The sequence below is a fragment of the Ornithorhynchus anatinus genome, chromosome 9, assembly GCF_004115215.2.
Source record: "Ornithorhynchus anatinus isolate Pmale09 chromosome 9, mOrnAna1.pri.v4, whole genome shotgun sequence".
Classification (NCBI taxonomy): domain Eukaryota; kingdom Metazoa; phylum Chordata; class Mammalia; order Monotremata; family Ornithorhynchidae; genus Ornithorhynchus; species Ornithorhynchus anatinus.
Window position 1 is genome coordinate 51,920,833 of NC_041736.1, and position 288,358 is coordinate 52,209,190.

Below are 288,358 nucleotides of genomic sequence, written 5' to 3' on the forward strand. Positions count from 1 at the left end.
AAACCTAATTCCAATTTCCACCATGTGTAAGAATGTCAAGACTTTTTTTTTCTTCATATAAAGAAATATCTGGAATCTGTGGACAGAGAGTTCTCTGGGACAAGTGACCAGACAATTCAGGAACTTGTTTAAGAGGTTTATTTGCAGTGGTCAGAATGAGTCTAAAGGTGACAGAGCAGTATGCTTCTCCCATTTTGTAGCTCTTGGGCCTACTGATCTATGATAACAGCTTAAGTAAACACCCTGTATCAGGTCACTACCAACAATATCTTCTAAATTAAAGAATAGAGCAAATTCTTTCATTAATTAATGCTTCAGTGGCTACCTAAATATTTATATACCCCCCAAACACAGTAGTCAAAATTTACAGTAGCACAGCAGCCTGAAGCTACCAAAATATTGATTGAGCTATAAAACCCCAAGGTTATTAACCCAAATATCTTCCTGCTTTGTATAAAACTAATTGCTAGACCAGGAAATGCAATTTCTGAAACAATTACTAGGAATGGTTGCTTTAATGACTTTGTCTTATTGTTTGCATAAATAAATAGCAACAGCCTTACATAGGAAACTGCTCTGTTTTCCTATATATGCCTCAGAGTTAATCAAATGCATTTTTCACCATGGGTAACGGTGATCCTTCACCTGAAGTTAGACCTGTGTGCATCCCAAATTCCAAATTTGTGTTCCACCAGCAGCACATATCCGCAGGCTAACGTCAGTACCCGATGACACATTAGCAGCGGAAATGTCGTGTGAGGGAAAACAAACACATAAATGTGAGCAATCGAAAGCCTGGCTATAGGCATTTACTAGAATTTCAAACCCCCAGCTCCTGAAAAGACACACGGCTCACTCTTGGAGCTGGGAAGGCATCAAGGTGAAACCGAGAACTCGCAGGGAATCTTCTGCAAGCACACCAAGATCAGTCTAGCAATCGATATTCTTTCTTGAGCACTTGCTGGGTGCAGAGCACAGTATTGAACACTTGGGAGAGTACAAATGAGATGGTAGACCCGATGTCTACCTACAAGGAGTTTAAACTAAGAACCTTAGAAATAATGTATCTGAGTCAACTTGTGCCTTCCGCTCGTATGGTGCGGCCCAAAGAGGTGAGGCAGGGTGGTCAGGTGGTTAGGATGTCGGATGGTTAGGATGTAGGACTCCCAGGTTTTAATCCCAGGTCTGCCGGTGATCTGCTGTGTGACCTTGGACAGGTTATTTCACTTCTAGGTTATTTCACTTCTATGGGCTTTGGGCAGGGAACATGTCTACCAACTCCATGGTACTGTACTCTTCAAAATGCTTAGTCCAGTGCTCGTACATTCAGTAAGCACTCCGTCCTCTCATCTGTAAAATGAAGATAAGAGCCCAGCTTTCTATCTCCCTGATACGGTGAGATGAAAACAGTCCTTTCCTGGTAGGAAAAGACTCTGAAGGAGCTTTGGGAGCCATTACCTCTGCCAACAGGAGGCTCATTATCTGGTCCACCGGAGAACTTCACTTAGTCTCTGATGACTGTTTGTGGAATGTTTGAATATTACAGTGTATTAGATTGTAAGCTCCTTGACAGTAGGGATTGTGTCTCTCAACTGTACTGTACTCTCCAAAACACTTACTACTATGCCCTCTATCCAGTAAGTGTTCAAGATCAATTAATGAGATCTGCTCTATTCTTTAACTGAAAAGATAATGTTGGCAGGGTATAAATGCCCACAAAGGGAGATTTTACATCCTCCCTTGGCCAGTAAACCAGGATTTAGCTGCCTTGACTGATGGGAAGATTCTTTCCTCCAGCTAACCTAAATCATGATGATAATGCTGCTGATGATAATAACAATAATAACAATAACTAACTGTGGTATTTGTTAAGCACTTCCTATATGCTAAGTGCTGGGGTAGATAAAATACAATTAGATCCGATACAGTCCTTCGTGGGGCTCACAGTCTAAGCAGGAGAGAGAGCAGGTATTGAATCCCCATTTTACAGAGGAGGAAACTGAGGCACCGAGGATTTAAGAGACTGTCCGAAGGTCACGGAGCGGGCAAGTGACAGGGCCAGGATTAAAACTCAGGACCTCTGACTCTCGGACCCGTGATCTTTCCAGTAGGCGGTACAGCTAACACTTCCATTTAAGCTCATTTTCCTCTTCGGTTCTCATTGGAGATGGAGCTCAGTCTTTCATCTATCCTGTTCTTGTCTTTCCCGGACTTGATTCTGTTTGTTTCTGACACTTCTCCCATCTTCCGAGGTCATTGGCATTCAGGTGCTGACCTCCAAAGTACCAGCTAATCTTCCCCTTCTGGCTGGAGGTCATCTATAAACCTAATGAGCTTGCTCTCCACTTCACCATTTAGGTCGGTCATGTTAAATGTTGGAAAGCATCGCTTTGTTACACTGACACTATCTAGTTGGGTTTTACATCCTTGTGATAGTTGGGTGGCTTCCTTTATTTATGAGTATATCATTCAAGACAGAATCAAAGGCCTTGCTAAAAACTGATTCAATCTACCACTTCCCCTTTATCTGCCAGCCTTGTCATGCCATAATAGAGATCAGATTAGTCAGACGGGACATAGTCTTTACAGAGCTGTACTGGTCATTGTTTAGTGTTCTCTCTGTTCTCTTCCAGGTGTTTGCAAATGAGTCTGTGATGAATCTGACTAAAAGAATATCTACCCCTCTATATGTCTATTCTTTAACCTAATATGAAGGGATGTACCCATACTCATTAAACCAGGCTCGACACACACACAATGATTTTTAGAGCTGTCCCTTGTATTTGATGATGTCACTAGCATCGTGTTTGAATGTAACTGAAAAAAATGAAACAAAAAGGATGAGCCTGATAACCCTTTCAAAATGCTGTCACCCTTCGTGATGATTGTCCTTTGCTGTTTTTGTTGCATCTGCTCCTTCGAAAACCTAACTCTCTTTTGATTTTGCATCTTAGTACTGTGACTTTGAAACACCGTGGCCTAGCAGAAAGAGCCTGGGTCTGGGAGTCAAAGGACCTGGATTCTAATCCCACTCTTCCACTTACCTGCTGTGTGACCTCGGGCAAGCCACTTAACAAAACTGTGCCTCAGTTTTCTCATCAGCAAAATGGGGATTTAATGCCTGTTCTCCCTCCCACTTGACTGTGACCCCCATGTGGGACCTGATTATCTTATATCTGCCCCAGTGCTTTATACAGTGCTTGGCATATAGTAAGTGCTTAACAAACACCACAATTACTATTATTATTTCCTGAAGCTTCTTCTCCAAAAGAACCAGTCATTTCTAGGGGTTGTTTTCCAGGTTCATCTAGACTGTAAGTTCCTTGTGGTCGAGGAGTATGTCTACCAACTCTGCTATACTGTACTCTTCCAAGCGCTTAGTATAGTGTTTCACACACAGTAAGCACTCACTAAATACCACTGATTGATCGATTGATTCATCTGGCTGCTATTGCCAAATGCACCATCATCTGAGTTTGTGCTTTAATGGATCTTTGAATTTGTTTCTGCTGACTGCCCTTCCTTTGGCTACTTCCCTTCAGCTCACCATTCAGCAACTGTTTGGATGCTCTGCTGATATCATACTCTCCCAAGAGCTTAATCCACGGTTCTACACCTGGTAAGCTCTCAATAAATAGCACTGATTGATTGCCTATGGCTCTGACCCAGTGACGCTATCTTGCACTGAACATTGCCCTGAAGCTGGCAGATTGACTGTCATCCAACGCCTCCCCATTAAGGATCCAATCCTCCCCCTGGACAATATGTTTGGGTCTCTGGTGAGTGCTGTTGGAACTGCTCAAGAAACTAATGTACCACCAGTGGGAGTTTCAGTGGTGTGGGGCTAGATTTTGGGCCTCTTGGGTAACGCCTGTGTTAAATTCCTATGCTGAGCAGCATATCAGATGGTAAGTAGTGGTGATGGGTTGTGCTGATTCATCCGCTCCCCTTCGCCTGTTCCACGGGTACCAAGCGTGGCGCACGTGGCGCAGTGGAAAGAGCACGGGCTTTGGAGTCAGGGCTCATGAGTTCGAATCCCAGCTCTGCCACTTGTCGGCTGTGTGACTGTGGGCAAGTCACTTAACTTCTCTGTGCCTCAGTTCCCTCATCTGTAAAATGGGGATTAAGACTGTGAGCCCCACGTGGGACAACCTGATTCCCCTATGTCTACCCCAGCGCTTAGAACAGTGCTCGGCACATAGTAAGCGCTTAACAAATACCAACATTATTATTATTAAGAACATGCCTTGTGAGACATCCGAGTCACACACAGGCTGTCCCAGTAGCATCTCTGAAGTCACTTCTTGACTCTTCAGCCAGAGTGAGAGAAAAATGCCACCTCACTCAAGAGTCTGACTTGCAGATAGAAAAAAATTGGGGCAGTAAATCACATCATCACCCCCTTCTCCCTTCTGCCCCCTCACCACCACTCACCCGGGGATTCCATTTATGATGGAGGCAGGAGGAAATAATAGTAATAATTATAATGGAATTTGTTAAGCACTTATTATGTGCCAGGCACTGTACTAAGCAATGGGGTAGATACAAGATAATCAGGTTGGACACAGTCCCTGTCCCATGTGGGACTCACAGTCTCAATCCTCATTTTACAGATGAGGCATAGCGAAGTAAAGTGATTTCCCCAGGGTCGCAGAGCAGACCAGTGGTGGAGGTGGGATTAGAACCCATGACCTTCTGGCTCCTAGGCCCCTGCTCTATTCACTATGCTATGCTGCTTTGACCCTCAACTCTGTAAGAATTCCCCTGGTGAAACAGGAAGGACAAGGAGTCAGGGAGGGAAAGGCATGCATAGGATTAGACTCTCCCCACGCACAGGGCCCCAGGCATGGATACTAGAACCTAAAGAGGGAAAATGATGGCCAAGCCCAGGGTGACTGGACAGTGCTTGAAAAATTCTTATTAATACATATGGGGAAAGGCACAGGGTCAAAAAGACACAGTAATGTTTTCCCTTCCCCCATCTTTATGCAGTGATCCCCTTGGCAGCTGCTCCCCTCTGCCCCAGATGCCGGAAGGCTGGAGGAAGGTCAAGGGGAGGGGAAGCAGAGAGAAGAGAGATGCACCGTGTGACCTCTGAAAGCTCCTTCACAAACAGCACCCTCCACCTGAGCTTGGATTTACCCAGTCCGCTCTCATCGAAATGTAGATTTTTGCCTTTTATTTCCACCACCACCATAGTGTGCAATTCCCTTGCTCTGCATCTCCATTTTCCTCTTTTGAGGAAGATTCTTAGAGCATGCCAAGAGACCAGAATGAATCAAGTAAATATGTGGTTAGACAGTTTTTTTTTTAAAAAAAAAACCCTGTGTTTTTATCCAAGAGAGAAGAAAGGCTGCAGTCTCCTAGGTAAACACACAATTAGACAGCATATTAAAATGTATATTATGTACCCGATTGGTCCAAGGGGTAATTAGGTAGTTAGGAATATTTTTAAAACATGTATTATGCATCTTTCAACCCTGTTTCCATCTTAGCAAAGAAAAACATGTCTAAGACATGTGTTCTGCATAATAAAAATCCTTCGTAAATTCTTTGCATCAGCCACAGCCCATTTTTAACTCATTTTTTTTCTTTCCTTTCTCTCCCTCATCTACAGATTCCTGAAGGTGAGTGAAAAGGGGGAGGAACTTACCTCGCAGCATTGCCCTGCAGGTTTCTCAGAGTGGCTAACGTGTGGGTTGCGGAGAAGAAAACCAGCCCAGATCTCAGACCGCCTAGATCCCATGGGTGCTCTCTCTGGTTGTGGAGACTGAGCTCAGGGAGGGATGAGATTTTAGCCTCCAGGAGGGAGCGTTCAGGCAAAAGCTGAAACCTGTCGGGAACAGGTCGCTGATGACCCTCCATCAGAAGGAAGCGGCACCCGCATGCCAAGAGGATTGGCAACTGCTGTGGGCGGTGATCGGTCAGTCAGCGGTATGTGCTGAGCACGCCCTGAGCCCAGAGCACTTCACCGGGCCTCGGGAGAGATCAAAATCGACATTACCCGTGAAGACCTCACAATCTACTTGAGTAGGTTGGAGAAGCACACAAACAAAGCAAATAAATAGGCAGATGGAATGTGTGGATAGGGGGCAGCTAACCTAGTCCTGGCTCTGCCACTTGCCTATTGTGTGACCTTGGACGATCACTTAATTTCCCTGTGCTTGTTTCCTCATCTGTAAAATGCCTGTTCTCTCTCCTTCTGAGCTCCATGTGGGACAGGGACTGGAAGCTGATTATCTCGTATCTATCACAGACCTTGGTACAGGGCTTGACACATAGAATGGACTTAATAAGGATCATCAATATTATTGTGGGAGAGAGCCCAGAAACATCTCAGAAACATAAGAATCCGAGCAGATACATGGTATTTTCCCTGGTAAGCATAGAAGAGCTGATCTAATCGGTTTAGTAAAGAAGCAGCTTGGCCTAAGGAAAAGAGCACAGGGCTGGGATTCAGAAACCCTGGATCCTAATCCAGACTCTGTAACTTGCCTCCTGTGTGACTTTGGGCAAGTCACTGAACTTCTCTGTGTCTCAGTTTCTTCCTCATCTGTAAAAAGAGGTTTAATACCTGTTTTGCCTCCTACTTAGACTAATAGGCCCATGAGGGACAGGGACCAAGTCCAACCAAATGATCATATCTACCCCAGTGCCTAGTGGAGTGCTCGGCACATGGTATGCTCTAAAGACAAGCCATCATTATTACTGGAAAGAGCACAGGCCTGAGAGTCAGACGACATGGGTTCTAATTCCGGCTCTGCCATGTGTCTGCTTTGTGACCTCAGGCAAGTCACTCTTCACTTCTCTGTGCCTCACTTACCTCATCTGTAAAGTGAGGATTAAGGCTGTGAACCCCATGTGGGACAGGGACTATGTCCAACCTGATTAACTTGTCTCTACCCCAGTGCTTAGAACAGTGCTTGGCACAGAATAATAATAATAATTATGGTGTTTGTTAAGCACTTACTATGTGCCAGTGTGCAAGGCTGACAACTTGAAGTTTTTGCTTTCAGTGTTTTGGAATGTGCTTGGCATGAAGCAGCAGAGATAGGGCACAGGCCTAGGAGTCAGAGGACCTGGGTTCTCATCCTGTCTCCGCCACTTGCCTAAAGTGTGACCTTTGGCTATTCACTTAACTTCTTTGTGCCTCATCTGCCTCACCGGTAAAGTAGAGATTGGCACAGAAACTGTACAACCTGATTTACCTGTATCCACCCCAGTGCTTAGTACAGTACCTGGAACATATTAAGAGCTTAATAAATACCACTATCAACAAACAGATGATTGTTCTCCCTCCCCTTTAGACTGTAAGCATCATGTGGGACAGGGACTGTGTTCAGTCAGTCAATCAATGGTATTTATTGAGTGCTTTTTGTGTATTAAACACTTGGGAGAGTACTCTACAGCAAATTGCATTGTATCTACCCCAGTGCTTGGTACAATGCTTAGCACAAAGTATTTAGGGAATATTGTTATCATTACACCTCACATATGGCCAAGAACGTGGGAATGTCCCTGATCAATAGAGCATCTCATCCTCAGTTCTCAATCCTGAATCATCTCCAAATGCACACTTTAAAATTGGGAGGGAGTGAATAGAGGAAGTATATTCAGGCATAGAATCCTGATTTTTAGAATGAGACTGGGAGCTTTTTTCATTTTTTGTCTTCAACTCACTTCTGTTTCACAGCAGCAAACAAGCCTAGAAGACCACTAAAATGGTCCTCATTTCCTTCAGAAGAAATGATTTGACCTAAATATAGTTTCTTCAACTGTGAATATTTCAAGTCTTCCCCAACAAAAGTGCCAAAACAGCCCAACATCCTCTGGGATACCTGCCAGGAACCCCTCAGTTTTCCCCAAATACCCGCACAACCAGCTCTAAGAAGCAAACCTGAGAAAACCTAGAAAATAGCTGACAACTAGGCTGCCCCTAGAAGGAAGAACCAGAAAGAAAAGGAAAGAACAAAGAAATCAAAGAGGGAGACCAGCATAAGAACCATCAGTGCTGAAGAGAAGGTCAGGTGAAATAGCAGAAGCCCCAGTGAGAAGAGAGAAATGATTGCAGAAAAAAAAAAAAAGAAAAGGAACCACATAAAAAAAGGGGAGAAATTCAGGAATAAGAAAGGTCAGATGTAAAAATAAGAAAAAAAAAGGCAAAGGGAAATTGTGTTTTCAGTGAGGCAACTGTATGGCAATTTCAAATGAAACCTTAGAAATTTGAATGATCTTCCATTGGGGGCTTTATTATCACTATTATTATGATATTTCTTAAGTGCTTGCTATGTACCAAGCACTGTTCTAAGCACTGGAGGAGATATATGACAATCTGGACAGACAGTCTCTTGCCCACATGGGATTCACAGTCTAAGGAAGAGGGAGTACAGGTATTGAATCCCCATTTTACACATGAGGAGGCTGAGGCATAGAGAAGTGAAGTGACTTGGCCAAGGTCATCCAGAAGACAGGTGACAGCATTGAGGTTAGAACCCAGGTCCTTCTGACTCCCAGGCCTGTGCTCGTTCACTAGGCCATGATAGTTTAGATATTAACAGACCTAATAAGCAACTGTCCAAAATGGAATCAAACTCCACGGGACATGGCCCACTAAAGCAGAGGTCATTCCCTGCCCAGAATGGGGAAGCAGAGTGGCCTTGTGGATAGAGCACGGGCCTGGGAGTCAAAGGGAGCTGGGTTCAAATGCCGGCCCCATTACTTTTCTGCTGCGTGAACGTGGGTAAGTCGCTTCACTTCTCCGTGCCTCAGTCACTTCATCTGTAAAATGGGGGCTAAGACTATGAGCCCCACGTAGGGCGTGGACTCTGTCCATCTTAATCAGCCTGTATCTAGGCCAGTGTTTAGAATGGTGCCTGCCGTATAGTAAGCACTTCAGAAATGCCAGAGAATATCAGGGGGCACAGGTACAAGGCCCAGGCCCAGAGGTGGTACATCTCCCACGCTGCTCTTTCTGAGGAGGCGGAAGAGGATGGCACGTTCTGTAGGTTAAAATCAACAGGGGAGACGGCCACCTATCCACTCTTCCATAAGCGACGTGCAGCCACAAGAGCTGCAAACGCTTCATACTTCGGTTCTGCCTTTTCCCTAAAGGAGGAGCACATATTAAGAACATATTGAGGAGCACATATTGAGGAGCAGCATGGCTCAGTAGAAAGAGCCAGGGCTTGGGAGCCAGAGGTCATGGGTTCGTATCCCGCATCTGCCACTTGTCAGCTGTGTGACTGTGGGCAAGTCACTTTATTTTTCTGGGCCTCAGTTCCCTCATCTGTAAAATGGGGATGAAGACTGTGAACCTCACATGGGACAACCTGATTACCCTGAATCTCTCCACAGAACAGTGCTCTGCACACGGTAATCGCTTAACAAATACCAACATCATTATTATTATTATTCCCTAAAGACACGAGCTGCGAATTGGGTAAAACACACGGCACGGGGCAGCTCTGGGCATTCCTCTCGACTGATTGAGCAGTCAGTGGGCCTCCAACCCACCTTCCCCAGGGCCTCCTTCCTCCCCGGCCCCCCTTTGCCCCTTTGGCCTGGTTGCAGACGGGGAGGGGACCAGAAGGCCTGGATCTGGCGGCGGCAGCAGAGACACAGCTTGTGCACCGCAATTTGGAGAGGGAGAGGAAGGAGGGAGCCTTCTGCCTAGGTGCTGCTGCTGTTGCTACTGACGCTGCTCCTTCTCCAGCTCGGGCTATTCCTGCTGCTGCCGCTGTTTCTGCAGCTGCTGCAGGGACTCTCAGGGAGGGACTTTCTGACGCACCCTATTGCTATTAGAACACTTCACCTTCTATTTATAGACAGTCCACAGACCGCAAACTCTAATTTATATTCATTCCCTCCCTTCTATCCCTCTTTCTTTCCTCTCTCCCTCCTCATCTCTCCTTCTTTCTCTCTCGCTCTCTCCTCTCTTCCTCTTTCCTTCTCTTTCTCTCTCCCTACTTCCTTCCCTCATATTTTCCGTCTTTCCATCCTACCCTCTTTCCAGCCCATCTTACGTTGTTGTCCCCTCTACTTCCCTCTGCTCCCTTTTTCTTCATTACCCTTTCCCTCCCTAAAGCCAGCCTCTTTTATTAATCAATCAACCAATAGGTCTCTCTGTCTTTCTGTCTCTGTTTCTGCCTCCCTGTTTTTATCTCTGTCTCTGTCTCTCCCAAGGAAAGGGGATAAAAATCCTACCCTGGAATGGAAAATTATTGTAGAAGAACACAGTCAAATTCTCCAAACCTTTTTATAATCTCAAATGCTACTTACATGTCTAAATATTCAGCTCTGCCTAGAATTCCTCACTCGTTTGAAACAGTTTACCTACGTCCTTTATAACTAATATTGTATCTTCAAAACGCGTGAGATAAAAGGATGGTTCCATATTCATGAAATGAGGCAAGGAACTATATATCAGTATCAGGATATCCAGCTCTGCTCAATCAATCAATAAATCATATTTAATTAAGCACTTACTATGTGCAGAATAACAAACTAAGCGCTTAGGAGAATACAATATAATGGAGTTGGTAAACTCGTTCCCTGCCCAAAATGAGCTTACAGTTTAGAGCTCAATCATTCAGTCAATTAATCAGTGATATTTAGACCAGTCCTTAGGCACAGAGCTTCTTGTGGAACAGGAAGGGTGTCTGACCTGATTATCTTCTATCTACTCAAGCGCTTAGTACAGTGCTTGGCACACAGTAAGCACTTAAATATCACAATTATTATTTATTGAGCATCTACTATCATTCTTTCCCAAACACTTAGTTCTGTACTAAGCACCTGGGAAAGTACAATCAGATTAGTAGACACTCTCCCTACCCTTAAGGAGTTTGCAATCTAGGGGAGAAGGCAGATATTAAAATAAATGACAAGAAATATAAAGATTTGTAAATAAGTGCTGTGGGGGCGAGTACCCAAGTGGTTAGAGGGTATGGACTCAAATGCATAAATTAAACAGTAGGGAGGGAAAATACGATGGGGAGATGTGAACTCGTTGTGGGCTGGAATGTGTCTGTTGTTATATTGTACTCTCCCAAGTGCTTAGTACAGTGCTTAGTTCATAGTAAATGGTCAATAAATACGATTGAAGGAATGAGTGATTAATCGGGGAAGGCTTCCTTGAGGAGATGTCATTTTAGAAAGGCTTTGCCAATGGGGACACTAGTGGTCTGTCGGATGTGAAGTGATAAGGAGTTCCAGGCAGGAGGGAGGAGGTGAGCAAACAGGTCCACAACAAGAGAGATGAGAGTGAGGCACAGTAAGTGTGTAGTGGAGGATAAATTAGCAACCGTGATCCCAGTCTTTTCTGAAAGGCAAAGAAAATATGTTGCAAGATTTCAAACAGTAGCAGCTTTGCTACTTGGGTTTTTAAAGAAATAATGTCATCAGCAATATATACTCTTACCAAATAAATGAACCTATTTCAGTGAGCCTGGGATAATGTCATCAAGAATACGTACTGTTACCAAATAAGGGATCGTCTCTATCTGTTGCCGAACTGTACTTTCCAAGTGCTTAGTACAGTGCTCGGCACACACTAAGCGCTCAGTAAATTCGATTGAAATGAATGAATCTATGTTGTGGAGCCTGAGAACTTTAAAGGTAATGGTAATTAAAAACACAATTTTTTTTCTTTGATGGATTCCGCTGCTCACTGTTTTGAACTATGGTTATAAAGAGGAAATGAGAATATCTGTTTTGTTTTCTATTTAGTTTCACTTTTACCTTTTAGGTTCGCAGTAACATTATCCCCTAAGTTTTGAGGTAAGAAATTGCACTTTATATAGTCTGTACAACACCTAATCAACTGCAATTCCTAATAAACATTAAAGAATAATGAACTGTTTCCATTGAAATTATTGGAAAATTTTAAAAATACATCTGGTAATATTTAAGTCATTTGATGGGTCTCCTGTGAAATACAAGAGTAGAATTGATCTATGAGGAAAATCTTTTTTTTCCCCCTCCCTATTACTCTTTGTATTTGAAAAAGATTCACTATAAACCTCAAAGCTAAATTATTGACTGTCAGTGTTTTTCAAATCTGACTTTACAAGTGTTTAATAATAATCATTAAAATGGCTTGCGCCAGTGCTGATATTGAATTTTTCCATACTTCACTTGAGGTGTTCTGTCACTTAGAGTCCATTTTCTATTATTGTGTTGTATAATGAATGATAGCAGCAACTAGAGTTAAAGGTCTGTTGGGTTTCTATTATAAAATCTTGATTTGGAGAGATTTATAACGCATCCACTTTATTTTGCCCCTCAGTATAATTTACTACAAAGGGCAACCAACAACATTCAGGTATTCCCCGACTTACTAGTCAAATAATAGAAATAGTCCTTGGTGTTCTTAGCATGCCTCTCAGCTGAAAGTACAAATGTAGTTGGTCATGGGTTTTCATGTTAGGAATCCATGGGGAAACAAGGTATTTTTCCCCTATTTTTCAGTGGAGTAATATTTCCACCAGGGGAGAAACTGAGGCCAAGGAAGGTAAAGACTAAAAAAGCATTACCGAAGTTACCAGAATGAGTCAGTGCCTCTAGGTCATCTCTTCCCTGACTGTGGAGGCTACTGCCAGCCAAGAAGCACAATACAAATGTCAGAGATTGGAAAGAGTGTGTCAGTGCAAAGTGGAAGTACAGTATGCTCTCTGCTTCTGTAAGACCAGACATTTTGATGGAATAAAACTACTGGAGGCCTTGTCTACTCATTATGGCATCAAAGCAGTCGGGTCAAATGGGAAATCATTTGGGAATTGGCAGGGAATGTGACTACCAACTCTGTTGTATTCTACTCTCCCAAGTGCTTAAAACAGTGCTCTGCACATAGTAAGTGACCCGTAAATACCAATGATGATGATACATGCCTATTATAAATACATATGTGTGTGAGTGTGTGTGTGAGTGTGTATTTCCTGAAAGTGTGGGTGTTTATGTGTTTGAGGAAAAATACGCACATAAATACCTTCTGCTCTATAGCTCCTTAATGTTTCCCAGTTTATCATCTTAGAACCAACACCAGAAACTGGCCACTTCTCCCACCTCTCTCAAGATTTAATTATATAAGTAGAACGAGAAGCAGGGGCTTTTACAGGGAGAGTCCCCGTGTCTGGAATTCCCTTTCTTGGTTTGGCAGAGCCTTAGTTTGTAGACCTGCAGGGCATGGGAAAAACCATATCTTTTAGGATTGGCTCAGACTGGGAGGGTGTCCTATTTATTCTGGTGATTAGTGGGATTGGCTTAAACTCTATACAGTAGTGTATTTATTTTGGCTGGGTGTTTTTTAAGTTCTTGTACAAATGCCCAGAGACAATAAAAATGTGATGATGCAGTTTTATAAGTCAAAAGACACAAATAAAAGGATATAAACTCAAAGGGGGTGTAATGTCGATGTTCATGTCACAGTAAAAAGCAACTCATGTAACAATTACAGGGTGCTGAGTTACAGCGGTGAGGGGGGAGCCTCACAGTGGGAAAGATGGTCCAAAAATTGAGTTTCTGGAACAAAGGGGGATCTCCATTCTCTTCCCTCTTTCTTTGCCTAACATATATCTCAAGATCTGCCACAGGAGCGAGGAAGCAGAAGCAGAAACTCCGGCAGCAACAGCAAAAGCAACTTTTCCTTCTTCCAGGTGGACTTGTCTTCCCTTGCCCCTTTCTTGCTCTTCTCTCTCTTCTCTTTTATCCCTTATCTCTCCCTTCCCCCACATCTTGGATGCCCACACTCCTCAGCCCCTTGGAATCTCCCTTCCTCACTGGAACTTCCTATGCCAAGGCGTCTGCTTTCCATGAGGCCAAGATTAAATGCAAACCCAGCTTTGAGGTAAACAGGGGAAATCCAGCCGCAAATGTGCCCATCTCATAGGCTTATCAGAGCTGTGTGGACCCTGAAGCTCTTTACCTCACAGTGATTACTACACTTTTCCTAACCTGGGACCAGTCATCTCACAAAATATGCTGTTGGACCACAGAAGAACAGGCCAGGAATGTGAATAAGGCAACGTAACTTGTCTCTGCTTCTAAATACGTGCTGGATTTGCAAACGAAGGTGCAAGAACAACTGACAGTCAGAAATTCAGTATGGAAACTGTGGTGTTGGCATTTTACAAAGAAAGACATTGAGGGTATCCAGAGTATTACTGAGTAAACTAGAAACAATTTACAATAGTACCATCCTGGGTAGCTACTATCTGTATTTTGGGATATGACAAACCTACTTTATAATGTATTATTCTACCCAAAGCACCATTAATGGATCCCATTTGTAGCACAGTGACAATACTAGGAATACACAGTTCCTCCCATCCAAAATGATGTCTTCAGTGCAGTGGGGAGTATCTATCAACAGAAGCAGTGTGGTCTAGTGGAAAGAGCACAGGCTGGGAATCAGAGGACCTGGCTTCTAATCCTGGCTTTGCCACTTGCCTGCTATGTGACTTTGGGCAAGTCATTTGATTTTCTGTCCCTCAGTTTCCTTATCTGTAAAAATATGAGGATAAAGTATTTCTTCTCCTTCTCTCTTAGAGTGTGAGTCTCATGTGGGATAGGGACAGGGACTGACTAGATTATTTTGTATCTATCCCAGACTTTGGAACATAGTAAGTGCTTAAATATTATTATGATTATTTTAATGATGCTTGTTAAGTGCGCGCTATATGCCAGACATTATACTAAGCACTGGGATAAATAGAAGATAATTAGGTTGGACACAGTGGCTATCTCACATGGAGCTCACAGTCTAAATCAGAAGGAGGAGGATTTAATCCCCATTTTACAAATGAGACAACTGAGGTATAGAGAAGTTAAGTGACTTGACCAAGGTCACACAGAAGACAAGGAGCTGAGCTGGAATTAGAACGCAGGTCCTCTGACTCACTTTTCAGTAGAACAATTTATTAATATTAAACTAAAAGACTAGGGGATTGGGCAAATATTTGGCCAAAGGGTGAGGTGGGATCGAGGAGAAGGAGCAAGAGCATATGTTCTTGGATCTATGACCTGTTCATTTGTACCTCAGTTCAAAATCTGCCCCAGAAATCTCAATCCTGGAAGCCAATGGAGAAAATAATGAACAGACAAAGAATTCTAAAGAAAGAGTTTGACCTGAACTTGAGAAGTAGCGTGGCTAAGTGGAAAGAGCGTGGGTTTGGGAGTCAGAGATGTGGGTTCTAATCCTGACTCTGCCATTTTTCTGCTGTGTGACCTTAGGCAAAGCCACTTAACTTCTCTGTGCCTCAGTTCCCTCATTTGTAAAATGGATTTAATAATGATAATAATAATAATAATAATAATAATAATAATAATGTTGGTATTTGTTAAGCACTTAGTATGTGCCAAGCACTGTTCTAAACACTGGGGTAGATACAAGGTAATCAGATTGTCCCACGTGGGGCTCACAGTCTTCAGCCCCATTTTACAGATGAGGTAACTGAGGCACAGAGAAGTGAACTGACTTGCCCAAGGTCACACAGCTGATAAGCGGCAGTCGGGATTAGAACCCATGACCTCTGACTCCCAAACCCATGCTCTTTCCACTAAGCCACACTGCTTCTCTAAATTAAGACTAGGAATCCCACGTGGGACGACCTGATTACCTCGTATCTACCCCAGTGCTTAGAACAGTACTTGGCACATAGTAAGCACATAACAAATACCATAACTATTATTATTATTACTGCCCGAAGAGTGCATCCTTGGTGTTTCAGTCTCCATTTAGCTGTGTATCACAGCCACTTCCAATATAAATATACAGTAGCTAATTAATATGCAACTGGTTCATGAAAACTCTAAATAAATCTTCTGTGGTCATCACACTTTCCTGGTGGTTATAGCTTCACATACAATGGCGTTTTAAAATGTTTACATTCTTTACTTTGAATATAGAAATTAATGCCCAGAGTACAGTTTTGTTGCTAACCCACAAACGTCTGTTCTTGGTTTTGTTTTTCTAAAATCCAGAATGACTCCTGAAGTTACTGGGTAATTGAAGTTAGCTCTAAAATTTCCTAGTTAAAGCTGAAGGGTGTCTCACTCAATCAGCCAATCTTTCAATTGCATTTATTGAGTATTTACTGTGTGCAGAGCACCATACTAAACACTTAGGAGAATACAATTCACAGAACGGGTAGATAGGCTCCCAGCCCACAAGAAGCTTACAGTCTAGAGGAGGAGACTCTTGTTTTTCTGTAGAAAAGTGGGGGAGGAAGAGGTAAGATTTTCACTAGCCCTTGCTTCATAAATTTGTTGAACTATGAAGGTAAATTCAAAATCTATTAAGGTACATTTTTTATACAAAATAACACCACTTTCCTCAGTTGCATTTAGATTAACTGCTAATTAGAGGAAAGATTAACAGAAAAATAACGAGTAAAGAGCATCTTTCAATTTAGATTTGTTAATTTAAAAATATAAAAACAAGTTTTAAAAAATCTATAAAGTTAACTATCTACATTATCATTCATGTGAAATCACATCCCCTCCAGGAGGCCTTCCCTGATTAACCTCTCATCTTCCTTACCCTATATCCCTCCCAACTGCCACCCTAGGGTACTCATTCACTTTCTTCTTCTCCTCCCCTTCCCACCCCATTACACTTATGTAAATCAATCAATCAATCAATCATATTTATTCAGCACTTACTGTGTGCAAGGCACAGCACTAAGCATTGGGGAGAGTACAATATGACAAAGTTGGTAGAAACATTCCCTGCCCACAGTGAGTTTACAGTCTAGAGGGGGAGACACACATTAGTATAAAAAATAAATTATGGTTATGTTCATAAGTGCTGTGGTACTGAGCAGAGAGGGATGAATAAAGGGAGCAAAGTAGGGTGACACAGAAGGGAGTGGGAGGAGAGGAAATGAGGGCTTAGTCAGGGAAGGTCTCTTAGTGGAGATGTGCCTTTAATAAGGCTTTGTAGGTGGGAAGAGTAATCGTCTGTTGGATATGATGAGAGAGGGCGTTCCAGGACAGAGGCAGGACATGGGCGAGAGATTGGTTGTGAAATAGAAGAGGTTGAGGTACAGTGAGTAGGTTGGCATTAGAGGAGCAAAACGTGCAGGCTGGGTTGTAGTAGGAGAGCAGCGAGGTGAGGTAAAAGGGGGCTAGGTGATCGAGTACTTTAAAGCTAAAGGTAAGGATGGGCAGCCACTAGAAGTTCTTGAGGAGCTTGAGGAGTGAGAAAACACGAACCAAATTTTTCTGTAGAAACCTGATCTGGGCAGCAGAGTAAAGTATGGACTGGAATGGGAAGAAGCAGGAGGCAGGCTGACACAGTAAACAAGGCAGGATGGCATAAGTGCTTGGATTCAGTTTGAATGGGAAGGAAAGGACAGCCTGAACCGACGGGATTTAGTGAGAGATTGAATACATGGTTTGAATGAGAGACACGACTCAAGGATAACGCCAAGATTATGGGCTTGTGATACAGGAGGGAGGGTGGTGCTGTCTACAGTGATGGGAAAGTTAGGGGGAGGACAGGGTTTGGGTGGGAAGATAAGGAATTCTGGATAAGAATCTTCCAGGTTCTGCACAGTTGAGAGCTGAAGTCAGGCCTGGGTTCTAATTTCTGCTCTGCCTCTGACTTTAAATAGGGATTTTATTCTCATTTATGGTTACTGATCCATAAATTGAGAATGCTTAACAGAGATCTATCTCATAGAGGAGTTTTGAAGAATGATGAATTAATGGCTGTAGTGATTTGAGATATTCACATGAACTATGAAGGTAAATTCAAAATCTATTATGGTATATTTTTTATACAAAATAACACCACTTTCCTCAGGTGCATTTAGATTAGTTGTAAATTAGAGGAAAGATTAACTGAAAAAATAATGAGTAAAGAGCATCTTTCAATTTAGATGTTGTTTTCTCATTGGACTTTGTTAAGCGTTCAAGATTACCAATGAGAAAATGGATGTTTTGTTTTTCTTCTAAATAGGTTCTAATCTGTTTTAACACCTCAGGGTAACCCAATTGCACTTAGCAGTCAGTAAATACTGTTGAATGCTTGGCTGTCTAAAATCAGTTAAAAAGAACCCTAACCAGCCTAGAGAAAAGGGCCCAGCTGGGAGTCAGGAGACACAGATTCTAGCCCCAGCTCTGCTACTGGCCCTGCTGTGTGACCTTCATCAAGTCACTTGACCTCTCTGGGCTTCAGTTTCTCCATTTGAAAAATGAACATAAAATAGATTGGGAGCCCCTTACTGTGGGACTGTGTCAGCTTTAATAACCTTATGTTGATCCCAGCACTTAGGACATAGTAAGCACTTTAAAAAATTCAATTATAATATTACTACTAATAATAATGGTATTTGTTAAAGTGCTATGAGTGCTGTACTAAGTGTGGGGGTAAATGTAATAGAAGCAGATTGGCACAGTCCCTCTCCCACACGGGGCTCACAGTCTAAAGGGGCGGGAGAGCAGGTATCAACCCATTTTACAGATGAGGAAACTGAGCTACAGAGAAGTTCAGTGACTTGCTGAAGGTCACACGGCTGGCAAGTGGCAGAGCCAAGATTAGAACCCAAGTCTCCTGGCTTTCCAATCTATGCTCTCATCTCTAGACCACACTGATTCTCTGTGATGATGATCAGCGTGGCTCAGTGGAAAGAGCACAGGCTGGGGAGTCAGAGATCATGGGTTCAAATCCAGGCTCTGCCACTTGTCAGCTGTGTGACTTTGGGCAAGTCACTTAACTTCTCTGTGCCTCAGTTACCTCATCTGTAAAATGTGGATTAAAAGTGTGAGCCCCACATGGGACAACCTGATTACTCCGTATCTACCCCAGCCCTTAGAACAGTGCTTGGCACATAGTAAGCACTTAACAAATGCTATCATTATTATGATGATGACAATGATGGTGATGATGATTTGAGCCTGTGGGTGTTCAACATTCTCCCCATATTTCTGGGTTAGTCTCCACTGTGGAATTCCAAATCAATCAATCAGTGGTATTTATTGAGCATTTACCCGGGCAGAGCATTGTACTTGGGAGAGTACTCTATAAAAGAGTTGGTAGATATTTTTTCTGCCCTCAAGGAGCTTCAGTCTAGAGGGGGAGACAGACATTAAAATAAATTATGGATATGAACGTATGTGCTGTGGGACTGAAGGTGGGGTGTTTATTAAGTGCTTAAAGACTACTTCACAATTTCCCCTGACCCTACCCTATTTTAATGTCTGTCTCCCCTGTGAGTCTGCAAGCGTCTTGTGGGCATGGATTACAACTACCAAATCTACCATGGATTACTTGTACCAACAAATACCAATGATTGACTACAGATCTAAATCACAGATGACACAGAAGGGAGAGTGGAGGGAGGGGGGCGGGAATGAGGGCTCAGTTGAGGAAGGCCTCTTGGAGAAGATATGATTTTAGTTAGACTTTGAAGTTGGGGAGAGTTGGTGCTCTGTTGGATATAAAGGGGGTGAGTAGCTCCAGGCCAGAGGGAGGATGTGGGCCAGGGGTTGGAACATGATGAAAAGTTTTCTTATTCATACGATTTCTAGTACCGTTCTTCTTCTTAAGTAGAGGTCAGAACTGACGATAGAAATAGAGGTTGGAGAGAGGCGCAAGGTCAAGAATGGGGAAATCGTGAGAATAGTATAAACCCTCTCAAGGTAATTATTGTAAAATACTGGTTATGTGGGGGTGGCTGTGATGTGATTGGAAAAATCCTTAAGGTCCACTCATCTCCTTTCACTGAGGATCTTGTTCACTGGAAGGGATCTGTCCGTTCCGAAGGTCTGTGACGGGTTCGAAGCTTCCCATACGTTAGCTATGCAAGCAAAATTAAATTACAGCTCTAAATATCGTAGATCCTACAGACCCCTTCTGGTTGTTCTGTGCATAAGAAACAGCGAAATGGAGCTCTCTTTCCAAAGGGGATTTCAGGGGTATTAAAAAATCCCCTAACCGTTAGCGGAGAGTTAGCCGGGGTGCCTTTTCTGTGGTTTTTGAAGGGAAACCCCTGCAGCCAGTAATGCATTTCGGCCAGCACTGAACCTTGGTGCTGGAGGTTTTGCTGGGAGACTGGCTCTCTTCCCCTTCAAACTCCATATGGGCAGGGAACGCGCCTGCTGATTCCGTGGTGGTGGACTCTCCCGAGCGCTTAGTACAGTGCTCTGCATAGAGTAAGCGCTCAGTAAATACCACTGATTGATTTGGGGTTCGTTTCTGGGTGACTTGGCGGCCTTTCTCCTCACATGGAAGGTCACCCCCCACCCCGTGCACTGAAGGAGTTAAGTCCTGTGAGATATGACTGGATGGCCGCCAAGGAATCGAGCCGCGCCATGGCTCCTGCAGTCAGGGGTGGATCTGCTGGGTAGGGGTCACTGCTGCTAGGGTGAGAGAGACGGAAAGAAGGGTGCTGCGGGTCGCCGGCTTCGCGGCCGAGGTTGGGGGGGAGGTAGAGAAATGCATTTATTGGAAAAAAGGCGGGTCAGGGCACCAAGGCCTTCACCTGCCCCTCATAGGAACGGGTTGGGAGGATGATGGCCAAGGCCGACCCACAATCCCCCGGGGCCCCCAGAACATGGCTCCCTGGGGGCCACCAGGCCACGGTTGCACCCTCGCCCGGCTGGGGGATCTGGAGAAGCAGCTTTTATTTTCCTCCATTGGAATGCGGTCGCCCGCCCCCCATTAGGGCCCCCGAGGTGGTTGTGTGGTGGGGGGGGGGGGGCTGTGTGTGGGACTCCTTGACAACTGGAGGCGGAGGCAGCTCTGGGAACTGAGTAAGTTGTCTGCCCCTGCCGCCTCCTCCTCCTCTTCCTCCCCCTGCTCAGAGTCAGCAGCACAGTCAGTCCCTATCTCTGTCACGCAGCCAGCAGGCTCGGCTAGCCCCGTTCCCTCCCCTCCAGCCCCAACCCTCACACAGTTATTTGCGTGACTGAACCAGGCCGGGGGGGGGGGGGGGGGGGGGGGGGAGGGAGAGAGAAACTCCTCTCCCTGGCGCGGCCCCTATTCGTCGACGGCGGACGCTCATCATCCGCAGGCCGCTCTCCGATTGGCCCATTCGGCCCTTGGGGGCGGAGCGGAGAGCGGCCCCGCCGGCTCGCGGCGCCCCTCTCAACGTCCGCCCACTTCTCCCCCCGCGCCGCCGTTCGCAGCAGTGTCCTCAGAAGACTCATTGGGCGAGGGGAGACGCCAGCCGCGCAGGGAACCCCGTGCCTATTGGCCGCGGTGTCCGTCCGTCTTCCAGGCGCGCTTTCCCATTGGGCGGCTCCGCTCCCAGCCCCGCCCTCCCTCCCCCTCCTCGCTGCCCCCCCCCAAAGCGGCCAACCTCCGCTTTCTTCCCCCCCCCGCCCCCCCCGCCCTCAGCTCCCCCGTCCCCGTCCAGCTGGGCGGGGATCGCCGGGCGCCTCGGTAAAGTCTGTGAGTCACTGCACAACCCATCAATCCAATTAAATGTCTTGTGCTAGTGGAGCGGGCGGTGCTGCCGCCGTCGCCCGCTGCCTCAGCCGCCTCAGCCGCTCCTTGCCTCCCTCAGATCCATGGCTGTCCGTCTGCGCCGGTCCCAGTGTCACATCCTCCGCCTCATGAGCAGCCGCGGCCACTTCCCCCTCAGCCAACCTCCTCCTCTGCTTGGGGACTGCAAAGGGATGGGATAGAGCAAAAGCCTCCCCTCCAGTCCTGTCCGATTAAAGTCCTCCTTTTTCATGATTTATTTATCCCCCTCATCATCATCCTCATTTTCATTTCCACCCTTCTGGGGGGGGGGGCGGTTTCTTTGGGCTTTCTCTTCCCACCCTCCCTCCTTTTTGCTTTTTTTCCTCCTAGCCTCCCCTCTTACTTTATTTTCCCCTCTCCCCCAAACTCGCCATCCTCCCCCCAGCCCCGTCCTCCCCCCTCCCCATCCCTTCAGATTTGGAGCTGGAACTGGGTCCGTCGAGTTCTTCTGAAAAGGGTGAGTAGCAGAGCGTGGCCTCTGGTTTTGGAAATGTAAGTGGTTCCCTCTTAGGGCGGGTCGGAGCTGCCCTGCCAGGCGTGGATCGAAGGTGCAACTCTTGCTCCTTCCTTTGCTCTCCCATCCCTCGTCAATTTCCCCAGCCATCAACCTGGCGAAATTCCCGGGTTTGCCCCACTCCGACCCCGCAGAGCCAAATTCGATAAATTCCATAGTATTGATCGAGCGCTTACTATGTGCAGAGCACTGTACTGAGCGCTTGGAATGGGCAAATCGGCAACAGAGAGAGACAGTCCCTGCCCCATTGTTAATGGTATTAATATTAATAAAACACACAGGTTGGCTTTCGCAGCTCTGCTTTCCTGAGCATCAGCTAATGAGCCTTGTGTCGTCCGATCCTTCGTTTCCTTTGCGAATGGCCAGGGACGAGTTCTCTCCCAATCCGAGGTGCAACTTTTATTCACAAACAGTTAAGCCGAAACATCAGACCTTTTCCTCGTGAAAAAATCGGTTTCGCAGAGCAACGGAAAACAACCGATCCCTGCCTGAAAGGCACACGGTCGCAGGATTGAATTTTGCGTTTTCTTGCCTTGGGCGGTTTTTTTGTTCTTTTGTTTTAATCGATCCAGTTTTAAAGCCAAAATCTTTCCGACTTGAACCTGTTGGAAATCAAGAAAGGTAGATGGAAACCTGTTCTGACACTTCATCTTTACCTCATCCTGGCGTCCTTAGGTATTGCAACACATTCTGAATTTTTCAGCTTTCCCAGGCGTGAGGCACGGTGGAGGAAGTTATGGATGGACAGTTAGCCTGGGTTTTTAGCCTCAGCTCTGCTCTTTTCCATTCGCTCAAGCTGGATCTGCATGGTTTTGTTTAAAGTTATGTCAAAGGAATTTAACTGACTTTCTCTTGTTAGTGGTCTAAAGTTGGTGTGCTCCATCTGTGTTAGGCCATTATGCGTATTTAGTCACATATACCTAAAGGAAGTGCGAGATGAAAGTACAAGTTGCAAAAGTATCTTTCTGCTAATGCTTTCTCAGGCTTTTTTTTTTTAGCTTACATGAAGTTAGGGACTAGTGGTCTACGAAATTGAAATTGGGGAAAAAACAAAGGTAGATTTGAAGTGTTAAAGTTCAGAACACTTCATCCGATCTGGGTCGTCCTCGCTTTGATAGTTAAAATGATTTAGTTTAATTAAGTTGATTCCAGTGCTAGGAATATAGTCTTTATTCTTTCGTTCGGGCAGTTGAATCAGAAAGCGTATTGAAAAAACCTGTCAATCCGCAACCGCTTTTCTTTCAAAATGACTTCTGATCAACAGTTGTATTAACCAAATTGATAAATGCACCTTGGAACATGCCTGAAATCCATTCATTCATTCAGTAGTATGTATTGAGCGCTTACCATGTGCAGAGCACTGGACTAAGCACTTGGAATGTACAATTCGGCAACAGATAGAGACAATCCCTGACTAATGACGGGCTCACAGTCTAAGCAGAGGAAATCAAATGAAGCAGTTGATATTTGGAAATAGGAAAGGTTTAAAATGGCAAAGATGTTAAATTGCTATTGTACATAAACCAGAAAACTTTTTAAAGTGCTCCTGTTTGAACACATCAGCCCATTTAAAAGTAACATACCTAATTATACAGTTTTCTTTCATATCCCAAAAGCATCAAAACATTTTTCCATTTCTATCTGCCTAAATACATTCTTGAACATATTGTCTGCTATGCCGCTTGACTGCTTTTTAACAAGAATTTGGAAGGACCTTGGTGAAATTTCTCAAAAATTAATTTATTTTTGAACACTAGGGAAATACTACTAAGATTTTTTCAGTTGATGATTACACTGCCGGTGAAATAAGGAAATCAAATATCTTTTCCATTGGACATTGTGGGAGATGTGCTGAAAGATTCTCTACATTTGTACTGAATCCCTTTGAATTTCTGGAAAGTTTGGTAATGAAATGTGGTGTTAAAGAGCTATTTTTATTGTGACAGTCTCTTTTTGAGTTGATGCCTAAGTTAGATCTGATATTGTGGGAGGTTAGCATTATCTGGAGTGTTCATAATCTTGCCTTTCTAGTGACAACTTTTCTACATAAAGAATGCTTATGGAGAAAATGAAGTTATACTTTGGGTTAGTTTATGAGAGATGTATTTTTAACTTTCTGGAAATGGGTAAAATGCTCAGGAACAGGTAAAAGGTAAAATAGTCTTTGCTACCATTACGTCAGTTTCCTTGTATGATTTCTTCTTTGACTAGTAAATTTCCTACTACCAATATAAATATAAAATGTGTTATATTTTTTAATTGCACAAATTAGATTTTGTGTGTCTATATTGTGTATTGTAGTGATACTGTCAGTTGATTTCATTAATCATGGTAAATATATCCAAAAAATCAGTAAATGCTTTGAGATAAGTGGAGGTAGCTAATAATTTTTCAAAGGATTGAAGGTGAAAGCCAACACTGTACTCTTTCAATTCGTAAGGAAAAAATAATAATTATAATAATTATGGTATTTGTTAAGCGCTTACTATGTGCTAGGCACTGTACTAAGCATTGAGGTGGATATAGGCAAATGGGGTTGGACACAGTCCCTTGTCCCAGTGGGGCTCTCGGTCTCAATCCCCATTTTACAGATGAGGTAACTGAGGCCCAGAGAAGTGCAGTGATTTGCTCAAGGTCACCCAGCAGACAAGAGGCAGGGCCGGATTTAGAACCCATGACCTTCTGACTCCCCGGCCCATGCTCGATCCACTACGCCATGCTGCTGTTCAACAGTCTTATAATGTGCGTACTGAGACAAATGTTATTGTTCTTTGTAAAAAAAAAAAAAAGACAGTTAATGGATGCTGCCTATTGCTTAACATTTTTTGTCCTAATACAGCATGATTTCATCAATCAATATATTTATCTAGACTCTACTGTGTGCACAGAGAAATTCACCCATAAAAATAGGTATGCTTCATAACTATTAAAATAGGAAGGCTTAGAAAGAGTGGGGACAAGAATCACAAAGTCAGTCCTGCCCCACTGTCATTGGGAAGGTTGTGAGCCTGTAGAATGTTCATGTAGCATTAAGAATGAAGTCTGAGGCCCAAAAAAATAGTTAATAGTTGAGAGTTGTAGAAACTTTTCAGGTTGGATTAAAGGTAGGGGAGGATTCAGCCTGAATCAGTGAAAAATCTGAATTGTAGAAGTATTTTTTAAAACTTAGTTGATTCAGATAGGTTGCTGCATTTGTGTGTCCACACGTGCTTCTTCTTGTCTTTACTAGGCTGCCTTTTTAAATATGCCTTTAGATTCAGTTCTGCCAAGACAGATTTTCATTAATCAATCATATTTATTGAGAGTTTAATGTTTGCAGAGCACTGTTCTACATGTTTGGGAGAGTACAACATATTGTACTATTATACTAGCATATTGTATAGCACCATATATTGTACAAGTGCAAACATTGCACGTTTTGACTAAAATACTACTGGGAAGTAGGGACCCTTCTTCCACCATTGCGTGTTAGTCTGGATACAATGCAGTGCTGTGTTGTAAGAAAATCTTTCAACCAATTTTATCTGAGGGCCTCCAGTGTGCAGAGCACTGTCTCAAGCATTTGGGAGAGTACAACAGAATTAGTATACGTGAATCTTGCCCACAAGGAGCTTATTGTATAGCAGATGAGACCTTCAAACAGATGCTAAAAAAATTCGCAGGCAGGAGGAAGTAGAAGAGTGTATTTGATAGGTACATGTTATGTAAGTACTTAAGTGCTTAGGTGGTGCAGAAGTGATGAAGTGGCAGTTGGGGAGATAAAACTTTCAACCCCCTGATCTCCAGTGTGCCAACCGCCTTCCCCTTAACCCCCGATGACCTTGCCCACTACCTTTTGGCAACATTGAAACCATCGGGCGAGACTTTGCTTCAGTTTCTCCATCACCACTCCACTACCTCCTCATCTTTAAGCCACTTTGCCACCCTCTGTACATGCACCAGTGACCCTAATTCCCTCTCATCTCCTAAAAGCTCTTGCCTCTGTTATTCTCTACTCCCTCACTGCTGTCTTCAACCTCTCATTCTCTGATAGCTCCTTCCCTTCTGTCTTCAAACATGCTTACGATTCCCCATGCTTAAAAGGTTTTCTCAAACTCATCGCCCCATCTTCCTACTTTCTCATTCCTATCCAGGCTCCTGGAATGAGAAGTTTACACCTGCTGCTTTAATTTCCATTCCACCAAGTCTCTCTTTGACCCTTAACAATCAGGCTTTCAACACCTTTGCTTCTGAGGTCACCAGTGACCTCTTTACAGCCAGATCTAATGGGCTCTACTCTGAGTCCTCCTTGACCGTAAGGCTGGTTTTGACCCTGTGGACTACTTCCTCCTCCTTGAAACACTATCAGGCCTCTGTTTTCTTGATGTGGTACTAACATCGTTCTCCTATCTTTCTGACCGCTCCTTCTCAATTTCATTCACCAGCTCCTCTTCTGCCTCATTCCTTAAATGTGCAAGCCTTGCAAAGCTCTGTTCTGTACCCTTTACTCTGCTCAAATAGCTTCAACTACCACCTGTAGGTGAGTGATTCAAATCTACCCCAGCCCTGATTTCACATCTAACCTGAACCCTGTCAGCATCTCAATTTTAACACATGTGAAACCAAATTCCTCACTTCTCTCTAATCTGGCCCTCCACCTAACTCTCCTATCTCAGTCAAAAACACGACCACCCTCCCTGTCCTCGAAGCATGCAACTTTGCTTTCTTAGTGGTATTTGTTAAGCACTTACTATGTGCCAGGTACTGTACTGAACACTGAGGTAGAAACAAGTAATTCAGGTTGGAAACAGTCCATGTCCCCCATGGGGCTCACAGTCTTAATCCCCATTTTACAGACAAGGTAACTGAGGCCCATAGAAGCTAAGTGGCTTACCCAAGTCACACAGCAGACAAGTGGCAGAGCTGAGATTAGAACCCAGCTCTTCTGACTCCCAGGCCGCCTCTGCTGTTTTCCCTAGCCATGCTGCTTCCCAGCATCATATCATCCTTAATTCCTCACTTTCCTTCAACCCTCACATTCAGTTAACTGCCAAATCTTGCCATTTCTTCCTTCCCAATACCCCCAGGCTCTCTCCTTACTCAGTACCCTAACACTCTGATACAAACTGGAGAGGAAAGGTCAATGTAGAGAAAGATTTAAGACTGAAATGCGGGGGTTGAAAGAGAGGAAAGCATCTAGTCTGTAAACTCCTTGTGGGTGGGGACGTGTCTGCCTACTCTGTTGCACTGCACTCTCCCAAGTGCTTAGTACAGTGCTGTACTTATAGCCAGCACTCAATAAATACCAATGATGATGATCAAGGATAATGTCAAAAGTTACCATCTGAGAGACCAAGAGGATGTGGTGTTGGTTAGGAAAGTTAGGTGGAGGAGAGGATTTGGGAGGCGAGATGAGATCAGTTTTGGGCATACTGAGCTTGTGAGACATGACTGTGTAGATATCCTGAAGGCAAGAGGAAATGAGAGGTCAGGGCTAGAGAGGTATATTTGGAAGTCATTGGCATAGAGATGGTAAAACAGTGGAAGCAGATGAGAGCGTGCACATTGAGAAGAGAGGAAAACCAGAACAAAGCCAGGGGATTCCAATTAGGGAGGCTGAAGAGGAACCAGTGAAAGACACTGAGAAGGATCGGCCAGAAAAGTAAGAGGACCAGGTTAACCAAGGTCAAATAGTGTTTAAGGAAGAGGGGAACCATCCACAGTCCCTAAGATGCGACCCAAGAGGTCGAAGAGGATAAGGACAGTGTAGAGTTGTTAGATTTGATGAGGAGATAATTGATGACCTTGGTAGAGCTGACTCGAGGAGTGAAGGAGGCTGAAACTGGATTGTTGAGGGTTGAGAAAGGAGTTGGGGGAGAGGAAGGGGATGCAGTGGGCGTATGTAGTCCCTGGCTGTGGTGTCATACTGGCATGAGTATTAAAATGCAAGTTTCAGTGAATGCAAGGTTCTTCAGGAATGCAACCCCCACGTTCTGGCAGAACTGACTGAATTCTCCTTCTATTCAAGAGGCTTGTACTCAACTGGGGATTTGTTAACCACAGTGTAGACCAAAAGCTTCCTTTCCAACATCAAAACCTGCCTTCCTTTTGCAGTAGGAGAGAGGATAAATTGTGAAAGCGGTGGTAAGTACCCTAAGTTATCATAAATTCCAGATTAGTGTGGTCAGAATTAATGAGGTTTTACTAAAGCAGCAACTGCCTAATTGCTTGATTTACTCAGAAGTGTCTAGCAGCCCAGCTCATATGATATAGGCCACCCTTACACAGCACAGAGAAGTATAAAGATTTGGCAATTATCCAGTAAATTGGATCTCAGTGTAAACAATCAGACTAAATCATTCAGAACCCTCCCCAAAAAATCCATTTTGGGAATGAATTCTCTAAGTTAACTGAATACATTGATCAAATTAATTAGATGATTGTCAATTTTCCCTTTGTCCTAGTTTGACATAACCAAGTACACAGCAATTGCCAGAAGTCTGTGGAGCGGAGAGCAGGACAAGAGAATGGAGGGACACTTCTACTTTCCAAGCACCTTTAATCTATCGATGCGCTTTCAGTGCTGACTGTGTGCAGAGCACTGTACTAAGTACTTGGGAAAGGAAACTAGAATGCGTACACACAATCCCAGCTGTCAAGGAGTTTACAGTCTAATGGGGGATTGTGGAGGGCAGATGTTAAAATAAATTACTGTAGAGGAAGTAACAGAGTATAAGATATGTACATAAATTCTGAGGGGGTGATGGTGGGGTATCAAAGTACTTGAGTATGAACTTAAGTACTTAGGTAATAATAATAATAATGTTGGTATTTGTTAAGCGCTTACTATGTGCAGAGCACTGTTCTAAGCGCTGGGGTAGATACAGGGTAATCAGGTTGTCCCATGTGAGGCTCACAGTTAATCCCCATTTTACAGATGAGGTAACTGAGGCACAGAGAAGTGAAGTGACTTGCCCACAGTCACACAGCTGACAAGTGGCAGAGCCAGAAGTCAAACTCATGACCTCTGACTCAGAAGCCCAGGCTCTTTCCACTGAGCCACGCTGCTTCCACTGAGCCACGCTGCTCAGGTGCTCAAGTGATATGGGAGGAAGAGAAGAGTAAGAAGATGAAAGCGTAGTCAAGGAGGACCATCCTAGGGAAGATGAGTCCTAGCGGGTAAAACACTGGCTTTCTCCATCACTTGCCTGCTGTGTGACCTTGGTCAAGTCACTTAACTTTTCTCTTCCTCAGTTTCCTCGATTGCAGAATGGGGATTCAGTGCCTGTGCTCCCTGCTACTTAGACTGTGAGCCACATATGAGCCGGAGAACATATGCAGCCTGATTAACTTGTATCTTCCCCGGCACTGAGAACAGACTTTGGCCCATAGTAAGCGCTTAACAAATACCATTTAAAAAGATACGATTTGAGAAGGGTTTTAAAGATGAGAGTGGTAGCCTGTCAGCAATGAAGGGGGCGAGAGTTCCAGGCAAGAGGGAGGACCGTGTGCTACTAACATTGCATGGGAAGAGGACTGCATTTCTAGGACTGCATATTCTATTTCTGGAAACTGATAGTGATGACAGCGATGGAAAGTCACAGATTTGTGGCCCGAAACCAAGGCCCTGCATTTCTGCTGCTAGAGCATAAGCTCTGCGAGGACTGGGGCCACATCTCTGGCTTCTGTCGTATGTTACCCAGGCGCTTTCTATGATATTCTTCACTAGGCACTCAATTGAAGGTATCGATGGTGTTGCAGGTACTGTGAGTTTTCCACCAAGACCCCACCCTTGCTGTAGCTCTGCGTAGATAAATGGGCTCTGCATTATCACCAAGAGTTTCCCCTTGGAAATAGCAACTGTGAACCTGTGCAAGAAAATTAATGGAGGCATACAGCTTGTTTCAAGGGGCTGGGCCCATTTAGGTACATTTGTTGACTGATAATGGAATTTAGAGAAATTGTAAAATTTTGAATTTGTTTTGGCACCTGGAATATTTGTAAATTGGTATTTCAAAAGAAGCAGTGTGGCCTAGCAGAAAGAACACATGCCTGGGAGTCTGAGGACTAGGCTCTAATCCCAGCTCTGCTGCTTGTCCGCTATGTGACCTTGGACAAGTCATATAGCTCCTCTGTACCTCAGTTTCCTCACCTGTAAAATAGAGATTAAATAGCTGGTCTCCCTCCTGACTAGTCTTTGAGCCCCAACTGGAAAAGGGACTATGTCCAACCTGATTGTTTCGTGTCTAGCCCAGTGTTTAGTGCTTGGGACAATAAACACTTTGCAAGTACTATTATGATGATGATCATCATTATTATGGACATTTGGGATGTGTCGATTTAACCAACTTTTTGGTAAACTGTCAAAAGCCCAGTATTGACCTTGTAGACAATCAATCAGTGGTATTAATTGAGCACTTCCTGTGTGCAGAGTACTCTACTGAGCACTTAAGGGAACCCATTACAACAGGTTGGTTGACACAAAGTTATGAACATTGCCAATATGGGTAGACCAATGAAGACTATGTAATTAAATGGAATTTCTAGTATGATTAATTCAAAGTTTAGTCTTCTGATTTACACTTAATATGACTCATAAATCATTGTAAATAAATGAATAAATGCTGACTATTTTGTATGTATTACTATTAAATGAAAAAATTCTAACCATTTCTCTGGTTGTACTGCATTTTAATCATATTTATTGAGCGCGTACTATATGCAGAGCACTGTACTAAGCACTTGACAATGTACAGTATAACAGAGTTGGCAGATATGTTCCCTGCCCACAGGAATTTACAGACTACAGGGTAAAACACTTACAGAAAGGTATTCCCTTCAGGTAAGTGCATATGGTCTTTTTTAAAATAATCAAAATTGCTTCACATGAAAAGCTGTCCTATCTAATATCCATAATTCATACTTGATTTTTTTATGGTATTAAGTGCTTACTAGGTTATAAGGCACTGTTCTAAACGCTGGGTTGGAGACAAACTAATCAGCTTGGACACAGTCCACATCCCACATGGGGCTCATAGTATTAATCCTCATTTTGCAGATGAGATAACCGAGGCACTGAGAAGTGAAGTGACTTACCCAGGTCATGCAACAGACAAGTGGCAGAGCCAGGATTAGAACCCAGGTCCTTCTGACTCCCAGGCCTGTGCTCTATCCACTAAGCCATGCTGCTCCTTAATTCTTTGGCTTTTGGGTGAATATGTGTGTTTGGGTGGCTGTAGGTTTGTGTGCATCAGCAAAGCCTTGGTTGAAGGTCATTTATTTTTTAGATGACACATCCTCAACTCACATTGTGTCCCAGAACTCATATCTGCTTCTTCCTTTGTCTCTCCTTTTGTGAATCACTGAGGTGTATGTACTGAGGTGCTACATATGAGGGGGGGTGAGAGGGGGGCGGAGGGGAGGGGGCCTGGTGTGCCCAAGTGAAAAATCGTGATTCCAAATGAGACATAGGGGAGGGGAGGAGTGGATCGTTTAGGAATGATATCTGCGGGATTAGTAATACATGCTCCTTTTTATTTTCATATTTCAAAAATCTGCATCTCCTGCTGATAGGAAAGTGGATTCATTGACAGCTTTTAGGGACAAAACAACTTATACAGTATATATTTGTGGGTTGATGAGGTAACCAAGTTTTGGAGTTCCAACCTCAGATCTGCTATTGTTAACCTCGAACCCTCTTTGAAACCCTAATCCATATCATCATATAATGGTAAGGGAATAGGGAGGAAACAGAATAATAAGGCCCATCCTAAATGGAAAAGTTAAATGATAAACTATGTAGTAATTTTTTTTTAAAAGCACTTTAAAAAGGCAGAATAAATACTTAGCCTTTAGGATTTTAGGATGTATTATTGTAAGTTTCATTACTGTATCAAATTAGTTGTGACATCTTAAAAACTTGCCTCAGAAAGTGAAGTTGCTGACTTTGGAAAAAGTACGAGAACCCTTATTCGTGTATTCACCAGAATGCTCTGAATTTTAAGCAACATGTCTCGAACCATTTAAGCCATGTTCTGGTGAGCCAAGAACCTGATTGCTTAATAATATGAAGTTTAACAGGGCTTTAAACCTGTATTTAATAAAACCAAAAGTTTGCAGGGAGCAGCTTTTTAAAGACCATTTCATGGTTAAAAAAAATCCCCCTTCATTACATCCATAAAGTGGGTATTGTATGAAATTTAAAAAAAAAATCAAACGTTTACGGAACTGTCTCATTTTGCGAGTAGAAAATGCTCCAGATAACCAGTTGCGTGATGGAAGCAAATTTCTTATGACTCCAAATGGGAAAATTAATAATATTCGTTTTGAAATTTCGAAACAGTTGCTTAGTTATAGGCCCCCTTCTCCAAAATGTTTATCTTTGTGTCACCAGTGAACTATGCGAGTTACCAATGAAACTTGGTAACTCAGTCTTCCCAGGGCTCCACATAACTTTTTATAACACAACTGAGGAAGTAACTGATTCCTTGCCTATTACAAGAAGCTGTTTATCTAATAGGAATGAGACAAAGAGAGAGTGAGTGAGCTGCATGGGTAACAGGACTATCCCATCACTGATGGGACCACACACCAGGATCTTGGGCTCATGACAAATCCTCTTTATTACAACACCCCACTGGCCCCTCATACCTCTCCCACTCCCTTCTGCATTGCCCTTGCACTTGGATTTTCATCCTGTATTCACCCCTCCATCAGCCCCACAGCACTTATGTACATATACACAATTTTTTATTTATATTAATGTCTGTCTCCCTCTCTAGACTGTAAACTCATTGTGGCCAAGGAATGCGCCTGCCAGCTCAGTTACATTGTACTCTCCCAGTGCTCAGCACACAGTAAGTATTTAATAAATTTGATTGATGCCAGGATGGGCCATCCCAGTATAAGCTGATAGTTGCCCACCTTTGCAAGCAAAAGCTTGTGCATTTTCTAGGTAAACAAATCCCAACTCTCAAATACTTCTCAAACTCCTCCTGTTAGTTTTGGACCCATCCAAGAGTCCCTCATGGTGAACAAATTCTTCCTTTCTTTAGCTGATAGTGTGCGGAAACACCTGGGAACACTTTCTCAAAGGAAATTCCTTTTCTGATGATGTAAACAGTACTGATTCCTCTGCCTTGGATCCTTGTTTTGATGCTAGACTGTAAGCTCATTGTAGGCAGGGAATATGTCTGTTTATTGTTGTACAGTGCTCTGCACACAGTAAGCGCTCAGTAAATAAAATTGAATGAATGCTGATATGAGAAAACTTTCTTCTTGGACAGTTTCAGAGGTGATAATAATTGTGGTATTTGTTAAGCACTTACTGGGTGCAAGGCACTGTACTAAGCACTGGGGTGGTTACAAGTTGGACACAGTCCCTATCCATCCCTGGCTCCCAGTCTTAATCCCCATTTTAGTGATGAGCTGAGGCATGGAGAAGTTAAGTGACTTGCCCAAGATCACACAGCAGACAAGTGGCAGAACGGGGACTAGAACCCAGGGTGTCCAGCCTGTGCCGATCCAGGCACGGTGCAGGTATCTTGCTGCTGTTTGGCAGCTGGCATGCCAGGTGCCCAGTAGCCCCCTGACCATTGGTAACAGTGAGCTTAGTCCCTTGGTATTCTGCATGCATTTTAGAAATGAACTGTGGCTCTCTGGTGCCTAATGGGAGGTCAGGAGGCCTTTAAAAGGACAGTGAAATCAATGGTGGTACATTATGCAAATGAACTGCCTAGAATTTAGCCTCTGTTATTGGGAAAAAAAAAGGATCCCAGGTATATTCCTATTGGAACAGAATTCACAGGAATCCCAAATCCTTTTGTTGTATTAGACTTTTATTAGAAAGAACCTGTGATCCCAAAGCATCAAGCCTTCTAGGACTAATAGATTCGGCTTTCCCTTATCTGCAGTTGAAAGGGTTACCAGCACATACGTGCTTCTTGAGGTCACTAATTCGAAGAAACCATGTTTGTTCACATTGCCTCCTCTGCACAGTCATTTTTCCTGCTCCAGTATCCCTATTTAATTGTGAATCTCTGTAAGGGAAATTTGTGCCCATTGAGGGAGAGCTGTATAGCTATATAGCTAGATGTAGCTGTATATATCAATATTCTGTAGTCTAGAAAAATGAGAAATTCTAAACAGCATGTGTTGCATTCCATAACTTAATTCCCTGAGGTGTGAAGTTCCTATATGAAAAAAATATTTAACTATTCATTCAATAGTATTCATTCAATAGTATTTATTGAGCGCTTACTATGTGCAGAGCACTGTACTAAGCGCTTGGAATGAACAAGTCGGCAACAGATAGAGACAGTCCCTGCTGTTTGACGGGTTTACAGTCTAATCTAAACTACCAATTTATAATGTCATTTAACTATCAAAATAGGTTGAAATACATTAATTCTTAAATATAAATTTCCTAATTAGTCAGAGTTCTTGCTGACATATACTCACTTTATATACAGTGTTTTCTACATTATGTCATTACTTTTCTGTATTTTCCTTTTACTCGTACATCTAATCTGCTGTTTGTAATCCAGTATAGACTTGGGAGTCAGAGGACATGGCTTCTGATCCAGGCTCTGCCACTTGCCTGCTCTTTGACCTTGCATAAGTCATTTAACTTCTCTGGATATCAGTTTCTTCATCTTTAAGGTGGGGATTCAGCACCAGCAGTGACTTCATATGTTGATTTCTGTCCCTTCTTATTTGCATGAAATTTGTTTTTATCAAAAACTGAAAGATGAACTGTAAAATCATTATATCTTTCAAATAACTTTAAAATTGGGGTGCTGGCAAGAAGAAATATTCCAGATTTCCAGTCACTCAGTTAATTTAAAGTAGTATGTTTCAATAAATCAGTGATATTTAGTGCGTACTTAGTGTGTGCACAACTGTACTAAAGGATTGGGAGCTTACAATACAGAAAGAGTTGGTAGGTGTGATTCATTCCTGCTAGGAGTTTACAGACCAGAGAAGCTTTCAGTCTCTCTCTTGTTGATTTTATTTTCTCCTTGATGTCTTTTCAAATTGTGTGGGGACTCAAGAAACCTCCACACTGCCCTATACGGCCTCCCCCCACCCCGGGATGTAATTTGGTCATTTTCAGGGCCACAAAATACTAATTTAGACTCACTGGTTTTGGAGTGATGTCTACCTAAGCAGTCAGCCTAAACGTTTTTCACTTTTCAGGGGCAGTAGCAATTATTCAGTTCCAGAGAATTGAGACTGAAAGCTGACTTTCTCCTGGTCATGTCATTCCAATAGCCACTCTGAGGACTTATGTGAATATGCACTTATGTATTTTTGCTTATACTGGTTTAGTTTGTATTTCCACCCACCCCCGCCCCCCACCCCACCAATTGAATACATAAAGTCTGGGGCTGCCCATCTCCCGCCACCACAAAACTGTAAGCTCATTGGTGGCAGGGATTATGTCTTTACTTTTCTTTGTACTCTCCCAGCTGTCTAGTACAGTGCTTGATAAATACTATCAAATGAATTAATTCCTCCTCTCCCACATTGATTTTTCTTCTCAAGTCAAACCTTCCAAGCTACCACTTCAGCCCTTATGAACTCATAAACCACCTATAGCACTTTTGTACATGTAGTCTTGCCTACTTAACTATTTGGGTCTGTACCCTTTAAGCACCCTCGATTCACCCCACCCCTGCCCGCCAAAACTTAAGTATATATCCATAATTTTTTTTAATGTTTGTGTTCCCCCTCTCCCAGACTATAAGCTCCTGGTGGACAAGGAATGTATCAACCACCTCTGTTGTGGTGCACTCTCCCCAGCGCTTAGTACAAGCCTCTCTGTACAGTAAGCGTTCAGTAAATATCATTGATTTATTTAAGCTCATTCATATATTCATCTGTCCATTCTCTTCTCTCCTATCTGTAATTGCTATTGATATCATTGTTATAAATAATATGAAGCAATTATTGTGTTAAGTGCTTACTATACACCAAGCACCAAGCTTACTTTATAGTAAACACTAAAATAGATAGAAAATAATCAGGTCAGACACAGTTCTTGTTCCACACAGGAAAATTGTCTGGGGTCTGTCTCCCTCACTGGATTGCAAACTGAGGGCAGGGATCATATCTTAGGACTCTGTTGTACTCTCCAAAGCACTTAGTGCAGGATTCTACACAGAGTAGGCGGTCAGTAAATATCTTGATAGGATAATGTGTATTTTCCTTTCCTTTGCTGTTTATGCCTTTCTGCTTCTTTCTCTTTCAGTCTCCTTTTTGACCTCATTTTGCCTATGTCATACATTGAACTCTGAAAAATTTATTGACCTTCAAACCACTGCACTTTATTTCAGTCTAGGGAAAACCATTATATCACACTGTGAATTTTTCTTATCTTTCAAGATTCTGAGTTAATTGTGAGCAAAGTGTTTTTGTAAAGTACCTCCTAGTTATACACAGACATAAAAAAAATGGTGAGGACAGTAAGGCTGTCAGATATCACTATAGAACCTAAGCAAATAAAACAACCAATTTGGATATATGGCATTTTATTTGGTCAGATTAAACGAAGCCATGAGAAGCATTCACAATATATTAAGCACTTGATACTTTGGGAGGATCCATGCTAACCCCACAACAGTTTATTTGCTAGAGTGTTCCTACATAATTTGAAACAAATTCTTTCTCATCTACCTACAATTCTTTCTCAGAGTGACAGTCTGAAGCCCTATCTCACCCACTCTGAAGAAACTGTTTCTCATTATTATGTTTTCCATATGGATGAGCCAGGAAGGCCATGCACTTTAGAAAGCACATGAAGTAAAGCCGACCTACTTTCCTCCCCCCCAGCCACCCCACCTTCCCCACCCCTCCCTTAAGCAGTCCTAAAACACCTGTAAGCCTCAGTTAAAAGAGAAAGAACTCCATTGTGGCTTTGTGAAAGTCTAATTCTTTCTGACCTAATATAGAATCTAGAATAGGTTCCCCAATATCTTTGTGTGTGTACAGTGCAAAAGAGACTTTCTTAGGCCACAGACCACAGAGGGATGAAATATCACTGTCTGCAGTGTTGCGTTTGAACACCAAAGGGTAGTTAGAGTGTGTTTCTCTCTCTTTCTTTCTCTCTTCTGGCAGGTTCTGCCAGCCTAAGGAGCAAGACATTGAAAGAGGACTGTAGATTCTGGTGCCTCATCCAATTTGGCAGAACCTAGACTCAAGAGCTAGACCCTGCCTTGTTCCATTTTTGATAGTTTTCTTTCTCTTTTTTTTTTAACCTACCACTAATGATAGATCCATCAGCCTGAGTAATTCCTATTTGAAGGTATTAAGCACCATGCATATTGAAGAATATCATGTCCTGAGATTTTTGAATGGTTCCATCCATAATTCAGAACTACTGTTGGAATGATTTGTTTCAACTGGAGGCCTGTTTTTTAAAAATGGAACTAGTTAAGCATGTGTTACTCTTTCTCATATATCACAAAGTGAAGTTCTCTGAAAGGGGAGTTATTGCAGGGAACTGTAATGAGAGGAGCACTGATTATGGCTATGAAATAAATTGAAATTTCATTAGAGAGAAAATGGTGATTTTTTCTTGTAACTTTCAAGACTAGATCTGAAATTCTGTAATTTTAAATTTTACTGTGAGCGCAACAGTTTACTTAAGTTACAAGAAAGGGGTGAAGTTATGGCAGTAGAGAGTCTGACTGGCTCTTGCTGACCTTGGCTAAATTGTTATTTTGAAGTGCCTTGCAGAGCAAGTTGACAGTCTTAATGGTTCTTGAAGGAAAAGATTGACAAGATTCCCTTTTCCTCATAAAACAGAAGTTATGTGGGTGGCGTAACTGAAAGGCTATTATCCCCTATCTTTAATTCCATAATTTTTGCTCTCCCAGTCTTCCTTCCATTGAAAGACAGAAAAAAAGTCTCTTTCAAGAGAAAAGAATTTAAACCAAAATTGACTGTCCTACATGGAATCAGACCTGGCTTTCCTTTGATGTTAAAAGCAATATATTAAGCATGTCAAACTATAGCTATCCAAGAATAGGAGGGGGACTAGGCAGGAAAGAGAGAGAAAGATTCATAGATGAGAGAGTCAGAGGGACAGAAGAAAAAGACAGACAGACACACACATATATACTTACAAACATGCTATTTCCCTCTCTGTCATAGCAGCAGAGAGCTGGAGGCTGCATGCCCCTCCCCCAGGCCTACCAAGCAACCTGGCTCTGTGCAGCTTTCACCTCTTCTCTCTCCCAAGTGTCCAGTCCAAGGGGATAGCCCAAAGAGTGGCCCTTAGGGGCCTGGACACTCCAGGGAATGCTGATGACCACAGCAGCCCCTTCAGCCCGGAGCAAGAACCTAACTTCCCAATATAGAGAGAAAACCTAAACTCCCTCCTGTTGCTCCCTGCTGCGGCCAGCTGTCCTGCGGGTAGCAGAGTTTGGGGGAGGGGAGCAGAGGGTCTGTCGGCGACTTGCGGGTTGCGAGTTTACTATGCCTGCAAACTACAGAAAATGGCATAGAAATCTGTACAGTTAACCTAAAGTTATGATCACTAGGTCTATTCGTTTGGGTTAATTTTCCAGTCTTTCACCAGGCCATCGAGTAACAGAGCAGTGTGGGACGGGTTTAATTTTTGCTTTTAAATCTCCGTTTCAGTTTGCCTCCTGACAGTGCTTTTACAAGTCATTCACGTCTGTTGTTTGACACTTCATTCAATCGCATTTATTGAGTGCTCACTGAGTGCAGAGCACTGTACTAAGCGCTAGGAATGTCCAATTCCAAGACATACAATTTCAAGATACACCTGAGATATTGGGAAAAAAGAGCTTAGGTGACAGTTCTGAGAGAGCAGTGGAGAGCTGTAAGGCTCCCATGCCAGGTCTTTTTCTGCCTCATTACTAAGGATTCTTACCACAGTGACGGCGTGGCAGCTCAGCGTGTAAGGTCGGTCCAGCCAGTCTATTCTCTGCCAGCATGAGGGTCCCAAGGTTGATTAGAGCAGTTTGTTTTGCCTCTCAGGGCTAGGCCATCAGTGCTGAAGGCAGAGGTTATCAACTGAAAACAAACTAACAAACGAAAAACTACCTAGGGCACCTCATGTGGTGGGCAGGTGCCATAAGACTCCTGAAAAATAGCTGGCTTACAGAACCGGCAAAAGCCACACAGCTGGCAGTGTAGCATTGGCACTGTGCTGCGATTTCTTGTCTCTCTTTGGGTCTGTACACAAAAATCTGGTGTGCATTTATCAGAGTTCGTGGCTTGTTGCGCCCTATGCCCTAGCAGGAACATGTCTGGCAGGAAAGAGAGAAGGAAGATAGTGCTGCAGTCAACCAGTGGAATTTTTTGTGTACCTACTGGCTGGAGAGCGCTCTCCTAAGTCCTTGGGAGAAGACACTAGAATAGACAGACACCATCCCTACCCTCAGGGAGCATACCCAACGCACCATCCCTATCATAAATTTTTTGCCTAGATTATTGGCCCTCAAGTCTCCTTTGAAACTTGCCCATCATTCTTGGTGAGAAGCTCCATCGTGTTATAAAAACATTTAATATTTAAAATGATTGTTTTTCAAATTTAGAGGATGATGTGAACAACTCAAAACAAATGCTTCTCTCCTAGGGAAAGTAAAATATTCAAATGAAAATCGATGGCTGTTGGGTTAGGACTCAATGAGGGGAGAATTGTAGATAAGGGATCTTGTAGTGGTAAAGTGCTGCTCACAGGAAATTTAGCAGGGTGTAACATATTAAGCAGAAGTACATAATTTTATTCATTGTTTACCAAATGCCCAAGAGGAACCGGACTGCCCATGACTGATACTCTGTTCATGTAAAGGCTACATCCTAAAAAAGGCAAGACCAAAAAAAAATGTATTTCATTTCTTTAAGGGCACAAGTAATGGCATGAAAATTAGATCCCACTCTGACTTTTGGCTCCTGTTATGTAGCTGATTATCTTCACTGGTAGACAGGCCCGAGGGCATAGTCTCTGTATTTGGGGAGCGAAGAGTGAAGGGGACTGATTTTTGACATAACCTTAATGCAGCTCTTTTACTCTCTTATAATGATGGTATTTATTTAGCACCTACTTCACACAATACTCCATACAAGTACTGAGGGTGTATAAAAGGACTCAAAGAACAGTCTAATGGAATATAAAAACAAAATCATGAACATCAATTATATATGGTTTTTATTATTATTAATAATAATAATAATGTTGGTATTTGTTAAGCGCTTGCTATGTGCAGAGTGCTGCTCTAAGCACGGGTAGACACAGGGGAATCAGGTCGTCCCACGTGGGACTCGCAGCCTTAATCCCCATTTTACAGATGAGGTAACTGAGGCACAGAGAAATTAAGTGACTTGCCCACAGTCACACAGCTGACAAATGGCAGATCTGGGATTCGAACCCATGACCTCTGACACCAAAGCCCATGCTCTTTCCACTGAGCCTTGCTGCTTCTGTTACTGATCTTGAAGTTGGGAAGGAGTGTGGCCAAGTGGAAACCGTGTGGGCCTGGGAATCAGAGGACCTGGGCTCTAATGCCAGCTTTGCCACTTGCCTCCTGTGTGGCCTTGGTCAAATCACATAACTTTTCTGTGCGTCACTTGCCCTCATATGCAGAATGGGGATTCAATACTTGTTCTCCCTCCTGCATAGACTTTGAGCTCCATGTGGGACAAGGGAATGACTGTGTTCTGACCTGATTAATTTGTATCTACCCCAGGGCTTAAAACAGTGCTTGACACATAGTAAAAGCTTAAAGAATCAAGATAGAATTGTGTCTTGACAACCTATGCATAAGAGAGTGTCAAGGAAGAGAGAATGTTCAGCAGGGCCAAAGGCAACAAGATCAGAAAAAGGATAAAAATGAAGAGACCATTGGGTGTTTGAAAGAGATATAGTGAGAGTTGCCTCACTGGAGGGAAGGGATTTTAATGGGTCAGATTTTAATGGGTCAAGGAGAGAGATGACAGAGAAAGCGAGATTGCCAATGGGGACAGCATGCTGGAGGAGTTCAAGAAAGGGGAAATGGTGTAGAGTTGCCAAATATCCAGTATATATGGGATTATCCTTTATTGCCTTGTCATATTTCCTGGAAAGATCTGTCAGGAAGGCCTGCATTACTACTGAGCTTGTATTTGAATGACATGAGTCCCACTTCTCCGTAAGATTGGCAAACCAGTGAAGCTGGACTGCAGCCAATGTACCTTATTCTCAAACTGAAATCTAACAACCCTAAAAAGGGTGAGAGATTTTAAGTAATAAATGTGAAAATTAGTGTTTCTGTATTCAAACTCTTCTATCTGTAAACTACTAAGATTGAGTAGTTTCCCAATCATTTGCCCAAGATCTATAGAGAACACAAACTTGAATGCTTCAGAATATTGACCCATAGCCTTTCCAAGAGGAGACACTGGTATGGATATCAGCAAAATCATTCAGTGGAACAAAAAAATTGAGCTGTACTTTTATCAGGGAAATGTACTTTCTGGGTGAAGGATTTCTCCCCCATTCTTTGACTCCTCGTACTGAATCTTAGGCTATGGCTACATTATTCAGTTGGCTGGGGGAGTCAGTAGGCCGAGATCTGATTTTTTTTGTTTGTTTTCACCAGTTTGTTGCTCATTCCTGGAGAGCAATAGTGGAAGAAGTCTCTATAATACGTGAGCATATTTCACCTTTCCTGTCAAACTTTTTACTGAGTAACTTTGGGTGTCTTCAATGTAGCAAGTCAAGGGTTGTTTAACAACGGAGGTCAGAATCTGCAGCTTTCCCTGTCCGTGTTTCCTCCCAGTTTGTTGGACGATGCCTTGGATCAGGACTTCTATCTTTTCATAATTCTAGGGTCGATCAATCCATTTTCTGAGTATTCATTCATTTGGCTTCCCATTCATCTCCCATTTCTGTGCTCTCAATTTAAATTAATTTCTTCCCTAGACGATAAGTGGCTGGGGGGAAAGAGAATATACTCACATCAGTTGTTTTTGCTACTTGTTAGTTCTGAAAATGGAACTGAGGGGAGGAGGAGATTAGAATCCTGACAACAATGACATTTTTGAGGGATTTTCTGCATCTTGCTTTTTCTTCTTAGGGTTCTTTCCAGATAACAGATACTTAAAAGTTGATTCAAAGTTGTGCATCAAATATGTGGTTTTGGCTAAGTAAACAAAGCATCTCACTTGTAGGCTTTCAATTGACCCAGAAATGGGTGAGGCAATACCCTCACTATTTCTCAGTCAGTAAAATATTCTTGAAGCTTTCCCTCTCTGAAAGGCAACATCTCACCTAGTGGAGAGAGAATGTAACAGGGAATCAGGAGACTTGGCTCTTCCACTTGCCTGCTTGGTGTCCTTGTGCAAGATACCTAACCTCTCTGTGCCCATTAACGGTTCACTTAGACTATGAGTCCAGATTGGGGCAGGGATTGTGTCCATTCTGGTCCTCTTGTATCTACCCCAGCACTTAGCACGGAGCTTGGCACGTAGTTAGAATTGAATAAATCAAACTTATTATTAATTTCCCTTACTACTATATCCACTGGCATAGCGGTGCATGTAACTTCTTGTTTGTGCATCAGTCTGCAGGGGAGCGATGGTGATTAGAAGTAATCACTAAAACTACCTGCTACATTTTCCAAATCTGGCTGAAATGAAACCCTGTGTGTGTTCCATCTTATTTTAACTTTCATAATGTGGAGGAATGGGGATAGTGCATTGGTTTTCTTGATTTATTTAGGAAAATGCGGTCAAAATGGCTCCAATATGTCCTTTTTTTAAAGCACCTTTTCCTTTAAGTTTCTCAAAGAACCTGGCAGGCTTGGACCCAAATTCCACAGTCCATGTCACCCATTTCTTCACTTTTCCTATGAAATGACATCACATGATATGGCCCATTATCTTATCATTGATTTCAGTACTCTGGTAATAATTGTAATACTCTCGTAATAATTGTAATATTTATTAAGTGCTTACTATATGCCAAGTGCTTCATTAAGCACTGGGGTAGTTACAAACTGGGGTAGAGAAGCAGTGTGGCTTAGTGGAAAGAGCACAGGCTTGGGAGTCAGAGGTTGTGGGTCCTAATTCTGGCTCCACCAGTCAGCTGTGTGACTTTGGGCAAGTCACTTAACTTCTCTGTGCCTCAGTTACCTCATCTGTAAAATAGGAATTAAGACTGTGAGCCCCATGTGGGACAACCTGATTTCCTTGTATCTACCCCAGTGCTTAGAAAAGTGCTTGACACATAGTAAATGCATAACAAATACCATCATTACTATTATTACACAAAATAATGAGGTGCCTCATGGGGCTCACACTCTAAGTAGAAGAGAGACTAGGTATTGAGTCCCCATTTTGCGGATGAGGGAACTGAGGCACTGAGAAGTTAAGTAACTTGCCCAAGATAACACAGCAGGTAGATGGCGGAGGCAGGATTAGAATCCAGGTCTTCTGACTCCTAGGTCTATGCTGCCAGTTGGGAAACTGCAAATGATAGTCACTTACACCTGTGAAAAATAAAGTACAGTACAGGGAGAGCAGGGTTGCCAGCTGCTGAAGATCGCTTTTACAGACATGAATAAAAGTGACTGACTTTCCAACTCTTTTAGTGACAGATCCAAAGGTTCAAAGAGCTAGAGTTCGGGGGTAAGAGGGGTTGAGGGGAGCAGGGACCGCCGTTCCCATGGGAGCCGCCGGCCAGATTCAGGACAAACTCCTCATCCAGGCAGCCGCCACTTTACAAAGAGCAGCAGGGATGAGGCCCCAGGATTCCTCTTGCCCCTCCCTCAGTGTGGTGGGCATCAGGATTTACAGATGTGGAAATGTTTTTGTGGGCTCTATAGACATGACCAAGTTTAGCACGTTTTTAATGGACTGTCTGTGAATTTATAAATGTTTGGCATCCCTGGTTAAGTAACTCACCTATAGGCACAGTAAATCAGTTGCTCACTTAGGAACTAAATCCATGGCCACTTGCTCGGAGCTGTTGTTTATATTACTCAAGCCAAAGGTCCTCCACTTTTTCACATGATTCTAGGTGAAGAAAAAATCTCACATTTCCCTGTACCTAGTTGCTCAACTCCTCCAGGAGGCCTTCCCAGACTGAGCCCTCACTTTCTCTCTGCCCTTTTCCTCCCCACAGCACTTATGTATATTTGTATATATTATTTATTACTCTATTTTATTAATGAGTAAAGTTCTTTGAGAACTTTGAGAAACTTAAACCAGGTTCTTTGAGAAACTTAAAGGAAAAGGTGCTTTAAAAAAAGGACATATTGGAGCCATTTTGACCGCATTTTCCTAAATAAATCAAGAAAACCAATGCACTATCCCCATTCCTCCACATTATGAAAGTTAAAATAAGATGGAACACACACAGGGTTTCATTTCAGCCAGATTTGGAAAATGTAGCAGGTAGTTTTAGTGATTACTTCTAATCACCATCGCTCCCCTGCAGACTGATGCACAAACAAGAAGTTACATGCACCGCTATGCCAGTGGATATAGTAGTAAGGGAAATTAATAATAAGTTTGATTTATTCAATTCTAACTACGTGCCAAGCTCCGTGCTAAGTGCTGGGGTAGATACAAGAGGACCAGAATGGACACAATCCCTGCCCCAATCTGGACTCATAGTCTAAGTGAACCGTTAATGGGCACAGAGAGGTTAGGTATCTTGCACAAGGACACCAAGCAGGCAAGTGGAAGAGCCAAGTCTCCTGATTCCCTGTTACATTCTCTCTCCACTAGGTGAGATGTTGCCTTTCAGAGAGGGAAAGCTTCAAGAATATTTTACTGACTGAGAAATAGTGAGGGTATTGCCTCACCCATTTCTGGGTCAATTGAAAGCCTACAAGTGAGATGCTTTGTTTACTTAGCCAAAACCACATATTTGATGCACAACTTTGAATCAACTTTTAAGTATCTGTTATCTGGAAAGAACCCTAAGAAGAAAAAGCAAGATGCAGAAAATCCCTCAAAAATGTCATTGTTGTCAGGATTCTAATCTCCTCCTCCCCTCAGTTCCATTTTCAGAACTAACAAGTAGCAAAAACAACTGATGTGAGTATATTCTCTTTCCCCCCAGCCACTTATCGTCTAGGGAAGAAATTAATTTAAATTGAGAGCACAGAAATGGGAGATGAATGGGAAGCCAAATGAATGAATACTCAGAAAATGGATTTTCTATTTTCTGTTTTATTAATCATATATCTATGATTCTATTTATCTATTTTGATGGTATTGATGCCTAGCTACTTATTTTGTTTTGCTGTCTCCCCTTTTTAGACTCTGAGCCCGCTGTTAGGCAGGGATTGTCTCTATCTGCTGCCGAATTGTACATTCCGAGGGCTTAGTACAGTGCTGTGCACACAGTAAGCGCTCAATAAATACAATTGAATGAATGAAGGAATATTCAAGTTTTCATCAGATTGACAGTTTGGACTAAAACTCCAGTGTCAATTACAAACATGATCATTGTCCATATTACTCCTATCTTAAAGGCTCATTGTGTGTCTACCAACTCAGTTGCATTGCACTCTCCCAAATGCTCAGTACAGAGTTCTGCACACAGTAAGCACTTGATAAATACAATTGATTAAATACCATCTCTGTAAGGATGGCTAGTATAAGAATGAATGTGCTGATTATATTCCCTATTCTCTTTTTTCTTCCAAATTTGTTTTAACCGTTGCTCTCTTTCAGGAAATATCACGAATGAGCAAATGTTAATAAGCCAAATGCTTTGCTTTTGTTTTTCCTTTACCAGTAATAAATTTTAACAGAATGTCTCCCAATAGTGATTTCAGTTTGAGTGTGCTAATATTGCTATGAGTATTTCCTGATCTTGTAAGAGGAAGCAACTCCAGCCACTTTGAAAATCAAGTAGTTTCCATAAAATTTGGGTTCTTCATGTAGAGCTGGCACGGCCTACATTTTATAGATTGAAACGCACATTTGCTTTTTACTAATGCTTCACGATTTGTGAATTTACGTATCAATCATATTTATTGAGCATGTACAGGGTGCCGAGCACTGAACTAAGCACTTGGGGAGAATACAGTATAACAGAGTTGCAAGTTACTTTCCCTGCTCTCCATATTAATTAACGCTTGCTACTCACTGTTTTTAAGAAGATGATTATAAAATAGGGTTGATTAAAGACCAAGGTTCTATTCCATGAGGGGGACCTAGTTTTTGCTCTGTGCCTAGTAAGGAAAGTGAAATTGGATTTTTGGTGAGTTTTGTTTTGCTTGTTGGTGCCCTCCTGAAGATTGAGTGCTTTTCGATCTATTTGTGTGTGTGTGTCTGCTACTAGACTCCAAGACCGTTTTTCCATTCTCGTACACACCGTCCACACTCTCACTGACGGGAGTTTTTTCTTGCTCGTATTCAGCCAAAAGAGGCTGGACTCTGCTGTCTTCAGCTCAGTGGAAATTGGCAGCATCCCATCTCCTGTAAACAACAGTCTGACGTCAGCCCATGCACTAGTGATAGCAATGCAACTTCAGAGATTTTCAACTGACTGAGCTGTTGAAAGCCTATCATTGGTTTTGATAATCTTTGGCTTCACTTTAGAGGACCCAGTGCAAAAAAGTAGATTGGTCAGTGACAGAAATAATAGAGCAATTCTTGATAGCTTCAGATGTAGTAGTGAAGGGATTTAAGTGTAAAAGGATATTTGAATCCTGAATTGTACTTCTGAATCAACCTTTCCGCCATTTCATTGTTGAAATCCTTTTCTTTTTAAATTCTAGAGTCCTTTGAAAAGGGATTGGAACCCAGTCAAAACTTAACAGAGTCGAGCGGACAGTATTTGACTTTCTAATTTGCTTATTTGTATTGGGCATTTCTGACATGGTTATACTGATTGTTCAAGTTTTACTTAGCCCAGCTAAAGCCAATTGAGCCTGAAATTATTATGCTTCTAGCTGTTTTTGGTGTCCTTTTTGTAACCACAGAGAGTAGTACTTTTAAAAGAATATTTCTTTCTCATACATGTATGAGTTTTAATGACAATGTCCATTTCCCAAAAAGTTTAGCTGTGAGCAACTTTATGTACTTCATATTTTGCTAAGGGGGCTAATAAATCACTAATGCATTCAGTCATGATAAATGTTGGATTTCCTGTAAGGAATCTCCTAAAGTACCCTTCAATGAGAGGAGTTCTTTTTCGAAATAGTCGTGGTAAATACCAACCATGGTAAAAAAACCTGTAAACGCTGTCTTGACTGAAAAGATAGTTGAAGTTCCTATTCTGCTTCAGAAATTAAGCTGTTGTAACTTAAATTTATTAACAGCTGGCTCTCCTCATAACCAGACCATTCCAAAGACTGTCTTCTATTGTTCATTTTACCACTAAGAGCATTTATAAACCTAAGATATTCCGTTGCCAAAGTCAACAGTTAAAACTGAATGGTTGTAATTCGGTTGTGTTGGTAACAGTGGGAGGGTCAAAACAAACATGAAAAATCATTGTGCTGTTCTTCAGAAATCTGAATGTTATGACAAAAAGAAAGTTGAGCAACAGATTTTCATGTTTAAAATGCAGCCCATCCAGTGGCTTTGAATGTGTGTATATAGTATACATACATACACACATATATGTATATACATGTAAGTATATGCACACACACATACACACACACTCTCACCCATATATGAGTGTGTGTGTGTATATATATCCTCCTTTTAAAACAAACACATGTCCATTTCAGAATGTACAATTTTTTCAAATCATAATTTCATATATTTGGAAGTCAGCAGTTGCAGGTGCAAGATCCTAACGAAGTTCTCCACCCAAGTTTTCACTGAAACATTGCGGCAAGAATACACTCTTTGGTTGGTGCCGAAAACCTATTTTTGGACCTGATGATTCTAACGCTCAAGAGAGGTGATACGTTCCTCCTATTAGAAAGAAATAGAAACTTTCAGGGACTTTCAAATGAGACGGTGGGGTTTGAGAAAAGTCAGTCTAAAGGACGGATAGATAGGGACCATACACAGTCACATACACTCTGCACCTCAACAAAGGAAACAAGTTGCTGCCTCCCGAACATCCCCCTCCTTCTCAGCCTTCCCCCTTCACCCCCCACCCTCGCTCTGTGAATGACAGAGAATAAGCGGCAGGAACAGCTGCTGGCCAAAGCCTTTCACTTCCTTTCTGCGGTAGGACTCTCAAAGACAGGGTCCTGCTGAGGGAGCCAGGCGCAGCATCTGCAGCGTGCCAAGCCGAGGGGTGTGGCTTGAGCAGCCAAAGATTTCAGCAGAAAGCAGCAGAAACTGTGCCTGTGAGAACGGCACGCACCAGCACAATGGTGGGCTTTTCATTTGGTCGGTCTGGGGTCGACCGCAGCGCCTTCCACCCACTCCGCATCTTCCGAAATGAAGTTTTCGGCAGAAAGTGATTCCCGAAGCGGTCCTGTGTTTTTCAGGTCCCGTGGAAGGGGAAGCCGGGAGCTCCTCGGAGTTGTTTTCATAACTGTAAACAAACGATAATCACCCAGAGGACAAATGTGTTCATGTGTTTCCCTGCCTTGCTGTATAGCTGAATTTGTCAGAGGCCAAGCACATGGCTAGGACAGGGCCTAGAAGTGAACTCTTTAGGCAGGCACATTACTCATCTAGCAATACCAAGGTGGTTGCTGTATTGAAAACAGTAGCCAAAAGAGACATTTTTGACCTGCGTAGAAGCATTAGGGCGCTGGAATATTATTTGGTTCTGACAGCACAAAATTCACTGAAAATATTCCACTGCTGGATTGGTTTTCACCTCTGCCATTTCCAAACAGGAGCGGTATTCCTCCGTGATGATACTTATGACCTTCTTTCTCCTTGTCCCCCGCTCCTCCCAATTTGACCGGAACGTGCATATGAGGCAATTTTTTGAACATGTGTTATACCAGAGGAAGGAAGTAGTATAAGTGTTATGTGAGTTGAGCTGCTCTGGTCTCATTAAAAGTTTAATTTATTTACCTACTAGTACTATCATTATATTTTTTTGGGGGTGGGGGTTGGGGAGAGAGGTGGTAGGCTGAGGAGAATCTGTTCCTTGTAGACATGTGTAAAACCTACTCATGGCAGGGAGGGCTATGGGTAGTGGAACGTGTCAGAATAGCCTTGATAGATTTATGTTTGGGGGAAGGAAAGAGGTCACTTCTTGATTGAATTTTTTTACCCTATGATCAATGGACAGTATAACTTTGTTTCTCTCACCTTTAATAACTTTGCCACTAGTATTAGTTCAGTGTGGCAGATGAAAAAATTAAAAATGTCACAGATGAGTGTGCAGATACCCCCCATCTGATCTCGGTCCACAGGAAACATTTATGAAGAAGCCCTTTCTGATGTGACTTCCTGTTTATAAGACAAATGTCAAACATGGTCACTTTGGAGCCTATCGGAATAACTCCAAGCGTTCTCTCAGCCGCTGAGGTGTAAAGATTAGAAAAAAGTCAAGATGCAATTGTATCTCTATGTTTCACCTTAGACATTTGTCTACTGGAGTTGTAATATTTTCACCAAGGAAAAACAAATCACACTCTCCCAATCCCTTAGCACTACATGGCCCTGATAATCATTTTGGAATCCTTTAGGGTAGATTTTCAAAAGAACCGCATGGGGAGCGCCAGCCACATGGTTCCAACTGTCTTCATTGGGAGCCAGACAACAGGAAACCCCACAAGCCTTTTAGAATTTCCCCCCAATAATTTGGGCAGCCTCCAAATCAAGCTGAATTGATTGGGAAGGCAGAAGTGATCAGTGATACCCACAGGTTCCACTATATTAAAGTGATCATGTTGTCAGCAAACACAAATGGAATACCGTCATATCCTGCTTTTCACCAGAATGAAGCTTTACCTTCTCAGGAGCTCCCACTGAATCTGGACAAACTGCATTGTGTTCTTTTGTGCTTGGCAGGTTTACGTGCATGAAATGTTCCCTCTCCCAGATCACGTAAGCAGAATGGGAGCAGTGTTGTGAGTGTCAGAGAAAAAAAAATAGCCTCCAGTAAAGCAGGTACAGGCAAAGGCGAGGTGAATTTTCCCAGAGCAAGAGAAGATTTTGCTTTTCTCTTCTATTTTAAAGTTCCTTTAAATCAGTTTCCAGGTGCGTGTACACACTTGGCCCTATTCGTGACTGGTTCTATATAGCTCGAGTTTTCCCCTCCAGCGACCCTGTTTTGGGGCTGGCTCTGGAAAGAGGTGTTGTGCACAGCAACTCTGCGGAACTAGCCACAAATTGGGTCAACTTCACAAGAAAACAGATCCTTGAGAGAGTAATCTGTGTAGTGCAGTGCATTCTGTCCTTGAGAATCTCAATCTCCCTTTGACATTCAGGCCAAAGCTAGAGGATGTAGGTTGAAAGCATGCATGAATTCTTGGGAAGTGATTTGGAGGCCTCTTCCCCTCCCACTATTATGCCATACATTTTCCTACATGTTTTTGCATAGATGTGAACACTGAAGTTAGGTTCACATGCTAACATTCCATTGCAACTACATTTTTCACTCATTTGTAACTTTCCAGTGATTGGGCCAAATTCCCTTCTTTAATAGCCCTAGGGGAGAAAATTCCACAGAGTTATGTAGGATGGGAACCTGGCCCATTACCCATCTGGCCTGGAATATTCTGTTCATCACCTCATCCCATAATTTAGGGTTTTGCCTGCCGTACTTTAAGAATGCCAGGTTGGTAAATGAGTGTTCCTGTGAGAATCTGAGTTTTGACGTATTTATTTCTGTTCACTTTACCTTGGTAACTTTATGTTACATTAACCTGTGCTTGGTTAGTGGGGATTTGAATTGAGATTGCCTTCTTAAAAGATGGTAGTTCTGGAAAGAGGAGCAATGCTAGAAGAAATCGCTCATTAATCTACTAGGCAAGCAAAACATAGACTGATTTGTGCAAAGGCACCATGGCTTAGTGAAAAGAGCACATGTTTGGGAGTTGGCAGATCTGAGTTTTAAACCAGATTTTCTACTGTGTGACTTTCGACAAGTTACTAAACTTCTCCGGGCCTCCGTTTTCTCATCTGTAAAATGGGGAATAAAATACTTCTTCCTTAAACTGTGATCCCTTTGTGGGACAGGGATACTGTCTCATCTTGTTTATCTTGTTTCTACCCCAGTGTTTGATGCATAGTAAGCACTGATTAAGAACAATTATTTTTATTTTTATTACTACTATATTTTTATATGAGTGATTTTACAGAGGAATTTTGGAATGCGGATATAAACTTTTTCTAAAATTCTTTCAGATTCCATGCTCTGCACAGAGTAAGTGCTCAATAAATAGATTGATTTTCTTTAGAGCAAGGCAAAATCAATCAATATCCCAGAATTATTTTATGAAAGCTTTCTTGGGTTGCACAGAGCTTCCAATTTACTATTCTTAATTAGTGTAGAATAAAAAGATTCCTGATTTTTATCACGCAGCAGCTAAAAACCTGAAAACTAATTTTTGTTTTCCCAATCAACTTCCAGAAACTGGTTAAAAAAAAAAAGTTCTTGCTGAAGTCCTTTCACCCTTATCCATGAAGTTATGTTCTGGTGTGACAGAGGGAAGCAAAGCAACAATGGCAAAGAATGGACACTTGAATAGAAGCAGCGTGGTTTAGTGGAGAGAGCACGGGCTTGGGAGTCAGAGGTCATGGGTTCTAATCCCGGCTCCGCCACTTGTCGGCTTTGTGACTTTAGCCAACTCACTTAACTTCTTTGTGCCTCAGTTACCTCAACTCTAAAATGGGGATTAAGAATGTGAGCCCCACGTGCGACTGCCTGATAACCTTGTACCTACCCCAGCTCTTGGAACAGTGCTTGGCACATAGTAAGCGCTTAACAAATACTATTATTATAATTATTATTAGTAGGGTTAGAATTTCCTATTTTCAAGGTTCCCAAAATGGGACGAGAAAATCGCGATTCTAGGCCGCTATGATTGTAAGGAGCCATGTGAAACACATTAAAGGTACTGAGAACACATTAGCAAAGTCTCAGGATAGGACACTGTTCTGAGTTTTGAATTTATATCCCACTTGGAACACATTTTGTACCACTGTTTGCTACACTAACGTTTGGCCGTGGGAAGCTCAGTGTAAGGTGAGGCCTTTCTACAGATATGAATGCCCTCCCTCCTGCTTGTAACTCCTTCCCAATATGTCAATCAATGCTATTTATTGAGTGCATACTCTGTGCAGAGGATTGTACTGATTGCTTGGGAAAGTACAATACAACAGAGTTGATAGAAGCAATCCCTGTTCCCGAGGAACGTACAGTCTACAAGGGGAGACAGACATTAAAATAAATTATAGATAGGGCAGATAGTAGAGTATAAGGATGTTTACATAGGTGCTCTGGGGCTGAGGTGAGTATTGAAGGGCTTAAGGAAGGGCTTAAATAGGCCACACAGAGGGAAGGCCCAATAGAGGAGGTTCAGGGAGGGTCTTTTGGAGACGATATGTTTTTAGGAGTGCTTTGAAGGTGGGAAGACTGGTGCTTTGAAGGTGGGAAGACTGGTGGATCTTTGGATACAAAAGGGGAGGGAGTTCCAGACCAGAGGGACGATATGGGGAAAGGCTCAGTGGCGGTTTAGATGAAATTGAGGTACAGAGAGTACAGAAGTACAGAAGTCGGTGTTAGAAGAATGAAGTGTGCGGGCTTGATTGTAGTAGGAGATCTGTGAGGTAAGGTAGGATGGGGAGAGCTGATGGAGTTCCTTAAAGCAGATGGTAAGGGGATTCTGTTTGATGCAGAGGTGGTGGAGGTTCTTGAGGAGTGGGAAGGTTTGAACTGAACAGTTTTTCAAAAAAATGATCAAGGCGGCAGAGTGAAGTACGGACTGGAGGGGGGAGAGACGGGAGGTAGGGAGGTCAGCGAGGAGACTGATGCAGTAATTGAGGTAGGAAATCAGTGCTTTGATCAGCTGGGAGTAATTTGGATGGAGAGGAAAGTGTAGATTCAAGAGATATTATTAAGGTAGAACTGACAAGATTTTGTGACAGATTGAGTGGGTCAAATGAGAGGGATAAGTCGTGGATAATGCCAGTTATATTTGGGCTCGTGTATTGTCGGTAGGGGATGTTTCTGCCAGCTCTGTTACACTGTACTCTCCCAAGGGCTTATACAGTGCTCTGCATACAATAAGTGTTCAATAAATATAATGGATTGATGTTGTCTACAGTGAGAGGAAAGTCATGGCGAAGAGATGCTTTGGGTGAGAAGATGAGGAGTTCTCTTTGGACACATTAAGCTTGAGGTGTTGGCAAGACATCCAAGTAGAGATGTCCTCAAGGCAGAAGGAAATGTGAGACTGAAAAGGAGGAGAGGTCAGAGCTGGAGAGGTGGTTTTGGGAATCACCTGCTAGGGATGGTAGATATAGCTGAGGAACTGAATGAGTTCTCCAAGGGAGTGGGTGACAGTGGAAAATAGGAGACTCAAAATGGAGCCTTGAAGTACTGGGGACCCCATGTGGGACAGAGACTATGTCGGACCTGGTTGTCTTATATCTATTCCAGTAATTAGTGCAGTCCTTGGTACATAGTAAATGCTGCACACCACACTGTTATTGTTATTATTATTAGGTTCCTTATGCCCTCACACCACAAGCAGGAATTGAGGATAGTGACTTTGCTCATTTGAGATTTTGGAGTGAGAGAATCATGAGAGAAACAAGTGCATACACAGCAGCAAAATGATGACTGCAATTACAGTAAGGGACTCTTCTGGTTCTCTGTGGTGGAAACTGAGTGCAATGAGGTGTGTATCCTATGCTACTAATCTTAGCCTTTAACATGTACTTATGAACCATCTGGGTGGAATGCATTTTTTCTTCACATATAAGCAGTAGTGATGGTAATAGAGGCTAGGGAAAACGTATATTATTCTCAGATGCATATGATCTCTTTGAACTTAATCAGGTTTAGGAGAAAATATGAGTAACTTACTAATATTCTAGACGTTATATCGGATCTGTGGAACAGTTAGTGACAGATGTTTGGCTTTTGGATAGCAGATTTATTTTTGTTGTTTATGGGTCATAATAGATCATATTATTTCTATTTATCTTTTTTAAACTAGTGAAGAAATTTGATATTCTCTCTCTATCTTTGAGGTGTTCCTTCTCTCTTGTCCCTCCCATTTTCCAGTTCCCATCTCCCTATTCCCCACCTTACCTCTTTTGTTTCCTATTTGTCTTAAGTGCTTAGTACAGTGGTCTGCACACAGTAAGCACTTAAATACCAATCAATCGTATTTATTGAACACTTGCTGTGTATAGACCAATGTACAGAGTATTTGGGAAAGAGCATGGCCCACTGGAAAGACCACAGGCCAGGAAGTCAGCAGGACCTAGGTTTTAATCTTGGCTCCACCGCTTGTCTGCTTTGTGATCTCCGGTGAACGACTTCCCTTCTCTGTGCCTCAGTTACCTCCTCTGTAAAATAGGGATTAAGATTGTGAGCCCCATCATCGTTGTCGATTTTTTAAGTGCTTTGTACAGCACACAGTAAGTGCTCGATAAATATTGAATGAATGAACGCGGGACAGGGACTGTATCCAACCCGATTAGCTTGTATCTACCCCAGCGTTTAGCACAGTGCCTGGCACAGAGTAAGTGCTTAACAAATGCCATAATTAATATTATCTATTATTAACAACAAGCTTACCATTGATCGATTCCCCATTTCCTCTCTTCTTTCTCTGTTCTCCAGTACTCCCCTCTCCTTTTTCTCAGACTTCCACCCTGTTCCTTCCTCTACATTCTCCTCTTTCTCCATGTTTCCCTCTCTTTTCTTATTCCCTAGCTCTCCTCCCTTCCCTTGGGAGTCAGGGTGCCGGCACTTACCCGCTGAGTGACCTTAGGGAAGTCACTTTGCTTCTCAGTGTCCCAGTTTCCTCCTCTATAAAATACAGGGATTCAGTAACCGTTCTCTCTCCGCCTTCGGCTATGAGCCCCAAGTGGGACGGGGACTGTGCCTTACCTGATTTTCTAGCATCTGTCTATCCCAGCACCTAGTACAGTATTTGATCCATAGTAAGCTCTTAACAAATACCGCCGTTATTATTATCCTGTTTTCCCCTTTTGCTCTTTTCCTTGGCTCCACACTCGAGAAACAGAATACTGTGGAACTGGCTAGGGCTGGGTGTGACAGAAGACAGGACTCTCATACTATCTCTTAGAAAGTTAAAAACAACAGGTTTCTTTTTTTTAAAGTGGTGTAGAGGCTAAAACCTTTCCTATTAGAGTCTGTGCATGCTTAAAGTATGTCTAACATCTGTGCCCCCCCCCCCCCCCCAGCATCTGGTCATGCTTAAGAGCTCTCAGAGACGATAGTAGAAGACTTAGCAGGGCCATGCCTTCCCAGCTTCCCATCTGCAAGACAGTATCCTGGGGCAGGAGTTTGCTGACAGGAAGAATGTCCTGTGACACCCCCACCATCCTTTCTCACCAAGTGCCTACCCTCTCTGTGGCTTGTTTTACCAGGCTGACGCTCACCTAAGGCAATAGATATAGGAGCTCCAGAACAGGGCCATCGCTCAAGGTGATGACTTCCAAAGGGCCCCACACGCCAAGATCATGGTTCCCGACAGATCTTCTATATCAAAATGCCCCACTGGCCCCATATGCGAGGGTAGGCCAGCCCAGCATAATCTAGTAGATGCACACCTTTGCAGCAAAGCCTTGTGCCTTTTTTTTAAAAAATCCACACTACCAAATGCTTCCCAACTCCACCCCTCAGTTCCCAGTTCATCAAAGAGTCCAGCCTGACGATCAAGTTTGTCCTCTCTTTTGATGATGGTATGCGGGAACCTTGTGGGAAGGGGAGAGTCCTCTTCTGATTATGTAAACAGTACTGATCTCTTCTCCTTTTGATGATTTGTATGCGGGAACCTTTCAGTTGAGATCCTTGCTTTGATGCTGGTATGCATGAATCCTTGAGAGGTAGTTTCTCCTTGAGCATTTCCAGAGATGACCCAATTGTCTGCCCCCGGACCGATGATACAGGGTGGGGCAGGTATCTTCCTGGCTGCATTTGCAGTGTGCCCTCTGGACCACTGGAATCAGTAGCCACCAGCTTGGGGAAGAAGTGGGGAGGGGGTGAAACCACAGGATGTATCAAGGGGACAAAATCCCTTTCTTGTAGGCAGGGATGGTGTATACTGACTTTATTGTACTCTCCCAAGCACTTAGTAGAACTTAGTGCTGTTCATGCAGTAAGTGCTCCATACCATTGATTGATTGATAAAGCAATTGACTATGTCCCTTGGGCTTTTTGGGTACAGCGGGCAGCCATAGCTGGTCTGCCCTGAATCTTGGAGTTGGAAAGAGTCTAAAGTTAGTAGTAATAATTGTATTTATTAAGCATGTACTGTGTGCAGACCACTGTACTAAGAGCTGGAAAAACTAAATGGATGAGAATTAGAGAATTGCCTGCCCATTGGACCTAATTGTCTGTTTTGTGACCTTGGGCAAGTCACTTGATTTAAGTATCTGTTTTCCATCCTGCTGAGCCTCATATGGGATAGGGACTGGGTTTACCCTGATTACCTTGTGTCTTCCCCAGTGCTTAGAACAGTATATGACACATAGAAAGTGCTTAACAAATGCCATTTAAAAAATTAGACGTTTCCTGTTCCTCAAACTCAGAACTAGTAGGGAGGTTTGACAAAAATGAAAGGTGAAACAGCAAAAAAAACCAAAACCCTTCTCCTTTTCTCCATCTAGACCCCTCGCCGTCCTCTCTACTTCTCATTTTTCCTCCATCTTCCTATGTTTTCTTCTCCTGCTCCTGCACTTAAAATGAAAATTTGACATCACTGGCAAGCCGTAAGAGTAAGCAGATGCTAATGACTTTTGCCTCAAGTAACAGATGACCCCCAATAAGCGAAGGTGACCATCACCCTGTTTTCCCCAACATCCACTGGTGTCACGGTCAGAAATTTCCCTTCCACACTTGCGTAAATATTCTTGTACCCCATTAATTCCCCTGTCCCTAATCTGTGTGATTGTCTGAGTCTCCCAGGAGACTGTAATCTCTTTGTAGGCAGGGATCATGTCCACAGTGCTGTGCACATAAAAGTGCTCGTTAAACACCATTGATTGATTGAGATCTGTCCAGGGATCTGACTGTCAGTTGACCCCCCCCCATCCACATCAAAGTTTGCCTTCCCAGCCTCACCTGCAACTTTGCAAGCATTTGCCTTTCATTCACCCCAGGACAACTAGAGACTCTCTACTGTATGGTAGCCACCTTTGTTCATTCTGAAGAGCCCTGCCCGGCTCTTACCCTGCATGGGGCAGAGTGGTGTTTCCCAGAGTTGAGACTGGAGGCTAGCTCCCCTCTTATCCTTTACTTCTCCCTTAATCCCTTCCACTCACCACATCTGTCTTGTCCAGCACCCCTTACAGTAAGCAGTAAGAGAATTGATTTTGAGAGTTGTTAAAACCAGAATTTGGCCGGTTATTAGTTGATGCAATTTTTATTTGAGTAGAAATTAGACTTAAATTATAAAGGTAATTTTGGATTTTATTTAGGATTCATTTTTATTGGCTACTAAGCACTTTATCTGCATGGCAAGTGTTTCTTTGAAAATATTTGCAAATGTTATAAATGGCTAAGTGAATGCTTAACTTCACAGCTACCTGTGGGGCACTCATAAGGGGATGAATGGATGAAGTCAGTAGAGCAGTGGGAGTTGTTTGGAAGAGAGATTAGAGTAAATACAAGAGGCCTCTTAACTCTCTTAACTTGAATCTCTCATTGGGCTCTGCAGAGTGCTGCAGTTCCACTCCTGTTTGAGCCACATTGATCCAGCAAGCTCATCACCCCGACTGTGGTGCAGCATGGTTTGTCTGAATGACCGGAGAGTGGAAGTGAGATGAAGTCTCCACGCACAGACATAAAGGAGCCTTAGGAAAGGGGGAGAGATCACCATCCCTCTCTTCCTACTCACTTTATCTCAATTTCTCTATCTTGCCACTGATCCCCCTCACCCCCCAAGGTCCTGCCTCTGTCCTAGAACTCCCTCATCCATCATATCTAATAGACCACCACTCTCCCCTCCTTTCAAAGCCTTTTTAAAATCACATCTCCTCCAAGAGGCCTTCCCCGACTAAGCCCTTATTTCCTGCACTCCTCTCTTTGATGTTGCCCTTGCATCTGGATTAGTACCCTTTAGTTTCCCCATCCTCAGCCCCACAGAATTTACATGCGAATTTTGAATTTATTTTAAAGTCTCTCTCCACCTCTAGACTTGTAAACTCCTTGTGGGCACTCCATTATAGCGAATTCTCCCAAACATTTAGTACAGTGCAACGCTCGCAGTAAGTGCACAATGAATAGACCAGGAAGGGAGGTAGAGAAGAAAGAGTGGAAAGAAGAGGATGGAGAGGAGCCCATCTGGATGGAGGAGTCAATCGTATTTATTAAGCACTTACTGTGTGCAAAGTGCTGTACTGAGCGCTTGGGAGAGTAGAATGTAACAGACACATTCCCCGCCCACACAAGCTTTCAGTTTAGAGGGAGGTGTAAGAAAGAGCAAGCAGTAAGGTGTGAGAAGCAGTAAGCCACAGAAGTGGGTTCATTACACAATCTGAACCTGTTGGATTTAACCCAATTTTACAAAATTGACTTATTGTATAGAAATTTGACCATAATCAGGTAAACTGGGAAAATCCATGCTGTAATAATTAGTAATGAAATTTATAAAAATCTTTTCCAGGGGTGTCTACGTATGTGTGTGTGTGTGTGTGTGAGAGAGAGAATGATGCAAGTTTAGTTCCTCTCCATCTAGACTGTTACCAGAATAATTAATAACATTTATTGAGCACTTACTATATGCAGAGCACTGTACTAAGTGCCTGGGAGAGTACAATACAACAGAGTTGGTTGGCACATCCGCTGCCCACAAGGATCTCATGGTCTAGAGGGGAGACGGACATTAAAATAAATTACGAATATGTACATAATGTTGGTATTTGTTAAGCGCTTACTATGTGCCGAGCACTGTTCTAAGCGCTGGGGTAGACATAGGGGAATCAGGTTGTCCCATGTGGGGCTCACAGTCTTAATCCCCATTTTACAGATGAGGAAACTGAGGCACAGAGAAGTTAAGTGACTTGCCCACAGTCACACAGCCGACAAGTGGCAGAGCTGGGATTCGAACTCATGAGCCCTGACATAAGTGCTTTGGGGCTTAGAGTGGGGTGAATATCAAGTGCTTGAAGGGTACAGATCCATTCATTCATTCAATAGTATTTATTGAGCGCTTACTGTGTGCAGAGCACTGTACTAAGATCCAAGTACATAGGCAGTGTAGGAGGGAGAGAGAGTAGTGGAAATGAGAGCTTAATCTAAGAAGGTTCTTGGAGGAGATGTGATGAAATTAATAAGGGTTTGTAAGTTGGCGAGAGCGATGTTCTGTTTTTTGGGAAGGGGGATGGAGTTCCAGGCCAGTGGGAGGAAATGGGCAAGGGGCTCGGTGGAGAGATAGATGAGATTGAAGCACAGTGTGTTGACGTTAGGGAAGCGAAGTGTATGGTTTGGGTCGTAGATGGAAATCAGGAAGGTAAAGTAGGAAGGAGCAAGTTGGTTGACTGCTTTAAAGCCAATGAATGATCCATTAATCAATTGTATTTATTGAGTGTGTACGCCGGCTTTTGTCACCTATCAAACTGTCCCTTCTGCCTCATCCTTGAAATCTGGTCACCTCAACACAGTCAGCTTTGAAGATGTTACCCTCATGCCATCTTAAGGGGCCATATTTCTTGCCACTGCGTAAGTGAGATTTCATAGTGGATTAAACCAAGCAGTCATAATTGCAGCATATTACATTTTCATTCTGCCCTATGTATATTTATTTCTAATAATGTTATACTAACTTCTCAAGCATCCCTTCATCTCTACCTTCCCCAAAGGGGGCAGAGATCCAGGTCTATGTTAGGCTGTTTTGGGTTTTGGGTTTTTTTTTCATTTTCAAATACAACAAAATGTTGCAATTACAGGATTTCTGAGCCTCCTCCAGCAAATTCGCTATCCTGGGTTCAACCTACTGCAGAGATTGGATGGATTTTCCCAGCTGTATTGTTTTTAGTATGTTTTTTCCCATTGATTTTTAGCTTCTTAGCCAATAGGCGGCATGATTTTGGTCCTTTCACAACTAATATAAAGCATATTTAGTTGGTGGGCCTTTGGGGCCTTTGCTTGGTTTTTCGTGCTCTTTATTGGTGGTATTCTCCAGATTGACTGGCTCTTGTAAAACAAAATTTTGAGGGGGAGTTTCCCAACTCCCTGTTTCTGGTCCTCTCCTTTTTATTTGAACGTCGATAATGGAAAAAAATAAAGAAAACTGGGAGTGAGCTAACCCGCTGCCTTACTGTATGTGCTATTTGATTCTCTATACCTCAGTTTTCCACATGCCTTGCCAAGGCAGTTTCCTGACCATGACCTTGTAGTTCAGCATTTCCCCTCCTCCCTCCCACCCATTTCCTGCCTTCACTTTTGATCATCATCATTCTCTCCTCTCTCTCTCTCTCATTCCACAGTAGCAGTGGTCAGCTCTAAAGTGCCCCACCCATGCCCCCCCCCCCCCCATGCATGTCTAAGGACCGTAATGTTAGTTAAATGTGTACACCTGATAGCTGATATTTAAAGTTCCACTGCCACACTGAAAAGGGTCTTTTCCTAACAGTATTCCATTTGATATGCAAACACTGGAATGCTCAGGCTATTTAAAGTATATGCTCACATAGTGAATATACCTACAGGAGTCAAAATTTGGACTTAACTTCCTTTTGGCACGCTTTGAATCTGCCCATCACAGTATGCAATTTAAAATAAATAAAATACATTTGTTAGGGACGGGAGGAGCTCTACACCATGGTTGCTTTAAAATGGAGAAAATCCAAGCTCGAGGCCCCAGTGGTAAGAGGGGTGGGGGCAAGCCGGGAGCCCGTGTGTGTGTGAGGGTTTCACTGTCCTCTGCTAGGTGATTTTGACAGGCTTAGCTATAGAGGTACTTTTTAGTAGCAATGAGTTACCAGAGGATCCGATATATTTTTACTCCAATGCATCAAGCTTTTCTAGAGTAGCAGCATTACCTCTATTAGCTACAATTCTCCAGTACTGACTTGTAAGAAAAGTAAGGGTATAAAGATGAAGCAGTGGTGGGAGGAAAATAGAAGATGCACTAAGGGGTTTGGGCTGACTGAAGACTCAAGCTAATTCAGAACTCCCTTGCCTTCCTTCACTGAGTGGGGGAGGAGGAGCTGTTCAAAGAAAGAGGGGTAGTAATTAAACCCTTACTATGGGCAAGGCACTGTACTAAGCATGGGAAATAATAATGATAATTATGGTATTTAAGTGCTATGTGCTAGACACCATAATAAGGGCTGGAAAATGTGTTTGTATGTGGTGCTTTTATTACCGAAGTACCTTACATTATTTTGTTATTTACTCCTTGAAACACCCCTGCCACATAGGGTTCAAGCATTATTATTCCCAATTTAGAGCTGGGAAAACTGAGGTATGGGGAGGTTAAGTGACTTGCCCAAGGCCACACAGGCAAAGGGTGTCAAAGCTGGACTCTAACCCAGGTCCGTCATTCGTGTCTGCAGCTGTTCCATCACGCCTCATTGCCGGTGGGAATTAGGTATGATGCCCGCTCTTTGGGGGCTCAGGGGCGTGCATGTAGCATGCCCATTAATGACCCTCATGGTTGCCGGACAGAGAGAGGTAGGTGACGTCACATATTGCACCAGGTATGTGGTTTATCATAATGACATTTTATGCACCATTTTGCAGAGGTCCATCCCAGTTACCCCATCCTAGAGCATTTCTCCATTGCCTTTCAACCTACCCTTCCAGGTGCCTGTATAGATGGGTGCTGCTTCTGGACCCCAAAACTCAGAAGCAGATGCTGAGTCAGAGGAAGACTAGGAATTTAAAATAAAAATAGTGATCAAGGCATCTGGCCCCGTAACTATACTTATTAAGGGTCTCACCAACTTAAAGCTGGGCCAATGGCCAGGGTGTGTCCAATTGTGGGAATTGACTTTCCTCCAGCTTGGTTAGGAAGGCCTATGTGGATTGGGGAATTCACAATTTGTAGCTCCCCAGCAATGCACTCCTGAACTAATTCTCCTACCATAGTCTTCCCTTGGAAGTTCTTTGCCTAACTCCTTTTAAAAAAACTGGAATTCCTTTTCCCAGCCCCCATGCAGGGTCAGAGATACACTTCCTGTAAGTCTCATATGACCCTGGAGATTCCGCTTCATCCAGGAAGCCTTCCCCGATTCCTTCACACCCCAAATGTGAATTAACAATCACCCTTAGCACTTAGGAGCAGTCTAAGTGGGAGGAAGAACAGGTATTGAATCCCCATTTTACAAATGAGGAAACTGAAGCACTGATAAATTATAATAATAATGTTGGTATTTGTCACAAAATTATGTGATTTGTCCAGTTAGAACCCAGGTCCTCTGACTCCCAGGCTTTTCCTCTTTATGCAAGGCCACACTACTTCTCCATGAAGTCAGTAGCTCAGAAAGCAGCTCTTCTAGCTCAAGAAGATCACTCACTGAGCTGCAGCATGAATTTGGAGCAGAGTAGCACAAGCCACCAAAGTCTGCTTATCTCCTTCCAGAAAAAGGCAACATTGTAATTGCAGAGAGACAAAATGGCGGGGCATCTTGGGGTTGTGTTTTGAGGTGGCATCGATACACGGAGATGCTGAGTCACTACAGTGAAATCTTAGGATTCAAACACTCATTGCAGCACAGTGCCAGAACGTCAGACTGGTTTTGTTTGGTGTCTTACTGTGATTCCATTCGCCGAGAATGTCTCTGGCATTCTGTAGTTATTCTCGATACCCCAACTTCACCCAAAATTTCCACATAGTACCCTGCACTCTTTCCAGCCCGATTTGCTTGTACCTACCCAAACGCTTAGTACAGTGCCTGGCACATAGTAAGTGCTTAACAAATACCATTATTATTATTATTATTATTATTATTATTATTCACCAGCCTTGTTTTGCTTGTAACATTTGGATATTTAGGAAATAGCTGAAGTACTAAGAATCATGTTAGGGATTTTTTAAATATACCTGCAAAAATATTCCCTATCCTGAAAAATTTCCTCGGGCTCTTGTGTCAAGGCTGAAAAGAGAAAGCTGTAGTGGTCATATTTTCACTTTCAAAATTCTTAGTTGTCCAAGCCTAGTTTTCTTTTCTGAGGCCTTGCCTAATTTGTGGGTGGGAGGGGCGGGCTGGATCTATGAACTAGCACTTATTTACAAGGCTGAATTTACTTTTGGCATGCTAACTAACTTGTGGAAAATATGGTACACCGGCCACTGTCCAGACCGTCGTCTTCTAGCGTTGTTCTGTGCCCATCTTTCCACTCTTCAAAAATCCAAAAGACCTAATTATTTCCCTCCCGTCAAGTAGAAACTCCTTACCATTAGTTTCAAGCCCTCTTCACACCTCCACTCTACCCTGTATTATTTGCTATGCTCAATCAAAAAATGGTATTAATTGTATGCAGAGCATGGTACTAGGGGTGTGTGTGTATAAAGAGACTATAATAGATGAACAATCCCTGCCTGCAAGGAGTTTACAATCTAGCAAGGGAGGCAGACACTAAAGTACATCTCAAGTGGGAGGAAATAGAGTGTATAAGATATGTATATAAGTGCTGTTGTGGGGTTGTAAGTGCTATGGTGGACTTAAGTGATTGGGAGACCAAAGTGTTGACATTTGAGGTGGGAGATATAAAGAAGGAAATGAGAAATTAATCATGGAAGCGCCTACTTTATGTCATTTAAGCTCTGGATGCTGGTAGTAGCCTCAGATACACTGTGACCCCTGGGGAGGTCACTAACTGTATTTCCGAACCATTCAGAATCAGAACAGAGCGTCTACAGGCATAGGTGGCTGCAGATCCGTAGTTTAAACCACCATAGTTAACCACCCCACCCCTTCTTCAAAACCTTGTTGAAGGCACATCTCCTCCAAGAAACCTTCCCTGACTAAGCCTGCCTTTCCCCTTCTCCAACTCCCTTTTGCAATGCCTTGACTTGCTCCCTTTATTCATCCCCGCCACAGCCCTATAGCACTTATGTCTGTAATTTTACTTATATTACTGTCTGTCTACCCCTCTGGATTGTAAGCTCATTGTGAGCAGAGAATGTGTTTGTTGTATTGTTTTATTGTACTCTCCCAAGTGCTTAGTACAGAGCTCTGCAAACAGTAAGCACTCAATAAATATCTTTACCTGACTGACTGACTTTTCCTAACACTGTTGGCTGACCTGTGGCCAATTAAACCAAGGAAAGTGGCTCAGCCACCAAAATACCACAAGTGTCCACTCCTGTAGAAAAAACCCACTGCTTTTGCAACAGTGAATTCAGAGGAAGATATACCCTGGCTTAAAGTGTTAGCATGGATTTTAATTTTAAAGGGTTTCTAATGTCAACCTTGCCAAACATTTGTGCCTTCCAAATAAAAAGTTAAGCAAATGATCGGTTTTGTGTTTTTGCAGAACAAGGGAGACGTATATACTTAATGGTATTAAGTGCTAGCACTGGAATACATGTAGGATAATCAGATCAAGTACTGCCCCACGTGGGTTCACAATCTAAGTAGGGAGACTGGGTTCTTTATCCCCACTGTACAGATGAGGAAACAAAGCTCCAGAAAGGCTTCACCCAAGGTCACAAAGCAGGCCAGCAGCAGAACGGGGATCAGCACTTAGGGCTCCTGACTCCGATGCCTCTGCTCTTTCACACTTCCATTATTTAGGAGTTGAAAAATTAGTCCTGTTAGGAATGAAGCATTGTTTTTTTAACAAAATTCAGCCCTAGAAGTCAAATGGTATAATGCTGGTGACACACAAAAAGATGAGGTCAATTTTTGTTGAATGTGGAGTCCAAAAGGACATGAAAATATTCTAAGTGTTGTGAATGGAGAAAGTGAACAGTGTTTATTCCTAGGCTTTTCTAGAGATATGTTCTAGAAGATCAGGCAATCCAGAGACAGAAGTGGCAAAGATGAGGCACAGATGGTGGAATTTTAAGAAAGATATCTTATGAATTTAATTGCCTTTTTTATCATTTCTTTCTATTCTTTGATGTCTATTGTTTATTTGGTAATTATGTCCACCTCCCTCCCCTATTAAGTTGAAACCTCTTCAAGTGCAGGAGTGATGCCTTTTTCTTATGTTGTGTGACTTCCTAAGTGTCTAGTACAATGCTGTATACCAGGATGTGCTCAACAAATATTGTTGATGATGATGATGATGGGTTGTTTTTGATGATGGTAATGATGGTGATGGTGGTGGAAAGTGGAATCACTGTGAAGTAGTAGGGACTGAGGAGGTACAAGGGGAGAAGTTTGAACTAAAGAAGAAAGGGGAAAAGTGGAACATCTAAGTTTGAAGCAGTGGGAAGAAAGTTCTGTCACCTAATCTTTAGTAATAGAAAGGATTTTTTATCATTTTGATTTCCCCAGTTGGCTGTTTCTCGTTTTAATAACAACTGGTATTGCAAATGCCCAATTCCCATTCACTTGATGAAAAATCCTTGGCATGATGTGATGTCATGTCAGAGTAAATCCGATAGCCAACTCTTAAGTTAAAAGCTTACTCTAAAGTCAAAATGTCCTGTAGTTTTGGCTGGAAAAAATAACAATAATTTATCACTGTCATTAATGTTAAAGGCATTGATTAACATTTGGAGCTCTCTAGAAAAGAAGGAATATAAATTTAGCAAATAATAATAAATAATACTTGACTGGTTCAAAGTTTCATTTCATTATTTAAACTTAATTATTCAGCACAGTGTTATTTTTAGTTATAAGTAAGCCCTAAACTTTCCCCAACTTCAGACAGTTCCAAGCCAATCTAAGTTTGGAGTCACAGCTGAAAGGTTTCGAGGTTGTCGACGGTAGCATGAAGGTGGTATGCGCGATGCTTGTAGGAAGAGAATGCAGTGGGCAACTCCTAGCCTTGTGGTTGATTGTCTTTTAATTACTTCTGCTACCACAAATCTGAATTTTGAAAAGAAATGGAGAGAAAAACCTAGAAATCTAGGGTACATACTTTGCAACTGTTAAAGCAAATGGGTAAAAGCTTAATTTTCAAAGGAACTACTTAGAATTTATTTGGAAAAGGAATTACCGTTTTAAAAAAGTCCACATCAAATACATTGGTGAATGCAGTTGGCTGGCACATACAATAACGTTCTTCATTGCCTGGATCCATACTATTACCTCTTCTTGGTGACAGGCCAATCCTTCCCTGTGCTACATGGCATACCTTTCTTTTTTTTCCACATTGACTAGATGTCCACAGGTCTCATGATAAATGGCAGATGTGTGTATTTGAATTTGCAGTAAATCAAGCGATTGTTCTGGAAGTGGCAGACAGAAGAAATATTTTCATTATCCATTTCATTGTATTTTGAAGATTTGTGTAGCTGTACTCACCCTTTTCTGTTCTTCTTGAGGTCGGTCTACCATAGGGAAACCAAGAGAAAGCTGAACAGCTTGAGTAGCCTTAGTTCACCTTAATTTTCTCTCCTCCTCTGTCATAAGTTTTCTTTCTCCTCTTAAAAAAAAAAGAGAGGAGAGAGAGCAGCATTTCAGTTTTCTAAGCTGGGAAAAGTCCTTTCCTTTTGATAACTCTTCTTAGGGCACTGTCTTCTTAACCTCCTCACACCCTTAATTTGACCTGGCTAGATCTCCAACTGAAATAAATAAATGAATGAAATGGTGTTCAGGCCACACTTTGGGTTAATTTTTCCATTACTCAGTGGTCATAACTTAAGTATTTGGGGAAACTGCATTAACTCTTTCAGGCAGCTGAGGTATCATTTACTACAGAAACAGCCCGTCATTAATTCATTTTGTGTCTCAGTCAACCAATCACTTACTACCTGAGCGTGAAGGAAAACTCTCTATCCCCGGAGTAGAGCGACTGTATGATCAGTATGTTTATCTTTAGGATTACCATTCTGCTTTCTTTCCCTCTTGATCTAGCTAGCAGGATTTAATTTACTTAGTTCTAAGAACACTGACCTTAAGAGAAGCTTTATGGAAAAAGAAAAGGCTTTTTTTTTAACTGTACATGTGGAAAACCCAAACTTGAATTAACTCACAGCATTTAGAAGCCTAAAATAGATGTGCTTCCCCAATAGGAACTTGAAAATGATCAATATTAATTCTGAGTATTATTAATTTACCTGAAGGTCCAGGTTTAGGGTTAGGGTGACCATTCATCTTTAAGCTGGCCAATCTCCCGCTTAGTACTGAAACATCACTGGATATCCCTTATTATTATATTAAATATTTATTTAATATTTCTTTTATTGGGGAATCAGTGTGGACTAGTGAAAGAGCACAAACCTGGAACTCAGAACACCTGGGTTCTAAAGCCACTCTACCACTTGCCTGCTGTGTGATCTTCGTCAAGTCACTTGTGTGTGTCTCAGTTTACTCATCTGAATAATGGAGATTAAGGACTTTTCCTCTAGACTGTAAACTCCTCGTGGTCTGGGAACATGTCTACCAACTCTGCGACATTGTACTCTCCCAAGTGCTTAGTACCATTACTTGCATGCAGGAAGTGCTCAGTAAACTCCCACTCTCCCTTCACATTGGATCCTTTAAGCTTCTTTTGGGCAGGGATTGTGTCTGCCAACTGTACTGAATTCTAGTCTCCCACGCATTTAGTACAGGGCCCTGCACACCATAACACTCAGCAAATACCACTGATGGCAGCCTATGGCTCAGAAACACAATCCCCATTTACAGGGACCCGAGAGAGAGAGAGCAGGATGAAGCAGGGCACAGAGCTGAGCTCCAGGTTCTGCAGGTTGCTGCCAAAGATTCTGTGTGTTGTCATTGTGCTACGTTGTGTAACCCTCATAACTCACCTAACACATACCTGTTACGTCTGCATCAGCACAGATTCATACAGTCTTTGTGAGCACCATCAGTGGGCTCTCACTGACGGTCCGTGCTAGGAGATTGCAAACAATATAAATTAAAAAGCACTGTCTGCTTGTGTATTGCCTATTTCAAAGAGTCCGGCAATCCTACAACACTCTGCCAGATTGTTTCCCCACCTCAAGCGGGTGGATGCAGTGGTCCTACCTTCATTAGTGTGAGAGATTTGTCTTTTGACCAAGCAAGGAGAGATTGCACTTTGCAGTGAGTTTTCTGTTTTGTTTACGGATGGTGTGAGTCCCATTTTTTATAGAATTAGGAAAAAAATAAAAACATTTTATCTGAGTCTGCAAAAAGTAAAGTGGGCATGAAGGAAAAAGCATTGCACTTGCAAGATTGTGGTTAGTGACTTTTGGTGGAGGGGGGCATTGACAGTAAAAGAAAGAACAATTTAATTTAAGGTTGAAACCTTCGGGTAGGTTGGACGTCCTATGTCACAGTCCTAGAGATACTGCTGAATAGCCTTTGCACTACTGACAGGTCTGTGTACCTGGTTGTGTAAATAACATTTCTTTTCTCTCTGAGTGTTAAAGTCCACTTGGAACAAGTAGTGCAAGCAAAAAGTTCTCCCTAAATCTTTGCTGTGAAAGTGAGTTCTCACATTTTCCATTCCTAATTCAAGGGCTGGAGTGATCACTAAAGCCAGGTGTCATGTTACAAGAGAAAATGTGGAGACATTTGCTTGCAGCTTCATCTGAGCACTGTAAATCCCTCCAGCCATTTTTTGTCAGCTCAGCCCATACATTTTTACCTGGTCCCTGGTGGGAAATAATCTTGGTTCCCGATGCAGAAGAGAAGCCTGGACATATTTGCTGTGCAATGACTCAGAAAAAAATAAAATTTTTCCCTCTGGTGTGTGTCCAGTGTGATTGGGGCTTTACCTGCAAGGTGGAATTTTGTTTTTAACTGGGCCTGATTTTCTAGAGTTTTTTGTTTTTATGGTATTTGTTAAATTCTTAGTCAAGCTCAGTTCTAAGCGCACAGGTAGATACAAATTAATTAAGTGGTCACAGTCTCTGTCCCATATGAGGTTCACAGTCTAAGTAGGAGAGATAGCAGGTATTGAATCCCCATTTTGCAGTTGAGGAAACTGAGGCACTGAGAAATCAAGTGACTTCCCCAAAGTCACCCAGCAGGCCTGTGGCAGAGTCAGAATTAGTCAGAATTAGAACCCAGGCCTTCTGGCTCCCAGGCCCATGCTTTATCCACTAGGCCATACTGAGTCTATGTCTAAATAGAATGGCTAAATTTAGAACTAAATGTAAATTTGATTATCTGTGATTATCAATTAATAATCTGATTTCCAAATCAGAGAACAGCTGCCTTTATAAATATAGCATGTGACTTTAAGTGATTGATTAAGTTTATTGGCGAAGAATTCACTCTTAGAGAACAGTACAAGACTGTTCTCTTTCCTATGCAGCTATCATAAGCCTGAAAGTTGAATAGGTTGGATAGCTGTAGGACAAGATTTTGAATAAACTGATAGATCTGGCAGATTTTAAACTCTGGGGTGCTAGTTTAGTAAACATTTTACCTTTGGAGAGACATGGTGAGAAATGGATTTTTTTTAAAATGATGGATGGGCTGGATTTAGCATTCATTGCCATGTTTGCACACGATTTGCATCACCAAGTAGGTTATCTGACAGAGTTAGTTTCAGAGATTTTCTTTTTTTCAAATAGCTACAGTAAGGCATTTTTAGATGCACAGCGTCTCTTTTCTCAGTTACCAATTCCATATTTGGGAGTCATTAGCAAATAACTCCTTTTCTAGAATATTTCACAGAATATGTGCCACTGTATAATGTGCTGTATTCAGTTGCACATTCCTGACAGGGAAATAACTGAAGTAAGTTAAATTAATGAAAACATAAACTACATATTTAGTTCAATCAGTGCTATTTATTAAGCACTTTACTGTGTATAAAGCACTGTACTAAATGCTTGGGAGAGTACCTGGTAGACATGGTCCCTCCCCACAAGGAACTAGGGAAGAAGACAGATACTTCCTACACTTGTTCTCCCATAGAGTTACACAAAATTATACTGTATTTTTTTATCATTGTTAATGGAATTGTTGCTCTAAATCCAAAGCAGTTATTTTAGTATTAAAACTTCATCATATACTGTGATTCATTTTTTCATCCCTCAATCATAGTTGTGATATTAATTTTGGGGGGAGATGGGAGATAGAGATAGGAGAATTGAAATGGAAGTAGAATTTAAATATTTTAGTTTAGCAGAAAGATAATCTTTTTTTTTACATGCAATACAATCTGAAGGGCCTTTTACCCTATCAACAGTACACCCTGATACCTGGTCAAATTCCACTGTTGCACAATTGAACTCTAATTCTCTGATATGTTCATCTGTATGTGCAGCATTTTAGACTTAAATTCCTGTGTTAGTGGAGCTGAATTCAGAGTATTTTGGGATTCCTTCTTCAAAATGATCCAACAAATTGGTTAGGACCAGGGCAGGCTGAATAAGGCCTACAAGTTAAGAGAATTGCTTAAAACCGATTCTAAAAAATTGTAGGAGTTTGTCCTTGCTTCCTAAATGATATCTTTTAGTGCTGAATTTTCTGTTTCTCATTAAGATTTTAGAGAAATCTTTCTTGATTAATTATGCAAGTTAGTTTTACAGGTCTAATGGTTGAATAAAGGAACCAGAGCTAGATTAGTCAATATGAGCCTCTTTTAAAGACACTGGGAGTCCCAATCCTGGGTTGAGGGCAGGCATGATGAGGAAAGCTATTGATAGCCATTTCTAATCTGGTTTGGTCTTTATTACCTGTGGAGTTCTCACCTATCTTTAGAAAAGCCCTTCCTCTTTACTGTGACATCTATCAATCAATCAGTTGTATTTATTGATGCTTATTGTGTGGAGAGAACTGTATAAAGATTACATTAGGGTAAGTAGATATGACTTGTCTCAAGGACCTTACAATTTAGCTGTGGGTTGGGGCGGGGGCGGATGGGGGTGGGGTGGAGTGTTAAGGAATGCTGTGAGTACCTAAGTGTTTACTGGTTTGGTTGCAGGTGGAAGGGAAAATGAATCAGTGATATTTATTAAGCATTTACAGTGTGAAGAGTGTTGTACTAAGTACTTGGGAGAGTCCAAGTGCTCAGTAAATAGGATTGATTGATTGAATGCAACGGAGTTGGTAGCCATGGGCCCTGACCATAAGAAGCCTACCGTCAGTCCAGAAGGGGAGACAGACATTAATATACATAACTACACGCCGGGTAAACATGCCCACGTCTCCCCCATCCTAAAAAAACCCGCTCTTGACCCCACTTCCCCCTCCAGTTATCGCCCTATCTCCCTACTACCCTTCCTTTCCAAAATCCTAGAACGAGTCGTCTACAATCGATGCTTAGAATTCCTTAACTCCCATTCTCTCCTAGACCCCCTCCAATCTGGCTTCCGTCCCCTCCACTCTACCGAGACTGCTCTCTCTAAGGTCACCCGTGACCTCCTTCTTGCCAAATCCAATGGCTCCTACTCCATTCTGATCCTCCTTGACCTCTCTGCTGCCTTTGACACTGTCGACCATCCCCTCCTCCTCCATACCTTATCTCACCTTGGCTTCATGGACTCTGCCCTCTCCTGGTTCTCCTCTCACCTCTCTGGCCGGTCATTCTCGGTCTCCTTCGCCGGAGCCTCCTCCCCCTCCCATCCTTTAACTGTTGGAGTTCCTCAAGGGTCAGTTCTTGGCCCTCTTCTGTTCTCCATTTACACTCACTCCCTCGGTGAACTCATTCGCTCTCACGGCTTTGACTACCATCTCTACGCAGATGACACGCAGATCTACATCTCCGCCCCGTCCTCTCCCCCTCCCTTCAGGCTCGCATATCCTCCTGCCTCCGGGACGTCTCCACCTGGATGTCGGCCTGCCACCTAGAACTCAACATGAGCAAGACTGAGCTCCTCATCTTCCCTCCCAAACCCGGTCCTCTCCCAGACTTCTCTATCACCGTGGATGGCACGACCATCCTTCCCGTCTCTCAGGCCCGCAATCTCGGTGTCATCCTTGACTCGTCTCTCTCGTTCACCCCGCACAGCCTATCTGTTACCGAGACCTGCCGGTTTCACCTCTACAATATCGCCAAGATCCGCCCTTTCCTCTCCACCCAGACAGCTACCTTACTGCTACGGGCTCTCGTTATATCCCGGCTAGACTACTGTGTCAGCCTTCTCTCTGACCTCCCTTCCTCCTCTCTCGCCCCGCTCCGGTCTATTCTTCACTCCGCTGCCCGGCTCATCTTCCTGCAGAAACGATCTGGACATGTAACTCCCCTTCTTAAACAACTCCGGTGGTTGCCTATCGACCTCCGCTCCAAACAAAAACTCCTCACTCTAGGCTTCGAGGCTCTACATCACCTAGCCCCTTCCTACCTCTCCTCCCTTCTCTCTTTCTACCACCCACCCCGCACGCTCCGCTCCTCCGCCGCCCACCTCCTCACCGTCCCTCGGTCTCGCCTATCCCGCCGTCGACCCCCGGGCCACGTCCTCCCGCGGTCCCGGAACGCCCTCCCTCCTCACCTCCGCCAAACTGATTCTCTTTCCCTCTTCAAAACCCTACTTAAAACTCACCTCCTCCAAGAGGCCTTCCCAGACTGAGCTCTTCTTCTCCCTCTACTCCCTCTGCCACCCCCCCTTTACCTCTCCGCAGCTAAACCCTCTTTTTCCCCTTTTCCCTCTGCTCCTCCCCCTCTCCCTTCCCATCCCTACAGCACTGTACTCGTCCGCTCAACTGTATATTTTCCATTACCCTATTTATTTTGTTAATGAATTGTACATTGCCTTGATTCTATTTAGTTGCCATTGTTTTTACAAGATGTTCTTCCCCTTGACTCTATTGCCATTGTTCTTGTCTGTCCATCTCCCCCGATTAGACTGTAAGCCCGTCAAACGGCAGGGACTGTCTCTATCTGTTGCCGACTTGTTCATCCCAAGCGCTTAGTACAGTGCTCTGCACATAGTAAGCGCTCAATAAACACTATTGAATGAATGAACTAAATCATGAATATGAACATAAATGTGGAGATGAAGTGGGGTAAATATCACATGCTAAAAGGGTACAGATCTAAGTACACAGGTGATGCAGAAAGGAAAGGGAGTAGGGAAACAGAAGCTTAATCAGGAAAGGCTTCCTTGAAGCAGATGTGGCTTTTTATTAAGGCTTTGAAGGTTGGGAGAATGATAGCCTGTCATTTGTGGAAGGGGAAGGAGTTTCAGGTCAGAAGGAGCACGTGGGCAAAGGATCGTCAGAGAGATAGACATGATCGAGGTACTAAACAGGCATTGAAAAAGCAATGTGTGCGGGCTGGGTTGTAGCAGGAGTTCAGTGAGGTAAGATGGAGGCAGACTTCAATTGACTGCCTTAAAGTCAATGGTAAGGAGTTTCTCTTTGAGGAGGTGAATGGGCAAACCACTGGAGATTTTTGAGGAATGGGGACCATGAATTTTTTTAGAAAATGATCCTGGCAGCAGAGTGAAGTAAGGACTGGAGTGGGGAGAGACAGGAGGCAGGGAGGTCAATGAGGAAGCTGATGGCGTAGTCAAGTTGGGATATGATAAGTGCTTGGACAGTTTTGTAGCAGTTTAGATGGAGAGGAAAAGATAGATTTTAGCAATGTGAAGGTAGAACCTACAGAATATGGTGACAAATTGAATATGTGGGTTGAATGAGAGAGATGAGTTGAGGATAGCACCAAGGTTATGGGCTTGTGAGATAGGGAGGATAGTGATGTCTCCAGTGATGGGAAAGATATGGAGAGGACAGGGTTTGAGTGGGAAGATGAGGAGTTCTGTTTTGGATGTGTTTATACTTTTACTCTTTGGAATCCTAGTCAGTCCACCCCAAATTCTAGAGGACCCCTCCTCTTTCATATGTTCCCCTCCCCATAAGTTTTTTTCCTGCTTTAAAAACAAAACACCCTGCTTAGAATATAACCAGCGTTAATATTTATGAGCCTAGAATAATTAAAAATTGCTTGGTCATAGTAACAACATGAAAAGGGAAATCCAATTAGAACTGCCTAGAGTTTACAATCCCTAAACCATAGTTTCAATAGTTTAACTCGTTTCAAATGTTCCAGATTTTATACTTTCCCTCCAGGGTCCTCTCTTTGCATCATCCCTGTCTGCAACTCTAAGTGTGACTGGCCTTTCCAGCATCTCAGGGCAGCTTTCCCTTGTTCAGATTTCAGAGCCTCAGCTCAGAGGAGGAATCTCACCTGGAGAATGAAATATTCCATTTTTCTAGCTCCTTTACATGTAATATCTACCCCTTCTACTAGTTCACTCCACTTTTCTATGATTGGTCTTAGATCCCTAATGTAGAATCTTCTTCCTCTGGCTAATTGTTTTAGCCTGTCTGTGTTAATGAACTTTCCTGGGAGCCCAATCTACCCTGGCCCTTGGCTTTTGTTTCTTGACTAGTATAATCACCTTTAGCTTGGATGAGGGTCTTCCTTTCCCACACTCCTGAATATGTGGGACTCTGGTTTTAACATTGCCTTCTAATTGCTCTTAATCAATGTCTTCCTTTCCCAGAAACCTGAATCAATATTTGGGCCCACAATTTTACTTTCTCTCTTCCCATTCTCAGTGGGCAAAATTAAATCATTATCATTATCATCAGTAGCATTTTTAAGCACCTCCTGTGTTCAGAGCACTATATAAAGCATTTGGAAGAGTACTTGAGAATAGGAAGACAAGAAAAAAGATCACTTCTCCCAAGGAGCTTGGCCTAGCGGAAGGAGCACTGGCCTGGGAGTCAGAGGACTTGGGTTGTAATCCCTGCTGTGCCTCTTGTCTGCACTGTGACCTTGGGCAAGTCATTTAACTTGTCTGTGTTTCAGTTACCTCATTGGTAACTCTGAGCCCTATGTGGAACAGGGTCTGTGTTCAACCCGATTATCATGTAGCTGTCCCAGGGCTAGTAGTGCCTGCCACATAGTAAGTGCTTAACAAATACCATTAAAAAAAGAGCTCACAGTCAAGCTGGGGGATTTAATAATAATAATAATAATGTTGGTATTTGTTAAGTGCTTACTAGGTGCTGAGCACTGTTCTAAGCGCTGGGGGAGATACAGGGTAATCAGGTTGTCCCACGTGGGGCTCACACACTTTTAATCCCCATTTTACAGATGAGGTAACTGAGGCACAGAGAAGTTAAGTGACTTGCCCACAGTCACACAGCTGACAAATGGCAGACCCGGGAGTCGAACTCATGACCTCTGACTCCGAAGCCCAGGCTCTTTCCACTGAATCACGCTGCTTCTCCTATTTAGTAGTTTGAAGAAGAAGGCCAGAGAGAGAAATCTAGTAACCTACTCTAAACATGGGATTTGGAGTGAAATCAAACTTGAGGTCACCACAATATCAACACGAGCAAGCCTAATCCCTGGCATCCAATGTCTGTGGGAATTGCCCTGAACAGACTAAGGTAGCGGAGACAGCCTACAACAAACACTGTTCCCATTTCAGAGTGCACCTAGGGAAACCTGATATCAGTATGGCTGCCTGATGAAAAGACCGTCAGCATTTCTCCCCAGCCCCAAATCTTACTCCCTTTCCCTTCTGGCTGATGCTGATGAGATTTTGAGGAGTGAGTTCCTGCCTTCTGTTGATATTAAAGAAAGTAAAGGTGAAAGATACTTCTGCTTAAGCAAAAAGAGAAAGCGAAGTTGTCAACATTTTCTTTCAGAATGAGGACTAGAGTGACAACTGAGTCAATTCCTTGCTTTGCTGATGGCTGAAATGGCACCTCTTAGTAGATAAGAAGAATCAGCATATTAGTTGAAAAATAATGAGAACAGATAAGGATTGATGAGGTCCTCTAGGGCCAATGCGATGACGACCGCTTGAAGACATCATCATCATCATATAACCAAAATAAATCCAGCTATGTGGGCAAAAGCAGCTTTCAGGTGATCAAATAGACATGACAGAAATCTGTCATAGATTATCCTTCCAACCCTACCCCTTCATTTTTTCAATAGTGAAGCTGCAGACATCTCTGCCATTAAGAAACATAGTGTTTGAGGATTTATTTTCTTCAAATTGTCATTTCTTTTACATTGTAATATATAGCAGATCAGAACAGTCCTGATCGAAAATGGTGTACTTTTGAATTGCTGGCTGATACATCCGATTTTTAGTTCATTTTATCTTGTGGGCCCGGCTTTGAGCTCATGCATACAGTCTTTTGTCATCAATGTGTTGGTGATTTTTATTAGGTTTTTTATACCAAAAGAAGACTGAACACCAGTGAATTGAATAATGTAATGTGCCTGGATGAGGGGAATCAGAACCCTGAAACCAAATATAGGAATATCATTCAGATTATTTAATATTTTGACCTGAGGCCCCTAAGTGTGTGTTCATTCTGCAGATGAATAAACTGTTTCCAAGAGTTTTGGAAACTGCTGTGTCTAACAGTTTGTACTTAATTGAACAAGATAGTCTGTCATAAATATATGTAATAATAATAATGTTGGTATTTGTTAAGTCCTTACTATGTGCAGAGCACTGTTCTAAGCGCTGGCGTAGACACAGGGGAATCAGGTTGCCCCACGTGAGGCTCACAGTCTTCATCCCCATTTTACAGATGAGGTAACTGAGGCACAGAGAAGTTAAGTGACTTGCCCACAGTCACACAGCTGACAAGTGGCGGAGCTGGGATACGAACCCATGACCTCTGACTCCAAAGCCCGTGCTCTTTCCACTGAGCCATGCTGCTTCTCCGTGGCTTGCATTGCATTTTTTCATTATTTCTTTAGTTGATTATGGTTTTCTGTCTCAGCACGATTTGCAACTTCATGGCAAAACAAATTGACAATTTACACCAGAAAAAAATATAGTATGAGATAAATTATCTCTCATTTGGTTATAGATAATGAAGCATTTATTGAATACTAAGGGCAGTTTCTGGAACTATCCTGTTTCAAAAGAAAGCAGTAAAATGTATATTCGTAGATTGTGAACCCCTTGAGGGACAGGGTCTGTATATAATTCCTAGTTGGATATCCTTTCCCAGTGCGTAGTACAGTGCTCTGCATACAGTAAGCACTATTGCTACCTTCTAAACAACAAGCTTTAAAAATTATTCAGCAAGTGAAATTGTCTGAATTGTTCAGAAATCTAGTTTGACAGAAAGTAAACAGTTTTGCTGCCTCTCCTCTTCCCCATTAGAGTGTAAACTTCTTGTGGTTAAAAAAATCACATCACTTTGTTATTCAGTATGCCCCAAGAGCCTAGTCTGATCATCTCACAAAGCGTAGTACAATCATCCCACCAAATGGATGTTCAATAACAGATCCTACACCTACTGTACTTAAACAAAACATCTTTTCTGAAAAAGTGCATCTCTTCCTCCAATTAGGCAAATATGATATTTGTACAATTCATTTTAGTAAAAAAGTGCACTTTCTGTGGGTTTGTTTTGACATATAGTTTAGTTGTTTACTACAAATTATGCATATATGCTTATGCTGCTTGAAGATATAAATAAAACATGTTTTTACCTGCCACTTGAAATTTTCATCTAATTGTGTGTTGCCTCGTTATATAAGACTGTCTTCCTCATAGATTGTAAAATCCTCGAGGACAGGGCCTCATTTTTTTTATTTCAATTTCCCACAATTCCAGTACAGGGGAGGGTAAATAAAGGCTGTGAATGAATGAATGCCTAGGAAGGATGCAATAGATTAGCTCACATATATTCTCAGAGGAAGAGACACCATTTTAACAATGAGTTGGAGTAGAGAATTCCTGTCAGACTTCAAATGGGTCTTCAGTAATTCTGCAAGTGTCGCTAAGATCCGAGGTTTTAAAAGGACAGAGTGGAGGAGTGGTGGGAGTTACATAATCAACAGGGATCTTTTACAAATTGCCTTACATGAGTGCAGGCTCTCTTCCACAGTTAGTCAGTTGTACTTGACAGCTGTACCATATGAGAAATTTTAGTGGAACTCGTGGAGAGCTATAGGATGATAGAGCCCTAAGAGTAGTGTGACTTTTCCCCCTTTGCTCCTATTGTCTGCCAGAGTTTTGAATAACAAACAAGAGAAGTAAACAGAAGTCATACTTGTGAATTCCAGTGCTACAGTGGGTGGAGTCTAGTGGATGTTGTAATTCTCAAAATCATGCTAAAGTTATTTTTTTAATAGTATCTGTTAAGTGCTTGCTGTGTGCCAAGCACTGGTCTAAGTGCTGTAGTAGATAACAGGTGAATCAGGTTGGACAGGGTCTCTGTCCTAAAGGGGGTTTCACAGACTACATAGGAGGGAGAACAGTATTGGATCCTCATTTTACAGTTGAGGAAACTGAGGCAAAGAGAAGGTAAATGACTTGCCCAAGGCCCAGAGCAGGTAAGTAGAAGAGCCGGAATTAGAACCCAGGTCCTATGACTTCAGGCCTATGCTGCTTCTCACGCTGATTACAAGCAGAAACACGTTTTTCTTTCTTGAATTCGGGCCTGCACATATTCTATATGAACCATTCCTTATGGTACCTCCTTCCCAGTTGCCTCTTCCCAGCCAACTTCCACTCATTTCCGATCAATCAATCAACTCTATCCGGAGTTACTCTTCGGTAACTCTGTAAGCATTGCTTTCCCTAAAGCTCCTAACAGAAAGGTTCCACTAACAGATTTTATCGCCTTGGGGGATGGGTGAATTTTCTAAATATGTGAGCTTTCCATCATCCATCACTTTGGAACCCAGACTTTTCTTTCCCCAGGGCAAGTGTGCTCAATGTAACCTTCTTCTTAGAGCTCATCTCCTAGGGTCTTCTGGGTTTTCTGCTCCTCTTTGGTGAGTAGACCATAAGCCTTTCACCTTCCGTTACCTCCTCATCTTCCGTGACAGACTTAGGTGTCTCTGCTTTATTTCACTTAGCTGTTGCTTTCCCGGGGCTGTCCTAGTGCTTAATTTGCCCTGGGGGAGTCGCTGGAGCCCCGACTATACTGGCATCCCTGTCTGCCAAAATCAATCCACTCCGCCCTCAGTCTGGGGTGGATTTTGAGGAATGGATGGCTCTGGGACCAAAAGCTGCAGGCACTGCTAACAGCTCTAGCCTCAGGGAACTGTGACAGGACTTGGTCCTAGAAGGACTGTTGACTTTAAGCTAAGAGTGCGAACCTTAGCGCTTAGTACAGTGCTCTGTGTGCAGTAAACGCTCAATAGATACTATTGAGTGAATCTAAGAGATGCCTGGGCACTGTTCAAAGGTTCCGAGACTGCCGCGCAAGTCCCGTGACCCTACCCAGAGGTGTTGGTATTGAGCCCCTGGCAATCCACGGTACAGGCTCTCTATCCCCTTCTCTTCTGGGGTGTTGAGGGTGGAGAATCTGCTCTACTCTCACTAACCATTCTCGGTCACATTCGGGATTCAGGATTTAGAATTCACCCTAAATTGTTTGTGGAATTTTCAAATCCCGTGTGAGGAGAATTCCTCCCCATTTCAGGAAAGGAACAGTTAATCCCAGGGGAATTGAGAGAAGAACCATGCCTTCCGTAGGATTTCACAGTCTGGTACAGGACACCAGAAGAATGAACCCCCACTAAGGTGGGGGGAGGGGAGGGAGTTACTGCATCACATTGCATAAAAAAAGAAGTGTGGACCCTGGACCTTGCCTTTTTAGCCCCCCAGAAAATGACTTCTAAGCAGGTTTGGAGAAGCAATGCTGCCTTTCTTTTTCTCAAAGGGAGGTGTAGAAGCCACTCACTGGATGCCCACTGATTTTGGGAGGATGCATGTAGGAGATCCATTTTAAATTAACATTGTGGGCATAAAAGGATGGCTTGTATGATCCTTGGGCAGGGATCATGTTTACCAACTCTATTGTATTGCATTCATACATTCATTCATTCATTCAACTGTATTTATTGAGCACTTACTCTGTGCAGAGCACTGTACTAAGTGCTTAGGAGGCACAATTCAGCAACAAATAGAGACAGTAGGTAGGACGCGGGCCAGAGGTCGACAGCAGGACAGACGAGTACGAGGCACAGTGAGAATGTTGTACTCTTCCCTGTGCTCTGTGCACAGTGAGTAGTCAGTAAATGCCATTGATTGATTGATTGATGGCAGACTTGGAAATAAAACCTGAAAGATCTGTTCAAATTTAGACTCCCCTAAAGATCCTTGACAGAATAAGTTTTGGAACGGAACTTTAAATGTGAATCACAGTCTGGGTACTGTTTCATCTCTTCTTCAATAATTTCATTCATTCAGTCGTATTTTTTGAGTGCTTACTGTGTGCAGAGCACTGTACTAAGGACTTGGAAAGTACAATTCAGCAGTAAAGAGAGATAGTCTCTGCCCATAGCAGGCTTACAGTCTAGAAGGGGGGAAACAGACATCAAAACTGTCTCTACCCATGCACCTATGCAAGCTGCCCAAATTCCAAGGAGCTGGGGGCTCTTGTTACTTGATGTCCGGGCCTCAAAGATTTGGGTATTTTACCTAGTATTTGGCATTTATGTTCCAAACTTTAAACCAAGATCAATTAATTGTACTGAGCACTTACCCTATGCAGGGCACTGCGCTAAATGCTTGGAAAAGTACAAAACAACAGAGGTGGTAGACACAATCCCTGCCCACATGATACATTTGCTTATTGCTGTTGACATCTCTAATGTGACTGAAGACATTTTCACATCTTGCCGGTGGCATACTGTGTATTTATGTTTATGTAGTTGGCCCCAAGTTAGTGAATAAACCCTGTCGTTTAAACAAAAGCACTGAAGGCTGTAGCTGGTACTTAGGGGAGTAAATGAGTTGTCCTTAAGAGGAGCTAAGTGTGTGGGTTGGGTTGTAGTAGATCAGTAAGATAAGATAGGAGGGGAGCGCTGATTGAGTGCTTTAAAGTTGATGATAAGGATTTTGATGCAGAGGTGGATGGGTAACCATTGGAGATTTTTGAGGAATGGGGAGCTATGGATTGAATTTTTTATTTTTTTGGGGAAAGTGATATGGGAACAGTTAAATAAGGGCTGGAGAAGGGTAAAGCAGGAGACAAGGAGGTCAGTAAGGAGGCTGATGCAGGAGTTGAGGTGGATAAAAATGCTTGGATCAGGAGCATTAGAAGCAGCAAGGTGTAGTGAAAGAGTTGGGCCTGAGAATCAGAAGACCTGAGGTCTGATCCTGCTTTGCAATTGCTTGCTGTGTGACCTTGAGCTACTCACAACTTTTCTATGCCTGTTTTTACTGCAAAATAGGGATTAAATACCTGTTCTTCCTCTTACTTAGACTGTGAACCCCATGTGGGATTCAGAGACACTGTGTCCAACCTGATTAACTTGTATCTACCGCAGTGCTTAGAACAGTGCTTGAGATATAGTAAGCACCTAACAAATGTGGTAATAATAATCAGTCATATTTATTGAGCTCTTACTGTGTGCAGAGCACTAATACTAAGCTCTTGGCAGCAGTGTGGTGTAGTGGATAGAGCATGGGCCTGGGAATAAGAAGGGCCTGGGTTCAGATCCCTGCTCTGCCACTGGTCTGCTGCGTGACCTTGGGCAAGCCATGTAACTTCTTTCTGCCTCAGTTACCTCTTCTCTAAAATGAGGATTAAGACAGTGAGCCCCATGTGGATTAGGGACTGTATCCAAACTGATTACTTTGTGTCTACCCCAGTGATCAGAACAATGCTTGGCACATAGAAAGCACTTAACAAATAGCATCATCATCATCTTGAGAGAGTATAATATAACCATATAGAATAATACCAATAGCAACCTACCTCCAGTCTAAAGAGGACTAAAACCTCTGTAGCAAAAATGATATCAGAGTATTTAAGAGGCAATTAAGTATAAATCCATAAATAAATCATATTTATTGAGTACTTACTCCATGCAGAGCAATAGTAAGTTCATTCAGTCGTATTTATTAAGCACTTACTGTGTGCAGGGCACTGTACTAAGCATTTGCTAATAGTAAATGCCTGGAAGAATTCAGTATAACAGAGTCATTAGACTCATTCCCTGCCCAGAGCCCTCTTATAGTTTAGAGAGATAAATCGTCTAGATTCCTACAAGGCACAGTGAACATTGAACTTTTTTCTTCACATGGGGTCCAGGAGGTGTAATGGTTAAGATGGAACCCAAGATCCTTCACTAGCATTGTGAACTAAGCACACTGGCCTCTTCAATTTGTGTTTTCCTGATGGTGCACAAATGAAAAAGCACCACAACCTGAACTGCTAATTGCAAAAGTGGAAATAGACTGACACTGGCACCAGCCGGGCAGGCTAGGAAGAGAAGAAGGGTCAAACCTTGGGTCGGCTCCAGCACACTGAGTACTCCACATGGAGACAGAGACAGCACGGCTTCCAATGCCTGGTCACCGCCTTGCCTTTGTAAGGGTTCGTATGGGTAGGGCCCACAGTAGAAGGAAGAAATTTGACCACGAGAGTGGTTACTTCATCTGCTTGACAAGTGCAAAACTTACTTTTACAAAGTGGAGTTTAAAAAAACCATTCTATCATGGGGATGGGAAAGCCCCTCATGAGACAGATTTCATTTTCACTCATTAATGAAGGAGGCACTAAATTAACCCTAGTTACCACCCTATGGTTTGGCTTTACCACCAGGACCATAGGTCTTTACACCCCTTTGCTTTTCCCTTTTACTTAGTCTCATTCTGAGCAGGCGAAGAAAACCTCACACCCTTAAAAGGCACTATCTCGATGACCTGGGGACAGGAATCAAGCCAGAACACTGAAAGCGATCCAATCAATTTCATTTTATTGATAAATGGAAAAATGGCTTTAATTACATGCTCCTTCAGGAAAATAAAAAGGAGAAAAATCCTAAGGTAAGGTTCTGTTTTGTATTTTTTAAATTCAGCTGTGCGTTGTTTACCTGTTAAACCAGTATTTTTGATTACTCACAGAGCGGGTATACTGAAAACCTTTAGCCCTGGTGGGTATTTGTACTACAGCATATTTAATAACCATACAACAATTCAAGAATTGTACAGCAGACTCCCCTCCCTGTCTGAGTGCTGCAGGCACCAGTGTGTCTCCATTGGCAAACCCCTAAACACACAGTTCAGCCAAAACTGGTTTAATGATAGTCTACCAAATCTTGACAGGAGTTTTTTTTTTAAAGATCTTTATTTTCTTGGGATTTTTTTTTTAAATTCTCCCCGTCTTTTGAAAAGCTGCCACTGTAAAATACGAAGCAAATTAAAAATAAATTGCTGTAAATCGTTTAACAGGCTTGATGAGACAAAGACTGGTGTGTTGAAGTGGCTGCAGGGAGTTCTGCGGCTGCTTTTGTATGATTTCAGAGGTGAATTTAGATGGCTGGAAGATAGATGGGTGCCAGATGCAGTTTGACATAGATTCAGGCAGCTGCTTCTGTGCTAGGTTTCATTAGCTGGTGAGCTAGCCAGCAGAAGAACTAGTAAGGCTCCAAATGCTGAAATGACAGCAAGAACAGTGAACAGTACAATATTCACTAAGTGATTTTAATCTAGCAGATGAAATGACACCCAATCAGTTACTAGGCTTTAAAATTCAAAAAACATAAATCCATTAATGGGGCTAAACATACCCATGGTGTGTTATTTATTTTTAAGTGGTAAATGCTTTTCTGTCCTTTTTTTTTAAAAAAAAATTCCAGTACTACAATCCAAACTTAAATGCTGAGATAATTTTCACATTGAAAAATTTACTATGCTTTCCCATATGAGAGCTTAATAAATACTGACACTAACCATAAACTAATACTTGCTAAATAGAGCACCTCTGTGTGTGTGTGTATATGTATGTATGTACATGTGCGGGTATACATATTTCATATATACATATCTCTATATATGTACAGTTATCTTCACATTCTGATGCTCTTTTAGCGGAGACACGCAATACCTCTGGGGCAAACAAATCATTCAAAACATTTCTAAATGTAGAAGGCCAGTCAGTTGCATGCTTCCCATCCTTAGCTGTGTGAGCTCGTTGTGGGCAGGGATTGTCACTCTTTATTGCTGTATTGCACTTTCCCAAGCACTTAGTGCAGTGCTCTGCACACAGTAAGCGCTTAATAAATACGATTGAATGAATGAATGAATGTTAGCATCATCCCTTTCCCAGAGATGATCCTACTACATTCCCCTGCATCTACCCCAGCACTTAGAACAGTGCTCTGCAGTAGTAAGCGCTTAACAAATACCAACGTTAGTATTACTGTGGGCCTCTGTTATAAAAGTGACTTTGGCTGTGTCCTTAGAATTCAGACAAATCTTTACATCATCTTTTGGGGACTAAAGTGAGATGGGCTGGGGACAGAGTTGGTATACTGCTGGAGAGAGTTGGCCTGCTTCCCCTAAATTCCTACGATCTTGCATCTCAATTTCTGCGTAAGTAGTGTAGTGCATCCTGCCTCTGTTGGAGACTCAAATGATGGCTATGAGTTTTTAATAACCCTCCCTCCCACCTCAGACAATTTGGTATAACTGATTGGGATGAAAGCAATCTTGAGATTCCTGTCTGCAGTTCTTCAGTGAAAGAAGTGCAGCTCCTCATTCTTGATTTGAGCTAAGGTGATTTCTATAACAAGAAAGGGCGCCTTTATTTAGCATGTTTAAAGATGTCTCACTTACATCACTTTTCTGACAAGCGTGTTGTGATCTAATCAAATGGTGATGCATGCCATTTTATGCAGAGTAATTTTCTAAAAAGAGTTAACTGAAAATAACAATTAATTATGTGGCTATTTACAGTCCAGTTTTGAAAGCTGAAAATCCACTACTAGTCACTGGCTTTTTTCTCAGTGGGTCTTGGGAATTGAAAGTCCTGCTTATAACAGCTATAAGTCCCATAGTGTATTCCTCTCTTTGTCACTTTCCAGTGTGTTCAGCTCCTGTAAAATGGCCAAGTGTTTTTGTCTCTGCATGGAGGAAAGAGTAGACTCTGTTGCATTTTGATGTTTTTAGTATTGCTTAGTAATAACACTTTGATATTAACTGTTTGGTATTTTTTAAATCACAAATCTTGGCTAAAGTTTACGGGGTTCTGATTGGGTTTCAGACGTTACATGGCTTTAAGGATTGAGCAAATGAAAATGGCTTAGCAATCAGAGGTTGGTCCTGCAGAAAGCACAGAGAAGTCTAAAACTCTTACAGGATTGTTATCCTTGCTCTGGAGGCCTGGATCTTCTCCTGATAATTTAGCCCTCCATGAATTGGAAATTTTCTTTGAATTCAGAGGATGCCTGCTGACAATGGGGAGTAATGTAGGCCTAGGAACCCTGAACCCATCTCCTCTGGGGATTGTTTTATGACAGTGACAGAGCCATACTCCTCCATTGTTTAAGCATTTCTCTTGGACACAACCCTGATCATCTGGCCATGTTTAACTAAGCACAGATACAATTTTTTTTTTCAGTTTCAGCATGCTGCCATAGGAACAGATCCATGAGTTGCAAGTCTTGTTTTGAGGATTAAATATTGGGCTAACAAACATGGGGCCCATTTGATTCACTCAATCGGCATGATTTTAAGCCTCACTTCTTTCAGATTTTGATGGTATTGAAGTATAGGATTTCTAAGCTGTAAAGAGAGTTCACCCTCCTCCAGAGGATTTTATGGGTATTTCAACAAAAAAAATTCCTGCCTTCTCTCTACCTCAAAGGAATGCTGTGAGGATAAATGAATGAAATATATATGTGAGGTCATATATGTGAAAGACATATGTATGATAGTTTTTCGGAGGAAAGGTGCGATATTCGGAACATCATTGTTGTTATTAACATTAGTTACTGTTGCTGAGAAGCAGCATGGCCTAGTGGAAAGAGCAGAGCCCTGGGAGTCAGGGGACCTGAGTTCTAATCTCAGCTCTGCCAATTGCTTACTGTGTGACCTGGGGCAAACCACTTAATTTCTCTTTGCCTCAGTTTCCCCAACTGGAAAAGGAGGATCAAATGCCCCTCCTGTTAAGACTATGAGCCCCATGTGGGACAGGGACTGTTGTGGGACAGGGACTGTGTCCAACCTGATTTACTTGTATTTTACCCAGTGCTTAGAGCAGTGCTTGACACATAGTCGGTGCCTAATAAATGTAGCAATAATAATAATAACAGTGATAATAGACTACAAAGTGAGAATTGCTGCAGAAATTTCAATGGTTTATTACTTGTGAATCCTTTTAGAAACAAGGTTTAGTCAAACCTGCTCCACAACATAAATTTGTGTCAAGCTCCCTTTCCATATAGGATAGGGGATTTTTGTCACCCCAACCAAGATAGTGCAGTTGTAGCCAAAAGGAACTACCATTTGCACGTGGCTTCAAGATTAGGTATAACTTGAGAGCAAGAAGAGCTCTAAAGACCGGGGGGAAGAGACTTATCCTTTAGAACTTGAAGCATTTTTGGAATCTGAAGCTTTCTCCCCCTCCTTTTACCTTCTTCAAATCCCTAGTGATATTTTTGGATGGAAGAAATTTACGTAATCTACCTAGACCTTTATAGCAAAGAAGAGGGAAGAGGAGATGTTGGGGGGGGGGCGGTGAGGGTTCTGGTTGCTTGTTCTTTGGCACTGAGACCTGCCACCACTTCTAGAAAAGTGAAGGAGGCCTTCAGTCCTTATTTTAGGTTTGTGAATGGGGGGGAAACAGAGATATTTGCATGTCTTGTTCAGGATTTGCTTGCTTTGGATAAGGAGATGGAAAATGTCAGAAATAATTACAGGGTAGTGGTATAAGCCCTGCATCATTTATTGGTCTAAACATCTTAAGTCATTGTGTGGGCCTTTTTTCATTTGGGAGACAGGTGTGTTTTTAATGTCAGTCACATAATGCGATTTAGCAAATAAAAAGCATGTTCACTTTGGATCAAACTGGCCTGATGTCTTAAATGAATGGAATTTTGCTTAATCTGTAGTGAACTGTAATCTATGTCACAGATTTACCACATATGAGCCGTTATAGTTGGCAGCCCCTCGTTAGGCCTGCAGTTGAGCTAGTACCAATCAATGGTGTTTATTTATTGAGTGTGCAGAGCACTGTAGTAAACCCCTGGAGAGTGGAATGTAACAGACTGGGTAGACGTGTTCCCTGCCCACGAGGAGCTTACAGTCTAGAGCTTGTAGAGAGTTGTACTCCTCCTAGCCCTTTGACCTGATCAGAGCAGTCAAGTTAAGTAATAAAGCTGGAGCTGTTAGAGGGTTAGAGAAGATGAATCTAACTTAATGGATGGCCGTATGAACCAAGGAAAATTGATTTTTAACCTTTTCAGATAAATGAGCGTACATAATTAGCAGAATAGAAAATGGCCGTTCGATTTCTCTGACAGGCACTTGTATATATGTAGCAAAATGTTGTTTTGAGTTACAATAACCTTATAATAAGAAAGATTTCCAATTTCATGTATTTTGTAATCTCGGTCTTTGATTCATTGCAGTCCCACTGCATGCCTCCTCTTCTGGCTGGTAGGAGGATGGTTTGGAGGTGGATGACTCTGTTTTGTTGAAGCTAAAGTTAATGCCTAATGGGGGCAGAAGAAACTGGATCTAAATTATACAGCTACTGAAGGCATGTATACAGTGGATACATCACTTCTGTGCACGATTGTAGCATAAGATGAATCACAGCCATTTTAAGCTCTGTTTGTGTCATCAGTTCACGTGGGTTGAAACATCACTGAAAGATAGTACTACTTTTTTTTCCTAAAAAAGTAAGATACACCCCTGAAATGACTGCAGTATTTCAAATAGCACCCAGCTGCTCGTAAACTCTGTACATTTGATATGTTTTTTTCTTCCCTTTGAGAGAGCAAAAGTCAGGACCTATCATTATAATAGCAACTACTAATGCTTTTGTTCACTAGCAAAGACCATATTAGCATTTCCATTCTTGTGCTCCTTCCCCCCTCCCCCCAGCACCCTCCACCCCAAGCATTTAAGATTCAGCCATAAAATTTCACTCTGAGCTAAAGCTCAGTGTAGGGATGCTTAGCTTGGGTACAAAGACTTGTTTACTATTTTAAATATTAGGTTTTTGCATATTTTATAGCTGAGGTAAAAATAATTTACTGAGTACAGTGGACTTCCAAACAAATCAACACGAGTGGTTCAAACTGAGTACGTTTTCAGAAATTTATTTGGCATGTAGTCTAAGATTTGATGTTATTGATTGAGTTTATATTTAAAATAACTCAGATAAGAGGTGCCCACTGCGTGGCTCAGTGGAAAGAGCCTGGGCTTCGGAGTCAGAGGTCATGGGTTCGACTCCCGGCTCCGCCACTTGTCAGCTGTGTGACTGTGGGCAAGTCACTTAACTTCTCTGTGCCTCAGTTACCTCATCTGTAAAATGGGGATTAACTGTGAGCCTCACGTGGGACAACCTGATGACCCTGTATCTACCTCAGCCCTTAGAACAGTGCTGTGCACATAGTAAGCACTTAACAAATACCAACATTATTATTATTTAGACACACGACAGCCCTCTTCAAAGTGGCTTTGAAAACATCTGTAAATACATGTTTTTGCTCTTCTTTCCAAAGATGTTTTTACTGTTGGACTTTTCTTCTTCTCAAGTCTTTGCCTGCATGAATTTATAGCTTGTATGGCACTATCCACTACCCTTGACTGAACCTCTCTGATCTAGTGGTATACATCAAGAAATAGCTGCTAAAGACTGAAAAAGAACTGTTGCATGCTGCTGCAAGCCAAAGGAATGACGATCGCGAGCTGCGGTGCAATGAGAGGAGAGTGGATAAGTAGAAGGGAACAACTCATCGAGTGATTTAAAGACACTGGGCAGGATTTTATGTTTGATAAGGAGCAGAATTGGCAACAGTTGGAGGTTTTTGAGGAATAAGAAGACATTTGTAGTTCACCATTTTAAAGGAATGATTTGGGCAGTACAGTGAAATTTGGACTAGAGAGAGCAGAGAATGAAGTCTGAAAATAAGCCACTGAGGCAGTAGTGGATGAAGGTCATATGCATCCAGGATTTAGGATAATTGTGTTTTTACATCTCAATAGGTTTAGAGCAGAGTCATAACCCCAAATGTTAAATGTCAGGAACCGACAAGTTCAAATCCCAACTCCAACAACCAAGTGGCTAGTTGATCTTCTGTAATGGCTAGATGATCTTTTGTAACTCTTCTAACCTACTTATACCCTGGTCACCTGGTTCATTAAATAGAAGAATAATATCAAAGTATGGATTAATTTATCGATGATTTTAAAGTGCCTTTAAAACACATAAAATATCATCCTCCTGTCTTTCATTATTTTTCATTTTATATGTCTCTTATGTGTCCCTTCTCCCCTTCTTCTTAGGCCAGAGACTGTGCCCATATCTCATCCATGTGCTTCTTTCCCTTGCTCAGTATGGTGCTTTGTACACAGTAGTTGGCTATTAAATATTACTACTAAAGTGGGCTATGGATATCAGGTTTGCAACTGAAAATGAATACTTACTCTTGGATTTGTGGAGGTTGAAATCTTACTTTCCTCTCTCAATGGCATTCTTATTTCTATTCAAAACTACATTGATAGAAAATGCCAGCTAGCTATACCTACAGAATAATAATAATAATAGTAATAATAATGGTATTTGTTAAGTGCTTACTATGTGCAAAGCACTGTTCTAAGCACTGGAAGCGCAGGGGTAGATAACAGGTAATCAGGTTGTCCCACATGGGGTTCACAGTCTTAATCCCCATTTTAGAGATGAGGTAACTGAGGCACAGAGAAGTGAAGTGACTTGCCCGAAGTCACACAGCTGACAAGTGGCGGAGCGGTATTAGAACTCACAACCTCTGACTCCCAAGCCCGTTCTCTTTCCACTAAGCCACATTCCTTCTACACATTCAGGACACATTCCCTCACTTTGAAGCGTTAAGGATACGTTGTGGGTTTCTCTGTGATCAGACAGTGGGTGACCCTCAAAACATCACAAAGTTTTTTTCATATTAAATTACTAACCCACTAGACGGTAAACTCCTTGTAGACAGGGATTGTGTCTACCAACCCTATCGAACTCTCCAAAGCACTTAGTATAAAGCTCTACATAGAGTAAGTGCTCGATAAATACTATTAAGTGAACAATCTTAAGAATCAGAAGAAAAATGTCCTGGTCCAGTCATAGAATTTATGCTCTATAGAGAGTTTGTTAATACATCCAGTTATGTCATAGTGCCTGTCACCACTCTATGTTTTGGCTAGACTTAGAAATTAAGGAATATTCACCCAATGGCATGAGCCTTTGTAGATATGGCATGCCTCAGTGTCCCAAGAAACAGCTTGTCACTTGAGCGCAGTGTTACAAAGGATCAGCAGTGTGACAACGCAAATTTTCCTGAATGCAGAGTGGTTTGTGAGAAGAAAAATTTTGTTAGAGGATAAGTGGGCGTACCTTGTATTTTAATTAGACATGGCACTTTAGTAGTTTGGGGAGGACTTGGACATCACTGATATATTAGAAAACTTTTGTAAATGAATATAAATCCAGACCAAGTCATGGAATCTCTTCAAAATGCATTACTTTTTAAAGCTACCACATTTAGATAGATTTGGTTCAAAGTTTTCTCAATCTTGAAACTTTCTGTGTAATTTATGTTTTTCAAAGAACTATGGTGATTTTTAAAGAAAGTTTTTTTAATGCAAGTCTAAACAGTAGGGAAACTAAGAAAAGTCCTAGTCATCATGAGTACGTAAAAGGTCTGCTGAAGACTTGGTGACCTTAATTTTTTCCTCTTGCCTTATTCCTTGGTATGGGCAGGGAGGTGTATCTGCTAATTCTGTTGCATTGTACTCTCCCCAGTGCTTAGTACAGTGCTCTATTCATAGTAAGTACTCAATAAATGAAATTGATTCATTGATACCTATTTTGATTCCAAAAAGCCTCATTTCACTGGTACAAAGGACGATAAATTTTTTACCTCGAATACCTTACCTTCTGACCTAGATTAGAGAAAAATCTCCTTTCCCCTCTGAAGAAGGTTGTCCAGTCCAGAAATTAGTGATTTAAAATATGAATTCGTTATTATAATAAAAATGGGTTGTAGATTGAGATTTAAATAGAGGAATGTCTCTTGGATGATTTCTTGGTGCATTTTTCTGTTTCATCTCTGGCTGAAGAGAAAAGTGAAAGGGGCAAAAGGATTTTCTGAAAGTAATATTTCAGGAGAAGAATCTATTTTGGGCTTGGAACTGTAAGAAGCAAACCTAAAACTACTGCCCACCAAGTGTTAGCAGACTGCTATACATTGTGCAGACAAAATCAGTGTTCGTGGAGCTGGTTTCCACTAGACATGATTTCAAGCCCCCCTAAGACTGCTGACATTGAAACGTTTACCCTTGACTACTGCATCAGCCTCCTCGCTGACCTCCCGGACTCCTGTCTCTCTCCACTCCAGTCCGTACTTCACTATGCTGCTCGGATTATTTTTCTGAAAAAGGGTTTAGTCCATGTTTTCCCACTCTCAATAACCTCCAGTGGTTGCATCAAACAGAAACTCCTTACCGTTGGCTTTAAAGCACTCAATCACCTTGTCCCCCCTTTTCTTACCTCCCCTATTTCCTGCTTCAATCCAGCATGTTCACTTCATTCCGCTAGTGCCAACCTACTCATTGTACCTTGATCTTGTGTATCTTGCCACCGACTCCTCTGCCCTGGAACTCCCTCCCCTTTCATATCCAATAAACCGTCGCTCTTCCCACCTTCAAAGCCTTATTAATAAGATTGCATTTCCTTCAAGAGGCCTCCCCCAACTGAGCCCTCATTTCCCCTATTCCCTCTTCCTTCTGCATTGCCCAAGCATTTGGGTTTATACCCTTTCATCACCTCGCCCTCAGCCCCACAACACTTACGTAAATATCCATAATCCACATCTTCCCCTCTAGACTGTAGACTCCTTATGGACAAGAGAATATGTCTCTACCAACTCTGTTATATTGTACTCTCCCAAGCGCTTAGTACTGCACTCTGCACACGGTAAGTGCTGAATAAATGCAATTCATTGATTGATTGATTTATCTACCCCAGCCCTTTTCCCCCAAGCTTTCTGTTGCTTTTTGTTGCCTCAAAGCAGTCTCTACGGTTCAAAGAATTTAGTTGAGGTGTGAGTGGAGAGATGAGGGATGGGTGCACAGGATCATCAGTGCCCACAGATGAAAGCTGACAATTGGACAGACTTTTGAGGTAATTAGGAAGCATATGGGAGGATCCAATTTCCCAACAAAATATTGTGTGTATTAACTTCTGTGCTAAACTGTGACACCGTACTAGCAAAAATATCCAAGTGCAATATCATTAGGACTGTAATCCTTCAAACTTTTAACCTCCAATTATATTTGCCTGGTGTAGATTTAACCATAGCATAACGAAGCAGAGCTGCTACTTATTTAAGAATAAAGAATTTGAATAAAACGATGAAAACACTCAATCTCAGCTTGGTTGTTGAATATTTCTTTTGTTTTGTCCTGCTAAACTTCTCTTTTATCTAGCGGAGAAATCCTGAAAATGAAATGTGATTTAAGAGAAAGTGTGGGTGAGAGAGTGTGTGTGTGTATTCAATCATATTTATGGAGTGCTTACTGTGTGCAGAGCACTGTACTAAGCGCTTGCACTGTACTAAACTTGAGGGGGGAGAATCTGCTTTTGTTGTACTTAAATAAGAGTGTATGTTCATTTCTGAGTAGTCTTTGTCAGTTTACATTCCTCCAGTGGAAATTCAGTGTTAGAAAATTGTCAAAAAAATGGACCTCGCTACTCTTTTAGGTGAAGGTTCCTACTTTAACAGTGAATTTTTAGGTGACATTCCAAAAATGATGACTACAGGGCCAGGCGGGGGAAGACCCTTGCTATCATCTTTTGAATATGGACTTTTTAAGAGTCAAAATTAGATCTGCAGTCAGTCCTCATGCTTACAAACACATCTCAAAACACATCTGAAAACCACGTCTCAAGCCTAATTGTAAGTAGGAGCTACTTTTTCTCATAGGGATGTTATTAATGTACAGTGCGCTGCAAACAGTAATGATAATGATGGTATTTGTTAAGCGCTTACTTTGTGCCAAGCACTGTTCTAAGCACTCGGGTAGATACAGGGTAATCAGGTTGTCCCATGTGGGGCTCACAGTCTTCATCCCCATTTTATAGATGAGTTAACAGGCACAGAGAAGTTAAATGACTTGCCCAAAGTCACACAGCTGATACGTGGGGAAGCCCGGTTTAGAACCTAAAACCTCTGTGCTCAGTATAAATGTGTTTGAATGAATCAGTATCCCTGAATCAAGGTCAGATACCTCATCTTAACTGAAATCAGTTAGAAATATGTACCCAACAATCATACATGAGTAATAATGCAGAATTAATGTATGTCTAATGATTCAGGGAGATTTCACAAATGAGAAGTGGACACATCTCCTTTCCCTGGATAATAACCAGTATAAACTAGGAGATGGTATTAGATCAGGGTTTTTGTGTTTTATGTTTGAGGGCTTATGAATTTTCTCCTGTCTCTGTTAGTGTCTTAACACCAGTTATCAGGTAAAATTACTGTTTAAGAAGCTATTCACCTCAATGGGTAACTGCTTGGTCACATGACAGACGAGTATTTTCTTATCTCTAGCATCTGCCCATTCCTGTTGGATCATCAGTGATCCCTCTACATTGTCCTCCTTTTTTCCTGTAAGTTTGATGCCATTTTTTTGAGGGTTCATGACTAGGCATCCAGTCATGACAGAAATTGTCATTAAAATGTCCACATATCTCATGCTATCATTCCATGAGCTCAGAGCAAAAATATCTTTAGATAATTCGGATCTCCTGTGCAACTTTACAGACCCTGAAATCCAAGTGCAGTTCCTTTGACTAAATATCACAGGGCAGAAGTCTTCCAAATTAGTAGATGGCTTGTGTAGTGTCTTTTCTGTGCCTTTTGAAAGTTTATGGGAAGATTCTTTGGGTGAAGGCCAAGATTTGTCAGCATGAAGAATTTTCAGTCACGTTGAACTGTCGTTACTAGTTACAGCAGGACTACCCCTCCAATCCAGATGCATTGAGGTAAATTACAGAAATATAATTCACAGGTAGAACATTTTCCTTTTCTCCAAAGTACATACGTTGTGGTTTTCTTGAATAATAATAATAACAATGTTGGTATTTGTTAAATACTTACTATGTGCAGAGCACTGTTCTAAGCGCTGGGGTAGATACAGGGTAATCAGGTTGTCCCACGTGAGGCTCGCGGTCTTTATTCCCATTTTGCAGATGAGGTAACTGAGGCACAGAGAAGTTAAGTGACTTGTCCACAGTCACACAGCTTACAAGTGGCAGATCTGGGATTCGAACCCATGACCTCTGACTCCCAAGCCCGGGCTCTTTCCACTGAGCCACGCTGCTTCTCAATAATAATAATAATGTTGGTATTTGCACTTACTATGTGCAGAGCACTGTTCTAAATGTGCCATCTCATAATCCATTACCTAAAATGAAAGCCACAGGGCATTTGTTACCCAGGACTGGTTTTGCTTTTCTTAAGATGTTCCCTTTTCTCCTAAATAAGCCCCAGAGATGAAGTTTCTGTTCAGTTTCCTACTGCCCAAACTCTTAGGTGTCCCTTCTTGGAGGAAGGAGAGCAGGAAGGCTCTGTTGCTACAAAAGGGAAGAAAGGTTGAATTGCCCAGCAAAGGCAAAAACATGCTCTGAAGAGTAAAGATTTCAGGCTTAATGTGCATGGAACAAAAGGCCGTTGTGAGCTGTGTACAAGAGTTGGTGAGAGTTTGTATTCTGCCCCTTTTTTCTGTGGGAGTTATTTCCTGTTGTTGACTAGAGTTCTTTATTTAGAACCACCTAGCTACAGAACGACTTGACTGCTTGCTAGCAAAAAAAAAGTGTGTGATTAAAATGTAGACTTATTGCATGAGAATATCTCCTTTAAAAAAAAAAAAAGCGAAGCGTCACACCATGCACTGTGAGACAACATAAACTTTCCAAAAAGTTCAGGACAGCAAATGTGCTTTCTTCTTCTTATGCCTCCCACACCTAGAGAAACATTTAGCAAGAGGGAAGTAAAACATGTCAGCAAAGAGATTTACCTGATCCAATGGAAGACAATATTATTTTACAGGGAAAGTGTGCTTCTGTTTCTGTTTTTCGCTTTAAATAAAAGGCTTCTCTTTTCAGTTGAAAGTGAATCATCTGGCAGAGAAAAGAACTGCCATTCTTGTGAGGCAGACTTTTGATTGATCAAGGCAATCGATTGTATTTATTGAGCAATTACTGTGTGATTGGTACATGACAATTTAGGTTTAGGAAAACAGCAGTCCCCTTTCTGGATTTCAGCCTACCAGATGAGAGAGGGAACTTCAGAAGAACTTCTGTCCCAAGACAGAGGTGTCAAATCATTCCCAACTTGATTCCTACCAAGAAATCTGGGCTGCTGCTAATGCGGTTATTGTTTTTTGGCATTGCAAGGAAAACATATAGTACCCACAGTGGAGAGAATTTTAGCCCGCCTAAAGTCAAATCAAGAGAAAAGATTTAAATGGTTTAAAGTGAAAATATTTTTTGCTGTGGTTTATTATTAAGCATGTGAAATGTTTTTGAAAGTGGGACCTTATATTTGTTACAAAAGGGTGGGCTTTTGTGGTGGACTTTTCCACTTCTGATGAACTCTTCTGAAGATTTTTTTTTCTCTGTGGTTGCCTCCCTGTTCAAGTGTAGTTACAGTCCTTTAATTTTTTTTAACTCTAAAGTGAAAGTAATAAGTGTAGAAACTGCACTTTGTAACTTTGAATTTTACCACAATAACAGTTGTGATGATGTCTGTCAGACTAAGTAGGGAAGATTCAAAATTGATTGGAAATTACATATGATTAAATTGCAAAACATTGATGTTTTCTTTGGTAATTTATTTATGGTACTTGTAAAACACTTACTATGTGCCAAGCACTGTTCTAAGCACTGAGCAATATTCTAATTTTAATAATCTATTAAAAGAAGTTGAAGACAATTTTAACTGGAGGTGAAATTACCAATACCGGGAACTCACACAGCAGTCATGTACCTGCAGATACAGTACTGGATTTTGCTGACTGCCTCACTAATATAGCTAAATGAGGTCAATTGAATAATTATCACAGTTATAATCAGCAATGAAACCTTGATGTGTATTCAGTTTTTTCCTCTAAGTTGACTCTTAAAGTACTTTTTAAAAATATGTGTTACATATTGTTCTGAAAGAGGGAAGATGGGCCACCTTTAAATGCATGCATCAATTTTAATGAATCAGTTAGGAACTACATTTATTTGTTATAAACAGAACAACAGTGTGAATTTATGCTTTAGCAGATATTCTCAGGCTCTTAGATGCATCCACTCTTTTTTTTTGGTTCTAAATTTGGTATTGCAGATTCAACTTCTGTTTTCAAAAAAGGGAAGTTATGTAGATCATTCATTTCATGTTATTTTGTCCATAAACTCAAACTTTAAAGGACTGACATCCAACCATTCTTCTCTTTTAAAAAATTCTGATCTTTTAAAAAATGAAGAATGGTCAATTTAAAGTTAATGGGAAACATAAATTATTTAAAATTAAACCAAATTTAATCAAATTCTATGAAACTTACTTGGTTTTCAAGTATATCTGAATTACTCATTCTCAGCTCTTTCTGTTGGTCCCATCTGCTATATCTGGGATATTTTACTAATTTTTCCCATACATTTTAGTAAAATCAATTCTCGAGTTCAGGCATTTAGAAATGAAGTTTAATGAAACTTCAGTTAGTATGACAAAATCTACTTCATGGTATCTATTTTAAAATCGACTAATGTTCTGGCATCATGTCTTTAAAAGATAAGTTTGCCTACAGTTCCACATCAGTGGCAAAAGAATGTAGGAAAATTCAAAATAATATGCTTTTATTATCTTAAGTATTCTCCTCCTCCATAAAACTTAGAAAAGTCCAAAGTGGTGATGCATGAATCTTTGGCTATTAATGCTCAAGATGTGTTCAGATTCACTCTATCTCCATGACCATCTTCATTTTCTCCTTACATTGCAAATATATTTTTGGAAAGAGTAGCCAACAGAAATATCTTCATAGAATTTTGCTGCAATTTTGAAATGAAAAGATTTTAAGTTGTACTACCTACTTTAGTATTTCTTGAGCTCCACTTGGTGCTGAAGGATTACAAAAGAAGACCTACCCCTGCCTTTAAGGTGTTTAAAGTCTATCATTTGAGACCCAAGATCTAGGCTTCTTGTCATTTTTCACAAATTAGCACAGAAAGCGAGGTTATAAAACACAACATTTTGTAGCACCAGGAATGTGATGCATTTTCACTGGGTCCTGTTCTCCTGTTCAAGTTCTGAAGGGTGTTCCAACAGGCCCCTGGAAGCTGCAGTGGGGAAAACAGCCTTCCTCCTTTATTTTCATTGTACCTCTCCAGTTCACCTCGCAAAATCACTGGGGAGTTGTTGGAGAGGGGCCAGAGTGGGGGCAGGCAGGGGTATTCCCCTCAGCCTGATTCCAGTCATTCCACCAAATTGATCTAAGATTGGTTGCAGATCAGCTTAAGGATATGGCATCAAGTCCTTCCATGTTCCAGGTATCATCCATCCATCTTCTTTCCAGTTAAGTTTTCAGAGGTGACCTTCTGTGAACTGAATAATAGTAATTATGGTATTTGTTAAGCACTTACTATGTGCCAAGCACCGTAGTAGATAGGAGATAATTAGGTCCCATATGGGGCACACCATCTAAGTAGAGTATAAGGTTGAATACAGTCTTTGTCCAACATGGGCCTCACAGTCGCAGTGGGAGGGTGAACAGATATTGAATCCCCATTTTACAAGCAAGAAAACTGAGGCACAGGGCAGTTAAGAGATTTGCAAAGGACATGCAGCGAAGTGACAGAGCTGGAATTAGGACCTGGGTTCTCCCAGGACTCCCAGGCCTGTGTTCATTCCACTAGGCCATACTGCCTTCCCACAACAATAATAATGATGGTATTTGTTAAGCACGTACTATGTGCTTAAGACTGTGAGCCCCACATGGGACAACCTGATTTTCTTATATCTACCCCAGTGCTTAGAACAGTGCTTGGCACATACTGAGTGCTTAACAAATACTATAATTATTAATTATTATTATTATTATGCACCAGGCACTGTTCTAAGTGCTGGAACAGTAACACCTTTCCCCCTGTTATAGAGAATAGAAAGTAGCTTAATAGATGTATTTTTTTTAAATAAAAGATATCCTCACCAAACACACTCTTTGTCATACCACTGAAAATAGTTGGCTTGGATAATCAGCAACAGTGATTGGAACAGAAAGTGCAATAATGATTCCAGAGATGATTTTGACTCATCTGGATAAAATGTCTTTCAATGCCTGTGTCGTATGTTCAGCAATGCTGTTTACTAGTCTATAGTAGGACATGCATATTCCTCATTTTCAGTTGTCTACATGTAGACAAGAGCCAAATCTGAACTACCAGACAGGCAAATTGGCTTGAATCCTGGCCTAAAAGAAGTCAGTCAGTGAACCAGTAAGAATTTTAACAACTTCTTCTTCTTTTTCTAGTATGACTTTATAAGCTTTTGTCAGAAATGGTGCAAGTTGATGAATCCAGGGCCTATTTGTCCACCGGAATATGCCTGTCTTCTGTTAGTTACGTGATGCAGGAATCAGTGGTGCAGAGGCAGCTGGAGTTAACTGGTAGGGGCAGAGGGAGTCTGGAATGATAATAATAATAATTTTGGTATTTGTTAGGCGCTTTCTATGTGCTGAGCACCGTTCTAAGTGCTGGGGTAGATACAGCATAATCAGATTGTCCCACGTGAGGCTCTCAGTCTTAATCCCCATTTTACAGATGAGGTAATTGAAGCACCGAGAAGTTAAGTGACTTGCCCAAAGTCACACGCTGACAGGTGGCAGAGCTGGAATTAGAACCCATGACCTCGGACTCTCCTCAGTCCTTGCTCTTTCCACTGAATGATGTTATGATAATGCACCTGACTCAGAGTAGGATGAGTTTAGCTCCCATCTCTCTAACCACTTCACCACCCTTGGTGGGGGTGGGGGGACGGCGCTTGTATAGTCCACACTGTGGGTTCTTTTTGGAACCAAGGAAAGCAGAAACTCTGATCTGGCTCAGAGTGATCAGTGACAGCACAGTTCTAGGACAATGCTATTTCCTCCTCCCCTGGCTGCTTTGACTTAGGCTGAAGTTCCTGCCAGAAAGCAGGACTTTCCTGAACTGGAGGCAGACCCTGTGCCATTGGTAATTGGTGCTATCTCTGACCTCCCAGGACTGCTGGCTGCTACCAGGAATGCCTGTCTGGGCCTGTGTGGTCGGCAGGAACTCAGTGACGTGGGGCTGACAGCAGCACGGTTGTAGAGCCAACTGAGGCCCTTCATTTCTACGGTCTCCCTGGTCATCCCAGTGCCCCACTTAGGTTGGCCGTTCAGACCAGACAGTCCACTTTTCAGCCGGTCTCTCCCCTATCTGGTACCGGTATAACGATGACTTCTCTTTTGTCCAGTATTTTTATTTTAAATACCCAACCTCCCTCAAACTGTATCAGTTTGATATTTGGTTTGAAATATCAACCTGATATTTCTCGTAATAGTGTTTGTTAAGCACCCACCAAATGGAAAGCACTGTACTAATTCTGGGGAAACAGATATGTAAAAGCATGGTCCCTGACCCTCCAGAGACTCACAGTCTAAGAATAAGACAGTGAGGGGTTTAGCAACAGTTCCGATAGGTAAGATGGGGATTAACTGTGAGTCTCATGTGGGACAGCCTGATTACCCGGTATCTACTCCAGCGCTTAGAACAGTGCTCTGCACATAGTAAGCGCTTAACAAATACCAACATTATTATTATTATTATTATTATTAAGATGTAAACTTGTTGTGGGCAGGGAATATGTCTGTTTATTGCTATATTGTACTCTCCTAAGTGCTTAGTACAGTACTCTGCACACAATAAGCATTCAAATAAATATGATTGAATGTATGATGAAATAATATAAATTGAAAGACAACATGGAAGACAAAGTTCAGTGTTCAACAGGTCTGGGGGTCAACGGAACTGACACCCAGGACATCAAAAGTCCAGTCACAACCAAAGCCTCCCAGGAACCTCAGCTCCCACTAGTAGCTTGGAAGCGAAGCCCCAGTTTATAGGAACCTGGGAGAGTTTGCAACCGCTCTGGCTCAAAGGGTCGGAGCAGTCAGGGCTCTCCCAAGGGACGTAGTCAAGGTTCTACAGTTTTCTGTAAAAGTTTCTGTATGATACCATTTCATTATGTTGTAAAACCTGTTTGATGTACATAATGTAACATTCATCTGTTACTTCTGGGCTTGGCAAAGGTAAGCATTTCATCATTGACCACCCTAAACACCTGTCCCAGATTTCTGTGGCTAAAAGGGAAAAGGGGAGAGTTTGATAAATGTGATTGGGCTGACAAGATATTTTTCTGAGCCTGCAGGTTTTTTTCCAAATGTTGCTGAGTATTGGCCTAAACCGTCGCTAGCTTTTTCTATGGATTCTTTCATTGCCGCTTCTAAACACCAACACATTTTTCCCCATGAATATTAAACATAGCTATGTTTATTGACATCATTTAAATACAGCACTTCAGTCATGAAAATGGCAAGGGAAAAATATGTCAAGTACTGTGGGTAGCTTTAAAGTACAACTTTTATCTAGGAAATTTGGTATTTTTCTTTCAGGTTGGCCCCCAGATGACAAAGTTGTTCAGATTAGTAATTATTTACAGGCTATTTGCATATGATGCTATCCAAATTCAGACTAGAGCAGTCAATCAAATAATTACAATACTGTGAATCTTGACTCTCCTTGTGGGATCATTTTGATGTTCAAAATAAGCTTGATTTTGTCTCTTCAGTCGTGAAAATCATAATAGTATCCCCACTATAAACTGTAATTTGTGGTTGGAACAGTGAGTAATGATAAGTTCACTGCTCAGTATGGCCAGCTGACCAGGTCTAATAGTGAACACGACCAGCACTCATTCTTCGAACCATAAATTCCAGCCCAGAACAATGGGCACGGCCAAAATTTTTACATATTTCAAATACTGTATAAGGCTTTTGATGAGGAGGGTGACATTATATAATTTTCAAAGATCAGTTTTTAGGGAAGCAATGTGGCTTAGGGGAAAGAGCACAGACTTGGGAGCCAGAGGATATGGGATCTAATCCCACCTCCGCCACTGGTCTGCTGTGTGACCTTGGGCAAGTCACTTAACTTCTCTCTGCTTCAGTTACTTTATCTGTAAAATGGGGATTAATTTTAGCCCCATATGGGATAACCTGATTACCTTGTAACTACCCCAGTGCTTAGAACAGTGCTTGGCACTTAGTAAGTGCTTAATAAATACCATTATTATTATCCATCAAGCTTCTAAAATTCTTCACCATATATTTATATATCTATATACAAACATACCCATACATATATATATTTATATAATGCATCTTCTACTGAAATATAGAGGAGTAGACATGCTACAGAATTGAGAGAGAAAATTTAGCCAGTGGAACTGAGCACTAGATCGTGGGAGGATAATATGAGATTTAGGGTGCTCAGTTGGAACAAGCAATGGGTATATTCTGTTATTCTGGGGGAGCTTGCCCCTTAGAAGTACACAAAAAGGCTTCCATTTTATGTACTTCTGAATCAATTAATCAGTGGTAATGAATGGTTACTAGGTGCAGAGCATTGTACTAAGCACTTGGAAGAGCACAATATAACAGAGTTGGTAGACATGTTCCCTGCCCTCAATGAATTTACAGTCCAAAAGGAAGAAATGTTAATATAAATGAATAATTTACAGAAATGTACATAAGTGTTGAGGGGTGAAGACTAAATGTCTGAAAGGTACAGATCCAAGAGCACAGAAGACATAGAAGGTAGAGGGAGTGGGGGTAAAAGAGGGCTTTCATTTGAAGTTGTCAACCCAAATACTCACTGAGAATTTCCACAAGAGGTGGAGTGGAGTTGGACTGAGAATTTTATACAGGGGGCAACCTCTTATGGCGCAAATGATCAAAGGAAATGAACAGGAGCCAGTTAGGAGGGTGGATTTTTGGATGGGTTATCTCATTAGGATCTGGAAAGGATCGGGAAAAGGTGGAAGGGGAGAGTGAGAGAAAGACATAGCAAGAGGTACTAGGAGGAGGTTCATCCAACAGATTCTGAAGGAGCCATAGGTGAAAATTGGAGGCAATTGGAAGTATAGAAGATATGAGATGGGATTATCAGAATAATAAGGATTAGACTTTGGTGAGAGAGTGAAAGTAGGTACAGGGACTGTGCTGAGAAGATAGCCATCTCAGAAGGTCTGGGGCCCAATTATGTCAAAAAGGGAATTTCCAGGGAGGACAAAGAAGATTCTGCCATAACGTGTTTTCAATACGTATTTTAGGTAGAAGAAGGTTCCCTAAACATATTTTTTCAATGTGATCTTGAGCTTGTTTGGGGTTCAGTATGCCATGTTATCCAGGAAACTGTTTTTGAGCTTGTATGTGGCATCAGAACAGGTACTTGCAGTGCAAAGTTTGGCAAGACCATAAACTTCATGTTACAGAGAATTGGGTGTAATTTGTTGCCTATTTTCAGTGGCTAAATGTATACATTCTGACTGATGTAAGGTATGGATGCTCTTCCTCCTTTAAACATTTTAAAAATAATAAAAGATTAGTGCCTGCAACTCAGTGGAAAGAGCTTGGGTTTAGGAGTCAGAGGTCGTGGGTTCTAATCCCAACTCTGCCACTTGTCAGCTGTGTGACCTTGAGCAAGTCACTTAACTTTTCTGAGCCTCAGCTACCTCATCTGTACAATGGGGATGAAGACTGTGAGCCTCATGAAGGACAACCTGATGACCTTGTATCTACCCCAGCGCTTAGAACAGTGCTTGGCACATAGTAAGTGCTTAACAAATACCAACATTATTATTATTATAATTAACCAAGAAGGTTTATAAAAGCATTTTTTCAAATACACTCAATTCTTCCTTAATGCAGGTTGAAACTATCTGTTACATGTTGCTACATGAGAAGCAGCATGGCCTAGTGAATAGAGAATGGGCCTGACAGAATAAGGACCTGCGTTCTAATCCCGACTCCACCACTTATCTGCTGTGTGACCTTGGGCAAGTCATTTGACTTCTCTGTGCCTCAGTTATCTCTCTGTAAATTGGGGGTTAAAACTGTGAGCCCCATGTGGGACATGGACTGTGTCCAATCTGATTAGCTTGTATCTACCCCAGCACTTTGTAAAGTGCCTGACACATAGTAAGAGCTTAACCAATACAATAAAAAATGTTTTGGTTAGAATGCTGTTAGGGAATTAAGGAAATATTCTTCCAACAACATGTGTCAAACTGGATAGACCCTAATGGAATGTCAGAAGAAACAGTGGGGTGCATGTGAATGGAACTAATCCAAAAATGCATAATACAATGAAAGTTTTCCTTAACGGGTTCCTCAAGAAAATAACTTGGACCTAAAAGGAGCACTGAGTCAATTGTTTGGAGTTGAATTTAATCCCAAATGGGGCACAAACTATTCGCATGGCTCAGTGGAAAGAGCACGGGCTTTGGAGTCAGAGTTCATGGGTTCGAATCCCGGCTCAACCACTTGTCAGTTGTGTGACTTTGGGCAAGTCAGTTAACTTCTCTGTGCCTCAGTTACCTCATCTGTAAAATGGGGATTAAGACTGTGAGCCCCACGTGGGACAACCTGATTCCCCTGTGTCTACCCCAGCGCTTAGAACAGTGCTCGGCACATAGTAAGCGCTTAACAAATACCAACATTATTATCCTTTTTTTTTTTTAAAAAAAAGGTCAGCTTTATGCTGTAGAATAATTAAAAGCCTATCTGGGTTTTACCAGGAAGTTAGCCTCAGAGTAAGAGGGATGCAGCAGAGTTGAAAATGAGGATTGCATCATTTGGAGCACGGGTCTTTATGTGGGATAGGTGACTTCGGGGAGAGGGCAAGAGAAATTTGACAGAATTGAGGAAGACAGGAAGGAGTTGAAGTGGGTTAGTTACATGACCTTCCAGAGAAAGGAATGGAATTCTAAGTGGAGAGTAGAATTACTGGGACTCCTCTGAGCCTGGTAATGGTGCAGAGCTCTCTGCATTGTTTTTCTGTTTTGCTTTCTAAACATTGTTTACTACATCTTCCCCTTGAAAATCTATTCAGTAATGGGACTACCTGAACATTAATCTTGAAACTTTATTCAGAATTTAAAATTTGTCAGTGATTCTTACATGCAGTTCAGCTGGTGGAAGTGCCTTGGGGCATGTCCAGTGATGTTCCATGTCCTTGTTGCTCAGCTTTATATCAGCAGGCAGTAGAAATGCAGCATGATGAACATAAAGAATTGAAGCACTAGTCATATTTTTAAACATTGATTCAGAAGTATCTGTATTCAGTAGCCTCTGTATTCAGAATGCTCAAAGAGATGATTTGATCAGTTGTACCAGTAAATACCCAATTTGGTATTAATTATTTTTTATCATACTTTAAGAATGATAAAGAAGCAATTTAGTAGTTTTCCATCCTAGAGCTATCCAATACTAGTATGTATAGTAAAACAGGAAAAAAGAAAATAAAGCAGAAAGGCAAAAAAAATAGTAATGCTAATTTTGTATTAATTTAAAGTCTGATCTCCATGTTTTTCTTACTTCTCTAAATTATTCTCCGAATTATTTATCACCTCAATTTCTTTTGGAAATAGAAATTAAGTGCTAAAGTTAGGGGGGTTTTGTTACATTTCTGCTATTTTTCAGATAAACTAATTCAAATATTTTCTTTTTTTATGGAATTTGTTAAGTACTGTGCCAAGGTACTGTTCCAAGCGCTGGGGTAAATACACTGTCCATGTTCCACAAGGGGCTCAGTCATCATCCCCATTTTTCAGTTGAGGTAACTGAGACACAGAGAAGTTAAATGACTTGCCCAAAGTCACATAGCAGACACATGGCAGAGCCAGGGAAAGAGCCCTGGTCTTTTTGACTCCCAGGCCTGTGCTCTATCCATTAGGCCATGCTGCTTCTCAGTAAGGAAACGGCAATATCTAACTTTGTAACTGAAAATACCTCGTGATAGTTCACAAAACATTTTAAAAGAGCACCTTGAGTTGTTTCCTGAAATTCAACTTTTTAGTGTCTTTTTTTAAATGATGGTTAATTATAAACATTTGATGAACACTTATTTTCTTTCTTAACAAATATATTATTTGAATTTTTTTGTGGATTTGGAAAGTTCCAAGTTTAAAAAGTATCAAAATTTCATGAAACTGAAGAAACTATAAATTCAAGAGATGAACTGTTAGTAACAGAAGCCTCCATCTTTGGTCCTGAAGAAATGACTAGGAACTAAGAACCACCCAGTAACACTGGACTTTTAGCCTGTGATTTGACAGCAGACACCAAAGTCCAGAAGCAGTGGCTGCACACTGTGGATTCAGATTCCAGGGAGGCAGGCCTGGGGTTGGGTGTATTGTCCAGTAGATGACGTGTAGCGTCTCTAGGGAAGGAGTTAACCACCTGGTGTAAGAGAGGGTTAGGCAGCTGTTGAGGCAGCCGCCAAGTGCTTTGGCTGCTTGAGCAGAGATATCAGAGACCCAAGAAGAAAAGTTGTATTTAACAATGATATTTATGAAATTGACATATTTTTCAATCTCTTGGTTTCTCAAGACCAAATAAGCGAAAGTGAAGGGCACTTCAAGCTCAAGCCAAAGCGGACTGCTTTTCTCACAATTCCAAACTCAGTTATGGCAGTGCAAGGGTAAAGATGGCAGGAATTTTTTCAATTTCCAGCTTTTCTAAACATGTGGAAAATCTGTCTGCATTATACCATCTGCTGGAAAATGGCCAATTATCCCAAAGATGACTGAATTTTTGCCAGTTTGTTTCAAATTATTTCAGTAACCATTTATCCAAATTCAGCAAGCTTCATGAATCTGGCCCATTGATACAGGAGATTACGGGTTTTATTTCAGTGGATTTTTCTTAGTGTGTGGGTGAGTGGTTGGAAGATTGTTAATAGTACAATCTCTAACTAGTGCTACATTGGTGGATTGGCAAAGAGGATCATCTCTCCCTCAGAGTGACATTTTTAGAATGTGGTATGCCCCACCAAGGCCCACATTGAAGCCCATCTAAAAAAGACCCTCTACGGCTACCCGCAGAGAACTAGAATTTTAAGAATCATTATATGAAGACTTTAAAGTAAATTGATAAAACCCACCTTTAATTAGTCTCTGATAGCTGCTATACTTGTCTTAATTGGACCATTTTAGGGTTTTAACAACATTTTTAAAACATGGCGCCTCTGTCAGGTGGCTTACATCTCCCCCTTGTAAAAAAAAAAAAAAAAAAGAAAGGTATTTTTCTCAACATTCTGGTCAATCAGGGAGTTTAAACTCCACCATAAATTTGATTGATTGTAAATCACTAGAGCATATTTAATATAGTGCCTAAATTTGTCTTGATATTAATGACCAATAATCACCTTTATGTTCAGACTTAAAGCTTTATTGTCCCAAAGTACAACTAGTTTAGTGGATCATTAAAGGCCAAAATGATCTGAGATGATTTTCGGGTGGCAGCCAAAATTTTAAGGTGGTTGAATTGCCTTTTATAGCACCTTCATTTAAATGTAGCCCATTCAAATAACTTAAAACAACCATCCTAATTTTCTGTAGAACTTAATTTAAAACTAGATCCCTTTCCTCCCTCAGCAGACCTTCCCTGCTCCCTAACCTCCTCCCAATCCGTCTCAGGTTTCCACTCCCCAACCCAACTGATCACCTCCATTAGGCCTGATTTTTGCAAAGGGAATCCAGATTTGGAAGTTTAAGAAATCCAGAGGGGAAGCTATCAAAGCCTAATTTCTGAACAGAGCACTTTAGCTTCTTTGGCAGTCGTATGCTTCTGGTCCACAGCAATACTCTAGAGATAAAGCAGGCAGGGCTGGGGCTGAAAGGTGCAGCCAACAGTAAAATAAAATAAATGGTGGTACTTGTTAAGCGCTTACTATGTGCAAAGCACTGTTTGAAGCGCTGGGGGGATAAAAGGTGATCACTTTGTCCCTTGTAGGGCTCACAGTTTTAATCCCCATTTTACAGATGAGGTAACAGAGGCACAGAGAAGTTAAGTGACTTGCCCAAAGTCACACAGCTGGCAAGCGGCAGAGCCGGAATTAGAACCCATGACCTCTGACTCCCAAGCCCGGGCCCTTTTCACTGAGCCATGCTGCAAGCCAAACTAGTTTTAATAATAAATAATGAATGATTATGGTACTTGTTAAGCGCTCACTATATGCCAAGCACTGTTCTAAGCACTGGGGTAGATACAAGTTATTCAGGCTGGTCACAGTCCATGTCTGTGCATGGGGCTCGCAGTGTTAATTCCCATTTTGCAGATGAGGGAACTGAGGCCCAGAGAAGTGAAGAGCAGAGCAGACAGAACAGAGAAAGTGGCGGGGGTGGAATTTGAACCCAAGTCCTTCTGACTCCCAGGGCCGCGTTCGCGCCACCAAGCCACAATGTTTCTCTTTTCAGCTCGCCTTTGCACTGTGACCCGTTACTTGTGTGCGAGATGGGATGCACCTAGAAGAAAGCACCGGGGTGGGTGAGCTTCCTAGACCTCTAGCATCCAACAACTCCAAATGCCGGCATCCTAGAGTTTCCAGAAGCCCCAGGGGCAGTTTCTGAAATCGTGACAGCGAGAATTAGGGGTTCGGGATGGACCCGCGCACCCTGCCATCGATCCGTCCCGGTCTTTTCTGACCCAACTGCCAGGAGATCATCGAAACACAACTTTCTGCCTTTGCCTCCCCGCGCCTGGAAGGGACCCCGCCGTGGCCGAGAGATGCCGCGGAGGGGACGACACGTGTATGTGTGTGTTGTGTGTGTGTGTGTTTGGGGGGAAGGGGAGCTCTCCGAACCTCCCTCTGCCAAGCCCCAGCTGTTGATGGTTTGCGCGGAGTACGAATGCCCAGCGGAGGGCTCGCCGTGCTCCAGTCTGACTTGTTGACCAGTCTCAAGTTGTCGAATAGCTCAAATACTTGTCATTTTTGCGGTTGCTCCACTCAGCAGGCCGTGCCGCGCCGTGCATTAGCAACTGCCTTTTGTCACCGGCGGCCGCGGCTTGCTTGTTTTTTCTATTTTTGGCTTTTTTTCCCCCCTCCTTTTTGGAAGGTTCGGGGTGGGGGAGCTTGGCGGGGTGGTTCCCCTCCGCCCTTCCCACTCTTACTGTCATTCCCCTTTCCCTGCCAACTCCTCTGTCCCTTCGGTCAGAACTTCGGAAGACATCAAAGGGAGGGAGATGCTCGTCTCTAACGCCACCCACCCCTGTTGTTGTTGATGAGGATGATGATGGTCCTTCTCTTCCTCCTCCTCCTCCTCCTGCTGCTGTAGCAGCAGCAGCAGGTCCTGAGCCCAGCCGGGCGGTGGATTGAGCATTATCTGATCTCCCGGGACAAAGGCACATGTAAGTGATAGCGGGGAGCAGGGCTCCGCCTCCCTTCGGCGGGCCCGGCCGAGGGGCATGGGCCGCCCAGCCTCCTGCAGCAGCCCCAGCAGGACGAGGACGACGAGGAGGAGGAGGAAAAGGAGGAGGGCGGGGATCGGAGCTCCGAGCCACGGGGGCGGAGCCTTGACGTGAGCCAGAGGGCAAGGAGCTTGCTAGAGCCTCGCTCGCCGCACGTCACTCTTGCATGGCAAGTGCCGAGAGAGTAGGGGCTGCTCTTCCAGTCGGGGCTGCCTTTTTTTTTTTTTCCCTCCCCCTTTTCCCTTTTCTCCTCTCTCTTCTTCCTTCCCTGCCGCCGCCACCTCTCCACCTCCCCCCGCCTCCCTCCTCCCGCCCCTTTTCTTCCTTCTTCTCCTCCTCCTCCTCCAGCTCCTGCTCCACCATTGTATAATGCTTGGCGCTGGCAGCCGGAGGAGCGCGGGGTGTTAGGGGGCCGGTTCCTCGGCGCCAGGCTCGCTCGGGGGCCCCGGAGGCGGGGGCGGGGGTCGCCCTATGGAGCTGGTGTAGCTGCGGAGCGGGCAACCTGCTGCCCCGATGCTTTAGTTCCCAGGTGGAGCTGCATGTGGTAAGTCCGGCCGGCTCGGAGGAGGAGGAGGAGGACGGGGCGTTGGGGGGGAGGGCGATCTGGAACGAGGAGTCCCTGCCCGGAAACCGTGGGGCAGCCTTGGGCACCGGGGAGAGACGGGCTGGCAGAGCCAGGGCGAGGACAGAAGGCGGGGGAGGCGGCCGGAGCCCGTTCCTCCGAGGCCATCGGGGTCGGGAGCAGGTAAGGGGGTCCTCCCCAGCACCCCCGCGCTGCCTAGCCCCGGGGGGCTGCGACCATTTGGCCCCGGGGGCCGCCGAGCCGGGAAGGCGGCGGCGGCTGCTAATCGCTGCTCCTGCTGCTGCCGCCCCCGCCGCTCCAACGGCTCCGGTTAGGCAGGCGGGGATCGCGACGCCGCCGGCCCTCCGGTTAAAGCAGGAGCCTGGGGTTGTGCCATCTGGGACCCGACTTTTGGAAGTGTTTGTTTCCTCCGGCGCCGGCCTTGCTAGGCATGCGAGAGTTTCCCCGGGCCCGCTGACATCCCCGGTCGCCGAAACACCGTTTTGGGTTTTGTTTTGTTTTTTAAGTTTCCGTGCCTGCGTGGGTGCAGCAGTTGTAAACTGCATCTTCCTTTCCCTCCTCCCTCCCTTTCCCAGGTATCTAGGGAAGTCGGATGGTTAACGCAAGGTGAAATGAGTTTTGGCGGTGGGGGGGGGGGGTCGGTCGCTTTTTTTTTTTTAAATCGTCTCTGGTGGAAAGTTTAGAATCCAGGAACCAACCCCGGCATACGTTGGCCACAGGAAAGCACCAGTGGCCCCAGAGAGAAGAAGACCGGACTCTCTCTCCAACGCCTAAAATGCCCTCTGATTAGAGTTAGGACAGGGGTTGTTGTCAGAAGGCCTTTTCATCAAACACGTATTTCTCCAGAGAAGGAATACCTTCAGGATTGTACATTTTCATTTAGCTTGATTTTCTTCCTAAAGACCGAGTTACCTATACCAGAACGTTTTAGTATCAGGATGATGCCACTTTTACGGCTCGTGGTCGAATCTTTGTAATAAAACAAGCCGCAGACTTGAGTTGGTGTTTTAGCCCCACCGTGTTCACTCGCAGCAGAGTGGTTTTGTTTTTGCCATTTTCTCACTAGTGTTTCAGAATATGTAAAAGTCAGTTCCTGTATTGGGGTGGGTGATGGGCTCTTAGCAGGTTGAAACATCCTTGAGATTCTGGCCGTTCTGATTTGATGTTCTAGAATTCAGCATTGCTTGCTTGTTGGAAAAAAAATGTAAGTTCGAATTTGTAAGACGTATTCATCAGGTTTTTGTTAGTAATTCGCAGTACATATGTTTGGAAATGTTATCAGGAGTTTATTCAATAGTTCATTCAATAGTATTTATTGAGCGCTTACTATGTGCAGAGCATAGTACTAAGCGCATGGACTGAACAAGTGGGCAACAGATAGAGACAGTCCCTGCCGTTTGACTGGCTTACAGTCTAGGCATTAATGTACGTGTAGGCTTAGAGGGCCTGGAGAGTCCGTCCTTGCAGTTAGAAACCAGCCATTAGTAAAAGTGAAATGAACACGATAGTCTGCTGGGTCCCGTGAGATGACAAGATCCATTTGACAGCGCCCCCACATAGACACACACACACACACACACACACACGTGTAAAGTTATGGTGCACTTCGTGGTTTGGGTTAGTGGTCAGATAAGCCAGTGCTTCCACTAGCAAGGAGAGCCTCATCTCTTAGGAAATGAATGAGCCCTTTTTCTTTAAGGGTGAAAGGCTATCCGCATTTGGATGGGCAGGGGTTTTGTCTGTGGCACTCTTCTGCCCTCTGGATGAAAATGTATGTCTTGGAACAGAACACCTCTAACTCCTACCAGAGTTGTATACCGGTTTTACTTTTCCCATGGCATAAGTTTACACATACAGAAATTGAAGTTTTCTTTAGCTTCACTAGTTCCTGGCCTTTTTTGTGCTATTGGCCAGCTATTAAAAGTAGCTTCTTAGTTCTTTGCCCCCTTCCCTCTTCCCTTCTTTCATTCCTCCTCATTCTAAAATAGGCATTCTGAATTGCAAGAATGTAAATGTCTTCTAGGATGCATTCGATTTTCCCAACTAATTTTTAACTCCGTTAGAGCATTTAGGAAGGGGAGGGATTAATCAATCATATTTATTGAGCATTTACTGTGTGCAAGCATTATACCAGACAGAGTTTGGAGGGTACAGTATAGTAGAGTGGGTTGACATGTTCCCTACCCACGAGGAGCTCACAGCCTAGAGGATATTAATAGGTTCTGGTCCATCCAAAAACACCACAGTAAGTATTTTAGAAAACACTAAGGAGACGTAAGAGGAGGTATTATTGCCTTCTCTTAGGCATCAGCTATTAAAGGGTTTTTCCCCTTAAGAAATGAAGAGAATAGACTGATCTGGATATTTTATGAACCTTTTGGCTTTCATTTACTAGTGACTAGGTAGCCCACTTGGCCACTGAGCACTTGCATATTGTACTTAATATCTGCACTTCTGTTCGTATTTTGGTATATGTATATAAGCACATCATTTTGAAATTCCATCATCGGACATTAACAGGGACTCTTAGTTTATGCGCCTGTGATTTAAAACAATCTTAAATTCCAGAGGCAAAGTAAGGATACGCCATTATCTTGTGGCTCAGGAAAAAAATGAACAGGTTGCAAAATAACTGGAGCATTCAATCACCTATTAAAAATCATTTTTACTTGTATGTGCTCAAGTAGTTGACAGAAAGTAGAAAATACTAAAATGAAATTTTGAGTCTTTAAAAATACAGGATTTTTGTTTATTGGCATTTAAGTGAAATGCTTTTTGGTACAGTTCGTCTTTAAAAAAATGGTTACGATTTCATTTAATGATGAAAATGGTCAGATCCATTTTGCATAATTTAGCCCCCAGGCAATTAATTACATGCATTCATTTATAAAATAGGTAATTCATTCACCTGTGCAGATTCCTTTGTTCAGTTACTTTAAATTTGTATTTTATAGGCCTGATGATTGATCAGTTTTTAGATGGTGGTGCATGTTTGTGGGCATGGTACGGAAGGAGGCAGCTCCAGTTGCAGTAGTTTCTTGGCAAAAAAAAAAAAAGAAAAGCAGGCTCTGATTACGGAGTCCAAAGATCATGCAGTAGTCTGAAGGCAAGCGGTAAAGAACAAGGTCCAGTTTGAATAGACAGGCTGACAATAAGGGAGAACCTAACGTAGCAAATCCTCTCATGAACTTCAAGCAGTTTCAGAAAGTAGAACCTGGAGACTCTGAAATAGTTCATGATTTGGGCAGGTGTCATCAAATTTTTTCCATTTGCAATCAATTATTATTCTGTTTCAAACTGGCAAACAGTGACTGCTGCTCTGGACTAGCAGCCATTTACTGACCTCTCGTAAGGGTGTCCGTAGTTCAAATTCAACATTTTTAAAGAAAGCAAGCGTAAATACCCACAAGAGTAGGCTACTTCTGGTTTGCTTCCAGACAAGCTTTAAAAGACCAAATTTGTCCTTGAATGCTGATGATGGGAACCCCTAATTTATCCAAGGGTAGAATTGGTCCCTGTGGTATCACATCATCCATTGTATAGAGCAGTGTCTTTCTCCATTAGCACTGCTTTGCAGTTCATTCTTTGTATGATTCTGTGAAAGGCATATGTCAGGCCAATAAGACCACATTCATATTCTAAGAAATAAATGAATGCCTTGTTCCTGTGAAAATGGACATGGTTAAGAGAGCCAAACTTAAGAGGTGCATACTTAAAACAACTATTGAGATGAAATTTTAAAAAGCTTTCTGCATTTAAACCAGATGATGAAGATGTCCTAATGGTGTAACTGAAAATAGTGACTGGGAAAGTATTCCGTGAAAGTTAAGGGTTTTGCCGGTGGAAGTGCCCCTGGATTTCTTTTGGCCTTATAACCTCCTGTTTAGTGTGCCTTCAGTCAGTACAGGATTTAAGTAGGGGATTATATTTTTCTCAGATATAATACCTGCCAGGATCATTTGTAGCGAACCAAACCGTGTTTTTTATCCATGATTTTTAATCCATCACGAAACCAATTTTTTTCCGAGACAATTGGGAGATCAAAATATGGCCAGTATCGCTAGCGCATTCTTTGGTTAGACTTTCACATCGGTCTGTTCAAAACTCTCTTTGCCTTGCAGAGAGGACAGCAGAGCTTGTTGAGTGAACTGTAGTAAAGCAACGCCCATGATGGGAGGTAAACTATGCGGATACACTGGGGTGGGAGTTGGAGGGAGTGTGGAGGGCATATTTAAAACAGACTGTACAACTGCCACAGCAGGTCTGACTAGTTTTAAACGCCCAAAGGCAGCTTTGTCTTTAGTAACTGTAGGTAGCTGCAAACCAAAGTTCTTAAAACATCATTCACACGAACTGTCTCCATAGTTTTGGAGTTCATGTATTTAAGCTTTGCTCTTTCCTGTGTATGGAAAAGCTTCTTTCATGTTTTATTGAGAAAGAAAACCCCATCCCAATGTACTCACGTGTGTTCGAGAAACGTTTTTCACTCTGAAAGGTGAAGGAAAGCATGCTAAGGCTGTTAGAAGAGTAGCAGGTAATGAAGTGACTTGTATGACTTGAGTTTGAGCTTTCTGATTTTTTCGCGTGTGCATATGCACAGAAATGGTCAGTGTAATAATGTTTCTTTCGGCAGATCAACCACTAGCCCCATATTCCTCCTCTCGCAGAGCAGCTGCTTATCAGGTCGCTCCATACAGCGGTAAGTGGGGCTTTAAGCAGTTCCTCTGCAGAACCCCACCCATGTCTTCAAAAATATTGCCTGAGTTAGACTCAGTTTGTCTGTCTCAGGATCTTAAGGTCAACTCTATGCCAAAAACTTACCCATAAAATTATAATCAAATGCACGGTGGAGTTGACAAGGTAGCCAACCTATTTTAAACTAATCCTTGGTGATCGTTTTTGTTCCTGTTTTACAAGCCCCCAAACCACGAGACTGGTTGACTCTATGGACCAGATAGATATACATTTTTTTTTTCTGGTCCACTGAACCTTCATGGAAAACTGATACGGTATAGTGGTTTGTTGTACTATATAGTTTGCAGCCGAGGAAGAAATTGCACTGCCTTATTATGCTGTTTCCTTTCTCTCTATTGTCATATGATCCCGTTTTGCAGCATATTCCGTGAAAAACAAACTATTTTTCACTATCGTATCTTGAAAAACTGTTCCAACTGGTGGAAGTTCAAACTAATCTCTGCGTTTATGGTTGGTTTTCGAATGCAGGTTATGGTTTGTTTTTAAATGCAAAGTATGTGTACCTCTGAAAACAATTCACTTCTCAAAGTGTTTAGGAGAGATGATGGCATGAATAAAATCACAAGAAAATATAACTGAATAGAGTTATATAACTGAAAATCTAACATTGAGACGTGTTTATTTGAAGATTCTGGAACTTTGATCATTTATATATTAGCTTCCCAACTTGGTGAATACTTACATTTAGTGTGTGTCTATTTTCAGTATGTTGAGGTTACAGCCCTCTAGACTGTAAGTTCATTGTGGACAGGGAACTTTTATAACAACCCTGTTGTATTGTACTCTCCCAAGTGCTTAGTTCAGTGACTGCACTCAGTAAGCATTCAGAAAATATTGTTGATTGATTGGTGCTTGACCATATAATTTTACTTATTAGTTTCAGCTCTGATGGCTATTACAGAACAGTGCTTGGCACACAGTAAGTGCGTAAATTCCATCATCATCATTATTATTATTATAGCTCAAAATCTCAGAAGTTTACTATTATTGTCACACTCAGTTGTCCCCAGAATATATTTATTGAAAAACAATTGCCTGATTTCCTTAATGTTGCTTAATAATCCAAATTATCAGATGAGATCGTCTCTTTTTTCTTCCCTGTTTGAATTGTTTGTACATGTATAATGTACATTTCACATGTATTTTACCACTTAAATAAGTTGACCTGTATAGCTTTACCAAAATTTTAAATCAGTCTGGCTACCCCTCATATTTGCTCTTTACTTAAGTAGGAAAATCAGTATTTCTTACTAGTTTTTGGAATAAATTTTGGTGAGTGGGCAAAATGCCAGATTTGATTATTTTCTCCCCCTTCCCCTTTTGAATATCTTTAAATAAAAAATTTTATGTCATCTTTTCAGATTGCGTTTTATGGAAAACACTCTCTATTTCTCTAAAGAAGGCAAGGCTTAGAATGCATGATGCAGTTTATTGCAGTACAAATCAAAAACTAGCCCTTGTCTGTTTCTCTCTTACCAACTGTCACAGGTAAAACTGAAGTACTTACTGATTGTGGGTGTTTTGTTTTTTTTCTTGGCATGCCTTTTGAAGTGCATGGGACACTAGTGCAGCATTCAGTTTATGAAAGCAACAAAGGTTGGAAACAAATCTTAAGAACATGAAGACAATTTAAGAAAAATTAAAACTACCATGGAAACACTTCCTGTTGTAGCTTGCTTATGTTCATTGCCTTTTAGTGGCAAGAAACTGGTTAAGAAGTAAAACATAGAAGATAAACCAGGATTGTTTGCTCTTACTAAGATGTTTTCATTTTTTAGAAATGTCTTTCAAAATCATTCCAGATACCTAATTTCAGTTTGACTGTAGCAATTATTCAATTCCCTCCCCTCCTCCTCCCCAACCCCCCAATTTTCAAAGCTAATATGCTTTTTGGCAAAGTCTTTGGCTTCTGTGCTAAGTAGTTATTTTTTCAGATGGTGTTTATTAAGGGTCTTCGACGTGAGGGGAAAAACAAGATATCTTTGGGGAAAAGATGCTACTAAGGGGTTGAAAGCAAGGATCCCATCCAAGTAATTATAAATAAAGGAGAAAAATATATTTCCATTATACACAAAGGGGTCTAGCCTTTTTGAGGTACACACATAACTCTCATTATCGTTAATGAAATCATGCAGATTGAAATAATACGCCAAAGATTTTGTAACTTAAGGTACATTAACCAGACTTTAGAAATACTCCGATTCAGTTGTCTCTTTGAACTATCTGAACGCGATCCAGTCCTTTAATATAAAAAGCCGTGTTTTGAAGGTAGTAGCCAACTTTGAAGAGAAAAGACAGTATAACAAGAGTAGATAACGTATACAGCGCTATCTTATGATTCCATATATGTAGCGTTTTGCAGCATAGCTCATAATTTTCATAAAGAATATGTGTCCAGTGGTGTGTATGACCTAGGGTTTGCTTCATTATCTCTTTGAGATTTCTGAAGGCTTTTAAATATAGTTGCGTTATAATTTACCATTACCCTGCCCCTCCCCTCCATCCTTCCTGCAGTTCTTCAGGCCAGGAAACCCTCTCCATTTAACCTGCTGGTAGCTCATTACTTTAAGGCGTTGGATTTTCCCAGGCTCGGAGGGTGGTAAAATTTAGGAGCACTGTACTTAAAACTTATTCGTTCATTCAGTCGTATTTATTGAGTGCTTACTGTGTGCAGAGCACCGTACTAAGTGCTTGGAAAAAGCCATGCAGCAACAAATTCTGGGAATCCTTTGTGCGTGGTTTGAAGCCCCCCCTCATAACCCTCTTGGGAAAATTCCGAACCGAATTTTTCTTGGAGTCCCGTTGACTTGCCATAAGTATTTGTTGTTGGGTTTACGGGCCTCACTTTAGGGGACTGAGACATTAACATTACTCTTCACTGGCATGAAAGTTTCCTGCAGTATTCCAAGAGAGTTTGAACCATGTGTACATAGCAGAACATAATTCGATTTGTACTTGGCCGCCCCCCTCCCCCCGCGCTGCCACGTGGAGACCTGAGTTGGGGAATAATCTTGGACACATCTCCTCTGGGATGGCTGTGGCTAAAGCTTCCCAACTCTCTATCTTCTTTGCTCTTCCACTCTCTCTAGTGGCTGGCTGGAAAACACAACCAAGCAGATCAGGGGGACATTCGAACCTCGCTGTTTGTAGCGTGCAGGTACAGGGCTTGTTTACTGAAAGTATCAAGCGTTGTTCCCAGGAGAAGACCCTGATCTAGTTGGAGTACTTAAGCACTTTCCTATTTAAAAAAAAAATTTTTTTGGCAAAAACATATTTTAAAGCCATGAATGCAGAAAGTTTAATCCGGCTCACCCATTCATTTGATTGTAGGAGAATAATTCACATAGTAAGCTCTTCAGGTTCCCAAAGATCTTTATGCAAGTTAATTAATATTTCATTATTGTTAAAGAAGAGACAAATGATAGCATCCTTATTTTGCAGATGGCAAAACGGAGGCACAAATATCTCCCTCCATGCCCTCCCCACCCCCTTCCCCCCCATCCCCTCAGTGATTTGCCCAAAGCTTTTCAGAAATTGCATAACAGTTACAGTTGGAAGCGAATGCCCTCAGGTTTTAATCCTTCTCCTTCTTCTCCTTGTACAGATCCCTATAACGGAATAAAAATCATACCAATAGTAGAGGAGTCAATACATTTTCTCCCATTATAATCACTTTGTATCACGTAAGAGTTATATTACAGCAGACCTATTTCTTTTTCAGATGATTCTTTAATGAGGCAGTAATTTATTCTAAATGATATTTATTGGAATGTGTTCCAGCCAAATATGTCATTGTTCTGTTTGCTAAGTGCAGTTATGTCAAAAACATTAAAACGAATTTCTCCCCTTCCCTGAGAAAAGGTTACACTTGACAAAACTGACAGCATTAGAAACTGTTTCTAATTTAATAGAAGCATATGCTTTCTGAAAGGCTTTGCAGGCTGCAGGAATTAGTTACTTCATCTGAAGCCTTCTTTTGAAACCACAAGAAAACTTACTGAGTATTTCAAACTACACAGTTTGTTGCTCTTAGTTTACTCAGAAGACAACTGGCTCGATTTCAGTCATCTGCAGGTTTAAGAAACTGTCGAAAGTAGAGTAGATCATTCGTGCGGATCTTGGTCAAGATGTAGTGTCTGATCATTAATAAACAGCAAGAGCTTACTTTGCCCTCTGGGCCTTAAATAGTACAGTATGCAACAAGGGAGAACAGGCAAGGCACGAAGATGGAAACAGTAGTATCGGATTACAGTTTCAAAATATCGCTGGAACACGTTCGCTGGCTTTACTCTATTGACTGACTTTATAATTACATTGCTGATTTGTTAGGGAAGGCTCTGCCTTACTTGCCAATTAACATGGTTGTTCCAGCAGGGACCTCTGAAATCTTGGCTGCTTTATGGTTAGAAAGTAGGGAAAAAACACTCCACTGCAACATTAGGTGTGGTATTACTAAGTTTCTCGGTTTTCCCCAGCCGCCTCTGCGGAGAGCCGGGTTTGCGAGCCCATTAATAAACAAAAGGGTGCCTCTGTGATGGAGTTTGAGATTGACCCTGCTTTCAAAAATCGCTGCGTGACAGAGGACAATCACTTGGATGCCTGAGTTTTGCTTGTTTTAGAGCGGTACGGTTGCCCTTCCAATTCTCCACCTTCCCTCCAGCCTAATAGAAAACTCATCTCCTAGAAATTTAGCAGAACAGTGATGGCTTCTGAGCCAGCTGCATCGATCAGTCAATCCCATTTATTGAGCACTTACTGTGTGTAGAGCACTGTACTAAGCGCTTGGGAGAATACAGTATAAGAGAGTTGATAGACCTGTTTTCTCTCTACAGTGAGCTAATGGTACATCACAAGTCCATGATAGTGCTTTAAACTGGTGGACTCTAGTAATTTATTCTAAGACTGCCAGTGCATACTTTCCCACAACTACCTCTCTGAGGCAGTGTTTTGTTCCATGTTTCTCCTGCTGCAGAATTTGTTCTTTTGATTAATTGAGCAAAAAATGTGTATATTTAACAGGGCGAATTGGGTTTAGAGCAAGCCCAGCTTTCCCCACCCATCCAACTCTCTACCACACTGCAAGATGATTCTTTTCCCTCTGTTTGGAAATTACCCTTAAATCACCAGTGTAATAAAGCAATTGGGGTGTTAAGTGATCAGCTGGGATGCAGAAGAAAGACCTAAGGCTTTTCCTCTGTAGAGTAATTTCTTCCATAATTTGCCTAGGATTCCCTCCCTCCCTTTGGTAGAGATAGAGGTGTGGCCTTTCAGAATGGTGGGTTTGTTGAACCAGTTCACAAGCCATTGCTACATATAAAAAAAGGGAAGAAAGATTGGTGAAGGCTGTAGGCAGGAATTATTTTCTGTGTTTCAGAAATAGTGCCAAAGGAATTCATTGTTAAGTCTCATTTCAGGTATGAGACAACTTCCTTGGGTCTGGGAAGTTTGTCACTGTTTATTCTTTGTTTAATAGATGTTTTTGTCCAGAACTACTCTTTGCCTGCAGAAGCATTCCTTCCTCTCCCTCTTGCCCTGTAAAGAAACTGAAAGAATGTGTATTTGCCTTCTCTCTCTCTCTCTCTCTCTCTCTCTCTCTCTCGCTCTCTCTCTCTCTCTCCCTCTCTTTCTAAAGTGCTGTGGTTCAGCTACACAGGATATCAGTGAGGAAGTAGCCACTGCCAGCCTTGCTTTAAGATACACTTCACACTTAGATCCCTTTGGGTTTTCTTTCCCTAAGACTTTGGATCCCTGAGGACAAATCACTGCCTGTGAATTGTTGAAATTAGCATAAATTCTTTAAAAAAAAAAAAACCCCACCAAAAAAACAGCAATATAGGCTTTATGGGTGGGGTTCAGGCAGTCGTTTAGACCATTCAGCTTTTGGAAGCCTTAAGTTGACAGCATAATTGAGCAGATTGGGGATGTGGCTTCTTAAGGTTCTTTTTTCAATTACAGTTCAAGCGTTTTTCTCAAGTACTGTTAAACTGATTTTTTTTATTTAAGTAGCTTATTATTTAACAGTGAGGTCTACTGCACTCCAGAATAGGATCTCAGGGGAAGCAGTGCTTTGGTTTTTTTGCCAGCTGAGTCACTTGAAAGAATATGAGGAGAGAAAAACCAAATTTGGGTTTCAGGAGATTGACAGAATGTCTTAAATCAGCCTCAATAATGTTTTCTATGATTAGAAAAGTTCTGCTCCCTTGACTTATTGGTAATTCTTTTTCTTTTCTTAATATTTTTGTAGTCCCCTTTATTTGTGTCACTGACTCCTCTACATTGCAGGAATGTATATTGCACAAACTTCCTTGTGCTTTGGGTAATCACTTTCCTGTTAGCCCTGCAGAAACACCTTCTAAGAAAAAATGACCAAATTATAGCCATTTCTAGCTTGAATAACTTTTTTGAACATTTAATTAGCATTTTTTCTGTGTGGAACAGAAATGTCACCGAGCAGAAGGATTCGTAGGTATTTTTAGTAAACTGTTTATATTGAGTAAAAGCCCTTATAGATATATGGGGGTGTTACATTATATGCTTTAAGTAACCGTTTTTTATTCAATTGAATAAAAGCCCAGAGAGAGATAGGCAGATTAAACCTTTATGTGTGAGCTAACAGAGCTTTAGCCTGTATAAGGCAAATATTTCTACATTGTAGTGGAATGAAAGCAGAGTTCAATTTGGAAGATTTCAAAGTTCTTCTAAACGTTTAGGTTGTTACTAACTTATAAAAGTAGGCCCCTACCAAGCCTAGAAAAATAGGAGCATCAAACAGTGCTCTAATCATGTCAGACTGAAAGATGATTAAGGACAAGTCTTGAAGCAGCGGAGGAAGAGGGAAACGTTTTTGTAGAACATTATTTAGTACAGATAACCTCAGGTTAAAAAACTAGGTACTTCTAGGGAATGAGGGTGGGGTGGGGGTGGAAAAAAGTCCTGTGTTATTGTAAAGGAGCCCAAAACAGACTACTAGTATGCTGTGAAGTCCTGGCTTTCTGAAAGTAATAAATGCCCCATTTCCATGCTTCGCATAAGGCCGTGTTTCAGTTGTTCTTGTCTTGCCCAATAAAGATGTCTAACTCAGAAGACTTGCTCTTTGTCTTTCTAAATTGAGAGAAGGGGGAGGGGTGTGAATTCTTGTTTTGTTTTTAGTGCAATCCCTATTTCAGTCGCCATTAAATCGCTGGACTTTGAAAAATTAGGGCAAGACAGCTAAAATTCAATCAGGAGGGATGCCCTTATTTAAAATGTAAATAATTAATACAGGAATTAACAGAAGACAGTCTCAAGTATTAATGTCATCGTTCGATTATCTTGAAAGAAAATATTTTTGTGGGACTGGATTTGCCCTTTAAGAGTTTAAATTAGCTGTATTTGTAAGTAAATATACCGATTACTCCAGAAGGAGTGGTAAGGGACAGTAGGAGGAGAATTGAAGAGAGTGTTTAGGACATGCTGTACAGGTAACTCCTGTTTGGCCAGTGTTTGTTTTATGGCATTATAATAGATCAACTGTAGGAAAGAGCAGTAGGGCCGTAAAAATGGAAAGTTTTGATTTATTTTTTTAGCTTCCCAGATAACAGAATGGGTTGCTTTTGGCTCCTGTTCATCAATCAATCCATCCTATATATTGACCACTTCTTTTGTGCAGAGCGCTGTACTAAGCACTTGAGATAGTACAATATTATAGAGTTGGTAAAAGGGATCTTTCTGCCCCTATGGAGCTACTAGTGCTGATCTTGCATAGCAGTGTCTTAACAAAAAAACAAACTTTGGAGAAGTAAGTTCCTGATAGAAGGAAGAAGGGAAATTATATTTATAGGAAACCATGCTGAGTGATTTGAAAAGGAATTGTGATTTTTGGTTTTTTAGTGGAGAGTGGAGGGGCCTACTCCCTGAAGCTAAAATTAGGGTTGGGTTTTGTTTTGAGGGGCTATGCGTTTTCTTCAACATCAGAAGAGAAGCTGACTGAGTTTTAGAACTTCACACATTTTAAAGTTTCCAAGCCCTTTAAAATGCTACTTTTAGATAAAATACAATTTCAGGAAAGGGCACCTTCAAAGTGGGAAATTTTATTTTCTTCCTTGTTGAAAATGGAATGAGTATATGTTTTGTCTGGTAGTTGTCCGTCCATCTCCATGCTGGCAGAAAGCGCTTAGAAATGGGTGATTTTTATCCTGTGTCCATCAGCAAAGTATTTCTGCTCCCATTTGAAATGAAAAGACACGTGCCACTACAAAATATTTATCAAAAAGCCACAGATCTGGTATTCCATTGAGGTAGCTGGGGAGGGAGAGGAAAAACAGGCTTCTGTAGCATGGTGCTAAACTTTAGAGTTTAAGCGAACCCGAGACTCCAGGCCCAGAAAATGTTGGATGGCAGCCAAGCAGTTTGGCTTCATGCCCACAGGTTCCTCAGATGCACGGCTTTGCTTTTTCCTTTTAAATTGGGTATGGCTTAAGGAGGAGATTGAAGTAAATATAAAGCCCCTGCCTTATAGATTTATCGTCTCTGCTCTTGTTTCTGGCCAGACTTACAAGCTTGACTCTCCCCTTTCCCTCCGCCCCCATCCCCACCCACCCCTGGAACTCCCCCATGTGCTGTGAAGGCTTTTTTGCTTTTGAATAGTTTGTTAAGCAAATTGTGGGAGGAGGGGCTGAACTGCCTTGTTGATTTTTAAATTAAGACATGGGGCAGATAGGCCAGTGGACTTAGACAAAATTAAAACAATGTGGCATTTACACATTCCTTTAAAAACTGTGCAAGAAGAAATGGGGTTAAAAGCAGATTTTTTTGTTGTTATCCTGTTCTCTGGAATTTGCTTGTGCCTAGTATGTTTTATACTCTGCAGTGCAGCATGTATCTGTGCAGGACATACGTAATGGCAATTTTTAAAAGTTTATGGATTCTTCTTGAATGTAGCATTAATGGGACCTGACTCATTAGCCAGCCCACAAAAGAGACTAATATGCTATTAGTGCTTTTGGCTGGACAGCAACAATAGGTTGAGGCCTTGGTATTGTTGCGTGGGGGGGGTGTGGGGGTGTTTTTCTTGATTGGTCTAGGAGTTTTCTTGATTGACAGCTCCTGCTCAAAACCCTAGAGGCTCTGCATTTCAGTTAGTAGTGGTATTTATTAATCCCGTACTATGTGCTTGGTTAAATGCTGGTGTAGACATCTTTTTTCCCCCTACCACCTTCACTCCCCCACTGCATCACACCAGTGGCCTGTTAAACTCTGGGGACTGCAATAGGGTAGGACAGAAGAGGTTAGAGTGGAGTTTGGGGAAAGTGTGAAATGCCCAGTGGGCCAATAAGTGAATCTAATGCAGAGGTGCCGAGTCAGGTCAGGCAAGTCTCATGAGGTGTGATCACCCAGGAATCCCAAAATGTGGAATGACTACACTATAGAGTATGTTTTATTATGACATGCATCTCTGTGTGTTCTTCGGTGTGAAGTGCACGAGCATTCTACCTAGTCCATTTCCACGCCGTACAAACCTATCGTGCCTCGCCCGAGGCCTCCTTCACTATTGGGTCACGTGACATCCAGGCCCCACCCACACCTTTGAAATATGGCTCGTCTCGTGCTGTGTTAAAACAAATTAGTGTGGGCACAGAAGTTGTGTAGGAGGGCTGGGGAGCCAGAGCAGAGGGAGCCTCACACCCCGCCGTCCCGTGTCTGCCACTGAGCAGCCCAAGACAACTGGAAAGCCGGGAACGAAGCCAAGGAAGAGGCATTTTGCAGTGGCTGCAGCTGACCTCATCCCTGTCTCTCGCAGCCGACCTGAAGCAGATTTTTCTCCGGCCTGCAGCTCACTTTTCTGCCGATTTTGGGGGGCCTGGAACGAGATGCCCAAAGGCAGCTGCAGAAGAGAGCTCTAGGGCATCAGGGACCAGGACCCATCCCAGGGCAGAAGGGGGTTGAAAGCCTGGGGAGCCGTACACGCTGCTACCTTGAGGCTGCTGTGGGGTCGCTGAGCCGAACACGGACAGGAGGAACTCCCGGAGATGCTATTGGCGGAGCGTCATAAAGGCCAGCAGCAGAAGCCATCTTGTGAGCAACGCTAAAGATGGTGGCGGTGGCTTCTGGTGTGTTCTGGACTGCAGGTGCACGAGCCAAAGATATTGATGAAATCCATCACTGGTATTTAGTGGTTTACTTGGGGCACAGCCCTGTACTAGGTGCTTGGGACAGTGAGCTCGTCGTGGGCAGAGGTTGTCTCTATTGTTATATCGTACTTTCCCAAGCTCTTCGTACAGTGCTCTGCACACAGTAAACGCTCAATAAATATGATTGAATGAATGAAACGGAAGGTAAAGATACAAGAAGTTTATAATCTAGCAGGGGAAACACGCAAACTATTAACGGGTCGAGGAAGAGAGTGGTTAAGTGCATAGAGAGAACAAAAGTTCTTTGGCTGTGAGCACATAAGTGCTGAAGTAGGAGTAGGGAGGTTAGAATGTGGGAGAGAAGAAAATGAAGCAGGAAAAGCCCCCTTGAGTAGCTGGGGTTTCAGAAGGGAGAGCTGTCGTGTGGTAAACCTGAGGAAGGAAAGTGTGCCAGGTAGGTAAACGGGCACAACTGAGGAGTAAGGCCATGGGAATGGCAGCAAGAGATAATGAGAAGGTCCTTGTAGATTTGCGTTTTTTTGTTTTGAGAGGTATGAGATATGCGATGAAACACCGTCCTTACTAATTTAGTGACTTTAAAATAAACCAATACAACACTGGTCTAATGCTAAGTCTAAAATGTTGCCCATAATGCTATCCTCGCTAATGGTAAATTGATACTTCAGAGTTGTTTGAATTCAGGTGACAGACTGTCTCCTGAAAATTATTTTAAAAACTGCATCACATAGAAGTAGTCTTAGGGATGGTGTATTTGAGCACCTACTAAATGAAGTACACTGTACTCGTGCCTTTGGAAAGTATAACAGAAGCAGAAGCTTTCCTGCCCACAAGGAGATAAATCAAAATGTTCCCAAACAATGGAATTAGAATAAATAAAAATTGATTGTTCAGTCAAGGGTGCACATACGTACAAGTGCTTTGGCTGGGTATAAATAAATGCGTAAGTGCAAGAAGTGGCAGAAGGGTTGATAAGATTCAGGTTCTGATAATTATCAGGGAGGGTCTTGGGAAGAGGTCGGATCTGAGGAGGGGAAGGTAGAAGTCAGGCGGGTTCGGGGATAGAAAGGAAATTCCAGGCCCCAGGAGTCGCCGTGAGATAGGGGATGGGAGCGGGGAAGGGAAAAGCAGGGTGCAGATGGCCTTGGGAGTGAAGAGTGGGAACGGGGAATACTCACAGATAGGTAAAGTTGAGCAAGCTGGTGAAAGGCCTTGAAGACAGTGATAGGACATCGTTGCTAGATGTGGAAGGGTATTTGAGAAGAGGGGACATGGGGGGTTCTAAACTACTTTTATCAGTAAAATGATCCGGACAGCATTGTGGAGTATGGACTGAAGGAAGAGAGGTTGAAGGCAGAGAAGCCAGTACTTTGCACAAAATAGTTGCTCTATAAGTATTAAAAATAATAATAATGATGGTGATGATATGCCACAACAAACTTCCCACTTATAGTGCGAAATAAAATCAAAACTATCCAACTTCACGGTTCCCCCGTTTAGAAACATATATAACTTAATTTAAAAAGTGCCATGCACAAATGGACATTTTTAACAACTTCCGGGGTCTCTTTTTATCTGTATGTTAAATTAGCTATGATAATTTTTTTATGGCGCTTAAGTGCTTACTTTATGCCAGGAACTGTACTAAGCACTGGCGTAGATATAAGCTAATCAGGTTGGACACAGTCCAGGTCCCGCATGGGGCTGACAGTCTTAATCCCCATTTTACAGATGAGGTAACTGAGGCCCAGAGAAATTAAAGAGACTTGCCCAAAGTCACACCACAGGCAAGTGGCAGAGCTGGAAGTAGAACCCAGTTCCCTCGGACTCCTAGGCTTGTGCTCTATTCGCTAATCCATGCTGCTTCTAATTCCCTTTTTTGCCAACTTAGTCCATTAGAGAAAAGCTACCTAATAACCAGGGGTTCAGTAACCAAAAAATTGCATCAGGAAAATTGATCATGCCTTTGTCCATGTTTATATTTATGTCAGGGACTGGCAAAGGGAAACTGATGTATTATTGTTATTATAGAAACTTTTTAAAAAGGAGATTTAACATTCATTAAAAACATTAACCCTTTCACACTTCATTAATTCTCTGGATAGTGATGGGGAGTCATTCAGATTCTCACAGAAGCACCAAGAGATTAAAAACTTCCCCAAAGTGTCACAGGAAGTTATTGGGCTGGGAGATGAACTCATTTACCCCCTTCAGGGCTCCATCAACATTGGTGTTCGTGCTTTTTTTCCCAAGTGGAAAGACCCAAACTCTACTCTCTGTTTCTCTAAACAAACTATTGGAGGTTATTTATTGTTTACTGAAAAATCACTCCAACCCTTTCTGTTTTCCTTAGGATAAAGAAAATGGTGGCCTAGGACGTTTAGGCTGTTCATATTTTTTCGTTGGTGCCTTGATGCTCCACTAAAATTCCAGCACTGATCAGTCAATCAGTAGTATTTGAGTGCTTTCTCTGTGCAGAGCACTGTTCTAAGCAATTGGGGAAAATACAACGCAACCAAGTTGGTAGAAGCAGTCCCTGCCCTCAAGGAGTATACAGTCTACATGGGGAGGCAGACAGTTAAATAGCTGAAAATGTGTTCTAATCAGGATCCCTTTTGAGGTGGGGGTGTGTGTGTGCACATACATGCACATCTGCATGTACACTTTCCTGGGAAATTTGTCTTTTGGGTTGTAACTGCCCCAAACCCCCAAAACATTGGCATTCAGAATGCAGACATTTTTGTTTGTGAAATTTGTCTTTCAGTAACCCCCACAACTCTTTAAGACTTCCATAGAATTACCTGAGGTCAAACTGATAGTGCTAGGAAAATGACTGTATGGGGCAAAATCATTTGGTTCCAGGAAGCAAGAGTGTCTAGATTTCAAAATGATGAAGGGAATTCATGATGGTTGTAAGCCCAGCACCTAAGCTGGTTCCACATAAGACCTAGTGAGCCACATGCTAAACCTTAGTGTTCATAAATCGAACACTGTTTTAAAAGCAAAGCCGGTTTGACTTGACTTTGACTCCGATGAAACCAGAAAACTCCACTTAATTCGGGTGATCTTGAGCAAGTCACTTAACTTCTCTGTCCCTCAATTACTCCATCCCTAAAGTGGGGATTAAGGCTGTGAGACCCAGGTGCGACATGGACTTTGTTCCAACCCAATTAATTTGTATCTACTCCAGCACTTAGTGCAGTGAGTGGCACATAGTAAGCATTTAACAGATACCCTATTACCCCCCCCCCCCAATAAAAACAACCCTAACAACCCTATAGGTCAGAATTCTCCAGATGGTGTTGGGATTGTGGGAGACAGCAGCTATGCCACCAAACTCTTGGAGTACTACCATTTAATTACTTTTCACGAGTGTGCGAATCTTTTCCTAGATTTAGGATCATGTTTGCTCATGCATGACAGTGACGGTGGTAGCACCCCTAACACTTGACATCACCAAGGATGCAAAATGACAGCTGAAGTGGCTCATCCAGACTAGTAATACCTCCGATGAATGAAGGTTGTGATGCACTGGTCTAGACCACAGAAATATTTTATGGATACATGACTGGTTGGAGTATCATATTCAAAGAATGATCACCATATACCCACTTAGGATAAAACTAAAGGGTCAAAAGATGGTTTAAGTGTGGCCCTACCTCAAGAGTGGAAGCAGGGAAGCAGCATGACCCAGTGGCCTAACCTTCCCACTGTAACTCAGTCTCATCTGTCTCTGGCCTGGAACCCCCTACTTCAAAGCCTTATTGAAGGCACATCTCTTCCAAGAAGTCTTCCCTGATTAAGCCCTCCTGTCCTCTTCTTCCACTGCTTCTGTGTCACCCTGACTTGGTCCCTTCATTCTTCCTCCCCCTAATCTGTAATTTATTTATTTGTGTGTGTATGTTAGAGTCTGTTTCCCCATCTAGACTATAAGCTCACTGTGGGCAGAAAGTGTGTCTGTTGTTATATTGTACTCTCCCAAGCCCTTAGTGCAGTGATTTGCACACAGTAAGTGCTCAATAAATATGATTTAATGAATGAATAAGAGCGCACAGGCCTGGGAGTCAGAAGGACCTGGGTTCTAATTCCACGTCCGCAACTTGTCTGGGCAAGTCACTTAACTTCTTTCTGTCTGCTACCTCACCTGTAAGATGGGGATCAATACTGGGAGCCCCATGGGGGACAGGGACTGTATCCAACCTGATTAGCTTGTATCTACCCCAGGGCTTAGAACAGTGCTTGATGCTTAAAAAATCCAATTAGTTTTAATATTATGAATGGAGATTGGGACTGATGTCATCAGTCAATCAATGATATGTATTGAGTGCTTAGTTTGTGAAGAACATTATGGTAAGTACTTGGGAGAATCCCATATAGTGGGTAGGTATGAACCCTGCTCTCAAGGAGCTTACAGTCTGAGCTATTTCAAGGTGCTTTCAAGTCATGGGCCTAACTGTGTTGTCTGTTCTGCAAGAGAGAAGGCTTCTCTCCTCTCTGCAAGAGATAATTGGTGTGTTTATGAAATGTGCTAGTGTTACCAATGTAGGATCCAGGTGAGCTATGGTTAGTACCTTAGAGCATAGGATTGAAATGGAAGAAGAAGCTGGAAAAATGGACAGAAGTCAAAAATACAAAATTCAGTAGGGGGGAAAAATAAACCTGTGCACTACAGACGTTCATGATGAGAACTGTTTGTTAGAGAAGTTCTTGAGTTCAGAGTTGACCATACATTGAATCTGTTGTTAAGAAATCATACTGAGTTACATAAAAGGAATGAAACATTAGAGGAACTATTAGATAATCTTTCCGCCTTGGGGATGACTTGGACTTAATTCCACTGTCCAGAGTGGGGACCCACAATTTAAGAGGGGATGTGAAGAGATTGAAGGGGGTTCAAAAGAGAAACAGATGATTACAGGCTTAAAAACTGTTTAGGTCTTCTGTAAGGATTGGCACTCCATCGTCGAGACCAAGTGATATTATCCTGCCCTCTGCAGCTACCTGTACTTAGCTAGACTTTCTCAAGGTGTGGGGAATCCCAGGCAAGTGAGCTCCCCTCCCTCCCATCCCTACCAAGGTGATGCCAGCCCAGGATCCAGCTACTAAACTCCCTGAAGGGTGGGACAGACTGTGTCTATAAAAGAATGGAAAGGTATGATCAGCACAAGTAAGAGTTCCCTGACAGGAGTGAGCTTGAAACCTCGGACTAGTTTACCAAAGGAGGTTGTAGAAACAGGCCCGAGTCTCATCTGCCCAGGATCCTTTAGTGTAGTCCCTCTGAAGGCAGGGGAATGTCCCAACAACTTCCCAAGGGACCTTCCAGTCCTGCCATTTTGTGTCGTGGCTTCTCTCCTCTTTGAGGAAAATCGGCTTTGCTCAAGAAGGAAGTACGGACTTAAAGGGCAATGCAGCAGCTCGTGAACTGTGTGTGACTGTACCCAGGGTGCCTCATTTTGGTAAGGAATGCCCCAAGTTCACTGCTCCAAACACATGTTTACAACCAGGGATTCAGATGTTGAAATGGAGCCAGTTGAACTCAGATCCTAAATGCACAAGATGTAAGAGAGCCAAGAGAAAACTTGGGCTGAATACCACAGATTCTTCCATTAGGCTCTCGAACAGTCTTCCAAGTGAAGCTATAGGAGTTGTCAGAGACTTTACTGCAAGCAAACAAGCAAGCAAGCAAAGGCCCTGAGAATAATGAGGGAACTAGTTGGCTTGTGGTGAGAGGTATAGTATTAATTATTGCAGTATTTTTCTTTTCTCTGGTACAATTCAGTATTTGCATACAGTAGTACCGTCCACTTTTAAAAATTCCCACCAGCTGTGAAACTTAATTTCCCTTTGACCGTCTTCCACTCAGTAACACTCAGGCTAGAATAATCATCCTCACCGTCGTCACCATCAACTACGTTTATCAAGCGTCCACAGGGTGACAGCACCGTACTAGGCACTTGGAGAATGAACAGGTGATGTCAGAGACCCTATTCCTCCCCCTTGAAGAGCTTTCACTCTAAAGGGAGAGAGATAGAAGTTGAGGCAAAAAGCAGACAAGTAACAAGGTACGAATGAAAGCATGTCCCCTAATTCCCTAGCGGTGTTGTATTCAAAACACGCACATAAAACGGGTAAGGGAAGAACTAGATGTAGGTGCAAATAACTCAAGTAACCCACTAGATTGATTGTAAGCTACTCGAGGGCAGGGGCTGCATCTGTTATCTCTCTCAAGCATTTACTACAGTGCATTTCATGGAGTAAGCAATCAGTAAATACTGTTGATTGATGATCAGTACGGTGGGGAGGAATCAAACAAGAAATGCCTCATAGAAGAGGTGGCTTTTTCAAAGGGATTTGCGGGAAGAAAGGCAAGAGTGGTATTTGCTGCACTGTGCACAGTAAGCACTCAATAAATACGCTTGATTTGCTAGACCTGCCCCCCTTTTCCCTAGACGGTTGCTCTGTGCTGCTGCCCAGCTGGATTCTGAGCCATCCCCCAACTACTGGTTTGTCTAAACCCCCCTCCCTTCCATTACCATGTACAGTTGGGCTTTTGACTATATATGTGTACATACATAAGTACATTTAGTTCTCTTGCAACATGCAGGTTACATCCCTGCAGAGCACTGTGTTAGGGGGAAAAAAGCCCATTAAATATGCATTCTTGACTGGTGCCAAACACACGTACACAACCGTTTCTTCCAACATCGCATCGAGTCCTATCCAGACGGACCCACGTTCCCTCATTCCCTAACAGCATTTCGTGTAAAATGTATCGAGGGAAAGCACTTTGGGGAAGAACAAGGATTACCGTGTGAAATTTCGTTCCCAACAAACAATCACTGGGGTATTTTTCTTCAGGGTTTATTTTTTAAAATAAAATGTCTACAGAGAGAGGGAGAGGGAAGGGAACCTGTATGATATTAGATTGGAGAATTTAAGCTCAGAAGTTGGAAACTTGGAGTTATGGTTTCTATGGCAACTGTAACTTGGCCGTGTTGTGCGCGTTTCCCAAGACATACATTCAACAAACTAGCCAGTAATAAAAATTGCTTTGTGTGCATATGGGAAGTCAGTTGCATGAATTTCACAAGTCTCTTACTTCTCGATTATCCGCCCTGGCACTGTGGCCTTTTCAATGTCTGTCTTTCATGTTAGATCAAAATCATGTATGCACCGGAGCTAGGCGTGCTGTGAAATGTTTGATCCGATGTCTTAGTAGCTTAACATGTGAACATAGACATCCTGCCATTGGGTCAGAACTGTCCTTTATCTCCGTCCAAAATTCCAACTCCAATGGTGGCTATAAAATGTGTGGAGGAACTAGGTGACGGTTCCTTCCTTGTCATCATTTTATCTGAATGTTTAGGGATTTCCAGATAACTTGCCAGACCCTTCCTCTCCACATCCCTAGCCAAAGTTCCCCTGTAAGTAACCCCTTCAAAACTCATCTGTGAATTTCACCAAATCTCTCCCGGCCCCTGGACTCTAAGCTCCCTGTGGGCCCGGGAGCGTGTCTGCCACCTCTGAGGTATATTGTTTTCTTCTGAGCCCTTAAATCGGAGCTCTGCCTACAGTAACTACTGTAAGTGCCACTCATTGACCGACCGATTGGCCCTAGTGAAGTTCCGATTAAAGAATTCTTTCTTAAAGTGATCATTTCATCGAATTTTTCTTCCTTCCTTCCTCTCGCCTGCAGATATATGTTGGGTAAAGGAGGAAAACGGAAGTTTGATGAGCATGAAGATGGGCTGGAAGGCAAAGTGGTGTCTCCCACTGACGGTCCATCTAAGGTGTCTTACACCTTACAGCGCCAGACTATCTTCAACATTTCCCTTATGAAACTCTATAACCACAGGCCACTGACAGAGCCGAGCTTGCAAAAGACGGTTTTAATTAACAACATGTTGAGGCGAATCCAAGAGGAACTCAAACAGGAAGGCAGCTTAAGGCCCGTGTTCATCACCACTTCTCAGCCTACCGACACCCTCGGCGACAATTACCGGGAGGCCCAACCTGCTTTCAGCCATCTTGTCTCGCCATCGGCTCATCCCACTGACTCGGTCAGCACTACACCGTTGGAGTCTTGCCTCACCCCAGCCTCTCTGCTGGAGGACGATACGTTTTGCACTTCCCAGGCCGTCGAACCCGATGGCCCTACCAAACTCCCCCCTCCGACTATCCAATCTGTAAAGGACAGTTTCTCCTCGGCCTTGGACGAAATTGAGGAGCTCTGTCCACCACCTACCTCCACTGAGGCAGTAGCAGCAGCCGTAGCAGCAACAGACAGCTCTAAAGATAACTCCAGCGGGTCGAACGTTCAAAAGTCCGAGGGAGTCCAAGAGAGCCGAACGGGCGACTCAAAACTAATGGACTCTCTCCCCGGCAACTTTGAGATAACTACTTCCACGGGTTTTCTCACAGACTTGACCCTGGATGACATCCTCTTCGCGGACATCGACACGTCGATGTATGATTTTGACCCCTGCACCCCTGCTACCGGGGCTGCCTCCAAAATGGCTCCCGTGTCGGCAGATGACCTCCTCAAGACTTTAGCCCCTTATAGCAGTCAACCAGTTACCCCAAATCAGCCTTTCAAAATGGACCTGACCGAACTGGATCATATAATGGAGGTGCTCGTTGGGTCGTAAAACCTACGAAACCTAGCAACTTTTTATGTCCCAGTATACCCACTTGGAAGTGTTTTTCACCACCTGCAGATTCACAGCACTGTGCATGCGTCCTGGCTTGCCTTTGTTACAGAAAAGGATCACACTAGTTTTTGCTTCAAGCAGAGTTGGAGTGCCTTCATCTATGTATGACCACTTTTGATGATTCGAAGTGGTTCCTCAAGGAAGACCTGATCTCCTGGGAGAGGAAAGAAAACCGTATTGATGATATATTACTATGTTGTTACCCACACACACACATGAAACAAATATTGGGATTGTAAAAGCGAAGCACAAGGATTAAGTTGGGGAAAGCTGTAAATTGCATGTGCATATTTGTCTATTTTTTCTATAAGTTTTATTGCAAGAGGTAAAAAAAAATTATTATTTAGATAATCTCAGTACCTTTTTTGGCATTTTAGCCCTGTATAGGTTGACTTAGCAATTCAGCCGTTTGGAGGCATTAGCTACTCCTCTAAGTGTTGCATTTACATGGCTGTTAGAAACTGCTGCCCAAATTTATTTTATATTTTTGTACAGATTCTGCAGTTTATGATATTGTTTTTCTAAAAACAGATGCTGTTTATACACACAAAAATAGCTATTTTGATAGGATTTGCTCACATAGTTCCTGCATACTTCAAATGTACAAGGTGCACTTGTACTTTTATACAGAGTTGTAATGTTTTATATGTGTATGGTGCAAAGAGAAAATTGGATCAAATTAATCTGCAGTTGATCTCCCTGAATGCAAACACACACCCAAAAAGTGCTTTGAAGAAAGGGCCGGGGAAAATTGCACCCAAGTTTCACAAGGACTGACCCCCCGGTATATCTGAACACCTGTGCACTACTGTGATTTCTAAACCTAGAGCCATGTCTACTCACAAAACATGTGTTAAGCGGTTGGCAGGAAACAGCAGTGAAACTTGGGTTTTAGGCGATGGTTCTTTGTAGCTTTCTCTTTTGAGGCGAAGGCTACCGAAAACTAGGGCCTCACGCATGCCCAGCTAAGTGTTTTCAATTTTTTAAAAATCCCAGATGCTCTGTTTTTAACCTCTGATTTCCTTTGTTTGACAAAATTCGTTAGCGAGGTTGCTACAAGTTCAGCATTACATCTGAACTGGATTGGGTGGCAGGCGACCCTTCTACGAAATTTAACTACCCACTTCAATGATAGATTTTTTTTTTAAGGCAGACCTGGCGTTTTCTTAATGATCTTTGTGTTCAGTTTTTACTCGCCCTTTCTTGAAGCATTTTTTCACTCTATAGGTAAGTGCTGAAAACAGCATCTTCAGTATTACTGCAGTGAAGCTCATCTCTTACCTGCACTGGATGGACTCTTACTTTAATATCCATTGCTGTTGAAACTGGAGTTAGTCACATCACATCCTTTGGCATCTCCAAATCTGGTTGGTTTCTTGTATCGACTGCGTTAACTAACTGCTTTACACTTTATAAGCCTGTTTTACAATGAATATACAGACACAGCTTTCTATGCATGTTTCCCCCATAACACCTGAGAAGTCTTTTGTTACTGCACCAATAGCATTTTTATTCGTTGTGGTGTACATTTAATTTTTAAATGTTTGCAATGTATCATGCCTGTCGCCGAAATCGTAACGGCATATTTTTTTTAATGGTACTTTAGCTGTTGAGTGCAGGTTACAACCTATATTGTTGAAATGCATATGGCTTCTTTAGGAATAACTTTTATATTTATTTAAGAAAGTTTAAATTATGTTTTATGTCATTTGACGATATTCAGTCAATTCTGCTCACTTCTTGCCATGGATAAAATTGGGTCGTTTCTGCCTATTAAAAAAGGCACTTTAACCAGGCCATAGAATATTTTATATATTTATATGATGCACATGACAAAGCAAATAAATTTGTGATGAAGGAACTGCTCATCTAAGCAGAAGGCTCGTGTTGGTGTAAAACGATTAAATCCTTCCAGATCCTAATTTACTTTCAGCCACCTTTAGTATTTTTTTTTTTAAAGGATGATTGTCGACTCAGTGAAGCAGCAAGAAACTGATGGAACTGCTATTGTTCTCTTGCAAGGGACCTTAACATTGCTAACTTTTTTTGATACTGCGAACAGATCTGACATTAACCTTTGGGAGCATGGGGGGACCATTTTCAGCTGAGGGTTGGCAAGGGAGAGGAGAGAGGCATTGGCTTTATTTGGAATTCAGTGTCAGTATGATTATTATTCATTCCTTGTAGAAGAACAATTCTGCCCCGGACTCCATGATTTTTACAAATGAAGGTGTCGGAAAACTGCAGCCTCCTGCTCAAAACACACCCGCCCCCCCCCCCCCCCCCCCCCCCCATATCACGCACACTAGTGTTGATTGTTCAGGATAACAATATGGTAAGCAATTGATTTACCATTGTTACAGCGGATTTACAGTAACTTAGAATGACTGCACTTTCGTTGGATTAGTAAATTGTGTATTTAAACAAGTACCATATGTTAGGCAACAGTTCAAATAAGCGCCATTTTCAGAGCAGAGGAGTGTTGTCTAAAAGTTATTCTTTGCATTTTTTGTTTTTGCAAGGCAGAGTAAAAAAAAAAAAGTACATAGTTTAATCCTCTCACCTCCCTTGCTGTAAATTCTTGGCAGTTGAAGCCTTGTGAGTAAGAAAGTAAAACTTCAAGGTGATCCATTTAAAAAAGGACATAACTATCGTTTGTTGTTTCTTTTTTTAAAAAAAAAAACAAACATGATGTAGTAAAATGGAGTAAATCTTATTGTGGCTTCAAACACCCACCCTCACCTCCACAAGTCTACGGAGGGACCTGCTTCTGGGAGTTCAGTTCTGCAACAGGAACCAATTCCGTTTGCGGTGCGGACATGGAGAAACGCAGCAAAGTCTGAGTGGCACATCCACGCTGGGCAGGGAGGGGAGTAGAGTGACACTGATGTGCAATGAAGTGACAAGACGAGAGCAGAATAAAAGAGCTTTGGAGTTGAAGTGATTTTTTTTCATAAGTTATTTATTCCTTTTTTCTTTGTAAATATATTTATTTTATTGTGAAGCTAACAACATCTGGATTGTAACATGTACAGAATGTATGGTAGGAATGTATTCTCTTGTAGGAATGTAAATCTGTATTAAAAGGGGATCGGAGCCAGACTCATGGAAAATGAACTGAGTTCTTTTCATGGTATGCACGGTTCACATTCGTTTTTACTCTCTTTTCTAATGTGGGTCTATATGAAATATGCAAAAAGTATGGATGAGGATTGAGATTGTTTCCCCAAACTGTTGTGAAAAAATCAGGGCTCTGAGAGTGACTTTTTTTAGTCAGGGTCCTGGTAGCACTCTGCCGTTCCCTCTATTAAGGAGAGTGTAACCACAGTCACCATCTCAGTCATGGAAAAGAATCAAAAACAAGCCCAAAGGCCTCAATATACGAGAGTGTATTTATTATTCTTGTTGGTCCAAGCGTTTAAACACCACAGCCTGGAGTGCTGTCACCTGCAGTGTAGAAAATGCGATTAATCAACAAACCCATTTCACAGGACAGAAGCGTTTAAAGTTTAAAGTTCATAATCGCTGTGGAACACAAGGGAATCGATGGAGCAAAACCTTCCTTAAGTGAATGATGTAAAGTACAAACTACCTTGTGCAGCAATTGTGTCTCTTCTGCTATATGTTATTAGCCTGAATTGCTTAAATTTCGATGTTGTGAATCTGACCTTTCCATTTTCTGAAAAAATGGAGTTAAATTAAAGATGTTCTGGTGAAAAATGGTTAATTCCCTGCCACTGTTGCGCAATTGATCTTGAAGAGGTTTTTGTGTCCTGTTTCCTTGCAAGTTGCTTTCAGTACTTCTGCGAATTAGACTGAATGTTACTTGAAAATGAGCAAATTCAATTCATTTTGGCTGGAGAGAAAGCTAACTGAAATTCCGGGATGCTTTTGGGAAAAAGGGGGGGAAAAATGGGAAGAGAAATGTAATCCATACATGTAAACAGCAAAGATTCTGGAAAAGGTGTAAATAGTGTGAAATGTTCAGTGCATGGTTGTTGAGGAGGGCTTGTTGTTGTCAAAAAGAGGCTGTAATTTTTCCCCCACAGACCTTAGAGCTGTGCCTTTTCTATGCAATATTACAGACATATACATCTGAAACCAGACTACTGTATTCACATGTAGGTATGGGCTGTAATCAAAACAATTGGACAAATGTACATGGAAATGAGCAGTCTTTTGTAGTTTTATATTATACAATAAACAGTTAAAAGATTGAAAAGGGGCCTGTTTGGAGTTCTTTTGTTCTGTTCCTTCTGCCTCAGTTAAGTATGAGGAAGAAAAGACTCAAGATCCTGAAAAAGTCAGTGACTTTCCTGCTCCTACTTCCCCACCCCCCTTTTGTGGGACCAGAAAATTAAAATGGAGTAAAATTATCTGAAAATCAAAGCTTCTTTCCTTATTGGCTTGTGAGCATCAATTTTTAAATAGCCAATCTGATTTACAACTTTCAAGTGAAACAAATGGTGACAGGCCCAAGTAGCGGGTGGGAGAAGGGGAAGGGGAAACGCAAAGCCTTTCAGCCCCACGAGGACACAAATCATTCAGTTGTATACAAATGATTTAACACGTATGGTTTAGTCTATATTTAACAGTCTGAATTTCTGAACTCAATAATGCCATTTCCCCTGTTCACCCCCCTCCCCCACCCCACCTCTGTTTGTGACCTTAAATCTCCCCTGAGAACGTTTTCACCTCATTGGGGGGGCGAGGGGGAGCTTGGTGTGATAGCCCCACTGCAAGTGGGTAGGAGGGGTCTGAGGGAAGACTATCCCGACTCAGGCCCTACGCACAGGTTGCAGAGGTAAACCTGTGGCTCCACCCCTTGCCTGCTGTGGGACCCTGGGTAAATCACTTCATTTCTCGGAACCTCAGTTTCCTTTTCTATAACATGAAGATTCATTACCTATTCTCCCCCCAACCCCTCGTCCCCCTGACACAGCCGCGTGTGGGATGGATTGTTTCAGAATAGTTGCCTCGTATCTACCCCAGTGCTCACTGCAGTGCTTGGCCCATAGTAGGCACTTACCAAGTAGCACAATTCCTATTATACACCTCACGCAGTCCCTCGTAACCTCTCCTCAGGAGGCTTTCTTACCATGAGTAGCCTAGGTGAAGCCGGAGATTCAAGTGCCGGGAGAGCCAAGTAAGCAGGATTCAGAAGGACAGCAAAGCAGCAAGTTTTCTTCTGAGCGTGCCACACGAGGCATTTTGGCTGCCGTGATCCGGCTCGTGTTTCCCGGGTGGCAGCTGAAGATGGTGGGTCGCTCCATTGAGAGAGCCTGCGGCAGCGCTCCAGCCCAGCTGGGATTAGTGGCTGCTGCTCAGCAGTGGTGATCGCCAGCTGCAGGACTGCAGGAGCCCAAAAATCCTGGAGGCTTTTACCACTGGGAGGGACGCGGACACATTCAGGAGGCCGGACTGTAAAATTTCTTTCCAAACTTGGCTAAAGTGACTCATCTCCCTACACAAGAGCAAAGAGTAATCCAGAAATTAGCAGTGCCCAGCCGAACCCTGGATTTTTCCCAGTTGATTAAGGGGTGCCTTATCAGGTTGGCCAAACATATGGAAGCATCCCCTCCACCCCTCTCAATCCTTCATGATATTTCCTAAGCCTCTGAGTGCAGACCACTGGACAGAAGTTGCAATCCCTGCCCTTACGAAGGTTACGTTCAAATGAGAGGGAGATGAGCCAACATAAATTGCCCATATTTACTTACGTATTTGTCCCGTTCCAATTTTTAAGGAAGACATACATAAAAGCTTTTTTTTTTTTTTTGAGCTTGGGAGCAGCAAAGATCTGGAGAATAACAGTTAAAGAGACTTGTACTTTGCCAAGTGCTTAGTGCAGAGCTCTGTGCACAGTAAGTGCTCAATTAATAAGACATTAAGAGTGCACTGTGAAGAGCTTTGAAGACAACCATCAGGAAGGAGTCTGCTCGATGCAGAAAGAAATAGCTAGTCACAGGAGATTTCTGAGGAATGGAGAAAGGTGCCGAATGAATTTTTGAGAAGGTGACATGGGCAGTGTTGGTTAGATTGGAGAGGGGAGAGGCTGGAGGCAGAGAAATCAGTGAGGCGGTTGATACAGTGGTCTATTGGCTTAGGATAGCTTGAACTAGTGACTGAGTGAATAGGAAGGGGTAGATCTAGGGTATGAGGTGAAAAAAAAAAAGGGGAATGTGAGAGGTAAAAAAAAAAGAAAGGCTAGCTGCCTGCCTTTCCCATCAATTGATCGCATTTAAAGGGCACTTATGTGCAAAGCATTGTTGTAAACGCTTGGGAGACAGAATTACAACAGAATTAGCAGACACATTCCCATCCTGGAGCATCCTTAAACCAAAAGACCAGTATATGAGAACCATGGTGTAGCAAGGCAGCCAACGAAAAACCATGGCACTTTCCCTGGTTCTTAAGGTTGCGACCATTTGTTAATACATTTTGCTTACTTTGTCAGATCACTGCACTGCATGCTTGGGAGAGTAGAATACAGTTGGTTGACACAATCCCTGCCCTTGAGGAGCTAGAGTCTAGCGTGAGAGATGGGCATTAAAATAAATTACAGGTAAGGAGAAGGAACCGAGTAAACCATAAGTACATAAGTGCTGTGGTGGGGTGGGGGAGTTGAGTGGGGAGGGGCGGGAACAAAGGGAACAGGTATGGCCAGTACTCAAAGCTGAAAAAGGGTGCTAAACTGGGGAAGGACTTGTTCTTTGTGTGCAGGAATCTGAAAACTTCCTGATGGAAAGCTGAGGGAGTCAGTGGCCTTTGGGGTGTGAGTTCCCCACAGGGTCCATTTATGAGTTTGAATCTTCCCAAATTCCCCTTTAGGAGAGCTGGGGAAGGAACCATGAGTTTCCCTCAGGCTCAAGAGGCAAGAGGAGCAAGGATGGACTGGATGGAAAAAAAGATGAGGGAGCAAGTTGAGAAAATGAAAGAGGGTTGAAAGGATGGCCCCCCAAAGCTGGATTCATTGGAAAGTTAAATTAATTGGAACAAGTGAATTGAAAATACCACACAACCCAAACTTTTCCTCAGTCTCCCTATATGGCTCTCTCACTCTCCCTTTTCTCACACTCTCACACAGAGACACATATATACTGCTACTCATTCACGCAGGTGTTCTGCCCTCAATGTTGCATTCTCACAATCCAGTGGCTCTGGCCATTCCCCCATCTTCCTGCCTCTACGTCCAACACCATGATTCCCTGGAGTCAGGGTAGCATCCTGACTCCATCCAGCCCCTCAAAGCCCTGAACTCTAGTGTCTGTTCCAGGGATCCCTCTGGAACTCTCTGGACTCTCTGACACAATATACGGACTCCTGCCATCTTGAGTTGGGATTCAAAATAGCAGCAGTGATCTCCCTTTCCACCTACTACTCTCAGTGAGACTCAGGCCACAGACTCCCTGTGGGATGATTCAGAGGCCAAATTTATTCATCCATTTATTAATAGTAATAATTGTGGTATTTGTTAAGTGTTTATTGTGTGCCAGGCACTGTACTAAGCGATGGGGGGGATAAAAGCAAATCGGGTTGGACACAATCCCTGTCCTACGTGGGGTTCAGAGTCTCCAGCCCCATTTTGCAGTTGAGGTAACTGAGGTACAGAGAAGTGAAGGGACTTGCCCAAGGTCCCACAGCAGACAAGTGGCAGGGCTGGGATTAGAATCCATGACCTTCTGACTCGCAGGCCCGGGCTCTAGCCATGCTGTGCCATACTATGCCTTGCTGCTTCTCTAAATACTCAGTTTCCTCATCTGTAAAATGGGGCAAGCTAGATTGTGAGCCCCATATGGTACAGAGACTGTATGGGTTCTCATAACCACGTACCTACCCCAGCACTCAGCACATAGTCAGCACTTAATAGTTGACTATAATTATTATCATCTGCACATTTAATTATTTATTTAACTCCAGTGGCAGATTCCCCAGTCCCAAGAGGGGCCGAGGGCAGCGGGAAGCTGCCAGGGTCCGCACGGCCAAGCCGACAAGGAGTGCCAGAGTCTGCAGCCTTCTCCCTCAGGGGTGGTCGTGGGCTGCCCAACCGATACTGTGCCAAAATTCCTCCCGTTCACTTACTCTCACCTCCGATCGCATGTCACTAAGAATCACAGATGTCCCCAGCGACAGGAGACTCATCTCCCAGGATTTTTCCTTCTGGAGCCTCGCAGAGGGGCCAGGGGAGGAAGGGGTGAACCAGCCCCCCGTAAACACACTTGAGGACATAACTCCTCACTCTAGGCTTCAAGGCTCTCCATCACCTTGCCCCTTCCTACCTCTCCTCCCTTCTCTCTTTCTACCACCCACCCCACACACTCCGCTCCTCTGCCGCCCACCTCCTCACCATCCCTCGGTCTTGCCTATCCCGCCGTCGACCCCTGGGTCACGTCCTCCCGCGGTCCTGGAACGCCCTCCCTCCTCACCTCCGCCAAACTGATTCTCTTTCCCTCTTCAAAACCCTACTTAAAACTCACCTCCTCCAAGAGGCGTTCCCAGACTGAGCTCCTCTTCTCCCTCTACTCCCTCTGCCATCCCCCCTTTACCTCTCCGTAGCTTAACCCTCTTTTTCTCCTTTTCCCTCTGCTCCTCCACCTCTCCCTTCCCATCCCCACAGCACTGTACTCGTCCGCTCAACAGTATATTTTCCATTACCCTATTTATTTTGTTAATGAATTGTACATCGCCTCGATTCTATTTAGTTGCCATTGTTTTTACGAGATGTTCTTCCCCTTGACTCTATTTATTGCCATTGTTCTTGTCTGTCCATCTCCCCCGATTAGACCGTAAGCCCGTCAAACGGCAGGGACTGTCTCTATCTGTTGCCGACTTGTTCATCCCAAGCGCTTAGTACAGTGCTCTGCACATAGTAAGCGCTCAATAAATACTATTGAATGAATGAACCTGATCCGAGCTGGGGCTGCCAAGAGAATAAAGCTGAGAGGGCAGCTAGGGGCAACTGAGTCCCAAGGCCAGGCTTGGGAAAACCATCTCCTTGGGGAGTCCCCAGTCTTCATTGCATCTCTGCTTGCCTGCCGCCCAACACACCCCTGACTCCCTCTCCCACCTCCCCTCATCGGGCCGGGCTGGGGCTCCGGCTTGGATCTTTGAAGCCCAAGACTATGCCCAGATTGGGATGCTGGACCTTCATAGGGGAGAGATGACTTCCTGATGCCCTGGCAGCCTTCTCCCACCTGTGATCCACAGCCTCAAAAGGGCAAGATGGGAGGGAACCCGTGCCCTCTCTGTCTCTTCCTCCATCAAGGAGGAACGAGCAGCAGCAGAAAGAGAATTGATGTTTTCTGTTCTGGCGCCTCAACTCAAACAGCTGAGTCCAGAACCTGCAGGCAGAGAAGAAACACAATTTTGGGTAGCGTGTGTATGCATGCGCACTCCCCGGCACACACCACTGTCCACAGGCACCCATGCTGCATTTGGGTATTCATGTTTGGAGCTGTTGAATCACAAGGGGGAGTTGCAGGGGGATTGCAGGGGGAGGCAGTGCGTGAACCTCAGGAGATCAAGTCAGGCTCTTAAAAGCAATTTGCGCTCCCTTCCCTCTGAGCTCTGGATTAGCTCCTGCAAACTCCACCAGGAAGCCAGAGTGCTCGTTGACCGCAGAGCTCTAATTCCCTCCAACTCACACGCCAGCTCAAAGTGGCTCCCAGTGCTGGAACGGCAGTCCAGGCTGGGACAGACAGGGACCGGCTGGGATTGGGAGGGTGGGGCCGGGCAAAGCTGAGGATTCAGGTTCCCACTCCCCGAGGCGTGACGGGGCTGGACCCGGGTCCAAGGCAGGGGAGGCCCACCCCATCGGAGGGGCGGAGGAATGTGGAAAGAGTGTGGAGCCTGTCACCTCTCCTTCCCCTCGGGTCCAGGGATGCCACCCCAAAGTAATCCCGGGTGCCTCTGCTCTGACCTGGCCAAGGCCCCAACCCTCCATGCTCTCCGGGTGGGTCTCTCATTCCGGTTCTCCCCTGAGAACCCTCCTCAGGGCCGAAGCTGAGGGCGAGACGAGTCTTTGATGATGGCAAAAATCCACATGGCCTCACGTCTGCAATCATTCGTCTTTTTTGAGCACTTACTCTATGCAGAGCACTGTGCTGAGCGCTTAGGAGAGTATAGTACAATAATATAACAGAGTTGGTAGGTACGTTCCCTGCCCGAACCAGACTTCTCCCTCAGGGACTGGTTCTGGCTGAGAACCCAAGCCCTATCAAAAGAGAACATGCCATGCCCCCCTTCCTCCAGGCTCTGAACTGCTTGCCTCCCAGAGGAGCACCCCAAAGTCCTCAACCTTCCAGGCCTCTAGAGCCCAACCTCTGAGCACCACAAAATTCCTGCTAATTCCCCAGGAGAGCATAAGATCATTAATGATAATTAATAATCATGGTATTTGTTAAGCACTTACTAGATGTCAAGCCCTGTTCTGAGTGCTGGGTGAGGTACAAGTTAATCAGGTCAGACACAGTTCCTGTCCCAAATGGGGCTTGCAGTCGAATGAGAATGTGTAGTACGAATATTCCCTCTAGACCGTAAGCTCTTGTGCACAGGGATTGTGTCTACCAACTCTGTTATACTGGACTCTTCCAAAAAATCCTTGGTAAGTGCTCAGTAAACACACCTGACAGATGGATCGATTGAAATAGAAGGAAGAACAGGTATTGGATTCCCATTTTACCAATGTGGAAACTGAGGCACAGAGAAGTGATGTGACTTACCCAAGGTCCCACAGCAGGCAAGTAGCAGAATCAGGATTAGAACCAGGTCCTCTGACTCCGAGCCTAGTGCTTTTTCTCCTAGGCCAACTTGCTTCCATGCTTCTTTAATGTCCGAAACTGCTCCCCATCAGCCGGAAGCACAGCCGCTGCTCTGGCAGGGGAGAAGAGCCTGGACCTGGGAGTCAGAGGCCTGGGTCCCAAGCCTGGTTTTGCCACTTGCCTGCTGGGTGACCTTGGGCAAATTACTTAACTTCTCTGGCCCTCAGCCACCCTGCTGGATGAGGGAGGGAATAATAATGTTGGTATTTGTTAAGCGCTTACTATGTGCAGAGCACTGTTCTAAGCGCTGGGGTAGATACAGGGTAATCAGGTTGTCCCACGTGAGGCTCACAGTTAATCCCCATTTTACAGATGAGGTAACTGAGGCACAGAGAAGTTAAGTGACTTGCCCACAGTCACACAGCTGACAAGTGGCAGAGCCAGGAGTCAAACCCATGACCTCTGACTCCGAAGCCCAGGCTCTTTCCACTGAGCCACGCTGCTTGAGAGAGGGCCAGCTGAGCCCGCAGTTCCTTTCTCCCTACCTTCTGCATCACCTGTGCCCTTGGGTCCGTACCCCTTAAGCAGTTTGATATTCATCTCAGCCCCACAGCATTTCATGCACATGCACATTACACCCTGCCATTCCCTCTATCTGTAATTAAAGTCAGTCTCCCCGACTGAAGTGTGAGCTCCTTGAGGAAAGGGATGGCATCTGCCAATTCAACTGTATTGTATTCTTCCAAGTGCTTAATACAGTGCTCTGCACACAGTAAGCGCTCAATAAATACCATTGACTGAGTGATTGGGATCTCTGGCCCAGGCCAACCACCCACTTCTGAACTCCCCAGCATCTAGCTCTCCACCCTAGCCTAATGCAGCCGGAAGCGGGCCCAGCTCACCCCTCATTCTGCCCCTGCTCTCTCCTTGATCCTGTTCTGGTGCACCAAGAACAGAATAGCAAAAGATCCTGAAGAGTGAGAATTAGGGCTTCCTCGGCCAGGCAGCCAAGAGATGAGCCCTCCTGCTTGTTCTGCTCTCCAAGTGGATTCTGTACTTTGGAGGGCAAAAAGACATGTGCATTTCTCTTGTCGCATTTGAGCCCGCTGCCATTTGGTGCTACCTGGAGAACCAACTCTTCGGGATGAAAGGAACTCCCTTTGGAAGGGAAACTTTACTTCCACTTGGGCCTTTCTGAACAACTCACCTCCACCTTCTCCTCCTCCTCCTCACTTGGGCCGGGCAGACTGGGAACGCTCTCCTGCTTCCGGCTCTGCTGGCCTAGAAGGGAGAGGCTTTCCCTTCTTCAGTCCAGAACATTCCAGAAGACACTTGAAACCCAACCGGCCATCCTGAGAAAAGGGGCCATACTCCTCTTGAGGACCGACTAGCCAAGTAGGATGGAACCCAGGTCCTCAGCGAACTGGCTCAGACCCACCAGCCCGGGATCCTGCCTGCATTCCCGTGATACCTCCTCTTTGAGTGCCAGGCAGCAGGCCCTGAGCGAGCACATAAGACTCAGTGTGGCAGCAAGAAGCAGCCTGCCCTGGTGAATAGAGCATAGGCCTGTGAGTCAAAGGACCCAGGTTCTAATTCTGGCTACACTTCTTACCTGCTGTGTGATCTTGGGTAAGCCATTTCACTTCTCTAGGTCTCATTTACCTCAGCTGTAAAATGAGGATTAAGACTTGTAAGCCCCATGTGGGACATTGACTGTGTTCAACCTGAATATCTTGCCTCTATCCCAGTGCTTAGTATAGTGGCTGGCAGAGAAGTGCTTAACAATTACCATAAAAAAAGGTCTCTTAATTTCTCTGGGTCTGTTCCTCATTTGTAAAATGGGAATTCAATTCCTGTCTCCTTTGGCAGTGAGACCCATGAGCCACAGAAAATGTGTTTGACCTGATTAACCTGTCTCTATCCCAGTGCTTCGTACAGCGCTTGGCACATAGCTCTTAACAAATATCACAATTATTATTATTACTATTATTAAGAATAAACACTCTTCCAAGCTGCCTAACATCTGTGTGCAGACAAAACCACCTATTAAATCAAAGCTTCTTGTGAATGTTTGGGTGTTGAATTGCACCCTGCTCTGGCTGGTAATTTTAATTTTAAGGATTTATAACAGAAACCCTCCCAGCCCCACAACCACATTCTGCTTGGTGGGAGGGGGAGGAAAGTCACACAGATTTCAGCAAACTGACTTTCAGCCTGGTGAACAGACCCTTTATGAACCCCACAGGGCCGACTGCCCGGCAACTGGCTTCAGCCTGAATGGCCAAACGAACCTGAAGCAGTTGGGTGGAGCTGCATGACCTGGTGGATAGAGCACAGGCCTAGGAGTCAGAAGGACTTGGGTTCTAATCCGGATCCACCTCTTGTCTGCTGTGTGACCATGGGCAAGTCGCTTCACTTCTCTGTGCCTCAGGTACCTCATCTGCAAATGAGGATTGAGATTGTGAGCCCCATGTGGGGCACGGACAGGATCCAACCTGATTAGCTTGTATCTACCCCAGCACTTAGTACAGTACCTGGCACATAGCGCTTAACAAATACCCTAAAACAAGCAAACAATTTGCCATTGGTCTGGCCCAACAATGGGCTCCCACCTAGCAAGTGAACAGTCCAGTGATCCATTGCTGAGCGCCTATACTGCCCTGAGGACTGTACCAAGCACTCGTCTCACTAGACAGTGCAGTGCCGGATAACCATGGGGAATCTCCCAGGGCCAGCTGGGAAACTGCATGCCATATCCGAATGAGAACAAAGGGGGGAATGGGAGAAAGAAAGGGAAAGATGGGGGGGGGGGGGAGAGAGAGAAAGAAAGAGAGACAGATGAGGAGTGTGGACATCACAACTGGATTTAATCCACAGCTTGGTGGGTTCAGAATAAGCACAGCTGAAAAACAGCTGTATCTCAGTCTCATGGTCTTTAATGAATAATAACTGACCAGCAAGAAGACACAGGCCTGAGGGGCTGTGGTCACCCTGGGCTGTCAGGGCCATGGACATTCAGACATCAGCTCACCCCGGCTGGGCCCACGACTACTGATTCCTGGCAGCTGACTCAGCCATGAGAAAATCTGTTTCCTTCAGCGAAACTGCCCAGGCCACTGCAAAGGCCAGCAAGAGTGCACATGTGTGGGCATGGGCACGAGTGAGCGTGTGTGCAAGCGTGGGCACGTCGGGCTGTGGAATGCTCTCTAAGTGAATGTGCTGAAGGTGTGAGCCCATTCTACAGGGAGAGAGATGAAGGCACAGAAAGACACTTATTTCAGAGCCATCAGAAAAGGGTCTTATTTCCAATTTCCAAGGATACCAGAGCCATCTGAGAAACAAGCCCCTCGGAACTCATTGCAATCCACTCATCCAGCCCTTCTTGCCTTGCTCATTTAATTTTGACAAGATCCCAAATCTGTGGGTTCGAGACTCAGAGGCTTAAGAAGAGGGTCTCCAGGCATGCCAAGAGGAGCTTAGTGGTTTACAGCTATTCGTGTGGATGTGTGTGTGGGCATATGGATGCTTTATGCAGATAGAGTCCCAATACAAAGACAGATGTAGCCTCTGCCTCCAAGGCACTTTTATAAATCAATACAAAAAATTTACCTGCCCAGAATCATTTTTTCTTTTTTAACATACCCATGAGTCCCCTTCTCCCCCTCTAACTCTGGAAACGAAATAAAGGAAACAGGCATTCTTTGACTACATGGGCATGTTGCAATCTTATTTTTCAGACTATAAGCCACCTGAACCAAAGGAGACATGAGGGCTTGGAAAGAAAGATCTTGGGGAAAACAGTTTTTCCCTTCACATTCTGCGGGAACCTCAGTGAAAGATCAGCACTGGGTACCACTCCCTTCTCATGGAATACTTTCTAACCTTGTTTTTTCTAACACAGTCCTCCCCTGAATCTCCTCTTACCCCTCTAGCCTCTCTTCCTCAGTCTCTTGGCTAGAATCTTCCTCTGTCCCCGACTTCCTGTCTGTGGGGGTCCCTCAAGACTTGGTTCTGGTTCTCCTTCTGGTGGTGGCTCGGCTCCCGGCTTCTCCTGCCCAGCAGCACGGAGGACTGGGGGGGGGGGGGGGTGAATCCATGCTGTTTAATTTTGATTTATCCAGGTTTTGACTGAATGTCTCCCCATCCCCAACCTTGCGGAGCAGAGAGCGATGTAAATGACTCACCAGCTCGGGGGTGTCGGGGGTCTTGCGGTCCTCCGCCTCGGCTTTCCTGCAGCAGTCCTGGTCTTGGTGAATCTCCTGCAAAGACAGAGCTCAGGCCAGGGCCACCGTGGGGAAAGTGGGGCTCCAGAAACATCGGGCTCTGATGGCTCCCAGGCCCTGGCAGGAGGCTGGCAGGCCCGGGTTGGGCTGCTGGGGGAAGTGTTGGCACGTGCTTTGCAGCTCTAGGACTGCTGGGACTACTCACCGGCCTTTCCCAGTAGCCCTTAACAGCTGCCCCTGAGAATGAGCCTCCCAGGGGAACCGGCCAGTGAGATGTGAGATATACCCTCTACTTCCTCTGGCACAACCTCTAGTGGGTTAAAATGAGGAGAGGGGAGAGGACGGACACAAGGTAAAAAGGAAGGGGGAGGGTAAGGGGAAGATGTGGGGTAGGACATAGGGGAAAGAAAAAAGGAACGGGAGAGAAGGGAAAGGAAAGAAAGACCAGCATAGTCTAGAGGCAAGAGCACAGGCTTTGGAGTCGGCAGTTGTGCGTTCTATTTCCGGCTCCATCACTTATCTGCTGTGTGATCTTGGGCAAGCCACTTAACTTCTCTGTGCCTCAGTTACCTCATCTGTAAAAATGGGGATTAAGACTGTGAGCCCCATGTGGGACAACCTGATCACCTTGTATCTACCCCATTGCTTAGTACAGTGCTTGGCACATAGTAAGTGCTTAACAAATACTATAATTATTATTAAAAGGGAAGGGAGGAGAGGGAAGGTCTTGGAAGGGGAGGAAAGGTATTGGAAGGATATGGGGTCAGGGCACTGGGGAGTTGTAAATAATAATAATAATAATATTAAAAAGAATTATGGTATTTGTTAAGTGCTTACTATCTGCCAAGCCCTGTTCTAAGCACTGGGGTGGATACAAGGTAATCAGGTTGTCCTACGTGGGGCTCATGGTCTTAATCCCCATTTTGCAGATGAGGTAGCTGAGGCACAGAGAAGTGAAGCGACTTGCCCAAGGTCACTTAGCAGAGCCGTGATTAGAACCCACATCCTCTGACTCCCAAGCCCATGCTCTTGCCACTAGGCCAGGCTGCTTCTGTTCACATCAGCACCCGCCTACCCCCGGCATGGAGCAAGCTGACCCTGGGGGAGGCCACGTAGGGCCGGAATCCCGGCACAGCCACCTCTGCGGCTTCCAGCGCCCCAGCCTCTCCCCGCCCGACACCACCACTTCAGAGTTGCCTGGCTTTTGCTGGGTGGTGTCTATTATTATTATTATCATTATTATTAATAATGATTAAGAGCTTACTATAGGCCAAGTACTGTCAGAGCACTAGGGTAGTTACAATATCATCAGCCCTGACACACTGTCTGGCCTAGTCTGGCCCACAGGAGGGGCCGAACTCCAGTCTGTGGGATCAAGTCTTATTAGGTTCCAAGTCAAGGCCCCAACCTTTCTGTAAACGGGCTGTCCAGGGTCAGGGGCCACCGCCCCTCTACGTTTCATCTTCCCTGTGAAGTGCAGCAAGAGCCTCTATTCTGTGGCCCCAGAGGAGGGGTGAGAGCTGGGCTGAAGCTGCACTGAGGCCTCCAGACCCTGAGGAGGAAGATAAGGGGAGACTGATAAAGGCAGTTTAAAAGCCAAAGATTTGGAGATGCAGCAGGCCTGTCCTCTCATAGACAGCAGCAGGGAGGGGTGGGCAGAAAGGAGTGGATTCTTCCCCTCGGCCAGCCCAGTCCCAAACAGCAGCAGGGAGTGGGGAGAAAGAAGCTGAGGAGAAGGAGGAGGAAGAGGAGGAGGTGGAGAAGACTGTTCAGACTGGCCCTGAGGCATCGCCTGCCTCTGCCTCCCACCCACTGTTGCCCTGAGAAGGGACATCTCAGCCCCTCAGAGTGGCCCGCTCCCGCTCGTTCCCTGAGGAGCTGAGCGGTCTGAGCCCTCAAGGCCTGGCAGGGAGCCCTGTACAAGCCATCCCTTGACGTCCCTTTGCTGTGGTGCCGGAGACCCCAGAGTCCGGAGGTTGGACTGGGAGTAGGCAGGGCTCAGGGCATCTCCAGCCTCTCCACCCCGCCCTGCCAACCTGCTCAGCAACTCGCCCAGAGCCCAGACGAAGCCAGATGCCCAATCGTCATGCCCTGACCCTCATGCCCCACTCCCCCACAGCCAGGGTCCGAGGACATCCCCTCCCTTACTGAGAACGCACATGGGTCGGGGAACACAAGTTCCTAAGAGCTATTGAGAAAGCTCAGTTGGCTCCTGCCCCCTGCTCTGCAGGTGGGGCCCCAGCCCCAGGGGCGCCGGAGTAAGGCTTCACTGCCTTCCTCGGTGAACCCATCAGACCTCGAGCTCAGTTCCTAAACTGGTTTAACTCCAGTGTTGTTCAGAAACAGCAGGGACTGGTGGGAAGGCCATGGGCCAAGGAGTCAGAGGACCTGGGCTCTAATCTCAGCTCGGTCACTTGCCTGTTGCGTGACCTAGGGTAAGTCACTTAACTTCTCTGTGCTTCAGCACTCTCATCTGCAAAATGCACATTAAATACCTGTTCTCCTTCCCTCATAGACTGTGTGGGACAGGAATCGGGTCTGACCCAATTAACTTCTATCTATCCCAGCATTTAGTACAGTGGCTGGCATAGAGTAAGTACATTAAAATTACCACAGTTATTATTATGCGCTCCCAATACTGACCTCAGACCAGAGCTCTTTCTATTCGATATGACCCCGTGTCACCTACATCCCCAGCCACTGGCTCCCGAAATCGACAGGTTGGGCTTTTGACACAAAATACGAATCAAAATACACTACGGGTCAAATTCCCCCCACCCTTCCAGCATTGACTTGTAGATCTGCGGATGTGGAGGTCCTGGATCAGCCTACACAAATGCTGGAATTTACATTCTATTAAAAGCCATTAAAGTCTCTCCATAGTGGAAGTGTTTTGTTTGTTTCCTTTGCTCTGGGGGTGAGAGTGCAGATCGACGGCTCTTCTCGCTCCCACTAGCCCCGTCCATCTGAGCAGTGGCACTGATTTGCTGGATTGTGGACGGTCCCAGTTGCCAGGAAGACAGAGCTCCGGGCAGCAGGGAGGCCCCGCCTGCAGCTGGCTCCGTCTCGCCCGACCCTAATTAAGGCCCATCTTAGAAACCACAAGCCTCCCTCGCAGGCCTTTCCTCCCAGGCGGCCCTCAATGCCGCACCTGTTCGGCGTTTGGTGGCTTCAAAAATGAAAGCTGCCTGCCTAAAACAAAGCCCTCCAGGACAAAGGTGTCCCCGAGGCCAGATGGCCCAATTCACACCGACGACTTTGCCAAGTCCAACTAAGAGGAATCTGTGCCAAGCCTCTCGGTCCTCCCAGAGTTCAAGTGTGGCCCATAGACGGCAAAAACCCGGAACTGGGACCAGGAACGGTGGCCACCCCGACGGTGGGATCGGCCAGTGAACAGCGGCCACCCCGAGGTGGGGCGGGTCGACCGCAGGCTGGCGGTGCGATGGCCTTCAAGGACTCTGGAGGGGCTCAAGGCCGGACGAGCGGGTCCAAGGGCCCCTGGACTCTGCCCTCTGGTCCCCGCCAAGCGGCTGGGACTTGGAAGCCTCCGCTTGAATCGTTTTGTTTTTCAGATCCCTTCTCCCGCTCTGCGGGCCTTTCCCCCCCCCCCCCTTTACTTTCCCTGTCCTTTTTTTCCCCAGGTTTTCTTGGATCAGCTCATGCTGCAAATCTATTTTTGGAGAGCCGGGATATAAATAGGATGCACCAAACCGGTCGCTGCGGTGGAAGTTCCCTGGGGCTCTGGTGACATGGCAACCACTACCTTCTCTGGAGGGACTCTGCTGCAGGCCGGGAGGGTCGCTCACACCCCTCCCACTCCCCACACTCCTCCCGGTCCTCACTTCTCCATCCCGTGCCCCACTCCCATCCTCACTTCTCGCTCTTGCACCCCATTTCCAGTCCTCGTTTCCTGCTCCTGGTCCCCACTCTCACTCTGCAAACCGACTGACCTGGAGTTGCGACGTGGTTAATAGGCATCTACATGGATCAACCGATCAAAAAGTGCTTATCAGGCCTTCACTGCATAATAATAATGAATAATAGTATTTGTTAAGCACTTAGTATGTGCCAAGTACTGGGATAGATAAAAGGTAACCGGGTTGTCCCACGAGAGGCTGTCTTAATCCCCATTTTACAGACGAGGTAACCGAGGGGCAGAGAAGTTAGGTGGCTCACCCAAGGTCACCCAGCAGACAAGTGGCGGAGCTGGGATTAGAACCCACATCCTCTGACTCCCAAACCTGTGCTCTTTCCACTAAGCCATGCTGCTTCTCCTGCATGCAGAGCCCCGTACAGCGGGCAGAGTGCTGTAAGGCATGTGGCGTGCTGTACTGTGGGCAAGGCACTGAACTGAATGCAGAGCACTTACTGAATGTGGAGCGCTGTACTGTGGGCAGAATTCTCTACTGCGGGAAGAGCGCTGAACTGTGGGTGAAGGAGAACACGACAGAGGTAGAAGCAATATCCATGGTACATTCAGAGCTAGGAAATAAAAGGAAGCACCATTTAAAATGAAGTTTTTCATGAAATATGGCAGATTGAAAATGGTATCAAACTATGGATGGATGAAATTTCAGCTCAAGCCCCCTCTCCAGACTTCCTTCCCCCGTCCTCCGAGAACATGTTCAGTGTAACACCCTGCCTCGCTTACCTGCTCTCAGATGCACCCCCTACTTGGGTTCACCTGGTAGTCCAGCTACAGATTGCATAAAGATGCACCCCAATCTCTGAAGCATCTATGGGCCTGCTCTCCCTGATATTGGCCCTTAAGAGACTCCATGGCAAAACACTTGGGTAGCTCCTGCCAGGAACCTGACCAAATATTACTTTATCATCATTACTATTACTAGGTTAGCTCATTGTGGACAGGGAACATGTCTGCCAACTCTGTTACAGTGTACTCTCTCAAGTGCTTAGCATGGTGCCCTGCACACGCTCAGCATTTGATAAATTCGATTGGTGATTATTATTGATAACAATAATAAAGGAAGCAAGAGTGGGGGTGACGGGGGGACGGACGGGAGGAGAGATGCTCGTCAAGTGGAACCTGTTCCTGGGCTATTTCCCTGACTCTCTTAGTCAGTGCTGGACGGCAATTAGTCGGAAATACCTTATTGGCCACTTGGGTGGGTGGAAGGGAGGGGCCATGAGACCCAGCACCGGTGACTTTTCAGGACATTTCTTCTCTCATTGTAGCAAAGCCTCTTCTGGCTTTACCGTATTCCAGCTCCTCTCCCTCTTCCTCTCGCCATACAGGTCATCGGGTTTTTAAATTGCCGCTGTGCGTAGGGTGCCAGAGACGGGGCATTCTTTCTGATCGATTTGCACATTAAGTGAAAGCTGGGCCCCATTGGCTGGGAGCTCCACCAGGAAAGGATGGTCAGAATAACCAACTCTGGCCGATTCTTTCACAGTCTTGCCCAACCAAACCCTCTCCAACTACAATTAAAACCAGGGATGAAGGAAGAGTGACCCACTTAGTTGGGAAAAGCCCGGGGTGGAGATATCTCTCCATCCAAGCTGCCCTCTGCGTGAATCACATGTGGGTTTTTTTGGGAGCATGAGAACCATAGAGTTCTAAAACAATTCTATGATTGCTTTGGAAATTGTTCGACTCTGCTCATTTAGTGGCCTAGATTGCCAACTGGATACGCTTCGGGAAGAGTGTGGAGACACGGGGGTTCCCCAACTTGGCCGCTTCCCGTGTACTTCACAGTGTGATGCTCTGCACCCAGAAAACAATATTCTTGCTACTACTCTCACCCACCCATCCACATGCTCCCCTGGCAGCTTCCGACCCTCTCTCCTGACCATAGTGGGGCACAGACACACCTCCCTTCCCACCCCAGAGTCTCTCCTATGCTGTACTCTCTGCCCAGTCAGTCTCTTCCTCTGTGAGAGCTCAGCCGTAAGTCGTCTCTGGCCAGACCTGATATGAGAGAGACACAGTTTGGGCGTTGATTGGGCTGGTCTTTTGGGGGTGCTTTCCCTATGGATTTTTCCTGATATTTTGGATGCCAAATCCAGAGAAGAGAAAATATTTGGAGATTTATGCTCCACATGATTATTCTTTATGGAAATGAGGGGAAAGATTATTCTTTCTTTTTTTAATTTTTTTTTTTTGGTCACTAGTTTTCAGGTAAATTTGTGCTTCGGTACCAACTCTTGTGCTTTCCCCCATGTTTTTGGACAGCGGGAAACACAGTGAAATGTCTTTGACAGGTCTCTGCTACTGGCAGTGACCCACCAGAAAATACATCCACACCTACAGGTGTTAGATGAAACACAACTCAGAGATTTGGGGTTTTTTTTGTTTGGTTTTAAGTTTAACCAAACAAGTCCCCTCTCCAAAGCATCCAGATTTCCCAGAGAAACCAAACAAAAAAGCTTTGCTCTTTCAGGACTAGCACATTAAGTATTTTTCTTTCCAAACATCTGAAACAGCAAACGGGTTATAAATTAAGAGGGAGAGAGAGTTACATATTGGAGCTGCTGGTTAAGGAAATGGCCAACTCCCTTTCTACTCTGAGTTGCAGCAGCTGCTGCTTCATAAGTTTTACTGACAGCACATCTGCGAGATGAAAAAGGTGATCGAATCGGGTGGAGGAGGAGGGGGGGAGGGGCCCGCAAGACAGCAGGGTGGCTTTTGTTGGCGATTACCGACGTTAGAGGGGGTAGGGATGGGGGGGAGAAGGGGGAGGAGAAAAGTTTGAGAGGTTGCTAATTGGAACCAAAGAAAGATGTTTTATTTTAACAAGACGAACACTGGTCTGAAATGTTCTCTAGGCCAAATTAGCTAAAGATTCCCAGCCACATCAAAGTCCTGGCCCCAGAATAAACAGGAACTCAGCGAAAATGAAAAATACGACCGCTGCGGTCCCCAGCGCACACTGCACCTCTCCAAGAGGCCCTTGGACAAGGGAGTTGATGCCCCTCTCCCCTCCCACCTGACCCAATGCTGGAAGGAGCAGACTCTCCCCGCTGCTCCAGGGGAGGGGGCCCGCAGTGGGCGATTCAGCTAGACCTCCAAGGTTCTGTGCACCTCAAGCAGGTGGTGGTCTGCTGGCCTTTATGCCCAGAGCCCCCGGGGCGACTCTGCCACCGAGCTTCCAACGGCGATGTCCAAACCATGTCGCACGGACCCAGCAGGGCTAAGAAATGCGCAGAGTGGGCCAAGGCGAAGAAGTCCGGCTGTGAGAAAGGAAGGAGGCATGGTGAAAGCCAATCCCTGGGCTGGGCTCCTTTCCACGCCTAACGCACACTCTGGTCACACCCTTTATGTCATATGAGACCTCAGACCATAAATCTGACAGCTGCTTTAAGGGCATCAGCATGGCAGTTATGCTGGCAATTTTGTTCCCCCGGACTACCTGGGGCTCCCAAATTGGGCCGGACCAGCCTAACACAGAGTCGCCCAGGTCCCTCCAGCCGCATCTCGTGAGCCTAGAGGAACCTGCTCGCTCACTGGCTGCTTATTAAGTGCCAACGAGTCGTTTCTGATTCATAGCGACTCCATGGATATACTCTCTCCAGAACATCCTGTCCTCTGCCATAATCAGCAACCTTTCTAATGGTTCCTTCCGTTATCTTTGTTATGGTCTCTAACCATGTAGCTGCCGGTCTGCCTCTTCCACTTTTTCCCTGGCTTTTCCTAGCATTAGTGTCTTCCCCAGAGAATTAGTTCTTCTGATCGTGTGTCCAAAATATGCTAATCTGAGTCATTTGGCCTTCCAAAGACCACTTTGGTTTAATCTGCTCCATAATCCATTTGTTTGTCTTTCGGGCAGTCCCTGGTAATCGCGAAAGCCTTCTCCAACACCACATTTCAAAAGAATCGATGTTCTTTCTATCCTGTTTCTTCACTGTCCAGTTTATGGATCCATACCACTGGCCGCTGGAGAGCAGCCAAACAGCCAAGCACCAGCACGTGTGGGGCCCCCTTCGGGGTCCTTGGTGAGGCACTAAAAGCAGGAGCAGGGGTGGGCCTGGGCAAAGCATTTAGAGAGGGAGAGGAGAATTGTGAGCAGAGAACATGTCTGCCAACTCTGCTGTAGTGTACTCTCCCAAGTGCTTAGTTCAGCACTCTGTACATAGTAAGTGCTCAATAAATGCCATTGATTGATATATACCGGGACATCAAATAAGTTTCAATGCAGTCAGCCATCCGCATGGGACCAACATTTTTTAGCGGTGACCCTTTACCACTCGAAACCTCAGAATTTAGCCAATTTAGCCTAGTGGAAAGAGCACGGGCCCAGGAGTCAGAGGACCTGGATTCTAATCCTGGCTCTGCCAACTGCTTGCTGCGTGAGCGTGGGCAAGTCACTTCTCTGTGCCTCACTTTCCTCAACTGTAAAATGGGGATTCAATACCTGTTCTCCTTCCTACTTAGACCGTGAGCCCCACGTGGGACGGAGACTGTGTCTGACCTAATTGACTTGTACCAACCCCAGCGCTTAGGGCGGTATTTGACCCACAGTAACTGCTGAACAAATACCATTTTTTTAAAAATGACCAAATTCTGAACAGTAATGATAGTATTTATTAAGCACTTACTGCAGGCAGAGCATTGCACTAAAGACTGGGAGAGAATACACAGGTGGGAATTAGAGCCGGTCCCTATAGCCCTTGGCAGCAAAACCACTGATGATGGAGTGGACTGCCACAAATGGCACTCACCATTTTGGAGCCCTGTGCCATTGGCCAGCCCTACGAACTCAGACGTCAGTCAACACTCCAACTGCCTGGGCCCTGTGGCCTTGCAAGCCCTGAGCCCCATCTCTCTGCCACCCTTGACAGGAGATGACTAAAATCCAGTGGGCAGTGAGTTCAGGGGAGCAGCTGCACATTGGGAGGTGCCCTGGACAATCAAATGACTCAAACGAGCACGCAACCACACAGCCGAAAGTCCAGGTCTGCGCGGCCTCAAACGTTTCCGCCAATCTGGAAAGATGATGAAGAAAAGATCGGGTTGCAAATCCTTTCTCTTGATTGAAAATGAGAAACATGTGAGTTTCCCCTTTGAAAACCGCTTTGGGTCTTGCCGCAGTTGATTCAGTGGGATGCACGGTGGGATTCATAAGCTCACTGAGGACAGGGAATGTGTCTACCAATTCTGTGTTACTCTCCCAAGAGCTTAGTACAGTGCTCTGCACAGAGTAAGCACTTGATATAAGCCACTGACTGAGGGGAGAGGTGTGTGCCCACACAGAAGAATCAGACAGGAATCATTACCCTTCCTTAAGTGGCTGCCTTCCTTGGAGATGCTGCAGCACCTCCAGAAGCCTGGAGTCTATCCCGGCTCCGCCATCTGCCTGCTGTGTGACCTTGGGTAAATCGCTTGACTTTTCTGTGCTTCGGTTTCCTCATTTTAAAATGGGGATTAAATACCTGCTCTTCCTTCCCTCTAAACTGGGAACCCTGTGTGGGTCAGGGACTGCGTTTTGGTTGTACTGTACCCACTCCCATACTCAGCACAATGACTGGTACATAGTATGGCCTTAAATACAATTATTATTTCTACTATTATTATGATTATTGGTGTCACAAGGAGACTACCACGAGCAGCTAAAGGGTCAAGGAAATTAAGGTGGTAATTAGCAACGTATTACGCCCTCCCACGCTCTTCCCCTCAACTGAGCAGATAAAGATACTAAAGAGAACCTGAGGCACAGTCCCTCTCCAACCTGGAAAAAATGAGTTTGCCAAGTTCACTCCTGCTCTTACTACACAACCTTGGGGCTGGCGAACACAGTCACCATGATCTCTGTTTTGTGTGTCTGGAAAGACCGCAACTCCAGCAGCCCCTTGCTCGCTACACAGCCCTGGGCCCCCGGGGTCAATTTCACCTGAACAAAGTGCTCAGATGCGCCAGCTGCTCCTGGGTTTTACCTGACGGGAAAGGACGGTGGTGCTGAGTATAACTGCTAGATAGAAATAATAAAAAAAAAGATCTCGTAGAGAAAGCCACAGAGAATCCTACAGAGAAAGCAGCAGGCTGGCTAAGATTCTAACACGCTGTTACATTCCGCCGATTGAAAAACTGCTGGATTTACAATTTCTCAAATTATCGACAAATAGCCTCTGGAGTTAAGCGTGGCTGACACTGGAGGTGGTGGCGATAATGCAGTTATTTCTGGTGGAAATGTCTCTATTGCTCCCATGCACATGCAATTGAATAAACAAGGTGTTTTAAGGACTCAGAAAGGTGAAGGGTGGCACACTTACCCTGAGATTTAAGATTCAAAATCCCTTGGCCACAAAGTACACATTCTGGAGTTTGGTTTGACAATCTACAATTTCCGGGCCGTAAACTTGGGTGGAAACCCAACTTGCTGCGTCACTTCAGGGCTCCAGATTTCCAACTGCTGGCTCTTATTGTCTCCCATCCCCCACTCTGCTGGGCTCACCATGTTGTGCTTTGCTGTAGACTTGGAAGAAAGTGGGCAGCTGCCACCAGATGCAATTGTGAGGCCAAGGCTGGCTCTGAAGATCACGTTGCAGCTGGCGGATTTCCCCCCTTACTCTCCCCCCACCTGCCCCACAACCAGGCCCTCCTTCAACATTTACAAAGGTTTCATGGTGAAGTCAGATCCCAAACATACTTTCTTTCACAATACTTCTCCTCTTGAGTGCAATTCACGACACCGGTCTGGTTCAAAGATGCCCATAGCCGTACCTAAAACTCGAAGCCTTGATCTTAATCCATGACAACATGTCAACACCCCACTTATGATAAAAGGAAAAAACACAGAAGGCAGTTTCAGCAACCAAAAAGGAAAACCTGGATATGAGGAAAACACATGGAAGGCAGTTTCAGCAACCAAAAAGGAAAACCTGCGTCTCTTGAATTCCAGCTGCTCCAGGGTGAAGGTTTTGTCCTAGGACTACTGCAGGAATAGTGTCCATCCCTCTATAGGCTGCACACATTGTGAGGTCATATCAAGGTAAGAAACTGATCTTTGGGACACTGTTGAACTGTAGAAAGCCTGCCTCACGAGAGAGAGTCTAGCAATGTCAAAGGTAGGCAGTAGCCTATTATGTACCAACTGCCTCTGGGTCACATTGGCAGGGACACAGGGTGGCTTAGGGGAAAGAGCACAGATCTGCGAGTCAGAGGAACTGGGTTGTAATCCTGGCTCTGCCACTGGCCTGCCGTGTGACTTTGGAAAGGTCACATAACTTCTCTGTGCCTCAGTCTCCACACCTATAAAGAGGGGATTCAATACCTGTTCTCCCTCTCCCTCCAATTATCAGGGAGGATCAAGTTTAGGCCAAGGAATGTGAAAAATAATAATGATGGCATTTGTTAAGTGCTTACTATGTGCTAAGCACAGTTCTAAGCACTGGGGTAGATACAAGGTAATCAGGTTGTCCCATGTGGGGCTCACAGTCTTAATCCTCAGTTTACAGAAGAGGTAATTGAGAAATAGAGAAGTTAAGTGACTTGCCCAAAGTCACACATCTGTCAAGCGGTGGAGCTGGGATTAGAACCCATGACCTCTGACTCCCAAGCCCGTGTTCTTTCCACTAAGTCAAGCTGTTTCCCATGATTTGATTATCTTGTATCTATCTCAGTGCTTAGTATACTGCTTGGCAAATAGTAAGCACTTTACACACCCCACAATTATTATTTCATCACACCTTTCTGTCAGAATAAGCAGGTGTCCAGCTCAGAAGGAGTCAGTTCCATTTTGAGCCCCATACACTGGCCCTCAATCTGGACATTAAAGTTTGAATAAAGGGTGATTTGGCTCTCTTTATCACACATGAATGTCTTTCAGTACATGGCTACAAGCTCAGCTTGGTGATTTTACACATTAATCTTCTGATGAATGAATTTATTAAGCTCTTAATTTATTAAGCATTGTGGTGGATACAAGACAGTCAGATCGGACAGAGTCCCAGTCCCACACGGGGCTCCCAATCCCAGTCTAGAACGGGAGACAGACTTTGAAATAAATTTCAGATGGAGGAAGAGTGGGGTATAAAGATATGTATGTAAATGCTGAGGGTGGGGTGAATATCAAGTGTTTAGAGGGTACTTATCTAAGTGCATAGGTGACGCATAAGGAGAGCGAGTAGGGAAAATGAGGGCTTAGTCGGCAAAGGCCTCTTGGAAGACGTGATTTTAGGAAGGCTTTGAAGGTGGGGAGAGTGGAGGTCTCTCAAATACGAAGAGGGCAGGAGTTCCAGGCCAGAAGGAGGATGTGGGCAACAGGTTGGCGACAAGACATATTCGACGGAGATACAGTCAGTAAATTGGCATTTAGAAGAGTGAAGTGCGTGGGTTGGGTTGGAGCAGGAGATCAGTGAGGTAAGATAGGAAGGGAGACTTGATTGAGTGCTTTAAAGCTGATGGTAAAGAGATTTTGTTTGATGTGGAGGTGGATGGATAACTGGATATTTTTTGAGGAGTGGGGAGACATGGACTGATTGTATTTTTAGAAAAATGATCTGGACAGCAGAGAGATGGATGGATTAGAGTGGGGAGAGAAAGGAGGCAGGGAGGTCAGCGAGGAGGGTGCTGCAGCAGTCAAGCCAAACTGCAAATCCAAACTGGATTTGAATTTGCAGTTTGCTTTGGCTGCTGCAGCAGCTTCCTAGCTGACTTCCCTGCCTCCTGTCTCTCCCCACTCCAATCTATACTTCACTCTGCTGCCTGGATCATTTTTCTAAAAAAAATTCTATCCATGTTTCCCCACTCCTCATAAAGCTCCAGTGGTTGCCAATCCACCTCTGCACCCAACAGAAACTCCTTACCATCAGCTTTAAAGCACTCCATCTACTTCCGTCTATCTTACTTCACTGCTTTCCTACTACAACCCAGCCAAACTACTCACTGTATCTCAACCCATCTATCTTGCTGCCAATCTCTCACCCACGTCCTGCCTCTGGCCTGGAATGCCTTCCCCCTTCACATTAGATAGACGATCACTCTCCCCACCTTCAAGCTTTAAGGCACATCTCCTCCGAGAAGCCTTCCCTGACTAGACTCTCATTTCCCCTTCTCCCACTCTCTCCTGTATCATCCTTATACTAGGATTGCACCCTTTATTCAGCCCTTCTTCAACCCACACCACTTAAGTACATATCTTTAATTTATTTATACTAATGCCTGCCTCTCCCTCCAGACCGCAAGCTCGCTGTGGGCAGGGAATATGTCTACCAACTGTTATATTGTACTCTCCCACTGCTCTGCACACAGTAAGTACTCAGTAGATATCATTGATTGAATGGATGGAGCAGAAAGGGCAGATTTCAGAGAAGTTGTGAAAGTAGAATTGTAAGGTTAGAACCGACAGGATCGGATGACAGGTCGAATAAGTGGGCTGAATCAGAGAGAGGAGTCGAGGATAATGCCGGGGCTTGGGGCTTGTGAAACAGGGAGGGTGATGGGTGTTGTCTACAGGGATGGGAAAGAAAGGAAAGGGAGATAGGGAAGGAAGACAGCGAAGGGACAGGGTTTGGGTGGAAAGATGAGGATTCTTATTTTACAGATGAAGAAACAGATGCCCAGAGAGTCCAAGTGCCTAAGGTCTAAGGTCACGCTGCAGGCGAATGGTAGAGCCAGGACAAGAAACCAGGTCTCTAAGTCCCAATCCCGTGCTCCTTCCACTAGTCCAGGTCCTTCTATATCAGTGAAATATGCATTTCAGACATTCTGGCACAACAACATCAAGTTATGATAAATCAATTCCTGAATCAAAAAATCCACTTACCGCCTTTTCAAATGATGTTTTCGGAAATTTCTACCAAACTTGGTTTCACTCTGGTATTTGTCTGAAAAACCAACTCTGTCAGTCTGATATTGCCAATGGACTCTGATGAAGCCATACTGTAATGAATCGCTGTGATTAGTTTTAGGCTATAATGCTCCACATAGCAAAACAGCTTGACTGTGCCAAAAGAAGTGATCCAATTCTTATAAGACCAGATTCAAGCTCCATCTGGTTTCCAACAAGCGGAAGCCCTAATAACTATTTCTAGGGGACTCTGCAGCCAAAGCAAAAAAGAAGTTGATTTAATTGCCTACTGGAGCTTATTCATTTTGCCCTCTGAAGCACCAAATGTGTTCCAATCCCTATTTTCTTCACACACAAAAGAGACACTAGGCTACATCTCTTTTAAATTATTTTTATTTTTGTGTAAGCTAAAAGGAAATTTACACACTTAAATCTCAAAAGACCTTGGGCATGCACATTAGTTAACCTTGTTAGAGGTTCTTCTACATATCTTTCTTTTTTCCATAGGAATTTCCCCAAACATTTACAACCCATAGTTTTTACTGTATGTACAGCCTAAACCATAGCAATCTATGATTATGTCATTTTACACTGTGCAAAATCCTCAAACGAAATAGTGGTACAATAGAAGGAAAAAAAACATCAACAGGTAAATTTCATTGTAAGACATTCAGACAATTTTGGTCCTTCTCCAAATCAAATTGATTAAAAGAGACACCAATCTCTTCATAACTCCCCCTAATCAAATTCTAACAATGATCCATACCAAAAGGACAGATTAGGAACTGATGACCGTACCTTTTACAAAAGGTCATTTAGCAATCTGCCGGACTGAAAAGATTAAAACAACCCCAAATCCTCGGAATTAGCCGATTTCTAAGGATCCGAAACAAACCCACCACTCACACAAAAATAAAAGTGACTTTTGCATTCTTTTGGGATAGCAAAATATAGCAAAAGTAATCAATATATGCTAGAAACAAAGGACAATTAATGTAATCTGAAAACATTGAAGGGGATTTCAGACAGTGAAGATCTGAATTTTGGATTTTTTTTTTTAATTTTTAAAGTTTTGTAAGAAGGACACCACCAGTGTATTTCACAAAGACATAAATGTATACACCCCAGCAACACAAAAAGAATAAATCTCCAAAAATGTTCACCCCCAATTATTTACATTTTTCTAATATAAATTTAGGACCTCAGTATGTAAATAAATATACATTGCTATGTATACCTTTCTAGTGCTGCTTACCAACCAATCAGCTGAACTTGAATTTGTTTTAATTAAAAGCAAGAATGCTTTTGCTGGCAGGGGCGAGGGAGGCAGGAAAAAAAAAATCAATAGAAATTGTCCAATTTCCATCCGCTTATCAGGCTACTTTATCCTGGCAGCTTGTTGAAGGGGTTAACGTGGCTGGGAACATCAACACCTTGGCATGCATGAAAGTCAAGTCGGGAAGGCTCGCAATCACCTTGGCAGCCTCTTCACTGAGGTGCTCCTCCTTTTTAGGTCTCCTGTTTACAGAAGAAAAAAGAAAAGTACGTCACTTACACGGCTGTCTCCCTCCCCTAGACTGTAAGCCCGTTGTGGTCAGGGAGGGATCTTCTCTCTTTATTGCTGTATTGCACTCTGCAAGCGCTCAATAAATACGAATGAAGGAATGGATGCCGTCCATCCTCGGATCACTAGTCTCCCCCACCCCCAGCAACATTGCAGCTAACTGCACCTTTTTTGCAAATGCTGGCTCCTCAGCCTTGCTCTAAAGCACAACCACGTGCTACACTAACCCATGATGGAGGCCTGTGTTTTCAAATGCTGGATCTCTGAAGGAGAGGAGACTACTATCAGTAGATAAGAGTCTTACCCAACAACCAAAAACCCAAGCCCCATCCGACGACTCTCCTCGCCTCTAGAACAGTATGATGGGGACGGAGAAGCTGTCATGCATTCTTTACCCTACAGGCCTCCCCCATTTGTCATCCATAACCAAAAGTTTAAGTGACTTAAAAAGTTAAAAAAGCTAAAAAGTTAAAAGATGAGTCTGGTCCAAGCTTCTGGAAATGGAAGACTCAGGCTTCGGGAATTCCCAAAGACAGAAACTGCCTCAGAGGAAACAGCCCAAGCCCTGGGGATTCCCATCTGGGAACCATTAGCAGAGGCCTCGGGCTGCTTTCTACTACTCTGGATGGCCAGGCAGACAGAGAGAGAGGCAATCTTGAAGGAAACCAGGGTCTAAACCACAGAGGGTTCTGCAGATCATTATCACAAGCTAACCGGGTCCCGGGAGCACGGAGGTGGGAGGGCAGAGACTGCAGCGTAGATACGATGGGCTCTCCACCGCCAATACCCAGAAAACAAGTGGGTGGCGGCCGCTGCATCATCTGAAATTTCAAGCAACAGCAACAGTCTGTCTCCCCCTCTAGACTGTAAGCTCGTTGTGGGCAAGGAACGTGTCTACCCATTCTGTTGTATTGTACTCACCCAAGCGGTTACTTACTACAGTGCTCTGCACACAGTAAGCGCTGAATAAATACCACCGTTTGATAAGAATATAATTGGTTGCCTTTCTGGAATCCATTCCTCAGTCTATTTGGGAATATCCCCAGTTTTGAGAAATATTTTCCCTTAGCTGATCAAAATATTTTTGCTCCCAAATTCCTTCTTTCAATGACTGACACCAATCCTTTTTTATGGTATTTGTTATGTGCTTACTATGTGCCAGACACTGTACTATGCACTGGAGTAGCAACAAGCTAATCAAGTTGGACTCAATCCATGTCCCACATGGGGCTCAGAGTCTTAATTCCCATTTTACAGATGAGGTAACCAAGGCACAGACCAGTTAAGTGAATTGCCCAAGGTCACACAGCAGACAAGTGGCAGAGCTGGGATTAGAGATCAGGTCCTTATGACTCCCAGTCCTGTGCTCTATCCACTTGACCATACTGGTTCTAAGTTTTTGCTTCCTTTCATGGGGGTACTCTTTAGGCACTGGGTCCAGAGTTAATCTGCTTCTGCCTGTTAAGTGGCTGTCTAAATTCTTTGGGAGTTTTCCATATAAAATGCATCCATTGCAGTTAATTAGATGAACCCCTAGATATTTTTCCTCCCAAATCATGACTTCTCATTGTAATCCACACAGAAATCATATGGGAATGAAAAAAACTGTGAGGAACAACTGACGATCAACAGACACCAGAATTTTAGGATGAAAATGCAGTAGTTGGGATGCTTTCAGACATGCTGAAAGTATGCTGAGGAGCAGCATGGCATAGTGGATAGAGCATGGGCTTGAGAGTCAGAAAGTCATGGGTTCTAATCCCAACTTCGCCACTTGCCTACTGTGTGGCCTTGGGCAAGCCACTTCACTTCTCAGTACCTCAGTTATCTCATCTGTAAAATGGGAATGAAGACTGTGAGCCCCATGTGGGAAAGGGACTGAGTCCAACCCAATTTGCTTGTATCCACCCCAGTGCTTAGTACAGTGCCTGGCACATAGTAAGTGCTTAACAAATACCATTTTTATTATTATTATTATAATATGCTAGGGACGCAGCATAGACAAACCTCAGCTGAGCTTAGATTCTAAGGCAGTGGATTAGGAGCAAAACAGCCAAGTGAGGCTTCACTGAGGAAAACTCCCACCTGGAATCACATACTTGCTTCTTCCATAGTGGGTGCTTTCCAAAATACATTTTGGCTAGAATGCAGTTGGGGAATTAGGGATAGTTCTTCCAACAACTGCTCCTGTCTGGAGAGACAGGCATACAATAATGGGATTTTTCCTTAATGGGCGATTTGGCCTTCCCTAACTAAACCCTCATTTCCTCATCTCCCACTCCCTTCTGCAGTATCCTTGCACTGGGATTTGCACTCTTTATTCACCCCCACCTCAGCACTTTTGCACATATCTGTAATTTATTTATATGGTCTGTCTCCTCTCTAGACTGTAAAATTGATGTGCGTTTCTACCAACTCCGTTGTAGTGTTCTCTCCCAAATGCTTAGTACACTGCTCTGTACACGGTAAGCACTCAATAAGTATAATTGATTAATTTGCCAAGGACATAACCTCCTCACTATAGGAGAACAGACTGTCCCTGAATCTGGGGTAAAGGATGATAACCTCTCGTCAAAAACAGGTATAGTGGTAGCAAGGGCTGGAGGAAGGGGTAGGAAGAAGAATGGTTCCTCTCTGCCTTATAATGACCTCTGATCCTGACAGTGCCTGCAGGCTTCCCTCCAATGGCCAGGATGTGATGCCTCACCCTCCAGGGAGCGACTCAATATTGGTTGAGCTGGCACAACTCCTCGGGTTCTTGGGCACTATCTATATGGTTAGAAATCTCCATCGGCAGACTCCATCATGTCGGCAATGCCCAACAAATCTCAATAGTTATTAAATGCTCATTCTTACTAGAAGAATATTTTATTAATTTGTGTGTCTAAAGTTGTGTCAAATTGGACATCATTTCATTAATAATTTAGTGGGATCACTATGTAATGGGCTCCTGACTCTCCCCAATGAGACAAAGATGGGCTGTAAATTGGCAGTGCTGGGAAAGTGAAGAGTGGAGAAAAGGAGGGGCTGAGAGAAAAGTAATTTAGTACCACCCAGAAGAAAATGCCATTTCCTCAAAATAAAACACTGAGGTGTGTTAGGTGTAGGCAGGGGATGAGTCAAGAGAAATATGTGGATTCAGTTTGGAGTCATTTTATACAACTGATTTGACTCAAGTTATCTGAGTGAATGAGGCAAAAATTTGTGTATCTGAGTTAAGAACAAAGTAATATCTTGATCTCATTTAAAAGGCTCTGACTGAGAAAGTGACGATCTGTTTCTTAGATTGGAACTAATGTCTTCCTAAACCTGGTATTCCTAAAACATGCCATAAACTAAGATTTATCTTTTGCCTTTTTTGTGGACAAATCCTCCTACTCACAAATCCTACTCCTCCATTCTCCTTTACTTGGATCTGTACCCTTTAAATACCTGATATTCATCCCGCCCTCAGCCCCACAGTATATATGTACACATCTGTAATTTATTTATTTATATTAATGCCTGCTCCCCCTTTTGGAGAGAAAATGTGTCTACCAACTCTGCTGTATTATACTCTGCCCAAAGGGTTTAGAACAGTGCCCTGCACCCAGAAAATGCTCAATAAATACCACAGATTGATTGATAGGGAGTTTTCAGATTAGAGTTGATTTTTTTTTCCCCTTAAATTTCAAGTTTCCAAACTCCACTCCTCAAGGCTTTGGCCTTTCAGGGAACCCAGTGGCAATCTACCAAGGAAAGATCCCAATTAGTGAGTCAATTAGGCATGTCTGGCACCAAGAGTGGCTATTTGTTTGGCTTTGACCTATATGCGAAAACAAAGCATGTAGAAATTCTTACACAAGACAGATCAATACTTTATCTGGCTTTTGTCTCCCCTGAAGCTAATGCCCGAGAAGCTGAGCAGCGACTGTAGCATTAGGTGCACATAGGGCACGCAATAGATATTTCCTGATAGTGGTGCTAACTGTACAATTTTAAAAAGCAGCTTTTGCCATGCAATGAAGTACCTGTGAATCTTGACTGTTCCCAACCAGTGACACTAAATGGTGCCCTTTCTGAGGGACCTCATTTTGCAGAAAGTGACCGGCACCACACTCGCCAGGGATTAGCCCTGGGGCCTATGGCAGAGCCACAGGACTGGTCCAAAGGGCCCAATACCCACAAGACCCTAGAGAGGTTCTGGCCAGCCAGCTCCACAGAGAACCGGGAAGGAGCCCAGCTCTGTGACAGGAGAGGTGGTAGGAACTGTCTTCAAGAGAAGAGAAGCAGTGTGGCTTAGAGGAAAGAGCACGGGCTTGGGAGTCAGAGGTTGTGGGTTCTAATCCCAGCTCCGCCACTTGTCAGCTCTGGGACTTTGGACAAATCACTTCACTTTGTACCTCAGTTCCCTCATCTGTAAAATGGGGATTAAGACTGTGAGCCCCACGTGGGACAACCTGATTACGCTGTATCTACTCCAGTGCTTAGAACAGTGCTTGGCACATAGTAAGGGCTTAACAAATATCATCACTATTATTATTATTATTCAAAGTTGTGTCTCATGCCTCCAGAGAAGAGGTGAGGATTGGTTACCTTGGGTTGGGAAAGGTGTACTTCATCACCACTTCCACAACAAACAGGTACAAGGGGCTCACAGTCTAAGTCAGAAGGAGGACGACTTAATCCCCATCTTACAGATGAGGTAACTGAAGCACAGAGAAGTTAAGTGACTTCCCCAAGGCCCCACGGCAGACAAGTGGCAGAGCTGGCATTAGGACCCAAGTCCTCTGACTCCCTGGCCCATGTTCTTCCTGTTAAGTCATATTGCTTCCCCACGCAGCTAGTTAGCAGATAGCAGGAAATGGAGCTATTTGTAGGATGGATAAACTTCACAGCTATAAGAATTTGCTTTCTGCTACTATTGGTCCATGCCAGACTTCAGAATGAATCATTTTTTCATAGAGACCCCTCAAAGCCTCTGGTTAACTTGTTCCTTAATCTTTCATTAATATCTCTTCACCATTCCTGGTTGAGTCCCCTCTCTAATATCTAGTTCTAATCAGAACCAGGTGAGAAATAAATGTGTGTGAAGGAGGCTGGAAAGAAATCTCCCATATGTAACATTCCTGGCTTGGTAGCAAACAAAATCACTCAGTATTTATACAATAAAGTTTAAGATGCTTTTCCTGGTGGATGGCAAGAAGCTAGTTAATAAGTCAATCAATGGTATTTGCTGACCACTTACTTGTGCAGAACATTACACCAAGTGCTTGGGAGAGTACAACCAAAAGAGTTGGTAGACATACTCCCTGCTCAGAAGGAGCTAGCTGAAGGAAATTCTGATACAGACAATAGTAGATGGAACAATTACATAGACTTACTATCCCCACAGCACTGAAACAATCATGTTCACTTTGCAATCTCCTTAGGCCTGCCCGGACCAGTTGCCTTCACTGGATGCTTAAGCCAAACGTTTTGTCAACCTAGGCTGGCTTCACTATTCAGATTATTTCCAGTCTCATTCTCTCTCACATGGAGAATTGGTGCAATCAGATCAAAGGCTCCTCGAGAAAAGGTACAGTATATTTTAATTTCAAGTTAATTTCAAGCATATGCTCAGTAATGAATATTAACTGATTGATGAAGGCTTTAGGGTCCTTTAGCTTTTCACTGGAACAAGCATTTCTATTTTCAACTTACTCCTGTCTCATTAGCCCCATAATAATTTGGTTCAAAGGAACTTAGCTTAGACACAAAACTGATGTACATAAAAAGCAACTCCGCATATGAAGTATATGGACATTTATCTTAAAAAAACAAAAAACTAAATACCCTTCCCACAGGAGGAATACAGGAAGTGAAAAAGATAAAATTAGTATGTTTTTCTACCAACGCAGTATAAATTGTTACTTACCCTATGTGAGTGGGTAAGTGGCTATTAGGCTGGCAGACTTAATCATATACTAAATTTGTATTCAAGCTTTGGCCAGTTTAACTGTTCCATGTCAGGAAAAGTTAAAGCACCTCTGTTTCTGGCTGATTTACAGACTGTTAGTCCACTACGGTTAGATATAATGAATACATGAAGCTGCTTTTAAGGGTGTTACTATGTGCAAGCAAAGCTCGTGTTTATTTAACATTTAAAATGAGAAGTCCAATGAAAGAATAGTGAATTAAAAGTTGCCACTCCAACTGAAGAGAAAAAAAATATTCTCAAAGGGCAGCAATTATCCTTGTTAAGAATCCACCTAAGGACTTATTTACAAAGACAGGGATGAAATGGAGGTCTGACCTATCAGATTTCCTTTCTTCAGACTACCAGCTTTATTTAGCATCATAACCCATGGAAGGCTTAATCACGCAAATCCTTTTTTGAACTCTCAGTAAATATGAGTTGTGGAAGGGTTAAGGCAAATGATACGTAAAGGAACAGAGCACTTGTAATGCATGTTCATTCTGCAATAAGTCTTGCACCTAAGGGTTCAGGCAAACTCACCCTATTTGCTTTTGCTCATACTGAGCTTTTAAATTCTGAATTGCATTACATAAACAGATTTCAGGCATAAACTTTATCTAGCCACCCCCAAATGGAAATCATGTGAGTTGGCAGCTAGGGTGGTTTGAAATTTATATTATATGCATAGGAGACTCTTTTTTAAAACGAGAAGTTAGTTAATGATGACCCCCAAAATAAAGCAGACAATTTCAAAATGGGAGCAAGTGCCATGACAAGCCTGTTAAGAGAGTCTCCGGCTCTGCAGCACGCGGCTTTGGGAACTGATCCAGAAAAGGCAAGCTAACCTTGAAGTCTAGAGCTCCTCCTAATGGTATGAAGATTAAATATACATGGCTAACAATCTCAAAATTCTTCACATAGCAACTGGCAGGGGTTAGGGATGAAAAACAAGAAACAAATTTAAAGGACTAAAATACACAATGCCTGATCGAACTGACTACACATTTTCTTGTTACATCAAGGTCAGGCTAACTCCGATTCTGTGACCTGCCATTTTTGTTAGCAAATGCTGATTTTTAAAATCAGTGAGTTCACCTAATTGCATCCCGATATCGAAAGTGAACTGGTTAGGTATTTATTTGAAAAAGTACATTTTATTTTATTTGGGAAAAACCCACGTAATACTGGATTCTTCTTTACAGGATGCTTCATTAAATATATAGTTTTAAATGGGCTGTTTTAATGGTTTAAACTCCATTAGCTTCAAATAAACACTAGGATAAAAGTTTACAGCTAAGATACAGGGTACTGGCATGATTAAGGCAGATTTGTCTTGTTTTTGTCTGTCTCCCCCGATTAGACTGTGAGCCCATCACTGGACAGGGATTGTCTCTGTTGCCGAATTGTACATTCCAAGCGCTTAGTACAGTGCTCTGCACATAGTAAGCGCTCAATAAATACTATTGAATGAATGAATTTGAAGGATTCTGTTCACATCATAAACCCCATCAAGGGAACTGGTGGGGGGAGGGCTCTTCTGCAGATATTAATACTGTAGCAAGTTTTCAAATTCTAATTATGCCCAGTCCTTTTTAGGTTTACAAAGAGTGGAGTTTCAAAACAACAATGTGATCATTCATGTCCTCCGAGGAAGGTAAAAGGCTTGCTACACCACCCCCCAATTAATGAATATTTTCTTCAGTTTAAGATGTCTATTGCAGCAGTGCTGGCTACAAGAATCTGAAGTGTGGGCGGAGGCATTCATTCAGAAAGAACAGCTGAAATACTTTTCAGAGTAGTGTACAGAAAGTGGGCCTTCAAAGATAAATACTTCTTTTTAAAAGTGAGGGTGAATCACGGGGTTGGAGGGGAAGGAAAAGATATAAACAATACTCTTCCTGCAATATGAATTCTCTTGGTTATGAGCCTTTCCGTATCAGGTAATTTCATTAAACATTGCCAACAGATGTTTCATTAAACCTCCAATGAACACTTCTCAGAAACTTAGCCACTGTTGTACTTTACCTTGTAGATGTGCTCGTCTTCTCGACAGTGGACATGAGTCTTGCGAATGCATCGGTCACCTTCAGACTTGAGTTACACGTTTCCAGTTTTGAAGTTGTCAACTCATACAACTCCGGATCCACACCTTATAGTATAAAATGATAGTCAGTAATGGGAACATACACCTGGATCGTTAGTTACAATCCAAGCTGCAAAAGGCATAATTCTGCAAACATCTGAGTCATTCAATTATCAAAAAATATTATGAAAACATCAAATATTAGTTTGCCTGTTATTTTAACCACAATTTGAAAAGCTTTCCTAGAGCAGAGTGATATGTTACTGATGAAAAGTTTAGCCTCTAAGACCCTGAAAATAAGAAAATACATAGCTCCAAATGGTTCATAAAATTTGATGTATAAAAATTTGCTAATTTAGGTTTATTTGAAATAGGAGAGACATGTGCTACTTTTAAATGTAATGATAAAATTTAATATTACTACATTAAATCATCATTAAAATTTCTCTCAAACCACTCTAAAAGTGTTAAATCTTACTTTTATCAACTTTGTGATAAATTTTTAGTAGTGCTTTTAAAACTGACCCCCACTCCAAATTTGTCACTGTTATTCCAGTCCAGAAAATCTACGCAGTTTAACCCTAAGCAAAGTGAACACGGATGAAATTCAGATGTTTGTTTTTTTGTCGAAATCTGATGCTCTTTTTCATTTTTAATTACGATTAGAAGGCGTGCGTGCGTGCGTGTGTGTGTGAAAGTTCTCCCTTCACTATGAGCCACAATAATGGCAATGTGATTGTCTCCAGAGCCAAATGTTCATTCCCAAAGGGCTCCTTTCCACTGCTGGGTGGATGAGGACTATGTAAACTGAGGAAGGCAGGGAAGGAGGTCACCTTTGTGCTGGGAGAAGGTACAAGATGTCCATCAAATCAGGGTCCCTCTGCCCCAGCACTGGGTGTGGTATACCTAGCTGGGGTGCTAGAAAAAATACAACAGCAAGGCTAGATTTTTAAACATTTTAAGGCTCTAGAAATCAGGTATCAATCTGTCTTCAATTCAGACTGATGGCTTTGTGCCACCAGGTTTCTGGTTATAAATTACACTTGGGTCCAAAATGATCCCACCTCAGGATCTACGAGTCTAAATGTTTAAAAGGATAGTCCCACAACCTTATCAGTCCAAATTCTGGGGATTTCATTCCTGTAAATATTCCCACACACCAGCCACATAAATATGTAAATGGTGATTTTTTCACTGCCCACCCACTTTTGCCTTATATGAGCACAAATGAATGAGATGCCAAGCACTTCCTGAATATTAATGTTGAGCTGGGGCCGGTGGAGTCTAGAACTATATCTTATGTCAACCCCTCCCCACAGGTTGTTAATCTCCAGAGAAACACCTTATACTTCAATTATTATTGCTTAACTACAGGGCCATAAATTGTGATCATTAACTTTTCAACACCTGATAGGCATTAACTTTGAGAGAATTCTTTCTTTGTACCAATGGGAAATATCTTCGCCTAACCGGAATCATCCCAAACTCACTGGGACAGTCTTGTTCTAGGCTTTATACTTTCGAATCACAAGAAATGCTCTCCTTTTTGGATAATTTACATATTGAAATGGAAAAACAGGAATAGAACATGATTTAATATACTTTCTAGGAATTAACAAACAAAAATAGATCTCAGATGTTCACAGAACTCAAGCAAAAGCGGCAAGCCCCACAGTCTTGACTTTCAACAAGGGAGGAAGGCTATAGAAAATGCATTTTGACTCTCACTAAACTCTGAGATCCCATTAAGGCAAAAGTGGGTAACATTCTAGAAAAATATAAACAATTAAAATACACTTGCGTTTTTTCTACAGGGTTGCAATTTTAGTAAAATAAGGTACAAGTTACACATTTCTTCAAGGGTCAGAGGAGTATTTTAAAAGGTTAGGTTCTAACTACAAAGGTTCCTTAGTTAAGTTAATGTATAATGAATATATCACGCTCCTGCTACATGAATTAACTATCTCCTCATTGGCAACAAAAAGGAGCTGGAAAAAACCCAGCTAGTACGCAGCTGGTGCTGTCTTAATTTTCTAAAAGTAACCCTGGTTATTGCTGTCAGACAAGTAGTAAATTAAGTAGTGGACTTTTCCAAAATAGCGGAACTACTTCTCTAAAACAGTGTGACTCCACAATATAAATAATTGAGAGAGTTATGGGTTTCTTGACAGAACCTTAATGAGGTCTAAGTTACATGAAACAAGTAGCCAACAAATTTCTATGCCAACCTCCTCAATAAATTTCACACACAAAGTAATTGCAAGCTAAGACACAAATGACTTTCCCAGAAACAAGTCAGAAAAAGTGCAAACAAGTGGTGAAATGGCATACCAAGAAAGGTGTTAATACCTGTAGTTTGATGATAAGTTTGGAACAAAAACTAATAGCCATAAAAAGCCAAAGCAGCTCTTTAGTAATCAAATTTACACAACAGCTACAGCATGTTAATGAGAATATTAAAATGGATAAAAATGGATTCAAAAGTAACCGATACTAAATTAACCATGCTAAAAACACTTTCATTTCCACTAAGAAACTTAAAACTGCTCTTCAACTTGCCTCTTCTGACTCCCAGCCAACTGTACATTAAACCTGGTTACCATTTCACTCCTGTATCTCTTTATGTGCCCATGTTACTTGGGGAAATATACTGCTGGTTTTAAAATGGGCTTTGAAGTATAACTAAAATTAACTTCAGACAAAAATTCAAAAGAAAATTAATGTCTTAATATTAATTCTAATTTAACGGGGCAGGGATCACGAGAATACGAGGCTTGGAAAAGTAGGCTTTAGTATCCATTCCGGGAAATCTATAAAAGCTTTTGGATCTTTACTCATCAAGAATCAAGCTAACTGAAAACTTAAATACATAAAACACATTGCAAAGTGTGACTCTAACACACCCTTACCCTGGTAGGTCCCTTAGATCAAGTGCATTTCGAATTTTAGTAACAGGCAAGAACAATTTTGAGGAACGGACATGGGGATAGGTTGGTTTTTGCAATATTGTGCTAACTAAAGGCACTGCAAACTAGGAATCCATTCAGTTGGATGTGGGGATTTGGCTACTGCACCCACCATGTATAAAGGGGGCGGCTGTACACACGGTCACTAGATCCTCACATCTGGAACTGTGGGCTATCACTCCCTCAGTCATTTTTCCTTCCTGGGCCTTCCCCCTCCAGTTTCACTTCTCTAAGTTGGGAGGGCCTCTCCTATGGAGCAGGGCAAACCAGGCTGCTCTTAGGGATTAAGGTGGCTGTGAGAGGGTCAGCTGGGGGTCGGGGTGGGGGGGAGGAGGAGGAGGACCATACCCTCCCTGCTCCAGCCATGGGGGTCAGGTTGGTACACCATCTGTAGCCCTGCGGCCAGTTGGCATGACAACCCGATCCTAACTCCAAGTGACAGGGGCTCCTGGAAACCCTCTTAAAGAAAATGTAAACATAAAAATGTGATTACAGTTTTCACTTTTTATTCAATTGAAAGTAGAAAATGACAGGTACATTATAGTCCTCTGGTCCATAGACTGGATCTCTGCAGGGCTGAACATTAATTGTACAGGCATTTCCCAACATCTATTCAGGTGTCTAACTGCTGGAAGTCCCACAGCACCTCTCTTTTCTAGAAACTTTCATAACATTTCTCTTTCAGCAGGGACTTCACAGCACACCTTCTATTTAAGAAGTGACTACATAAAAACTCTAATAGAGTTCTCGGTGCATCTCTGTAAACAAGCACTGGGTCCCAGTATTTCAGGACTTAACTATACACTTAGCAGCACCAAAGTACAACTCTATGAATGCCAGATTTGCGATTTTCCTAATCACAGGCACTACAATGTCAAGTCACTTTCGCATATTAAGAGAGGCATAAGTTATTGTCTTTGTATTTTGTTCCCATGGCTTTACAGAATGTGCTTTTGAAAATAAGCATACAAAATATCACATTTTTTATTGGGGGGGGGAAACAACAATCTCCCTTAACTCATTTAGGGCCTAAGGAGGTTAAAAGCCATTCAGATCTAAAAGCTAGCTTCAACTCTTGTCACATTACGCTTGAAAAATTTGCATGGAAAACCCTTCAAAACTGAGTCATTGGTTGTATCTTAGTATCAGAAAATAACAGCAGATAGAGTAAAGAACAATTTATTAGAAAGCCACCGAGGAGCACTACGATGAGATTGTTTCCCTTGTTTATAGGAAAGTCAAGTGATGTGGGCATGCTTTCAGTAAATAATTAGCAGATTAGAGTTGTGGTTTGAACACTCTGCTGACCTGGGATTGTGGTGGTACTGCTAGAGCTACTGTCATCCACGGGCCCAAAGAAATCAAGGTTCAGAAGAGTGGAACCTCCACTAGCTTGAAATTCAGTGACCGGGTTGGTAGGCAGCCATACAGAAGGTAAGCCAAGGGAGGAGGGGTTATGTGTAAAAAGGGGTAAGACACACACTTGAACATGCAAGTTATAATTAGTACTCATTACACAATTTAAAAATCAACAGCAGAACAATGCTTACAGTCTTAGTTTGTCATTTCTAGAGACGATAACAATTTAATTCAATGTACATTTTATCATGTACAATGCAAGGAATTCAACACTAGGAGCTTTTTAGAGAAAAAGAAAAATTTATTTCAATCAAAAATGGAGCAGTACCAGAAAGGCCAGAGGAGGAAACGTTTGCCTAGTTAAAGGGAAACAATACTTTCATCTCACTTCCTCATAAATTAAACCACTGAACAGACCCAAATCAGTCTTTCACAGAAGCACTGGTTAGCCCCTTGCTAATCAATTTGATAAAATTGCTGACAAATATATTTGTCAGGTCTTGGATTCTGATTAATATGTTATTGGCCTAATTTAAAATACAGACAAAACACTAGTAACCAATGCTAGCTGACCCGCCCTCTTTTTTTCCAGTCTCAAGGTGTATTGTTCCCCTTTAACACTGAAACAGTAATCAGAAACAGGATACATTTTAAAGAAGTTACTTGTTAAAAGAAAGCACGATGATTTGACTGAAGTAATAAGACACCAGACGACAGCAAAACGGTCCATCCAGGCTTTCTTTCATCACCGTGTTATTCAATCGGCTTTATTCTAGCTATCCTGGGACCACCGCTACAAAGCAAACTAATAAGGTAGAACAGGTAGTTTTGGTTAAGTGTTTAAACAACTTCTACAGTACAAAAGGAGTCATTGATGCTTATCACTGTGACCATTTGTGAAATTTCACTTCAGTGAATCAACAGGTTAGAGACCAATAGTGAACTTTTTTTCCTTTCAAAAACAAAATTACTGCATTATAATGCCCCTTTTCCAAATTTTAAATGTACAGGGTTACCTACTGCCACATTTAATGTATTGAGATACTGGGCTTAATTCAGAAAGAAAGTGAAAACATAACACTGCACATTTGGTATTTTGGTGTTTTCTGATGTACTAGTAAATCTGAAGATGTAGTCAATAAATAATTATTTTTAGTAAACCTGGTTTTGGTTAAACAATTGTGCTTTGAAGCGACCTCTATCTACTACTCAATTTTGCCATAAAAGTAATATCAGTCAAGATAAATTTTTATTTTTGGGGAAAAAAAATGTAAAGACTCCAACTTGGGGATTGTTTGAACTTCAAAATAATTAGTCCTGGAAACTTAAAAATAATGTTCTGGGATGGGTATAAATTGAATAACCAAAACTTTTACCTAGTTCTAAGTGCTATGATAATACACCATCAGCATTCATTACTGCTTTGCTTAGGGATCTGTTAATCAGAAAGAAAGCCTGAATTTCCAAAGATAAGAGTAGGAAATTATATATATATTAAAAAAAATATATCAGCAGAGAGAAGTTTGTCTGAACTTTGTAGCTTTCTTAACTCTAGCTCTGGTGCTAGAGGCTCTACGGAGAGACGTACCATCTAAAGGGTTAGTAAGGCCACTGCTACTCCAGTCAAACTGGACAGGTGGTAGAGATTCCTAGAATTGAAAAGTCAAAGAAATCAAAATTTTAATATCAGTTCAAAGTTACAGTAACATGTTAGGCCTCATAAGAAATTTGCTTCACATCAAATAAGAATTAATCTAATGGAGAAACAAATGACTTACAACTTCTGAAATATGTTACCTACAAACTAATGATATACACAATATTATATTTAAAGTTGGATCATTTTAATCATTGTACTCTCCAAAGCACCTAATACAGTATTCTGTACCCAAGAGGCACTCAATCAATACAACTGATTGTTGACTTCAAAAACATCACTTTTTTCGATTATTCTTGAAAGCTATTCATAAAAAAAATTGGAGAGGAAGATGATATAAGGTCATTCTTTTCAAATTCTATTTTACTAAATAGTTATGATTTTGTAATTTTAACACAGGGTTTCATTCCTCTTCAAAATTATACTTTAAAACATAATTTTATTTACTATACAAACACAAGCCAGCATATTAAAGAGATAAAGAATTTCAAATAATTGAAATGTGGTTGGAGACGGACTTTCCTGCATGAAAATTTCTTTTTAAATGGTACTCTCAGCTCTACTGGTGTGCAGGGTGTTACATTCTTGACTGATCCAATAAAAAGAAAATTCTCATTAGAGTACAGTGCCTTAATGTATTCCAAACACACGTGCACAACTGCTTCTTCGGACATCACATCGCGAATTACCTAGATTGTCTCGCATTGTCAGAGAAACCTAATTCATTAACAATATTTTCTCCAAAATGCATAGCGCAAACACTCACTGCGAAATATATATGTGTGTGTCTGTGTATACAAACATATATATGTATAAATAAAAATTATGCCAAATAGAAGACCATTAAAATTTACCATATAAAAGTTTTAGTAGTTTTTAGTAGCTGATACTTAAGAAACATAGCTTAACCAGGATAGGTTTTTAGGAAGGAAATCTACATGGCTTTCTCAGGAAACTTTCAGGGTTTTACTCTTAAGCATGCCCTCTCAAACAGGAAAGTGAACAGGTTGATAACATGGTCATTCTGTGATTATTCCCTTGCAGGACCAAAATGGCTGCAGGGAAGTTTGGGGGGGAAAAAAGGGAGTATTTTGTGGACTTACTTGAAGTGAATAGGAACGCTACTGACATACCTAATAAAGAATACACTGGTGTATATATATTATTTATAAATCATCCCTTTAGCTTTTGTGCAGTGAGGAACAGAGTGCTCACCTGGTATGTCAATCTCTCTAACCACCCCCTAAATAAAATGTGAAACAAAACACAGAGGCAAAACTAAGGTTACTTATAAGAAAATGGTCTGTTTGCCTTTTTTCTTCAAGAATAGCTTTTCTCAATGTATCTCGGCTTAAGTGAAACTGTGGAATGAGCTGCTGGAGACCCCTAAGATTTAGGGAAGTCCATTTAATAATGTTGGTATTTGTTAAGCGCTTACTATGTGCCGAGCACTGTTCTAAGCACTGGGGTAGACACAAGGGAATCAGGTTGTCCCACGTGGGGCTCACAGTTTTAATCCCCATTTTACAGATGAGGTAACTGAGGCACCGAGAAGTTAAGTGACTTGCCCAAAGTCACACAGCTGACAAGTGGCCGAGCGAGGATTCGAACCCATGACCTCTGACTCCAAAGCCCATGCTCTTTCCACTGAGCCACGCTACTTCTCTACATCCTACAGTATCTTGGTTACAACCGGATTATTGCCTCAAAAGTCTGGGTCATTTTGAAACTGCTGCTACCTTGAAACAACTCCAAAAACACCCAGTTTTCCATGTTCAAAGATCCAAACGCCTCTGAGGGCACCCAGTGCACCTGCGATATAACTGGGACATGCAATTCATCTTCTCAACGCACTAACCACTGGCCAGAATGCTGGTCTCCAAGAGGCCTTCCCAGATTGAGCTTCCCCTTTTTCCTCTGTTCCCTCTCTGCCCTCTGCTCCCTCTCCCTTTCCCCCTTCACTTCCTCTCAACTAAGCCCCCTTTCCCTCTGCTCCTTCCCCTCTCCCTTCCCCTCCCCTCAGCACTGTGCCCGTTTGTATATATTTTTATTGCCCTATTTATTTTGTTAATGAGGAGTACAACCCCTTGATTCTATTTATCGTGATTATGTTGTCTTGCTGTTGTCTGTCTCTCTCCCCCGATTAGACTGTAAGTCCGTCATTGGACAGGGATTGTCTCTATCTGTTGCCGAATTGTACATTCCAAGCACTTAGTACAGTGCTCTGCACATAGTAAGCGCTCAATACTATTGAATGAATGAATGAATGGTCTCTTTGGAAAAGGTGAAGGAGAGAGAGCTGAAGTGGAACTTTTAATCTAGAAGTGACTTGTTCCACTCCAGTACCCATCCTTAGTTCTTCCATTTTAAGAAATCTAAATTCCCTCTCTGTCACCTATAATGTATAATTTAAAAAAACAACAACAACATACTAATGGGATATTTAAACTTTAAAGCAACACTTCAGATGACTAAGGTCATTTTGGGCAGGGAATATGTCTGCTAAATCTGTTGTGTTGTACTCTCTCAAATGCTTAGTCCAGCACATAGTAAGCACTCAATAAACATCACTGATCAATTGAGTGATCTGAATATGGATGGCTTTTCAATTCCTCCATCCCTTAACACACCTAGACAAATAGAGCAAGCAGTGCTCCCAAACGAAATGTGTGGCCTAGTGGATAGACCACAGGCTTGGGAGTCAGATAAACCTGGGTTCTAATCCTGGCTCTGCCACTTGTCTGCTGTGTGACCTTGGGCAAATCACTTAACTTCTCTGTGACCCAGTTACTTCATCTGTAAAATGGGGATTGATACTGTGAGCCTCTTGTGGAACATGGACTGTGTCCAACTTGATTAGCTTTTAGGACAACCCTAGTGTTTAGTACAGTGCATGACACCTAATGAGAGCTTAGCAAATAGCTAAAAAAAACCCAAAAAAAACCCACCACACACCAGTAGGGTGCACAGAACAGGACAGTGAGGCAATAAAGAACATCTTGAAAATGGGGGTTTGACAGTTGTTGCTGGGAAGCAGCAGCAGGAAACAGACAGGCTGGTCTACAGTATTCCAGAATGAAGGGTTTCAACTAAGGGCAAAAAATGCGGTGTGATAAGGTGCAGAATTAATAATAATAATAATAATGTTGGTATTTGCTAAGCGTTTACTATCTGCAGAGCACTATTCTAAGTGCTGGGATAGATACAGGGTCATCAGGTTGTCCCACGTGAGGCTCGCAGTCTTAATCCCCATTTTACAGATGAGGTAACTGAGCCACAGAGAAGTTAAGTGACTTGCCCACAGTCACACAGCTGACAAGTGGCAGAGCTGGGATTTAAACCCATGACCTCTGACTCCCAAGCCCGTGCTCTTTCCACTGAGCCACGCTGCTTCCCAGATTTTGTAAGCAGTGGCCAGAGCAGCCAACAAAAAACTAGACCCTATCTTTAACTCGGGGGTTGGGAGGACATGTTAAAACCTGTACACTCTTTCCAAGAGCTCAGTGCAGCGCTCTGCTCACAGTACACACTTAATAAATATTACTACTCTATGCCTGTCAACAATATCTGTGGTTGCAGGCACAAAGGAAACAGCACCAATAGTGTCATCACCTTCAAATTTGGAGGCCAAACTCCCACCCACAAAATATTTTCCCAATATTTACGTTAAGATTCAACCCATATGAAATGCACAATCGTCCTGATATGCTTTGGTGTGGGGGAAAAAAAAATCAATTGTATTTACTGACTGCTTACTGTGCTAAGCTCTTGGGAGAGTACAAAATAACAGGGTTGGTAGACATGTTCCCTGACTACAAAAGTTTTGGAACAAACTGTAGGCTAGCAAAATCTATGAGGAAGCAGACCTGAAGACTGCTTTACCACATTTCTATGGTTACAATTTCACAATGTGTAGACTTCACGGGGTTTTAAAATTAAGCTTGACCAGGAACTATTTTTCCTATCAATAGGAACAAGAAATATAAAACTTTGATAATGCTTAGAAGTTATCACTTATTCTTTATGTATGCTCCCAGCACTGACCATTATAGCTGATATAAGTCCATCTTGGCCTGTCCAGGAAATTGATATCATCCCTAGAACTTTTCCACTTCTTTAAAAGGTTATTTTGTCACTAAAACCAGCAACTAAAACAAGTCTTGCAAAACACATGCTCTCATATTGCAGAATATCATTCTGACACATTAAATTTTTAATGTTTAAGTGTTATAGTCTTAATGCTTACAATATTCCTATAAAGTGGGGTTCATAAACACAAACTTCAATATCCGGAACTCCAGTAAACTGAAGCACTTAGTCCTGCCCTATGGATGAGGAAATTGAAATGTGGTGTGAATGTGAACTGTCCACAATTTAGGGATGGGAGATGGACTATTAGGCCTATGTGGGACAGGGACTATGTCCAACCGCAACTGCTTGCATCCACTCCAGTACTTAGTACAGTGACTGGCATATAGTAAGAGCTTAAATACCATAATTATTATTGGGATAATTCCTAGGACAATAACCTAAAACAATCTTACAAGTACAATTTTACAGTCTTACAAGTTCTGCAAGTATAGAAAGAAGGGCATGAACTGCATCTTATCTCTACAGAAAAGGGACTCTATAAGTTATGATGGTGATTTTGGATTTATTTTTTTTTAAATCCATGCATTTAAAACTAACTCCAAGAGCTATCTTGTACAGGAAATCCAAGAAAGAGCTGTAATCTCATCAGAATGATGTACTAGCCACTTCCTGCTTCCACCCACCCTCTTTCAGCACTTCGTTCCATACAAATCTTTCAGCTCATTACTGGTTAGATAGGCCACAGCTCAGGGAAGAATCTAAACTAAAAAGGATAAAAAGAAAAGGGAAAATGTTACTAGGGTTCTCTCTTCCCACTTTTTGGTTCTCCTTAGTAGCCTGTTCTAGGTTGAACAACTCTTACTGCCAAAATGCCTTTTCTTCCCCCCTTCCTATTTCCATTTCTTTCCTTTGTGTATTCGAGTGGGGACCAATGCAGAGAAAAGCGTTAACGTGGCAACTGTCCAGGGCGTGGCAAAACCACAATACCAGTGGTGCAAACACTCACTTCACACGCACAACAGAAAAAAAACAAAAACCCTGCTCTATGCTATAGTGGATTTAGCCCCATCTCCTGCAAAAGTGAGACTGAGTGCAACTCTGAAGCCAAATGCAGACCCTTCTTAGGATAAAATGAAGAGGCACACACTACCCAATTTATAGAAGCAACGTGGAGAAGTAGCATGGTCTAGTGGATAGAGCATGGGCTTAGGAGTCAGAAGGTCAAGGGTTCTAAACTTCTGCTCTGTGAACTTGGGCATATCAGTTCTCTTATCTGGGCCTCAATTACCTCATCTGTAAAATGGGCATGAAGAGTGTGAGCCCTATGTAGGACACAGACTGTGTCCAACCTAACTTTTATTTACCCCAGTACTTAGAACAGTGCTTTGCACGTAGCTAGTGCTTAACAATTATCATTATCATCATAACTTTTCTTCCTAGTCCAAAAATTTATTATTAAAATCACTTCAAACCCATCCTTTTTTCTAGTCACTTAGGACTACTTTTCATCTGCGCCATCACTATCAATACTTTCTTCTGAATTCTTTTCAATTCTCCATCTTTTTCAGCCGAAACTGGAAGCAAAACTCTGTGAGGGCCTGACCAACATCCAAAGTAGTGGCAGATCTTTCTTATAGTTCCTTATGTTCCTCTGGCTGCTATATTGTTACCATGCTAGCTCTTTTAAAAGTCAAGAGAAAAAAGGACACTGTTTTTACTTTTATTTTATAATCCACCCTGAGCCCTTGATTTCTCCTCCTCCTTCCCACATATATACTTGCACATAACCTGCCATTTCTTAATTTACCTTTGTGAAATTTTTCTTTCCCTCCTAAGTGAGGGTATTCACTTTCACTGAATTCCATTCTGCTTTATTCTGACCATTTTGGGGGATATTAATTCTGGTGGCTCTGTACAGATTCTAAAAATCAAGGCATGATGCCAACAAGAAATGTATTCCCTAACTGCTTGGTTGCTGGCATCAAAATAGAAAATATCAGGTTAGTGACAAGATAATCAAATGTAGAAAATGAATAGGCGACATGATTTCCTGATTCAATTAGTTTAAGCCATAAATATATTTTACATTAGACACAATCTGAAGATGCTTTTAAGGTTGTGTTATAATACAGGAGACAGCAACGGGCATCAAACTTGTGAATATTAGTTTGCAAAATATTACAATTGTTAAGTCTTCTGAAAACGACAATGCATCTTACTACATTTTTCCTTCTATGCAAAGAAATGAGCTCAGCAAGAATTACTGAGCCACTTCTAATTGGATCTGCGAATAGAAAGCAAATTGAACAAGTAGAAATATTCTTCCTGATTTTAATGATAGATTAAGAACATGGCACTACTTATTGTATATTATGTAATTTCTTATTCTGATGTGCTGAAGGAGCAAGTAAGAGAAAATGGAATAGAAATCACCTTGAATTTTAATATGGAACTTTTCACTTGTAAAACTACCACTTTTCAATTAACTTTTATAACAGCTTTTCACTTGAGAAAGATTTCAACCCAGAAAGATTAAATTTTAAATGCTATCTCTCAGAGCAAGTAAAGCACAAAAAACACCCTGGCAGGGTCAGAAAGTTGCAAATATCAAAAACTAGCAACGTCATGTTCTGTATCTACTATAAAAATATCTGAATGCCTATGTTAAAAAAATTCATATCAACCATCAAAAATTTGTCAAATATTTAGTATATTAAACTAAAGCATAACGTGGGGAAACTGTTAAATCATGCATTTATGACCAATATTTGAACCATAGTTTCTCAAAGAAAAACTTTTCTGTTTGAATATTAACCTAGGACTCACTCACTGTACTCTCTAAGAGGAAAATGTATACTTAGGGCATGTGTCTTTATTTTATCTAAATGGTCTATTTTAATCTAAATTCAAAATCTCCACTAAAACACCACCAATCTGGAGTAGTTTCTTTTCTAGTATTATCTTTTACCTGGAATTGATCAGACGTACATGTGTTCATCTCTGGTGATACTGGAGGTGTCTGCCCGATTGAAGCTATTTTTTCCGCAGCGGATACGGGTTTCAATGGTTCCTTGGTAGGCTCTAACATACCCTAAAAAAGTTAAAATGGCTTTCAAAAGCAAAAACTACATAATAGCTAAAATATATGAAAGGCAGCATTCAAATAGTAAAACCCAATATGAAAAGCATGTTACTTCAAAAGTATACTTCCAGAAAAAAGTTGTATTTGTAATGAAAAGAATTCTAGCTTCATACTCACCAATGCCAGAGAATGGCTTACAAAATAACTTTGTTCCCCACTAACCCTTTAAGTTTAAACAAGACTGGTCCTTAATTTTCAACATTAGCTCAAGACAAATTTCACAAATAATCAGTATTTCTCTCTTTCTGTTTTCCGCCAAAAGTTACAACAAAACACCCACCGAAAGGGGAAAGGGTTCCAGTGCAACAACATGAGTAGCTGTTAGCGGCTAGTCTGGGAAGGGGTAGGGAACAGGTAGGAGGAGAAAGGAGGAGAAGAGTGGAGGAAAGCACAATAGCATGTAGGATCCATGTTCTCCTACTATAGTCTACCCTTGGCTTTGAAGCACTTGGAATGTAAGAATTCCCTGTTTAAAGGATATCACCTCCACCCCTCTAAAAATTTATTTTAGAAAAAGGATTTATGAGCAAGAATACTACTCATGATGCTTGATCCTTGAGGGTCTATCTGAACTTCCAGTGCAGCCGGTGCACGACTCCCCTGTATTTGTATTTATTTTGGAAAGCATGAAAAAATTTAATTCACAGATTCACAGGCCAAAATTTGAGGCATTCTTTCCAAACAAGTTAATTTAATGAATTTTAGTTTCCAAAGAATAGCCCAGTTTAACTCAGCACTACTAAATCAGTAGGCCCACTGGTTTTTATTCCCTGAGACTAGGGAGAACGAACTCACATTTCTTGTCTGCGACTACAACTTGGGAAACTTGGGAATGATATACAACTTATGAAACAATGAGGAATACTTTACGATAAATGTATGAATAAAGGAAGAAATAAAAAAGTTATCAACTGCATATCAACACACTACTAAATTAATAAAAGGGAACAAAATCACTGAACCATGAGCCTTACATGCACTTTTCTTCCATCAGACAAATCAATGAATTTTAAAATGGAAAGTTTAAGAGTTGAGCCCTTGAAAATATGACTATTTCTGGAAATTAAGCACAAATATAAAAATCAGATTTTTAAAAATCCCCCAATTTGAAAACATCTCACTGCTTAGTTGTCAATTTCTATGAAAGTAATAAAGACTTCTTCTATAAGCAGGATACAGACACAATTCAAAAATGAATTCAGAAGTTGTTTGATACAGAACAAACTGGGACAACTCAATAAAATTTTTATAGCCTTGCTTCATGAGCCCCACACAGTAGGTATTTTTAATAAAAGCAATTACCTCTTCCAAGGAATTACTAATGTCTTTCATGCCTAAATTTTACGTGCTAGGGATGATTTAAATTGCCCCTGAAAAGAAGACCCTCATTCGGTTTGATTTATTAATATTCTTGGAGACAACAAAAATTCAGAAACCAAACCTGTGATAACATTAAGTCTGGGCCTGAAATGGGGAAAATAGAAAAGAGCATTGTGAAACTTTGTTAACTTGTTAGGCAGAAACTCACAGAGCCTATTACAAGGAGCTTGCACAGCCTAGCTGTGTGCCATCTGGGAACAGGATGGGAGAATGGCACATGTTTTTCTATGTGATTCTGTCAGGGCATAATGGTTGGCATTCCAATTCCTCTAAATCTCCCCCTGCACACATCTGAAAGGTGAGTTGAGATTTTCAGAACTTCACCCACCTTGGGAACACTGGCAGGTAAAGTAGGGAAGCAGAGAGAAGCAGAGTGGCCTAGTAAAAAGAGCAAGTGCCTGGGAGTCAGATGGATCTGCGTTTGAATCCCGAATCTGCCATTTGTCTGCTCTGTGACCTCGGGCAAGTCACTTCACTTCTCTGGGCCTCAGCTACTTCAGCCATACAATGGAGATTAAGACTGTGAGCTCCACGTGGGACACAGACTGTGTCCAACCTGCTTAGCTTGTACCTACCCTAGTGCTTAACATAGTACCTGGCACATAGTAAGCACTTTAACAAATATCATTTAAAAAAATTAAAAGAGAGAGAGAAGCTATTCTCCCTTCTAGAGAAAGGGGGAGCATGGTCATTATGTGAAAGATTCATTCCTAATAAAAAGACTTGTAATTCTTGAAAATAGCCCGAGTCTTAGAGTCCTACATATCTTTTCCCTGGTTTGAAATCAGAAAGAAAATACATCACACATTTATATAGCATAAATTTCAGAACTTAGAAATTAACAAGATGCCCTGAAAAAAATCACAAGTTGTACATAAAGGTTTAAGAATCCTTTTAAAATCTGTATTAAGCTCATTCATAAAAATCCTACTTTTCTAAACAACAATGTCATTTTCCAGAGGTCTGTTCATAAAAAAATAATATAAAAGTAGAGCTCTGGACCACAAACCAGCACCTGAAACAATACACTGGGAGACACTAGAAGGACAATTTGACTTCACTTGACTTGTTTAGATAAGAGCTTTTGAAAGGGACCATATCCCCTTCAAGCAAGTAAAAGGCTGACAAAGAATAATTCGAATATTATCAAGGGCCCAAATGCCAAAAGAGGCAAGAAGATATTTGCCTTAGCACACTTTTTATTTTAATCTCTACACTGTAAAAATAGTGTGTTTCAAAAATAGATGAAACATTTTAAATCATTAGAGCAGCAATTTAAGAATGGAAGAAAATGCTGTAGGTCAAGCAGACAAGAGCAACAAGCAAAGTTCCACTGCAAACCCATTTTCACATGCTCAAAAATGATCAAGGAAATTGCCCTTTAGCCTAAATTTCCATTTCTTTATTTTTCCAATTTGGCCATAAGGTATTTCCTCTTCATTTTTAAGGTATTGGTGGAAGAATTTAACCACAGTTTAAAAGAGCAAATATAATTTTTTGGACCACCTAAAACTCAAAAGTCCATCACGCACAAACATCAAAACTCAAATATAAATAGTTCTTGATAAGGAACAGAATTAATCATTCCTTCAGAGTTTTCCTGGACTACCTGGCATATCTGAAAAAACAAAATTCAACAGGTTTTAAGTCATGGCTTAAAGGTGGGTTCCAGTGCAATTCATTAAAATTGTAGTCAATGCCAGATCTTACTGTTGGGATTGCTGTTTCCTTTCTATGAAAACTGCAGCCTTGGCATTTCTGGATTTATATCTAAATATGTGATTCCCATGGGATGACACACAAATATCTAAATTTCATAACGATTACATCTAAAATACTTCCTTAAACCCTCACTAACTCATTACAGTAGCAAGAAAATTATGAAAATGTGGAGAGAAGTTCAATGGTCAGAAGTTTTACAACAATAGCAGAATATAAGTTTCAATTCACTCAACTTCACCTGTTTCAAGCATTCATCTTTCCTGCCACAAAATGTAGGGAATTAACTTTTGCTTTGGGTATGTTTTTTATGGGAAAATTACTAACATATAATATGACAGATATGCAAAAGAGGGCTTTCCTGTACTTACCAGTCCTGCTGCGTACATGGGCACTATAACAGGCTGCTTCTTATTGCCTGTAAAGAGCTGCAGATGTGAGGGAGAAAAAAAAAAGTACTAAGGAAATAGTCTAACATATCTTTCAGTGACCAACTAAATCAACTATGTTCTAAAATAAGCTAACAGGCATTTTATTAAACCTGTTAGAGTTAGCACTGAATTTTAAGAACAGTGTAAAGGTCTTGAAATGGTTTTAAAATTAAGCACACTAGAAAGGTATTTAGCAGAAAAGCTTTCTTGTGCAAATAAATGCTGTTTAGAAAAATTACATGGAGATTTTCACTTCAAAAGGCAAACAGTCACATTTGATTCGACCTTCATTTAAAGACAAAAATAACGAATCGTACGTGAAATCATCTTTTTGGAGGAGAATTGGTGGAACATAAAAGCAGGATTTAAAGCTGTTAGATAAGGCCCTTTTACTATAACAAGACTCACGATATTTCGGGTGTCGATTCCCAAAGAGCACAAAAGCTTCTTGTTGCTGTGGGAGCCTCCCCACTGGTATTTCAATCCATATGCTTCATGGATATCCTGCAGTTCTGTCCACACGTCCAGCAGCTCTCTAGAGATGCCAATGGAAAAAAATCAGATGACTCAGCAGCTTTCACTGCATATTCTAGTTTTAATATGACTGACATGTTACAAATTCCAATTAAGCTTATGCCCAAGCACAAGTACTCGGGGGAACTAAAGTTGCTTTAGTGTTCTTAGACAATTATTATTCAGACTTATAATTGGAAAATGATGCCCACAGCTGACAGAACATGGTCTACTTAGACTTCATCAACACATGAATTAATATAGCAATTTGTAGCAAGTGTAAGTAATAAGCCACATTCTAATTAACTATCTCTCTTAGGCATCACTTAAAGCAACTGAGAAACTACCAAATGCATGAAATTACACCAATACCTGTGTTCATTAGAAAATTTCCAATAAACAGATTCTTAAAATATTCAAAGTTAAAGTTGAAAGTAAATTTAACTATGCAACTGAGACTAATGTGATTCAGCTTAAACTATTTAAAGGAATACTAATCAATGAGAACTTTAAAGTTTCTTACCCACTTTCTGTCGAGGTCTCTCTTGTTCTTTCCTCTAAGTTTTCTAACAACAGCTTCAGGGAAGTAACCTTCTCTTCGGCCCCAGAAACAGGAATTGCAGGAAAACAGGCCTCAAATATTCGTTGCAGACGGCTTATCAATGCGGCCTATATATATATTTAAAAAAAAAAACCAAAGAAATTGATTTCCAGTTTTCTAATTTTATCTTATAGTTTTCAAGGAAAAATAGTTGTAATGGGTTAAATCTCTGAAGTCTAAGAAACTATAACAATAATGGTGATATTTGTTAAGCACTTACTATATGCCAAGCACTATATTAAGCACTGGGGCAGAAATACAAGATTCTCAGTCCCACATGGGGCTCACAGTCTAAGCAGAAAGGATAACAGGTATTGAATCTCCATTTTACAGTTGAGAAAACTGAGGCACAAAGAAGTTAGGTGACTTGCCCAAGGTCATACATGAGACAAGCGGCAGAGCCGAGATTAGAACCCAGAGCCTCTGACTCCCAGGTCTGTGTTCTTCCCACTAGGCTAAAGGTGTCTCTGCCACCTCCTCAAACTTCCAGGTTTAAGATTTAATAGTAGAAATCGGTTTGGAGAATACTTTGAAAAAATCCTGCGCCATTTCAAACTAAATACAGACAACTTTTCCATTGAACATTTGCACCAGAAAGAGTTTAGGGTGATGTTAGATAACTGTCAAGTGGTTTGAATTTAAGTAGATAAGAATGTCTCCAAAGAAGTCCTTCTATTTGATGTGACTTCACTGTTGTACTGTACTCTCCCAAGCGCTTAGTACTGTTCTGCACACAATAAGCATTCAATAAATACAACTGAATTAATTTCATCATTTCTGCAACTCATCTAGTACTATTATCATTTAGTAAGTTTCTTTGTCCTGCCTTTTGTAGTGTCTTCACTAACTAATCCACCTTCTCCCCTAACAAAACTGCATATGTCAATATCTATATATAGCACATGGCGTAGTGGATAGAGCACAGGACTGAGAGTCAGGTCATGGGTTCTAATCTCAGCTCTGCCAAATGTCTGCTGGGTGACCTTGGGCAAGTCACTTCCCTTCCTCTTTGCCTCAGTTACCTCATCTGTAAAATGGGGATTGAGACACTTCCCCCTCCAGTTATCGTCCTATCTCCCTACTACCCTTCCTTTCCAAAATCCTAGAACGAGTCATCTACAATCGATGCCTAGAATTCCTTAACTCCCATTCTCTCCTAGACCCCCTCCGATCTGGCTTCTGTCCCCTCCACTCTACCGAGACTGCTCTCTCTAAGGTCACCCATGACCTCCTTCTTGCCAAATCCAATGGCTCCTACTCCATTCTGATCCTCCTTGACCTCTCTGCTGCCTTTGACACTGTCGACCATCCCCTCCTCCTCCATACCTTATCTCACCTTGGCTTCACGGACTCTGTCCTCTCCTGGTTCTCCTCTTACCTCTCTGGCCGATCATTCTCGGTCTCCTACGCTGGAGCCTCCTCCCCCTCCCATCCTTTAACTGTTGGAGTTCCTCAAGGGTCAGTTCTTGGCCCTCTTCTGTTCTCCATTTACACTCACTCCCTCGGTGAACTCATCCGCTCTCACGGCTTCGACTACCATCTCTACGCAGATGACACGCAGATCTACATCTCCGCCCCGTCCTCTCCCCCTCCCTTCAGGCTCGCATATCCTCCTGCCTCCGGGACGTCTCCACCTGGATGTCGGCCTGCCACCTAAAACTCAACATGAGCAAGACTGAGCTCCTCATCTTCCCTCCCAAACCCGGTCCGCTCCCAGACTTCTCTATCACCGTGGATGGCACGACCATCCTTCCCGTCCCGCAGGCCCGCAATCTCGGTGTCATCCTTGACGCGTCCCTCTCGTTCACCCCACACATCCTATCCGTTACCAAGACCTGCCGGTTTCACCTCTACAATATCGCCAAGATCCGCCCTTTCCTCTCCACCCAAACGGCTACCTTACTATTACGGGCTCTCGTTATATCCCGGCTAGACTACTGTGTCAGCCTTCTCTCTGACCTCCCTTCCTCCTCTCTCGCCCCGCTCCGGTCTATTCTTCACTCTGCTGCCCGGCTCATCTTCCTGCAGAAACGATCTGGGCATGTCACTCCCCTTCTTAAACAACTCCAGTGGTTGCCTATCGACCTCCGCTCCAAACAAAAACTCCTCACTCTAGGCTTCAAGGCTCTCCATCACCTTGCCCCTTCCTACCTCTCCTCCCTTCTCTCTTTCTACCGCCCACCCCGCACGCTCCGCTCCTCTGCCGCCCACCTCCTCACCATCCCTCGGTCTCGCCTATCCCGCCGTCGACCCCTGGGTCACGTCCTCCCACGGTCCTGGAACGCCCTCCCTCCTCACCTCCGCCAAACTGATTCTCTTTCCCTCTTCAAAACCTTACTTAAAAATCACCTCCTCCAAGAGGCGTTCCCAGACTGAGCTCCTCTTCCCCCTCTACTCCCTCTGCCACCCCCCCTTTACCTCTCCGCAGCTAAAGCCTCATTTTCCCCTTTTCCCTCTGCTCCTCCACCTCTCCCTTCCCATCCCCACAGCACTGTACTCGTCCGCTCAACTGTATATATTTTCGTTACCCTATTTATTTTGTTAATGAATTGTACATCGCCTCGATTCTATTTAGTTGCCATTGTTTTTCGAGATGTTCTTCCTCTTGACGCTGTTTAGTGCCATTGTTCTCGTCTGTCCGTCTCCCCCGATTAGACTGTAAGCCCGTCAAACGGCAGGGACTGTCTCTATCTGTTGCCGACTTGTTCATCCCAAGCGCTTAGTACAGTGCTCTGCACATAGTAAGCGCTCAATAAATACTATTGAATGAATGAATGAATCCCACGTAGGACAGGGTCTTGTCCAACCTGATTTGAAGGTTGTGAGCCTCACATAGAACAAGCTGATTACCCTGTATCTACCCCAGCACTTAGAACAGTGCTCTGCACATAGTAAGCGCTTAACAAATGCCAACAATAATTTGCTTGTATCCACCTCACCACTTAGTCCAGTGCCTGGTACACTGTAATAATAATAATAATAATAATAATAATGAATCTTAATTCATTATTAGGGACAGTCTATATATGCTGTCAAAAATCATGCTGATTCCTAAATCTCTAACTGCCCAGAGCACTGAAATGTACTTTAGCTCTCACATACAATCTGAATGAAAACCACTACTTACATAGTGAATATGCTATTTCATACATTTAATTTCTCTATAAAAGACTGCCTTGGTTACAGTGCTAAAGATTATGTGGTTACTAAAAGGATACCTTGTCTACTGAAAAATGGCATATGGAATATGATGTTGGAAAAAATGGGATGTGGGCATGGCTCCATTAAGGCACACATTCTATAAACATGGGGTTTGTCAGGAATGTAACCCTCTTGTTTTCAAGGAACTGAGTGAATTGCAAGTGCACCGAGATGCTGAGAGAGGGACTTTTCCCTCTCCTTGTCTCCCCATTCATCTGTATTGACAGCTGGGAGAAATACAACTATCTCATATCTCTTGCTAAACTGAAGTACAAATTAATTTGTTTAATTTTGAAGATTTAAAACATCCATTAGTACTGAAATATTAATACTCATTGATTAAATCTAGTAATTGCAGTTTTTTACACCCTGAGTAAGAAAAAATGGCAAATCACTGATGTACACTATAGGAATGAACTAGAAAATGCAAATAAGTGGTAAAATTCCTTTAAGGGTAAATCCTTTAAAAATTCAAAATTCTCCCTTTGAAAAATTAGACCTTGGGTGAAATATGTAATTCCCATAAATAAACTTGAAATCTTTGCATGAAACAATATACTAAGTAGGCTACCTTCTTCAGTATTATTTCATCCAGTTAGATTCTTTCCTTTACTTTAACCATCAATGAAAACAAAAATAACTTGGAAGAATTCTTACTGGAAACTGAGAAACCTGAGGTGAAGAGTTGGACTCGAGATCCCTGGGCTCCTGCAACTTGCCAGTATCATGGGACTAAGCACTTAGTCTCTTTCCATCAGAGGGCCATGAATACTACCTCTAAAGGGATCAGGTAACTACCTAATTGGAAATTCGATGCAGCATGGGTTTCCCTTAGCAGAACAAACACAAACACCAATACGGTCCACAAAATGGACTATTATAAATTAGCCTCTCCTTTTCTGTCAGTTCACTTTCAGACACTTTCCGTCCCCCTCCTCTCTCACTCCGTTCACTGGGTATCTGCTTGTTCTGTTGTCTGTCTCCCTCTTCTACACTGTGAGCCCATTGTTGGGTAGGGATTGTCTCTATCTGTTGCCGAACTGTAGTTTCCAAGCGCTTAGTACAGTGCTCTGCACACATTGAGCAGTCAATATGACTGAATGAATAAATCTGCTTAAGACAAAAACCCACCTGGAATAAGTGTCTCGTATGTACATAATAGACGTTTCAGTAAAATATAATAATAATAATGATGTTGGTATTTGTTAAGTGCTTACTATGTGCAGAGCACTGTTCTAAGTGCTGGGATAGATACAGGGTAATCAGGTTGTCCATGTGAGGCTCACCGTTAATCCCCATTTTACAGATGAGGTAACTGAGGCACAGAGAAGTGAAGTGACTTGCCCATTACAGATGAGGTAACTGAGGCACAGAGAAGTGAAGTGACTTGCCCACAGTCACACAGCTGACAAGCGGCGGAGCCGGGATTCGAACTCATGACCTCTGACTCCCAAGCCCGGGCTCTTTCCTCTGAGCCACGCTTACCCGTACACCTCCCTGGACTCTGAGGGTGCTACTGGGCCTGGTCCATCAACCAGAGCTAGAGAAGGAGACACAAGGAGTAGAGCCCTGGGCCTGGGCTCTGGACCCTCAATCAGCTAGAGACCATTTTGCCATAAGGCCACCCTAGTCAACTGTTTTTCCTTCTCTGTGCAGAACACGGTATTAACTATTTAGGGAGGGCTCAATCAAATTAATAGACACAATCCCTTTCCTCCAGTTTACAAAAAAGGAGGAGAGACAGACCTTAAAATAATTCACAGAGAGGAGGAAGAAGGAAAAGTTGCCATGTAGGTGAGCGAGTATTTTAAGTAGTAGGGTAGGTCAGATGGTGGTTGTGAGCGCAAAAGTGTGTGACTGGTGCAGAAATTCTCAAGTGGTAATTAGGAAAACAAACTAGGTACGAAATAAATTAATCCAACTTTCAGAGCAGTGATGATACTCTCACCCTTCCCTCCCCACCCCTGAGGCCCGGATTTGAAACAGCCAGCAGGAAGCTGCACTACTCTTGGGCAAGAGAAGTTATGGAAACTCAAGATCCAGGTTGTACTAATTTGATGAAGGGCAGCAACTGAGGAATTTCCTTGTCAGCAGAGCAGTGTTGCCTTGCAAATGACAACCCAGCCCACACGCTTCACTCCTCTAATGCCAACCTATTCACCATATCTCAATCTTGTCTTCCCCCCCCAGTGACCCCTTGTCCATGTCCTCCCTCTGGCCTGGTACTCCCTACCCCTTCATACATGCCAGACCACAAAGCTGGGGGAAAACCTGACCTCTTCCTATGCATTTGCCTCCAAGATTCCTGTAAACAGGGCCACTGCTCCCAGCTACAAAATTTAGCAGCAGGAACCGAGGCAGCATGAGCCTGGGCACTTAAAATAAAAATATCAGACACAAAGGCATTCAGTTGTCCATAGGTACCAGAGAGGGGACAGATCAGCTGAAAGCCAGACAAATGAACTCACTGCCAACTGCTCTCCAGACCATATCAGCCTGGGCTAACAGGTTTAAAATTGCAGCTTCTCCTCGTTGTCCAAGAACAGTACTTTAATCTGGACTGGAGAGGTCTCTGGGGGAACATTAGGAGGGAGCACAGCAAAACAATTCAAGGAAGCACACGATGTCAAGATGTCATTCCAAATCCATCCAGCCCCACATAAGCATCCAGTCAGGTTGGCCACAATTACAAGACCCCCCCCACCAAACTTGGAGGATTCAACTCTAGAAAATTCAGACAAACTGGAGACTTCTGCAGGTTGTTCTGCAAATTGATTTGCACTAGCATGTTAATATCCTGCCCATCCAAAAGAGCTCAAATACTTTGTTCTGCAGAACACTCAGAGAGGGCTGCTTTTCCTACATGCAGTCAGTGACTCTTATTTCTGCCCTCTCCCCTGGGCATTGAGAAAGAAAATGTTCTTAATCGCTTCAAATTAGCAGTCTGAAGTAGAGAGACAGAGAAGCCTGCTAATCGACTCTAAACCCGAAGAAGGAGTGGGTAAAGGACTGTGATCCAACTCAATTTCATCACTCGTTGCTGGATTCTGAGGTGGGAATTTTTAGTCATTCATTAAAATAGCTGAAATAGAACAATTGCTTTTAAATTTCTGGGCTGGGCTTTCCTTTTCAAAGATCTTAGCAGAACAGTCCCAATTTCTGCTTCCACCCAGGAAATTAATATACGATCTGCGTTTGAGAAAAGAATATCTTTGCTAGCAACAGACCATGTACAAGGAAAAAGATGAATCCTCACAATCTCAAGCCTTCATACTGTTCCTTTGCACCATTTCCCTTTTCATTTTACATGAACTGCCTTCCCTTCATCTTCACTTTGGGTGGGATGGAGGGGTTAACTACTACCTGAGTGAACAGATGCTGTACCCTTTGCCTACTAGCGCTTATTAGAATAACCAAAGAGATAACAATATAATGACTACAGTAGTCTTCCAAAACACAACTTGAAAAATATAGTTGTTGGCTTAAGGTTGGTGGTTGTGTAATTCTCTAGGGAACTAGCTATGGATCATCTGTTCTTGTTGATCAGTTACACATAAGCACACAAGTGTCAAAGGAAGTGAAAATGTGAATGTTGTGGGCAGGGAACATGTCTATTAACTCTGTTATATGGCACTCTCCCAAGTGCTTAGTACAGTGCTCTGCACACAGTAAGTGCTCAATAAATAAGATTGACTTACTGGTTCTGATTCAAGGGCTGATGTCAAGAGCTGGGGAGCTGGAGGGTAGCCTGCCTCCTTGGAGTACTTTATGTCAAACTACTCTCCCTTCCTGGATACCAGCACAAACTGCCAGTTTTCCTCCCAGAGTAACTAAAAAAGATAGCAGTACTGCAGGATTTGGGTTCTAATCCGGGAACCACCACCTGTCTGCTGTGTGACCTCGTGAAAGTCACAATTCCTCTGTGCCTCAATTACCTCATCCGTAAATGGATTTGGCCTTGGATTGTGTTCAACCTGATTACTGTATCTACCCAGTGCTTAGTATAGCACCAGGCACATTGTAAACACTGAAAGCAGAGAAGCAGCGTGGTTTAGTGGAAAGAGCATGGGCTTGCGAGTCAGAGGACATGGGTTCTAATCCTGCCACCGTCACTTGTCTGCTGTGTGACCTTGGGTAAGCCACTTAACTTCTCTAGGCCTCAGTTCCCTCATCTGTAAAAAGGGGATTAAGACTGTGAGCCCCACCTGGGACAACCTGATTATCCTGGATCAATCCCAGTGCTTAGAACAGTTCTTGGCACATAGTAAACACTTAACAAATAACATTTTTTTAAATTAACACTTAAAAAAAAGCCCAAGTTAGGTGTACTTTGGTACATGGGTTGAATATTCTTTTCATCCCCAACGCTAGCAACCAATAAATCTGGCTGCCATATTTTCTACCTTTTTGAACGCTAAAGACTTCAGAGTCACTTAATTTCAGAATAGTCTTGCAAGTTACACAAGTAACACTATCTCATTTTACCGACAGGTAAATTAACGCAGTGAGAAGCTGTGTCTTTGGCCAACCAGCTAGTGAGAACTCACTGAAAAGAGCCCTGGTTCATTGATCGCCTAGTCCAGGTTTACTGGATTACAATCTCTCCAATTTATTGTCTTTTCATTTTTTTAAAATGATGAATATATTTTATCCCTACAGTTTCCTAACAGAATTCAAGCTTTTCCCTCTTTGTTTAGACTTCTTTATTGATATCACTAGGCCCTCCACTAAGTGGAAACCTAGAAGCAATATTCAAGTCATTGTTACCTGATCTTCTTGAAGGGATATACCATATACCTCACCATCATTAAATATTAAATCAGTTTTCAGGTACAAATCTACTGCTGTAATGTTGGTTTTAAATCGGGCTTGAATGAGACAATTGGTGGTTCTCGAGATTGTAATAAAGACAACTATTATGACAACTATTACCCATCATGATCAATCACTGATATTTACTGCATGGCAGGATGCTATACTAAGCGCTTGGGAGAATACAACAGAATTGGTGGACATGTCCTCTGCCCACCAGGGGTAATGTTTATTATTCTGAAATGTGATTCTGCCCAGTTACTATTTTTCCAAGAATAAATTAACTTAATCTTGTGCTGTAGTAAATTATATATATTAAAACAAAAGCAAAATGTCAAATTTATTAAAAAGATAAAAAATAAATTTTTTAATGGACTACTTGTGTTTTTCATTAATGAAGAACTTCAGTGACAAAAAGGATCAGATCTGAATTTCCCTTTGTCAGTGCTTCAAGTATCCACATAAAAACATTAATTTACAAACTTTAGGCAGATAGATGGATTTGGAAAAAAAAAATCCTACTTTTAAAGCCTGTCTATTCTGCACTTGAACTATGGAGGGGAAAGGTAAAAGTCAGGCTCAGCTTCAGAGTGCTCACTTTACAGAGAGTGGATGAATAATCAAACCTCAAAACGATCTGCAAATAAAATCACGATTCAATTCAACAAAATAAATGATCTTTTTACTTTTCAAAGGCGCAACCCAATATTTCAATTTACACTGGATCCTCTTAGGGGATAGTCATTGTAAAACTTGATCACAAATGGATTATCAGTGTCAGAATTTGCTAATGGAACTAGAATCCAAGTGGGTGGTTTGGGAATATATTCTTAGTCATTTAGCATCCTCCATTTCTCAACAGATTCCATGGATAGGATTTTCTCATAAAGAGAATATAAAACACTTAAGTTGTCAAAATTATGTCTGGGAGTCATTTTCTAACTGTACTTATAAAACCATTAGAGTGAGCTCCTGTTGGATGTCCTCATTAGGGGTGGGGTGTGGGGAGAGAATCTTCATTGTCCAACCTGTAAACTGGCAGGCCACCGAGGTAAAAGAAAGGTTTAGAGATACTCTGCCTTAAGAGGGCAAAATCAGAAGGACAATTAGGTTCACACAGGCAACCTACCCATCATAGTGGCTATAAATCTTTCATTCACCAGTAGGTGATCCCATAGTTTCCTTTCACAAAGAAATTCTGCATGGGACAGGAAAGAGAACTGCAGAACCCAGCTAGGACACAGTGTGGGCTGGCTATCCTCCATGGCTCTGTATCAGTGGCAAGGGAGCAGAAAAGAGCTAAGTAAGGAAAGACGATAAGGGGAGAGAGAGGAAGAAAGTGGAGCACCTGAACGCAGGGGGAAAAACGGGGACCAGCAATGGAGAAGACAGACAGAAAAGTGTGTCTGGGAGATGGTGTGGGGTAGAGATTGTAAATCAATGAAGAGAGCAGAGGAGGAGGAGGAGAATTCACAGAGTGGTAAAAGACATTAGGGACACTGAAAGACTGAGAAGAACATCAAGTGGTGAAGAAAAAGTGATTGAGTAAAAGGAAATAAAAGGAGACAGTAGGAGGGAGCTGAGAGGGTCCGGCTGTTGCTAATTTTCTGCCTTCCTTTCAGCGTTCTTGAGCCAGAACAGGAGCCTAGAGTGCATTCCCTTTAACTCAACAGCAATTGCTAATGCATTGGGCTCTAAGTGACCCAATGCCTGCTATTTGGGCTTAGAAAGGCTGCGTATAGGACCCTCCATGCTTAATGGCAACTGTCAGCTGGAAAAACCTAAGCGAGGAGAAGACACACAACTCAGGAGGTTAGAGTCCAAAAGGAGAGCAAAGAAAATGCTTAACTAAACATAATTAGTTACAAAATGAAAAACAGGACAAAGTAGTACTACAAACTAAAAGGGCAATAAAAAGAAGAGAAGAATGAAAGAGATTTTAAAAGCAAAATCGAGAAATTAAAAAATACTGGGGAAAGCCATAATCACTGACTAAAAGTAAAACTTCCAAGAAAAATAAAGAAAAAAGTTAATCAAAATGAGAAAAAACAAAATGTTTAAAAAAGATTTCTGAGAGAATCAATTCCCACTTGAAAGAACTCCAAGGGATAAAAGCTTGCATGTGAAAGGTTATTTTTAAAAATTAAAATTATGGGATTAAAAATATTAGAAACATAAAGCAAAAGAAAATATGCACAAATAGAGTGGAAAAGAAAACAATGCAAATAGTATGTAAGAGCTAATACTCTAGACATTAATAAAAATTAATGTGAATAACATTTTAAATGGTCATTAGCTTAATAAAAGATCAACAAATACTGTGTGGTACTTATTCCATACCAAAAAATGGAAAAGGAACAGGGTTAAATGTGTGATGTTCTAATGTAAATGTCAAAGGGAAAGAGAAGGAAAGATGGAATGGGGAAAAAGAGCTGGAAGAAGGAAAGGGAGAGGTGCAAAACCTTAACAACAGGGAAGTAGAGAAAAAGAGAAACATTACAGGAAATGCAGAAAGGAATAGGACAAACATGGAGAAAAAACAAGAAAACAAATCTTCCTAACCCAGTTAAAAGAATGCATAATTCTAACAATTTTGAACAAAAAAGGGGCTGCTTGTCAGTATACGCTTCCAATTTCCCAGTTCGTTTACAAACAGTGGGATATGCATATAGGTAAGCAAGTAACATTAAAGAAATGAGAAATGGCCATGATGCCTTATTTCTATTTCCCTCCCCAACAAGGAATTGTTTCCTGAAGTACACTGTCAAGAGCTCAGTTCAATATGGGCCACTGAGCTTTGAATTGTCACAGACTTTCATGGTCCAAAATTACATCTGAACCCAAACTGAACTTGGACATAATCATTTAAGGCCCGTGTTTGACACTAGCTGAATCCAGATGAGTTTCAATTGGAATAAATTACTTCAAGGGAGCATTCCCACTAACATCTATTATTTATTGTTACTGACATCTGTGAGTGTTTTCAAGAACGTGATGCCCCTACCCAGTGCTGCAATTAGGAAGACATTTTTAAGGAAGCCACTAATAAATTTAAGTTCTCAATGGGAGACTAAATTAATGTCCTTTTTCAGCAGGGGTTAGAGGCCAAGGTGAAGAGAGCTACATGCCACCAGCCCCCAACCCAAGAACAGAGGAAGAAGTAAAGTGACCACACTTCACTGTCAGAAAAGGAAGGATGCCGTTTGGAAAACTGTATAAAATGGGGAAAGTTGAATAGCTCAGGAGAGCAACTCTGATTAAGGTCCCTCCAGTCCCTCTTCTAGCTCTGTCTCTCTCCACCAGATGGCTGCACGAATCCTCTGAGAACCTGCTGGCTCCCCCACCCCTCATTCAACACACACCCCCACACACGCCTCCCCTCCCCACCCGCCCCAACTCCCAGGATCCCTGCTCCTGGCATGCTTTTTGCACTGCAAGCTGTGAAGATTGAAGCTGCTGCATGTGCACCCTTTTTTCACTTCACACTCAACCCCATAACACTTATGTACTTATCAATCATTTCTTGAGTGCTTACTGTGTGCCCAACGCTGTACTAAATGCTTGGAAGAGTACAATATAACAATGCTGGTAAACACATTCCCCACCCAATATCCGTAATTTATTTTACTGTCCATCTCCCCCCCAGACCAAAAACTCCTTGAGGGCAGGGAACATGTCTGTCAATTCTGCTGTATTATACTCTCAGGTACACTAGCTGCAGTGCTTTGCACACAGTAAGTGTTCAATAAATGACTGACTGCTGTAAAGCAATCTCCAGGCCTGACAGCAAAATGAATCCACCGCAACTGCGACATCATGGGTCCTTGGCTTTTCCCGAAACCGGACAGACACCCTGCTTTCCCGGGATCTCGCACCAGCTCTCCTCCGCATAAGTGAGGAACCTCCATCTATCTGGCCTGCTCTGGACCACCCTAGCAGGACAGAGAAAAGCAGCTGCAGCACGTCGCCTCCACAAAACCTGGGGAAGGCCGTGGTGGCTACTGCTGTAGTCACTGTGTCTGCAGTTGTGGCTGTGGACTCTGACCCACAAAGAGTCTGAAATTCTGCTCCCCAGCCACACAGTACCCTAGAAAACTTTCCTTTTTATCTTTAAGTGTCCTAATGTTTTGTTTGATCTCTTCTTCTACGTCTCTCACCAGTCCTCTCTCCTTTTTAATTTTTAGACTGTGAGTCCTCGAGGATCAAGGACCATGACTCATCTGCACCCGTGTATTGTTTCCCAAAACTCAGTACAGTGTTCTGCCCAAAGTGCTTAATACTCTTAATACTACTACTAATAATGATGATGGTATTTGTTAAGTGCTTACTACATGCCAAGCACTGTTCGAAGCGCTGGGGTAGATACAGGTAAGCAGGTTGTCCCTCGTGGGGCTCACAGGTTTAATCCCCATTTTACAGATGAGGTAACTGAGGCCCAGAGAAGTTAAGTGGCTTGCCCAAGGTCACACAGCAGACAAGTGGCAGAGCCAGGATTAGAACCCATGTCCTCTGACTCCTAAGCCCCTGCACTTTCCACTAAGCCACGAGTAGTATAACTACTACTTACTACTGTCAGTCTGGGCACTGGACTGCCAGTGAGAGAGAAGTTTGATTGCCTTCTGCAAAGTTGGTCTAACATTTCTTTTCTAGTGCAGTGAGCTTATTTCTGTCCTCCTATCAGTCCCCTCAAAAGAAAAAAAAACACAAGTTCAACTTTTTTCTTGGATTTTTCTTTCTTTCTTTACTAGTTTTCTAAGTCCTTTTCAGCTAACCTACACTCCAGATCCCAAATGCAAATATTATGTATTAAAATATATTATTAAAGGCACAGTTCACAAAACTCTGGGCAAAGGCCTATGGTAGTCCCTGGGTTCTAAATTACTCAAATTTTACAAGGGCTGCCTTGGTTGTGAAGTTACTTATTCTGAAGTGAATCAATACTTAGCTCACATGCAAGATCTGAGTTAAGAAGTGCAGAAGCTGTAATACTTCAGCTATTTGGAGGGTTGAGATCTAGCAGAAGGCTGCAAACAATTCAATCCCACAGAACACATGGCATTTAAATACTCCCCTGAAAGCTCTAAGGGAGCTAGATAGACCCCTGGCTCCCCTGCAGCTGCTAACCAACATTTGCCCAGGTTACAGAAGAACACCCAAGCCTTCACGATAGAACCAGACTCACCTGCTGCTCTGAATTCGGTGGAATCAAGAAGTACGTTTAACTGGTCAGACAGCAGAGGTTTAGAGCTACCAGTGAGCCTAGGTCAAACTGATAAGAATAGCTGTCATTCAGGGGGCTTCTGAGGAATTCTGGATACCTCACCCAGAAAAGTCAGGTTCCCTGCAACCTCAGTTTCTGATGGGAATACAGGGTTGCAGGAAAATCCAGATCTAATAAGAAGTGGTACCAAGCATTCAGAAGAGATTCTAGGAAAATGCCAGGTAACACACCCATTAGAAGACCATACTCCAAATCCTTTTGAAATGGTGCTCCACTAGGACCCTAGTGTAAAACCAGAATGAAAACAGCCGACATAAGGCTTTGCTGGGGATGGAAATTTACTGGAATTTATCAGTTGCATGCTGCATCTACCAACTCCATTGTATTATTCCTTCCCGAACACTTAATACAGTGCTTTGAACACGTAAGCAGCTCAATAAATACCACTGACTGATTCCAAAACCTTTCAGATGTAGATGTTCTTTGCCAAGAAAGCTTATGAGAATCCATATTCAGTTTTTTGTACGCTATTTTGCCTACCACAGTGTACAGTTGTGTGTAACCAGGTTTTCCTGGACCATGTATTATTGCATTGTGCATCTCCTTATCAGAACTTGATGAACATTATCCAGAGAATTTGAAACTAACTAATTCAGATACACAGTTCCCATAAATGTACTGGTAAGTTTTTAAGCCGTTTTCATTAAAATCTCTGCGCAAGGCAAATTAATTACTGACAAAGGAAGGAATTACAACGTCTGGTAATGAGTTGGAATGCAGCCCGCTTCAAAGTGGCCAAAACATTTTTTTTCCTATAAATCTTCTTGATTATCACCCACAGTGACAGAAACCTAGCCGTTCCCTTACTCCATTTACTCTAACTGCAGATACTTTCAAGAGCTGAAACTGACAAGGAAACCTGTATTACAATACATTTAGAGGCTTAGCTACCATAATTAATTTTCCAAACTAATATTCAGTCTGTACCCTTTGGCGTGAATTTTTTTTAGTTTTATGACACAGGGTTGTCTACTATAGACAATAGGATATAGACAATACAGACACTCCGACATATATTTCTAGATCTTCTAATAAGCCAACATTAAACCTACAGTTCCCTTGCTTTCTTACCCTCAACCCTAACTCACTACCCACTCTCTTCACTATCCTGAAAAATAGGACAACTGGGAAAACAAGCTATGTTTCAGCACCAGGCTTTGCTAAAAAATAATTCTGAATCTTGTACTGTTTTCTATTTTTCCCTGAATTTTTCCGGTTCTTGCTTCAGGTTCCCATTTTGTCTTGTCCTCCCCAAAATATAAGGTCCTTGACTGCTTCACTGACATCCTACTATTAGTCAAGGATATTTACTGTGTGCAGAATACTGTACTAAGCACCTCTACTAGCAGGCAACCTTAAAAAATTCAGTTTACCACACTTCCAGGAAGCTTCGTCACCTAGCCAAACTTATAAAACTCAATTTACATTTCTTTAAAGAAATAGGAAGAACATAAGAACTTAGAGGTGCCTTAGAACATTGCCTTAGAACATTTCCATAAAAAGTAGAAGATCGTGGTTATGTAAAGTTGATTACTTACAGTACTAACTTAATTTACAGTTTGGAATAGGGACCCTTCCCCAATCCCTTGCTCTCCTGTACCAGTTTACAGATGTCTGATTTTTATTCACTTGTGTTATATGCTAATGGGAGTCTACCTTTCAAAATTAACATTCAATCTACAGGACCAAAGGTAGATCTCATTCTCATTTCTTCCTGAGGTATTTAACATCCACTTTTACAAGAGAGGTCCTAAAGTCACTTGAAATAAAGCTAAATGGATTTAAAATAGCACACTTATTTAGTGCTGAAATAATAATAATAATAGTGGTTTTTGTTAAGTGCTTATGTGCCAAATACCATTCTAGGCACTGGAGTAGATACAAGATAATCAAATCCCACATGAACTACTTGAATGATCAGAAGCCATTATTCATTTCTAAATATGTTTAATTCATTAATGAACATTTAAGCTAATATACAAATACATTTCAAAATAAAATTTCTCAATTTGTTATTATTATTAATAATACTCTTTTTATTAATGTATTTGTTAAGCAGTTTCCAAGTGTCAAGCACTGGTGTAAACAATGGGGTAAATGCAAGTTAATCATGCTGGAAACAAACAGGTCCTATCTCATTTGGGGCTCACAGTCTAAGTGGGAGGAAGAAGAGGCACTGAACACCGATTTTACAAATGAAGAAACTGAGGTACAGAGAAGTGACATGATGTGCCCCAGGGCAAGCAGCAGACAACAGGCAGAGCTGGACAGAACCCAGGTTTTCTGATTCCCCAGGCCTGTGCTTCTTCCATTACGCCATGCTGCTCCTCCTCTCTATTTCCCTATAAAAACCAAATTTCTTAGATGCTCACAATGAAGCTAGCAGGAAAATTTGGATGCAATGTTCCGAGTGTTTTCATTTTTGAGAACAACAGCTCAAAAATGTATTCTATCAATTCTTTGGGGGACTTTTTCATGAATTTCTTTGGAGACTATTTAATTTTAAACCAGCTATTCCACTGAATATTTTTTAATAACCATTAGAGATATACATTGAAATTACCCATGCATTCTTTGAGAGAAACTTTAATACTTCTTTAAGCTGGGAGGGTACATCTACAATTTAGCAGCTGCAGAGTGCAGTGAAAAAGAGAAGGGACTGTTATATGTGTCAGACCTACATCAATCAAGACAAACCCTACACAGGTGCCCAACAGAAATGTTCTGAACCGATGAGGCCTCGGCAGCAAATTCATCTACTACATTAAAGGAGACACGGTACCTGAACTGACGGTGCTGATTCTTGTGAATGGTCACTAATGGCTCCTTGAAGAGTTGCCAAAGGGCCACCAGGAGTCTTTTGGGTCACTGGATAATCAACACTTTCATCTGTCCGATGTGATTGCCATGCCTCTTTTCTGTGATGAGATTCGGCAGCCTGCTCATCTCCAAAAGCAGCCCACGAGCAACTCTCCTTTTGTTCGTCTTCAAAAGCATTCCATTCTGCAGCTTGGTTAGGACCAGCTGAACTGAAGTCTGCAAAGTCATCAGAGTCTTGGAACTCATCTCGCGTTTTTGGCACAGAATCAAAATCTCCAAATTGACCATCACTATCATAGGTCAGGTTAGCAACACTTTCAACTCCCGACCCAGAAGATGGTCTCGTGACCTCATGCTCCCCTGACAAGGCATCTGAAGTCTGCTTTAGTTCTGACTGGGTAAAGCTTTTTGCAGTACTTGTGTCTCCAAAATCTCCAAAGTCATCACCCAGTCCTTTAAAATGTGCAAATTGTTTAGAGGGTTTCTCTAAAGTTTCAGCCTTCATTGACTCTTGAGAAGTGCTGGCAAAAGGGGGGGTTGTTCCGCTAACGGTACCAAAGTCCCCAAAATCATCCTCGTTTGTGTCACGGCTCAACACAGAGTCATTACCACAATTATCATTTTTCACTTCTGAAAAATCATCCAAAGCATTTTTGTTTAAGGGAAGACTGCTAAAACTTTGGACTTCTTCACTAATATTGTTATTTTCAACTTTTGGAAGATCACCAAGTTTAACAGTTTCAGAGGCTTTATCATCCACACATGGAACAGCACATTTATAAGTTGACAAATCAAGTTTTTCATTAGTTTCACACTGTTCTCTCCTTCCAAGGCTTTCTGTGTTTTCAGTTTTATCTACCGCATTCAAGGTTGGATGGGTGCTAGAACTTATAAGTTCATTCTGCTCCAGTGCTGCAGGGTCTTGATTGCCATTACTAAGATCCTCACTAATTGCTACACTAGTTTCTGAAATGCAGAACTGATTTTCTTCAACAAAAATCTCTTCATTTTCATAACTTCTCTCTGAAGACACTTGTTTGACAGAATTTAGTTCATTAACTCTGTTTATTTTATTGTTTTCCTGAACGGTTAGTGTGTCGCGGTCTTTTACAACTTTTCTTCCTTTTTCTTCCAGTGGTATCTTTTCCTTTTTTGAAAATGAGGCAAAATCTGCAAACTCCTCAGGAGACTGAGGCAAGGATTCTAAATTTAACTCGGTGCTATGAATATTAAGAGTTTTTAGTCCCTGTGAGTTAGTGATGTTGTCCAGATCTTCTGCTCCCAGAGGATTTACCGTTTCCAATACTGCATATCCATTTGTTAGAAGTTCTAGACACGAGGGCTTCTCACCATTACAGCTGTCTATTTGTTCATCTTGATAAGTCACTTCCCCATCAATTCTAAAACCTTCAGAGGAGACGCTTTCAGGTGTTCTACTATTTTCTCTCGACTCCTCTATTTTTCTCAAATCACCTGGACTTTCTATGGCATCAATTGTAGGAGTTGAAGTTCTGGACTGAATTATTTCTTTGCTGGTGGTAGAAGATAGCATATCAGATTGCCCTTTGGTGGGACTAGAAAGTTCTGCAATGCTGCCTTTGTCTTTGCCATTTTTAACAGGCTTAAAGCTTGTAAGGCCCTCTACACTTTCTGAAAAGCCATGAATTGGCATAAAATGATTGGAGGGGAGAAATTCTTCCTTGGAATTAACATAATTTGGTGCATCAAAATCAGCAAACCCTACCCCAGAAGGGCTAACTTCAGCAAAGCCACCAAATTCCCCAAATTCATCATCTTCATCATCTTCAGCTCCATTATCTAATGGTGGTGGGGAAGAAGAATACATTCGGATGATGTCAGGTTCCATTGTTCCACTGCTTTCAGAAGATTAATTTTGATCTACACAGAAACAAAACAAAATGACATTACTTTCTGCCATTATCACCTCCTTTCAAAACTCTGCACCATCCATACTAGTAGTAATGACATTTTGGAGGGCCTGCTGGGTGCAAAGTACTTTACTAAACACTCCGGCAAGTAGCCCGCAATCCCTGCCCACAAGAAGTTGATAATATAGTAGGGGAGACAAACATAAAAAATATGAACAAACAGGTTGTATAACTAAATAAACATATACACAAGGGCCTAAGATGGGTACTAATACATAATAAGCACTACAGGTTGCTGGTGGGTTTCTACAACTTGGAGAGAAGGGAATTAAGCAGAGGCAAGTCATTCGAGGAGGTGGAATTTTATGAGAATCCGAATATGGAGAGAGCTGTGGTCTGTCAGACTGGGAAGGAATGGAGTTTCAGTCCAGGGGAACAGTATGACCAAGTGGACAGAGGCCAGAATCATAAGCAAGGTGGAGTTAGAAGGTTAGCTTGGGAGGAAGGAAGAGAGCAAGCTAGGGAGAAGCAGATAAAATAAATATGTTAGATGGGAAGAATTGGTGGAGAGCCTTGAAGTCAAATGTAATGACATGTTTGATGCACAAGGAAACAGGAAGCCAATGGAGGATTTTGACGAGTGGAGAAATATGTGCAAAGCAACAACTTTAAGAGCATGTAAAATGTCCAGCTATTTAATTTTTTCACACTGTCCTCTAGTTAGATGAGAATGGTCTCAACTGTAATGTTCTGGTTCAGGGATCTTAAAGAACTCTTGAGCCTGTATGAATGACAGATTTAGAAATATTTCACACACAGATATACTATTTGCCAGCATGCCCTAATACAAGCCTATGGAGTATGACTGCATTACATGCACTTGAATATTGATAAAAGTGTCGTTGCAGTTGCTTTATTTCTAGAACCACAGAAACAGCCCCTGGTCTTCAGCACTGATGTTTCCCTGCCCCCCTCCCTCCACACCCAACATACATTCCCCACCCCTAGCTCTGACTGTTCCAGGAGGGGCTAGGAGTCCAGGGACTTCTGTTCCTCTGTCACTTTTTGTTGAGGCAGTGGCAGCATGGGCGGCCATTAATTTTACCTTTGTGGCAGTTGCTGCAAATTCAAAAATTGTGACCCATATTCTGTGCAAATCTTCCTAAACACCAGCAATGACGCTTTACCCAAAGGGAAAATAAAAACGTTAAAACCTTGAATTGACTTGCATTACAAATTACTTATTTATTCATATTAACATCTGCTTCCCCCTCTGGACTGCAAGCTCGTTATGGGCAGGGAACGTATCTGCTAATTCTGTTGTACTGTACTCTCCCAACTGCTTAGTACAGTGCTATGCACACAGGATGCACTCAGTAAATACCGTTGATTGACTGACTGGTTGATTAACTGGATACCTAGGATCCCGTCTAGGATTCAGTCACTCCTCTTCCTTTCCTCTAATATGTCTCACAGCGAATCCTTCTAAACTTGCTAGAACCATCCCAACCTCTCTGGACCATCTCTAAGACAGGACAATGCAGCAGAAGAGGCCAGTTTGGAAAAAGAAATTAAGAATATTAGTTGGCTTAAATTCTAAAGGCAGTTCTGCAGACTGATGTCAATATCCAAATACAGCTGAAGATGTGAGAAACCAGGTCACCCCAAATCCTGATGAAAATTTATAAGTTCTTAAGCAGTAGTAACTTTCAATTCACAACCTTCTCACTCTTGCGAAATGTGGATTTCCTCTCTGGGTTTTTTTTTAAAACAAAACTGTTAGGCAACATGGAAGAACAACCTCTTGTCAGCAGGGAATTTGGCTAACATATGATACTGCAGTCTCCCAAGCGCTTAGTACAGTGCTTGGCACATGGCAAGTGCTCAGTAAATACCACTGGCTGATTGATATACACTCCAACCTGTGCATGCCAGTTAATGACGATCCAATTTTAATTTGCTCCCTTCCACCAAAGAGGAACATCAATTTGAGAACCTTTCAGATCTTGCTCAATGGGATCTCTGACCAAAGGAGGTCAGCGTAATAACACTGCTCTCTTCTTGGGGTAACTAAGAGGCAAAAGAATTAGAAGTACAGGGGCAAGGGGCACAAAGTGAGAGGACTGGCAAACTATCTGAAAAATATGTGGAAAAGACTGGCATTTGAAAAATTCACAACCCTGTGAGAAAACTTTAAACTGCAAATGACCAAACAATTTGCACTGAGGTGGGCTACTTGGTAGTCCGGAAAAACTGCAAAGGGTATGCAACAGTAGATGTTTGGCAGGATATCCACTTAAAAAGATGAGGAAACAAAGGAACAGAAGTCTAAAAATTTAATTTAGGCAGCAAGTGGATTGAAATCAAATTTAATTTATACTCTGATTATGAAAGTCCTTGGACTAGCAAAATCTTTGAGGGCTGTATATACATGAATCCACCCACATATCTGCATACAAACACACAGTGGACACACATTCTTGAAAACTATTTTCAAGATTGTTTTGAGGATAGGATTCTGGGTCAAGTCCAAAAACTTGGAATCATTAAAAGGAACAATATGAGCACTCAAGCTCCATTCAAACTGCAGTACAAAGTCATCATTACTACTAGCCAGGTGAAAATAGGCAAATGGATAAGAAAATGCTCTATTATATTCTAAAATAAAAACTCTGAAGTGCTCTTCATTTGAAAGTTTGGTTGAGTCTGTCCCAAAAGACCTGATCCTGGAACAAGGGAAAAATTTGATAATTTAAGGCAGTGTGGCCCGAATGGGTGTACAGCTCAGAGGCAGAAGATCTGGGTACTAGTCCCACCTTCGCCACTGGCCTAGGTGCCTCAGTATTCTCATCTTTAAAATGGGAGATAAACTCTCTGCTCTCCCACTTAGACTATAAGCCCTGAATGGAACAGGAACTGTGTCTAATCTTCTTATCTTGCATCTCTCCTAGAGCCGGGGACATAGAAAATCTTTATTAAATACCACTATTAGTAGTGGAAGTAGGGGTAAAATGCGTCTAATGACAAAGGAGATGATGAGGCACTAGGCCCTCTGGTACTCTTCTTAACTCTAAGATGGCTTCTGACTGTGTTTTAAAAGAGGCCCGCAGGCAGTGAGGAAATCTAGCTGGTTCTCATAAATGGGGGATACATTCTTGCAGAATCCTGCCTTAAGGAAAGCTTGCTTGGAAGTATTCTCCATGTCAGACACCATGTACACATGTATAATCATTCCTTCTGGCACCACATTGTTCTTTTCCAGACATGATGTGAATCAATCCGTGAATTTTTTTGAGCACTCACTGTGCAAAGCACTGTACTAAGCGTTCGGGAAAGGACAATACAACAAAGTTAGTAGATGCAACCCCTGCCCACAAGAAGCTTACACTCTAGAAGGGGAGCCAGACATAAAAATAAATTACAAATAAGGGAAATAGTACAGTATAAGGATGTGTACATAAGGGCTGCGGGGCTGGGGTGAGTATCAAAGTACTTACGTGATACACACTCAAAAGCGTAGTCAACATAGAAGGGAGGGCAGAGAGGGAAAATGAGAGTTTAGTCAGGAATGTCCTCTTGGAGGAGATGTGATTTTAGGAGGGTTTTGAAAGTGGGGAGAGTGATGGACTGTAGGATATGAAGGGGGAAAGAGTTCTAGGCTGGAAGGAGGACGTGGGCAAGGGTTCAGCAGTGGAAGAGGATAAGACAGGTATAATAAGTAGGCTGGCTCTGGAGGAGCAGAATGCGTGGAACGGGTTGTAGTGAGAGATCAGTGAGGTAAGATAGGAGGGAGAGAGCTAATTGAGTGCTTTAAAACTGATGGTAAAGAGTTCTTGTTTAATGTGGAGGTGGATAGGCAACGATTAGAGGTTTTCGAGGACTGGGGAAATATGGACAGAATGGTTTTTCAGAAAAATGGATCCAGGCTGCAGAATGAACCAGAGAGGGGAGAGGCAGGAGTCAGGGGGATTAGTGAGGAGTTTGCTGCAGAAATCAAGGTAGAAAATAGAGCTTGGATCCGCATGACAGCAGTTTGAATGGAGAAGAAAGGTTGGATTCTAGAGATATTGTGAAGGTAGGAACTGACAGGATCTTGTGACAGATTGAATGTGCAGAAGAATGTTCCCTAATTCTGCCAGAATTGAGGGTATGCCCAGTTCTCCTAAAAAATGGGCTGTTTTATTCTTGCAAAACTCCCATCTAAGGAAAACTCATGCTATAGTATTCACCCATTCCACTGCCTACTCTTTACCACAAACCTTTCTTTCTGACAGTGCGGCATGCTCCATCAACAAGCTCACGGTGTCAGGCAAATGTTCCCTAATTTCCTAACAACCTCTTAACTAAAATGTGCAGCAAAACACAAATTACAGCAGAACTGACTTTACCTCTGTGCCAGAAGCCCATGTTGTGATCAACACTGGCCCTTGTGGTTGATTTAAAAGTATCACTGACCAGCAAAGAAACACGAAGCAATTGCAGAAAAATGGTAACAAGAACCAGCATGTAGAAAAATGGTGATAGCGACCGAGGCTAGATATTAGAGGTAATTAGCATCCACAGAATGAGTTTCAGTTAAACAAAAGGCATTATCTTAAAAATTAAGGACATCTACACTAAAAGTAAGCAAATCTCATCTAATAAGAAGAAATCAATTAAGAAATTCTGAATATGGAGAAAATCTTAACACCAAAGATTCTAATTATTTTATTTTCAGAAAATATTCAGATGAAGCCTCATTTTAGAGTTTATGAAACTTGATATTTTAAAAAGGAAAATCTAAAATGAAAGTTAACTATTTCAGTATAAATGTTTGCCAGTACTATTACATTCTTCTTAATTGTAAAAAAAAAAAAAGACACAAAATTTTAAAGTCAGATTCCAATTCCTTGTTTGTTATACTGGCCACTGTTCTCTTCTTATGGAGCTAAGAGTTTAGACTTCTAAGCAACCTGCCTTGCTTGGTGCAATAAAAGGCAAATTAGATCTGGTGAGTGCCCTAAAACATACAAATACTGTATAAAAGCTCCTTCTATTATAGGTGTGAATAGGGACAAGATATAGAATTCGTAATTTTAGGTTAAGGATGTACGCTGGCTATAGGAATTGCAAGGAAAGAAAATCACTTTGTTTCCACTTAGAGAAGTGATATTTCAGGATATTTTTGAATGTTGCCTTATTTGCATGTAGCTTTTTTTAGTTTTCCAAAGTCCTCTCATATATTAAGCAGCTCATTTTAACCACACAATCTCCTTGTGAGGAAGAGAGAGGCAGGTATTTTTATTTCCACATTAAAGATGAGGAAACTGAAGGCCAGAGAGGTTAAGTGATTTGCCCTAGGTCACATAGCAGGCCAGTAGCAGAGGTAGAACTGTAACTCAAATCTCCTGACTCCATGCCCTTTCCCCTAAACTATGGTAATATAAAGAAACAGTTAAGAATCAATCACTCCATGGCATTTACTGAGCACTTACCATGCACAGAACACTGCCCTACGTGCTTATAGAATGTACAAGAAGTGGAGAAAAGTGGAGAGGAAAAAAATGGAAAGAGAATAATGGTTCCAACATATTAGCAAATCATCGAAAGAAAACGTCCAAGTTTCTGTCTTCCTATCTGCTCAGGGCATCTATGACTTTGATTTGTTTTATAAACAAAGGTGGTGAATTAAATGGTTGGTAATGACAGAATAGAAAAGGTTGCACTAAGAAACCACTAAACATTCCTTCAGTGGCATTTATCAGAAAGTAGAACAACCCAAAGATCAATCCATTAATCTGTGAGAAGTGGAATAAGCATGTCAGGGAGATAGAACCACTCCTTTACCTCCTTGACCCACTCTTCTGAAATTTCCCATTGGCCAGTGTCTGCTCTCACCATCCTACTCCCTTAAGAAACAGCGAGGCCTAGTGAAAAGTGCACAGGCCTGGGGGGCAGGAAACCTGAGTTCTAATTCCTCCCCTACTGCCACTTGCCTGTGACATGACTCTGGGCAAGCCACTCAACTTTTCTAAGCCCTAGTTTCCTTACCTGTAAAATGTTCTTTTTCTTCCTCCTCTTGCAGAATGTAAGCCCCATGTGGACGGGGATTGCTTCTGACCTCATTATTTTGTATTCACACCAAAATTTAGTACAGCAGTTGGCCCTTAAACACCTTCCAGGCACAGTGTACTTTTGCTTCCCATCCATTCCTTTCGCTTCCCAAACTCTCCCCTCTACCTTTTCTCTTTCTTCCACTTTCCACCTGGTAACTTGTACACTATCACTACTGGAAGTACACCTTTCCTCCCTGATCTCAGAAGAATATATTAACCAAAGAGCAGGGGAAGGGAGAACTATCAAAATGCAGAACATACAAGACTTTAAAATGTGTGATCTCTGTATCTGATAATGCTTGAAAGCACGTCTCATTTACATCAATGTCTTTTTTTATGGCTCTAAGTTCTCCTACAGCAAGGACTGTGAATTTTATTTACTAAATTATCTGGCAGAGCATAAAATTCATTGAACCTTTTGAAAATGTCGCACAGTTAAATCCCACCTAATAAGGAAACTGTGTTGATGAAGAGTTTGTGCCTTATGAAATCATGCTTTCCAGACCATTCAGACACTGGGAAATACAGGGCTAGGTTCCAGTCATTCTGGGATAGGATGGAGCGAGAGAGTCTAAATTCTTTCTGATTCTCACTGAATCAGTTGACTTAGGAGACACAGTTTTATTGATATGGGGAGAACCTGACTGTCTTGACATGTGTGGATACAAAGAACTCAGAGAATCCCTGAAGCTTTTTTTTTTAAAATAGTATTTGTTAATTCATTTAATAGTATTTATTGAGCGCTTACTATGTGCAGAGCACTGTACTAAGCGCTTGGAATGAACAAGTCGGCAACAGATAGAGACAGTCCCTGCCGTTTGACGGGCTTAACGGTCTAATCGGGGGAGACGGACAGACGAGAACAATGGCAATAAATAGAGTCGAGGGGAAGAACATCTCGAAAAACAATGGCAACTAAATAGAATCGAGGCGATGTACATTTCATTAACAAAATAAATAGGGTAATGAAAATATATACAGTTGAGCAGACGAGTACAGTGCTGAGGGAATGGGAAGGGAGAAGGGGAGGAGCAGAGGGAAATGGGAGGAAAAGAGGGTTAAGCTGCGGAGAGGTGAAGGGGGGTGGTAGAGGGAGTAGAGGGAGAAGAGGAGCTCAGTCTGGGAAGGCCTCTTGGAGGAGGTGAGTTTTAAGTAGGGTTTTGAAGAGGGGAAGAGAATCAGTTTGGCGGAGGTGAGGAGGGAGGACGTTCCGGGACCCCGGGAGGACGTGGCCCAGGGGTCGACGGCGGGATAGGCGAGACCGAGGGACGGTGAGGAGGAGGGTGGCGGAAGGGCGGAGTGTGCGGGGTGGGCGGTAGAAAGAGAGAAGGGAGGAGAGGTATTCATTCATTCATTCAATAGTATTTATTGAGCGCTTACTATGTGCAGAGCACTGTACTAAGCGCTTGGGATGAACAAGTCGGCAACAGATAGAGACAGTCCCTGCCGTTTGACGGGCTTACAGTCTAATCGGGGGAGACGGACAGACAAGAACGATGGCACTAAACAGCGTCAAGGGGAAGAACATCTCGTAAAAACAATGGCAACTAAATAGAATTAAGGCGATGTACAATTCATTAACAAAATAAATAGGGTAACGAAAATATATACAGATGAGCGGACGGGTACAGTGCTGTGGGGATGGGAAGGGCGAGGTGGAGGAGCAGAGGGAAAAGGGGAAAATGAGGCTTTAGCTGCGGAGAGGTAAAGGGGGGATGGCAGAGGGAGTAGAGGGGGAAGAGGAGCTCAGTCTGGGAAGTCCTCTTGGAGGAGGTGATTTTTAAGTAAGGAGAGGTAGGAGAGGTAGGAAGAGAGGTAGGAAGGGGCAAGGTGACGGAGAGCTTCGAAGCCTAGAGTGAGGAGTTTTTGTTTGGAGCGGAGGTTGATAGTAAACCACTGGAGTTGTTTAAGAAGGAGTGACATGCCCAGATCGTTTCTGTAGGAAGATGAGCCGGGCAGCGGAGTGAAGAATAGACCGGAGTGGGGCGAGAGAGGAGGAAGGGAGATCAGAGAGAAGGCTGACACAGTAGTCTAGCCGGGATATAACGAGAGCCCGTAGCAGTAAGGTAGCCGTTTGGGTGGAGAGGAAAGGGCGGATCTTGGCAATATTGTAGAGGTGAAACCGGCAGGTCTCGGTAACAGATAGGATGTGCGGGGTGAACGAGAGAGACGAGTCAAGGATGACACCGAGATCGCGGGCCCGAGAGACGGGAAGGATGGTCGTGCCATCCACAGTGATAGGGAAGTCTGGGAGAGGACCGGGTTTGGGAGGGAAGATGAGGAGCTCAATCTTGCTCATGTTGAGTTTTAGGTGGCGGGCCGACATCCAGGTGGAGACAACCTGGAGGCAGGAGGAGATGCAAGCCTGAAGGGAGGGGGAGAGGACAGGGGCAGAGATGTAGATCTGCGTGTCATCTGCGTAGAGATGGTAGTCAAAGCCGTGAGAGCGAATGAGTTCACCGAGGGAGTGAGTGTAAATGGAGAACAGAAGAGGGCCAAGAACTGACCCTTGAGGAACTCCAACAGTTAAAGGGTGGGAGGGGGAGGAGGCACCAGCGAAGGAGACCAAGAATGATCGGCCAGAGACGTAAGAGGAGAACCAGGAGAGGACGGAGTCCATGAAGCCAAGGTGAGATAAGGTATGGAGGAGGAGGGGATGGTCGACAGTGTCAAAGGCAGCAGAGAGGTCAAGGAGGATCAGAATGGAGTAGGAGCCATTGGATTTGGCAAGAAGGAGGTCACGGGTGACCTTAGAAAGAGCAGTCTCGGTAGAGTGGAGGGGACGGAAGCCAGATTGGAGGGGGTCCAGGAGAGAATGGGAGTTAAGGAATTCTAAGCAGCGATTGCAGATGACTCGTTCTAGGATTCTGGAAAGGAAGGGTAGTAGGGAGATAGGGCGATAACTGGAGGGGGAAGTGGGGTCAAGAGCGGGTTTTTTTTAGGATGGGGGAGATGTGGGCATGTTTGAAGGCAGAGGGGAAGGAGCCATTGGAGATCGAGTGGTTAAAAATATAAGTTAAGGAAGGGAGGAGGGCAGGGGCAATGGTTTTAATAAGGTGAGAGGGAATGGGGTCCGAGGCGCAGGTGGACGGGGTGGTACCTGCGAGGAGGGAGGAGATCTCCTCTGAGGATACTACAGGGAAGGATGGGAAAGTAGGGGAGAGGGTTGGTGGGGGGAAGGGGAGAGGCGGAGGGGTGACTTTGGGGAGCTCAGACCTGATTGTGTTGATTTTCGTGAGGAAATAGCACTTGCTATGTGTCAGGCACTGTACTAAGCGCTGGGATAGATACAAGTAAATCAGGTTGGATGCAGTCCATGTCCCACATGGGGCTCAGAGTCTTCATCTGCATTTTCCAGATGAGTTAACTGAGGCCCAGGGAAGTGACTTGCCCAAGATCATACAGCAGACAAATGGCAGAGCCAGGATTAGAATCTGCACAGAATGGGCTATGAGATCCCATTCTTGATACTGAATCCCACTAGACCATGGATCTTCCACTGATGTCAGCCAAGGAAAGACTGAAATTATGCTGCCTTTGGTGTGGCTAGAGACTCTGGGTCAAACCAGGTCCTGAAAGGGTCACAGCTGCTGCTGATCAGTAGGAATCAACACAGTAACTTTTATGGGGAACCTAATTATTCTAAAATGTATTATTTGAGATTTGCATTTATAAGAAATCAGTATTAACCAAGATTAGGGAAATAACTAATAAGTACAAGAGGATAGTCTTTCACCTTTTCCATGTTTCATGCTAAAATTACATCCTCATTAAAATGCCTTGACTGGCTTTTAGAGAAAGATCTGCATGACCTGAATGACTGGATCATATTTTCCTTTTCACTCTAGAATCTTTGATTTTTTTATCTAATCCTCTCTCTCATCTTGGAAGGTAGTGGTTCTAAAACTGAAAATTATTGGGCAGGCCAAAAATATTAATAGGTTTAAAAACAGTTTGGATAATGAATAGATGCTGGAGGGAAAAGTTTGGAACACCGCAAAGACTCAAGATTCATGGATGGTGGGCCAGTGACTGGGACGTTAGATGGTACAGCATTAATCATGCAGTTTGGTTGTCAAGAAAGGCCGCCCATCACATTGACTCTCCAAGCACGCACTGATGCTACTGTTGGCAAGAGAAAAGCAGGCTAGATAAACCAGTGATCACAGGGTAGACTATACGCTCATGTTCTTAACCAAATTTAGACTTACTTTAAAAATGCCGTGTGATACAGAGGCTCCGTATTTATGTTTTAAATGTACAAACACTGACTCTAAGGGAAAAAACCCAATTCGTCTACTTTTTCCAATTATTTTGCTGAACAGAATTCTTTTTTAGAAGCTGCTTCAAATGGAAGCCTAGAGAAATCATTGCTTTCCTTGGGAACCAGACCAACCTACCTCCCCTGCCACACACGGTGGTGGTAAGTGAGCAAGTGATAAAGTCTAGAAGGCCGTCAGTGGTCTTCTAGTCGAGAAGCATGGCCTAATGGAAAGAGCACTCATCTGTGAGTTAAAGGATCTCAGTTCTAATCCAGTTCTGATGCCCCTATGCTGTGTGACTTTGGAAAACTCACTTAACTTCTCTGTGCCTCAGTTTCCTCATCTGTAAAATGGGGGTTCAGTACCTGCTCTCCTGCCTACTTAGACTGTGAGCTTTATACAGGATGAGGACTTTGTCTGACCCGATTAACTGTACATACATGCATACATGCATCATACAAGTAGCTCTTGGAACAGCGCTTGACACATAGTAAGCTCTTAACACCATAATAATGGAGGCTGTCTCAATTCAAGATGTTTTTTAAATTTGGGGTTTCAGACCTGGATAGAGAGACTTAACAATTTGTTTCCATTTGTAATAAGAAAGAGGTGTGGCTATTTCCAAATATTTTGAGGCCCATGTGGGTCTGATTTTATTGTATCTATACCAGTCACTGCTTAGCAAATACAATTATTATTAGATTTCTATGATCAATGTTTCTGATTTTCTTTCAGATGTTTTTTGGTTGCATTATTGGATTTATCCTTGTTATTTACCTTTAATACAGTTTATGTATTCAGAATATCTTAAAACAAGCAAAACTTTGCATCTGTTCAAATAAACAACATCTACCCTTTCCTCTCAGTAATTCGTTTCTTCAGCAGAAAAACCATAGTTATTTTATCCTCTACATGAACATACTATCTGCAGCAAAATAATATCATCAACTATGCTTGAGAAAATGATGGGTGTTATTCATATGCAAAAATATTCTCAGGGGCCTAACTTTTCCTGGGTCTTAGTGAAAAAAAAAAAGAGGGCATACTTTTTCTCTCCACAATAGCCTTTTCATTTCTATCTCAAGGATTCCCTTTTCCTTTTGTCTTCAGCCTCTCAAGGCCATTTACTGCAGCTTCCATTTTAGCAGGGGAAGACACACAATTCCTTTCCAAACAAAGAGTAAGACTTAGAATCATTAAGAGATCAACACCAGCAATGCAAAGCATTCTCCTTCACCCACAGGACCAAGTACTACATTCCACATTGTTTGAGTCAAGTGGGTAGTGTCAGATAAAACAGGGCAACTGTTTTGCTTGCTTGAAAGAATTTGCCAAACAATATTACTATCTGCCTGCCTAGATTGTGCAGTCCATGTGTGTCTGTGCTCCTTGCCTTTGATCTCAGTCCCACAGCATCTGTAAACAGGTGAAGCCCAGGTTACAAATGCCCCATGATATGTAGGAGCTTAATAAATACTATTAAATGACTGATCCGACCCAAGGAGATTATAGCCAACATTGCTGATTTTCTCGACCATAAACTCTTCCCCCAGTGTTATATACAATCCCCACAGGCGAGTCAATTTTCTCTCTGTCCCTGTCCTAGCCTCCCTAACCTCCGGGCAAATTTCTGCCCAACCCACGATCCCTATGTCCTGAACTGTTCCCTATAGTATGGCACTTGGCTGCTTTTTCACCTTAAATTCAACTACAGCAGCTGTCACTCCCTCCACCCCCAAACCTTACCACTTCATTCTCTGGACCGGAGCCCCACCTCCCCAACCCACCCCAACCACCCAAAGCCACAGAACAAAGTCAGCACTGGATCAGGGCTGTATGCAGTGGGGAGAGGGGGAGAGGCAGCTTAAACAGGGGCTGTAGCCCACACCAATCAATCGATAGTATCGACTGAGTGATTATCCTTTGCTGAGCATTGTACTACTGAATGTAAGCCTTTAAAAGCACATCAAGGAATCTAGCACCAGAGATCAGCGTGGCTCAGTGGAAAGAGCACGGGCTTGGGAGTCAGAGGTCATGGGTTCAAATCCCGGCTCTGCCACTTGGCAGCTGTGTGACTGTGGGCAAGTCACTTAGCTTCTCTGTGCCTCAGTTACCTCATCTGGAAAATGGGGATGAAGACTGTGAGCCTCACATGGGACAACCTGATTACCCTGTATCTACCCCAGCATTTAGAACAGTGCTCTGCACATAGTAAGCGCTTAACAAATACCAACATTATTATCAACACTAAAATAAATTATTATTATCATTATTGTTATTATGGTATTTGTTAAGTGCTCACTATGTGCCAAGCACTGTTCTAAGGGCTGGGGTAGATATAGAGTAATCAGGTTGTCCCACATGGGGCTCACACTTTTAATTCCCATTTTACAGATGAGGTAACTGAGGCACAGAGAAATTAAGTGACTTGCCCAAGATCACGCAGCAGACAAGTGACAGAGCTGGGATTAGAACCCAAGTACTCTGACTCCCAAGTGTGTGTTCTTTACACTAAGTCTGGCTGCTTCACAAATTAGAGATCCTGCAGCACTTAATAACACATCCATAATTTATTTATTTATATTAATGTCTGTCTTCCCCTCTAGACTGTAAGCTTACTGTGGGCAAGGAATGTGTCTACCAACCCCGTTGTATTGTACCCTCCCAAGCTTTTAGAACAGTGCTCTGCACACCTTAAGAGCTCAAGAAATATCACTGTTTGATTGGCTTAACTACTAGGGAGGGAAGGGAGGGTACCCAAGTGCTCAGGTGACATGGAAATACAGAAAGGGAGTATAGGTGGAAATAGGGGTGAGGACAGTGAGATATTAATCAGGACAGGCCTCATGAAAATATGAATTCAGAAAAGCACTTAAGATGAGTGATTTGTCAATTCATCACTGTCCCCATCTCCACGATCTGAGTTGAGGGAGGGAGGGAAGCAGGACTATAAGCCATCCGATGAGGGCAGAGGGAGACAGAGGGGGGAGGAATGATGGTGTTGCAGTAGCTGCTGTGGTTAGACTCAAAGGTGAAAGAAAACACCAAGATACCTTATCATATCAATCGGTAGAACCAGAGCACAGGGGCTGAGGCAGAGGAGGAAAGTGGCCAGGTACAAGAAGAGTAAGAAGGGTAGGGAGGAGGAGAGTGGGAGGGCAATACTTGTCATCCAATTTACCCTTGGGGAGCAACCTCAACTGTCGGCAAGATCTGGTCCGTTGTGGTTTCTGATAAAGTGAAGGAGGAAGTGAAAGGGAGATTCAGAAGCTGCAGCTGGAAATGCAAAACAGGAACCGCGGCAACCAGAATTGAGGCCCTAAGCAGTACGCTTTGCCAAGAACTAAAAGTTGTACAGGTGTTCAGGAGGAGCTCCTTTATGTAAAAAAGGAGGCTCCTGTTCAATTTAGTTGGACAAATTATTTACCAGGACCAGTGAGAACAAGGTTTTCTTTCTACAACGCCATATTTAATGTTGTGATTATCTGCTCTGAAATACTTGAATAAAGATTACAGAGTATCTTAGTGATGTTTAACATTACAGTATCTATATAGCATGTAAATAAATTTCCAAATACTATTTTCCCAGAGATTCTGGAATGAAGTCTGATTTATATCATGTACATGCATAGAAAACATACCCCACCATATAGCCATTCATGATTCAACCTCATTAATCCATTGTATCATAGGATAAATCTGTATAAACAGAAACTCCTTACTCAATTACCTTGCCCCCTCCTATCCTGCATCACTGATTTCCTACTGCGGTCCAAGATGCTCACTTCACCCTTCTAAAGCCAATCTACTCACCGCCAACGCCTCACCCATGCTCTGCCTCTGGCCCAGAACTCCCGCCCACTTCTTACCTGAGAGACTACCACTGTCCCCCACCTTCAAAGCCTTATTAAAAATCACCTTTCCACCAAGAGACCTTACCTGACTAAACCCTCATTCCATCTACTATCACCCATTCTGTATCATCCTTGCACTGAGGTTTGAACCCTTTAGCCCCTTGAAAGTCACCTCACGCATAGTACTTATGCCCTTATCTGCAATTTATTTTAAACTGTCTCCCCCTCTAGACTGTAAGCTCCTTGTGGGCAGGAAACATGTCTACCTAAACCCCAAGCGTTTAGTAGAGTATTCTGCTCACAGTATGTGCTCAATAAATACAACTGACAGGTTGAAATATACTGAGGAGTATCCCTGTAGATATATACTGAGTGGGGAAAAGCCTGGTTCTTAAGGAGAATGTTCAGAATCCATTACAGGTAGGAACAGGATTGGGAGTAGGTTAAGAGAAGGCCCATAGTGAAGTTTTGAGTGGCAAGGAGTCTGCCCTGATTTGTTCTGCCTCTCCTCAAGGATACTGATGCTTCAAAGATAGTAAAATTCCTTCTTCCAAAAGATAAACTATTATTTATATCTAGTTATTTACATATCATTTTCAAAAGATGTGAGCCTCATTTCAGTTTTCATATTGAGGTGGATATTTAAACTCCTAACTAATCTGCAAGACCACACCTAGAAAATCTATTAATCCACCAATCTTAAAATTATGATAATTATATTGAAATGAAGAAAGAAGGGGCATTGCTGGATCAACCCTTCCAGTGGTCACTAGGCAGCTGCAACAAAATGTAGAAGCTCAGATTTGAAAAACGAAACATTTCAAGGCTTCTAACGATGTAGATTAAAGAAATTAAAACTCCATTCATTCTTCATTTTTCTCCCAGAAGCATTTTATCCTCATTTCCTCACCAGAGGCTTCTTGAAACACAGAGGCTAAAAATAGCCTCAATGACAACAGGGTCAAAATTAACAATTCAATAAATTGTAATATTTCAATAGAAAAAACATTTTCCATCACCAGTTCCACTTTCAAATGGATATTTTAAATAATAATAATAAATAGTGGTATTTTTTACTGTGTGCCAGGATAATCAGATCCCACATGGGGCTCAGAGTATAAGCAAGAGGGAGAACAGCTATTCAATCGGCATTTTGCAGAAAAGGGAACTGAGGCCTTGAAAAGTTAAGTGACTTAATCAAGGTTAGACAGCAGACAAGAGGCGGAGCCAGAATTAGAACCCAGATCCTCAGACTCATTCATTCATTCAATTGCATTTATTGAGTGCTTACTGTGTGCAGAGCACTGTACTAAGTGCTTGGAAAGTACAATTCAGCAACAGAGACAATCCTTGCCCACAGTGGGCTTACAGTCTAGAAGGGGGGAGACAGACATCAAAACAAGTAAACAGGCATCAGTAGCATCAATATAAATAAATAGAATTATAGATATATACATATCAAAACAAGTAAACAAGCATTAATAAAAATAGAATTATAGATATGTACATTATACACAATTGCTGTGGGGCGGGAGCAAAGGGAGCAGGAAGGGGATGGGGAGCTGAGAAAAAAGGGAGGCTTAGTCTGGGAAGGCCTCTTGGAAGAGGTGAGCCTTCAGGAGGGCTTTGAAGGGGGGAAGTGTGATTGTTTGGCCAATTTGAGGAAGGGGGGCGTTCCAGGCCAGAGGCAAAAGGTGGGACAGGCAAAAACGAGACACAGTGAAAAGGTTAGTTAGCACCAGAGAAGCGGAGTGTGCGGGCTGGGATGTAGAAGGAGAGAAGGGAGGCCAGGTGGGAGGGGGAAAGGTGATGGAGAATTTTGAATCCAATAGTGCGGAGTTTTTGCTTGATACAGAGGTTGATAGGTTGGAGGTTGATACTGGAGAGTTTTGAGAAGGGGGGTTAACAAGCCCAGAATGTTTCTGAAAAAAGATAATCTGGGCAGCAAGCAAAGGATAGACTAAAGTGGGGAGAGAGAGGAGGTTGGGAGGTCAGAGAGGAGGCTGATGCAGTACTCCAGTTGGTATAAGTGACTGTACTAATGTGGTAGTAGCGGTATGGATGGAGAGGAAAGGGTGGATCTTGGGGATGCTGTGAAGACTCCCAGGCCCGTGCTCTTTCCATTAGACCACACTGCTTCTCACCACAAAAGTAGCAAAACTATTTGTTGCTAAATAAAAATATTAAAATTTACTTGGTTGGGTTTGGGTAATTTGCTGCTCAGAGACTTTAAAAACAACCTCAGAGTTTACTCATGGGTAAATTTGTGATTTAGGACATTGAAGGAGAGAAATAGAGAGAATAAAACTGAAGGGAAAAAAAATTAAAATCTATTCTCTCAAATCACCTGGGAAAAATTAGGGTGTCAGAATAAAATTTGATTTAAAAAAAGGTCCATTTTAAAAAAAAAGTACAGTACAAAATATAATTACTGCTGGTGTTTTTTTCCCCACTCTCATAAATATCAAAAAAATTAAATCAAAAGTGTAATTCTCCAATGACAGAAACAAAAAAACTTTTTGGCTGAATATTGCTGTGTATGAAACACCTTTGTCTACACATCTTACAGACAGACACCTTCTTGCCTATACTGAGCGGTTAAAAAGGAAAAAAAATAAACAAATCACAATGAAGTTTTCAATACATGATAGGAAATATTTTTCTATGCCCGATAAGCAACACGTAAACTATACTGAAAGAAATTATACATACAGTCTTTGGGAGAAAAGTTATTACTGTCTCATCAATTTACAACCTGATGGATTCACTAAGATTTAAGTCATCTTAATATTATACTAAAGTGCCTCAGCATTAGGAGCTATATTTTAAATATATTTTACGAATATGGCAAAATACTCCATGTCTTAGGATTTATTTTTATACTTTATCCAGATGCAATACATACCCTATCCCATCTTGATTACTGCAACAGTCTCCTTGCTGACCTCCCTGCCTCCTGTCTCTCCCCACTTGTCTTGTCTTATGCCGTCGAGTCGTCTCTGACCCACAGCGACACCACGGACACATCTCCCCCAGAACGCCCCACTTCCATCACCTCCATCGGCAATCGTTATGGTAGTGGATCCATACAGTTTTCTTGGTAAAAATATGAAGTGGTTTACCACTGCCTCCTTCCGCGCAGTAAACTTGAGTCTTCACCCTTGATTCTCTCCCATGCCACTGCTGCCCAGCACAGGTGAGTTTTGACTGGTAGCAGATTGCCTTCCACTCGCTAGCCACTGCCCAAGCTAGGAATGGAATGGATATGCCTCTGCCTGATTCTCCTTCCTGTAGTCAAGACTGGTTAGAGTTCTGGGAACTCTCCGGGTGTGACCCTGAGAGGGGTCTCTCCCCACTACAATCCACGTTTCACTCCGCTGCCCGGATCATTTTTCTACAAAAAGTTCAGTCCATGCTTCCCCACTCCTCAAGAACCTCCGGTGGTTACCATCCACCTCCATAGCAAACAGAAACTCCTCACCATGGGCTTCAAAGCACTCAATCACCTTGCCCGCTCCTACCTTACCTAGCTGCTTTCGTACTACAACCCAACCCTCACACTTTGCTCCTCTACGGCCAATCTATTCATTGTACCACGATCTCATCCATCTTGCCTCTGACTTCTCGCCCACAACCTGCTTCGGGCCTGGAACGCCGTCCCTCTTCATATCTGACAGATGATCACTCTCCCCAACTTCAAATCCTTACTGAAGGCACATCTCCTCCAAGAGGTCTTCCCTGACTAAGCCTTCACTTCCTCTTCTCCCACTTCCTTCTGTGCCCCACAGCACTTAGGTACACATCCATAATGTATTTATTTACATTAATGTCTGTCTCCCTCTCTTCACTGTAAGCTTGTTGTGGGCAAGGAACTTGTTTACCAACTCTGAACTCTCCCAAGCACTTAGTACTGTGCTCTGCACATCATAAGCGCTCAATAAATACGACTGATTGACTGACTGCAAGAAAGCCCAATAATATTATTTTACTTGGTGAAAAAGAAGTCCCCCACCATAGTGATTTGCCATTACTCTCTAAATTTTCAAACTAAAGGATATTTTTAAATATTTTGACAATAAGGAATTGTCTTACATAGAAATAAAACCATAACAAGTCACCTTCTAGTTTTCATTTCTTAAGAGAACGCCAATATTTGGGTTTGAGTGGTTTTTTTTTTACACAGAAATACCTCAGGGACAACAAACAAGGTTGAAAGCAAAAACAAAACAAAAAAAAGGGAACTGGCATTTCCGTGGGGATAGGGATGGGGGTGGGGGGATGAGGACAGGAATGATGGTAGTCTTGGTAATGGTGAACAAGTGAAGCAGGGGTAGGGAATGGATGGAAATGGGGATGATCACTGAAGACCTTCCACAACCTAGGCACATATGGATTAGACTGTGAGCCCATTTCTAGACTGCGAGCCCACTGTTGGGTAGGGACTGTCTCTATCTGTTGCCGAACTGCTTTGCAAGCGCTTAGTACAGTGCTCTGCACACAGTAAGCATTCCATAAATACGACTGAATGAATGAATATGGATGGAGACGCAGCCACCGCCAAAAGCACTGGAGCAGTGGAACACCACAGCCACAGCAAATTATTTTTAATCCCAAAACCTCTGTTGCGGCCATTTTTTGTTTCAACGATGCAACAAACCAATTTTCCACCAATACAATTCAAATGTGTAAAGCAAGATTACAAAATATGAAATTCACGCACTTGTTTTCCTCCACTTAGTTGAAAAGTTTGAAGCCTTTAATCATAGCTTAGTAAGGTATCAGTTTTCAAATAATTAAAAATGCATGGGGTAAGATGATACACATATACATATAATAATAAGTAGGTAACCCAATAAATGCCTTATCCCCTTCAATTTCACCCCAACAGCTTCCAAATCAAACCGAAGGAAACAGCATAAAGGCTATGCTAAATATGTGCCCTAAAATAGCAGTGGAATGTTTCAAATTAACCATATTACTCTCTGAGAAATGTATTGCGTTGGGTTTTTTGTTTTTTTAGGACACTTGTGTCTTTTGAAGTTTTATTGAGTGCCAATTATAAAATCCTTCAACTTAACATGCATTGCTAAATATTTAAAAAATCAAGAGGAATTTAGCCCAAAGGGTAAATTCTTGGTTGAAATGTTCATTCTTAAGTATAAATACTCAGCTTCTCCACTCATCAATTTTCAGAAAATAAATCTAAATTAGAAGCAGAATTGAAAGAAAGAGGTCAGAAATTCAGGCTATGCACTAAATTTGCTTAACTAGTACAAAGCAAAGTCATACGATGAATTATGAAATTCATTATATACTACAAGCATATAGAATATAACTATATACAGTTAAAACCAAAGCTGGAAGAAAAATCTATTTTCTACTTTCTGAAGGAGGAAAGTACAAATGTTTATGACTTTCCACAGCTAAACTACCATAAAAGTCCTTTTTTCCTTCTAGTTTTAGGGCTTCTAATATCATCCATTTAAGCCCAACAGCCCCTTTATTGATGATTAGAAAGGAAAGGCAACCTTATTGGAATTTCTTGTGATTAAATGGTTTCATCACAGAGTTGGAGACTGAGAAAAGAGATAGTGTTAGGTCACCTTCCTCATCCACAAGAAACAGGATTATTCTCTTTTCCAGATTTCTACCTTCACACAATTTCTACAGTGTGTATTTTACATCGAAAGCTCTTTTATAGCACCCACTAATCTTTATTCAGTACCTTATAATTTGATTTTATAATTTACATTTGAAAACGTGTGCTGAGGAACAGGTATTATATGCTGAACCCAAATGCGAAGCCCAAAAATTCTGCTGGCTCCGCTGTTGCTTTCTTCTTCATTAGGATTTTTTCTCTTGGGACTCTTAATGAAATTGTTTCTAAAGAATGCTCTTAACAGTGCTTCGAAGAGCACTGAATGATGTATTCCAACAGTCCCAATACATCCAAATTTTAAAATCTGAGACAAATCATTTGGATTCAATGATGCTTACTTGTAGCTATTTCAGTTGTGAAAAGCCATTTGCTCAAATTACTGAACCAGGCATTCATTTTTTGACACTTAAGTGCCTACAAACTTTAAGATTGAGGGGAAAAAAGTTCAAATGCCAATCATGGTGACATAAAAATATTTACAATATACGCACCAAAGTTTCTGAAAATATTACCCAATAGAAAAATGAGAACGAATTGCTTATGGTAAATTTAGTCACGTATATTAATCGGCACAGTACTGTTAGATAGCTTTCAGGATCTAAATATCTTCTGGACAGAATAAATTCAAGAACAGAAATGTCTTTGTGAATTTTTGTTTAGAAAATTTAAGAATAGGACACTTGTGTAATGCTTGCTTGCCAACATTGTAGCAGTGTCCTACTTTATGAGAAGCAGGAAATGAAACTGACAATCTGCTGAACTGCAAAAAGTAAACAAAGAGCCTTAATTAGAAATTTACTAATAATACGCAAAGTAAATTGGAAATGCAGTTTTCTTTCCCATTGAAATAATTGTGGATTTAAACACAGGTCTGAAAAACCCAAACACTCGGCTGCATTTCTTCATGGCATTTTACCGAAAAAAGTTTCTCAATGACAAACCGTGACTGTGGCTGAAGTCTTAAGTCGTGTTCCCCAGAGGGCAGGCTTTAGAATTCATACAAATCTATGCTCTTGGTTAAGTACTGAACAAATATTCGGTTTTGGGATTTTTTATTTTTTAAATAAACTACGGTTGTAAGCAACTCATTAACATCTTAATTACTGAGTTTTATAATAGTACCGGCCGGGTATTAAATTAAGACAGAAAACTAAAAAGTTAAAAATTTCACCAGTTCAGGCAATACAAATCTGCAATTTGTTTCTGACTTCATCAATATCATTATCAGGCCACCTTGATGCTACCAATCTTTAAAAATAACTGATTTAACTCAAAAAGGGGGGGATTAAATCCATAAAAAGAAATACTCCCACGGTAATAAATTAGATACATTAAATTGAATGACTGCTGAAAAATCACACCCTTAGGCCAGAAATGCATTAGATACGCAGCCTGATCAAATGCAGTGTGGCTAAGTGGATAAAGCCCGGGCTTGGGAGTCAGAGGTCGTGAGTTCTAATTCCGACTCTGCCACTTGTCAGCTGTGTGACTTTGGACAAGTCACTTCACTGGGCCTCAGTTACCTCATCTGGAAAATGGGGGTTGAGACTGAGAGCCCCACGTGGGCCAACCTGAATACCTTGCGTCTACCCCAGCACTTAGAAGAGTGCTTTGCATTTAGGAAGTGCTTAACAAATATCATCGTTATTATCAACCTGATCACCTTGTATCCCCCCAGTGCTTTGCTCATAATAATAATGTTGGTATTTATTATGCGCTTACTATGTGCAGAGCACTGTTCTAAGTGCTGGGGTGGATACAGGGTCATCAGGTTGTCCCACATGAGGCTCACAGTCTTCATCCCCATTTTCCAGATAAGGTAAATGAGGCACAGAGAAGTGAAGTGACTTGCCCACAGTCACATGGCTGCCAAGTGGCAGAGCCCGGATTCGAACCCATGACCTCTGACTCCCAAGCCCGGGCTCTTTCCACTGAGCCACGCTGCTTCTCAAGTAAGCACTTAAATACCATCATTATTACCCCCCTAGCGCTTAGAACAATGCTTGGCACATAAGAAGCGCTGAACCAATACCATCATCATCAAAGTCTACGTAGTGGGTACGCCGGTGTTTATATGGCTTATTTACTCTTCTGAGCGTCTTGTTTAAAGGCCAAAGTCAGACCTAAAATAAGTTTAACCTTCAAACCAAAAACCAATCCCAAAGTCCCCTTTTAAGAATAAGTTCAAGGTTTAAATTCCCTCTTCTTCCAGATGGGAAAATCAGCCCGAGTAATGATGATGATATCTCGCTTAGTAGAAAGAGCCCGGGCTTGGGAGTCAGAGGTCATGGGTTCTAATCCCGGCCTCGCCGCTTGTTAGCTGGGCGACCTGGGGCAAGTCACTTCACTTCTCTGTGCCTCAGTTCCCTCATCTGTAAAATGGGGGTGGAGCCTGTGAGCCCTAAGTGGATCAACCTGATTATCTGGCATCTACCCCGGCACTCGGCACATAGTAAGCGCTTCACAAATACTAACATTATTATTATTGTTAAGCGCTTATGTGCCGAGCGCTAATAATGTTGGTATTTGTTAAGCGCTTACTATGTGCAGAGCACTGTTCTAAGCGCTGGGGAAGACATAGGGGAATCAGCTTGTCCCACGTGGGGCTCACAGTCTTAATTCCCATTTTACAGATGAGGTAACTGAGGCACAGAGAAGTTAAGTGACTTGCCCACAGTCACACAGCTGACAAGTGGCAGAGGTGGGATTCAAACTCATGACCCCTGACTCCAAAGCCCGTGCTCTTTCCACTGAGTCACGCTGCTTCTAAGCTGTTCTCAGCACTGGCCCCCCCAATAACGAGAAGCAGCGTGGCTCAATGGCAAGAGCCCGGGCTCGGGAGTCGGAGGTCGTGGGTTCGAATCCCCCTTCCGCCGCTTGTCAGCTATGTGGCCTGGGGCAAGTCTCTGTGCCTCAGGGATCTCACCTGTCAAGCGGGGATGATGCCTGGGAGCCCCGCGAGGAACAACCTGAGCACCTGGTATCCCCTCCAGCGCTTAGAACAGCGCTTGGCACATCGTGAGCGCTTAACAAATGCCCTCATCATGGTGACGATAGGGTGCCTCGTTTCCAAGGAGAGATCCCCAACGGCGGGGGAGGTGACAGATGTCAACGCCTGGCTGTGTGTGTACGCACACACACAAAAAACAGACGGGCACAGTCGGGGGGTGGCCCCCCGACTCAAGTCACGGGCCGGGCGAGGCGCTGCACCTGCCGGCCTCAGTTTCCCCCGGCGGTTGTGGCCAGTCCTTCGGCCATAGAGGGGGGCGGGAGGAGGACTTTAGCCCCGGGCAGGACGCCGTGTTTACACCTGTCACGCGGAAGAGGAGGGAACGAAGCCCCTCCCCACCGTTGGACTGAGGTAAACTGAGGCCAGGAGGCTCCTCGTAGGCCCGGAGAGCGGCTCCCTTTCCCCGCCACCCCGGGCCAGGCCCTGGAGCGCCGGGAGGAGGAGGAGCAGCAGCAGCCGGGGGGCGGGGGGTCCTGCTCTCAACGGCTCCCCCGAGCCTGCCGGGCCGCAGAGGAGGAGGTGGGGGACCGAAGCCGCCGTCGCCTCGTCGTCGTCCTCCCGCTGCTCGTCAGGGGGGGAGGCCCCCGACGCCGCTTACCTGGGTCCTCCGGAGCGGCCGCGATGGGCATGGCTCGGGCCCCCGGGGAAGGACTGGCTCCTCCGACGCGGACCTAGGGGCCGGCGGAAGGGCGGGCGGCGGCGCCTCGCGCTGTCCTGTCAGCGGAACGGCGCCATGGACGCCCTCCCCGGACTTTCAGCGCCGCCACACTACCTCCATCCCGCCGCCCTCCTCCTCCTCCTCCGCCGCCACCGCCTCCACCGCGGAGCTCCCCCCGCCCACCTCACACACTTTCCCATCATGCAGCGGGGGGAGGAGGGGGAGGGGGAAAAAACCGCCGCCTGACGTCACTTCCGGGAGCAGGCGGCCGCGTCGAAGCCGGGAGGCGCCGGGCAGAGGGGCGTGGGAGCGCCAGAAGCATCACAGAGACGACCGGCTGCGCATGCGCCCTCCGGCCCGGGCGGCGGCCGCCATCTTAAGTTGGGGCACAATGCCCTTTATCTGATCCCCCTCCCCCCCGCGGAGGCACCGCCCCTGCCTCAGAGCTGCGGAAGGGCTCGGGGGGCCCTTCCGTTGCCTCAGAAAAGCCCCGGTGGTTAAAAATAGCACAAACGGTTAATAGATCGCTAATCTTCAGTGCGGCAGTTCCTCCACCCCTTTACATAAGCAAAAAATTATAAAGTCGGCAGAATTCTTCCACGCTTTCGCCTCACGCATCCCCCTGCTCCCCCCCGCCCCCCGCCTCCTCCTCTGCCACCAGAAACCCATCAGTCAATCCATCGTATTTATTGGGCGCGTAGGTGGGCCCTGTGCTAAGCGCTGGGGAGGGTACAATAAAGCAGAGTTGGTGTAGACACGTCCCCCGCCCGCAACGAGTTCCCAGTCTAGAGGGAATCATATCAACATTATTATCATTATTATTTGCCGAAGCAGCTCAGCCCCGCCGTCCCCGAAATCCCCACTACTCCTTCGTCGCCCTCGTTTGACTGGTGACTTTGATTTACTGATTTATTTTCCTCAAAATCGTCCAGCCCGAGGAAGCCGGCGCTCGAACGATCAGGGGAAAGTCGATTTCTTCCCTTACTTCCCAATCAGAAGCAGAAGTAGGGATGGGAGGGGCCTCCGGACTGCCAGGCTGGCAAGGGGACCCTTTTCGGGAATGAAGAATGGGGAAAAAGAATGGACAGTGACGAATGGAGAATTGGGAATTGGTCGGTCGGGCCTGCGGAAGGAAAGGAAGATCCTGCTCTCAGGGACTCCAGGGAAATCGAAGGAACTAATTGCTAACAGGGTCACGTCCCTTTCCTTCCCCCTGTCTGTCTGCAGCCCTGTACAGGTGCATTTTTAGGAACCCCAGGAAAATCGAACGAACCTATTGCTACCAGGGCCACTTCCCTCCCCCCCCGTCGCTCTGCGGTCCTGTACAGGTGAATTTTTAGGAACCCCAGGGAAATCGAAGAAATCGAATGAACCTATTGCTAGCAGGGTCACATCCCCTTTCTCCTGTCTTTCTGCGGCCCTGTAAAGGTGCATTTTTAGGAACCCCAGGGAAATCGAATGAACCTATTGCTACCAGAGTAATGTGCCTTTCCCCTTGTCTTTCTGCAGCCCGGTACAGGTGCATTTTTAGGAATCCCCGGAAAATCGAATGAACCTATTGCTACCAGAGCCACATCCCTTTCCCCCCGTCTTTCTGCAGCCCTGAACAGGTGCATTTTTAGGAACCCTAGGGAAATCGAATGAACCTACTGCTACCAGGGTCACATCCCTTTTCCCCTGTCATTCTGCAGCCCTGTACAGGTGCATTTTTAGGAACCCCAGGGAAATCGAATAGGGTCACGTCCCTTTTCCCCTGTCATTCTGCAGCCCCGTACGGATGCATTTTTAGGAACCCCAGGAAAATCGAATGAACCTATTGCTACCAGGGTCACATCCCTTTCCCCCTGTCTTTCGGGGCCTTGTACAGGTGCATTTTTCCAGTCCTTTCTCCTTTCCTCTGTCACCAGAGACATCAGCGAACTAGATGGATGTTGTCTTGCTCCAACCACAAAGATGGCTCGCTCCAAACGCAATGCTCAATTATGATGCGGTCGTTGTATCTTCCCCCTCACACTCTTAGAAGTTTAGTCAAAAAGAAGAATTATTTGATTTTTTAAATATCTTTAAAGCAACGAAGTAGAGCACCAAGCCAGTCCTTATCAAAGCACTATAAAACGCCCAACGGCAGCACGCCAATCCACCCTTTGGGGAGAGAATTCCGAAGATAAGGAATAGAAGTCAGATCAGAGATCTTCCCTGTTTATCCTGCCTTGCTATCTCTCACCCTAGCTTGAGGAGCTAAATGCAGCTTGGCTCAGTGGAAAGAGCCCGGGTTTGGGAGTCACGGGTCATGGATTCGAATGCCACCTCTGCCACTTGTCAGCTGTTGACCGTGGGCAAGTTACTTGACTTCTCTGTGCCTCAGTTACCTCATCTGAAAAATGGGGATTAACTATGAGCCTCACATGGGGCAACCTGATTACCCTGCATCTACTCCAGCGCTTAGAACAATGCTCTGCACATTGTAAGCGATTAACAAATACCAACATCATTATAATAATTATTATTATTCTTATTATTAAATGCACCAAAAACTGTCTTTCCTAAAAGCCAGCCTCCTCCAAGAGGCCTTCCCAGACTGAGCTCCCCTTTTCCCTCTGCTCCCTCTACCCGCCCCTTCACCTCTCTGCAGCTAAACCCTCTTCTCCCCCCTTTCCCTCTGCTCCTCCCCCTCTCCCGTCCCATCCCCTCAGCACTGTACTGGTTCGCTCAACTGTATATATATCTTCATCACCCTATTTATTTTGTTAATGAGATGTACATCACCCTGATTCTATTTATTTGCTATTGCTTTAATGAGATGGTCTTCCCACTGATTCTATTTATTACCATTGTTCTTGTCTGTCTGTCTCCCCCGATTAGACTATAAGCCCGTCAAATGGCAGGGACTGTCTCTATCTGTTACCGATTTGTACATTCCAAGCACTTAGTGCAGTACTCTGCACATAGTAAGCGCTCAATAAATACTACTGAATGAATGAATGAATGAATGAATGAATGAATGAATGAATGAATGAATGAATGAATGAATGAATAAGGAGAATTTCACCACTTGAAATCAGAATAAGAATGGCTATTTATTAAAGGCTAAAACTAAAGAAAGAGAGAAAAAATGTAGGCCTATTTGATTTCGCCCCCTGGCGGTTCTTTACTACTTAGGAACCTCCTTTATGGAAAAGTGCATAAAAGACATGTATTGATCGTGTGAGGAAGCCAGAAGAAGTCTTAGGAGTAAGTAGATTCAAAACGAAAGGATGCTCACTCTTAAGATTTTCTTGGAAGTTATGAGTAGTGATAAGAAATGATCACACAATGGATCATCCACCTGGATGGCTTCCCCGCCTCCGCCACCCCCACCCCCCACTCACAAAGGTAAGAAACAAACAGGTGCAAATTTAAAATAATTAAGTAACTTGGAGGCATATTTGGGGGGAAATATGGGTTTCACAGTCTGGTAAGTAGTGAAAATCTCTAGTGCTAGCAATTTTATTCTGGCTAATATAACATTGTCCAACCCAATTTGCTTATATAATTGTGAAGTGCTTACTATGTGCCAAGCACTGTACTAAGCACTGGGGTGGATACAAACACCCCAACACTTTATCTTAATTATTGCTTAACAATAATAATAATAATGGTATATGTTAAGTGCTTGCTATGTGCCAGGCACTATTCTAAGCACTAGGGTAGATAAAAGATATTCGAGTTGGTCATAGCCCCTGTACTACATAAGGCTCACAGTCTTAACCTCCATTTTACAGATGAGGGAACTGAGGCACAGAGAAGTTAAGTGACTTGCCCAAGATCACAAGGCAGACCAATGGTGGAGCTGGGATTAGAATCCATGACCTTCTAACTCCCAGGCCCTTACTTTATCCACTAGGTCATGCTGCTCCTCTAAACAAACACCACAAGCACCACAACTACTAATCACAATGCTTGGCACATAGTAAGCATTAGTACAATAACCATTATGATTATTATTATTACAGTTATTATCATTACAATTATCATTATTATTATTATTGTTGTATCAAATACTTGCTAAACATTGGCATAGATACAAGGTAATTAGGGATGCTTTGGGGCTTTCGTGACTTTTGCCAGATCTGGGGAGAGGGAAGGTCCTGGCCGAAATAGGTGAAAGCTCCTCCTGGAGGAATTGTCGTTCCCTCTCCCTTCCCACCAGCCTTCCCTTTCTCTTCCATCCTCACTCTGCTCCCAGACTTCCCCACCCTGCACATACTTCAGGAAAACCCAAGTCCCTGCGGGATTCCAAATTTATTGCATTTCTGGAACTTTTCTTCACCCTCCTTTTCCCAGACTCTGCCGACCTGTGCCCATTTAGCTTCTATGCCCTCACCTCCCACCCCACGCCATTCTCCCACCTTGTATTCAGGTTTTGGAACAGCCACCAAGTTTGCTCGTGCCTGTTCCCAACACAGCTTTTGGTCACGGTTTCTCATGGGAATCTCAGGTGAATAAAGGAGAGCAGGTCAGGAGCTAATCTTCCTGAACCAATTTCCTGGTCATAGGTGGACAAGGGATGGTGCATCACCCCCAGATCAGTGCTAGCCAGAGTCGGAGGCTAGAGGGTCAAAGATGTTGCTAACAGGCCCAGCTGTCTAGATCTGATTGTTGCAGCAGTTGTGCTGTTTCCTTTTCTCCAGGAATATTGTGTAGGCACATTGTGTTTGCATGTATAAATGTGTGTGTGTGTGTGTGTGTGTGTGACTTCCCCCGCTTATTAAAGACGTATTTTCTGAGCTGGAGAAGAAGGGCAAGGCTCCAAGGAGACAATTACAACCTAACAGCTTGCTGTGAGTGGAAAAATTCATTCCTCTAAGAAGTGAAGAGTGGCTGCTAATAGTTATTCCCAGCCATTAGTTTGTCTGCCAAAGAGGTCTATCAGAGTCAGACTTTCAGACAGATGTACCTACAAGTGCCCAATTAGAGAGCCATGTGAACATTTTCTCTTTGGTTAATCTGTGTTCTGTACATGCAGAGTACTATCTAAGGGGCATGCGTCTTTTTCCTGATCTGGTACTATAGTCACTTCATTGTCCCATAAGATACAATCTGTAGGAGCTGTGTAAATTACCTACTTGGTTTGATTGGTTCTAGAGGAGAACTGATCCCTGCGTAGCTAGGGAAGAATTGACAAGATCCCTGGATTTGGTCCTTGTGCTAACACACCAAATCTAAGGAAGGATCTAGCAAGAGTCTATCCTCAATTCTTTATAGAAAGGCAGAGCCTGCTTCAAAGTTCACAACCGTGCAGTGCCGAATCCCTTGATGAGAGGAGGAGAAGTAGGAGAGAATTTAGCTTCTGCCTCTGTCTTTCTATTACCAGATTATATTTTAGAATGCTCCATAGCAGCCTATAAATGCAGTTACAGCATCTGTCCTCTCATATGTTTGACCATGATCTAGGTGGGTCAATCAATCAAGCAACTGGTCAATGGTATTTACTGAGTCATTACTGCGTACAGAGCTCTGTACTAGGCACTTGGGAGAGTATAAGACGATAGATTTAGAAGGTATGATCCCTGCCCTCAAGGAGTTTAAAATCTAGTGGGAACTATCTGCATGCTGCTTCTAGTGGGAGCAGCATGACCTATTGGATAGAACACTGGCCTGGGAGTCAGAAGGACTTGTGGTCTAATCGCGGCTCTGCCACGTGTCTGCTGGGTGATTTTGGGCAAGTCACTTCACTTCTCTGGCCCTCAGTTCCATCATCTGTAAAATGGAGATTAAGACTGTGAGCCCCATGTGGGATAGGGACTGTGTCTAATCTGATTATCTTGAATCTACCCCAGCACTTAGAAGAGTGCTTGACACATAGTAAATGCTCAACAAATACCATCTTTTTTTTTCTTGTTCAGTGGATGTTGGGAGTAAAGACAAATAATAATTATAATTGTTATTATGGCAGTTGTTAAGCGCTTACTGTGTGCAGAGCACTGTTCTAAGCGCTAGGGAGGATACAAGGTGCTCACAGTATTAATCCCCATTTTACAGATGAGGTAACGGAGGCACAGAGAAGTTAAGTGACTTGCCCAAAGTCACACAGCTGATAGCAGCTGAACTGGGATTTGAATCCGTGACCTCTGACTCCCAAGCCCGTGCTATTTCCACTGAGTCACGCTGCTTCTCTAATAATGTGTCTATTGAGAATATCTGTTGGGAGGGAAAGAGGGAACCATTACGATCACTGAAAACAAAGAAATGTTAAAACACATAGATATAGAGCAGAGTTTCCAATCTAACTTTAAAAATACCATTTAAAAAATTCCAAGTGGGAGAAGGGATCAGGGCCTCCAGAGGTCAGGGCTGACAGAGCAGAAAAGAGGAAACATTTTGTGTGGGTTGGAGGGCGGGGGGTGGGGGTGGGAGTAAGAGTCAGAGAGAGAGCGAAGACAATGAAAGACAAAGGGAGAAAGAAAAAGGTGGGGGGAAGAGATAGAGAGAAGGGGAAAACATGGATTAGAGAAAGGAAGGGGAGAGAGACACAATGGGGAAGAGAAAGAAGAGGTGAAGGGACAAATATGTTTGGGGACGTTACAGGAAGCAAGTGAGTACTGCCCCTAGACCCACCGCCCCTTTCCTCTTCTCTTCTTCCCCCTGCTCCCTTATTTTTCTTTCTCCACTCTGCCCTCTTGTTTCTTGTCTCTTCCCACCTCTAACTAGCTTTGTTCCCTTGTTTTGGGCTCTTCCCCTTTTTGGATATATTAGGTGGAACAGGTTAGCTATGTTTGCCTGTCCTGTCCAAAAAAGCTAATTACTATGCCCCATTAGCTTCTATCCTCCCTAGCCCAGCCTCTCTTTTCTTCCCCTCATCCCTCTCTCCTCATATTTCCCTGCCTCCCTCTCTTTGTCTCCTTTCTCTGTCCGCCCTTTTCCAGTCCCCCTTTTCTGTCTTATTTTGTCTTAATCCTTCTCTTTGTCTTTTTGCTCTCTCTCTCTCTCTCCCCCTCCCCTTTGTACATCTATAACTCTTAATATTCAGCCTTACCCACGTTTTCCCACTAGACTGTCAGTTCTTTGCTGACAAGCATCATGTCTACTGACTTTAGTACAATTCTTAGTGCAATGCCCTATGCACAGAAGGCATTCAGTAAATACTACCGATTACTTGATTTTCAGCCCTTTCACCTAAAGGTTCTACCCCTGGTCCCTCTTCCCGTTTCACCTTAAAGTCACAAAAATCTGGTCACCTGATCTTTCCACCTCCCACCTCGTCAAAACAAATGGAAAAGCAGCTACAGACCCCATGCCTGACCCCAGGGGTATCAATTTTTCCTTTTGGGTGATCAATCAGTGGCATTTATTGAGCATTCACTGTGTGCAGAGCACTGTACTAAGCACTTGGAGAGTACAGTATAACATAGTTATACACATTCCCTGCCCGCAAGGAGCTCACAGCCTAGAGAGAGACTGCATTGGGGAGGGGCAAAGAGGGGTTGGGATTTTCAAGGGACAAGAGAAAGAGTGGCAGAGACAGGGGAGACAGAGAATCTGGCAGGGACACAAAAGACAGTTAGCCAGTCCCCAAGCCTGATGGGGTGAGGGAAACGGTTGGACCATCCTGGAAGCTAGTGTGAGAGAAAAAGAATCCAGTAACCGTGTCTCTGAGTCCCATGGGGAAGGAAAAAACCCAACTGGCACTGGAGCCAGTGGGACACACAAAGTCCCCAGGCAGCAGGCAGAGGTGAAATAATAAACGCCCACCTGGAGCCCCAAGAGCCCCTGGGTCATGTCCCAAGGCTCCGATGGAGATGAGAGGAGCTCCAGGCCTGCCCAGGATCCCATGGGTGCCCCAATAGCCCTGGTACACCCAGAATCACTGCCCACTGGCACAGGGGGGCAGATGCACAGGAGGAGTTGACATCTTGGCGGCTCCGTTTCCAGCTGCCCTGACCCCTCCATCCAGCTCCAGGGGCTGCCCTCTCCATCCAAAACCTCTCCAGTGCTTTTTCTGGGAAGGCAATGGCTACCTTCTCCGGACTCTAAGCTCACCATAGGCAGGGAACGTATCCACTACTTCTGTCATACTGTACTCTCCCAAGCGCTTAGTTCGGTGCTCTGCACATAATAAGCACTCAATAAATACTGTTGATTGATCGATTCAACCTCTTGCAGTGGGGTCTGCCTAGCCCCTGGGCTTGTGTCTGGGCCACTCACAAGCCACACAGTCCCAAGCCTGCTCAGGCCACATACGGTGTGCCCAGGAAAATCTGAGCAATTGGTGCCCCAAATTCCTGAGGCCCCTGGGGTCTTGTACAAACCCCACTTTGTCCTCTATCCTCGCTGGGAAGTGCTGGCTGAGTGGTTCATTAGCATCCCACAGCTCAGAGTGCCATGATTGCTGCCCATCTCAACCAATCCCTGGCTGGGCTTTGAACGTATACCCTGCATCTTCAAATCCCAATCCTCCCTTTGGGACCCAAACACTTTTCTCTGATGTTAATTCATAAGGATATTAATATTCATGATGTTCTTTTTTCTAGAAAATCAATGTCAGGTAGCTCCTAGGAAATATCTAAAAGAAGAAATCATAGAGAGTTACCTTCCTTACCCTTTCCCTGCTGTAAAAGACACTGACCCAAACACTGACCTAAACACAGTGCTTCCAACCTCTCCTGATTAGGGGCATTCCCAATCCAGGACAAGTAATCTCGGCCAGGGTACTACCTCATTCCATGCCATCTACTAGTCCTATATGAGAAAGCAGCGTGGCTTAATGGAAAGTGCACGGGCTTGGGAGTCAGAGGGCATGAGTTCAAATCCCAGCTCCGCCACTTGTCTCCTGTGTGACCTTGGACAAGTCATTTAACTTCTCTGTGCCCCAGTTACCTCATCTGTAAAATGGGGATTAATAATAATAATAATGTTGGTATTTATTAAGTGCTTACTATGTGCAGAGCACTGTTCTGAGCACTGGGGTAAATACAGGGTAATCAGGTTGTCCCACGTGAGGCTCACAGTCTTGATCCCCATTTTACAGATGAGGCACAGAGAAGTTAAATGACTTGCCCACAGTCACACAGCTGACAAGCGGCGGAGCAGGGATTCGAACCCATGACCTCTGACTCCCAAGCCCGTGCTCTTTCCACTGAGCCACATTGCTTCTCTAGATTCTCTAGATTAAGATTGTGAACACCACATGGGACAACCTGATTACCTCATCTCTACCTCAGCTCTTAGAACAGTGCTTGGCACTTAAAAAATACCATAATTATCATTATTATATGGCATTAGTGCCCCTCTGCACTGAACAGAAACTCCTGACCATCGACTTTAAGGCACTCAGCTGTCTCTCCCCACTACTTATTCTTGCTCTTCCCCCTACACCCCAGCCTGAATGTTTTACTCCTCTCAAGCCAACCCACTCATCTATCTAACCATTGACCTCCTGCTCATGCCCTCCTTCCTGCCTGGAACTATTTATTTGAGTCTTGACCCCCCTAAGCTTTTAGGTGCTTATACTCCCCCACCCTAGTCCCTCCATAGCACCTATGTGAATATCTTTAAACTCTGTTGCTTCCCCTTACCTGTAATTTATTTTAGTGTCTGCATCCTTGCTAGGTTGTAAACTCCTGGAAGGAAGGGATAGAGTGGATTACCTCTATTGTCCTCTCCCAATCACTTAGTACAATGCTCTGCACAGATTAAGTGCTCAATAAATGCCATTGATTGATCAATTACCAAGTGAGTGTATTACAATTGTGGCCCATGGATATGTTGTGAACTCAAAAATCCCTCGTAGGCAGGGATTGCATCAACCAACTCCATTGTACTGTACTTTTCATAAATACTTAGAAAACTGCTCTGTGTACAGTAAGCACTCAATAAATGTCATTGCTTGATTGGCATTATTGTTATTATAAATATATGGCATTTATTAAGCACTTACTATGTGTCAAGAACATAGTGTGCCAACTCTGTTGTACCGTACTCCCCGGTGCTCTGTGCACAGTAAGCACTCAATAAATTGTTTGATCGATTGATTGAAACACCGTTCTAAACACTGGCTGGAGACAGCCCCTGTCCCACACGGTGCTCACAGTCTAAGTAGGAAGGAGAACAGGCTGTAAATCCCCTCTTCACAGATGAGAAAGCTGAGGCACAGAGAAGTTAAGTGAGTTGCCCATGGTCACATAACAGACAACTGGAAGAGCCAGGATTAAAACCCAAATTCTCTGACTCCCGGGCCCATGTTCTTTCCACTAGACCACGCTGCTCCTTTCTGAAATCAATAATGGGAAGTTTCCTCTCGTGCCCTTGCCTGCCACAGCACACCAGCTTAGGAGCAGATTTCTACCATTTCCAATGTCCTTAGCAGTTTTTTTCAACCTCTTTTTCATTTGTTAATTTATTTGAATACTGAGCTTCTCCTTTATCCTTTAATTACTGTGCTACTCTTTATAGCGGTAGTGTTTCTCTTATCTCAAGTCTCTGACTCAGTGGGAGAGGGACCAAGTAGGACAAAAACAGAGTAATCAAAGCCTAGGAATTACTCTAATGAGAAGATGGATGCAAAATGTCAAATGTCTAGGGAGCTTCTGCATCACATCAAAAAAAGAAATCTGAGGAACTTGCCAGGAGTAGAACAAATGAAATACATGGTGGCTGTCATGGCCCTGGGGAAACAGAAGCCTTTGGTGTGAGGGTCTTCAGGAGTGATTGTATTCCTGCCCAGAATCAGAGGCACGGTAAGATTCAATCAATGAAGTGAGCTGAGCTAGAATTTACGTTCCACCAGATTGTGAATAGAACACGGGCCTGTGAGTCAGAACGTCGTAGGTTCTAAGCATGGTTGTGCCACTTGTCTGCTGTGTGACTTTGGGCAAGTCACTTCACTTCTCTGTGACTCAGTTACCTCATCTGTAAAATGGGATTGAGACTGTGGGACAGGGACTGTGTCCGACCTGATTTGCTTGTATCCACCCCAGCACTTAATTCCACCCCAGCACTTAATCAAGTGCCTGGCACATAGTAAGTGCTTAACAAATGCCATAATTATTATTATCATTATTATTATTATCATTACATAGCAATGCAATCTGCTGTGCTGGGATTCCTAGGATGTGGAATTCTGCTAGCATCCCTAGAAGTTCTCTTCCGTCTCGACCTTTTAGGAAGAGAAAAAGAATATGCCCAAGCAAGCAAAGCGTGCGAACACATTCCAGTGAACCCCTAAGATTTTAAATGGCGCTTCACGCCCCACCTCCAGAGATTGGCTTGTTCCTCTCTCCCTTCTACTCACACAAGGCAGTCCCTTATCCCTTCTCTCTCAGCTCCTCTCTGAGGGGCTGGAACTAGCCTGCAGTTTCTCCAAGCAGAAAAATGTGAAGGGCCAAACCACATAACACAGACTGACTTCCTGCTGGAGCAGGGCACCACCCTGGACTGGCCTCGCCCACTGGGCTGAAGATCACGTGATCTCAGCTACGTGGCCAGCCTGACCCAGAGGTACCTTCTCCCCCTGGCCCATATCAGGACAGCTACATTGGCTCATCCAAAAGGCCGGGAAAGTCTTGACGGGTCTAATAGGCTCATAAGCACAGGCAGACACATTCACACAAAGCCTCATCTAGAATTCCCAGGTGCTATATTCCTGATACCTCCTGACTCTTCGTGGCAGTTTTCCTACCGGAGAAAAGTGTGGGAACAATTGTAATGTACCTGCAAGTAACCACTTGTGGGTGCCATTGACTCTGTGTGTGTGTATGTGTGTGTGTGTGTGTTTGTGTGCATTTGTGTCTATGTGTCCCAGTGTTTATATCCCTCAGCAACATAGTGTTTACTGTCCCTTTGGACTGGATCCAAATCAACAGCTCCCCACCAGGTTAATTGCTGTTTTGCGACCAGCTTATTTGCTGGTTGTATGAATAGTATTTGTTCGCTGGTGAAATTTGCAGTTCTGATGAGGAGTTATGCTAAGAGCACCAGAGTTTCACCTGCAAATTAATCATCAGATGGAGCAATAAGGCGAAATAAAAAATGTGCCACGTAATGTTTAGGAGACCTCAGAAGATTCTGTGCGTGCCTGGCTCTGTCTCCCCTCTTGTCGCTCTTGTCATTCTGGTGATTTATCTCTGAAGGGCAGAGAGGACAAATTTCAGACCCCTAAGTGTGCCTTAATCCTTTGTGGCTCGTGGTGAAACGCATGAAATGCTCATTATTGATTTTCCGTGTGTCAAATGGCATTGTCCCGGTAACTTTTCCTCCTCTCAGCAGAGCCCTGTTCAGGCCAGAAATCCAAAGTCTGGCTGGCCCCTGCCGTGCCTGGCCTAACGAGACACCCACCTTTTCTATGTACCAGCCTGGCCAGATCCTGGAATGCCACCAGGCCTGAAGTGACCTAGGCCAAACCAGCCCAGCAGCTACTTCGGCAACTGCTGTGGACCACTCCCAGTCTAGCCCATTTCTTTTCCATTGCGATGGAGGTGCCACCTGTCACTCTGTGACCTGGAAGAGAGTTGGGGTTCAAGCCCCTCTCCCCTGCCACCACGCAAATCTAGTCTGATTGACCTGCTGCCAATCCAGTCAGAGCCCAGTTCTCAGATCCTAGGACCCCTGGTGTCACACGGTGCTTGCATGATAATGAATAAGATACTAAGCCTGGCTCAGTGGAAAGAGCACAGGCTGGGGAGTCAGAGGTCATGGGTTCGAATCCAGACTCCGCCACGTCAGCTGTGTGACTATGGGCAAGTCACTTAACTTCTCTGTGCCTCAGTTCCCTCATCTGTAAAATGGGGATTAAGACTGTGAGCCCCACGTGGGACAACCTGATTACCCTGAATCTAACCCCCACGCTTAGAACAGTGCTTGGCACATAGTAAGCGCTTAACAAATACCAACATTATTATTAAGCCTCTGAAGGAAGTTTCCAAAATTAAACCTTCCAGACTGCTAGAAAATTAATCAATGGTATTTACTGAGTGCTTATTGTGAGCAGAGCACTGTACTAAGTACTTGGGAGAGTAGAGTGCCACAGAGTTGGTAGACATGTTCTCTGTCCACAAGCAGCCTACAGACTAGAGATGATGTGCGGGGGATGTGTCTAATCCTGTTGTATGTCCTCTCCCAAGCGCTTAGTACAGTGATCTGCACATAGTAAGCGCTCAGTAAATACTATTGAATGAATGAATAAATACCTCTGAATGATTGATTGAAGGTTTGAGTTGTCCCTAGTGCCTGCTACTGGTCCGGTGGAAAAAGCCCAGCTGTAGGAATCAGGAAGCCTGCATTCTGGTCCTGACTCTGCATTTGGCAGCAGAAGTAGTGCGTTCTAGTGGTCAAAAGGACCTGGGTTCTAATCCCCGCTCTGCCACTTGTCTGCCATATGATTTTGGGCAGGACACTTTACTGCTCGGTGCCTCGGCTACCTCATCTATAAAATGGGGATTAAGACTGTGAGCTCCGTTTGGGACAGGGACTGTGTCCAACCTGATTAACTTGTATTTACCCCACAGCTTAGAGCAGTGTTTGACATAGAGTAAGCAAGTAACAAATACCAGTGTAATTATGACCACTGCAGAGGCACTCTGCTGTGGTCACTTCAGCTGGCAATGGGCCCTGCCCATAATAACCTTTGAGTTCACTATGCAGTGAGCTACCATCCCTGCCCACCTACTCGTTTGATGACTTCTGTGATCCAGGAGGAACACGACTGGCGGGGCCAATGGAGTGTGAGGGATATTTGGCCAACGACTCTCACTGTAATCAATTCCTTCTCACAGGTTATTGAGCCTGAAGAATACAACTCTACTGTACTCTCCCGAGCATCTGTACGGTGCTCAGCACAGCGTAAGGGCTCAGTCAATATTATTGATGATGTACTGATTCATTGATAGCGCTCAGGACCAAGGAAGCGTCATCAGTTACCCCCAGTGGGAGAACCCCCCTCATCAGCATGGAAGGAATTAGAACCCAGGTCCTCTGACTCCCAGCCTATGCTCTTTCCAGTAGGCTATGCTACCTCAGTTGAACTGAAGCAACTGTTCTATTGAATTGTACTGACTCAAGACCATAGTACAGTGCTCAGCATACAATAAGAGCTCAAAAAAATGCCATTAATTGATTGATTGACTACAGAGCCATATAAATTATGTTTGGACATCAAGCATGCTGTTCATTCATTCAGTCATATTTATTGAGCGCTTACTGTGTTCAAAGCACTGTACTAAGCCTTGGGAGAGTAAGATATAACGATAAAGTTACATTCCCCGCCCATAATGAGCTCACAGTCTGGAGCGGGTTATGGGTTGCATGTCTTGTTGTTACTAGTTGCAGCAGGTGTACAGTTTGCATTACCTGCCAGTTTTCAGAGAATCCTCAGTCTAACAAGCTTCTCAAAGATAGTGTGTCTTTCAAAACTTGTTAAAATAAAGAATAAAACTACTACCTTTTCCATCCCCCTTTGGCCTCCCTTCCTTTGTTTCCCACACTAAAAAAGAAGTCATACTGATAGATGTTTTTGTAGAATCAGTGGTGTATGTCAGGGGTATGGAGCTCCTCTATTCAATCATAGGCTGATCTGGTCCAGTGCACATAAAATGAAAGGAGCCGGTCAGCAAAATGAATGATATCAGTCTTGGGTGGATAAAACAGTACATAAATATCCTCCTGATCCTTCCGCTGTGAGCACAGAGTAGCTGCCTTCAAAACATAGTTTTCAGTGAGACCTACTTCAACCCACCGGCTTCAATATTCACGCCATTATTACGTTCTTCCTTTACCAAGACGGGCTTATAAATAACCCTACCACAGTCCCCCAGGCTGAGCAAGCCCTCCAGGAAGGAATCCTCCCTCCTACCGTCAGCAAAAATTCCCATCCACACAAAACCACAATTTGTTTCTGGCTTATGGATGCCCGGCCACCTATGTTCCCTGGGCTGCTCCACGTGACCGTGGGAAAATGGCGCTCTGCTCCCAGGAGGCGATCTCCAAAGAGAATGATGCAGGCCTGCCTCCAGTCCAGGATGGCTAAACGTCCCCAACCCTGTACAGCCTCTCCTTTAGAGCAACATTACTGCTGCGGGAGAAGAAAAAGAGCCAAAGGAAGAGATTTCAAATGGCAGAAATACATTTTATTCACCCAAAGTCCCATAATAAAGTAATCATCACTGGAGGAAGAAACAGAATGCCTGTGTGAATACCAGCATAAGACGGATGTGCTTAATTTTCAACGATCATAAGGAAATTATACCCCCCCCCCTGCCCCATGGTTGCTCAGTGCCAGGAGTCATGATTTAAACAGAGCCAAAAATATTTGCATAAAATTCCTTCATAACTAGTCTCCACTCCAAGTGGATACAGTCGCTACTCAGATTTCAGAGGATTCTTTCAAAGCTAATAGGGGGATGTGAGGATCCAAATAGCCATATTATCCATATTATTTAGAGCGATGTCCTCAAAAAGAAATTACCTCCTCTCTCTTAGCATCTCCCTTGTCTGGTGAAGAACTGAGTATTTCAGATTTCAACCCCCATCCCATGTTCATAGCTCTTTCAGGTGCCTAACAGAAATCTGAATTGTGATTGTTAATTCAATACAGTAAGTCTCCTCTAATGTATCTTTTCATGGCCAAGTGGAAATAACACGGATCTGAGAGTCAGAGGACCTGGGTTCTAATCTCGGCTCTGCCCTTGCCTGCTTTGTGATTTTGGGCAAGTCCTTTTGTTTCTCTCTGCCTCACTTTCCCCATCCATAAAATGAGCATTCAGTACCTGTTCTCCCTCCTACCTAGACTGTAAGTCTTGTGTGGGACAGGGACCGTGTCCAACCTGATTATCTCGCATCATCCACAGCAATTAGTACAGTGTTTGGCACGTAGTAAGGGTTCAACGAATACCACAACTATTTTCACCACACATTTTGGATAGAATTAGGGGATGTTCTTCCTACGACGTGTGTCTGTCTGGTAGAAGGCAATGTGGTGTCAGAAGAAACCGATCTGTACACACGGGTGACATCCGTGGCCAAGGAGAACACACGATAGCACAAAGTTTGTCCAGGACTGAATCCCCGCGTTCCAGGAGAACTGGCTGCATTCATTTTCAGCAAGAACCACCTCACCAGAAACAACACAGAAATCAGAGCATATGGAGACGAACGCCAACTTGCAATGGGCCCCAATCCCATTGCTTCAGGCTTTATGCCGAACGTTTTTCCTGCTTCGTGTGTTTCTGTAAGAAGTGGGTGGATAGGATGGGACTGAATGGAAACCTATTCTGAGCCAGCTACAGGGGGGGGCCCTGGTTTCAGCTCACTGGAATGTGACCCTATTTTCTGAGAAACAGATGAGTTTCTTATTTAAACCTTACCCATAATTCATCAGGTAATTCATTAGAGAAGCAGCATGGATTAGTGGAAAGAGCCTGGGCTTGGGATTCAGAGGTCGTGGGTTCTAATACCGGCTCCACCACTTGTCTGCTGTGTGACTGTGAGCAAATCACTTCACTTCTCTTGGCCTCAGTTACCTCATCTGTAAAATGGGGTTTAAGACTGTGAGCCCCACGTGGGACAACCTGATGACCTTGTACCTACCCCAGTGCTCAGAACAGTGCTTGGCACATAGTAAGTACTTAATAAATACCAATATTTATTTATTTACTTATTTTTATCAGGGCCCCTAAGGGTGGAAGGAGAAGCAGCGTGGCCTAATGGATAAAGCCCTGGCCTGGAAGTCAGGAGGACATGGGTCCTTATCTTGCCTCTGTCACTCATCTGCTGTGTGACCTTGGGCAAGTCACTTCACTTCTCTGTGCCTCAGTGACCTGATCTGTAAAATGGGGATTTAGATTGTGAGCACCATGTGGGACATGGACTTGCTCCAACTTGATTATCTTGTATCTACCCCAGCACTCAGTACAGTGCCTGGCATATTGTAAGTACTTAAATACCATTTTTTAAAAAAGGTCAAGGTAAATGTCCAACCAAGTAGGAAAGAGGGGTTCTTTGGCCACTGACCAGCCCCCAGAAGGCTTATATGGATGAAGCGGAGGGGAATGTTGGGTCCTTCTTGAATGTCAGTCCACTGTGGTCAAGGAACGTGTCTACCAACTCTGTTACACTGTACTCTCCCAAGTGCTTAGTACAGTGCTCTGCACACAGTCAGCACTCAATAGATATGACCGATCGATCGATTGGATCTATTAAGCCACCCCTTCCCCAGAGTTCAGGACAATCAAGGCCCTTCCCATCAGCCCCATAACAGGGCTGTCTCCATGGCGACAGCAGGTGGACCCATGAGAGGTCTGGCTCAAGGTCTGCAGGGTGTGTGCTCATTTCGCTGCAAAGTAAACAGTGGCTCATTTTGATAGAGCACAGGCCTGGGAGTCAGAAGGTTGTGGGTTGTAATCCCGGCTCTGCCACTTGTCTGCGTGTGACCTTGGGCAAGTCACTTCACTTTTCTGTGCCTCAGTTTCCTCATCTGTAAAATGGGGATTGAGACTGTGGGACCCCCATGGGAAAGCAACCATATCCAACCCGATTTGCTTGTATCCATCCCAGCGCCTAATACAGTGCCCGGCACACAGTAAGTGCTTAACAAATACCAGAATTATTATTAATATTACTAGAGAAGTTGCTCCCCCGGCAACCTTACCCAGGGCTGCGATCTAAGGATGGTGATCTGACTGTCGGCAGTAATCGAAGGCCCTCAAGGCTGGAGCCAGGTAGGAAATGACTGCAGACGGAAAAAGTGTCTCAACTTCTGCAGTCAAATTTCCACCTTGAAGCTCTTCACTGTTGGCCAAAAGGGATAAGTGACTTGTGGGCAAAATAATTGCCTACCCTACACTAGACGGGCCTCTTTTCAGTAAAAATTAGTAAACCAGAGAGCCAAAAGAGAATGTGCGTTTAAATAATTGATTTCCACTTTGTTCGCTGTTTCCAGCTTTAATGGACTTCTTTGGTCTCCTACATGAGATCTGATAGTGGTTTGAGATGAATTAGTTGCACACTCTTCCTTCCTTTTGAAGGTAGCCTACAACTGCATTTAAATGGTGTTAAGCTCTGTTGTAACTGGAGTCTTTAAGACGCCAAGACCAAAGTTGGGAGCTCCCAGGGGCCAGGTTGAGGCAGGAAGTATTCTACTTACCATGTCTGATGTTGGAGATTCCAATCTGAGAGGACCCAGGCCTATAGTAGAAGCAGCATGTCCCAGTGGAAGGAACACAGTCAGAGGACCTGGGTTCTAATTCTGCCTCTACCATTTACCTGCTGTGTGACCTTAACTTCTTTGTGACTCAGTTACCTCATCTGTAAAAATGGGGATTCAGTACTACTTAGATTGTGAGCCCTGTGTAGTGGAACAGCCACTGCATCTGACTTGATTATCTTGTATCTTCCCCAGAACATAGAACAGTTCCTGGCACATTGCAATTGCTTAATAAATATCACAATTATTATTACTATCATTATTGGTTAGTGGCTATGTCTCCACAGTACAAAATGAAGTGGAAATGAGGGAATTACCCACTTAATTTAATCCAAATTGATGTCCAAATGGGATCAAAGTACCAAAGTAGATTTATCCAATTTGGCTATCAACAGGGATCAGATGAACAGGGAACTGACTCATCCCCACTTCATTATGCAGGTTTAGTCTTGGTCAGAGTTTACTGCATCAAGTGCCCAGCCCAGACCCAGTGGATAAGCTTTCATTATTTAATTTCAGGAGAACTGGTGGAGTTCCCCAGCCCTTTAGTGGAGTACATTTTTGACCTGGGCTGCACTAAATGTTAAAGGAGAAGAAAGCAGTGAGAAAGCAGCTTGGCTAGTGGAAAGAGCATGGACCTGAGAGTCAGAAGGACCTGGGTTCTAATCCCGATTCTGCCACTTGCCTGCTGTTTGACGTTGGTTGTCCAACTTCACTTAACTTCTCTGGGCCTCAGTTCCCTCATCTGTAAAATGGAAATTAAGACTGTGAGGCCCTTGGGGAGCATGGAATGTGTCCAATCTGATTAGCTTGTATCTATCCTCTTAGTATAGTGCGTGGCACAAATTGTAAGCACTTAATAGCTATCATTAAAAAAAAAGCAGAGAATATATACAGAGAGCTTAGCCATTATACTTTTCCAATAGTCATCTGGCCACCCTTACCCTCCCAGCCTTCCCTCCTCTGAGTCAGTGCCCCCTAACCCGTCAGCTGGGGCAACTCCTGGGATTCCTTAGTGTTCTGTACTAAACCTTTCCCCAGGAGGTGGTGGAACCAGACATCAAATCCCCTCCTTTAAGAGAGCTGGGAGTTCCCTCCCTCCAGGTGTGTTTGAGAGACAGGGTGGAGAGTCTGGGCGAAAGTAAATACATTTGACATGTGTAAAACATCCAGTCATCGGGGAGTCAGGATTCAGTGCTCTCTGAAGTCCAGGCAGGAGTCTCCTAAAAATCCAGGTGACTCTGCCTAATGCTTAGATTGGAAGCTTCTTAAGGGCAGGGATCATGTCTACCGACTCGTATTGTACTCTCCCAAGGGCTTAGTACAGAGAAGCTGTGAGGCCTAGTGGAAAGAGCAAAGCCTGGGAGGCAGAAAGACCTCGATTCTAATACAGCTCTGCCACTTGTCTGCTGTGTGACCTTATTAGATAAGTCACTTTACCTTTCTGTGCCTCGGTTCCCTCATCTGTAAAATGGGGATTCAATATCTGTTTTCCCTCCTACTTAGACTATGAGTCCTTTGGTGGGATCCGATCATCTTTACCTACCACAATACAGTACAGTGTTTAGTTTAGTACAGTGCTTGGCACATAGTGTTTTAACAGTACCTCAGTTATTATTAGTAGTCATACAGTTTTCTGCACACAAGTAAGTGCTCAATAAATATCACAGACTGATAGACCGGAACATGGCTGAGATGTGCCCATACCAAATCCACACTGTCCCAGCTTGTCAGCTGCTGAAAATGGATTATTCTAGACTGTAAGCTTGTCATGGGCAGGGGATGGGTCTGTTTATTGTTATATTGTCCTCTCCCAATCACTTAATACAGTGCTGTGCACACAGTAAGCATCCAATAAATGCAATCGCCTGACAAATACATGAATGAATGAATCTGAGAGGGTTAGAAAGGTTACACTGAGCATCCCCTGGTCCTGTCGAGTGAGTGACTGTTTGTGTGTGTGTGTGTGTGTGTGTGTGTGTGTGTGTGTGTGCGTGCGTGCATTTGTGTTCCGTTGTCCTCAGGCATTCACTGAGCGAGTGCTTCCCTCATTGTCAGGGCCTATCTAACAACTCCTTGTTCTACAGGAAGGTGGCTTTTTGACAGAGCCAGCTGACCCGCTGTGAGTGATCTGAATTGGCATCTTATCCCCTCCAGAGAGATACTGCTGACATGCACATCTGATTTCTGTCAAGAGGTTGCGCTCCTGCCTTTGTCTCTTTGACAACAGCGTGATGGTCGCTGTCCATCTCCGAGGCACCAGAAAGGTAAGAGAAGCAAAACAAAGAGTGAAAAAAAGAAGAGGGCTTCTGGTCCCTACACTCCTGTACTCTGAGAGTAACAAAAGGCCTTCCCATTGCAGAGAAATCTCTGAAGATTATTTTGCAGAAAACTCAGTGTTTTAAATGGCAAATGCCAGGAAATTTTTTTCTTAGATACCTTCATTCCTTCCCTCTTAAACTGGGAGCCCCGTGTTGGGGAGAGGCTGTTAGACCTGGTGACTTTATATCTAATCCAGTGGCTAGTACATAGTAAGCACTTAATCATAATAATTGTGGTATTTGTTAAGCGCTTATTACATGCCAAGCACTGTTCTGCTAGGGTAGATGCAGAATAATCAGATCAGGTGGGCACAGTCCCTGACCTGCATGAGGCTCACAGGGTAAATAAATGCCATTAGCTCATTGTGGGCAGAAATATGTCTGTTTATTGTTATACTGTACTCTCCCAAGCACTTAGTACAGTGCTTCGCACACAGTAAGTGCTCAATAAATATGATTGAATGAATTATAATTGTTTTTGTTTTTATTATTAAAATGCAATCTCAATCCAACAACTGAGAAGGAGCATGGCCTAGTGGATAGAGCACAGACCTGGAATCCAGAAGGAGATGGGTTCTAATCCCGACTCCACCACTTGTCTGATATGTGACCTTGGGCAAGTCACGTAACTTCTCTGTGCCTCTGTTCCCTCATCTGTAAAATGTAGTTTAATACCGTGAGCCCCATGTGGGATATGGACTGTGTCTTATCTGATTATCTCGAATCTACCCCAGCACTTATGTCTGTGAAATCTTCTCAGAGTTTAAGAATGTACATTTTGTTCATTTATTCTTTCCAAAGGAGCACCACGTAGTAAGTGCTTAACAAATACCATAAAAACAAAAACAAACAAAAAACTCAATGCCCCTGAAATGTGAGTGCTCCAAGTTCCTCCACTGGGTTGTAAAAGTATCTTCCTCCTCCATCTTACGCCAGCTTCCATGTCACACAAAGCTTTCACCATCCAGGTGAGGAAAGACAATCACTTAGAGAAAAAAAATTACAGACAGGAGATTTGGCTCATGGTGGTTCGGAGGCTCCGTGCTTGTGGATTCCAGTTTGTCTAGCTCCCAGCTCCTGCTATTGTGACAGAATCAGTGGTATCTGAATCCTTCCTCCTCCTCCCACTAACTCTAAATAATTTGTGTCTGCCTGTCAGGCTAAAGGAAGTTCATTTAAAGTCTTAGTATCAGACCATTTGTAAGTACTGATGCCTCGTTGTTGGGAGAGGAGGGAGAGGACAATCTCTGGGACAGCATTAAGCCTAATCCTGGGATAATCAGAGAATTAAATGCCTGCTACCAACAGAGAGGTGATGTTCTGGTGCAAGAGAGGAAAACTGCCAAATTTGCCTAGTAAGGGAGGATCTGGGAGTCTTCCAGGGACTTGATAACTTTTGACCTGATTTAAAGAGACGAACACCAGTGGCTGAAGATGAGCCATTGTGTTCGATGGCATTGCAGGAGCAAGAGAGGAACTTCCGTCCTGACACTTCAGGCCTGAAAATCTACTTGGGGGCTTCCTGACTTCCTGACCAGCGCTGAATCAGAAATGGCCCCACTGTCTACTTCTTCAGCCTTATTTAGTCACTGATATTTCATTCCTTCATTTAATGGAATGCACTGAGGGCCACTATGTGCAGAGGGCTGCATTATGTTCTGGGGAAGAGTGAAGTGGAGGAAAAATTAGACCAGGTCTCTGGCCCATACAGGGGTTCTGACAGCCTAAGAATAGGGTAGGGGAACTGTGGTGACCATACAAAGAAAGACAGAAATAATAAAAATAGCAGAACCTAAGTAAACAAGGACAGCAATAAAGATGAAAAGAGCTGCTGGGTTTCTGGCTAAGGAAGTGGTTTTCAGGCTCTCCATCGCTGGTCCAGAGGCAAAGGGGACCAACCTTGCCACCTTCTAACTGTGGGCAAGAGTCACTCTGCAGCTGGATGGAGGGGCAGGCTCCTCAGGGGGCTCTAGAGGACTGGTGGGTCAGGAAAGGGAGGCAGGAGGACGTTTAAGTCCAAAATAATAATAATATTAGTTTTTGCTAAGCGCTTACAATGCGTCAAGCACTGTTTCAAGTATTGGGGTAGATACGAGTCAGTCAGGTCAGACACAGTCCCTGTCCCACATGGGGCTCACAGTCTAAGTAGGAGGTAGAACAAGTATGGACTCCTCATTTTACCGATGAGGAAACTGAGTTACGGAGAAGTTAAGCGACTAGCTCAAGGTCACAGAGCGGAAGAGTGGCAGAGCCGTAATTAGAACCCGGGTCTTCTGACTCCCAGGCCCATGCTCTTTCCACTAAGCCACACTGCTTCTCAATTAAAAGGATATCGAGTCTGTGGGCCATGATTTGTTGGCCTTTTGTCACAGATTTGATCCAAAATAATGTGTGGTGGCTCTTTTTCCATATTACTGAGCTCATACTTACAATGTGAAGTCAAAACCTCCCTGTGGTTGAAGGTAACTATATGTCTGTTGGCAGGCTGCCCAGCTGGGGAGGCTCTGCCCCCTCCAATTGTGTGTGCAAGGAACCTGTTCGTCACCATGATTATTGGCCTCCAGGTGCCAAATTTGTCCCCTGATGGTCACCAGGTTGTAGGTGGGTGGCCAAGATGTCCATGCTGAGATGAAGCATTTGAACAAACTAGCACCGAGTCAGGTGACGGCTTCCCTGTTGACTGCATGTTTCGTGGGGATTGATGCTCTCTCTACAGCTTCACGACTTCTCCTGTCCACATAAGAGATCCATAATTATCCAACTGCCACAATTATGCCGTGGGAACCCAGTTCTAAAAATATGCCCATTGTTGCTGCCTTGCAGACATTAGCACGTGTCATGTATCGTGTTTATTAGTTTCCAGTGAGAGTGCAGGCCAGATCTAATCAATAGAGGTGGGAATAGAAATCCCCTTCCAAAACAAGCCACAATAGGAATAATTCAGGAGTTGATTTCCTTTCAGCATCTGTCTTACAAGCTTTGTCTCTTCTCCTGCCACCTTTGATGGCCTAGCCTAGAATTTGATCATGATGTTGAGGGCGCCTTTGTTTTCTAAAAGTGAACTCTTAAATTTCCTCACAGAGAAAGAGCATGGGCCTAGGAGTCAGAGAATCAAGGTCCCAATCCTGGCTCCGCTGCTTGCCAGCTGTGTGACCTTAGGAAAGTCATTTAACCTCTCTGTGTCTCGGTTTCTTCATCTGTAAAATATGGATTCAATATTCATCCTCCCTCCTACTTGGACTTTGATCCCCATGTGGGAGAGGGATTGTGTCCAATCTGATTATCTTGCATCTACCCCATCATTTAGAAAGTACAGTGCTTGGCACATTTCCCTGATCTCTTCCCTCTTGCCCTCCCTAGCCTCAGACACTGACCCAGTTAGGCTGTTTTCTCCTATTTCCCATGGCTATATATGGTGCTGTTGTAGACGCGCATTCCCACCCATCCTCATCACTTTCGGCCCTAAGTGACTCAAAGTCAATCCAAAGAGCAAATAAAGACTTGCTGGTACCTTTTTATTCCCTAGATTCACTCTGATGAATAATAACATCATCGTTATTATAATCATCCCCAGGCAAGTACTCTTATTTGGCTACAACTGCTGCTCCCTGCTCCCATTGCTTATGTCTTCAGGCTTCACCCCTGAAGCAGTTCCACCCTCGGTTCATCCTCATAAGCCACACGGTCACGCCAAGCAACTGCGAAGGCGAGGAGCAGTTGGGTAGGAACCATGGGTTATACATCTGGGCCTATAAACTCCCAACACTAACCTAAGAACCTAGTGGGCTGGGGAATGCCACAGAGAGGACCCAAATGAAGCCCATTCTCCACATGGGCAGGGCCTTTTGGAACTCTCTTCCACAGCAGAAATAGTTCCGCTTTCATCACTGTGGATTGCTGATTCCCACTTATCACTAGGGGCAGAATGAACACTGGGATGGCCTGGGGCCCTGGCTCTAGAGGTTAATCAATCAAATTTATTGAGTGCTTACTGTGTGCAGAACACTGTACTAAAAGCTTAGGAGAGCACAACAGAGTAAATAGGCATGATCTCTGCCCTCAAAGATCTTACAGTCTAGTGGAGAAGTTATATAACTCCACAAATCCAGCCTCACCGCTTGTCCTTAGCCTACCAATGCCATTCAGTTGCTTAGAGAGAAGTAAGGAGAGGATGAAAAGAGAGAGAGAGGGAGGGAGAGAAGGTAAAAAAGGAGAGAGGAGTACAAGGTAAACAGAAAGGGGGGGAAAGATAAAGGGAGAGGGGGAAAAGGCAAAGGGAGAGGGGGGGAGATGGTAAAAGGAAGAAAGAGCAACCTCCAGTGGTTGCCCATCCAATTAATCAATCAATCAATCAATGGTATTTAATGAGAGTTTACTACGTGCAGAGCACTGTACTAAGCTCTTAAGAGAGTACAGTATAAACAGAGTTAGCAGACCTGTTCCCTGCCCACAACCAAACTTACCCCTCCTCATCAATCAGAAACTCCTTACCATCAGCTTTAAAATACTCCAACATCCTGTTCCCTCCTACTTTACCTTGCTGATTTCCCACTACAGCTCACCCCACACATTTCTCTCCTCTAACACCAACCTACTCATTGTACCTCAACCTCATCTATCTCACCGCCATCCCCTTTCCCACATCTTCCCTCTGGCGTGGAACGCTCTCCTGCTCCCTATATGCCAGATCACCACTCTCCCCACCTTCAAAACATGATTAAGGTCACATCTCTAAGGTGCCTTCCCCAATTAAGCCCTCATTTTTCCTACTCCCTCTCCCTTCTGTACTGATTGTGCACTTGGATCCTCTGAGCTTTGTAGCACTGATCTGTAATTTATTTATCTAAATGTCTATCTCCCCTTCTAGCCTATAAGTTCCTTTTGGACACGGAAAGTGTCTACCTATGCTGTTGTACTCTCCCAAGCATGTAATACAAGTGCTCTGCACTCAGGAAGCGCTCAATAAATACCATCGATTGATTGACTGATTAAGAAGGCAAAGGGAGAAGGAGGGAGAGACGGTAAAGACAGCCTCTCTTTACTTTGGTGTTGTTTACTGACTTTTATTGCTTGGGTGCAAATCAGTCAGGATTGCCAAGGGCTGAAAATGATTTTTATACATTATGAATCAGAATGACTGACTTTCAAATCTGTTAATGGACAGATCAAAATGGGCAGAGTGTGGGTGTTTGGGGCAGGAAAAGGGGGTGGGGAGGGTCGCAACTTTTCCCATGGGAGTAGTCGATTGGCCTCGTGATAAACTTCCCATCCCGACATTTTGGGTTTCAGAGGAGGAGGTGAACTCCATACAGTGGGGCAGTGATGACGGACATCCCAGAATCCTGCTGCCACTACGCTGGCAGGGCAGCCTCTCGAATTTATGGACATCAAATCTTTTACAGCCTTTGTGAAAAGCAGCATGGTCTAGTGAAAAGAGCCCGACTCTGGGAGTCAGGGGACCTGGGTTCTAAGCTCTGCTCCACCACCTACCTACTGTGTGACCTTGGGCGAGTCACTCAGCTTCTTTGTCCCCCAGTTTCCTCATCTGTAAAATGGGGATTAAATACCTTACCTGTTCTCTCTCCCCCTTAGACTGTGAGTACCCTGTGGGACAGTGACTGTGTCAGATCTGATTATCTGCTTGGCAGATAGTAAGCATTTAACAGATGCCACAGTTATAATTATTCTGACCTGTGTTGTGGACTGTCCATGAACCCATGGACAGTTGGCAGCCCTGAAATAAGCCATGGTGTAATCACCGTGAAGGTCTCTGTGCACATGCAGTGTCCCCAGGTTTGGAGCTGTCTGGCTCTGTGAGCATGAGGAAATTCTTGATGGCTGAGCCCTGCCAGCTCTTAGGCCACTAAGAAGGACTAGCATCACAGGGAGGTGTCTTGGCCTTCTTGGAGCAGCTCTGCCCCATGTCATTCATTCATTCAATTGTATTTATTAACCACTTATTATGGGCACTGTACTAAACGCTTGGGAGAGTACAATGCAACATAAACAGTCCGGGGGGCAGACAGACATTAAAATAAACATATAAATTGCAATAAGTACATAAGTGCTGTGGGGCTGTGATAGGGGAAGAACAAAGGGAGCATGTGAGGGTGCTGCAGAAGGGAGTGGGAGAAAAGGAAAGGAAAAAGGGGCTTAGTCAGGGAAGGCCTCCTGGAGGAGATGTGCCTTCAGTAAAGCCTTGAAGTGGCGGAGAATAATTGTCGGATTTGCACATGGAATAAGAGGAAAGTGACTCTGAAATTCATTCCATGCAGCTGTCCATTCTGCAATTTGAGACCAAAGCTCTTCAACCCCTGGAATGAGACCCCAAAAGGCCTCACTCCATCTCTTGTCGGGGAGGGGAGCCTGGTCAGATGCCCCAGAAGTGTCTTCAAGTTTCCTCCTGGCTTAGACTGAAGATGACATTGCTGGCTCCCCTAAAGGGAAGAAGAATTTCCCAAGTGGAAGCGCAGTCACCCTGACTGACCTGCAGCTCCCATCTAGACAGTCTTGGAGCTGCTAAGAGACCTGGTCTGGGCTAAGACGCCAGTGAGGCTGAACGGGAGGACTGGACAGTTCTGGAATCCCCCTTGGGGGCAGCGGCACCGCCCCCATCACTCCTGTGTGTCCAGGAGTGTCGAGGTGGCGTGAAGATGTGGACGAACACATGCATGATGATATGCATTTGGTGATCCGCCATGCAGGCAACTACACGTTGGGAATATGCTCTGGCTGAGTGTCCACTGGCACGCCCTCAACACGAAGCTTGCAAATTGGGCCCTGAGTATTCATTTCAAGGTAATTATTTTATTCTTACCTAACACAGGTGGTGATTCTATTGACATTCTTTTTCTACATTGTTTCAGCAAGAAACATCTTTGTTTGCCTAAAACCTCCAATACCAAAGGACCCTTTGGGGGCCACAGCTTGGCCCAGTGGGCTGAAACCAGCCAGGATCAAAGCCAGGTGAGCAGAATGCCTCTTGGAGGAAAACAGGCTACTTAGGGAGGAACGAGGAGAACACACACTCCCAACCTTACAAGGAAGCAATCCCGCTCACTACGCGGCTTACCCACGACATGGGATCCTTATATGACTCACCCCAAGAAAGCACAATGTATGCAGCAATGACGGGGCTATGTCGGAGACAAGCTCATTAAAATGAAAGCTTGGAAGTCTTCCTGCGCAATGAGAGAAACAAATCTTTGACAACCAAGTAATTAGAATGGCTCACAGGATTCCCAAGAATTAGTGATGAGCAGCTCGCCAAGTCTCAAGCCATGATTTTCCCGTCTGGCTCCAGCTTCCTGAGGGCCTTGGTAAAAGGCAGGTCCCCCTTCCACATAGCTCCCTGCCCCATCAATTGGTCAAGAAATGGCATTTATTGAGCACTTACTATGTGCAGAGCACTATACTAAGCACTTGGGTGAGTACAAACAATAGAATTAACAGACACATTCCCTGCCCATAACGAACTTGCAGTCTAGAGGATGAGCACTGCCAATTAATCCCTTCCTTGCCTTGGGAGGGAAGTCAAGCCTTTTAGCCTGTGGATAGACAAGGACCCAGCTCAGCTGAGGTAGCTGACAGCCATCCAATTGGCTCTGCAGATGGCATCTTCTTGCCCAGTGATGCATCTGAGCCATTACCTAGATTACCTCTGCCCGGGGATGTCTGTAAAGGGCCTTCTAGCGTAGATCTCTCGGCCTCCCAGACACTCTCACAAGGGCGCTCAGGGTATCGAGGCAGAGCCGCTGGACCACCTCAGGGCTGTTTGTTCCTACTCTTGAATCAATAGCATGTGGCTCTGCCACATGTCTGCGGTGTGACCTTGGGCAAGTCACTTAACTTCTCTGTTTCAGTTACCTCATATGTAAAATGGGGATAAGAGTGTGAGCCCCATGTGGGACAGGGACTGTGTCCAACCTGATTAACTTGTATGTACCCCAGTGCTTAGAACAGTGCTTGGTGCGTGATAAATGCTTAACAAGCATTATTATTATTTTAAATAATAATAGGAGGTGAAAGACAGTAAAGCCCTTTCAGTTATTCAAGCAATAGCAATAACTGAGCACCTTCTATGTGCAGAGCACAGTACTGTTTGGAAGAGCACAATAAAATTTGTAGACATAATCTCTGCCCTCAAGGAGATTATGGTTTGATGGGGCAGAATGGAGAAAGCATGGAACTGGGAGTTAGGAGACCCAAGTTTTCTTTTTTTAAAATTATATTTAAGTGTTTACTATGTGCCAGGCACTGGACTAAGGGCGAGGGTAGATACGAGATAATCAGGTTGGACACAGTCCAGGTTCCACAGTCTTAATCCCCATTTTACAGATGAGGTAACTGAGGCACAAAGAAATTAAGCGACTTGCCCAAGATCACACAGCAGACAAGTGGCAGAGCTGGGATTATAACTCAGGTCCTCTGACTCCCAGGCCCGTTCCCTTTCCACTAGAACACACTACTTCTGAGTTTTAATCCCAACTCTGCCATTGTCTTGCTGGGTGAGCAGGTTACTTAACTTCTCTGTGCCTCAGTTTCCTCATCTGTAAAGTGGGGAGAAGCTATCCGCTCTCCCTACCTCTTTAAATGTGAGCTCCAACATGGGACAGGGACTGTTGATGATTTGATTATCTTGTTTCTACATCAGTCCTTGACACATAGTACAGAGCCCTGTACTAAGCACTTGGGGAAGTACAATAGAATTAGTATACATATCCCTGCTCTCAAATAACTTATATTCTAGTGAAGAGACAGGCACTTATACAGCAGTAATAGAGTATAAGAGATATATACATACATACATTTTGAGAGTAGTCAAAGTGATTAAGTAGCAGAGAAGGGTTCAGGTAGCAGGAGGTGATAGAAGATGGAGATAATAGACATAAATCATGGAAAGCCTCCTGAAGGAGATGTGAAGATAACAAAATCTGTGTTCTGTGAGAAGTGAAGGGTTCCAGGCCAGGGTGAGTGTGAGCAAGAGGTCGACGGCAGGAGAGACCGGCAGGAGAGATGAAAACGAAGTCCAGTGAGTAGAACCAAGAGGAGCAAAGAGTAGAAAAGAGGAGAGGAGAAGAGGAGAGAGTAGTTACATTGGAGGGAGATAAGTGATTTGAGTGAGATGCTTCTTGTCTGCTGCGTGGCCTCGGACAAGTCACTTAACTTCTCTGAGAAGCTGAGAAGCAGCGTGGCGCAGTGGAAAGAGCACGGGCTTTGGAGTCAGGGCTCATGAGTTCGAATCCCAGCTCTGCCACTTGTCAGCTGTGTGACTGTGGGCAAGTCACTTAACTTCTCTGTGCCTCAGTTCCCTCATCTGTAAAATGGGGATGAAGACTGTGAGCCCCACGTGGGATGACCTGATTCCCCTGTGTCTACCCCAGCGCTTAGAACAGTGCTCTGCACATAGTAAGCGCTTAACAAATACCAACATTATTATTATTATTATTATTCTCTATGTCTCAGTTACCTCATCTGTAAAATGAGGATCAAGACTGGGCGTTCCATGTGGGAGAGGGACTGTGTCCAACCTGATTAACTTGGATCTACTCCAACGCTAAGAACAGTGCTTGGCAAATAGTAAGCGCTTAACCAATACCATAATATCAGGAGGCTGATGCAGTCAACAGCACAAGTCACTTACCTCCAAATCCAGCCTTTGGAGCCAAGACTTGCATTCAGATTGCGTGAGGGTTTAGCCCTCCTTCCTCTCTCTTCCCCAGGAGGGGGAGTCAAACGCCAAACAGATTGAAGACATCTGAACTGGCCCTCTTGGAGGAAGATTTAGACACTTTCAAAGTGAATGTTTACTGAGTTGTAGTAGGTAATAAGCTGGCCACATGCCAACTGACTTGAGCAAAGCAAGTGTGCTACTGAGCTAGCCAATCACTCAATTAAAAGAATAGATTGAGCATCTACTCTTTGTAGAGCACTGTATTAAGCGCTTGGAAGAGTACAATAAAGTTAAGGATGATGAATCCAGAATGTGGGAACCGGGAAGAAACCCTCTATTATTAAGCGCTCAATGAATACAATTGTCAACGCAGGTCGGACCCCATCCTAGGCTTCACGAGAGGGACAAGGGAGAACCTGGAAAGGATTCAGCAGAGAGCTGAAGAGAGGACCAACTACACTGTACTCTCCCAAGTCTTTAGAACAGTGCCCTGCACATAGTAAGCATGCAATAAATGCCATTGATTAATTGACTGATTGATTACTGAGAAAATGGCAAGGCTAGGAAATGAGTTTTCCGAGGAAAGGCTAAATGATTTGGAACTATTTACCCCAGAGAGAAGATGGTTGCAGGGCAATTATGTGCCAGTTTTCAAGATTTTCAGTATGTGAGTTTAAACTTCGAATTAACCAAAAATCTGGGCTTGCCAGAGACACCACAGAGCTTCCTCAGGGGCCCAAGTCTGTCACCTCCCCTTTCTCCATCTGGCCAGGCCCTCGAGTCAGGATCGATCTGCAATAAGAAGAGCTCTTGGGCCAAGTAACATGCTCAGCTTCTCATCTTTTCCACTGAAGAAAGAACAAGGTTACTGGGTTAAACAGCAGAATAAAGGATTTAGGTTGGATCCTAAGGAAGAATAGATTGGGAATCAGATTTGTTAAATGCTGGAACTGATGACTGAGGGAGACTCTTTTTCTGGAGATTATTTCAAATTCATTCAATCTTATTTATTGAATGCTTACGGTGTGCAGAGCACTGTACTAAGCGCTTGGAAAGTATAATTTGGTAACAGATAGAGACAATCCCTTCCCAACAACGGGCTCACAGTCTAGAAAGGGGAGACAGACAACAAAACAAAAGTAGACAGGCAGTCTTTTTCCTCCCCCCCTTCCTCTTGAAACAGAACATTTTGCTGGTTTCTCTTTGGTATCTTCAGATATCATTGAAGAATTCTGCATATGATTAACTTCGGAACAGAATCACTATAGTTCAGGAACAATTCTAATGATAATAATAATTGTGATATTTGTTAAGACCTTACTATGTGCCAGACACTGTTCTAAGTGCTGGGGTAGATACAAACAAATCGGGTTGGACACAGTCCCTTCCCCATGTGGAGCTCACAGTCTTGATCTGCATTTTACAGATGAGGGAACTGAGGCACAGAGAAGTTCATATAGGATTGTAAGATACCTGAGGATGGGAGCCATGCCCTCTGCTTGTATTCTGCATTTCCTAGCATCTAACACAGTATTTAACATACAGTAGAAACTTGATAAAAGCTCATAATGGCGATAACGATCAGAGTCTTACCTTTCCTGAGATGATTCAGATTTAGGGCTAGACTGCTCAATGGGAATTCAGGAATTTCCTGAGACGGGAGCGGGGGATCTGTGGGGTAGCCTTACTTTCCAGGGAGAGAACAGGAGAGGACTGACAGAGGTCAGTCGCTGAGCTCCAACTCTGCTTCCCCCAATCCAGCTCATTAATGGCAGGCTGTTCAATGGATCCCACCTACCTGGCATGGCCTAGCTTGCTGATGAGGCACATGAGAAGGAGCATGGGCTACTGAAAAGAGCACGGGCTTGGGAATCAGAGGATAAGCATTCTAATTCCAGCTCTGCCAAATGCTTGCTTTGTGACCTTGGCCAAGTCACTTAACTTCTCCGTGCTTGAGTGCTCTTCGTCCGTCTCCTACCTAGACGGTGAGCTCCATGCAGGAAAGGGACTGTGTCCAACCTAATTAACTTGTATCTTCTTCAGTGCTTAGAATGACATTTGACACATAGTAAGCGATTCACAAATACTATTTAAAAAAAAGGGGGGGTGGGGAGGGCCTGGCATGGCCCTAGCCTACTGGTCAGACATTCAGCGGAGCAAGCCGTCTTACTTATGATCCTGACAGGAGGTCAGAAAGTGAATCTCTCGACTTCTCTCAGAGACATTTTCAGCCATAGGTTTAAGTTCTGCTCAAAGAACCCCATTATAGTCCAGGGAATGGGTCCCCTTTAGCAAATGGATCTTCTCCTAGTACTCAGCTCCCTGATTCTCCAGGAGAGCTCCTCTCCCTGCTACTTTGGGCTGCTGCACACTCCCTGCTGCAAATATAGCAGAGCAGAGGAGACAAGGCGGGTTGCCTGGGATGGGCATGAGGAACTGGGCATCAATCCAACTGAAGAGTCCCTGAAATCCTTCTTCAGGTGCCTGGGATTTGAGTTTTATATTCCTCCACTGATTCCAGGCTTCCTGCCCCACTCCACCTATCTGTCAGCCCCACTACCCTCTGCCCCTCCACTCTTCTCTCCTCCCTCTGGGTCCAGAATGGTAAATTGGATCCTTTTCAAAGTAAGAAAAATCAATCAATCGAAAAAACATCCAATATGCTCATGATACATGCAAGATCATCATTAAAAGCATTTATTGAGCAGTGTGGAGAGGATTGTATTAGGCCCTTGAGAACGAACAGTGGAAGTTAAAGACTTGATCCCTGTTCTCAAAGGGCTTACCATCTAATGGGGGTGACAAGGGGACACATTGACAAATAAAGGATGGTCAAAGAGAGAATGTATGCAAAAAATAATTAAAAGCAATTAGATAGCTACCAAATAAACAAACAGTTACACAGATGCATGTTTAGTTGTCCGATGGGTTGTCATGGCTAGGGAGGTGGGGATGAATCAGAGAATCTCTCTTGGAGGGGGTGACTTTTTAAAAGGGCTTTGAAAATGGAGAGGGGGTAATTTGGTGGATTTACTGGGGAGGTCAGGACAGAGTGCCATGCAGAGGGAAATGCCAGGCTATATACTGCCTTCCTGTCATTTGATGAAGGGATTAAAAACAAATCTACTCACTTGGGAAGGAAAAGTCGGAAATAAATGGGGAAAAATGTGAATTAGAATCACAATCTTCATATATATACACACACTACCACCACCTGTAAATTTCACCTTTGATTTTTATTAAAAGGACTTTATCAAAGTTGCACAACACAGAAAAATAAATTTACAGTTTATGATACATACTTCCAGGTTTTCATGCATGCCTTTAGTTTATTTTATTGTAACATACATACTACCATGTGCTGATGTGAAAATCATCATTATTGCATTATGAGAAACTGTGCTTTCTAATGGTATTTCCCCGAATCCAGAAGGAAAGCAGCAAAACTGTGTAATTATCTTCTAAAAACTAAGATCAGAATCGCATGGATACTGTGGGATGTTGATGATATTTAAAACAAAACTGAAGGTCTGGGATGCATACTTCTAAGTATATTTATTTAGATGCTCTCAAATCATTTTACAAACAAACAACATCATTTCTTTCTACATAGCTGGGGAAACTGAGGCAGAGAAGTTTGGTGATGCCTTTAGATGTCTCCAGATCCCTATACCTTGCCTTAACTACTGGGTACACTTCCTTTTTTTCCTACTCCAATTTGTCAGGGTAAGCTTGACTTTCATTAGCTGAATAATTAAGGATATAATACCGGTGGAGCAGAAAGGCCAGGAGTTATTAGTTGAATATTTGTTAGCATCATTACTATTAAATGACTCAAAAAAGTCTACAGCAATCTAGAAAGTGGGGACGACCTGAAGCCACAGCAAGAGTCCATTACTGAGATGTTAGGTATTTCAATCAATCAAACGCATTTCCCAAGTGCTTACTGTGTGCAGAGCACTGTCCTAAATGCTTGGGAGAGTTCAGTGTAACAATCTAACAGATATATTCCCTGCCCACACGAGCTTACGGTCAAGAGGGGGAGACAGACATTAATACAAATAAATAAATGAATTATGTATCTGTCCATAAGTGCTGTGGGGCTGGGAGGAGGGGATGAATAATATAAATCACCAGGTATAACTGGAGTTACCAGGAGCTAAACAGGACTACCAAAGATACAGAAAGATACTGAGGCTATTTTATTGGTTCCCCACCTCCACTGTCCCCCCAGGGTGGATGGGGTTTTGTTATGGCATTACAGTCATCATAACCAACTGCTTTGCATTACCTTTGCAAGGAAGTTAGCTACCTTTTCCAAAAGATCTGGTGGGGTGGGGAAGAAGAATGGAAAAATGAGTAAGAATCCACTGACTGTTACGTACAGGGGACAGAGGGCCTCCCTTTGACCACTGGAAACATTCAAGTTAATGTCACATTCTTCTGGGAAATAAAAGCTTCAAAATGCAACAACAAAATGCTTAAAGAAAGATGAGTACCAGCAAATGCCCTGCTACGACAGACCCATAGTGGAGAACAAAAGATGCTTGGCAGTCTGATGGATGGTTGGTTGCCCTCTTATACATCTTGTACATCTAACTACATGTATAATTTGATATCCCTAACTTTCCCCCCTAATAATTCATTATGGCTCATAATGGAATTTATCTAAACCCATCTTCACCTTCTATTTTCTGCGACCATAAATTCTTGTGGGTCACAAATTCTATATGCTTACCATCTGTGGCATACAACAAATTTTCCCTTTATCTTGAACCTAACCCCTGCAAGACCAAGTCGAGAAGCTCTCTTGCTCTTCCACCCTTACGTGAACATTTCAGCTACGATCTGTACAGCCCACTTGGAACTTTTTTTTAGCAAAAAAAAATTTGTAACATCCAGGATCAAAAGACTGATAGATGATACTGATATACAAGATGTATTAGGCCTTCTTTCATGCCATGTCCCACTTCATAGAGCCTTTATTAGCCATCATTTTCCAAAACGATCAGAAACACCAAGGCAATTACAATCCTACCTCTTATTCTATTTACTTCTTAAGATTTTGAGTCTTTTGTGGTTCCAGGACTCTACAATGATGATGGTATTTAGTTAAGCTCTTACTATGTGCCAAGCACTGTTATAAGTGCTGGGATAGATACAAGGTAATCAGTTGTTCCACGTGGGGCTTACAGTCTTAATTCCCATTTTACAGATGAGGTAACTGAGGCACAGAGAAGTTAAGTGACTTGCCCAAAGTCACACAGCTGATAAGTGGCAAAGCCGGGATTAGAACCCACGACCTTTAACTCCCAAACCTGTGCTCTTTCCACTAAGCCATGCTGCTTCTCAGCCATGCTGCTCTATCCATCTGATTTATCTTGCATCTGACCCAGAGCACAGGGCATTATAATCGTGGTTATTTGTTAAGCGCAAACTATGTGCCAAGCACTGTACTAAGTACTGGGGTAGAAACAAGATAATCATGCCCCACATGGAGCTCACAGTCTAAATAGGAGGGAGAACAGGCATTGAATTGGCACTTTGCAGATGAGGGAACTGAGGCACAGAAGATAAGTGACTTGCCCAAGGCCACACAACAGACAAGTGGTAGAGCCGGGATTAAAATCCAGGTCCTCTGACTCCCGGGCCCGTGCTCTTTCCGCTAAGCTTAGTACAGTGCTCTGCACAGTAAATGCTCAATAAATACCATCACTGATGAACCACGCTGCTTTCCCATGATGCTGCTTAACATGACATGACCTGGTACATATTTAGCCCTCAACAAAAAACAGAATTAACAATTCACATGCTTGAAATACAATTGCGCACTCATATTCTAGAGGATGGAGAGAGAGGAAATCATCACAATGCCAGTCTCTGGCAGAAGGCGGGGGCCTGAACATCTTTAGATGCCAGGCTAACACAGTCTGCCCAAGTCTCAAAGTTACTGAGTCCATTTCCAACCCAATTCAGTGATAATGTGGAGCTCATGACCTGGGGCCCAGTGAGATCAGAACCCACCCTTGGAAAATAGAAGAGGTTGGGAGCAGGACCCGACTTCCCAGGGTTTGTGCAGGATGCAGAAGAGAGGGCTGGGAAGGGATGAGGAGGTAGAGAAAAGGGAAGGCCAGTAGGGCAACAAAACTTGTAGGAAAAACTCCGCTTCCCTCCCAACCCTCTTCTTCTGCCACTGGAGGTTGACTGCAAAATGTCGACCCCCAGGAATCACCTGCAGCCGAGGCAAAGAACGACACTAGTGGTTCGTTCTCTTGGCTGGATTTAAGACAAGTTCAGCCCCCCTAACAGGGAAACTCAGGCGTGACTTTCTTCCCCAGCCCCTTAGAGATGCTACCCGCCAAAATGTTCTCTTCCCACAGGGACTGAGAGATCTTAAGTAACACGTGGCAAGAAAACCTTTCTTCCACAGCACCCTGTGCCTTTGTTGGCAGAGACTGCCGGCTACATTTAGATTTGGCACTAGGCTGATGTTACAGTAGTCTGCCACAAAGGCAACCAGCAAGCCAACCCAGGGATTGCTGTCCTTCAAAAGACATTTGAAACTGACTATTTGAGGGATAATCAGAGTTAGGGAGGTTGGGGAGGACTGAATTTGGTTGAATTTTGGCAGGACTAAAAGCATTCCTTGCTGCTTGTTATAGCACAGATGCTTCTTGCTGAAAAACCCCATTAGACCCCACAGGGCTTTCTTTCTCCTACTCAAATCCCATCATTCCGGGACACGCATTAGCAAAAAAAAAAATCCGGACAATTTACACATCCGGCAGTGACTATGTCACCCACATGTCTCTTTCATCTCCTCTTTCAGCCTCTAGTTACTGATGGGCCTCTAGAAGTGAGCCACATTAACCCTTGACTCAAACAGTGGCTATGCCACTAAATACAGTTCAGAAACACAGATATGTCACTACCACTTTGGGGAGTAGGGCTACAAAGGAAGAGGAAATGGAATACACTCTTTAGTTGTTTTCTGGGTTGTTAGAAAATGTGAAAACACTTAGTACAAAACACTTTTATTGTAGTGCAAATATTTTCACCAGTGACTTAAGGGAAGAACACAATTGGCAACATTTTACACCATGCAGCAAATAAGAAAGGGTTTCTTGGAAAATATTTCACAGGAATATTATCTCTACATAATGCTGAAGAAATTCAAGGCTGCTTTAGTGAAGGCAACATTCTCTCCCTGCCTTAGTTTGATTTCTAGAATAAAATGGAAGGATTTGCTTTAACCAATGCCAAGTCAACCTTAACCTCCATGACTCCCAAGATTCGCCAGCCTATTTGGGCTATCTAAGGAAGTGCATTCACTCCAAATACATTTTAAATGTATTCATTTCAGGACAGATGAAGATGCTGGCCAGAGTTCTCTAAAACTCTGCCTACTTTCCCAGAGTCTAGATTTATGTTTATCAAGGCTTATCTCTTAATATCTGTCTCTAGACTGTAAGCTGGTTGTAGGCAGGGAGCATTTCTACCAACTCTGTTGTATTGTACTCTCTCAAGTGCTTAGCCTAGTGCTCTGCACACAGCAAGCGCTCAATAAATACCACTGATTTCCTCTTGGGAAACTCAGACTCTGGCCTGAAACAGTATCCTCCTGACCACATTTTTCAGTGACACCTCAAATCACACTGCTTACCCAAACTTTCCTATTTTGGATCTCTCGTGTTGATGATCCAGATGACGATTCTTTTTTAAAACTGTTAGAGATTAGGGCAGCAAGATTTTTTTAACTACTCACTGAAATTTCTTTCCCATGGTTAAAATTAATGCCGAAAGGAATTACACTGGTGCATATTGCCAGGTAGCGAGGAGTTTAAGTCAGAAAGCATTAACACTGGGTTTTTGCCACTAAACTGCTTAAACAGCCGGCTACTGAGTTAGGAGATAGTCATACTCAGTCATCCTCCTCAGCTCCCTCCAGTTCTAGATGAATTAGGCAGGAAATCAGTGGTGACCTTTTTTGGTAAAGTCCAACTTCACGACCATCGGATCGATTCGGCTCCCCTTCTGGTTTGATACAGACTTCCTTTGGGATACTTACCCATTTTTCGGGTCCTGTTGATTCGTTAAACCTAGGGCCGGGCCCAGCTGGGAGCCAGAGTGTAGCAGTGCAGTAGGAGAGGCAGATCTGGCAATATAAACACCCCTCTAGACTGAAAGCTCCTCATGGGCAGGGAACATGTCTTCCAACTCTGTTGTCTTGCACTCTCCCAAGCATTTAGCATAATGCTCTGCACAGAGTAAGCACTTAATAAATACTACTTGCTGACTGACTGGCACCCAGGGAGTGCTTTAAAGGATGGCTGGGGTATAAAAATCCACACCTGCCCAAAACAAAGTCTCTGCTAGAGTCTCTTCCTATGACACAACAATTCGTTCAGGTTTCAAAAGCTAGGGGAGAATCCAAATGCATCGTCTGTAAAAGATTCAAACTTGTGTTTCCTTTGTTTACAAGTGAATGTGCTTTGGTACCGAAACACTGTCTACATTCTTAACACAGTCATTCAGTGCCTGCGAGTTGTGTAAAAGAAGCAAAGCAAGACAAGAACATGACATAGCAAGACTCAATGCTCAGTACAGACAAAATCCAAATAATATATAACTACACCTGCCCATTCACCACCCCCATCCCATTTTCAGTCCCAGCTATCTTAAAAGCAATGTTGAGAGGCTGGCATCCATCAACCCAATTTAGGAAATTCAGAAGCCAGAACTTGTTCTGTATCATGGGGTAACCGATTTCCCGCTCTGGGTGCCCAACCATTTGATTGTCCCAGTGAGTTGGCGGATGTTTCTGGGTAATCTGAGGGGGTGCACTCAACTTGTGCTGACCTCAGAAACCTGGCCAAGTGGGAGCCTAACAATGAAATTCATGGAGTAATGCTTCCAGCCTGATTAGCCTAGCGGGAAACTGGAACTGCTTTGAGGCACCACAGAAGACCAAATCAGGTATAATCCTTAGGTATTAAGGCTAAATCACCTGTGAAATTCTCCTGTTTTTGTTGGCTTGAAGTGGGTAGATATATGTATATATCTACACAAACACACACACACACCTATCTATATACGTAGATAGATATAATATCTTTTGAAAACTCTTTCTCTGAGTGACTTTTACTAGAGTTTCATTGTGTTGGCTGTCCAAAACATCTTTATATGTTGCTACAATATACTTTTAAATTGTCTTCGCAGTTATAAGTGTCTTATATTAAATTTAATAACTTAGGTAATTCTAGAGATGACCGATAATCCTAGGGAACCCCAAAGCTTTTGATTCACAGTAAGGAACTTAAACAACCAAAATACAAACTATACATAAAAAATATCTTTCATCTTCTTTTGTCATTTCGTTGAAAAATTGCAAAGCTCCCCATAAAGCACTCAGAGCAATGATGCCATCAGACTTAATCTTATGCTGTTAAAGGGCACTCCAAGAACTAAATTGTTCAAGAAGAATGTGACGTGTTTGAAGAACGATATGTTTAATTTACCCAAAGAACCTAAGACATCTGTACATTCCAAACTCTTGTACTTGCTGTCCTTGATGCTCAATAACATTTCTTATTTTTCTAATTCATACATCGAGTATAAATAAATAAACTACAAGAAAGCCTTAAAAATTGTAATAACATTACGTTGTGCAAAAAACTTTAACAACCTATATTCTATTTAATACCCTGACTAAAATATATATTTTTGATTGTGCTACACTCATCCACTTCAGTGCAGAAACAATATTTGCACAAGAAGACTTGTCTGTGTTAAAAATGGTTGAGCATTTCTGATGTCGATGTAATGTTCCCATTTGAAAACTGATAAACTGTTGCCGATTAAGCCCTAAACTCTTAATAATGTCAACTCGATTCAAAACAACTCTGAACATCCAGCATTAATGGGTGAAATTTGTTCCATGAAGGATGGCTCAGTGTCTATTAGCCAACAGCTTTTTTCATTCAGGTAAATCATACTTCAGTTCATCATTTGGGTTTAAACTGCACACACAGCAGAGGCAGTGAAGCTTGCCTTTAAAAGTCTCCAGATCCAGCTAGGACAGCTCTTCCAGACAGAGGGTCATCCCTGATCTCGTTTGGAATTGAGAGTCTGAACAAGTTCAGCCCAGTTTAGTGATCTGGAGGTCTCCGTTTATCTTTATCGTGTCAATGGCTGACAACGTTTCAATTCGATGGTAAAAATCAAAAAGTTGGTGTCCGTCCACAAATACTCTGAAACGAGGGTGCTCGCAAAGAATTTCAACCTGTCGGAAGGAAAACGAGGAAGTGGGTTTACCATTAGATGACGTCTGTTTGGGTAATGATTCCTTTCTGGGAAAGCGGGAAGGTCTCCCCGCTCCCCTTTTAGACACGATCCATCAGCTGTATTTATTGGGAGCTTACTGCAGGTGGAGAACTGTACTGAGCGCTTGGGAGAGTACAACACTCCAACGTGATAACTGCTCTGGCCTTTGATATTTAGCTAGCCCAATGCCACGGCGCACATCGCTAAGCCTACCCCTGTGCTCCACGCAAAAAAAAAAACACCTTCCCCCAACTCTCCTGGGAGTTCCCTCTTCAAGCAGAATGATGGCATTAGAGAAGCAAGGAGGGAGCGAATAATTACAGAGTTTGCACCGAACCTGGATATGATGGATTACTAAACCAGAATGTGGGATACGTGGTAATTAGTATTGGACCAACTGAGTATAATTACTAGGGCCCTGTTAAGTAAAATAGACAGTCTGATTCTCACTGCGAAAGCTAGCTACGTTCTCTCCCTTTTTTAAACCGAACTGCACCTTAGTAATCCACCGGAGTGTGTAATTATTAGTTTCCAGTGTGTATTTATAAAAGCATAGGTGGTTCCCCAGGTAGCTGACATGATTTTAGTCACATCTAATTTATGTTATTATTGAGATGACATCAGTCCTGGGGGCAAAGTCAAGCCCAGTTTTGGTTTCTTTATTTCTTCCCCATCTTAGCCAAAAGTTTTGAGTTATTCCCACATGCTGGACACGCTGAACACTCCTTCTCCTGGCCAGAGTCCCAGAGAAGCCAGTTGGAGGTTTGGCACTTACAGCCCAGGGCTGTGATTAGAAGATCTTGAGTTCCAGAATCTGTCACTGACAGAGCTCCATAATTCTTGGCTTGCCATTTAACCTCTGTGCCTCGTTTTCCCGTTTGTAAAATGGGTACTGTAAATTAATTCCCCTTCAAGTGCTTTGGGATTTCTAGATGAAAGGCCTCGGGTTAAGGGCCAAGTTTATTTTGAAAAAGGTCAATGAGAGTTTTGCTGACTTAATGGCTATATACACATACGGGGCCCAGAGCCATAGCCGTAAGCTGCCAGTTTTGGTATGTACTCTAATACGGGGTGGCAAAGAGAACTTTATGACACCAGCTCCTTGTTCTCCAGATAACCCTTGAACACTGCAGTACTGAACTGTCAGAATAGATGCTCTCGCCAGTGAATAAAGAGACAAATTTAAAAAGTCATACATAATTTAAATGACCCCGGAGTTGCTAGCTGAAAAGTGCTACTGGGAACAGATGAGATTAACTCCAATTGGATTTCAAACTACTTTCAATATTCCGAGCTTCCCGCTTTAGAGTTTCCAGGTAGAAAAAGTCAGTGGAGGCCGCTGCAAATATCAGCTTAGTTACAGAAATTCTTTGGGATATTTATCTTGGCTAGGTGGCAAATTTCTTGACCATTCAGAAGTGTTGGTGGGTCTAAGTAAACAAAATAGCAACGTAGGTCCATGTGGTTAGTAGCGAAGTAGGCAGTCTTGAGTACTCACCCTAAATGGCTGGTCTGGGATGAATGGAAAGTAGGGAATTGCTGACTGTTCTTCACCCCGCTCACCAGATATACAGGAGTTTCTTAGCAGCTGCCGGTCTGTAAACACAGCCTTCAGTTCAATGGCCACATCAGCAGGAGGATCTTCAGACTCCCCACACGTCAGGCTGATCTCAAAACTGAAAGACAAATACAGCCAACTCAAATATTCCGGGACCGATTATCAGAGGGTGGGTTACCCAGGGGCCTTTTCTCCCCTTCTCCCCAGTGGGTAGTTTACCTTTTCTTCTCTTTTCTCCCACCCAACTTTTTACCAGGAATGTTGACACGTTGCTGATTGAGCTAAACGAAGCTCCAGTCGGGGTCGGGCGGGGGGGGTGGGGGGGGAGAGGGAGGAGGATAGAGGGGAGTGAAGGCAGAAGGCTGCAAAAATAATGATGTTCCATTTTTCAGTATCCACGTTTAGCCCTGTTGTCCACTCAATTCCCACTGACTGGGTCAAACCGACCATAATTTCAATCGAATCAGAACTGGGACACCACACCTAATAATCCAATCCAGCCTAGAAAAAGTCCTGTGTCCAGAAATAGCCCTGCAACGTGTCCAAGGAATTTCATCTTATTTCAAGTACTTCCCCTCCATCCCCGCCTTTCATTCGTTAAGTTGCTTTAACTAAATGATGATTTTTATAAGTCTCAATGTTTCCACTACAGGTCAAAGGGAAAATGTGCGCCTATGTTTATAATCTCTGATAAAAATAGCTGTCTGCAAAATGATGGATAGCGATCCGTGCAAATTCTTTGCATGGGAACCGGGTCCTTTCTTGGCGCGTTTCGGCTGGGAAATGCATCCAGCCCTGGAGGAGAGGGCCAGGCTGGTGGGGGAAGGGCCCAAACCCCCTTCCAATATTAGGCCCCCACCGGGGATTCCATGGACACTCATAGCTCCTGCCTCCAGAGAAGCAGCGTGGCCCAGGGGACAGGATGCGGGCCTGGGAGTGGGAGAACCTGGGTTCCAACCCCTGCTCTGCCACTTGTCTGCTGTGTGACCCCGGGCGGGTCGCTCAACTGCTCGGTGCCTCAGTTTCCTCATCTGTACAACGAAAAGTAGATCGACTCGCTCCAACCTAGACTGGAGTCCCATGTGGGACAGGGGCTGGGTCCACCCCGATGGCCTCGTACCTAGCCCAGTGTTCGGTACAGTGCTGGGAACCTAGCAAGCGCTTAGCAAGTACCATGATTATCAATCACTATCTTACCTCTCAGGATTGAGGTCTACGATCCCCATCACTAAGACCTTCTTGCCCGGCCTCATTCCTCCTTTAATGTGCCCGCAAAATGGTACGATCTGGGGGAAGAAGAAAAAGAAGCATCGGATTTGTCTTGCGTCCACGACAGAGTCTGGCCTTCGGATCAAGAAAATTCCTAGAGGGCAAAACGTGGGAAGGGAAGAGATGGGGTGCGGTGGGAAAGCTGCAGCTAAAAGCTGCGGGGCAAAAGAGGAATCACTTACGAGGCGTGGAAAATACACATCTGCTTGCACGGGAGATCCCAGGGAGTTGTTCAAATGCCCGTCATCTAGTTTCTAAAAACAGAATCACACCGTGAGATTCCCTTTGCATATGGAGTGAGGGAATCCGCAGGGATCCCCCCACCGCCTTCAACACGTCCGGGGCCGGAACTGCGGCGAAATTCCCAGCTCCCCGGGCCGTCGCGCTTCCCATTTCTCCGGCCGCTTTTCCCAAAAAACCGAGGACGGGAGTGGGGGGAGAAAAATGAGGGGTCGTCGCGTTGGGCTCCCCCGATCGCCTTTCCCCTCCGCCCTCGGGTCCGGCTCCCTTCCTTCGGCCGTATTTCTGGAGGCGCTCGCGGTGTGCGGAGCACTTGGAAGGTACAGCTCCATGGTCATGTTGGTATCTGTGCAGCGCTCACTACGTTGAGCCCGTCAATGGGCGGGGGGGGGGGGGGTGTCTCTATCTGTTGCCGAATTGCCCATTCCAAGCGCTTAGTGCTCTGCACAGAGTAAGCGCTCAATCAATACTATCGAATGAATGTGCCAAGCGCTGTTCTAAGCGCTGGGTACCAAACTGGGCCGGTCCCTGCCTGCCACGGGGGAGGTCGGCGGGGGCCTGGGGCGGACCCCTGGAGCAGCCCCGAGGGGATGGGGGGAGCCGCATGCATGCGCACACCTGCCCCCCGCTTTGGGGGACCCCCCACCAAAACCCTCCCACCCCGTTGTCGCGGGGGCGCCCCCCAGCGGCAGGGCTGCACCTGGCAGGTCCCCCCGCCCCCCCCCCCGCGTCGCGACCCTTCATTCCTATTCACTGCGCGCTCACTGGCTGCGGAGCGCTGGACCGTGCAACCGGGCACCAGATAGAGCCGGTCCCTGCCCAACGAGGGGCTCGCAGTCGAGAAGCGGTCGGGTTGGAGGGGGAGGGGGAGGGGGAGGGGGAGGGTCGCCCCTCTTTATCGCTGCATGGTACCCGCCAAGCGCTGAGCCCAGGGCTCCGCGCGCAGCGGGCGCTGAAGCAGGCCGGCCGGCCGGCCGGAGGAACGTGCAGGCCGCCCCTCCCCGACACTCACCACCACGGCCGCCGCCGCCGCCTCCCGCTCGGCCACCGATCCCGCCATCTTGTTGCAGGGCGCGGGGGGCGGGAGTTGGGGGGACGGAGGGGAGGAGGAGGAGGAGGGAGGGAGGCAGGCAGGGAGGGAGGAGGGAGGAGGAGGCAGGCTGGCAGGGAGGGAGGGAGGAGGGGCGGGCTAAGGCCCACCAGCCGCTCACACGCTCACACCCACACCGTCCCCGCTCCCGGGTGGGATCGGGGGTGGGAGGAAGGCAGAGTGGGCAAGGGCAAAGAAGGGCTGCTGGGGGTGGGCACGGCCCAGAGAGAGAGAGAGGGAGGGAGGGAGTCTGCTCCTCCTGCTGCTGCTCTTGCTCCTGCTGCTGCTGCTCTTGCTCCTGCTGCTGCTGCTCCTGCTGCTGCTGCTCCTGCTCTGGACGACGGGTGCCCTGGCCCTGCTGCTGCTGGAAGAGAGAGGTGGCACCAGGAGAAGCCGCCCTGGGCCCCAGAGAGGCGGGCTATAAAGCCCAGCCCCGGCCGGGCCCTCGGGAGAGCACGGGAGCCGGGAATAGGGCGGGGATCCCGGGGCTGGGCTGGGGTTGTCTTGACTTGTTCAGTTTGCCCTGCAGCTATTGGACGCCTGATTGGGGGGGGGGGGGGGTTGCTGGGAGAGGAGTGATGGAGCTGCCTAGGGATGGGGGTCCGTAATAATAATGACAGTGATGGTATTTGCTGAGGACTGCCGAGCACCGTTCTTGGGGCTGGGTTAGATAATCAGGTTGTCCCACGTGGGGCTCACAGTCTTCAACCCCATTTTCCAGATGAGGTCACTGAGGCACAGAGAAGTGAAGTGTCTTGTCCAAGGTCACACAGCAGACAAGTGGCAGTGGGAGGATTAGAACCCACGTCCTCAAACTCACAACCCCATGCTCTTTTCACTAAGCCACGTCGTCCCACCAGGGATAACCTGGCTGGGCGGATGTCCCCTTCCCGAGTTTCTTAAGCCCCAGAGAGGAAAGGCCGTCAGACCGCCTCATAGCCATTTCTGTCCCACGTTCCACCGTTCTGGGTTTCTTCCTCAGGTGGGGAGAAGAGGCAGAGTCAGGGAGGAGGAAGAAAACCGAGGAGGGGATATAACCATGCAAAGGGACCTGGAACGGGAATGCTCTGCGAAGCCAGGGTAAGTGGATGGTCAGGGCCTAAATCCCCGGGTACCTGCTTGGGTCACCTTGCCGCAGGACCAGAGCCGGGGACACCCAATGGAGGTGGAGGGAAAGAAGCCCTCCAGCTGCCCGGATGGGACGGACCGGCCCACAGGACGCTGCCACAAGGTTTCGCTCAGAGTGGAATTTATGTGGAGCCATTTTTCTCCTCCCTTCTGATTGTCAGTAAATTAGATCAGTTCCGCTAAGGACCAATCTGGGAGGCGAGAACATGGGTTGTTCTGGGCTTGGGCCTGAACCAACCGGCCTGGAACGCCCTCCCGTTTCAAATCCACCTGACAATGACTCTCCCACAGCCCCCATTAATAGCTTTATTGAAGTCACTTCTCCTCCAAAAGGCCTTCCCAGACTAAGCCCCACTTTTCCTCATCTCCCACTCCCTTCTGCGTCACCGTGACTTGCTCCCTTTGCTCTTCCCCTCCACCCCCCAGCAGCTGCATAAAACTTATGTACATATCTTAATTTTTAAATTTATTTTTATTGATGTCTGTCCCTCCCCCCCACCCCAGACCATAAACTCATTGTGGGCAGGGAATGTGACTGTTTATTGAACTCGCCCAAGCACTTAGTACAGTGCTCTGCACACAGCGCTCAATAAATATGACTGCATGAATGAAAAGGTGCAGTCAAAGAGGCAATGATGTTAGGATCATGGCCAAGGTCTTTTGTATCACCCAATCCTAGGTCCCTCCGTACCTGTCACAGCAGAACAGGTCAGAAGCAGCCTGGGCTTGAGGGCTGGGATGGAATTTCTGATGTTAGTAGTCACATGCAGTTGTGACCCCTATTCCTTCATCCCAACTCCTTCCTTGTGGCCATATACTGCAGTTCCCTGTTAATAACAATAGTAATAATAATAATTGTGGTATTTAAGTGCTTACTATGTACCAGGCACTATACTAAGCACTGGGGTGGATACAAGCAGTCTCTGTCCCACATGGGGCTCACAGTCTCAACCCCCATTTTACAGATGAGGTAACTGAGTCACAGAGTTACAAGATAATCGGGTTGGATGCACCCCCTTCCCACATGGGGCTCACAGTCTCAGTCCCCATTTTACAGATGAGGGAACTGAGGCACAGAGCAGTGAAGTGACTTGCTCAAGGTCACAGAGCAGTCAAGTGGCGGAGGTGGGATTAGAGCCTATGACCTCTTGACTCCGAGGCCTGGGTTCTCTGAGGGGAGGGGGCATGAGGAGTGGGAGACGTACCTTCTGGCTTGTGCGAAGAAGCCCCCTCCCAGCAAGCAAGTTAAAGGTGCCATGACAGCTCTTTTCATCCCTTTCCCAATCCAGGTTGTTTATTCCGGCTGTGGAGCCTGGGGTGTTTTCTGGAGAAGGAAACTGAATTTCTCCCTGGGTGGGTCCTTTCATTTCCTGCCAGGCAAGCTGGAGGTATATTCAAGTATCCTATAGTTGACAAGCTTATGTAAAAGGGGTCACTTGTGTCCCGTCTCTGCGTTCAAATTCAAATTTTCAAAGTTTCAAATTTTCACCTTTGTTAAATAGGGACTTGATTTTTTTAGCCCATAAACTCCTTAAAAGTCAGGAACTGTCTGTTCATATGTACATATCTTTAAATTATATATTAAAAATTATTTATATTATTGTCTGTCTCTCCCTCTAGACCGTAAGCTCGACATGGGCAGGGAACGTGTCTGCTAATTCTGTTGTACTATACTCACCCAAGTGCTTAGTACAGTGATATGCACATAGGATGCACTCAAATACCACTGTCTGAATAGGACCAGACACACATGTGACAGTCTAATACTGTTCACAAAGTTATTCTTAAAATGAAAGATGTTAATCGAGATGTTAGACAATTCTTCTTTTAATTGCCTGTGCCTCTTTAAGAGAGGTTTTAGGGGGCACCCTGGTTTTAAGAAAGTGGGGGATAAAAATCACTTTATTGTTTTTCTTAGACCGTGAGCCCCTTGAGCATCAGGGACCCTGTCTAAATCTTAACTGTGAAATTTTCCCAGCGCTTTGTACAGTGCTTTGCACACAGTAAGTCCTTAATAAATATCACTACTACTACTACTGATTTTACACATTTGACAGATTATGTAATTTTTCAATTAAAATCATACCTTTGTGCCATATATTAGGTGACATCTTTGGCTTAAACATTCCACTGTGTGAATCATAAGGGTGTTTAAAGACTAATAATCAAGCAAGAATGAGCTAATGGTTAAAGCCCAGTTCTGGGAGTCAGAACTCCCTGTCAGAAAAAAACAAAAAAAGGAACCAAAGTTCCAGTGCTACCTCACCCCAATGACGTCTGCCACGTCATTTCAGTTTCTCTCTGCTTCATGTTCCCTAGTGCATAGTGAAATTAATGATAGACTTTTAGGAGTAGTGGGAGAAATAACTTTGCTACCCATTCTTTCATGGGTTAATTCTTTTGCTATTTAGCTGGGGAATTAGATAAAATGGATATTATAGGCCATGTTGTCTGACTGCTTCTTTTTTGCCAAATTCCAGTTTAATGAATCTCACCTATTGACTGATTTCACAAATAAGGGACTTATAAGTCCCCATTAGAGATTTAAAGGCATTAGCTTTGCGGTAACATGGTCAATCAATGGATGAAATCACTCAAAATGCCTTAACATGGAGGAAGCATTTATACTGTCCTGACCATTGTTGAAGGGTTCCTGTCAAGTATGGATAGTAAAGAAAATGATCTAAATTAAATATTATGTGTTTATCTTTTTCAAGCCTTTAGGAAATCTTTATGTATTAGAAATTATTATTTTTCCTGTTTTGGGTAAATTGCTGCATCGCTCTTATTGTTTCATAAATCTTAACACAATGTTGTAAATGAATTAAAAATCAATTCTGACCCTCTAAATATTTTTACCAAGCTAATATTTTGTCCTTATTCAATTCAATAGTATTTATTGAGCGGTTACTATGTGCAGAGCACTGTACTAAGCGCTTGGAATGAACAAGTCGGCAACAGATAGAGACGGTCCCTGCTGTTTGACAGGCTAACGGTCTAATCTGGGGAGATGGACAGACGAGAACAATGGCAATAGAGTCGAGGGGAAGAACATCTCATAAAAACAATGGCAACTAAATAGAATCGAGGCGATGTACATTTCATTAACAAAATAAATAGGGTAATGAAAATATATACAGTTGAGCGGACGAATACAGTGCTGAGGGGATGGGAAGGGAGAGGGGGAGGAGCAGAGGGAAAGGGGGAAAAGAGGGTTTAGCTGTGGAGAGGTAAAGAGGGGGGGTGGTAGAGGGAGTAGAGGGAGAAGAGGAGCTCAGTCTGGGAAGGCCTCTTGGAGGAGGTGAGTTTTAAGTAGGGTTTTGAAGAGGGGAAGGGAATCAGTTTGGCGGAGGTGAGGAGGGAGGGCGTTCCGGGACCGCGGGAGGACGTGGCCCGGGGGTCGACGGCGGGATAGGCCAGACCGAGGGTCGGTGAGGAGGTGGGCGGCGGAGGAGCGGAGCGTGCGGGGTGGGCGGTAGAAAGAGAGAAGAGAGGAGAGGTAGGAATGGGCAAGGTGATGTAGAGCCTCGAAGCCTAGAGTGAGGAGTTTTTGTTTGGAGCGGAGGTTGATAGGCAACCACTGGAGGTGTTTAAGAAGGGGAGTGACATGCCCAGATCGTTTCTGCACTCAAGAAATTTATAGGTTATTATTTATAGTATTTAAGACTTAACTATGTGTCAGGTACTGTTCTAAGCAGTGGGGTAGAGTTGAGAAGTGACGTGGCCTAGTGAATAAAGCATGGGCCTTGGAGTCAGAAGGACCTGGGTTCTAATCCTGGTTCCACCACTTATCTGCTTTGTGACCTTGGGCAAGTCACTTAACTTCTCTGTGCCTCAGTTACCTCATCTGTAAAATGGGAATTAAGACTATGAGTCCCACTCTATTTATTGCCATTGTTCTTGTCTGTCCGTCTCCCCCGATTAGACTGTAAGCCCGTCAAACGGCAGGGACTGTATCCATTGCCGACTTGTTCATTCCAAGCGCTTAGTACAGTGCTCTGCACATAGTAAGCGCTCAATAAATACTACTGAATGAATGAATGAATGTAGGACATGGATTGTGTCCAACCTGATCACTTTGTATCCACCCCAGTGCTTAGAACAGTGTCTGACACATGGTAAGCACTTAACAAATACCATCAAAAAAAAGTTAATCAGGTTAGACACAGTCTCTCTCCCACATGGGGCTCACAGTCTGAGGGAGAACAGGAATTGAATCCTCATTTTACAGTTGAGATAACTGAGGCACAGAGAAGTTAAGTGACTTGCCCAAGGTCACACAGCAGACAACTGGCAGAGCCAAGATTAGAGTGGAGGTCCTTTTACTCCCAGGCCTGAGCTCTTTCCCCTGCTGCTTCCCCATTTAATTAATATTTAATTAATATTGTATTAATAAAATACGATTTTGGAATGCTTTAGTCACCATACATAAATTTATATAGCTCATCCTTTATATAGAACATTCCTTTAAGAGCTGTAAGCATAGTTGGAGAATATATCCATCATAATAACCTCCTCATTTTGACTCAAACAACACTGTGTAATGCCAAATAATTGGGAAGCAACCAGGCATTAACTCCAGCTCCTACCATTTCATTACTTTTCTTGTTGCAGAAATTGGAACCAGTTCCCTACTTTTTTGAATGATCCTGAAATTAATTCTTCCAGGCAGTGGCCTAACTCTGGGGGGAGGTGGAATAGAGGGAAAAGGCGGAGCAGTTGACCTCAATGCACCCGAGTAAGGGGCTCAGAGTAATCCATTCTACTGTCTCCACCCGCAGCTCCTTCCTGATCTGGCTTGTGCCCCCCCTCAGGGCATGGAAGAAGAGAAGGGGAGAGGGGTGACTTTAGGACTCCTTTCTGAGCTTGGAAAAAGCCTCAAGGGCAGGTTCTTGGGCTGGCGATGGTCCCAGAGCACCATGGCTGCTGCATCCTGTCCCCTGGTGGCCCCTGTGGCTAAGGGGCACTTGAGGATGCCGGTGGCGGTGGGCGGCTGCAGCAACACGTAATGCTGGGCTGGGGGAGGAGCAGCATCCCTTTATCTGCAGCGCCCCAGGACTACTGCTAGCGCTGGTTCCCCAACTGGGGACTTCTTCCTTATGGGGGGTAAGGGCTGGACATGAGATGGGTCATGGGATTGGAGACCGCTTCTTCTCCCCATTCTTTCTCCCTACGTGACTCTGCAGGGGTGTCGGGGAAGAGGTGAGTTGCACAAAACTATATCCTGGCCTTGAGCGTGAATTTAAGATGTCCCTCACTGCAGAAGGTGATTGATCGTTTAAAAGGCATGCCACATTTCCGTTCTGGGGACCCAGCAGTAGTTCCCTTTGACTTCTCAGAAGTATTGCCCAAGTACTTTCCTTTTCTCCACTCCCCCGACTCTTATGAGTGGCAACAAAAGAGAAGCGGTGTGACCTAGTGGAAAGAGCACGACCCTAGGAGTCAGAGGACCTGGTTTCTAACCCTGGTCTGCCACTTATCTGTTGTGTGAACTTGGGCGAGTTAATTTCTCTGTGTCTCAGTTTCCTCATCCTCATCCTACTCCCTCCTCCCTAGACTCTGAGTCCCAGGTGGGACAGAGACTGTGTCCAACCTGATAACCTTGTATCTATCCTAGCACTTAGTGTTTGACACAGAATAAGTTCTTTAACAAACGCCATAACTAATATTATTAGTTGTATTAACAGAAGTCAGCTTTACCTGGAGCAGAATATACTGTCCATTCTACAGATGAAGATGGAAAAATAGTTTGAGGCAGTTGGTAAAAATGAAAAGCCTTAAGAATTGTTTTTCAACAAGCTCCAAAAGTCAGGGCTCACCTTGTGTGTACCCATAACCCATATCCCTTTGGCCTCGCCCTTTGATGATTTCAAGCCGAGTATCTGGTTTGTAGCCGACTTTTTTCTAAAGAAGGAATGCCACAAGATTGCATAGTGCTGGTGTGGCATAATTGCACTGCATTTCTCACCTCATTACATTTGACATTTCTGTTTTCATTTTTAGGTTTACGGTCTTCCTTTTATTGCTTCGATGTTATTATATTGCTGTCAAGTAGTCTGAAGTGTTCCTTAGGTTTGTTAGTTTCATGGAAACTTCCCCGGGTAACTGGGTGGAAGAAAACCAAGATTTTGATGTAGCAATCACTTGGAAAACCTGACTAATGAGTAAGAAAATACCAGAGGAAGATTGCCATATGGTTTTTAATTGTTGGATGAAAAATATGGATATGAATAACAAAGCTTTTCTAAGATGCTTTAACTATGAATTAGAACAGAGCAAAGACGATCTCATACCAGTGCTTCAGAAATGGCCACCTCCCAGCAACTTTGGATTTCCAGGGGTTGATAGCAGTCATTATAGACCCTTGGCTCTGCCACTTGTCTGCTGTGTGACTTTGGGCAAGTCACTTTACTTCTCTCTGCCTCAGTTACCTCATCTGTAAAATGGGGATTGAGATTGGGAACCCCATATGGGATAGGGACCATGTCCAACCTGTTTTGCTTGTATCCACCCCAGCACTTAGTACAGTGTCTGGCACACAGTAAGCACTTACCAATACCACAATTATTATTATTATTATCTACATTTGATATACCAAATCCAAGGTCTCTAAAACATAGGGAGGTTCTATTTCACTGAAGTGTTCACATACACACACACACCCCACTCCCTCCACACACACCCCACTCCCTTCTTTCCAGGCACTGTTCGTTGTTTCCCAAGCTTTTGGCCATCCTTAATTTAAATCTATCAAAAGGTTTTTGCAACTTGTTTGGATGGAAACATCTCCTGCCCTCTTAGATCAACATGGAGCAGAGATTACCAAGTGAATCACTGGATCAAAGAGGACATGTAGCATCTTTGGCCAAGACTCACCGCAAAGTAAAATGAAGGTGGCAGTAATTATCCAAATCATTCAGGCTAAAATTTTCTTGATTTAGGTAAGGCAAGCAAAACTCAGCTTTGTATAATTACATTAACCCTCTATGTTCACCCAGGTAAAATGAAGTGTCAAATTATTATCTGGATAATTCATGAAAATGCCTTAATAAAGGAAGGGTTTCAGACAAACCATCCACGTTGATCACATTCAGTAGATAATTGCTTATCTTCGCAGACAAAGTGAAATGGGAGTAATACTGTTTGTTTGTTTTATGGTATTAAATGCTTACTATGTTTTAAACACTGCTCTAAATGCAGGGGTAGGTATGAGATAATTAGGTTGGACATAGTCCCTGACCCACATGGGGCTCATAGTTTAAGTAGGAAGGAGGGCAGTTGAGGAAACTGAGGCACAGAGAAGTGAAGTGACTTGCCCAAGGTCACATAGCAAGCTATTGGCAGAGCTGGGATTAATTAGAACCCATGTCCTTCTGACTCCCAGGCCCGTGCTCTCTTCACTAGGCCATGCTGTACCCACTTGGCTTGAGTGTCACCAAGTGGATCAAATAAAATGGGCTGAAGTTTTATTCCACCCCAATTTGTGCCTCTCTCCACACAACTCCAGTCATGCGGGGCTCCACCAGGTGAGCAGGATTTTGCACAATATGGAACACGATATTTATATATTTTTGTTTTGCCAAAGACTTAATCATTGTTTGGCGAAGGCAGCAGGAGAGAGGAGACGTGGGCCATATAGAACAGGGCCATTGAGAATATGGGCCATTAAGAAGTAGCGAGGCCTAGTGGATAGAGCAGGGGCCTGGGAGTCAGCAGGACCTGGGTTCTAAACCCAGCTCTGCTACTTGTCAGCTGTGTGATCTTGGGCAAGTCACTTAACTTCTCTGTGCCTCAGTTAACCTTTTCTGTAATGCTATAAGCACCATGTGGAACATGGACGGTGTCCAACCTGCCTAGCTTGCATCTTCCCCAGCACTTCAAACAGTGCTTGACACATAGTAAGCCCTTAACAAATACTGTCATTATTATTATTATGAACAGGGTGAGCCAGTAGTCTACCCTAGGGTTTGTATCTCTAGTCTCACAGTTCTGCCAGAACAATGCATAGCTGCTGGCTTGAGAAAGAGGGAAATCTGGTACCATTTGGAGTTTTTTGGGGTTTTTTTAATAATAATAATGTAGTATTTGTTAAGTACTTACTATATTCCAAGCACTGCGCTAAGTGCCAAAGTAGAGACAGAATAATCAGACCAGATCCAGTCGCCATCCCAAACAGGGCACAGTTTAAAAGGGAGGGAGGACAGGTATTTAAGCCCCACATTATCCCTTCAATTCCAAACTGCTGGTCATCTGGGGTCCCCAAGCTGATTCTCTGCTTTGAAGCCAAACCCTCCTTGCCAGGAGGCAAACTGTTTTAATTCTTGAGTAATCCCAGCTCCCCTCCAGACAGGTTTCCTCATATCACCCCCTCCTTAGACACCTCCCCCAACTCACCCAGAACATTCACCTCCCAGACAGTCTCTTCTTCCAGAGCCCTTCCCTAGACATTCTTCTCCCACCCTGTCTGAGGGAAAACAGAGCAAAAACAAACTTACATCTTGTTCCTTTTTCGGAGGCAAGGCTGGAAGGAGTAGGTTATGTCTTCGACTGACAAAGGTGAACGGAGAGGGCCTGGTAACATCCTATTTCCCTTCCACTAAGTATGTCTGAAACACTGGCCAGACCAGAGAGCAAGTCTTTTACGGTATCCTGATGTTGAACGAGTGATAATAGGCATCCTAGATGCCTTCCCCTGGGGAAGGAAAGGGGGAACAGGATATATGATCCTCAACTTTGCTTGTTCACTCCATGAAATGAAGAGTGAAAAAACCAACTTTCTGTAGCCTGATTGATTTTTTTTTGTTATGGTGTTTGTTAAGTGTTTACTATGAGCTAGACACTGTACTAAACACTGGGGTAGATATGTTAATCAGGTTAGACACAGACATCACCTTCATGGGGCTCACAATCTTGATCCCCATTTTACAAATGAAGAAACTGAGGCACAGAGAAGTTAAGTGACTTGCCTAAGGTCACACAGCCGACAAGCGGCAGAGCCACAATTAGAATCCAGGTCTATCTGACTCTCAAGCCCGTGCTCTTTAGAAGGCCAATGGGTGGCTATGACGGTCTTCATATGCATGAAGGACTATTGTAATGGCTGTAATCAGCTATTTCTTCTCCACTAGGTGGGGGCAAAGCCGAAGGAAATGGGTTTAAATTACAAAGTTTTTAAATTGTATGTAAGCACTTACTACGTGCCAGATACTGTACTAAGCACTGGGATAGGCACAATCTAATGAGGTTGGACACTCATTGTCCATGGACTCACAGTATCAATCCCCATTCCACAGATGTGGTAACTGAGGCACACAGAGGTTAGGTGACTTGTCCAAGGTCACATAAGAGACAAATGTCAAAGCTGGGATTATAACCCAGATCCTTCTGACTCCCAGGCCTGCGCTTTATCCACTAGGACACGCTGCTTCTCAAAAAAGGAATATTCGTTGATAAGGATGACTTCTCTATTGGAGTGAAGGTAGATGGGCTGAAATGGCTCCTTCAACAATAGGAGAGATTCCTACCTGTCTGTTATGAATTAAATGTTCTGCCCAAAGGCAGGGGAATGGCTTGCGGGACTTGTCGGTCCTTCATGACTATATGGTTCTGACATAACGATCCTTAGAAATGTCAGATTCTTACTCTGTAAATTTCTACTCATCTTGAATGCAGTTGAGAGTAGATTGTAAACTCCCTATGGGCAGGGAATATATCTATCAACTCAGTTATATTCTACTCTCCCAAGCTCTTAGTGCAGTGTTCCGCACACAGTAACCACTCAATAAATTTGATAGAACACTTGCCCCGAACCTTTTGCCATAATTTTAACAGGAGCCTCTCCTTTGGTTTTAAATGAAGTTCTGTAGTGATGCATTATTATGACTTCTACATTTGACCATTTTCATAAGATCGAGAGCCATTTACAGGGATGACCTACATCCCACAGCAAAAGGAGCTAAATAATTCACACAGCAAGGGTTTGGGTGTTTAAAAAATAATGTACAACTGACAGAGAATGTAAACCAAACAGGGCCCAGTGCAGGGAAATTTCAGGGCTCTCCTCACAAAAATAACGAGCCTGGTTTTGAGGAGATTTCATTACTCCCTGGAGTAAATGGTTGCTGTGGAGGATCTCAGAATACATTCAGTAACTGTCCTCTTCCAACAAGGAATGGCTTCAAGTATGGGCCAATCAAGAGTATTATTTAGCATTTATTCAGTACAGACCATGTTCCTAAGTGCCTGGGAGTGTTCAATAGTTAGTAAACATAATTCTTGCCCTCAAAGAGTTTACAATCTAGTGGGGATACAGACACTAAAGTAAATAATAGGTAAGGGGAAACAACAAAATTTGAAGTTGACGCCGTTTAGTGCCATTGTTCTTGTCTGTCCGTCTCCCCCGATTAGACTGTAAGCCCGTCAAACGGCAGGGACTGTCTCTATCTGTTGCCGACTTGTTCATCCCAAGCGCTTAGTACAGTGCTCTGCACATAGTAAGCGCTCAATAAATACTATTGAATGAATGAATGAAAGTTATGTACAAAAGGGTCACAGAGGAAGGGGTGAAACCCAAGTGGTTAGGTAACGGTAATGGGGGGAAATAGGGTGAAGAGATGAGAGAATAATCAGGGAGTCCTCCTAGAGGAAATGGAATTTCAGAAGAGCCTTGAAGATGGAGAAAGCTGTGATTTGCCGAGGTGAAGGCGGGGAGGAAGTTTCAAGCAGAAGGGAGGGTGTGAGCAAGAATTGGTGGTGAGAAAGACAAGAATGAGGTACTGTGAATAAATTGGCTTGAAGGGAGCTAAGTGTGTGAACTGGGGTATAGTGGGAGGGGAGTGAGAAATAAGTAGTGGAGAGAAAGCTGATGGACTGCCTTAAAACTATTGGTCAGGAATTTGTGCTAGATGTCTAGAGGAATTGACAAATGATCCCGGCAGTAGAGTAAAATGTGGATTGGAAGGAAGAGAGGAAGGAGGCTTGGAGGTCTGGGAGGAGGCTGATAGAGTAGTTGAGTCAGGGTATGACACCTGGTTGGACCAGCATGGTGACAGTTTGGATGGAATGCCCTCTTCTCCTGGTAGTAGCAGTATAATTTCTTGAGTGCTTACTGGGTTCAAGGCACCATGCTCATTGCTTTGACGAGCCTCACAATCACCATCTGTGGTGATCTCCCAAGCATGGGTTTGGGAGTCGGAGGTCGTAGGTTCTAATCCCGGCTCTGCCATTCATCAGCTGTGTGACCTTGGGCAAGTCACTTCACTTCTCTGTGCCTCAGTTACCTAATCTGTAAAATGGGGGTTAAGACTGTGAGCCCGACGTGGGACAACCTGATGACCTTGTATCTACCCTAGCACTTAAGAACAGTGCTTGGCACATAGTAAGCATTTAACAAATATCATCTCTTACCCTGTCAGCAGAGTTCACCTTTTTCACCTGTATGGGGTCAGTGTTGGCAGACAGGATTGTTGGGACAGTAGTGTCCTTTCTGTTATGGCTTCAAGGCTGCCACCTCCACACCTTCCAAAAGGTTGACCAATAGGCTCTACCTGTGTACACAATGCACCAACATTTGGCATTAGATTGGAACTGGGGCTGCCTTCCCCAAAGCACCGCTTCTAGAACATTCTCTGGGATGTCCCTGAGCCCCAAGAGAGTGAATTCACCCTGCAAAGTTGAGCGGCTTTTTCTAAGAGAGTAGCTCAAACACCAGAGAATCAAGTTTACCTTATCAAAACTTCCTAGTGACCACAGTTGTCCCTCAGAGAAATTAAAGCTCATTTTAAAATGTCATTCCTTCAGCAAGGCATCTAATATATTTCACTGGCCTATTTCCTATGAGAGATGTGTGAATGAACACAATACCCATTCACCCTCCCGTTGTTCTTGAATTAACTGTACACTTCTTTCATTAGATGACATCCTAGCTACACAGTGGCCACAAGGTCAATGAGTGCTGGGAAGGAAAGTAAGCGGAGATCATAAAACCAATAGACACTTAAGATTTAACAAGATTAACAAGTGCAACTGAAAAGAGCTACTAGACTTTAATCACGAAGGGAAGAAAAGTGCCTGCTCACTTCTCTTAGCTTTTAAGTAACAAGGCCAGAGGAAAAAGCCTCCTGGCTTTACATGAAACTGCAATAAAGT

At 43.4% G+C, this 288,358-nt stretch overlaps 3 protein-coding genes and 1 non-coding gene across 7 annotated transcripts; 1 reads left to right on the top strand and 3 right to left on the bottom strand.

Annotated features, from left to right (window-relative positions):
* Positions 1-21,855: 21,855 nt before the first annotated feature.
* SERTAD2 (SERTA domain containing 2) lies at positions 21,856-136,945 on the top strand. 3 transcript variants are annotated; one of them, XM_029072117.2, is made up of 2 exons: positions 21,856-21,926; positions 131,709-136,945. In XM_029072117.2, exon 2 carries the CDS (start codon positions 131,713-131,715, stop codon positions 132,658-132,660), a length of 948 nt encoding a protein of 315 aa, XP_028927950.1. In that variant the 5' UTR covers positions 21,856-21,926; positions 131,709-131,712; the 3' UTR covers positions 132,661-136,945. The 3 variants fall into 3 exon arrangements, with proteins under 3 accessions (XP_028927950.1, XP_028927949.2, XP_007670257.1); XM_029072116.2 differs by lacking the exon at positions 21,856-21,926 and adding an exon at positions 82,643-82,798; XM_007672067.3 differs by lacking the exon at positions 21,856-21,926 and adding an exon at positions 108,834-109,091.
* Positions 136,946-161,826: 24,881 nt separating this feature from the next.
* On the bottom strand, positions 161,827-230,586 carry AFTPH (aftiphilin). Of its 2 annotated transcripts, XM_001513113.4 has the most exons (10): positions 230,378-230,586; positions 204,973-206,909; positions 188,819-188,964; positions 188,191-188,317; positions 187,723-187,779; positions 184,079-184,201; positions 176,950-177,010; positions 175,311-175,394; positions 170,979-171,102; positions 161,827-162,969 (listed from the first exon to the last, which is right to left on the bottom strand). In XM_001513113.4, exons 2-10 carry the CDS (start codon positions 206,875-206,877, stop codon positions 162,825-162,827), a joined length of 2,772 nt encoding a protein of 923 aa, XP_001513163.1. In that variant the 5' UTR covers positions 206,878-206,909; positions 230,378-230,586; the 3' UTR covers positions 161,827-162,824. The 2 variants fall into 2 exon arrangements, with proteins under 2 accessions (XP_001513163.1, XP_007670256.1); XM_007672066.3 differs by lacking the exon at positions 175,311-175,394 and having other exon boundaries at positions 230,378-230,585.
* On the bottom strand, positions 224,317-224,455 carry LOC114814419. Its single transcript, XR_003762217.1, has one exon. It is a non-coding gene; the product is annotated as a small nucleolar RNA SNORA7 (small nucleolar RNA).
* Positions 230,587-267,528: 36,942 nt separating the features above from the next.
* LGALSL (galectin like) lies at positions 267,529-275,079 on the bottom strand. Its single transcript, XM_029072353.2, has 5 exons — positions 275,006-275,079; positions 273,936-274,007; positions 273,682-273,770; positions 272,425-272,602; positions 267,529-270,885 (listed from the first exon to the last, which is right to left on the bottom strand). The coding sequence occupies exons 1-5, from the start codon at positions 275,051-275,053 to the stop codon at positions 270,742-270,744; spliced, it is 531 nt and encodes a 176-aa protein (XP_028928186.1). The 5' UTR covers positions 275,054-275,079; the 3' UTR covers positions 267,529-270,741.
* Between the last annotated feature and the right edge of the window lie 13,279 nt (positions 275,080-288,358).

What these genes read in the sequence shown, in the direction of transcription:
- SERTAD2 (XM_029072116.2), top strand. Translation starts at nt 82,671, where the DNA reads ATGACCTGGGGACAGGAATCAAGCCAGAACACTGAAAGCGATCCAATC. An exon ending in AAAAGGAGAAAAATCCTAAG is followed by an intron (nt 82,799 to 131,708) that starts GTAAGGTTCTGT and finishes TCTCGCCTGCAG; the next exon opens with ATATATGTTGGGTAAAGGAG.
- AFTPH (XM_001513113.4), bottom strand. Translation starts at nt 206,877, where the DNA reads ATGGAACCTGACATCATCCGAATGTATTCTTCTTCCCCACCACCATTA. An exon ending in AATCAGCACCGTCAGTTCAG is followed by an intron (nt 188,965 to 204,972) that starts GTACCGTGTCTC and finishes ATATATATATAG; the next exon opens with GCCGCATTGATAAGCCGTCT. An exon ending in AAGACGAGCACATCTACAAG is followed by an intron (nt 162,970 to 170,978) that starts GTAAAGTACAAC and finishes TTCTGTAAACAG; the next exon opens with GAGACCTAAAAAGGAGGAGC.
- LGALSL (XM_029072353.2), bottom strand. Translation starts at nt 275,053, where the DNA reads ATGGCGGGATCGGTGGCCGAGCGGGAGGCGGCGGCGGCGGCCGTGGTG. An exon ending in CGGCGGCGGCGGCCGTGGTG is followed by an intron (nt 274,008 to 275,005) that starts GTGAGTGTCGGG and finishes TTCTGTTTTTAG; the next exon opens with AAACTAGATGACGGGCATTT. An exon ending in ATGTGTATTTTCCACGCCTC is followed by an intron (nt 273,771 to 273,935) that starts GTAAGTGATTCC and finishes TTCTTCCCCCAG; the next exon opens with ATCGTACCATTTTGCGGGCA.